This window comes from Nycticebus coucang, chromosome 22 (genome assembly GCF_027406575.1).
Source record: "Nycticebus coucang isolate mNycCou1 chromosome 22, mNycCou1.pri, whole genome shotgun sequence".
Classification (NCBI taxonomy): domain Eukaryota; kingdom Metazoa; phylum Chordata; class Mammalia; order Primates; family Lorisidae; genus Nycticebus; species Nycticebus coucang.
Genome location: NC_069801.1, coordinates 21,138,236 through 21,421,399, shown reverse-complemented (window position 1 = coordinate 21,421,399; position 283,164 = coordinate 21,138,236). Strand labels below are relative to the sequence as shown.

Below are 283,164 nucleotides of genomic sequence, written 5' to 3'. Positions count from 1 at the left end.
GACTTTGAGTTCTTTAAGGTCAGGACTATATTTTTCTTTTTTTTTTTTTAAGGGATGGGGTCTTTCTATGTTGCCCATTCCAGAGGACAGTAGCTATTCACAGACGTGATCATAGCTCACTGTAGCCTTGAACTCCTGGGCTCAAGTCATCTTCCCACCATAGCCTCTTGAGGGACAGGGACCATAGGTGGGCTACTGCATCTGGTGTATACTATTCATTTTTGTGTGACCAGCTCTCAGTACTAAAATTAATAGGCTTAATAGGCTTGGTGCCCATTGCTCAGTGGTTAGGGTGCTGGACACATATATTGGGGCTAGAGGTTCGAACGTGTCCTGGGCCTGCTAAACAACAATGCCAACAATGGCAAATAGCCAGGCATTGTGGCAGGTGCCTGTAGTCCCAGCTACTTGGGAGGCTGAGGCAAGAGAATTGCTTAAGCCCAAGAGCTGTGATGACATAGCACTTTACAGAGGGCGACATAGTGAGACTCTGTCTCAAAAAAAAAAAAAAATATATATATATATATAAATATAGGCTTAATAGATATGAATAATGCTTACATTATGGCCCTTTTTTTTTTTTTGGTTTTTGGCCGGGGCTAGGTTTGAACCTGCCACCTCCGGCATATGGGACCAGCGCCCTACTCCTTGAGCCACAGGCGCCGCCCTGGTTTTTTTTTTTTGAGACAGAGTCTCAGTTTTGCTGGATAGAGTGCCATAGCTGGCATGGCATTATAGCTCACAGCAACCTCCAACTCATGGGCTCAAGCAATACCTTTGCCTCAGCCTCCCAAGTAGCTGGGACTATAGGTGCCTACCACAACACCCAGCTAATTTTTCTATATTCAGTAGAGACAGAGTCTTGCTCTTGTTCAGGCTGGACTTGAACTCCTGAGCTTAAGTGACCCACCCACTTTAGCCTTGCAGAGTGCTAGGATTACAGGGGTGAGCCCCTGTGCCCAGCACCTATGTGTTCTTACTTCATTCTTGTATGCTTCTCTTACCTTTTATGGCCCCATCAGGAATGTTTAAGCAGCATCTCTGGTTTCTATCCACTGTATGCTTGTGTAACCCTCCTGGGGCAGGGGGGCAGAAATGTTCCTGACATTGTCACATGTACTCTGGGGGGCAAAAGTGCCCCCTGTTGAGAGGTACTATATCCACAGGAGTAGGAGAGATACTATATCCACAGTGGAGTAATAGAGCAAAAAGAGTGTAGATGTCCTCATTCTTTCCTCTTATTCCTTCTTTCTGGTTATAGTGTTCCTGTCTCTGACTTTAGATCAGAAAGGAAAATGAGGGAAATCAGGAGTTGACAACTTTAAAATAGCTCCATTATTTTTATTCTGTTCAAATTTTATTTTATTCAGTTTAAATATATTAGAGCAGTACAGATAGCTAAATTATTTATGCAGATCTATGTAAATTCAATTTCTACCACTTATTAAGATTAGATGGAGTAAAGAACTACTAGAATATTACTACCTTGCATATAAGACTGTTTCTTTAGCCGGGCGTTGTGGCGGGCGCCTGTAGTACCAGCTGCTCGGGAGGCTGAGGCAAAAGAATCGCTTAAGCCCAGGAGTTGGAGGTTGCTGTGAGCTGTGTGATGCCATGGCACTCTACTGAGGGCCATAAAGTGAGACTCTGTCTCTACAAAAAAAAAAAAAAAAAAAGACGTTTCTTAGAAAAGCTTATAGCTGGGTGACGCCTGTGGATCAGTGGGTAGGGCGCTGGCCCCATATACCAAGCATGGTGAGAGTTCAGACCCAGCCCAAACTGCAACAAAAAATAGCTGGGCGTTGTGGCAGGTGCCTGTGGTCCTAGGTACTTGGGAGGCTGAGGCAAGAGAATCAGCTAAGTCCAAGAGCTGGAGGTTGCTGTGAGCTGTGATGCTATGGCACTCTACTGAGGGTGACAAAGTGAGACTCTGTCTCTTAAAAAAAAAACAAAACAAAAAACCTTTTGCATGGGCATGCATTCCTTTCTTTTTTCTTTTCCCCACAGACAGGGTCTTGCTATATTGCCCGGGCTGGACTTGAACTCATGGGCTCAAGTGATTCTTCCTCCTTAGTCTCCCAAGTAGCTGGGACTGTATACATGTGCCACTGTTCCCAGTTTAGGTTTGCTTTTCTAAGTTCAGTATTTTTTGTGATAGGTAAATTGATCAAAGCAGTGGTCCTTGGTTCTTCTGAACATTCATAAATTAATGACAAGATGGTAGTAACATTTGGGGACTTCACTCTTTTGGCCAATTCTCTCTACAGTATAAAAATTATGATCATTCATGTCTTAGTCACCACTAAGGTGAAGTTGAATGAGTGTTTTTTCCTGTTCCATTTCAAGTTATGAATGGTACTTTAGAGAATTCAAATGTATAGTTATGAATAGTATCTCAGAATAGTTACCATTTATGCAAATGAAACACACTTCTTAACTTAGAAACCAAACAGAATTGAATTAGAAAAGAGAAGAATAGAGACAAGAATTGTTGAATGCTTGCTGAGGAAATAATGTTCAGATGTAGAAGTATCTCAAGAAAAATTTGCTTTTCATCATTATTTCCACAGACAAATAAAAATAAACATTTGAGATTGATGGGAAGAGTCTGTTAAACTTTGCCTGTGATATTTCTTTTCAAGCTCTGTTTTTCTTTCCTGGTAAAATATGGAGAAGTCTGAGATACACTGTCTTAGCTGTAAGATTAATTCCAGTTGAACATTTTTTTTTTTTTAATTCTTAGAATATAGAAGCCCTTTTGAAAAAAAGCAATGGTTCAAAAAAAAAAAAAGCAATGGTTTAACTCAGTTCCAATTCGAACAAATATGGATATATGTATGTACACACACACATATATATGAGTGGCTCTGTGAAATTTAAACTTTATGATTGACATAGTAAAGAGAGCAGTTGTTTTACTCTCCAAATATTTAGAATTGAAATCTCCTGCTCCCTCTTATCCGTTCTCCTCCTCCCTCTTATTCATTTTGCCATTGTTTTAGCAAGTACTCAGGTTAGAAAGTTTTTCCTCATATCAGATCTTGAGGTCTTTTTTTGTTTTGGATGGGGGGACAGAGTCTCACTCTGTTGCCTAGTCTAGCATGCTGTGGCTTTAGCCTAGCTCACAATTTAAATTCCTGGGTTCAAGTGATCTTCTTGCCTCAGCCTCCCAAGTAGCTGGAACTATAGTCACCTGTCACATCTCCAGACACATTTTTCTATTTTTAGTAGAGACAGTGGATGTTGCTTTTACTCATATTGGTCTTGAACTCCTGAGCTTAAGCGATCCTCCTTAGATTCTCAGAGTGCTAGTATTACAGGCATGAACTACTGTGCCCTGCCTGAGAAATTCTGTTTAACTGTAGTAGAATATCTTGGCTCATGCCCATTGATCCCATTGATACTCCCTTTCACTCCCTTTACAGTTTACAATCGGGAACTGTAAATAAATGGCCCTTTTTAGAATATTGATAGTCTTTATTTTATTTATTTATTTATTGAGACAGAGTCTCACTTTGTCACCCTTGGTAAAGTGCTGTGGTGTCACAGCTCACAGCAACCTCCAACTCTTGGGCTTATGTGGTTCTCTTGCCTCAGCCTCCTGAGTAGCTGGGACTACAGGTGCCCACCACAATGCCCCGGCTATTTTTGTTGCAATTCTCTCTCATTTTTTTTTTTTTTTTTTTGCAGTTTTGGCCGGGGCTGGGTTTGAACCCGCCACCTCCGGCATTTGGGGCCGGCGCCCTACCCCTTTGAGCCACAGGCACTGCCCTTTGTTGCAATTCTCATTGCTGTTTTAGCTGGCTGGAGCCCTGTTCGAACCCACCACCCTTGGTATATGGGTCTGGTGCCTACCCACTGAGCCACAGGTGCTGCACTGAATATTGATAGTTTTTTTTATTATTATTATTATTTTTTGCGGTTTTTAGCTGGGGCTGGGTTTGAACCCGCCACCTCTGGCATATGGGGCCAGCGCCCTACCCCTTTGAGCCACAGGCACCGCCTTATTTTTTTTATTTTTTAATTTTTATTTATTTATTTATTTTGAGACAGAGCCTCAAGCTGTTGCCCTGGGTAAAGTGCTATGGCATCACAGCTTACAGCAACCTCCAACTCCTGGGCTCTAGTGATTCTCCTGCCTCCACCTCCCAAGTAGCTGGGACTACAGGTGCCTGCCATCATGCCCGGCTATTTTTTGGTTGCAGCCGTCATTGTTGTTTGGTGGCCTGGGCTGGATTCAAACCCGCCAGCTCAGGTGTATGTGGCTAGGGCCCCAGCTGCTTGAACCACAGGCACCGAGCTGATAGTCTTTAATGAATAGTATTTTTTTTTTTTTTTGAGACAGAATCTCACTATGTTGCCCTGGGTAGAGTGCTGTGGTATCACAGCTCACAGCAACCTCAAACTCTTGGGGTTAAGCAATTCTCTTGCATCAGCCTTCCAAGTAGGTGGGACTACAGGTGCCCACCACAATGCCCAGGTATTTTTTTTTTTTTTGTAGTTGTCATTGTTGTTTGGCAGGCCCTGGCCAGGTTCAAACCCATCAACCCCAGTGTATTTGGCTGGCACCCTAGCTGCTGAGCTATAGGCGCCGAGTCAAGGGATAGTATTCTTCATTCCAGTGGCATTTGTGGAATTCTGAGAAGTACAGGACTAACTTTGCCGCTTCTTTACTTTTAAAACTCCTTCACCTAGCCAAGTGTAGTGGCAGGCGCCTGTAGTACTGGCTACTTGGAGGGCTGAAGCAAGAGGATCACTAACATCCAAGAGCTTGAGGTTGCTGTGAGCAATGATGACACCATGGTAGTCTACCAAGGGCGCTAGAGTGAATGTCCACCTCAAAAATAAATAAAATAAAACTCTTTATCAAACTGAGCAATAGAACAACACCCTGTCTCCACAAAAAAATAGAAAAATCAGCCAGGCTGATGTGCACACCTGTATAGTTCAGCTACCCAGGAGGCTGAGATAGGAAGATCATTTGAGCCCAAAAGTTTGAGGTTGTAGTGAGGTGTGTTGATACCACTGCACTCTAGCTTGGAAAGTAGAGTGAAACCCAGTCCCAAAACAAAACTCTCTCAACATTCAGTGGGTGATAATTTGAAAAGTACAGTGCTCCACTTTGATATATACCATTACAGTCCCTGGAGCTTGAGATAAATTGTATCATGTTGGTAGCTAAATTTTATACATAAAGTAAATCAGTTTATAGCAATGAAGTAAATTGCTCAAAGTCAATGATTAATGACAGGTTTGAGATTGGAACTTCTTTTTCTAATAAGATTTTTTTTTTCTTTTTTGAGACAGAGTCTCACTATGGCGCCCTTATAGGGTGCAGTATTGTCATAGCTCACAGCAACCTTAAACTTTTGGGCTTAAGCAATTCTCTTGATTCAGCGTACCAAGCAGCTGGGACCACAGGGGCCTGCCACAGTGCCTGGCTTTGTTGCAGCTGTCATTGTTGCTTAGCTGGCCCGGGCCGGGTTCGAATACCAGCCCTGTTATATGTAGCAGTGCCCTAACCATTGAGTTACGGGCACTGAGCCTTCTAATGAGATTTTTTTGTTTGCTGTTTTGTCCGGGGTTGGGCTCGAACAAAATACATTATAAATGTACCCAGTATATGGGGCTGGTGCCCCACTCCTTGAGCCACAGGTGCCACCTAAGATTTTTTTTTTTTTTTTTTGCAGTTTTTGGACGGGGCTGGGTTTGAACCCGCTACCTCCGGCATATGGGGCTGGCGCCTTACTCCTTTGAGCCACAGGCGCTGCCCCCAAGATTTTTTTTTTTTTTTGAGATACAGTCTCAAGCTGTCACCCTGGGTAGAGTGCTATGGCATCATAGTTCACAGCAACCTCAGACTCTTGGGCTTAAGCGATTTTCTTGCCTCAGCCTCTCAAGTAACTGGGACTACAGGCACCCGCCACAATGCCCAGCTATTTTTTGTTGTTGTTATTGCAGTTGTCGTCATTTTAGCTGGCCCAGGCTGGGTTCAAACCCTCCAGCCTTGGTGTATGTGGCTGGTGCCCTACTCACTGAGCTATGGACACTGCCTCTAGTAAGATTTTTTATTTATTTATTTATTTTTTTCTTAACAAATTTTTTTTTTTTTTGGTAGAGACAGAGTCTCACTTTACCGCCTTCAGTAGAGCGCCATGATGTCACAGGACTCACAGCAACTTCAGCTCTTGGGCTTCAGCGATTCTCCTGCCTCAGCCTCCCGAGCAGAACAATTTTTTTATCTAATAAGATTTATTTTTTTTTTTTTTAGATAATGGCCTCAAGCTATCTCCCTGGGTAGAGTGCCATGGTGTCACAGCTCAGAGCAACCTCAAACTCCTGGGTTTAAGTAATTCTGTTGCCTCAGCCTCCTGAGTAGCTGGGACTACAGGTGCCCACCACAACGCCTGGCTATTTTTTGGTTGTAGTTGTCATTGTTTGGTAGGCCCAGCCTGGATTCGAACCCACCAGTTCTGGTGTATGTGGCTGGCACCTTAGCCGCTTGAACTACAGGTGCCACGAATCTTTTTAGAGGTAAAATTTAGACCAGGTATGGTGGCTCACACCTGTAATTCTAGCACTCTGGGAGGCTGAGGCAGAAGGATTGCTTCAACTCAGGCGTTTGAAGTTGTGAGCTATGCTGATGCCATAGCACTCCAGCCTGGACGACATAGCAAAATTGTCTCAAAAAAAAAAAAAAAAAAGGTAAAATTTACATACATTGAGATGGGAGTATATAAAAGATGATTACAGGGCAGTGCCTATGGCTCAAGGAGTAAGGCACCGGCCCCATATACCGGAGGTGGTGGGTTCAAACCCAGCCCCAGCCAAAAACTGGAAAAAAAAAAAAAAAGATTACAAACACTTGAGTAGGCCACACCCAATCTAGAGATAGACCATTTCCATAACTCTCCAAAGAACCCTCCTTCAGTTCCTCCTAGTTAATTCCTACTAATTTATAGACAACCACAGTTCTGATTTCTTTTCTTTTCTTTTTTTTTTTTTTTTTTTGAGACAGAGTCTCACTATGTCACCCTCCGTAGAGTGCTATGGCATTACAGCTCACAGCAACCTCAAAGTCTTGGGCTTACGCGATTCTCTTGCCTCAGCCTCCCAAGTAGTTGGGACTACAGGCGCCCGCCACAATGTCTGGCTATTCTTTTGATTGCAGTTGTCATTGTTGTTTAGCAGGCCTGGGCTGGGCTCGAACTCTCCAGCCTCAAGTGTATGTGGCTGGCGCCCTAGTCACTGAGCTACTGGTGCCAAGCCCATAGTTCTGATTTCTATCCCTGCATCTTTTTTTTTAACTATCAAAATATATTTTATTCTGGACCTCTTTCAGATCTGATTCAAATTAAAATTGTCAGGGTAATACAATGAAAAGAGAAATTGCAACAATAACAACAACAACAAAATGTGCCTAGGAAGGGTAAAAGGGTCATTGGAGATAAATCATTGTGATGTGGAACCAAAATACATTATAAATGTAATTAGGCTCGGTCCCTGTAGCTCAGTGACTAGGGCACTGGCTACATACAAGGGGCTGGCAGGTTTGAACCTGGGCCGGGCCTGCTAAACAATAAGAACTAAACAACAGTTTAAGCAAACTGTTTTTTTTTTTTTTTTTTTTTTTTTGTAGAGACAGAGTCTCACTTTATGGCCCTCGGTAGACTGCCGCGGCCTCACACAGCTCACAGCAACCTCCAACTCCTGGGCCCAAGCGACTCTCCTGCCTCAGCCTCCCGAGCAGCTAGGACTACAGGCGCCCGCCACAACGCCCGGCTATTTTTTGGTTGCAGTTTGGCTGGGGCCGGGTTTGAACCCGCCACCCTCAGTATATGGGGCCGGCGCCCTACCGACTGAGCCACAGGCGCCGCCCTAAGCAAACTGTTTTTGCTAAACAACAAAATAGGCAGGCATTGTGTTGGGCGCCTGTAGTCCCAGCTACTTGGGAGGCTGAGGCAAGAGAATCGCTTAAGCCCAAGAGTTGGAGGTAGCTGTGAGCTGTGATGCCACCGCACTCTACCGAGGGCGACATAGTGAGACAGTCTCAAAAAAAAAAAAAAAGTGTAATTAACATCTATCCCCACATCTTAATTTTCCTTATTCTTGAATTATACAGTATATACTCTTGTGTCTTTTTCTGTTGAACATAAAATTTTTGAGATTCATTCATGTTGATGTGTGTATCAGTTATGAACCCAAGTGTTTGAGGTGTGTCTGTAGTTCTTTCCAACAAATTAGCAGGTCCTAGTTTGCTTATTCTTACTTTGTAATCTTTTGTTGTTTTGCTATTCATATGAAATTAACTTCCCATTTCTGGGTGGCGCCTGTGGCTCAAGGAGTAGGGTGCCAGTCCCAAATGCTGGAGGTGGCCGGTTCAAAGCCCTGGCCAAAAATAAAGAAATTAACTTCCCATTTCTAATATCCTAGATTATATAAAAAATCTCTTTGAAATTACAAAAGAAATACACACTTCTTATAACAAATTACACAATCAGAAGTGAAAGTTTCCTCAGATTTATTTTTCCAATTATGAAAATAATGATGCTCTTTATAAAAATAAATAAATAAAAATTTTCCAATTTGGATAATATAATGCAGAAAATGAGTATCACCCATCATCCCACCAGTTAGCATGTTGACACATTTTCCTCTTTCTCTGCACTTTGTTTACCATAGCTGAGATCATAGTTTAGGGATTTTGGGGCTTATCTTTTTTGTTAGGTTGTCATACCCTCATTAGGTTTTGTTATTTTAATGCTCATGCATGGGGTCACCCCAAATCTGGCTATCTAGCTATGGGCAAACTTGGTTGCCTTCATTTGGCAACAGTTTTGAATACTTAACTATACACTCCTTCTTCACCTACCTGCCTCATTCTTACCTATACTTACCACTCAATATTTCTCCAAGAATATGAGGCAGTATTGCTCCATTGTTAAGAGTATAGATTCTGTGAGAGGGTGGTGGCTCAGGCCTGTAATTCTGGGAGGCCTGCAAGGTGTGAGGATTTCCTAAGCTCAGGAGTTGGAGACCAGCCTGAGCTGGAGCAGGACCCTGTCTCTAAAAATACCCAGGCATGGGTGGTGCCTGTGGCTCAAAGGAGTAGGGTGCTGGCCCCATATACTGGAGGTGGTGGATTCAAACCCAGCCCCGGCCAAAAACTGCAAAAAAAAAAAAAAAAAAAGCCAGGCATTGTGGTGGGTGCGTATAGTCCCCTCTACTTGGGAGGCTGAGGCAAGAGGATCATTTGTGCCTAAGAGTTTGAGGTTGCTGTGACCCATGATGCTATAGCACTCTAGTGAGGGCAATAAAGTGAGTCTCAAAACAAAACAAAACAAAACAAACAAAAAACCCCCAATAGTATAGATTCTAGAGTCAGCCCATCTGGGTTCAAATATAGGCTCCTCCACCTATGCTAGCTCTGTAGCCTTGGGCAAGTGATATAACCTCTCTCTCTCTTTGTTTTTTTTTTTTTTAGACAGAGTCTCAAGCTATTGCCCTGGATAGAGTGCCGTGGCATTACAGCTCATAGCAACTTCCAATTCCTGGGCTCAAGCGATTCTCCTGCCTCCACCTCCCAAGTAGCTGGGACGACAGGTGCCTGCCACAACACCTGGCTTTTTTTTCCATTGCAGTCATCCTTGTTGTCTGGCAGGCCTGGGCTGGATTCGAACCTGCCTGCTCAGGTGTATGTGGCTGGTGCCCCAGCTGCTTGAGTGCCGAGCCGATATAACCTCTCTTAACATTAGTTTTCTCATCAGTAAAATGGGGATCTCTTTCATTTTACTATAAAATAAAAAACATATCTCAGAGGAGTATTGGAAGGACTAAATGATATTACTAGTCCAGTGCTCATTAAATGTTAACAATTGTTATTTTTGGTTAGAAACCAAACCACTTTGTCTATGTAGCACATAATTCTACTTTTTTTTTTGGGACAGTCTCACTTTGTTGCCGAGGCTATTGTGCCCTGGCATCATAGCTTTCAGCAACTTCAAACTACTCCTGGACTCAAGTGATCCTCTTGTGTCAGCCTCCGAGTAATTGCGATTATAGGCACCCACCACAATGCCCGGCTCTCTCTCTGTTTTTTAAAATGGTGAAAAAAAAGTGTGCTTAGAATTAGCCAGTTGAACTCAATTTGGATTATTAATTTTATTGGCAACATCAGAAGGACCATAGGAGCCAGCTGAGTCTATGACTTCTCTTCATCAGACCTGATCAGTGTTGACCTTGGCCACTTCAGTGTTGTAGAATTTCTTCACAGTCTGTTTGATCTGGTGCTTGTTGGCCTTGACGTCCGCAGTAAACACAAGTGTGTTGTTTTCTGTCTTCTCTATAGCTGACTCAGTGGTCAATTGATGGCATACTCTTTTCGAGAATGTTTAGGCTACCTCCAGAGACACAGTGACTTGGGCTATCTACCGGAAGGTGGGTGATGTGTGGATTTTTTTTTCCTGGCTATGGATGCCTTTCAACATTGCCTTCTTGTCCTTCACAGTCTTTGCTTTAGCTTCGACATTGGAAGAGGCAGAGCTTTCTTCTTTGCCTTTGATGACATCTTGGTAAAAACATAGAATTCTACTTGTATCTTTCCAAGAGACTGTGAGGAGGTACGAAAACATGAACTTCAAAATTCAGGGCTATGTTATCCCAGATCCATTTATCTCTTTTTTTTGTTTCTCTTCTTTTCTTTTTTTTGTGAGACAAGGTGTCTTGCTCTGTCTCCCCAGGCTAGAGTGCAGTGGCACTATCAGAACTTATACTAACCTCAAATTCCTTGCCTAAAGCCATCCTCCTGCCTCAGCCTCCCAGGTAGCTGGGACTACAGGTATTTGCCACCAAGCCTGGCTAACTTTTGTATTTTGTGTGGAGATGGGGTTTTGCTGTATGGCTTGGGCTGGTCTGGAACTCTTGGCCTAAAGCTATATGGTGGCCTCAGGCCATTCCTTCTTGCCTGAGGATGGAGAATGTGTATATAAAAGACATTTTAGGGCCAGGTGGTGGCTCATGCCTGTGAGCCAAGTCCTGGGATTACTGGCATGAGCCCAGCCAAAAAAAAATGTAACTTACATATTTTTTTTTTTGAGACAGAATCTAACTTTGTCACCCTTGGTAGAGTGCTGTAGTGTCACAATTCACAGCAACCTCAAACTCTAGGGCTTAACTGATTCTCTTGCCTCAGCCTCCCATTGTAGCTGGGCCGACAGGCACCCGCCACAATGCCTGGCTATTTTTTTGTGATTGTTGTCATTGTTGTTTAGCTGGCCTGGGCTGGGTTCGAACCTGTCAGCCCTGGTTTATGTGGCCAGCGCTGTAATGTAACCACTATGCTATGGGTGCTGAATCTTTTTTTTTTTTTTTTTTTTTTTTGAGAGAGAGTCTCAAGCTGTCACCCTCAGTAGAGTGCTGTGGCATCATAGCTCAGAGCAACCTCCAACTCTTGAGCTCAAGCCAGCCTCTTCCCTCAGCTTTTCTATTTTTAGTAGAGATGGGGTCTTGATTTTGCTCATGCCGGTCTCGAACTCGGGAGCTCATGCAGTCCACCTGCTTCAGTCTCCCAGAAAGCTGGGGTTACAGGTGTAAGCCTTTGTACTCGGCCTTTGTTTAAAGATGGTGTGTTGCTGTGTTGCCCAAGCTGGCCTGAACTTCCAGGCTTAAGTGATCCTCCTGCCTCAGCCTCCTAAGTCTTGGGAAAGTAGGACTACAGGCCTGTGCCACTGTGTCCAGCTGTTTCTTTAGACTTCTGACTGCTAACTTCTAAAATTTGATACAGAAGTCTATATTGTTCATTTTATATTCTCTTTGTTTCACATTAAAGTGTTCTTTTCTTTTTTTTGAGACAGCCTTTTTTTTTTTTTTTGTAGAGACAGGGTCTCACTTTATGGCCCTTGGTAGAGTGCCGTGGCCTCACACAGCTCACAGCAACCTCCAACTCCTGGGCTTAAGTGATTCTCTTGCCTCAGGCTCCCAAGTAGCTGGGACTACAGGCCCCCGCCACAACGCCTGGCTATTTTTTGGTTGCAGTTAGGCCGGGGTCGGGTTTGAACCCACCACCCTCGGTATATGGGGCCGGCGCCTTACCAACTGAGCCACAGGCGCCGCCTGAGACAGTCTGATTTTTTGGCCGTCTGTAGAGTGCAGTGGCGTCATAGCTCACAGCAACCTCAAACTCTTAGGCTCAAGTGATTCTCTTGCCTCAGCCTCCCAAATTGCTGGGACTACAAGCATCTGCTACAATATCCAGCTATTTTTGGAGATGGGATCTCACTCTTGGCTCAGGCTGGTCTCATACCTGTGAGCTCAGGCAATCCACCCTCCTTGGCCTCCCAGAGTGCTAGGATTACAGGTGTGAGCTACCACATCTGGCCCTAAAGAGTCCTTTATATACACTTATCTGTATCTATTATATTTGTAAAAAATCTGTACTCATACAGAAGCCCCTCTGTCCGTAGGTCTTTTTGGACACCTCTCTGGGGCTTCTCTATTTTACCTTTTTTTGTGCTGTAATGATCACACTGCACATTCTGTTCTAGGTACAGATACAGTTTGGTTTGTACAAGGATAGAATAATGTGTTCTGTGTTTCCAAAGCTTTCATAATAACATTTTGCTGCCTTTTTGTAGCTGTATTCAGGATGTAGTCCAGGGACCTTGTAACCCCTTTCCTATGTTGTAACAGGTAGTTTTAGAGCTGCTCAACTCATAATTTATAGTTGGAACTGTTTTTCCATTACTGCATTACCTTATTTTTGTCTACATGGAAGTGGTTTTCACATTTCTAGACACACAGCCTTGCACCCATTTTACTGCTATCTATTGCTGTAAGTCATCTGCAAACTGTGAAGATTTCACTAGTTTTCTTTCTAGATAATTTCTCCAAATGTTAGTTGTAATAGATTTCATCCTTGTCCTAGGAGACCCCTTATTTATAAAGTCTTTAGTAAAGGGACTATATCACAACTCTCTTATTTCTTTCTTTTTTTTTTTTTAAGAAATATTTATTTATTTATTTATTTTTGAGACCAAGTCTTACTATGTCACCCTCAGTAGAGTGCTGTGGCGTCACAGCTCACAGCAACCTCAAACTCTTGGGTTTAGTGATTCTCTTGCCTCAGCCTCCCGAGCAGCTGGGACTACATCTTTCTTTCTTTTGTTCTTTTTTTTTTTTTGACAGAGTTTCTCTGTCGCCCAAGGTAGAATGCGGTGGTATCAGCCTAGCTTACATCAACCTCAAATTCCTAGGTTCAAGTGATCCTCTTGCCTCAACTTCCTGAGTAGCTGGAACTACAGGTGTGAGTCACCACACCTGGCTTATTTATTTATTTATTTATTTTTATTTTATTTTATTGTTTTTGAGACAGAGTCTCAAGCTGTTGCCCTGGGTAGAGTGCCGTAGTGTTACAGCTCACAGCAACCTCCAACTCTTAGGCTTAAGTGATTCTCTTGCCTCAGCTTCCCAAGTAGCTGGGACTATAGGCGCCCACCATGAGGCCCTGCTATTTTTTGGTGGTTGTTGTCATTGTTTGCCAGGTCCGGGCTGGATTTGAACCCCCCAGCTCTGGTGTATGTGGCTGGCTCCCTAGCCACTGAGCTACAGGCGCTGAGCCATTTATTTATTTTTGTAATTGAGACAAAGTCTCAGTTTGTCACTCTCGGTAGAGTGCGGTGGCATCATAGCTCACAGCAACCTCAAACTCCTGGGCTCAAGTGATTCTCTTGCCTCAGCCTCACTAACAGCTGGCACAACAGGCACCGGCTATAATGCCCAGCTATTTTGTTGTTGTTGTTTGTTTGTTTTGTTTAGCAGGCCAGGGCCAGGATTGAATCTACCAGCCCCGGAGCATGTGGGCCGTGCCCTAACCACTGAGGTATGGGTACCCAGCCATAATTTTTTTATTTTTTGTAAAGATGGGATCTTACTGTTGACTTAGGCTGGTCTTGAACTCTTGAGTTCAAGTGATGCTCCTGCCTTCCCCTCCCAGAGTGCCGACATTACAGGTGTGAGCCACTGTACCTGGCCTGATTTTTGTTTCTAAATGAATTCTCTGGGGAAAAAATAATCTATTTGCTGTTTTCAGTAGCCTCTGAAAGAGATTTCTTTTTTTTTTTGAGACAGAGTCTCAAGCTGTCACCTTGTGTAGAGTCCTCTTGCCCCAGCCTCCCAAGTGGCTGGAACTACAAACATGCACCACAATGCCTGGCTAGTTTTCTTCTTTTCTTTTCTTTTTTTTTTTTTTAGATACAGAGTCTTACTTTGTCTCTCTTGGTAGAGTACCATGGTGTCATAGCTTACAGCAACCTCAAACTCTTGGGTTCAACCATTCTCTTGCCTCAGCCTCCTGAGTAGCTGGGACTACAGGTACCCGCCACGACAACTGGCTTTTTTTTTTGTTTTTGTTAGAGACAGAGTCTCATTTTATCGCCCTCGGTAGAGTGCTGTGGCATCACAGCTCACAGCAACCTCCAGCTCTTGGGCTTAGGTAATTCTCTTGCCTCAGCCTCCCGAGTAGCTGGGACTACAGGTGCCTGCCACAATGCCTGGCTATTTTTTGTTGCAGTTTGGCTGGGGCCGCGTTTGAACCTACCACCCTCAGTATGTGGAGCCGGCACCCTACTCTTTCAGCCACAGGCATCGTCTGACAACTGGCTTTTTTTTTTTTGAGGCAGAGTCTCAGTTTGTTGCCCTTGGTAGAATGCTGTGGTCTAACAGTTCACACCAACTTCCAACTCTTGGGCTTAAGTGATTCTCTTGCCTCAGCCTCCAAGTAGCTGGGACTACAGGCACCCACCACAACGCCGGGCTATTTTTGTTGTTGTTGTTGGAGTTGTTATCGTTGTTTAGCTGGCCTGGGCTGGATTCGAACCCGACAGCCTCAGTGCATGTGGCTGGCGCCGTAACCACTGTGCTATGGGCGCCAGCCAACACTTGGCTATTTTTAGAGATGGGGTTCTCGCTGTTGCTCAGGCTGGTCTTGGCACTGTGAGCTCATGCAATCCACCCGCCTCAGCTTCCCAAAGTGCTAGGATTATAGGTATGAGCCACCATGCCTGGGCCCTGGTTTTTCTATTTTCAGTAGAGACCGAGTCTGGTTCTTGCTTAGGCTGGTCTCCAACTCCTGAGCTCAAGCAACCCACCTGCCATTACAGGTGTGAGCTACCATGCCTGGCCCCCAGCTCTATTTGTTCCACTCTACTCGGGTGAGTTACATAGCATCTTTCTAAATATTCTATAATCTAGAACTTAAATTGCTTGTTGACTAAAGTACAAACAGCCTGATATTTAAGATTTTGTGATATAGCCTGCTCTTCCAAATCTTTCCTTCCCACTACTAGGTGCAATAATGTACTTATTTTCATTTCCCAAGAATGTCATTTTATGTTCTGTCTCTGTGCTTCTGCTTACATTGTCTGTATACTTCAAATGTAATATTCCTTATGACCAAATGTCCAAATCCTGCCCATTTTAATGCCTAGTTATATGGCACTACTCTGATGCCGTCTATTATTTACTTAACCAGAAAATATTTTACTTATGGTACTTAAACCATAGCTTTGTCACTTTTTACCTTGTTTTATGTTTATGTACTTTTTTCATTTCTCCTATATAACTAAACTTAAACATAAACCATTTCTTTCATGTCTATGTATCTTCTACAATGCTAGGGCATATCTACTTAGTAGTTACTCAGTAAACATTTGTCAAGTGTAATAATGTTATTGTGTGTCCTGCAGGCAGTAAACTAGATTAAATGACCTCTTGAAGTATTTGCCAACACTATCATTTATTCATTATAAAATTTTGTAGATTCAAGAACAAAAGAGTCCTTATAGATAATTTATTTGCTCATCTCATCTTAAAAAATTGTAGAAAATTTCAAACATGTACTAACATAGGGAGGATGATATAATGAACTCCTATATGCCTATCACTCAACTATAACAGTTGTCAGCTCATTCTTACTTCATTTGTACCACTGCCCATTCCCTCACCCACTGGATTGTTTTCAAACAAATCCCAGATATTATATCATTTAAATTGTAAATCATTTCAGTGTGTAGCTCTAAAAGAGAAAAAGTATTGTTTTTTTCTTTTCTTTTTTTTTTTTTTTTAGAGACAGAGTCTCACTGTACCGCCCTCGGGTAGAGTGCCATGACATCACACAGCTCACAGTAACCTCTAACTCTTGGGCTTACGAGATTCTCTTGCCTCAGCCTCCCAAGCAGCTGGGACTACAGGCGCCCACCACAACACCCGGCTATTTTTTTGTTGCAGTTTGGCCGGGGCTGGGCTTGAACCTGCCACCCTCGGCACATGGGGCCGGCGCCCTACTCACTGAGCCACAGGCACTGCCCGGTATTGTTTTTTCTAAGAATAACCACAGTATGTCATCAAATGTCCACAGTTGATTTCTCTTTCTCTTGCTCTCTCTTCATCCCTGCCACTCTTTCTCTCTAAACATTTACTTTATTTGATTACTTATTTATTTATTTACTTGAGATAGAGTCCCACTCTTGGCCCTGGCTATAGCGTTATGGCCTCAGCCTAGCACATAGCAATCTCAAACTCCTGGGCTCAAGTAATCCTCCTACCTCAGCCTCCTAGTAGCCGGGACTATTGGAGCCCATCGCCATGCCCAGGTTATTTATTTATTTATTTATTTTTATTAGAGATAGGGTCTCACTTGGTCTGGCTGGTCTAAAACTCCTGCCCTCAAGCAATCCTCCCATTTCAGCCTCCCAAAATTCTAGGATTATAGATGTGAGCCACCACACCTGACCCATTTGGTTTATTTGAAACAGATTTCAAACAAGGTTCATACATTGATTTGGTTTTTAAGGCTTTTTTCTTTTTTAATACAGCTAGGGTGCAGTGGTAGCATCATAACTCACTGTAGCCTCAAACTCTGAGACTTAAGCTAACCTCCTGCCTCAGGCTCCTGAGTAGCTGGGACTGTAGGTGTATGCTATCACATCAGTTAATTTTTCTTTCCTTTTTTTAGAGGTGGGGTTTCCCTCTTGGGCAGGCTGGTTTGGAACTCCTAACATCAAGGTATCCTCCACCTCAGCCTCCCAGAGTACTAGCTTATAGGTGTGAGCCACACTACCTGGCATGGGTTATCAGGCTTCTAAGTGTCTTTTAATTTACTCTCACTTTTTTTTTCCTTTTTTTTTATAGTTAAATCATAGCTGTATACATTAGTGCAGTACTCTCACTTTTATTTTCTTGTATTTGTTTTTTTTTTTTTTTTTTTTGTAGAGACAGAGTCTCACTTTATGGCCCTCAGTAGAGTGCCGTGGCCTCACACAGCTCACAGCAACCTCCAACTCCTGGGCTTAAGCGATTCTCTTGCCTCAGCCTCCCGAGTAGCTGGGACTACAGGTGCCTGCCACAGCGCCCGGCTATTTTTTGGTTGCAGTTTGGCTGGGGCCGGGTTTGAACCCGCCACCCTCGGGTATATGGGGCCGGCGCCTTACCGACTGAGCCACAGGCACCACCCTATTTTCTTGTATTTGTAATTGTTGCTGCTGCTGTTGTTTTCAAAACTGTTCTGTAGTTTTCTCATTCTGAACTTTGGTAATTGAATTTCTGTGATTCATTTATGTTCCTCTATACTTTGTATTCTCTGTAAACTAGTTGTTATGTCTAGAGCTGTGTTGTCTAATAAAAATATTCAGGCTTCAAATGAAATTTAACTTTTTAGTTGGCACATTTAAAAGATAAAATCTGGACCAGAGGGTGGCACCTGTGGCACAGTGAGTAGGGCACCGGCCCCATACACCCAGGGTGGCGGGTTCATACCCAGCTCTGGTCAAACTGCAACAATAACAACAAAAAATAGCCAGGCATTGTGGTGAGCGCCTGTAGTCCCAGCTACTCGGGAGGCTGAGGCAAGAGAATTGCCTAAGCCCAAGAGCTGGAGGTTGCTATGAGCTATGGCGCCATGGCACTCTACCTATGGTGATAACTATCTCAAAAAATATATATATAATTAATATATTTATATTAAAATAATAATAATATATTTTAATTAATTTTATAATAATTAAATATAAAAAAGTAATAAAACAAATAATAGGGCTCAGTGGGTAGGGCGCCGAGGCTGGTGGGTTTGAACCTGGCCCTAGCCAGCTAACAACAATGACAACCGCAAAAACCTGTCATTCCAGCTACTTGGGAGGGTGAGGAAAGAGAATCGCTTAAGCCCAAGAGTTAGAGGTTGCCGTGAGCTGTGATGCAACATTATTCTACCCAGGGTGACACTTTGAGACTGGGTGTGGGCAAATGGCCCTAGCTTCAGCTACTCAGAAAACTGAAGCAGAAGGATCCCTTGAGCTCAGGAGTTTGAAACCAGCCTGGGCAACGTAGCAAGACCCCATCTCTTTTAAAAGCTAAGTAAAACATTAAACATTCATTTAATAATGTATTTTATATAACCCAATAGTTATGAACTATTTATATATATATATATATATAGAGAGAGAGAGAGAGAGAGAGAGAAGGCGCGTGCGTGCAATATAATGTTGTGGTGGGCATCTGTAGTCCCAGCTACAGATGAGAATTACTCGAACCCAAGAATTGAGGTTACTGTGAGCTAAGACGTCATGGCACTCTACCAAGGGTGACCAAGCGAGACTCTGTCTCAAAAAAAAAAAGTTAATGGGTGGCGCCTGTGGCTCAAGGAGTAGGGTGCCAGTCCCATATACTGGAGGTGGCGGGTTCAAACCCAGCCCTGGCCAAAAAAAAAAAAAAAAAAAAAAAAAAATTAACGTATTGCACATTTTCTGGGTGAAGGATACTACTACAACTTGGACTTTAACCTTAACAAAAGCAATTCATGTAACCTAATCATATGTACCATGATATCAATCTGAAAAAAATTATTAATGTGTTTTTCATTTTTTTATACTAAATCTTCAAAGGTTGGTGTTTTATACCCATATCATATCAATTCAGATTACCTATGTTTCAGGTGCTCAATGGCTGCATGTGTTGAAGGGGCTACTTGTGGACAATGCGCCTTGAGACACTTGACCTGAATCAAGTTCCTTTTTTGGCAGTGATACTTCCTAAGTCATGGTGTATTTCTCCATCAGGAGGCTCATGATGTCCAGGTGTCTCTTTTTGTGTTTGAAAGTGAATATGGTTACTGATTACCTTGATCCATTATTTCATTAGATGGCTGCAAAATGATTAATTCTGTAATATTTTATCTTATTTCTTTGGAGATCTCATTCTGTCACCCTGGGTAGAGTGCTATGGCATCATAGCTCACAGCAACTTCAAACTTTTGGGCTGAAGCGATCTTCCTGAGAAAGCCTTCCGAGTAGCTGGGACTACAGGCATCCGTCACAACGCCCAGCTATTTTTAGCGATGGGTTCTCGCTCTCACTCAGGCTGGTCTCAAACCTGTGAGCTCAGGTGATCCACCTGCCTCGGCCTCCCAAGTACTGGGATTACAGGTGTGAGCCACCATGCTGTGCTTTATTCTCTCATTTAAAAAAAATTTATCAGTTGGAACATTTGAAAAAAGAAAAAACTTGCCCCTATCTACTCTTCGGTTATCTTAAGTTTTGTTATGTGTAGGAAAGGCAGGATTAATACTTAGCTCATTTCCTTTATTCCTTTATTTACTAGTTTTCAAAATGGAGAGTTGATTTTCTTTTCTTTTTTTTTTGAGACAGTCTCACTCTGTCACCCTCAGTAGAGTGCTGTGCCATCACAGCTTACAGCAACTTCAAACTCTTGGGCTTAAGGAAGTCTCTTGCTTTAGCCTCCCAAGTAGCTGGGACTACAGGTGCCCGCCACAACTCCTGGCTATTTTTTGGTTGTAGTTGTCATTGTTGTTTAGCAGGCCTGCACTGGGTTTGAACCCACCAGCTCCGGTGCATGTGGCTGGTGCCCTAGATGTTGAGCTACAGGAGCCGAGCCGGGGAGTTGATTTTCTGACATACTCCAAAGGGGACTGGTGAGTTTTTTTAGGTTTTTTAGGAGCATGTTTATACTTGTAACATATTTGATGCACTTTAATCCATTGTAGTTATTAATGTTCAGTTTCTTCTGGTGGCACCTGTAACTCAAGGGGCTAAGGCGCCAGCCACATACACCAGAGCTGATGGGTTCAAATCTGGCCCCAGGCCAGCCAAACAATGACAACTACAACCAAAAAATAAAAATAAAAAGTGTCCGGGTGTTGTGGCTGGCACCTGTAGTCCCAGCTACTCGGGAGGCTGAGGCAAGAGAATCGCTTAAGCCCAGGAGTTGGAGGCTGCTGTGAACTGTGACGCCACTGCACTCTACCCAGGGCGATAGCTTGAGGCTCTGTTTAAAAAAAAAAAAGTTTAGTTTCTTCCATCTTGGACCCAGTGGGAAGCTCTTCAAGTTAGCGTCTGTTTTATTATTTTTTTAAATTTGTTTATCTGGTATTTTAGAGGCAGAATCTTACTCTGTCACCAAAGCTAGAGTACAATGGCACTATCATAGCTCACTGTAACCTCAAATTCCTTGTTTCGAGCAATCCTTCCACCTTGGCCTTCCAAGTAGCTAAGGCTATAGCTGTTTACAACTACACCTGGCTAATTTTGTTTTTGTTTTTGTTTTTTTGGATTTTTTTTAGAGATGGGGTCTTGCTCTGTTACCCAGACTAAATGCAACCTCTTGGCCTCAGGTAGTACTCCTGCCTCAGCCTCCCCAAAGTTGGACTATTGGTGCTTGCCATTATACCCAGCTAGTTTTTCTATTTTATCTTTTTTTTCTTTTTGGAGCCAGAGTCTCACTTTATTGTCCTCTGTAGAGTGCTGTAGCATCATAGCTCACGGCAACCTCAAACTCTTGGGCTCAAGCAATTCTCTCGCCTCAGCCTCCCAAGTAGTTGGGACTGGTTCAGCGCCTATAGAGCCAGTGGTTACAGCGCTGGCCACATGTACTGAGGCTGGCGGGTTCATAGCCACCTGGGCAGGCTAAACAACAATGACAACTGGAACAAAAAAAAGCCAGGCATTGTGGTGGGTGCCTGTAGTCCCAGCTACTTGGGAGGCGGGGGCAAGAGAATTGCTTAAGCCTAAGAGTTGGAGGTTGCTGTGAGTTGCGATGCTATGACACTCTACCTAGGGCGGTGTAGTGAGACTCTGTCTCAAAAAACAAAAACAAAACAACAAAAAAAGTAATTGGGACTACAGGTACCCGCCACAATATCAGGCTGTTTTTAGAGACAAGGTCTCACTCTGGCTCAGGCTAGTCCACCCGTCTCGACCTCCCAGAGTGCTAGAATTACAGACGTGAGCCACCATTTTTTTCTGTTTTAGTAGAAATGGGGTCTCACTCTTACTCAAGCTGGTCTTGAACTCCTGAACTCAAGCAAATCCATCTGCCTCTGACCCCCAGAGTGTTAGGATTACAGGCATGAGCCACCATGCCCAGCACTACAGTAGTTTTTAATAGTATTCCTCATTTTCTAGTATAGTAAGATGTTCCAGACTTGTCTTAACACATTTTCTGCCCTTTCCCCAAAGAGCTTTGGATCTTTGTAGTGGGATACTGTATTTAGAGACGGCATTGTCAGCTCCCTCATTTGGTAAATAAGGTAACTGAAAGCTGGGGAAGTTGAGTGATTTAACTAAGGTCACAAAGATTGCAGGCCATAATCTACCCAAGAACCCTAGACCTCTGGATCTTAGCTCTATGCCATTGCCATTTTTGTCTTGCTTCCTCTACCTAGGTACTAGAACAGGTGGTTTAACTACATTTTAGCTTCTACTCTAGGCCATCAGGGGAAAATAGGTTTTGTGGGTCATCATTGGAGGTACTATCAAGTCATTAATTTGGGCTAATTGGGGGAAAAGCTAATGAGAGTGTTGTATGTTGTTTTTCTTTTAGCTATAGCTGTTCCTTTGAGTTCATATAGTAATTGAAACTAGGCTAATAGTGTTACCAGGTTATTTTGTTAGGTAGAGGTCCGTGTACCTGGTTTAATGAATAGCTGAGAATGATGTGCAATTTAACTTTAACTGTATGTAAATTAGAGTTGAAATGCTTAGAAACAGCTCATTAAACCTTTGTCCCTCCAGTCTTTTTTTTTTTTTTTTTTTTGCAGTTTTTGGCTTGGGCCGGATTTGAACCCACCACTACTTTGGCATATCCTGCAATCATAATTTACACTGTTTTCTTAGTCTTTATTAGAGTGCAGAGGTAAACTTTAGCTCACATGTGAATTTATCTCGTTTAAAATATTTGGAATCTACATTAATAAAGTATTGCTGTAAAGTTCAGAGAATTTTAGATATCTGAGAAAGTGCAGAGGAAGAACATCTGAAAAGACATCTGGCAATTTCCACCAATCAGAATTCAGTTCTTTGCATCTAAAACTTAGCTGAGTGGGTAGACCTTTCAGAAAGCTCCTTTCACTTTACACCAAAAGTAGCATCACCCCAGGGCCTCACTCAGATACATATATAGGCACAGAGGACCCAGGTATGTGAGGGCTAACTGTGTTACTTATTGACCCTGTGGCCCAAGTAAGTCACTTGACTTCTTTGAGCCTTAATTTATTTGTGTATAAATAGATGGTTAAAATTGGGAATAGTAGTCTGGGAAGCCAAGCACTAGCTCTGTAACCACCCCCCCCATGAGAAAAAATTGAGGGTAGTAATAATATATGATCTTTTTACCTCATAGATTACCTGTAAGGCTCATATTATCTAATTAATCAAATGATAATAAATATTTATTGAATTAAGGAGAGATGATATGAAAGTGCTTTTAAAACTAGAAGCTTTATATGACCCATGAGTATTATTAGAATAATATAGATTAAGAATGTTAATACATGCTAATGATCAGAAGCATGCCAGCAGAAGGAGGTTCAAGTTGTCTGCTCAGAACTTTGTAGCAATTTTACGACAGAGGCAAATAGACTTTATCTCTCAGACACCTGTAACTGTGTCACAGTTTTATAGCAGTACCACTGCTGATTTGAATATCCTGATTTAACCAAGAAAAAGTTAAATTATATTTAATATATTCTGTTTCAGAAACAATTGATAGGCTCAGCACCTCTAGTTCAGTGGCTAGGGCGCCAGCTACATAACACTGGAGCTGGTGGGTTCAAACCCAGCCCAGGCCTGCCAAACAACAATGACAACTACAACCAAAAAATAGCCAGACATTGTGGTGGGCGCCTATAGTCCAGTTACTTGGGAGGCAGAGGCAGGAGAATCACTTGAGCCCAGGAGTTGGAGGTTGCTGTAAGCTGTGATGCTACGGCACTCTACCCAGGGTGACAGCTTCAGGCTCTGTCTCAAAAATAAATAAATAAATAAATAAATAAAATAAAAAGTAAAACAAAATAATTTTTCTGAGGTCATACAGCTAAAAAGTGTATATAGCAAGGCTGAGGTTTGAACCCAGGCCATTTTGTTACAGAATCCATGTTCTTAATTATAGTGCTATTGTGTTGCACTATTCATGGTGCTAAATAAATGAGGTATGTTCGTACTGAATTTGACTGTGGGATTATGACTGGATCCTAAACACTGGGCTGTATTAGCATCTCTGCCTTCTTGTTCTTCAAGGATAGGGTGTTCATATAATTTATCGTATAAACCAATTCACTTTGAAGAGTAAGAAGCAGTACTATTAATCACTCTGGGATGATTGATGTAAACCAAGACGAATGGACACCCTAAAAGGATACCTCTTGGCAGAGTTCAGTTTTAACAGATGTGATAGGATATTTGATAATTGCCTCATTATAATTGAATTTTGTTTATCATGAATTCTTGTTCATACAATACGGATACTTTTATCTTGCCAACAGAACTCAGGCCTTCACCTAATGCATTTTTATCTTTTCTTCTCTTGATTTTGCTAATTCTTTTGCTTCCTTCCAGACCATTTGGGAAATACTCTTTTGTCAAACTCCATTTCTTCCAAGTCTGAAAAATACCAGTAGGAATTTCTGTAACACTTGTCCCATTTTAAAAAATGTTGGCATTTAAAACCATAAATCCCAAAACATCTTTATTAACATGATTTCTACAAGGAGAGAAGCTGGTAAATGCATCTGCATTACTAGATTGACAGAGAAATATTACTGTTGTCAACTTCCTTGTAGATATTTGGAAATAACCTTATTGTATGGTACTGGAGGCTATGAAAAGGATTATACCAGTCTAGAATCAAAGGCATGTGTGTTGTCTTGTTGATCTGTTGGCCAGATAGTATCCATTGCCATTCTTCTAATTATACATATTTTTTTTTATTGTTAAATCTCAGCTGTGTACATTAGTGCAATCAAGGGGTACACTGTGCTGGTTTCGTATACAATCTGAAATATTCTCATCAAACTGTTCAGCGTAGCCTTCATGGCATTTTCTTAGTTATTGTATGTAGACATTTGTATTCTGTGTTTAGTAAGTTTTGCCTGTACCCATTCTAAGATGCACCATAGGTGTGGCCCCACCCATTACCCTCCCTCCACCTAACTTTCCCCCCCACTTCCCCTTCCTTGGGCCTTTCCTCATAGTCTTGTGCTATAGTTGGGTTATAGCCTTCATGTAAAAGCTATAATTTAGCTTCATAGTAGGGCTGAGTACATTGGATACTTTTTCTTCCATTCCTGAGATACTTTGCTAAGAAGAATATGTTCCAGCTCCATCCATGTAAACATGAAAGAGGTAAAGTCTCCGTCTTTAAGGCTGCATAATATTCCATGGTATACATGTACCACAATTTGCTAGTCCATTTGTGGGTCGATGGGCACTTGGGCTTCTTCCATGACTTAGCAATTATGAATTGGGCTGCAATAAACATTCTGGTACAGATGTCTTTGTTTCTTTTTTTTTTTTTTTTAGAGACAGAGTCTCTTTTTTTTTTTTTCTGTGCTTTCTTTTTTTTTTTTTATTGTTGGGGATTCATTGAGGGTACAATAAGCCAGGTTACACTGATTGCAATTGTTAGGTAAAGTCCCTCTTGCAATCATGTCTTGTTATGGCCCTCGGTAGAGTGCCATGGCATCATACAGCTCACAGCAACCTCCAACTCCTGGGCTTAAGCGATTCTCTTGCCTCAGCCTCCTGAGTAGCTGGGACTACAGGCGCCCACCACAATGCCCGGCTACAGATGTCTTTGTTATATTGTGACTTTTGGTCTTCTGGGTATAAACCTAGTAAAGGAATTATAAGATAGAATGACAGGTCTATTTTTAGGTCTCTAAGTATTCTCCAAACATCTTTCCAGAAGGAACATATTAGTGTGCATTCCCACCAGCAGTGTAGAAGTGTGCCCTTTTCTCCACATCCACGCCAACATCTCTGGTTTTGGGATTTTGTTATGTGGGCTACTCTTACTGGGGTTAGGTGATATCTCAAAGTAGTTTTGATTTGCATTTCTCTGATGATTAAGGATGATGAGCTTTGTAGATCGTGCGTCTGTCATGTGTTTGTAGATCGTGCGTCTGTCTTCTTTAGAGAAGTTTCTCTTTAAGTCCCTTGCCCACCCTGAGATAGGATCACATGTTCTTTTCTTGCTAATACGTTTGCGTTCTCTGTGGATTCTGGTTATTAGACCTTTATCAGAGGTATAACCTGCAAATATTTTCTCCCATTCTGAGGGCTGTCTGCTTGCTTTACTTATTATGTTCTTGGCTGTGCAGAAGCTTTTTAGTTTGATCAGGTCCCAGTAGTGTATTTTTGATATTGCTTCAATTGCCTGGGGAGTCCTCCTCATAAAATATTCACCCAGGCCAATTCCTTCAAGAGTTTTCCCTGCACTTTCTTCAAGTATTTTTATAGTTTCATGTCTTAAGTTTAAATCTTTTATCCAGTGAGAGTCTATCTTAGTTAATGGTGAAAGGTGTGGGTCCAGTTTCAATCTTCTACAGGTTGCCAGCCAGTTCACTTAGTACCATTTGTTAAATAGGGAATCTTTTCCCCACTGAATGTTTTTAATTGGCTTGTCAACGATCAAATAACTGTAAGTAGCTGGATTCATCTCTTGGTTTTCTATTCTGTTCCAGACATCTACTTCTCTGTTTTTGTGCCAATACCATGCTGTTTTGATAACTATCAATTTATAGTACAGTCTCAGGTCTGGTAGTGTGATTCCTCCTGCTGTGTTTTTATTGCTGAGTAATGTTTTGGCTATTCAAGGTTTTTTCTGATTCCATATAAAACAAAATATTATTTTTTCAAGATCTTTAACATATGACAATGGAGCTTTAATAGGAATTGCATTAAAATTATATATTGCTAGGGGCGGCGCCTGTGGCTCAGAGGAGTGGGCGCCAGCCCCATATGCCGGAGGTGGCGGGTTCAAACCCAGCCCCGGCCAAAAACTACCAAAAAAAAAAAAAAGAAAAAAAATTATATATTGCTTTGGGTAGTATAGACATTTTAACAATGTTGATTCTTTTCAGCCATGAGCATGGTGTATTTTTCCATTTGTTAACATCTTCAGCTATTTCTTTTCTTGAAGTTTCATAGTTCTCTTGGTAGAGATTTTTCACGTCCTTTGTTAGGTATACTCCCAAATATTTCATCTTCTTTGGTACTACTGTGAAAGGAATAGAGTCCTTGACTGTTTTTTCGGCTTGGTTATGGTTGGTATATATAAAGGCTACAGATTTATGGGTGTTGATTCTGTAGCAATTCTGAGACATTGCTGTATTCCTTGATCACTTCTAAAAGTTTTGTAGTAGAATCCCTAGTGTTTTCCAGATATACGATCATATCATCTGCAAAGAGTGAAAGTTTGATCTCTTCTGACCCTTGATTGCCTTTTCTTCCCTAATTGCAACGGGTAAAACTTTCATTACAATGTTCAAGAGCAATGGAGACAATGGGCGACCTTGCCTGGTTCCTGATCTAAGTGGAAATGATTTCGATTTAACTCCATTCAATACGATATTAGCTGTGGGTTTGCTGTAGATGGCCTCTATTAGTTTAAGAAATGTCCCTTCTATACCAATTTTCTTAAGTGTTCTGATCATGAAGGGATGCTGGATATTATCAAAAGATTTTCTGCGTCAATTGAAAGAATCATATGGTCCTTATTTTTTAGTTTATGTGCTGAATTACATTTATAGATTTATGTATATTGAACCAGCCATGAGACCCTGGGATAAATCCCACTTGGTCGTGGTGTATAATTTTTTGATGTGTTGTTGGATTCTGTTTGTTACAATATTATTGAGTATTTTTGCATCAATATTCATTAGTGATATTGGTTTATAATTTTCTTTTCTTGTTGGGTCTTTCCCTGGTTTGGGGATCAAGGTGATGTTTGAATGTGTTGGATAATATTCCTTCTTTTTCTATATTTTGGAAGAGGTTTAGTAGTATAGGTACTAGTTCTTCTTTAAAAGTTTGGTAGAATTCTGACGCAAAGCCATCTGGTCCTGGGCTTTTCTTTTTAGGGAGATTTTGTATAGTTGATGCTATTTCAGAACTTGATATAGGCCTGTTCAACATTTCTACTTCATTCTGGCTAAGTCTTGGTAGGTGGCGTACTTCCAGGTATTGGTCGATTTCTTTCATTTTCTCATATTCCTGAGAGTAGAGTTTCTTGTAGTATTCGTTAAGGGTTTTTGCATTTCTGAGGGGGTCTGTTATTTCATCATTACCATTTCTGATTGATGAAATTAGAGATTTTACTCCTTTTTTTCCTGGTTAGGTTGGCCAAAGGTTTATCTGTTTTGTTGATCTTTTCAAAAAACCAATTTTTGGATTTATTGATCTGTTGTATAATTCTTTTGTTTTCAATTTCATTTAATTCTGCTCTGACTTTGGTTATTTCCTTTCTTCTGCTGGGTTTGGGGTTGAAGTGTTCTTCCTTCTCCAGTTGCTTGAGATGTCCCATTAAGTTATTAACTTCCTCTCTTTCCATTTTCTTTTTTTTTTGCATTAATTTCTTTTTTTTTTTTCCTTTTTTTTGTTGGGGATTCATTGATTCTCTTTCCATTTTCTTGAGGAAGGCTTGCAGTGCTATAAATTTCCCTCTTAGGACTGCCTTTGCAGTATCCCAGCGGTTCTGGTAATTCGTGTCTTGATTGTCGTTTTGTTCCAAAAATTTGGTAATTTCCTTCTTAATCTCATCTATAACCCATGTATCCTTCAGTATAAGGTTGTTTAGCTTCCATGTTTTTGTATGGGTATGCAGGTTCCTGTTGTTGTTGAGTTCAACTTTTATTCCATGATGGTCTGAGAAGATGCAAGGAATAATTTCTATTTTTAAAAATTTGCTGAAGTTGGATTTGTGGCCTAGGATGTGGTCGATTTTGGAGTATGTTCCATGGGCTGATGAGAAGAATGTGAATTCAGTTTTTGTTGGGATGAAATGTTCTGTAGATGTCTGTTAAGTCCAGATATTGAATGGTTAAGTTTAAATCTAAAATTTCTTTGCTTAGTGTCTTTTCGGAGGATGGTATCCAGCACCGCTAAAGGGGTGTTAAAATCTCCAACTACTGTGGAACTGGAGGAAATCAAGTTGCTCATGTCTGTTAGAGTTTCTCTTATAAATTGAGGTGTGTTCTGGTTGGGTACGTAAATATTAATAATTGGGTACATAAATATTAATTGAAATCTCATCATATTGAGTATTACCTTTAACAAATATGAAGTGTCCATCCTTATCCTTCCTTATTTCGGTTGGTTTAAAGCCTATTGCGTGCCCAGTTGCAGGGAAGCTGTTACTCAGCCACCATCTTGCTCCACCTCCTAATTATACTTATTTGTAATAACACTCTCCTGGAGCTGCATCCAGTTAGGGGTTAACTTTTACTGTAGAGGGCTAGTATTTTTTTGACAAATCTCTAAGCTTTAAAAATTATTCTAATAAAATCTGCATTGGAGTTTTTTTGTTTTTTTTTTTTTTTGAGACAGAGTCTCACTTTGTTGCCCTCGGTAGAGTGCCATGGCATTACAGCTCACAGCAACCTCCAGCTCTTGGGCTTAGGTGATTCTCTTGCCTCAGCCTCCTGAGTAGCTGGGATTACAGGTGCCTGCCACAACATCCGACTTTTTTTTTGTTGTTGATGCAGTTTGGCCGGGGCTGGCGCCCTACTCCCTGAGCCACAGGTGCCGCCCAATCTGCATTGGAGTTTTAAAGATCGAACCTCTTTGCATCATTGTCTTCATACAGTATGTATTTAACAAAGTGCAGATCTACTAGAGCAGGAGGGATAGAAGGATGCTGAAATGTTTTTTCTTTTCTTTCCTTTTTTTTTATGAGACAGGGTCTCAAACTGTCGCCCTAGGTGGAGTGCTGTGGCATCACAGCTCACAGCAACCTCTATAACTTGGGCTTAAGTGATTCTCTTTCATCAGCCTCGCAAGTAGCTGGGACTACAGGCACCCACCACAGGACCTGGCTATTTTTTGGTTGCAGTTGTCATTGCTTAGCAGACCCTGGCCGGATTCGTACCCACTACCCTAGGTGTATGTGGCCAGCGCCCTTGCCTATTGAGCTACGGGCACCGCCATGTTTTTTCTTTTTCTTTTGAGACAATCTCACTCTGTTGCCCTGGGTAGAGTGCCATGTCATCATAGCTCACAGAAACCTCTCAAACTCTTGGGCTCAAGAGATCCTCTTCAGATCCTCAGCCTCCCAAGTAGCAGGGATTACAGGTGCCCACCACAACATCCAGCTAGTTTTTCTATTTTTAGTAGAGATGGAGTCTCATTCTTGCTCAAGCTGGTCTTGAACTCCTGAGCTTAGGTGATCTACCTGCCTTGGCCTCTCAGAGTGTTGGAATTATAGGCACGAGCTACTGGGCCTGGCCTTTCTCTTTTTCTTCTTCTTCTTTTTTTTTTTTTTTAAGAGACAGAGTTTCATTTTGTCACCAGGCTGGAGTGTAGTTGCCCAGTCATAGCTCACTATAACGTCAAATTCCTGGGCTCAAGAGATCCTCCTGCCTCAGCTTCCCAAGTTACTAGGACTATAGGCGCACATCACTGTGCCCAACTAATTTTTTTGTTGTTTTGTAGAAAGGGGATCTGACTGTATTCTACAGGCTGGTCTTGAACTTCTGGACTCAGGTATCTTCTTCAGGCTTCCAAAGTGCTCAGAGTATTGACATAAGCCACTGTACCCAGCCCAATTTTTACTTAAGTTTTAAACATCTTTGTTTATTTTTTGAAACAAGATCTCTTTCTGCTACCAAACTGGAGTGCAGTGGCATGATCATAACTCATTGCATCCTTGAACTTCTGGGCTCAAACCATCCTTCCTCCTGAGTAGCTAGGACTACAGGTGCATGCCACCATGTATAGCTCATTGTTTAACTTTTTTTTTTTTTTTTTTGGTAGCGACAGGGTTGCCCTGTCTGGGCCTGAACTCCTGGCCTTCAGGGATGCTCCTGCTTTGGCCTTCCAAAGTGCTGTGATTACAGGTATAAGCCACCATGCCCAGTCAGAAATCTTTATTTTTATTTATTTTTTTGAGACAGAGTCTTGCTTTGTTGCCTCATGCTAGAGTGCCCTGGCATCAGCCTAGCTCATGACAACCTCAAGCTTCTGGGCTCAAAAGATCCTACTGCCTCAGCCAGGTGCCTGCCACGAGGCACCACTAGTTTTTCTATTTTTATTAGAAGCAGGGTCTTACTCTTTCTTGGGCTGGTCTTGAAACTCCTGAACTCAAGGGATCCTCCGGCCTTGGCTTCCCAGAGTGCTAGGATTACAGATGTGAACTACTGCGCCTGACCCCCAAATCTTTATTTTTAGAGATGATTACAAATGTTGCTGAGGTCACCCATGCACAAATGGAAATCTGCTATTAAAATAATGAGATACCTGTTTGGCTTTAATTATGAACTTTGTATTTTTATTTGGTATAGAAAATCAAATATTTTTGAGAATATAAGCAAAAGACTATGGTAGACATACTCTCCCATCCAAAAAGAAGCCTATATTCTGAGAACACAGAGACACATGAAACTGTTGTAGTGGGTGGCGCCTATGGGTCAATGAGTAGGGCGTCAGCCCCATGGTGGCGGGTTCAAACCCGGCCCTGGCCAAACTGCAACAAAAAATAGCCGAGTGTTATGGTGGGTGCCTGTGGTCCAAGCTACTCAGGAGGCTGAGGCAAGAGACTCGCCTAAGCCCAAGAGCTGGAGGTTGCTATGAACTGTGACGTCACAGCACTCTACCAAGGGCGACAAAGTGAAACTCTGTCTCTAAAAAAAAAAAAAAAAGGAAAAAATAGAAAATGTTGGGCGGCCAAGCGCTCTACTCCTTTGAGCCACAGGTGCCGCCCTTTTTTTTTTTTTTTTTTTGAGATAAGGCCTTGCTCTATTGCCAGAGATACAATGCAGTGGTGTCATCATAGCTCACTGCAACCTTAAATTTCTGGGCTCAAGCAATCCTCCTGCCTCAGCCTTCTGAGTAACTGGGACTACAGGGATGTGCCACTAAAAAGTCAGCTTACTATTTTTTTTTCACTGTGTTGCTCAGACTACTCTCGAACTCCTGTCCTCAAGTAATCTTCCCTTGTCAGCCTTACAAAATGCTAGGATTAGAGGCATGAGCCACTATGCCTAAACTTCTTTTTAGCCATTTTGTTTTAATTATAATAATTTTTGCTAATCAGTTTAATTAAGAAGTATTATGAATACTGACTATGCCAATTAATTTGAAAATTTAGATAAAAATGGACAAACTAGGGCAGCGCCTGTGGCTCAAGGAGTAGGGTGCCGGTCCCATATGCCGGAGGTGGCGGGTTCAAACCTAGCCCCGGCCAAAAAAAAAAAAAAATGGACAAAATATTAGCATAGGATAATTTACCATGATGACTTGAAAAAAATGAAAAACCTTTAACTATTAAATAAATGGGAGCTGTTTTTAACTTCTCCATGCCAAAATAATTTTTTTTTAATTTTTAATTTCAGCTTGCTTGTTCATTCTTCTTCGTTTAAACTACTCTTTTTTTTTTTTTTTTTGTTCATTTTCTTTCTTCTTTTTTTTTTTAATGTTCTTCCTCTGGAGATGCTCTGTCTCCTTGCCTCCTATCCCCTTGCCTCCCCAGTAGCTGGGATTACAGACACTCACCACAACGTCTGGCTGTTTATGATGTTAGTAGAGACGAGGTCTTACGCTCTGGCTCACTGCTGTTCATACTGGTCTCAAACTTCCGAGCTCAGGCAGTCCACCCGCCTCGGCCTCCCACAGTGCTGGGACTACAGGCGTGAGCCACCACGCCCGGCCCCAAATAATTTTCTTGATGAATCCATTAAACTTTCAAGATACAGCCCATAGTTTTAGCATCAATTATAAATTCTACTTTTCTATACTGCTGTCCCCCACATTAAGAAATCGATCTATGGGGCGGCACCTGTGGCTCAGTGAGCAGGGCGCCGGCCCCATATACCGAGTGTGGCAAGTTCAAGCCCAGCCCCGGCCAAACTGCAACAAAAAAATAGCTGGGCGTTGTGGCGGGCACCTGTAGTCCCAGCTACTCGGGAGGCTGAGGCAGGAGGATTGCCTAAGCCCAGGAGTTGGAGGTTGCTGTGAGCTGTGTGACGTCACAGCACTCTACCCAGGGCCATAAAGTGAGACTCTGTCTCTACAAAAAAAAAAAAAAAAAAAGAAATCAATCTATAATTTTATCTTTTCACTTCCTGGCTCTTCTGACACGTGTCTCTACTAAAGGGACCTAATGGTCACAGTTCATTTCACTTTAGCTCCCACTTCTTGTCTCATTCCTTGCCTTTTCTCTGATTTTTTTCTTCATAGTCAGCAAGAACCTTTCCAGTGTTTAGAGATTTTTTTTTTCCCAGCAGATTCTGTTCATCTTATTCAGTATTTAATGAAGGTTCAATGGGTGATAAAAGTGCTGTTTGGCAACTCTGGATTTAAAAGATGGTGCCTTCCCTCAAAGAGCTCACAGTATTTTCCTGGTACAACTGCAGTACGGAATGGCTGCTATAATAGAAGGAATAATTGAGTGCTATTGGAGTAGAGGGGAGCTTGATCTTAGTTTGTGGAAAAGTAAAAAGTAGCTCCTTTCTATGAAAAGGGTTGGGGATGTTCAGCCTCATCAGTAAACAGGGAAATGCAAATTTAAACTATAGAGATATACTGGTTTAATGTTCATCAGATTGGCAAAAATTAAAAGTCTGACAAAAAATGTTGGCAAGCGGGCGGCGCCTGTGGCTCAAAGGGGTAGGGCGCAGGCCCCATATGCCGGAGGTGGCAGGTTCAAACCCAGCCCTGGCCAAAAACTGCAAAAAGAAAAAAAAAATGTTGGCAAGGATATTAAGCAACTAGAACCCTGAAAGTAGGAGCATGAATTAATGCAGCCATTTTTTCAAAATAATTTGGTGTTATCTCATGGCTAAAGATGTGTATACCCTATGACCAAGATGTTCCATTCCCAGGTATTTACCCCAAATAACTATATACAGGGGCAACAGGAGACAAAACTGTCCATAGCAACACTATTGGCAAGAGCAAAACAGACTATCAAAAAATCTAAACTGGAAAAACACACCAGTGTCCATCAACCTGAGATTAGATAAGTAAATTGTGATATGTTCATAGAACAGAATACTACATAACAGTGGATTTAGTAAATTGCAACTGTAGCAACATAAAGAACTAATTGTAGAGTGACAATGTTGTTGAAGATTGCGTACACCAGCTGCTTGGGAGGCTGAGGCAAGAGAATGGCGGAAGCCCAAGAGTTAGAGGTTGCTGTGAGCCGTGTGACGCCATGGCACTCTACCCGAGGGCGGTACAGTGAGACTCTGTCTCTACAAAAAAAAAAAAAAAAGATTAGAGACGTGAAGTGTGAAGTTCAGTAACACATGGGACTAAACACTATAACGTTTAGAGATAGAAATGGGATAAAAATTATATACAAAAGCACATACTTCAGGTAGAGGTTATCTCAGGGTAAGGAAGAGATGGGTTTATGAGAGGCATGCAGGGGCCTTTGAAGCTAATGGGAGTATTATTCTTGTTCTTTTTTTCTTTTGAGACAGAGCTTCAAGCTGTTGCCCTGGGTAGAGTGCTATGGCATCACAACTCACAGCAACCTCCAACTCCTGGGCTTAAGCGATTCTCTTGCCTCAGCCTCCCAAGTAGCTGGGACTATAGGCACCCTCCACAATGCCTGGCTATTTTTTGGTTGTAGTTGTCATTGTTGGCAGACCTAGGCTGGATTGGAACCCGCCAGCTCTGGTGTATGTGGCTGGCGCTTTAGCCACTTGAGCTATAGGCGCCGAGCCAGGGAGTATTATTCTTAGACTGGATGATAGGTACCCTGATACTTGCTCTATCATGATTTCTTTACCTTATATATATTTAAAAAAAATTTTATGTATTAATGTTTTTAAAGCATTAAGGAAAGATTAGTCCTGCACTGATGAATCACAGTAAAAAAAAAAAGGAAAAAGATTAGTGACACCTGATCTAGCCTAGTGTTCCCTCTAGTTCTTCTTTCACATAAATACACATTTTTCAAAATATAAAAACTAAGGCCTAGAGAGATTAAGTACATTAGTCCCTCCTTATCTGTAGTTTTTATGTGTGATCAGTTGTGGTCCAAAAATAGGTGAGTACATTATAGTTAGATAGTTTGAGAGAGAGACCATATTTACATGATTTTATTACCATATTTTGTTATAATTGTTCTATTTATTGTTGATCTCTTACTGTATCTTTATAAATAAAATTTTATCGTAGGTATTTTTAGGAAAAATCATACTGTATATAGGGTTCGGTACTGTCAGTAGTTTCAGGCATCTTCTGGGGGTCTTGGAACTATTCCCATGAATGGGGAGGCTACCGATGTAATTTAATTGTTTAAGGGAGGAAACTTGTCAGTGATAGAACCTGGTCTCAGTCTCATATAGAGCTCTTTCTATCATCTGATGTTGCAACTCTCCTGTTAGGTAGATTCTATCGATCAATTAGCAGTGCTTCCACTTGGACTACTGCCTCAGTCTTTCACCCAGTCCTGTAGCACATCCTCCACACTGCTGCCAGAGAGAGCTTTCTAAATGCAAATCTGATCATGTTGCTCTCTGGCCTCAAGCTTACAAATCCCTATGCCTTCAGCACACTCCAAGTGTTACAGTGTGGCATACAAGGCTCTCTGTGCCTTGGCTTCTGCCTGCCTTAATTAGCCTCATCACTGGTGACTTCCTGCACTTCAGCCACACCATGCTATTTGGTGTTCCTGGAACACTGTTTGCCTCTGTACCTGCTGCTTTCTCCACCTGGAATTTCTCTTAACTAGCCTTATTTGTCTATAGACACCCTTTCTTAACTGACTCCCCACCCCCACCCCAATTAGAGTTGGATGTCTCCATAATACCTTGAACTTAGCATTTGCAGTCACTTATCACAGAGTCTAATTTATGTCCTCTTTTTGTTTATCTCCTTCACTAGCTTGCAAGCTCTATGAAGGTAATGAAAGTTGGAAGTAATAATACCTTGTGTGTATGGCACAGTGCCTGGTCCATAAAGTTCAGTAAATGAATGAATGAACAGATAATTGTATGTTACTTTATACAAATGCTACCCACACACATATAACTTTTTTTTAAAGAAAATTTTGCTATGTTGCCTAAGCTGGTTTTATGTATTTATTTATTTATTTTTGTTTAGCAGGCCTGGGCTGGGTTTGAACCCACCAGCCCCAGAGCATGTGGCTGGTGCCCTAACCGCTTAGCTACGGGCGCCCCATCCTAAGCTGGCTTTAAACTCCTGGGTTCAAGTGCTCCTCCTGCCTCAACCTCCCAAGTACCTGGGACTGTGGGAATGGGCCATTGCATAGACAACTATATTTTATGCACTATATAGACAACTATATTTTATAGTTGTCATTTGTATTCCAGATTTTGAGCAGCTGTATCTGTATTTTTAGAGGAAAATGAACAAGGAAGGTTGGGAGGGAGAAAGCGAAAGAGGCAATGGAAAGGAAAAGAAAGGAAGAGAAAAATTTGAAAGAAAAAGCAGGCAGATGGGTACGCGGATGGATAGGAAAAAGAATTGGGGGGAAGGAAGCAAGGAGCTGATTTGAGAGGGAAAAGAAGGATTCAGGGACTTATTAACATTTTAGGCATAGTGCCTAGAACAGTGGTTCTCAATCTGTGGGTCATGACCCCTTTGGGAGTCGAACAACCCTTTCACAGGGGTTGCCTAAATACATCCTGCATATCAGATATTTACATTATGATTCATAACAGTAGCAAAATTATAGTTACGAAGTAGCAACGAAAATAATTTTATGGTTGGGGATCACCAAAACATGAGGAACTGTATTAAAGGGTCGCGGCATTAGGAAGGTTGAGAACCACTGGCCTAGAGAGTTTAAGACAGCCTGGATTCATTCAAGCTTTGGATGTATGCTAATTTTCATGACTTACCTTATTCTGACCTTCCTTAGCTTTTTTGAAATTCTCTCCCTTGGCTAATAATTCTATCTTTTTCTCTCTTTATATTAGGGAGTACAAGCTTTGAGGCACATGAATAAAATGGAAATGGCAAACAGCTCATGTTGGTCAAGGTGGCTTTAGTTTCTAATTTATTTTATTTTATTAAATCATAATTGTGTACATTAATGCATTTATGGGGTAGTGTGTGCTGGTTTTTATATACAATTTGAAATACAACAAACTGGTTAAGTAGTTTCTAATTTTTTTTTTTTTTTTTTTTTTTTTTTTTTTTTAGGCAGAGCCTCAAGCTGTCCACCCTGGGTAGAGTGATGTGGCATCATAGCTCTCAGCAACCTCCAACTCCTGGGCTTAAGCGATTCTCTTGCCTCAGCCTCCCGAGTAGCTACAACTACAGGCACTCATCACAACATTTGGCTATTTTTTGGTTGTAGTTGTCATTGTTTGTCAGGCCTGGGCTGTATTCGAACCCGCCAGCTCTGGTGTATGTGGCTGGCGACTTAGCCACTTGAGCTACAGGCACCGAGCCAGTAGTTTCTAATTTTTGACTTCTCACACTACTGTGTCTTCCCAAGTTGGACCCCTGATTGTTTCCTTGGGCTTGAAGAGTATACATAGATCCTTTCTTATAACCCGGAGAGAGGCAAGGAACCTTAATTCTAAAACAAGTTGGACTTGTGCTATTCAGATTGGGTTATCTTCCCTTAGAAAGCCATACTATAAAACTACAAGTCCTGACACTCTTTATCCTTACCTTCGTGAAGTCAAAGCACAAGAACTACTAACTGGCTTCATTCATTTGATAAAAATGTATTGGCTTGGTGCCCTTAGCTCAGTGAGTAGGGCACCAGCTACATACACCGAGGCTGGCAGGTTCGAGCCCAGCCCCAGCCCTGCTAAAACAACAACGACAAATGCAACAATAACAAAAAAAATAGCCAGGCGTTGTGGCGGGCACCTGTAGTCCCAACTACTCAGGAGGCTGAGGCAAGAGAATCGCTTAAGCCCAAATTGAGGTTGCTGTGAGCTGTGATGCGACAGCACTCTACCAAGGGCGACATAATGAGACTGTCTCAAACAAAAAAAAATTATTGAGCATTCTCTTGGTACTTAGCACAGTGGTAGGCACTAGGTTTGGAGATGACTTACAGCACTCACCTCAGCAAACTCACAATCCAGTGAGAGAACACGTAAGAAAATCAGTCATTTTGGGGCGGCGCCTGTGGCTCAGTCGGTAGGGCGCCGGCCCCACATACCGAGGGTGGCGGGTTCAAACCCGGCCCCGGCTGAACTGCAACCAAAAAATAGCTGGGCATGGTGGCGGGCTCCTGTCGTCCAAGCTACCCAGGAGGCTGAGGCAAGAGAATCGCTTGAGCCCAGGAGTTGGAAGTTGCTGTGAGCTGTGTGATGCCATGGCACTCTACCCAAAGGGCATAAAGTGACACTCTGTCTCTACAAAAAAAAAAAAAAAAAAGAAAATCAGTCATTTTAATCCAGTGCATGACAAAGTATCATGGAAATTTAGAGAACCATTACGGCTTGTGGGAGAGGGGACACCAACCTCCTTTTTTTTTTTTTTTTTTTTGTAGAGACAGAGTCTCACTGTACCGCCCTCGGGTAGAGTGCCGTGGCGTCACACGGCTCACAGCAACCTCTAACTCTTGGGCTTACGCGATTCTCTTGCCTCAGCCTCCCGAGCAGCTGGGACTACAGGCGCCCGCCACAACACCCAGCTATTTTGTTGTTGTTGCAGTTTGGCCGGGGCTGGGTTTGAACCTGCCACCCTCGGCATATGGGGCCGGCGCCCTACTCACTGAGCCACAGGCACCGCCTGACACCAACCTCCTTCACGTTGAGGCCCATCAAGAAATGTTTTGCTTAAAAAAAAAAAAAAGAAATGTTTTACTTAAGCCTCAATCTTATAACTCCTCAGATGGTGGAGTTGTAGTAGGTGGTCAGATTTGAGAAAAATTATGAATGTAATAGAGAATAGGATACAATGGGGAGCCATGAGAAGGTGTGTAGGACTGCAGTGAAGTGTGTGTGTGTGTGTGTGTGAGAATCTCAAGAGATGAGACTGTAGCTAAAGGGGCCATACTGTGAGTGACCTTTCCTACTTTCCTAGATGAAAGGGATTATCAGTGGAAGTGTTTTCATTCGTACAGTGTTAGGTATTTAGTGTTTCTCCTACTATTGTCTCTTGACTAACCAAGTTTTATCATGTTTTCTTTGATTTGCTCTTTTTATGATACAAGAATTTGGAGCCCTCTTTCTTTTTATTCTTTAGGTGATTCCTCTTTGAGTACTATTTAGTCAAACTTCACCCAAAAGCATTGTGGAATGGATGATGCATTGCTTTTAAGGCAGCTTGGAAGGAGGAGGATTTAAATGACCTTCAAAGACTAATGTCAGGCCCCCATGTCAGTGTCACTGCAATTCATGCATGCATAGAGAGTGGGAAAGGGGACTTAATTATGGAGGAGGAGAATTGTAACCCTTCTTGAATGGGTAGTTGAAAGTCCTGGGCCCGCCCCTAAGCCGCAAAAAAGGACTTTCTTGTATTTGCTGGCAAGAGGTCAGAGGGAGGGCGCACATAAATACCATCCTCCCTCTGGGGTGTGTGAGCCAGTCTTATTCTTTTACTTCCACAGGTGCAGAATAGGTTCACCAAATAGTATTCTCATCTCTATTGAACAGAATTTGGCATCTTACTGTCTTTCTCCAGAAAATCAATCCTTTTAAAGCCTGGAAGATGGCAATTTTAGGCTAACAGGCATTTAAAGACACCTTTTTAACTTTCGGGGTTTGGGCTAATAAGATATATTTTCTACAGAAATACCAGTGTTATTAAGATAAAACTTGAATCATTTAAGTATTTCAAGGGGCTTAGTTTTAGCTGTTAGTGCATCTTTTACCTTTGAAATTAATTCTTAGTGTCTTTTAATGGTGCTGTCCTTCTAGAGCAGTTATCCTCATCATATACCAGGCTCCATTCTTTCTGCTAACCTTTGGAAACTGTTCAGAGTCCATTAGTGCTTAGGGGTGAGAGAACCCACAGCAACCCATGTCACTATCCTTTTAGACCAAAAGAAAACTTAGGATAGTTAGGCTAGAGGACAGCAGAAGCCAGCCTTTCTTTCTAATCAGGAACTGCTCCAACATGGCTAAAATCAAATAACTAAGGGAATTAGTCATAGTTAGCCTCATTCATTTCATTAATTTGTTTAGTGAAATGGTATCAGTGAGGCAGACCTATACCTTTGGCTCATTAATATAAGGTCTGAACAAAAAATCTATTTCAGTGAAATCTTGGGAGTTATCTAAAACACATGATGTGTCTTTTTTTTTTTTTGTAGAGACAGAGTCTCACTTTATTGCCCTTGGTAGAGTGCCGTGGCGTCACACAGCTCACAGCAACCTCCAACTCCTGGGCTTAGGTGATTCTCCTGCCTCAGCCTCCCGAATAGCTGGGACTACAGGCGCCCGCCACAACGCCTGGCTATTTTTTTGTTGCAGTTTGGCCGGGGCTGGGTTTGAACCCGCCACCCTCGGTATATGGGGCCGGCGCCCTGCTCACTGAGCCACAGGTGCCGCCCCACATGATGTGTCTTAATAGAACTTTTCTACTTTGGAGAGAAATTGTACAAATGACCCACTTGTTACCTTTACAGCATATATATTCATACAATTCTTGCTATATTTTTCTTTTTCTTTTTTTTTTTTTAAACAGAGACTCATAGTTTCATACGCAATCTAGAGTGTTGTGGTATTAGCCTAACTCACAGCAACCTCAAACTCCTGGGCTCAAGTGATCTCCCACCTGGGCCTCCCAGGGTGCTAGGATTACAACCATAAGCCACTGTGCCCAGCCTAGTTCTTGCTATTTCTGAAGTTTGGAGAAAGTTCTGTTAATGTAATTCTAATTTTACTTTTATAAATGTATATTCATATCTTAATACTCATTAAGATTTTGGTAGGAGGTTAAAGCAAGTCTAGCCTTCAAGGGGAAAAAAAAAAACATTTTGATAGTAGATAGAAAAACAAAGGTCAATCTTAATTTCTCATCTATGTAAGACTCTTCCCTCCTTTCTAATAAATATTATTCAGTTCTCAGACCTTGGCAGAACCAAAGCAGTAAATGGAGACTTAGCTATGCAGTTTACTTACCATTGGTCAACAAAAAGGGATAAAAACCAAAGATAGCTGCAGAGGGAAAATGTTATATAACAGCAAACTTGAAGGGCAAGAGACCAGAGAGCAAGAAGAATGTTTGGGGGTGGTCCCAGATAGCTATGATTGGGTAATGGATAGTTCAGGCTGCTGTACTAAAGACATTCCTCTAACAAATTTTGTCTTGGAATTGTCTTCCCAAGTAATGCTTTTATGATTAGAATGCCACTGAATTTATCTCCAGTCTTTTTGTCCCACTAAGGCAGTGGTTCTCAACCTTCCTAATGCCACAGTGTATTTTCATTGTTAAAAAGGGGGTCGTGACCCACAGGTTGAGAACCACTACACTAAGGCATTAGAATATAAAACAGACTCTTTAACATGATTTATAGCAGAGAAGAAGTAGTACCAGTTCAGTTTGGGCAGGTGGTATTTAATTACCTCTCTCTGTGAAAGTGGGGCTGTTGCCACCAAAATTGTTAGTAGGTGAAATCACAACAGCTTTATATATATATATAAATTTTTTTTTTTTTTTTTTTTTTTAGACAGAGTCTCAAGCTGTTGCCTATCTCACAGCAACCTCAAACTCCTGGGCTTAAGGAGGTTCACCAAATAGTATTAGAGTACTACAGTGTCATAGCTCACAGCAACCTCAAACTCTTGGGCTCAAGTGATTCTCTTGCCTCAGCCTCCCAAGAAGCTGGGACCATAGGCGCCCACCACAATGCCCGGCTATTTTTTTTGTTGTTGCAGTTGAGTTGAGCTATGGGTGCCACCTATATATGTATGTATATATATATATTTCTTTTTTAACGGGCATCAGTTTCTTGCATTCTTAAGGTCAAAGGTTAATTTAAAATATTAATGCTGAAAAGTTTAAGATATTAAATCTAGGCAAAAATACGTGTACATATTGTAATTACTTCCTTCTTACAATTAAAGTAGTTGGATTATATTTAATGAGCTATTTACATTTAATAATTAAAAGAGGGGCGGCGCCTGTGGCTCAGTCGGTAAGGTGCCGGCCCCATATACCGAGGGTGGCGGGTTCAAACCCGGCCCCGGCTGAATTGCAAAACAAAAAATAGCTGGGCGTTGTGGCGGGCGCCTGTAGTCCCAGCTACTCGGGAGGCTGAGGCAAGAGAATCGCCTAAGCCCAGGAGTTGGAGGTTGCTGTGAGCTGTGTGATGCCATGGCACTCTACCGAGGGCCATAAAGTGAGACTCTGTCTCTACAAAAAAAAAACAATAATAATAATTAAAAGAGACTTATCTTTTCAGTATTCCCTGTATGCAAAAAGAGATGGGAGAAAAAACTCACTTCTGATATAATTGTCTTGACTTGGGCTAAATAGGAAAAACAACTGTGCATTTTAGAAAAAGGGTCAGAAGAATATTATATTAAAGTATACATGCATAGTTTAGGAATTGCCCATAGGAATGTGTTTTGGTTCATTGTAAGAGAAGACGAAAGATTAGGTGCTTTAAAAAAAAGTCCCTGATGACAAGATTTGAAGGGTTGAACAGTGAACAGAGAATGAAGTTTAAAGTGATTCTCAGAGATCCTGTAGATAAAAGTAACCCATCAGAAATAATGGAACTCCAAATGCCTACCTGTTTGAAAATGGGTTTTTTTGAAAAACCAAAGCATCTGAATATGTTATCTGAGGCTGGCACTTTAAATAAGCCAGTGTTGGGCTGCGCCTGTGGCTCAGTCGGTAAGGCACCGGCCCCATATACCGAGGGTGGCGGGTTCAAACCCGGCCCCGGCCAAACTGCAACCAAAAATAGCCGGGTGTTGTGGTGGGAGGCTGAGGCAAGAGAATCGCTTAAGCCCAGGAGTTGGAGGTTGCTGTGAGCTGTGTGAGGCCATGCACTCTACCGAGGGCCATAAAGTGAGACTCTGTCTCTACAAAAAAAAAAAATAAAGAAATAAAAATAAATAAGCCAGTGTTTATGTTGCTTAAAGTGAAGGATGTGAAGCCCCCGAGCAGCTGGCTAAAATTGGGTGTAGAGAGGGAGAAAGCAGTGTGTTATCCTCATTAACACCATTTCAGTTCTAGGGTAAATATGTCAGGAAGGCTTTCTTAAGTTAGCATGTAGTTTTTTTCTGAAGCGGAAGAACTAGTGTAGAGTTTTGTAGCATTCATGTATGAAGATGGGAAGTATGGGCCTATTTGTCTAACTTCTTAGTTGATGTGGTATCATGAAAAGACCGTGAACTTTGAATATAGATGGACCTGAGTTTAAAAGCTATCTGTGTGACTTTGATAAAATTATGGAATCATAGCTCAGTGCCCATAAACACAGTGGTTATGGCGCCAGCCACATACACCAAGGGTGGTGGGTTTGACGAACCTGGTCTGGGCCAGCTAAACAACTGCAACAAAAAAATAGCCAGGCACTGCAGCAGGCGCCTGTAGTCCCAGCTACTTGGGAGGCTGAGGCAAGGGAATCACTTGAGCCCAAGAGTTTGAGGTTGCTGTGAGCTGTGTGCCATGGCACTCTACCGAGGGTGACATAATGAGACCCTGTCTCAAAAAAAAAAAAAAAAAAATTATGGACTCACTGAGTTTTAGCTTTCTCATCTATAAAACCAGAATTTTATTAGAGACTTTAGAGAATTATTTTGAGGATTAGAGATATTCAAGAAAATGTGAATAAATATCTGGCACATTTTGGGAATTCAGCAAATATTTATTGAGCAGACACTGTAGGGTACAAAGAAGTGTTAAGAATCCCACCCTTGCCTCCAGATAGCTGCTGTTGCTATTACTACTTCTGTTAGGCTTAAAGATACTTTGTTTTTCAATTTTTATACTCAAAGAGTTGTAAACCCCCCAAATCTGTGCTACAAAATAGAATATAATAGAAGGTTCAGCATACTTCTTTAGCACTTTTAGAGAGGAAGAAATGAATTCAGACTAGGAGAGTCAAGGAAAGTGTCTTAGAAGTGGTGATACTTGCCTTTGGGCCTTTAAGATGAAAGCGTTTTTTTGTTTGTTTTAAAATGAAATGCCATAATCCAGATAATAGTCTCATTGAGACTGTTTTGATTTCAAAGTACATAATATGAAAATACTGGGTCAACTCTTGACTACCATTCAGAAGACTGATACTTTTGTCTTAATCCTTAAAATTTTTCTAATATAAGCAGAGGTTGTACATTTTTCTCTGCATTTGTCTCCTGGAGAGCTAGTCTCAGAAAGTAAGAGGTTCACCCACTACTTGACCTTCACTGAGACCAAGCAGGAGAGGACCAATTAGGAGAGCCCTCGTATGCGGTGGCTCACATGCCTGTAATCCTAGCATTCTGGGAGGCTGAATTGGGTGGATTGCTTGAGCTCATGAGTTGGGGATCAGCCTGAGCAAGAGCAAGATCCTGTCTCTAAAAATAGCTGGACATTTTGGTGGGTGCCTGTAGTCCCAGCTACTCAGGAGGCTGAGGCATGATGTTCTCACTTGAGTCCAAGAGTTTGAGGTTGCTTGTGAGCTGTAATGCCCCAGCACACTACCCAGGGTGAAAAAGTGAGACTCTTGTCTGCTCCACCCCGCCCCGAAAAAGAGAGACCTTGTATAATGCTTATTGTTGTATTTGGCCTGCTGTTCTTATTCCATTATCACAAGGCGTGAGTCCAAACAAACTCAGCATTCCTTTGAATTGGACTGTGAAGTATCAAATGCTGAGTACTTATTGGGTGCTAGGTACCCCTCTAGAAGAATTACATATGTTATTTCATCTTATCCTTACAATTATCCCGTGAGGTAGGTTTTATTTTTCCCATTTTACAGATGAGGCTCAGATTTACCAACCTCTTCCCTTAACTGAACATGCCTCTGGGTCAACAAAGCTACATTGATTTTTTATTTTTTTTTAAAGAAACTGGATCTTGCTATGTTGTCCAGGCTAGCCTTGAACTCCTGGGCTCAAGTAATCCTCCCACCCCAATATCCCAAGTAGCCGTGACTATAGGTGTGCGCCACCATGCTTGGCTAATTTTATTTTATTTATTTATTATTTTATTTATTTTTTGGAGGCAGAGTCTTATTATATTGCTCTCGGTAGAGTGCTGTGCCATCACAGCTCACAGCAACCTCCAACCCCTGGGCTCAAGTGATTCTCCTGCCTCTGCCTCCCAAGTAGCTAGGACTACAGGCACCTGCTACAATGCCTGGCTATTTTTTGGTTGTAGTTGTCATTGTTGTTTGGCAATCCTGGCCTGGATTCAAACCTGCCAACTCTGGTGTATGTGGCTGGCACATTAACTGCTTGAGCCACAGGCGCCGAGCCTAATTTTGTTTTTTTAGAAATGGTATCTTGAAGTGTTGCCCAGGCTGATCTCAAACTCTTAGGCAAGCCTCCTGCCTCAGCCTCTTGAGTAGCTGGGATAGGATGAAAATCTCTTAAAGACCACCTTGTCCACCTTCTCATTGTATAAAAAATATATTTCAAAATATGCATGCCTGTGTAGACACTTACAAGACACTTACAAGGCTGAGGCGGGAGGACCCCTTGATCCCAGAAGTTTGAGGCTGCAGTATGCTGTGATTACACTTGCAAATAACCACTGCACTGTAACCTGGGCAACCTAGCAAGATTCTTTCCTTTCTTTTCTTTACTTTGCCACCCTTGGTAGAGTGCCTTGGCATCACAGCTCACAGCAACCTTCAGCTCTTGGGCTTGGGCGATTCTCTTGCCTCAGCCTCCCAGCAAGATTCTTTCTTTAAAAAAAAAAAAAGTTGGCCAGGTGCAATAGTTCGTGCCTACAATCCTAGCACTCTGGGAGACTGAGGTGAGTGATTGCTTGAGCTCAGGAATTCAAGACCAGCTTAAGCAAGATTGAGACCTTATCTCTACTAAAAATAGAAAAACTAGGGCGGCGCCTGTGGCTCAAAGGAGTAGGGTGTCAACCCCATATACCGGAGGTAGCGGGTTCAAACCCAGCCCCGGCCAAAAAAAAAAAAAAAAAAAGAAAACTGTAAAAAATAGAAAAACTAGCCAGGCATTGTGGCAGGCACCTGTAGTCCCAGCTACTCTGAAGGCTAAGGCAAGAGGATCATTTGAGCCCCAAAGTTACAGGTTGCTGCGAGTTACGACGCCACAGCAATCTACAGAAGGCAACAAAATGAGACTCTATCTAAAAAAAAAAAGGTGTTTTATTGATTCTGAGATGTACATTTTCCCTCTCATTTTAATATTTCCTGAGTCATATGCATTTTATAAACAATGGCATCTACATTTGATGATGTATGGTACAAGCCATTGGAATTGTGTCTTTTCCATTAAGACTTACGCTTGGGGTGGCGCCCGTGGCTCAGTGGGTAGGGCATGGGCTACATGTACAAGAGCTGGAGGGTTCGAGCCTGACCTGGGCCAGCTAAACAACAATGACAACTGCAACAGAAAAAAATAGCCAGGCATTGTGGCGGGTGCTCTGTAGTCCCAGCTACTAGGGAGGCTGAGGCAGGAGACTCGCTTGAGCCCTCCTGAGTTTGAGTTTGAGGTTGCTGTGAGCTGTGACGCCATGGCATGGCACTCTACCGAGGGCGACATAGTGAGACTCTGTCTCAAAAAAAAAAAAAAAAAAAAAAGACTTCTGCTTGGCTCGGTGCCTGTAGCTCAGCGGCTAGGGTGCTGACCACATGCACCTGGGGCTTGGGGGTTCAAACCTGGCCTGGGCCTGCCAAACAACAATGATAACTACAACAACAACAACAAAATAGTTGGGCGTTGGGCACCTGTAGTCCCCCCAGCTACTTGGGAGGCTAAGGCAGGAGAATCACCTAATCCCAAGAGTTTGAGGTTGCTGTGAGCAGTGACGTCACAGCACTCTGCTGAGGGTGATACAGTGAGACTCTGTCTCAAAAAAAAAAGGAAAGACTTCTGCTTATTATATTACCCCCTCCTTAGGAAACGTTCTTCTCTTCTTATTTATTTATTTATTTTTTTGAGATAGAATATCACTTTGTTGTCCAGGCTAGAGTGCCCTGGCATCATCTTAGGTAACATCAACCTCAAACTCCTCGGTTTAAGCCATCTTTCTGCCTCAGCCGCCTGAGTAGCCGGGACTACAGGCACCCACCACAATGCCTGGCCAATTTTTCCATTTTTAGTAGAGATGGGGTCTCAGTGTTGCTTAAGCAATCCTCCTGCCTCAGCCTCTTAGAGTGTGAGGATTACAGGCCTGAGCTACCACTCCCCCCTCTTTATTCTTTATATCCAGAGTCTACCTGGTTCAGATCTTTGTTTTAGAAGTCTGTTCATTCTCTTCGGTTCTCAGTGATCTTTTCATCCTTTCTGTTGTCATCATCAATAACATCATTCATTTGATAATAGAACTTCTATTTATTTGCTATATGGTTACTTAGCTGTGGTTTTAGCTCTCTCCTAAAGTAAATTATAAGCTCTTAGAGTCAAGGGAGAGAATTTATTCTTTTTGTCTTCTATTATCTACTTGATAAATATTCATTGATTGATAAGGGTATTATAATTAACAGTTAACTATTAATAAAACCTGAAGCTTATTAAGACAGTATTGTATAAAGAAAATTACGCATAAAACATTTAGAATAACTCAAGTGCTAGATAGATGTTAGCTATTCTTCTACTACTACCACTACTATTACTACGGTTACTATTGCTGTTATTTTAATTATCTCTTCTGTACCAGGCACTGTTGCATTATTTCTTTTTTTTTTCATAATAACATTATGAACTAGGAATCATTATATTAATTTAACAGGCTAGGAAACAGACTGAGAAATTAGACTGCTTGTCAAGGTCTCAAAACTAAAATGTGTCAGAGGTAGAGTGAAACCCACATCTTTGTCTCTTAAAATTCATATTCTTTGCTGCTCTTTCCCACTGCTTATTAGATTTTGAAGGCTTTGGTAACTGCCTAGTAAACTGAGGGTAGAAGACAAAGAATAAGTACTTATTTTTTCTTCCACTCAAGGACTTTTCCTTATAAATCCCATGTTTCTAGTGGTGACTAGACCTTGTAAGAGGAAGTAGATGTACAGCTGCCCTTTGCTCTGACTCTTAGTTGCTGGCGGCTTGGCTGTAGTGACAGATGTGTGTATAACACTTTTTCAGGAATGAATTCTTGTTACAGCTGCCAGAATAGAATAGTTGATATGGAATTGCATGGCAGTTTGCTCCATAATTCCACTCCCTGTTGCTCAGATGTAGTTGTGATTGCTAGGTCTCTCCCTTAGGTCTGTCGTTGGTGTATTAACAGTCACATCACAGGACTCCAGCTTCTGCCTGCTTCCTGACCACATTGTGTGTTTGTATATTGCCCTGAGCTGTCAGCAAAACATTTTGCTGAATTTTCTTTTTTGTTGTTGCTCTGCAACCTTCTTTTCTCTGGCCTTTCTCAGTCTCAGTTGACTTTGTGTAAAGTCAGTTTCTTTTTTGGCCTTTCCATCCCAGACAGGGAGCAGTTACTGCAGAGAGAAGTTTGAAATAAGAAGTGAGGCATCACAGAGATTAAAATGAATGGTTAGACAGCTGGCCAGATGAAATAAGATTTACTCAGTGCCTGATGTGCAGTTTACCTCTCCTTAGCTCCTCCTTTCCCCCCATTTTCAAACCCGCCACTGTATCTAATCCACCAGCGGGTACTCCACTGCCTTGTTCAAAGGAAGTTTAACCTGACCATAGTATTCATTGCTACTTATAAGAACCAAGAAACAAAGATTACAGCATCGTACTATCCTCTCCATTCCTGAGTAGGGTAGTAAAATGAAATTAACCCTTCCATACAAACCAACTGTATGTTCTCACATGGCATTGGACTTTTGGCTCTACATTTGTCTGGTAGTCTAGAACACATGCCCAGGTTTGGCTTTCTCCCAGGTACTTGGAGAGGAACTCATTTTGTATCTATCCTCTTGTCTCAGATTTTTGGGCATCGTCAACTAGACATCATTCTCTTTTATTATTGACTGTAAATAAAAACAGAAGCATTTAAATATGAATAGGGCGTTATTGGGACTTGTGTGAGTTAGTGACATTTCTAGTAATCTTGTGAACTAATTGTTGAGGTTTGATACTTTGTATGTGGTTATTTGTTTTTTCAGAGCAGCTTAGTTGTTTTTGTTCAATTGATGACTATGGCTGAAAGAAATCTGTACCCACAAATGTTAGGGGTTAAGACGTCTCCATTTATGGGCGGCGCCTGTGGCTCAAGGAGTAGGGTGCCGGTCCCATATGCCGGAGGTGGCGGGTTCAAACCCAGCCCTGGCCAAAAACCACAAAAAAAAAGACGTCTCCATTTATGAGTAAAATTATTCATAATCTATATTTATCCAATCAAAGTAAAAGTAAGCCCATTTAGTTGGGCAGTTTGAAGTATTTCAAACCATGTCATTTTGATGATATGGGTTTTGCTAGAAATTGGCATTCGATTGAGAAAATAAAATGAACTTTGTAACTGAAAATCATCAATGACAACATTGTAGATCCTGTGTAATATAAGTGGATCTGTAGTAGGGAATTGGGCCAAGATAAAGATACAAGAAATACTTAATGCAGATAAATTTTTTCTTCAGACCTCAGAATACTTTGTAAACAAAATCTCAGTTTCATGTAGCATCTCTCAAGGATTTTTTAGTGTAGTTCACAGCTGGACTAGAGGGATGAATTGAAATTTTATCCCCAATTACCAGTCATCATTAGACTAAGAAGTAGAATCCAGGTTTCCAGCTTATAGTTTAAATATATTTTCTTTTGGGCAAGCAGATGGATTTTACTAAAAAGAGAGCATAATTTTTGCCAGTTAGAAGGCAGTTTTCTGTGGAAAAGTTGATACTAGAAGAAACTAATTTTAAAGGTAAAAATGATCTCCCCATTTTTAGTTTTAAGACAAAGCTATGATTAGAACCTGAAGAGTAATATAAGTTAAAACAAAAGGTGGTATTGCCCCCAAAAGATAGTAGAAAGTTATGGAATTACCAGATGTGAATGGTTCTTGATAGATGTACAGTATACACAAGAAGTAAGATATTGGAGATCAGAAGTCCTTTGATACTGTCCTAAAGTCAAATCAAGACAAGAAGAATCCTTACATTGATTGAAGGTAGGCCCAGCGCTGGTATTATTCCTTTATGAAATTGGAAATTTCTCCTGGTTTTAAATCACAAATAAACTGTGTTTTTTCTTGGTTCTCAAATAACTGTGTCTACCTGAGAATTCCACTTCTATAGGCCTTGCTCATTTGGACATTGTTTTATTCCCTAAACATATTTGTCAGTAATTCTTTGCGTTGGAGAGGGTCTGGTTATATTTGTCAGTTCAGCCCCACCCTGTATTTCAACAGGAAGTGGGTGGGTGCTTAAGCCTATAATGAAACATTCCTTCTTATAGTTTCTACATTGTAGTGAGGACTGCTATATGCCACAGTAAATTCATACTTTAAACATTTTAGTATACAGACTTAGCTTACAGTAAAGACCATGTATTGTCTGTCATTTTGAATCAAATGATTATTCAACTTTTCAGGTGAAATTCTTGAACCCTGTTGAATGTGTATTATTTAACATAAAAGAAGTTTCATTCTTGAAAGAAGAAACTATGAAGTAAACCTCTCTCATATGCCCCCATCCCATGTGCTGTTAACTATAGAACAGTGGGTAATGCTGAAGTGAAAGCAGAAGTCCTAATTGGCACACACGCAACATCCCACATGTTACATCCCCTGCTACTGCTGATCAGCATTTTGGGGGGATGTTGCAAAGAGGAACTGCCTTGAGAAGCATTTCTGTTGTGGTGGTTATTGCTCAGATAAACTTGCTTTTTGGATGTGACCATAGAAATCTGCAGGTGTGGGCGGCGCCTATGGCTCAAGGAGTAGGGTGCTGGCCCCACATGCCGGAGGTGGAGGGTTCAAACCCAGCTCTGGCCAGAAACTGCCAAAAGAAAAAAAGAAATCTGCAGGTGTTATCAGTGACCTTGGCTCTAAATGCAGCATTGTTTGTTTATTTATCATAAACAGCTAGTAATAAACATCATCACCAGAATGACCAGTCATCTGACTTCTGGTAATAATAGGAATTCAGAGTGTGAGGAACAGATGAGTGCCTTCTCCTTCCTCCTTCTCATATGTAGCCCTCCCTTGTTATCATCCTCCAACGCCCACCCCACCCCACCCCAGGCTGTTGGGAGCAGTTGTGGGAGTTCAGACAGTAGGGTGGATGTCACAGTCTCCTTTTGACTTTAGACTGGCCAGATATGATATGTAAATATTCCATAACTTCAACTATACAAACTTAAAGAATCTCACTGTTTGAGGAGAACTCAAAGAGTACTATCCAGTTTCCATTTCAAAGAATGAGTTCCATCATGGCACTGACAGTTCCAATACACTGCCAGGCTCAGGTAGGAAGGGATGCTTAAAGTCTTTTTATTTGTTGTCAGATTCATTCTCACATCCCTTAGGCTGAAACTCGCTAGGAGTGAAGCTGGGGATTGCTTCTGGGTCTGACCTAGATGTCTGGAATGGGTCCAAATTCCAATTTTTCCTTTGACTTCTTTGGGTAGCCAACTTCCAGATCAATCTGGGAGCTTCCCAGAGAGTGGAAATATTTGACCCTTTGGCTGTGTCTGAAACTTCTTTTGGGTCATTCTGGATTCCAACTGTGTCCTGGTAACTAGATGAATGTAGAACTAGAGAAGGGACTTACTTGATTCATGGCCATTATCCACTCTTGTCTGTAGACTCTCAACTTGCTTCTAATCTTGTATTCAGAATGCAAGTAAATGTTAGCTGAGTGAGGAGGTTATGGCAGCTTGGGTAGAAACAAATCCGGAAATTTTAGAGCTGGGAAGCTCCTTAAAGATCACTTAGCTTAAGTTCCTTTATTTTGTAGAAGAGGAGACTGAATCCCAGAGTGAAAATTATAGCATCTTTGATGTAGAACACATTGTAGAGGTCATCCAATCTGACCTTCAAACACCTTACACTTTAGGATTTCTCTCCCAACATGTCTGATTATCAGCTGGTCATCCAGAGGATGGGGGCTGGGAGAACTCATAACCTTATCTAAAGGGAATGCACTATTATAGGACAGTTCCAATTAAAAGGTACTAGATAAGGTGGCACCTGTGGCTTAAAGGGATAGGGCGCCGGCCCCATATGCTGGAGGTGGCAGGTTCAAACCCATCTCTGGCCAAAAACTGAAAAAAAAAAAGGTACTAGATAAATTGAAATCTATTTCCCTGTAACTTTTATCTTCTCAGCGATTCTAATTTAATTCTTCTCCTATGTAACATCCTCCAAGGTAAGAACTTCTCAAATCCCCAAATTAGCAAATACCGATAGAGCATATAATTTCCCTGATCAAGTAAAAGATGACTGAAAAAGACCTTCACTGATTCCATAAAGACAGGACACTCTACTTTTTCATGTGTTCAGAATTTTTTTTTTCTCAAGTTAGGGGCTTATTCTATTGCCTGGGCTAGGGTGCAGTGGCATATTCATAGCTCACTATAACTTCATACTCCTGGGTTTAAGCCAGTGGTTCTCAACCTTCCTAATGCTGTGGACCTTTAATACAGTTCCTATGAGTGGTGACCCACAGTTTGAGAACCGCTGGCTTAAGCAATCCTTCTGGCTCAGCCTCCAGAATGGCTAGGACTACATGCAGTCACCACGACATCTGGCTAATTTTTGTACTTTCTGAGAGATGGAGTCTCATTAGGTTGTTCAGGCTGGTTTTGAACTCCTGGCCTTAAGCAATCCTTCCCCTCCCGCCTCAGCCTCCTAGAATTTCTTTTCTCTACCTCAGAACCACTTTTTTTTTTTTTTTTAGACAGAGTCTCACATTGTCACCCTTGATAGAACGCCATGGTATCATGGCTCAGAGCAACCTCAAACTCTTTTTATTTCTTTACTGAGTCTCAAGCTGTTGCCCTGGGTAGAGTGTTGTGATGTCATAGCTCACAGCAACTTCCAACTCTTGGGCTCAAGTGATCCTCTTGCTTCAGTTTTTTCCATTTTTAGTAGAGATGGGGTCTCACTTTTTGCTCAGACTGGTCTCGAACCCGTGAGTTCAAGCTATCCACCATGCCTCAGCCTCACAGAGTGCTATAACCTCAAACTCTTGGGCTCAAGTGATCCTCTTACCTCATCCTCCCATGTAGCTAGGACTACAGGCGCCCACCACAATGCCCAGCTGATTTTTTGAGATGGGGTCTTGTTCTTGCTTAGGCTGGTCTCAAACTCCTGAGCTCAAGCAATCCACCTGGCTTGGCCTCCTAGAGTGCTAGGATTACAAGTGTGAGCCACCATGCCAGGCCTGTCAGAACCACTATTTTATTGATTTTTTTCACTTTCATTTCTGTCACTGGTACTAGCATTTAGCTTTTTTCATGACACTTAATGAAGAAACATACATTTTATCACTTTGTGAGTATAATTGTACAAAACTATAAGGAGAGAGCAGCAGGTGGGGCTGAGGGCTAGACTTACTCTTACAACCTGTCTGTGGATTCTTGGTTCATATTTGTTAGCTGTGGTATGGTGGGCCTCTCCATTCCTACTTTCTCCTCCTCAGCTATGAAGAGTTTCCCAATTGGTCTTACCTCCAGCCTTCTCCTTCGTATATATAACTTATGTACTTATGTTAGATTGATTTGTCTAAAATGCAAATATGACCCCTTGTACTTCCTGAATTTAGTGGTTCCTCAATACTCAGTGCTCCACAAATTTTACAGTAAAGTACTACTGATGATAGAGAAGCCCTTCTCAATGAGAGTTCCATGAAAGAATTAAACCCTAATGCCATTAGGCATCCATTGCATGTAATGTAATAGCTTTTCCCAGTGCATCTAACATGGTGCTGGTTGTGAACAGTATTCAGGATAATTGAGAAAACAGACTGTAATTATTTTCTTTATTCTGTGGTTCACATGGGGACCCCAGTTATGAAAGACTGGAGAAGAGAGATAGTATATGTTCTTCCGGAGGTCTAGGAGCATAGCTGAGAGCAACCTCCAGGAAAAACTCACCAAAGTTTATTGAAGTCTGGAGATTCATCTTTAAATTTTTTATGTTACTATTGCATTCTACTACATAATATGTCCATGGTTAAAAGTGTTTTTGAATATTTATCAATGAATAGAACTGATTCTACAGGAAGATTTGCCTAGGGTTAGTGGAACTACAAATAACTACCCCACCCCCCTTTTATAAGCCTGGTAGTGGATGTTTAATATATATTATTTATTGTCTCTAGGAAAACCACCCAAGACCACATGGTTAGTAAGGTGTCAGAGTCAGGGTTCAAACCCAAGTTGAGACGTACATGCATTTTCTACACTTTGACGTTAAAATTGAGAGGATGAAGAGCTTGGAAGTCTTTTTTTTTTTTTTTTTTTTAACCATTTCTAAGTTTATCTTCATTGGAATGTAGGATTTTCTTTTTTCTTGGTCAAGTTACTATTGTGGCTCAGATCATGGATAATTATACTGCTTATGCAGAAGACAACCGACCCTTGATTGTCTAAAAGAAGGATGAGCTGTTATGACAAGTCCATATAACAGGGGATCTTGTCTCTTTTGGGTGGTTTTGAAACAATTAAATGGCTTTAAAACAGTAGATACACTTTTATAATTGTTTTGCCTTAATAGATGTTGGCATATTATTTTCTTTATTTTCTTCTTTCCCTCTCTCTCTTTCATTTTTTTTTATTTTTTAATTTTTTAGACATTGTTTTACTTTGTCACCCTTGGTAGAGTGTACTGGCATCATAGATAATACAGCAACCTCAAACTCATGGGCTCAAGCGATTCTCCTGCTTCAGCCTCCCTAGTAGCTGGGACTACAGGTGCCTGCCATAACACCCGGCTATTTTTTTTAAATACAGGGTCTCACTCTTTTGCTCAGGCTGGTCTTTGAACTCCTGAGCTCAAGCAGTCCACCTGCCTTGGCCTCACAGAGTGCTAGGATTACAGGTATGAGCCACTGTCCCCAGCCAACATATTAATATTTCTTGAAAACTCTCCAGCTGTTATGGGAGCTGGCTTTTTTAGCAAAAGGAGTCCATCTTGCTTTTGAAAACTTGGTTCCAGGTAAACCTCACCAGAATGACATAGAATTAATTCCATTTGTGTCTGCTTACCCAGAGCACTTGGAAAGGCATAAATGCTAAAGTACCAAGGTGTTAGTATTTACTCCCCCACCCCCTTCTGACATTTACCTTGCCATCTGTAATCTAATTTCCATTAGATGTCTAGAGGGAAAGTTTGGAATGCCCTATAGATGGTTATAGTCAACACAGAATTTCAAGGTGGTCTGACTCTTTTTAGATCCTCTGAAAAGTTAGAAGTACTCAAATGATTACTAATGGAGGGAGCCACAGTAGCTGTTTTCAGGTATTCCTACCTGTATCCCAGATATCTGTTATTCCAAAAAGTCTGAGATTTGAGACTCTAAGGGCATCTAGAGGATGGTGTACAGAGTCCTGCCATGTTCTTTTATTTTTAATTTCCTGCCTCCTTCCTATTCTAAAACTCTTTTTACTGTGTTACTAAAGATTGCATCTTAGTAAAAAAAAAAAAAAGATTCCATCTTAGTATCTAATACCCCTTACATTAATTAAAAGCAAACTGGAGGTGGCGCCTGTGGCTCAGTGAGTAGGGCACCGGCCCCATATGCCAAGGGTGGCGGGTTCAAACCCGGCCCCGGCCAAACTGCAACAAAAAAATAGCTGGGCGTTATGGCGGGCGCCTGTGGTCCCAGCTGCTCGGGAGGCTGAGGCAAGAGAATCGCTTAAGCCCAGGAGTTGGAGGTTGCTGTGAGCCACGTGATGCCACCACGGCACTCTACCCAAGGGCGGTACAGTGAGACTCTGTCTCTACAAAAAAAATAAATAAATAAAAGCAAACTGGAAAGTCCAGACTAGTTTGGATTAGAAAACCTGTTGAGTTAAAGGAGAACTTAGCAGAGGAATGGAATGGAAATCATTTCCTTAGACAGTAGATAAGTATTCAGGAAACACCTCTGCACCCCAAAGATAGGCACAGCTGCCACACAGTGACTATTAAGGGGAGGTTCAGAGTTATAAGCAAACAGCTGATTCTTGGGCTGTTGCTGTTGGTGACAGGAAATCTTGTTCCCCAAGCTGCTGGCTTCCTGTTTATTTTTACTTGTAGCGGATCAGAATGTCCATAACCAGGAGCAGTCTGTTCCAAAGGTTCTACTCCACCTTTAAGCCTAAGGTCTTTTTTTATTCTTTTGGTCAGACAATATGTTGGTTTGCTTTTAAGATCTATGATGTTTAGTTTGATTTAAGCATTTTTATATTCACAAGCAACTTTTGGTGATGAGCTGGTGTTTTAAGATTTGATGTAAGTAACTTCTATTTTGCTTTTTTTAAAAGAGAAGTTGATAATATTGGGGACTTGGATGTGTTATCTTTGTGTTTTACCTTTTCATGTGAAGCAACTTTACCATTTTCCCTAGCATGAAAACCATTGGGCCACTTTAGATGTTTTTAATTTCACAAGATATGGAAACAAGACCATTCCAGTGTGCCTTTGCTGTAGTCCTATCCATTTTATGGAGATTAAAATTTCTTCCTGTCAAAGAGAAAGCTAGAAATTTGGTAATCTAAATCTAAAACAATAGTTCAGCATGAACCTGAAGTACCGGGGGATTTCCTGGGGGAAGGGGCTCAGTCAGACTGGATAAGAATGTAAGAACTGGATAAGAAACAGTATCTGGAAGGTTTCCAGATCTGCTCCAGACACTTCCTGCTGTCTCTAGAGCCTTTGGCTCAGGTGTGTTGAACCAGATGGGAGAGAGAAAGGGAGCTGTGGGGTAAAAGAGAAAGGATGGGGAATCTTAGAGCACAGTTTACTCAGCATATTTGACAAACTGAACATGTAAAATTTTTCTTTATTTTTTTTTTCATTCTGTCAGTTTACAGACTGATCTTAGTAGATACTGGTATTAATTAGTATTTAGTTATACATTAACAATCATCCACCAAGGAAGAACTGGCAAAATTATGTCCTGGTGTATATCAATGGAGTCACTGTTGGCAGCTTGATTTCATTGTGGAGATAATTAGATGACTGAACCTCTTTTTTTTTGAGACTGAGTCTCAAGCTGTCACCCTGGGTAGAGTGCAGTGGTATCACAGCTCACAGCAACTTCAAACTCTTGGGCTTAAGCGATCCTCTTGCCTCAGCCTCCCAAGTAGCTGGGACAACAGGTGCCCGCCACAATGCCCAGCTATTTTTTGGTTATAGTTGTCATTTTTTGGCGGGCCTGGGCTGGATTCAAACTCACCAGTTCCAGTATACCTGGCTGGCTCCCTAGCTGCTTGAGCTACGAGCGCCAAGCCCAAACCTCTTTTTTCTTCCTTGTGATTGGTGGCCTAGATGATGACCTGTCCTGGTTTTGGATACCCCAAGGATAGGATCTATACCATCCAGTGCCTGCTGAGTAGGCTGTTTTTTAACCATGCCTTTTTGTCTCTGGGGACTCTTGTTGGTTGGAGCAGTAGTTGTCACTTTAAGGGTTTTTTGCTGCCTATGTACCTCAGCCAACAGTCACCAATTCAGAATTTCTAAATGTACATAGAAAGTCTTCTAATATATTACAAACCTTAAAAAAGGGTGGGAGAGGACTTAAAAATGAAAAAAAAAATGATAGGAAGAGTAAAGATTAAAAAAAAACTGTTCTAGATCAGAGCAAGACCAAAAAAAAAAAAACAAAACCGTCACACAGCCCTAGTATGCCTGGAATTTGTGATTTAGTAATACTTTCCTGTTATTTCTTTTTTAGGTTGTTTTTCATCATTCAAAACATTGCCTGAAGCAGGTCCACCATGCCGTTAGTAACGAGGAGCATCGAGCCAAGGCACCTGTGCCGTCAGACATTGCCTAGCGTTAGAAGCAGCGAGCTGGAATGCATGACCAACATCTCCCTGGCAAATGTCATCCGACAGCTGGGCAGCTTGAGTGAGTGCCTCTAAGAGCCTGTGCTTTGCCCTCAGGGGTCGTTGGTGCTTTTTATATAGTTTCCTTCTCCTACCATGTTCCTGTTTCTCCCCCATCTGCCTTCCCTAGGTAATGCAAAAATGTACCCCTCCCCAAAGAGAGGCTCCTTTTTGGTATAGATTCTTCCCCTCAACCTTCTTTATCTACACCCCCTTCTAGATTCCCTCCTCCTCCCCCTCTTCTTCAGAAGAAATCTGTGGGAAGGGTGGCAGGAAGGGCTGCAGCAAAAACTGCAGATGGAATGACAGAGCAGAATTCTCTCTGTGTAAAGTGGGAGGTTCACAGAGCAGTATCTTGGGTCGGGGAATGTGCCTGTAATTACATGAGCTGTTCCATGTAGCTTGACTTTCTTGAAGCCTCAAGTGTGCCAATAGTCTTTATCTACCTGACTTGCCCCCTCCCCCTTTTCTTCCCAAAGAGAAGTAAAGTAAACATTCATTTACAGAGCTTCTGGCTGACTTGTCCACCCTGGTACGCACTTAATTGTGCTGCAAGCCCCCAGGTCCAAGTTCAGGGTACAGATTACTTCTGCAGTCTGTGGGGTATTAGGAGTTTTGCAAGCTGCATGAACACACAGTGACACAAATAGTAGCTGAAGCCGTTCTTCTCTAGGAGGAAGATGGGGGTTAGCCCAGTCTGTTTTGGAGCTGAGGGAAAGCCAGCTCAACTATATATATATTTTTTTAATTGGCAAGAATGAATGAGACTGCCTTGGGTAGGGTACATGCATGTGGTTTGGATTTCATTCTGAATCAAGCTGACTTTGTTTGCTTGAAACTGAGGTATGGGAAGGGCAGATGCTTGGATTGGCTCTGCATTTGTCTAGTGCCGTTCCAGCTCCCATAAGAACTTCCGTCAAAATGCCATTTTAGTGATCTTCCTTAGCAAAGGCATCTTGGTGTGAATTTTTTCAGGCACTCGCCCCTCCTCTCACATCACTGCCTTTAGTAAAGGCAGTGGAATATCAAGAAAGCCTGCATTCCCCCAGATAGTAATAGGCCCAGCCTTTAAAATAGGAGCCTGAGGAGACAGAGCTCTGTGACCAGATGATGTATAGAGTGTGAAATTCCTAAGCCTTCACCTAGCTCAGGGACCTTCTCAGTTGATCCAGGGCTTAAGAAAAACTGGATGGGGCATTGCAAAGAAATGAAACCCTGCCAGTGCCTGTCTTATACAAAGGAACATTGACAGTAGCGCAATAGCAGTGCAGCTGACAAGGAAGCACATGAAGGCTGCAGAGAGCCTGGCTGCTTCTTAAAAGCATTATTTCTGCTTCTGTCTCCTTGAGAAGGCCAAATGGGTAGAAGTCAATCACACACAGTTTCCTTCTCCATGGGACAAAGACCATCTAGCTAACGGTGCTTCTTATTCTCACTCACCAAAAGTTATGCTTTCTCTCAGGTGTTTTTTTTTTTTTTTTTTGTAGAGACAGAGTCTCACTGTACCGCCCTTGGTAGAGTGCCGTGGCGTCACACGGCTCACAGCAACCTCTTAACTCTTGGACTTACACGATTCTCTTGCCTCAGCCTCGCGAGCAAGGCTCGCCACAACGCCCAGCTATTTTTTTTTGTTGTTGCAGTTTGGCCGGGGCTGGGTTTGAACCCGCCACCCTCGGCATATGGGGCCGGCGCCCTACTCACTGAGCCACAGGCACCGCCCTCAGGTGTTTTTTCAACATGGTATTAACAGATGTCATTGCTCACTGTTCCATTTGTGATTAGACCACCCCTCTCTTGAGGAAGCCAATCTGAGGGCCAGGATTGGTTTGGACGAAAGGAAGAAAGATTTCCTCACATTGTGGGGCCATCTGACCCTTTATTCATCCAATAAGCATGTATTAAACATATTTTATGTGCCAGATGCTGAGGGGATACAGCAATAATAAGAAATGGTCTCTGCCTACCAGGAGCTCATAGTTCACCAAGGGAGACAGAAATAAATAATTGTTAAGAGAAGACTGAGGACGGGCGGTGCCTGTGGCTCAAGGAGTGGGGCCCCGGTCCCATATGCCGGAGGTGGCAGCTTCAAACCTAGCCCTGGCCAAAAACCAAAAAAAAAGAGAGAAGACTGAGGAGAAAGTAAGAAAGAAACTCCCACTTGTTGATTGCCTCCTTTATGCCAGGTTTTGATAGAAGCTTGACTTAGATTATTGTTTTTTATCTTCTCAATAATCCTGTAAGGGTAAGTGTTGATATTCCCATTTTTCAGATGAAGAAATGAAGCCTCAAAAAAGTAAGCAACTTGGCCTAAAAAGATTCAGCCAAGGGCAGCGCCTGTGGCTCAAAGGAGTGGGGCGTTGGCCCCATATGCCAGAGGTGGTGGGTTCAAACCCAGCCCCAGCTAAAAAAAAAAAGATTCAGCCAAAGGCTGGGGTATGGTGGCTCACACTTGTAATCCTAGCACTCTGGGAAGCTCACACTTGTAATCTTAGCACTCTGTGAGGCTATGACGTTAGTCTCCGAGAGGCCAAGATGGGTAGATTGTTTCAACTCAGGAGTTTGAGAAAAGCCTGACCAAGAGTGAGACCCCATCTCTAAGAATAGCCAGGCATTCTGGTGTGCACCTGTAGTTTCAGCAACTCAGCAGGCTAAGGCAAGAGGATCGCTTCAGCCCAGAGTTTGAGGCTGTTGTGAGCTATGATGCCACTGCACACTACCTAGGGCCTCAAACTGAGATGATATCTCAAAAAAAAAAAAAAGAAAGAAAGAAAGCCCACAGCCCGAGTCTGAGGTTGCAGTGAGCTGCCACGCCACTGCACTCTTCCCAGGGGCATAGGGTGGGACTCTGTCTGAAAAAAAATAAATAAATAAAAGGCAACGCCTGTGGCTCAAAGGAGTAGGGCACTGGCCCCATATGCCGGAGGTGGCAGGTTCAAACCCAGCCCCGGCCAAAAACTGCAATTAAAAAAAAAAAGCAAAGAAATGAAAAATAAGCAAGGAAATAAAAAATAAAATAATAAAAAAGAAAAAAAAAGATAACAGCCAGTATTTAATCTCAGACTTAATAAGAATTTCTTATCTCTGTCCCTTACTTTCTATCTCTGTCATTAGTGCCTCTGCCAATTAGATGTTCATTAATTTCTTCTTCTTTTTTTTTAATACAGAATCTCATTCTGTTGCTGTGGCATTATAACTCACAGCAACCTCCAACTCCCAGGCTCAAGTAATCCTCTTACCTCAGCCTCCCTAGTAGCTGGGACTGTAGGCACCCACCACAACACCCAGCTGTTTTTTAGAGACAGTGTCTCACTCTTGCTCAGGCTGGTCTTGAACTCCTGACCTCCAGCAATCCACTAATCTTGGCCTCCCAGAGTGCTAATATTACAGTCATGAGCTCCTGCACCTAGCCCTGTTCATTAATTTTCATCAAAATTTCTGGGCACCATAGCTAGTGAGCCTGTAGTCCCAGCTGAGGTGGGAGGATAACTTAAGCCCAAGAGTTTGAGGCTCCAGTGAGCTGTGATGATGCCCCTGCATTCCAGCCTGGGGCAACAGAATGAGACTATCTCTTATACACAAAACAAAACAGGTGGCCCCTGTAGCTCAGTGGGTAGGGTACTGGCTACATACACCCAGGCTGGCATTTCTAACCCAGCCCGGGCCAGCTAAACAGCACTGACAACTGCAACAAAAAAATAGCCAGGTGTTGTGACTGGGCGCCTGTAGTCCCAGCTACTTGGGAGGCTGAGGCGAGAGGATCGCTTAAGCCCAAGTGTTTCAGGTTGCTGTGAGCTGAGACACGAGAGCACTCTACCGAGGGCAACATAGTACAACTCTGTCTCAAATAAAACAAACAAAACACCAAAAAACTTTTTTTTTTTTTTGAGACAGTCTCACTATGTCATCCTCAGTAGAATGCTGTGGCATCACAGCTCACAGCAACCTCCAACTCTTGGGTTTAAGTGATTCTCTTGCTTTAGCCTCCCAAGTAGCTGGGACTACAGGCGTCCGCTACAACACCCAGCAGTTTTTCTGTTTCAGTTGTCATTGCTGTTTAGGTGGGCTGGGCTGGGTTCGAACCGCCAGACTTGGTGTATGTGGTCAGTGCCCTACCCACTGAGCTACGGGTACTGCCACCAAAAAACTTACCCCTGAACCATATTTTGCCAAAGCTTCCCCTGGGCTCCTTGCTTGATCCTACCCCCTTAAGTCTATCCCCTGTACCTCTCCCAGAGTGATCTGCCTAAAATACAGATCTCATGTTTTACTTTATAATTATAAAATTGGAGGTTTTAAAAATTAAATTGTGTGACACCCATACTCAGTGGGTAGGGTGCCAGTCACATACACCCAGGCTGACAGGTTTGAACCCAGCCTGGGCCAGCTAAACAACATTGACAACTGCAACAAAAAAACAGCCAGCCATTGTGGTGGGCATCTGTAGTCCTAGCTACTTGGGAGCCTGAGGCAAGAGAATCACTTAAACCCAAGAGTTGGAGGTTGCTGTCAGCCGTGATGCCACAGCACTCTACCGAGGGTGGATGACACTATCTCAAAAAAGAAAGAAAGAAAAAGGAAAATTAAATCTTGTAGTTTAACAAGTATTTTTATAGTAAGAGTTTAAATTATAACTATCTCCCCTATGGGAGATAAATTCTTCACTGTGGAATTGTCTAAGTTCCTTGGCCTAGCTCTTAAGACTGCCTTCTTTTTTTTTTGCAGTTTTTGGCCAGGGCTAGGTTTGACCCGCCACCTCCAGCATATGGGGCCGGCACCCTACTCCTTTGAGCTACAGGCGCCGCACGAGACTGCCTTCTTTTCCAGCCTCATTTTCTGCAATCTGTCTTCTCCTGTTTTACAGTCTTTTAAAAGATTCTTTTAAAACGGAAGAGGGAAAAAGGAAAGGAAGATAGAACTAGATCAACTACTAGTCTTCTCCTGAGACAGACAGTGCTATTTCATATTTCTATGCAAAGGTCTTTTGTCCATCCTAACTGCCCAGCTGCCTGTAGCTGATCTCTCAGGGCCCAGCTCAGGGATCTCCTCCTCCAGATTGGGCTAAATGCCCCCTGAACTCCCATTACATGGCTGTATTATTATTTGTCACGTTATATTGCTAATTACTTAATGTCTCTTTTATTAAATTAAAAATTCTTTGAGGGCAGAAATCATATATTGTTTTGGCCAGGGCTTTATGACCTGTCACCCAGTAGAAGTTCAATAAATGTTTGTTGAATGATTCATTCCTGTATGTTTTCCACTATTCCAAGCCGCTAGTGCAGAGACTCTGGGGGTGCAAAGAACCCTTTCTGTAGGGAATAGGGGCACAGATAGGGATAGAAAAGGTCAAGGAAGGCTTTATTGAAGAGGTTACATTTGTACCAGGTGTTAAAAGATGATTAAGGTTTCCTTTAGCATAGAGGGGCACAGGGAAGGGCTTATATGTGCTTTAGGCTCATACTTTGGCCTCATGTGTGTTGTACTCTAGGCAGAACTGCTTAGCTTACTAATGGAAGTCTGACTAGGGAATGGGTAAAGTATAAAAAACTGAAAATTTTATAGTCATGGATTGCTCTGTGGCAGCACATCCAGAATTCTTTACCATAGTGAGATTGGCATTTTGCATATTAGGTTGCCATATCTTAAGGAAATACAGATACAACCAGCTAGCCAGCACTTTTTATCAGTATTATGGCCACCTAGGAAAATGGAACCCCTACCTGAGTCATTAGGAAATCATGCTATGATATTGGGTTTCTAACTGACTGCAGTGGGTGTGGGCATGCCTTTGGGGAGCTCCAAGACTCCCACTCAGATTGAACAAGAGCAGCTTTACACTTTAAAAATTTTCAGTTTTACCTGTTCTTTTTCCACATAACATTTCATTTGAAGAGTTCAGCTAAGGAAGACTGATTGTAGAATAATTTGCAAAATGTGGTATCTCTTGTGACTGTCCTTATGAATATTGGGATATTGGTTCTGTCTTGGTAATCTGAATGAGTGAAAGTTAGCTCTAAACAAGGTGCTTTCTCCTATTTAAGTATCTATCATACTTCCGTTTTCAGAGGTTGGAGTAATTTTTAGCACCTGAAGAATAGGGACTACCAAATAACTGTAATTATATTTAAAATTTTCCTCTAAATTTAAAACTTCGAGTATTTAGATATTCACACTCTTAAAAGTCATCTAATGTTGAGTAATATAAGAATCTCATAGTAACAATTTATATTTTTAGCTCATTTAATCCTTATGGTGACTTGGTGAGGTAGATATAGTTACCCCCATTTTATGGATGAGGAAACTAGGCTGAGAAATTGTGACTGGCTGCAGAGTACACAGGTATAAATAGAGCTGAGACTTAAATCTCAGTTTTCTAATTTGAGGTCAGCTGTGTAGCTGTAGATCTGCCTGTGGCCTGAGTCATTGTGACCTGTGGAAGTCTTCACACCATCTGGCTTCCTCTTTAAAATAGAGATCTTGGTGGGGTGTGGTGGCTCATGCTTATAATCCTAGCATTCTAGGAGGTTGAGGCAGGTGGATTGTGTGAGCTCAGGGGTTCAAGGCTAACCTGAGCAAGAGCAAGACCCCATCTCTACTAAAAATAGAAAAATTAGCCAGGTGTTGTGGCAGGCGTCTGTAGTCCCAGTTACCACTGGGGAGGCTGAGGCTGAAGGATTGCTGGAGCCTAAGAGTTTGAAGTTGCTGTGAGTTATGATGATGCCATAACACTCTACCCAGAGTGACAAGGTGAGATTCTTTTTCAATAAATAAATAAAGATGCATCTCATTGTTACTATTACTGCCACTGTCACTGCCTCATTTACTAAGGAACAAGAAATCCTGAGTATTTTTTTGGTGATCCAAGGATAAGTTGATTTGGAATTTTGTTTTCCTCGTGAGCAGTAGATGGTTAACAGGCACTTTTAAGCTTGGTTTATTTTCCACACATAATGTTGCATATTTCTCTGCTTTAGCCTTCCAAACACAATTTTCTTTCACCTAGATGAACACGATACTGTAAGGTTTTGGAGGCACTTAGTCATATTGTGGACAAGGATCAAATAGGATCCCCAAGCTGCAGAACAGAAATGCAGCTCATTAGCTGAGTTGAGTCCTTTGAGCTTGGGAGCTTCCCTTAGTTGTTTAGATCACAAGACCATTCAGTATGCAAGGACTTGCTCCTTCCTTGGTTAGAAACTACTTATTGACTTAAATTTACCAGCAATTCAAAGTCACAGTTGATTGGTCTTCTTACTCTCCAGGTTATACTGGGAAGGTAAGCAGCAGTTTGCCCTAAAGTTTTGGCCTTTCAGACTAATTTTTTCCCCTTCAGATACGGACTAAGCATAAATGTAGTCTTGAAGCTAAGAATTAGAGCCTACTTTAAATAATTCTTTTAAAAAATTATCTTTTAGTTGGATACTGTCCCTTACGCCTGCCTTCACCTTGTAGTAGGAAACTCAGATGGTGTATTTATTCACACGCACCACTTTTCATTCCTAGTAAGAATGTGCCTTGTGGCTTGGAATGACAATATGGAGGTAGTGTCAAATTGCCGTTATGTTTCTTTGGCTGCAAATTCTTCTTGCATTCCAGGGTTGAAAGTACAGAACTTTTCTTTTTCTAAAAAACAAGACATTGTGGAAAGAGACCACTGGTATGTTGTTTTTTAGAGAAAGCTTGAAAGTTTCAGCTTTTCATTTGTTTACTAAAATGTAGATTTTCCTAAAAGGATTGTAACCTAGCACAAAGATTTTGAAAGTTATAGGTTATAAAACATAAATTAACCTTTTTACCCTCAGAAGAAGTTTGAGTGTCTCTGCTGTGGGTTGCCAGTAAGTTCAAGGCCCCTCCAAAGATACTACAGATTATCATGGTTGTTCAGTGTACTTTTGAGGCTTCATCAAAGAATTATTTTTCATGGTAATTATAGATACTAGAAGGTCCACTTAACTCCCAATCTATTTTCCAGCACAATTTGATATGCTTTTACAAAACAGCAAGTGGCTAAAGTATATAGGCAAATGTGTAGACATTATTTCTGCTCTTCCAGGATTAATTTTTTGCATTACGCCTTTTTTTTTTAGACAGAGTCTCATTCTGTTGCACTTGGTAGTGTGCTGTGGCATCATAGCTCACAGAGACCTCAAACTCTTGGGCTCAGGTGATCCTCTTGCCTCAGCCTCCTAAGTAGCTGGAACTACAGGAGATCACCTCAACTCTTGGCTTTTTTTTTAAGAGACGGGGTCTTGGGCGGCGCCCGTGGCTCAGTCGGTAAGGCGCTGGCCCCATATACCAAGGGTGGCGGGTTCAAACCCGGCCCCGGCTGAACTGCAACCAAAAAATAGCCGGGCGTTGTGGCAGGCGCCTGTAGTCCCAGCTACTCGGGAGGCTGAGGCAAGAGAATCGCTTAAGCCCAGGAGTTGGAGGTTGCTGTGAGCTGTGTGATGCCACGGCACTCTACCAAGGGCCATAAAGTGAGACTCTGTCTCCACACACAAAAAAAAGAGACGGGGTCTTGCTCTTGCTGAAGCTAAACACCTTTTAGTTTATTCAGCTTATTTCAAGGTTCATGACTGTTTAGAGTTTGCCAAGAAAGCTCTTTGAGTCACAGAACATATGCAGACTGCCCTAGCTATGGTGAAGATGTCTCTATCTCTAAGAGCAAGTACCTGCATATAATTCAGACCATCTTAGAGTATGTGAGTGGGTGGGTGTGTTTTTGGGTCGGGGAATATGATGTTTAGTGGACAGTTTTTATGGCCATTTATGTTACTTCTATACACTATTGATTTGGTTTCTTTGTTATTTCCAGGTAAATATGCAGAGGACATTTTTGGAGAGCTCTTTACTCAGGCAAGAACCTTTGCTTTTCGGGTAAGCTCCCTTGCAGAGAGGGTCGACCGACTACAAGTTAAAGTTACTCAGTTGGATCCCAAGGAAGAAGAGGGTAAGAAAGCTGAGCTCAGCATTTGCAGTCTCCACTGAACAGTTTCTGAGACTTTTTTCCCCTGAGTGAAAAGGGGAGAAATTGCAGAGACCTATGGAATTCTGCTTTTGACACCAGCCTGGGTGTTGTAAAGAAACCTTTTTAGCTGTACCACACCCTCATACACTTCCTTGCTCCCATTCCCCCAATTCCCTCATTCTCAAGTTTCCCCTCCTTCAATCGTATTTTGCTACCATAAAAGTACTTGGAAGAGTCATTCCTCCTAGGGAGAGGCCTGCAAGATCTGGCCACATACTAAACCTTTGTGTTGCCTCATTTTGTTCAGTCATGAAATGGCTGGGCTGCTGACAGCCTTGTGGGGCTTCCCCAGAGGGGGAGGAAAAAAAACCTGGCTGCAGATAGCCGCAGCCAAGAAATGTAGCAGCTGAGGCCTCTCTGACTAGTGTGACTCAGTATTTGCTTGAATAGCCTGTCGTCCATTTTCTAACACCTTCCATCTTCTCTCAGTGTCACTACAAGGAATCAACACCCGGAAAGCCTTCAGAAGCTCTACCATTCAAGACCAGAAGCTTTTTGACAGAAATTCTCTCCCAGTGCCTGTCTTAGAAACATACAATACCTGTGATAATCCTCCCCCTCTCAACAATCTTACTCCTTATAGGTAATGGCTGGCTAACTCCTCCCTTTTGGGTCTATAGTTAACAACACTAGATTGCCTTTATATCTGAAGAATTGTTTACATCAGAGGTTTGTATCAAAAGCTTACTACTACTACAAAGTTGTTTGTGGCAAAAGCTAAAGTTTACCCTATTAACAATTGTTACTTATTTGGTTTCTAAAATTGGTAGTGAATATAATATATATTGAAAATTTGCTGTAACACTGTATGCTACAGAGTTTAATTTGGTATAAGCCAGGTCCATCTTGGATTCCATCCAAGGAATTTAGTTATTATAGAACCAAAAGGACTTTGTTACAAGGCTGTCCTACAACATAGATCCCAGGGGCAACATTCTAGCAAGGCTCCCACTTAACTTGGAAACCACTAGGTTACCAGATGTTTGGGCGTGTTAGTGGGGCCAGCCTCATGGACTGGCTGCTCTGAGCCCAGAGGGGTCTTTCCAGAGCTTAAGGAGTAATTGGAATTCTTCCAAATGAGTGTCATTCACTTTGTTTTGAACATCCTCGCAGCATTTCCTTCCGAAATGACCTACCTTGCTGCAGCTGGACTTAAAAAAGAAGGTAGCCTTATAGACAACTTAAAGCCTGCCCCCACCTATGGTTTGGTAATGTTGTCATCCTGCAAAAAAAAATACTGCACAGGGGTAAAAAGTGAATATTTATCTTGCTTATATCCATAAATATCTTTGGAACAGATAAAAAGTAATTACAGATAGCTGGAGGCAGTTGTCTTCTATCAGACATGGGTACATTGCAAGGTAGAGAGAGAGTGTGTATGTGCGCCCCTGTGACATTCAAGGACGTCGACCTGATTCAGGGAGCTTGAATAGGAGCTTGGTAGCCTCTCACACAGATACAGAAAATATGCATGGCATCTGTCCTTTGTTATTACTATGTGAAATTATGTTTGCCCCTTGGCTTTCGAAGAGGCTGGCCAGCATAGCAAGACAGAGATTTGACTCCATAGCCTTCTTCATTGAGTCTAGTTGGGTTTGGGCAGAGGGATTGTTGAGCCGAAAGGTGTCACACACCTGATAACTATTATAGGAAGTGTGATAGAATAGGATAAACAAATGATATTAAGAGAATTTTGTTCTTCAGTTAATAGTATTTTCCTTTTTTTTTTTTTTTTTGGTTTTTGGCCGGGGCTGGGTTTGAACCCGCCACCTCCGGCATATGGGACCGGCGCCCTACTCCTTGAGCCACAGGCGCCACCCAGTATTTTCCTTTTTAACATACAACACCAGAATTAGCATCTTCTCTCAATTATCTAGACTTGGCATAAGAGAAATAAGTGGTGGTGTATCCATCTCAGAACAAGATTTTACATAGAAATCATTAATGTTTAATTTGGAAATGCTTTCTGTGTGTTGTGATAGGATTGGAAGATAGGGAATAGAATCACTTTTTCAATTTGTTTTAGTTCAGAATAATGTTAAAATAAATGTTCATCCTAAGCATATGCTTTCTGTATAGTCAGAGGGGCTTAGCCATGCTGAAGTGCAGGATTCCAACCAGGATCATAGAATTTGGCAGATAGCTCTTATGTAGATCCTCAGTACCTTTCTCTGTACTACTGTCACAGCCACTGAGAGAGTGATTGAACCTTGTGGTCTAACAGATGGCTTTCTGTTCTCACTGGAGCCCCCTTGTGGTGGGGGGTGGACACTGAGCTATGCTAGAAGGGAGCAAGAAGGTGGAGTACTGTGGTTATTTCTGTGTGCAGAGGAATAACAGCTGTACACATGTACGCATATATATTAAATGTGTACATGTGTACACAAGTTTCAGGTGGGTGGACAGCCATTAATGCTTCCTAGACAGTCCTGGGGTGTGTTGGTAGGAGAAGGGGAACCAGTGGCAGAAATCCCCTCTGTGCCAGGATATCTGGATATGTTCAGGGAGATGTCTGTGGTCATGCAGATCATTAGAAATAATCAGGATCTGGCTCAGCGCCTGTAGCTCAAGCGGCTAAGGCGCCAGCCACATACACTGGAGCTGACAGGTTCGAATCCAGCCCAGGCCTGCCAAACACCTATGACAACCACAACCAAAAAATATTGGTATTGTGGCAGGCACCTGTAGTCCCAGCTACTTGGGAGGCTGAGGCAAGAGAATCGCTTGAGCCCAGGAGTTGGAGGTTGCTGTGAGCTGTGATGCCACTGCACTCTATCCAGGGCAATAGCTTGAGGCTCTGTCTCAAAAAAAAAAAAAAGAAAAGAAATAATCAGGATCATAAAAAAAGAAAGAAAAAAGAAAAGAAAAGAATCAGGATCCCTGCTGCTATAGCCTGTTCTTGCCCTGACCATGGAAATTCCTCTACTAAGAATTAAAAGTAAGGCTAAGGTTCTTAAAAAGCCAGATAATTAGAGAGGTGCCATTCAGGGGCATTGAAATGCTGGTCTGTGAGAGGAGGAAATACGCAATCGATTCAAATGACTTCTTGATTCCTGGGTGTAAAAACTGTTAACTGGTAGGTGTTTGGAATATTGGATTTGGTTGGGAGCTCATCTGTCTACTGACAGCTACTTGTCTTCATTTCTATCCCAGGGACGATGGAAAAGAGGCACTCAAATTCTACACAAACCCTTCATACTTCTTTGATCTTTGGAAGGAGAAGATGCTGCAGGACACCAAGGATATCATGAAAGAGAAGAGAAAGCATAGGGTGAGGGGAAAAGGGCCTCTGTTCTACACATCAGTAGGCACGGTTGTGGAGGGGGGATAAAAAGGAAGCCAGTCTTATGTGAAGTAATCATTTCGAGTGGCTGCTTGCTTGGATGCCAGGTGAAACTCTTTAAAAAATGTGTCCACACCAAGCACAACAAAGATAAAAGTATAAATCACACCAAAAATGTGTTTGTTCCCCCCAACACTATTAACAATTGAGTATATTCAGGCTGAGTTTTAGAAATTGACTTTCCTATTCACCATTTATTTCTCTTGCAGTTTGCACCTGACTCTGCTGGATACTCAAGCTAGGCTAGTATCTTTCCCGCCAGTTTTGCAGCTCATTTCTTAGAGATCAGCACAAGGTTCTATAGTACCTGATTCACAACAGGAATAGTTTAAAACTGTCTGGTGGGGTAGGGCTAGAGTGGGGGATATGCATAGTTTTTGGAGATTCTCCTAGTGGTATGTGTGAGACCCACCAGTTGCAACCTCACAATCCCATTAGCATGGCTACCAGGAGCCCATGAGAGTGCCAGGGGCTATTGCACTTGCACAGGCTGAAAAATTCTTAGTTGGTTTCTGTTTTGTTTTATTTATTTTATTAACTGTTCCTTACATCTGTGTTGGGTATTTGCAGCTGTCATTATTTCTCATCTTTCTTCACCACCTTTTGTGGCAGAGCAATTAAAAAATAGCTACTTACTAACTTTCTAACAATTAGAATTGTTCAAAAACATGAATGTTCCCTGAACCTGAACTCAAACGGGGTGGGGGGAAAACAAGACTAAGTTACCCCAAAGATGTTGTAGGTTTCCCTTACTGGAGGTGTTTGAGTTTGGGATTGAGCAAATGTTTCGTCCAGGGGCCAGTTTGGATTAGATGGCCTCTTGGACACTTCAAACCTGGTAATTCTGTAAGTTCTATAGTTATCATATGTTGTCTAGGCAAATTATCTCTTGGATTTACATCTGTGAAGATGGGTAGAATTTCAATGAACTTTGGAAAATGTTTTACAAACATTTTTCTGTTCCTTTTCATTATAGAAAGAAAAGAAAGATAATCCAAATCGAGGGAACATAAACCCACGTAAAATCAAGACCCGTAAGGAGGAGTGGGAGAAAATGAAGATGGGACAAGAATTTGTGGAGTCCAAAGAAAAGCTGGGGCCTTCTGGGTAGGTGATGCTTTTGTTCTATTGGTAGCATTCTTTTTTTTTTTTTTTTGTAGAGACAGAGTCTCACTTTATGGCCCTCGGTAGAGTGCCGTGGCCTCACACAGCTCACAGCAACCTCCAACTCCTGGGCTTAAGCGATTCTCTTGCCTCAGCCTCCCGAGTAGCTGGGACTACAGGTGCCCACCACAGTGCCCGGCTATTTTTTGGTTGCAGTTTGGCTGGGGCCGGGCTTGAACCCGCCACCCTCGGTATATGGGGCCGGCGCCTTACCAACTGAGCCACAGGTGCCGCCTCTATTGGTAGCATTCTTTGAAGGGGCTGGGAGACAACTGTCTGACCACTCTGACATGATACCTTTCACACGCCCTGAAGTCTGGCTGTGTAGCTTAGATCAATACCAGTATTAATCAGTTACTTTAAAGTGTATCTGTCTGGCTCGGCACCTGTAGCACAGTGGTTACAGCACTAGCCACATACACTGAGGGTGGCAAGTTTAAACCTGGCCTGGACCAGCTAAACAACAATGACAACTGCAACAAAAAATAGCCAGGCATTGTGGTAGGCACCTGTAGTCCCAGCTACTCAGGAGGCTGAGGCAAGAGAATCGCTTAAGCCCGAGAGTTTGAGGTTGCTGTGAGCTGTGATGCCACGGCACTCTACTGAGGACAACATAGTGAGACTCTGTCTATCTATCCACGCCTGTAATCGCACCACTCTGGGAGGCTGAAGCAGGTTAATCTCCTGAGCTCAGGAGTTTGAGACCAACCTGAGCTAGAGCGAGACTCCACCTCTAAAGGTAGCCAGGTGTTGTGGTGGGCGCCTATAGTCCCAGCTATTGGGGAGGCTGAGGCAAGAGAATTGTCGCTCAAGACCAGGAGTGTGAGATTTCTGTGAGTTGTAATGCCATGGCCCTCTACCAGGGGTGACAAAATGAGACTCTGTCTCAAAACAAAACAAAAAAAGTTTTATGTATCCATCTGGTGATTAAAATTTGCTGAATAGATAAAGAGACTCAGCAATTTAAATGAGGTATCTAAAGTAGTGTGGAAAAGAAAACCCATGGCTACTGGTGCTCTCACTCTGCCAGACACCTGTATGCTTAAAGCCCTCAGAGGAAAGACTAGAAAGGGGAAAAAAAAGTGGTCTTAGGAACCCTTTGCCTTTGGAACATTGATTTGAAGGTTGTGCCTAAGAGGTGAGCATTCCACGGAAGTGGAGAGGGATGGGCAGGGAAGTTGTTCACATCAACAAAGCAACTTTTCAGCCAGCCTTTGTCAGTCTTGGGAGAGAAGAAGGCCAAGGAACTGAATGCAGACCTCAGAGATAGTGTGGGAAAGGTTGCTCGTCCAGTATTGAGGCTATATATCTCTTTAGAGAAATAAGAGATGTCATTCTGACCCCATTTCCCAGTACCAAATCACACTGAAGGTTTACATGGGAAAAAATGGTTTTAAAGCTTGGTTTGATTCTTATCCTAGTGTCTGACCTATGTGACATTCAAAGCCAAATCACCATGACTGCTTGGCATGAATGTCATCCTGATTTTTCCTCTAAATACACCCCATCCTGGCTGTCAGAGAGAACCATGCCAATGCATGCCGGGTGTCTAGGAATGATAAAAGAGTTGAGTTGTTCTTGCTTTTAGGAATAACTCTACCATGAAAATCTTGACTTTTAAAAATCTTGACACTTCTGACACTACTTCTTTGTGGATTAAGAGATTTGTTTTAAAAAATGATGGAAATAGTGAAAGTAAAAATGAACCTTTCCATCTACTGGGAAATCAGCCCTGAGGGTACCTTCCTTACCTTCACCTCCCAGTAAAGGGGGGCATTTTGTTCCATGTTCCCATCTGTTCAGACAGGTACTTGTCATAGGTTCAGTGACTAAGGCTAGAAGCTTGGCCCAGTGTGGTGGCTCACACCTCTAATCCTAGCACTCTGGGAGGCCAGGTTGGGGGGAAATCCCTTGAGCTCAGGAGTTTGAGACCAGCCTGAGCAAGAGCCAGGCCCCATCTCTACTAAAAATTGAAAAATGAGCCCAGTGTTGTGACAGACACCTATAGGAGTGCCTGCTCAGCTACTCAGGAGCTTGAGGCAGGAGGATTGCTTGAACCTAGGAGTTTGAGGTTGCTGTGAGCTAGGCTAATGCCATGGCACTCTGACCTGGGACAGCTAGAAGCTTTCATGTTCACAGTGCCAGCTATCATGTGTGTTCTTTTTATGGAGTGGATGTGGTGAAGATGAGGATTTGCCTCCCATTTTCCTGCTGTCCAAGAGGTTTGCTAGGCTGCATGGCTAGTCTATCTGGACATGCTTATTAATGAACTTATAAAGAGGTATGCCAAGCCTACAGGGCTCCAGGCCTTGAGGATTTTCCACATAAGAGCATCTTTTGATTTAGTTAGTTCCTCCAGCTTTGTTCTCCCTGGGCTGTGTTTTAGATAAGTTTTTCAGAACCAAACAATGATAGAAAGAAGGGGGAGGTGTAGCAGACCAGACCGCATTTTTGCTAGCTGATGCTTGGTGTATTTGTGCTTGTTTTAAGTTTTGTTACTGTTCACCTAGGACAAATTCACCCAAGGTCCAGTGCTCTGGGGATAAGTTTCCATGAGGCAACCCTAGTGCCCTACTTTGTCAGCTCATTTTGTTTGATAAGAGAACTGGCAGAGAGGTCCCGTTTACTACCACACAACTGCCCACATTCATCCTTGGCTTGATTTTGCAATCAAATGCCTCCATGGCCTTTGAGCACTCCAGAGGCTTGCCAACCTCACAATCAGGCTGTGTGCCAGTCACGTGTTTGCAGCTCACTGGCCTGTGGGGTTGGCTTCATCTTTTGCCACAGGACAGACTTTGGGATTCAGGTATAGCTGCACTTCACATTTGGGAGAGTATTTAAAAGAACTGCTGAATTTGACAAGATCAACACTGGGAAGAAATAGCATGGTTTTGATAATCTGGACTGAATCCCTATAAACTATAAACAATTTAGCAGAAATATCTAGGAGATATTTGACAATAGAATATTTGATCCTAAAATAAACTTTCAGTACAACAAAATATTTGGTGAATTTATTTCTTCCTAATAGTTTTGTATTCTTTATGGTTTTTTGTAAGGAGAAAAGTTATTGCCACTAAGGCTCTTGAAATGATAGCTTTTGGCATTGGGTTCGTTGTCAGGTATCCACCCACATTGGTGTACCAGAATGGCAGCATTGGCTCCGTTGAAAATGTAGATGCAAGCAGCTATCCACCACCACCACAGTCAGACTCTGCTTCTTCACCTTCTCCCTCCTTCTCTGAGGACAACTTGCCTCCCCCACCAGCAGAATTCAGGTAAATGGTGGTACCTCTTCCATCCACTTTTGGTAGTTACACACTCAAGAACAATTTAGGAACTCAAAATCTTGGTCAGGACCACTAAAATAACTTCAGGCAGGTCTGTCTACATAATGGAAATAATTAATATTTACCAAGTGTTTGCAAGGCATTATGCTAAACACCGTGTGTTACTTAACCCCAAGAGTTCTCTTCAGAGAGGTACTGTTATAATTTCAGTGCTATTGATGAAGGAATTGTGAGGCACAGAGGGGTCAGTGAGGTTACCTAAAGTCACAAACCCAGTAAAAGTCAGAGTAATGATTGGTCGTTTGGACTCCAGAACCTGTATCTCAACTACTCACTATTCTGCCTAAACCTGAACAGGCAGAAGTTCCCAGCTTCTCTCTTATTGTTTTACTTAGCTTTAACTTAGCATGAAATGGAGAAGAACCTGCTGATCATGATGTAATTAGCAGACACCTTAACCAGTTATTTAGGAGCCTGGCAGATAGTCACCTTCTTCTCTTGTTGCTTCTGGTTCATTTCACTGCTGTCGAATTTCCAAAAAGAATGAAACAAAGGGAAAAGGGAGGTGAAACTTCAAATCTGTCGCTTTTGATATTTGTCAGTGTCCTTGGCAAATGTGTACAGAGAAAGAGTTATCCAGTAATGGTTGAAAAAAAGTCTGGGGATTGTTCAGATTGCACTGTTTTCTCACAGTTACAGTTACTTTTGTCCTTTCTGATGCCGGACAAATGAGAACTTTGATAGGTCCTTTTCTCCTTGGACACTGTCTAACTAGAGGCTAAACGTGGAGGACCCTCAAATGGAGACCTAAAGCAATGTTGTCCTACCTTTACCCTCATTCTTGGCCCTTGAAACCACTAATCCCAAATCTCCTCTGCCTCCCCATTCACTTCCCACTGGTTGCCCTGTCAAATGCAGCTAAGGCTTGAGGGTCTGGAAAATTCCAAGATGGATGCTTTTCTAAGGAATAGCTATTAGTTCAAGACAGATACAAAGGTAGACAAAGAAAACCTTTAGCCTCACTCATGACCTGAGATCTTGCAGCTATAGCCAAGCAAATCTGATCCCAAGAGAGGTATAGCCTTAATCCTCTCAATCCTGGGTCAGGAGTCTGATGGCACATTTCCTTCCCTTCTCTGTGGACCCCCAGATTGATATCCGTTCTTTCCCATGTTTTCCCCTTGTGAGCACTGAAGATGCGTTCACCTAAATCTGTATCCCACTCAGGTCTGGTCAGTTTGGCTTGGGTTTCCTGCCCTTACCAGATCTGTTGAATGTTAATAGCCTGAGAAACAAAGCCCAGTGGGTGGGTGGGGTTTGAATCTTTATTCCAGTTCCTTCTTGCCTGCATTCTTGTCCTGGCTCCGGGATTAAACTGACAACTGTCCCTGGACCATTCCTCTTAGAAGAGGGTTCATGAGGGTGCCTTCCCCTGGATAGCTGAAAGTTTAGCAGTGGTTCTCAACCTTTCTAATGCTGCAGCTCCTTCATACAGTTCCTGTGGGTCGCGACCCAGAGGTTGCAAACTGCTGGTTTAGAGGAGACCTAAGAGATGTCTTAGCCAGCCCTTACATGGTAGAGGAATTCTAAGTCCTTTTCTTTCCAAGTAGTTTTCCTTAATGTCTGATTATGCTCGCTGCTGGTAGAAAGCTCATTACTTTAGTCTGCTTGTTTCATTGCTGTTCTGATAATACCCAGGTTTTTCTTCTTTGTGTGAGCCAAAGTAAGTGGTATGGTCAACCAAGACAGACCTAGGCTTATAGATAAACCTAACTGTAAATGAGTATTTGCATCCTGAGAATGATGGTGGGTCTTCTATCTTTGCCCTTTTAGCTACCCAGCAGACAACCAAAGAGGATCTGGCTTGGCTGGACCCAAGAGATCCAGTGTAGTCAGCCCAAGCCACCCCCCACCAGCACCTCCTCTGGGCTCTCCACCAGGCCCCAAACCTGGGTTTGCTCCACCACCTGCCCCACCGCCTCCACCTCCGATGATGGGTGTCCCACCTCCACCACCACCTGTAGGATTTGGGTCTCTAGGGACCCCTCCACCACCTTCACCCCCATCTTTCCCACCTCACCCTGATTTTGCTGCCCCTCCCCCTCCTCCCCCACCACCAGCAGCTGACTATCCGACTCTGCCACCACCTCCCTTGTCCCAACCAACAGGAGGAGCTCCTCCCCCTCCTCCTCCTCCTCCCCCCCCAGGACCCCTTCCTCCCCCTTTCGGTGGTTTGGAGGGCCAGCCTGCCATACCACCACCACTTTCTGATGTCACCAAGCCTAAGTCCTCCTTGCCTGCTGTGAGCGATGCCCGTAGTGACCTGCTTTCAGCCATCCGTCAAGGTAAGTCCCAGTGGTGGGTCTGGGACCATTATCTTTCTGAAGCTGGGCTGATTGAAGGGAGGTCTGTGCCCTTCCCAGGGAGTGAGTTTCTTGGGTAGGAAGAGAGTGGGACCTCAGGCCTCAGAGCAGCCTGAAAAAAGGTTTCATTTTAAAGATGGAGATTTAGATTTCCTTCCACCTTGGTTTAAAGTAAAGGATTCTTAACTTGGGAACTTTGAACTCCTTGGAAATGTATGTTTTAGGTATGTTTGCATGCATTTCTTTTCTTGGAGAAAGAGTCCTATTTTTCATCAGGTTCTCAAAAGGGTTTGTTCCTCACAAAAAAAACAAAAAAAAACAAGAATTACTGTCCCAATGGGTCTTTGTTCAGCTGGACTTAGCCACCCCCTGACCTTCTCCAGTGTTCTGCTGTTCACATCCTCCTTCCCTCTGCTTTCTCCCTTTTCCTTTCTCTCCCCCTCTCCCTGATCTCATTCTTCTGGAACATTTATTCTCTCTCAGGCCAGGTCTGATCCCAGAGGGTTATAGTGGTTTGTTGTTTGTAATCTTCAAGGAACTTCTAGTTTAGAGGAGAAAATCTAGGGCAGCTGAGCCCCATTATAATCGACGGAATTGGGCAGACTGAGGAGCTGCCAGATGGGGTGTGGTGGCCGATCCTCACTCAAAGTACATCCTCCCCAGCCTGAGAGCATGTACACTAGGGAGGATGGCAGGCTTCCTTTCGTGCACACCTGTAGCACCCATCAGTGGTCACACCCCCTTACCTAGTCCTGAATGGAATCTGAGGTTGAGGGTATGCCTTCCTCACCCTTTTCTCCTTCTGCCACCAGGCTTTCAGCTGCGCAGGGTTGAGGAACAGCAGGAGCAAGAGAAGCGGGATGTCGTGGGCAATGATGTGGCCACCATCTTGTCACGTCGCATTGCTGTTGAGTACAGTGACTCAGAAGATGACTCCTCTGAGTTTGATGAGGATGACTGGTCGGATTAACTCTTTCTGTCTCCTGCCCACCTTTTTCTTTTCCTTCTTTGATGCCTAACCCAGTAGTCCCATGGGGGGAGAAAAGGCAGGAAAAAAAGAAGTTCAAGGGGCCAAATCCTTCCCTGAAGCAACCAAAGATATATCCAAGTGCTTCCTCCAAATCTACATGTATTTCCTCTCCCCGTTGTCAGGCCCTGCAGGGCTCCACAGTTAACGGGATATTCCTTCTTTCCTTCAAGTGACTGTTGGGTGTTGAAAGGAAGGAAAAACCTCAAAGCAAATCCCTTTGGTTGAGTTTCAGTTGGAGATGTTGCCTTCCCCTAGGAGCTATATTCAGCTGTGGTCTTCTTCCAAGATCCTTGCCCTCAGCCACTTCAAATAATGTCAGCTATCTCCTGGTCCTAAAGCAGTGAGACATGGACACAGCTGGCCCTTTCCTTTGCATTGAGAAGGCAGAGTAGGCTGGAGGCCCTGATCAGCCGAATGGAACTGCCTTTTGCTAAGTGATCTCCATGCCTGGGATGCCCTTTATTCCAGGAGGCAAAAAGCCTCTAAAAAATGTCTCTGCCCCTCTGCCCAGACATGATGACTTTCTGAAGGCTGAGTTGGTGCCTCCCTCTCAAGCCCCCCATGGTGAGTATGGTGTTCAGGTGTCCTCTAAATGCCCCTCCCTCACCCCTAGGTGCCTTCAAGCAGCACAGCTATTTTAACCTCTAACATCCATGACCAAATTAACCCCTGACACACAGAGCCCTGGGCCTCTGCTGGCTGTTAGGACCAAAGCTTACAGACTTGGAACACAGGACTGGAAGGACAGTGGAACTCCTTGGGTTCTACCCTCTTAATGATGCCGAGACCTAGAGCTGAGAAGTGACTTACTGAAGGTCACATGTTTGGATGTTGACAGTGATAGAGCCCAAGGTCCCAATTCCAAGTCACCTGTGCTTTCTGGGACCAAATAATGGGCACCTGTGGAGTCTGGGCAGCGCTGTCTTGGCTTTGTGCTATTCTAGACTGCGTTATAGGTGGGGGCCCAGTAGGAGGGTTTGGGCCTGTGCCAGCCCTGTCAGTGCTTCTCAGACCCTCCTGGCCTCTCTCATAATTCTTTGTTGCCCTTTCCTATCACCAGCCAACCACATGGCCTTGGGACCTGCTCTTCTGAGAGATCATAAGTAGTGATAGAAGGAAGGGGGTGGGCAGCTTTGATAGGTGCTGTTTTCAATTCCTCTGCAACTCCTCCCCCTTTTATTTCCTCAATTTAAGCTTAGGTTCTGCCAACTGTGGAAACTTCAGTCCCTCAGGCTGGCAGCCTTGCAGGTATCTGCCTGGGGGGCCCGGCAGCCGTGAAGCAGGCTGAAAGGCAGAGGGACTCCAGGCACTTGCACTGCACACTGTGATGTTCCTTCTGTCCCTCCCCACCCACCCCCGTTTTTCCCAGTGCTAATACACAGGTGCTATTCAGAAAAAAGCTGGTCAGCTCTGGCCAACAGTGAGGTTTCTTCTCTTCTGCCCTAACTATTGTGTAGCCTCTTATGCTGAAATCGGCTTCTTCTGGCTTCTCTGGCTTTCAGAGCCCTGAAACAAAGAGAAACAGGATCTGTCTCTACTCAGCACAGCAAATGGTTATAGTAATTGCCAAAGCCCTCGTAAACCCCTCTCCGGCTTCAGGAGAATGTGTATAATCATGGGTACTGCCTCTGTGCCCTTGCTGAATGCTTCCCCTCTGCCTTCTTTCCTGGAACTAAGGACATGGGGACTGTAGGTTCCAGAATGTCTTCTTGCTGTGGCTGCTCCCAAGCATGCCCTCTTCCCTCTCTGCAGATGAGGTGTCTTTGGCACAGGGCTTGGCACCTAGATCCATATTGAGACACCAGGCTATGTAGGCCCCCAACCTTGTCTCCCATCCTGCACTTTGGAAGCTGTAGGAGTATATGTGCTTTCATCAGAACCCTAAAATGGCTGTTGAAGGTGCCCGGGCTACAGCCCAGCAGTGGCTGGAGAGGCAGGCAGAGGGCAGCGGTTATTCCAAATAAGAGTCCTGGGGCCTGGCCAGGCCAGGGTTTGGGCCTAATGGCTTTGACTAAATTGCCCCCATCCACCTCCTTTCCGGAAAAGAGGGAGCCAGAGCCACTCACTATCATTTTGCTTTGACCTTGAAGGGGGGTGGTATTGCCCTGTCTTGTGGAATGGGCAAAGTCCACTGTGGAAAGAGCTGGGGGCAGGAGGAGGTGGGGAGGGGCACTGCCTGCAGAAGGTAGGATTAGATCATTAGCTCAGTGACCTCCTAGGGTTTCAATGTGCTGTGTTCTCATCCTACAGCTGGTTTGGTAATGATCTGCAAGTCCCGGAGAGCAACAGCACAGCTCTGCCTGACGCTCTCATTAAAATCTATGCAGCCAAGCTCGGTGCTTTGTAGCAGCGGGCCTTGCGAAGCCTCCTCAGCTGGGGGGGTGGGGGGGCGGGGGACCCAGTCAGCTGAGAGGCCCTCTGGGCTCTACTTATGCATATATGCACCAAAAAAAAAAAAAAAATTGCTTCTTTAAACCCAGAACCCTTTAGGATGATAAAGGACCCAATGCAGGTAATCATTGTCTTTGGAATCCTGTAATTGTAGAATGTAAAGTTTAGTGATTATTTAAACTGGGCCGGGGCTAAGAGTATAGGAACAATGGCCCATAAGGACTGTTAAGTGCTTGAAACCAAGGAGCCTCCTCCCTTCCTGGTTTGCCCAGCCCAGGGGACCTGCCCCCATTCCCGTGGTCCAGGGGCCCAGCTTCCAGTCTGCAGCATCTAAAGACTTGTGGCTTTGCCTTGGTCCTGAGATGGGTACATTCCAAAAAAAAGCAGCTGGGGGAGGGAGGTGGTGAGGCTCAGCAAGCTCTTGAAGGCTCAGAGCAGCCAGCCCAAGCTTGAGCTCCTTCAGTGGCAGCTGGTGCGCCCTCAGAAATGACCCTGGCCAATGTCACCAAAGAGCCGAAGCGGTGTTGTCAGGGCTAATGTGAAATCTCTTCCCGTGGCGCCGATCCTTCGACTCTGCAGCGCCAGCTTGGACAGATTGAGGTCTCTGTGGCTTTGGTGACCCTGCTTAAGCATTCCCACCGTGTCTCATCTCTGCTCTAGGACTGCCTCCACTGCAGCCCCTCACCTGACCCCTGGGCCTGGGGAGTTAGGAGATGCTCCAAGGCCAGGGAGCTTGCTCAGGAGAGATGTCAGGCTTCTTGGGGGGCATCAGGCTTTGAGCTATGGGGGGCCAGCCTCCCTGGGGCCAGGTGTTACACAGAGATGTGCCTCATTCTGTGCCTCCTGTGACGTTCACTTTTAACAGTGCCTCAGTGAGGGCTAGGGAACAATTTTGTTGTATTAAGTTTATTCAGTTAATTCACTTGAGAAACTAACCAGTTTTTACATTCTGTCTAGAATGATGTACATGTAGGAGAGCAAGCCATAATGTTCCCAAAGTGCCTTGTCTTCTCTAATATAAATATATTTATAAGGACATATTCTAGTGGGCTCTTGGGCATGTTTGCCACATCAAGATTTTAGGGAGTAGGTGTGTATACAGTGGGGATACACTGAAAACAGGCCCCTTGAAAGGGCTCTTCTGTTGGAGTTGAAGAGATCTGAGCAGTGGGGTTAAGCCAAACCCCTAAACTCTTTCCTCTTCTGCCCTTTTCTGAGACCCTTACAGGACATCCAGTTTTTTGAAGACCTATGGCTTCAAGCCTGGCTTCATTTGCTTGCTGCCAGGGTTTTGTGTATAACATTTGTACCACGGTGACCTGAAATTCTCGTGTAACTATTTTATGTATACACATAAATACTTAAATGCCAACATTTTTAATCATTTGATAAAGTCTATGTAGCTACCCAGTCACCTCAGGTGTGTGTGTAGTTGTTTTGTAATGGAAGACTAGAAGGGAGGGACAATGAGAGCCACAGATGCTCCGGTGTGGGTGAGTCCTGAAGGGCAGGAGGCGTCTGGGGGTGGTTGGTGGCCTGTGCACGGAAATTAGAAAGTTACAAACCATTTTGGCTTAGGAAGAGACCCAAGTTGGAAGACCTACTTACCTGGGTCCCCCGTCACCTTGAGTAAGGGGCTTTGCTGGGGCTGCAGGAGACAAGCTGCTGGCAACTCCTCAGATCAGGCAGGAGGAGCACAGGCTGAATGCCGCTACTGCTGTCCAACATCTGGCCGGCATCTTGTCTGCCTCTCAGACTGAGGCAACTTACCTTAAATAGAACGATTTACAATGGAATCCGATAAAAGGTTTAGGCTGATGCACACCCCCTCTCCTGCCTGGGGAAGGCGAGGGGGCTGGGTTTATGTTCTGACCCAAAAAAATGACCTACCCAGGAAGCAACGGTTTTTCCTAGCACAGCTGCTGCGGGTAACTGTCCCCAGGGGTAATTTATGAGCAGACACTCGGTTCCGGGCCCTGCAGACTCAGTGGGGTGGCCCGGGGATAGGGGCGGGAGCAGGGTTGGTGACTGCCGGTCACTCCTGCTGTGCAGAGAGAGAGTCACCCACTGGCATCCCAGGAGAGGGGGCAGAAGTTTTGAATTGTCAGCAACTGCTGTGCCAGCCACTCTGAGCGCATCTCTGGAGGTGGGAATGCAGGGGAGGGGGCGGTGGAGCCGGCTAGCCCCTGCGGAGCCCCTCCATTCCTCCCGCCTGCTCAGGCCTGTGTTTAGTCAGCACTTGGCTTCCCGAGGCCGTGACTGACAGGCAGCCAGACGCCCGCCCTGGCAGAAGACAAAATGGTGGTGTCGGGAGCCGCCCTTGCTAGGGAATTGGAAGGAAAGGAGCGTGGTTCTGAAAATCAAGAGGCCTGAGCTTGAATTCTGGCTCCTACTTAGGAGCTGTGACCCTGTGTGAGTCGCTTCACCTCTTTGGGCTGATCTAAGAAGAATGAACATTTATTGAGCTCCCACTACCTGCCAATGGCTGCATATAATTTATTTCATTCTTGAGAAGCAAGGGTCCCCTATTTTTACATATGAGAATAACAGGTTTACAGAGGTGAAGGGAGTTGCCTAAGATCACATAGCTGGCCAGAAATAGAGCCATGGTTCAAACACAAGGCTCAAGCCAGAGCCCATGCACATTAACTGCCATGCGAGTTGTATTTAACTTACACTACTCTTAAGCCCAAGGCCTCATGAAGCTTGTATAACTCATATGTCTCTTGACATAATAAAACAAACACCATGAATCCAGGGAAAAATTTTTTTCTAGTGTGGCAGTCAATGTGTTAAATAACAGCTTAAAAAATTTCTCCATCTAGAATCCCAGTCTTTAGGGAGCATGTTAAAGGTTTCAATTATTATCTACCCCTCCCCCTGGTGTCCAGTTTTACAGGTGCAATAACAGGCGATGGTTATTTTTACTCTTGCTTTGAAATCAAGCGAGCATGACTGAGGGTCCAGCTATCCTAGACCTTTAGAGCAGGAAGTACCCTGCACAGCTACCTGGAAACAAAGTGGTTTCCCCAGATATGGGCAAGGGCTTCACACAGACATACCTTTATGTGTACTCAGACATGTATATGTGCAAGTGGGCACACTTAATCCAGGCCCAGAAACCCATGCACACATTGTGTGCAGACCTTGTACAAACAAGGATACGAGTCAGCACACAGTTGCAGGAATACACATAAACACAGGCAAACGTCACACAAAATCCTCAGGATCCACCCCTCCCTATTCACTGCCTCTGCCAGTTTTTCACTGCCCCCTCCTGGCTGCCCAGTGGCCAGGGCAACCTGGCACCATTTCCTGAAAGTTTTGCTCTGAGGTGGCTGTCAGCTAGTTCCCTCCTAGATCACATGGCTGGGAGCAGTTTCAGGTGCCACCCCCTATAAGTATAGTAGCCCTTGAGCCTTATGAGATGTGGGTATCTAGGGGGCAGTCTTGAAGTTTAAGGACAAAAGCAAAAGAAAGGCTTTTAATATCCAAAGTAATCTTTCATGGTAGAATTGTCCCTTGGTGACAAGAGGGCCAGTAATATTTGGGGCAAAGCGTTCTACATAGACATCTTCCTTGCCCTTACCCAAGGAACTGCATGCATGTCCACAGTGCTCACACTGCTCACACGGTTAAAGAGGAGTGGACTTTCTGGCTGAGAAGTTACAGATAGGATCTTTTTTTTTTTTTTGTAGAGACAGAGTCTCACTTTCTGGCCCTCGGTAGAGTGCCGTGGCCTCACACAGCTCACAGCAACCTCCAACTCCTGGGCTTAAGCGATTCTCTTGCCTCAGCCTTCCGAGTAGCTGGGACTACAGGCGTCCGCCACGACGCCCGGCTATTTTTTTTTTTTTTTTGGTTGCAGTTTGGCCAGGGCCGGGTTTGAACCCACCACCCTTGGTATATGGGGCTGGCGCCTTACCGACTGAGCCACAGGCGCCGCCCTACAGATAGGATCTTAAGGTTCCCACTTCGTTGATGCCTCTTCGGGGTTCAGCTTCCTTGTGAATTCAACAATTGTTGACTGTATTTAGCCCCTCCACTCTGGCATCTAACCATCATGGGAGCTGACACTGCTTCCAAACATGTGTGCCCGAATAAAACACACCCATGATCATGAACCCATGTACTCCTCAGGACCATCTTGAAAGGATTACCAACACACAGCCTTCTGTTCCTTTTTACAGGTGAGGAAAGAAGTCAACAGAGAGGCACATCAACTTGCCCAGTCATATAGCAGACTGGCAGCAGACATAGAAATAGAAACCCTCTAGTTTCCAATGCCCCAGACTGCCTACAAGACAATAGAGCACCTTGGGGGCTTGGGCCTTAGCCAAGCGGACTGGAACTGCAAAGGCTAAAGCCAGAGGCCCTGTGGGTTTGTGAATCATGACAGGGTCTCTGTGGCTGCCTAAAGGCTTCGGAGGAAATCAAGAGGCGGGGGCCAGGCTTAGGCATTTAGCATGGAGGCGGGGAAAAGGCAACTTGGAACTTGGGTACGTTCCACTGCTTCCGACTCCCACCAGTAGAATGAACAAACCTGAAACATCCTTTTATGTCAAGCCAGAGGCAGGCTAAGGAAAGGGGATTTGTCCTAGCCTGTGGCCAGGGGTTGCTTGTTCATCAAGAAATACACACAGGCTGGGCACAGTGGCTCATGCCTATAATCCTAGCACTCTGGAAGGCCGGAAGGCCAAGGAGGGTGGATTGCTTGAGCTCAAGAGTTCAAGACCTGCCTGATCAAGAGGGAGACCCCATCTCTACTAAAAAATCAGAGAAATGGGGCAGCGCCTGTGGCTCAGTGGGAAGGGCGCTGGCCCCATATACTGAAGGTGGCAGGTTTGAACCCAGCCCTGGCCAAACTGCAACAAGAAAACAATAGCGGGACATTGTGGCAGGCACCTGCAGTGCCAGCTACTTGGGAGGCTGAGGCAAGAGAATCGCCTAAGTCTAGGAGTTGGAGGTTGCTGTGAGCTGTGACGCCACGCCACTCTACCCAGGGCAATAAAGTGAGACTGTCTCAAAAAAAAAAAAAAAAAATTGCTAAAAAAAAATAAGAAACGAATGGGTGTTGTAGTCTGTAGCTACAAGCACCTGTACCCCCAACTACTTGGGAGACTGAGACAAGAGAATCGCTTGGACCCAAGAGTTTGAGGTTGCTGTGAGCTGGGATGCCATGGCACTACCAAGGGCGACATAGTGAGACTCTGTCTCCAAAAAAAAAAAAAGAAAAGGAATATATACATGTATGCATATCAGGACTCCATATGTGTGCATGTGCATGCAGGGATAGCTTTGTATACACATGAATGATAGGAGTGCCTCCCCAGAGTATGATGCCAGTGTTGCAGCCAGCCCTGGTATAGGGGGTTGCTCTGCCTGGCTCCAGTCAGGCACTAACTGGGCTTGCAGCACCCCCACCCTCACCCACCATGTGCATATATTCCCCAGACCTATCCTACTTGGCCAATTTGCAGCCTCTCGCTTCCAGCTTGTGAAAAGGCCTGCAGCAAAGTCAAGGGGCTGGTGGCCAATTAGTGAGGGGGTTAATCAGGGATCTGGGGACCCCCGGGGGGTGGGAAGCTGAAGGCAGGCATTGGGGTTGGCAGGAGGGGAGGCTCAGCCAGCCCGTTGGTGCTGGAACTGAGGGTCAGCCTGTGAATTCATGATTGCTGAACATTGACAGGAGCTGGGTGCACATGAGTGTGTACGCAGTGTATGAATGCATATGAATTCACGTCCTTCAATGCAGTCTTGAATGCAGTATGCATATGTGACTGTAGATAGATAGACACACATGCACTGTGTCTTTGTATATGTGGTCATGCATGGTGTGCAAATGGTTTGGGGTATGCAAGCTTGGCTAGACCTGTGTACACATATGTGTATACAGGCGTAAGTCTTTGTGTATACACACTTGTGTACAAGGGCATGCACATACGTTCAAGTGTGTGCTTCAACATGCTAACGTACACATAAAATTGACATGGTCTGTGTATACATGTGATGATGTGTTTGTGCGGACAAGTGTGTGCATTAGTGTGCAGATACAGCTGGGTATACATGCATATCTGCATGTGTGTTGGATGTGTGCCTACAAGTGCTTATATGCATGTGCCTGCATGCACTCAGGTCTCAGCATGGAAGGAGCTGGGGGTCATGAGGCTGGAGTTCTCCAGATTCCAGGAGAGAATCTGACAGCAGAGCCTTGCCACAGCCCCCAGCCCCGGGAGCCTGTTTTCCAGTCTGCGGAAGCCGTGAGCCCATGAGCCGTGAGCCCATTTTATATTAATAGCTGCTGTCTCCTCACTTATTGCTAGGAGAGGCCGACATGGCCCTGGTGGGGGCTTAGCACTCAGGGCTGTGCCCCTCCACCACACAGGGCCAAGGGAAAGGGAGAGGAGACAGGACCTCAGCCCCAACGCAGGCCCTGCCTTCCCCAGCTCAGGGAGCCACACCCTGCAGCCGTGTGGGACCGGGCACGGACATGGAAAGCTGGCAGAGGTAGAGAGAGCTTGGGAGGCTCAGCTACCCCTCTTCACACACACATGTGCTGAACAGCCCTGGGCTGAGCAGCAGAGGAGTCTGAGGCTGAGAGAGACTTAGGAGGCTTCAGTTTGAGGGGGGAAGAAGAGACAGTCCTGCTCCCAGGGGCCCTCAGTCTGAGGCAAAATAATTGACTTTGCTCTCAGAGGCCCTCAACCTAAGGGAGGAGACAAAGCCTGCCTCTCAGGAGTTCCCAGTCCGAGTGTGGAGACATGGCCTTGTATTCATGACCCCACAGTCATGAGGAGAAAGAAAAAGACCTGTTTTCAGGAGCTTACAGTTTGGACACAGCCCTGTGTTCAGGGGCCCCCATTCTGGGAGGAAGGCAAGGCTTCTCTGTAAATGTTTACCCAGGGAAGCCTAGTAAGTTGTCCTGCCTGAATCCCTCCTTCACAGCCACAGAAGGACCAGCCAAGGCGTCTTCCTGGAGGAAGTGTGAGGGGGAGGTACAGGGAAGACCTAAGCTGTGTCTGCAGAATCTCAAGAGGAGGGAAACCCAACCAGCCCAGCCACACACATAGGTTCCAACCTAAGGGACAGATTCAGACACTCCTCAGGGTGGGCCCAGGACCCAAGGCAGAGACCCCAAATGCAGGCTGCCAGAAATGCCTCATCTCCGCCCCACAACCACCCATCGGACAGAGGAAGCCCTCAGTATGGGGGTCCAATCAGCCCTCCCAGATAGGAGGATGCCAAACAGTAGGTCCTTACTTGGGCCCTGGAACTGGAAGCTGGGCCGGGTGAACACAGGACTGAGCCCCGCCTGGGCTGGGATGGGCACCTGGCCTCTCTCTGTCTGGACCTCAGTGGGGGCTCCTCAGAAGCACAGGAGAGGCAGCAAGGAGACCCTTCCCTACGTAACATCACAAAGGTCTGTGGTATGACCTGAGACCCCTACTTTTTCCCTAGCTTGGTGACAGGACCCCCTGCCCCAGTTTTCTTGCTTGCTTTTTCTTGAAACCCATTTCCTCAACCAGGAAAGAAAGGTTTGGAGTCAAGATGACCTGAGCTCGAATCCCACCTCAACTCCTTACTAACTGTGTGACTGTGGGCAAACCCAATGTCATCTTTCAGGGAAGCCTTTCTTGGGCACCGTCATTTAAAAATTACATGCTCCCTGTCCTTCCCCACTTTATTTTTCTCTGAGAATTTATCTTCATCTCCAATGTAAAGCAAAAATGCATTACATTTTTGAAAAACTTTTTTGTTCATTACTGTTATCCCCAGCTAGAATTTATGCTGTCCGCAAGGACAGCAGTGAATGAATGGAGGCCCCCTACTCAGAGTCTCAACTTCCTTTCTTGTACAATGGGTAGAGTGTCACCCATCTGATGGAGCCACAGTATGGCTTGGAACATTTGACTCAAAGTTTGGCATGGTCGGGGGTGTTTGCTGAGTGTTCCCCCTCCTCCCCAAGGACCTTTCAGGAAAGTGGAAAGAGAGGATAAGGCTCAGTCTGAGCTGGTGTGGCCTTCCCACTTTGTGTCTGGGCCTGTTGGGTGGTCTACCCCCCTTGAACTTTTTTTTGTTTTGTTTGTTTGTTTGAGACAGAGTCTCAAGCTGTCACCCTGGGTAGAGTGCTATGGCATCACAGCTCACAGCAATCTCCAACTCTTGGGCTTAATCGATTATCTTGCCTCAGCCTCCCAAGTAGCTAGGACTACAGGTGCCCACCACAACGCCCAGCTAATTTTTTGGTTGTGGTTGTCGTTGTTTGGCGGACTGGGCTGGATTTGAACCCACCAGTTCCAATGTATGCGGCTGGCGCCCTAGCTGCTTGAGCTACAGGCACGGAGCCCCCCCCCCCCATTCCTTGAACTCTTGGAGAGGCTCTGGGAAACCAGGGAAATGGAGAAAGACTTGTGTCCTAACCTGGCACAGCTGTGTGAGTTTGAGCAAATGGCTGTTCCTCTTTAAGCCTCAATGTCCTCATCTGTATGACAGTTTAGAGGGCCAGAAATACTCTGAGGGACCCCACCTCTAGGCTTTACTCACCTGTAAGGCCTGGCAGGCTTAGCTAATCAGAGCTATCTCTCCATACCTGAGACCTGCTCCTGCCCTTGTGTGATAAACACTACCTTCCAAAAAACTCAGATTCGGGGTTTTGCACATATACAGGGTAGCCATAAAGTTCATGTGCAATTTTAAATTGCACACGAATTTTATGACCAACCTGCATGCCCCCAAATGCATATAATTATAGTCATTTACCTTTGCATGAAAATGAAATTCTTCCAGCTCCAGAATAATCAAACATAACCAACCACCTCCAAAATGTGGCCCACTGGCCCTTCGAATGAACCCCAGCCTAAGTCAGGGTGCAGAATGTCCTAAGCCCCAGGCTTGAGAAGGCAAGAAATGAGACGCCATTCCCCAGGAGACGGCACAGATTCTGGAAGCAGATGTTCCTTGTTGGAATCCTTACACTGCCACTCCCTACCTCTATGGCCTCGGGCCAGTCACTGACCTCCCTCAGCCTCAGTTTCCTCATCTGGAAAATGGAGAAGACACTCCCAGTACCATGGGATGATGGGATGCTTATTAGGCATAAGTGAAGCAGCATTTGTAGACATTTAGCCTAGCCTAGCCCACTGTGTGCACAGCACTAAGAACCCACTATTAGAAAGGGCTATTATTGGGCGGCACCTGTGGCTCAGTGAGCAGGGCGCCAGCCCCATATGCCGAGGGTGGTGGGTTCAAACCCAGCCCTGGCCAAACTGCAACAACAACAAAAAAATAGCCAGGCGTTGTGGCGGGCGCCTGTAGTCCCAGTTGCTTGGGAGGCTGAGGCAAGAGAATCGCGTAAGCCCAAGAGTTAGAGGTTGCTGTGAGCCGTGTGATGTCATGGCACTCTACCTGAGGGTGGTACAGTGAGACTCCGTTTCTACAAAAAAAAAGAAAGAAAGGGCTATTATTGTTAAGGGAACTAACATGCTCTGGGCATATTCACCATGCCAAAGCCCCAGACTGGCTAATGTGGGTAGGATGTGGGCATCCTCAACTCAGGATGGGCCCTGTCCCCAAGGGGAGGTGAAGTCCTTGCCAGTAATAGTGCCTAAGTCTGAGCAGACCATCACTGACACTCGGGTTGGGGGCTGTTACCTGCCAACTACACTCTTCCCTGGGTCTCCATCCCCCAGGATCCCCCAACAGGCCCTTCAAGCTTGGCCTGACCCTCTCGTTCCAGGTTATCCCCCATCAGACCCCACTCCACACACATACGGAAATACACCTTATCACAAAATCATTTTTTATTGAGTTGGGGACAGGAATGGGGAATGCACAGGAGCCAGACCCCGGTTGGCAGAAGGGTGGGGTGTTGGCTCATGCCCCGCCTTCTCTAGGGCACCAGAGGGTGAGGCCTGGCCCCCAGGTCCTGGCTGTGGCACTGGACGCAGAGCTTGGAGCAGAGTTGGAGTTGAGCGTCCTGGTCCAGGCTGTCGGGCCGGGCTGCAGTTTCCCCCAAATGGCCACCAGAGGGCAGCCGGCCCCCAGCGCAGAGGAATTCTCGGTTGCTCAGGTGATGGCTTCTTACAAAAATAAAAAACCAGAGGCTGGTGTGTTCCCCTACAAACCCGAGGAGAGCGGGCCTGGGGAGAAGGCTCTGGTTTCTATGATCTCTTCGATAAAAAATAAACAAAAATGATAACAAAATACGTTGTTTCTCTTTCTCCCTTTCCCCCCACAGGAACTGAGGTCAGAAATGGGGGTGTGGGGCCTGGGGGTACCCTGGTATGGCCTGGATTTCAAGGTGTGGTCTCTTTTTTTTTCCCCTAACCATCCATAAATAAATTTAAATAAATAAATCATAAATAGATAAGCTCTTTGTATGTGCACATATATAGAGATAAATCTTTCTTTTATCTAGGCAACTATGTGATTAAATCTCTCTAACTAGCTCAGAAATTCAAAGTTAAGTGACAATGGTCAAGGTCAAGTTTGGGATACAGGGAAGGTCTGGGACTTAGAATGGCACTGTAAAACTCCCAGCATTCTGGAACTGCAAGCCAGCTGGGCTGTGGGATATTTCTGAGTGGAACCCTAACCACCTGAACATTCTAGAACCTTGGAGCCAGCTGGACCCCCACAGGGATCTGAATAGAATCTTGAAACACCCAATATCCTAGAACTCCAGAACCAGCTGGATCTTGGGGGTGTGAGCTGGGGGTTTGAAACAAAGTCCTGGAGAACCTAACATTCTGGAATTCTGTAGTGATCAGGGCTCAAGGGTCACCATGATGTGACTAGACATCACTGGGGGAGCGGGATCGGAAGGGGATTTTGGAAGAGGAACAGCAGCAGCAGATGGCCCACAACACCTTCTGCACATCCTGATTGCGGAAAGCATAGATGATGGGGTTGATCATGGAGTTGTAGGTGGCAGGGAGCAGGGTGAGATAGGTATAGAGGGACGGGTAGTGGTCATCACCCAGCAGGCAGTAGACTGTGAAGGGCAACCAGCAGGCAGCAAAGGCTCCAAGCACCACGGCCAGTGTGGCAATGCCCTTGCGGGTGGCCACATAGTGGGAGGCGGGCAGCAGGTGCCGCTGGAGGGCAATCTGCTGGGCATGGCGGCAGACGATGCGGCAGATCTGGGCATAGAGCTGCAGCATGATGCCAAACACCATAAAGAAGGCAATGGCTAGGACCACCAGATGGTTCTTGGAGAGTGGATACACCACACCACATGTGGTTAGGCCATCCAGGCAGTTCCAAGCCAGCACAGGCAGCAGCCCCAGGCCCAGGGCACACCCCCACACTAGGGCCAGCATCACGTAGGTCCGTGTCACTGTTGTCTCTGAGTAGTAGGTGAGGGCATTGTACAGAGAAAGGTAGCGGTCAACAGTGATGGCCAGTAGACTGCCAATGCTGGCAGTAAAGGCCATTGCCAGCACACCAACCAGCACCAGGCTCATCTCCATTGAGCCGATGCAGAAGACAGCAGCAAAGTGCAGGACTAGGCCCAGGCCTGCCAACAGGTCTGCCACAGCCAGGCTGCCCACCAGCAGGAACATAGGGGCACGGAAGGCAGGAGTGCCCACGATGATGGCCACCACCAGCGCATTCTCACAGGACACCAGGGTGCCTGAGATGCACAGCACCACGTCCCAGGCCCTAGGTGAGCGCAGCGGTGTAGCTGGGCCTGTGGACCCCTCAGCTGGATCCACGCTGCTCACATTCACACTGCCTGGGCCAGCTGAGAGCCAGGCTAGAGGGCCTCCTGCACCCCACATCATGGTACCTGCAGGAGAAAGGCCCTGTGAGAATCTGGCAGGGCTGAATGCTTGGAGGAAGGGTCTGGAGGAAGTGAAGTGCCCTGAGGATACCTGGTGGGGTCCCAAAGCCTTTTCTCCTTTTTTTTGCGGTTTTTGGCGGGGGCTGGGTTTGAACCCACTGCTTCCAGCATATGGGGCCGGCACCCTACTCCTTTGAGCCACAGGCACCGCCCTTTTCTCCCTATTCAGGCCAGGGCTCTTCTCAGGATACCTTTATGGTCTCCTATGATTCCACCCCTTGAAACAAGGGTCTCTTTTCCTAGCGACCTGCGTCTTGGGTCTATTCACTCCCCTTCCTGTCCGCTGGGTCCTGCAGACCTCTTTGTCCCACATGTATTACCAGAGGAGAGCCAGATGAAGGGCTACCATAAGTGAGTTGGGACCCATAGGATGCCCAGAAAGATTCAAGCTGGGGGAGGGTGGCGCCTGTGGCTCAAGGAGTAGGGCGCTGGTCCCATATGCCGGAAGTGGTGGGTTCAAACCTAACCCCGGCCAAAAACCAAAAAAAACAAAAAAAAGACTCAAGCTGGGGGAGACAAACATCTCAGAACTGAGAGCAGCTCTGATCCCTCCCTTCAACGAGGATGACTGCTCACTCCATTCTGAGGCTCCCAGACCCCTCACGATTCTCAGTACTGCCAGTCCCAGGCTCCGCCCCGAGGAATGCGCGTGAGGCTCCTGCCAGTCACCACCCCCCTTTCCTGGGATAACACCTGGGAACTCAGCACCCCCTACACACACACCCTCCTAGACTTCTGCCCCTGGCTAGACTACTCTTTTGCCTGAACCCTTGGGTCTCTGGAACAGGCACCCCTTATTGGAAGCCTGGGACCCAGAGTCAGTCCTCTCTTTCTGCCCGGCTTCCTGGATCTTGGGCCTGACTCGCCTCCTGCCCGGATACCTGGATGCCTAAGTCCGACACCTCCTGCTGCTCAGACGTCTGGGTACCTGCCCCAGATACCTTCTGTTGGCTCAATCTCAGATGACCATCCGTCCCTCCAGGTCCCTTCAGGAATGCTCATCCTTCGCGGGGTCATTCAAGTGACCAACACCCGAGCATTTGGGCCCATACCTGCTAACCCAGAATCTCAGTCTCGACCTCGGACCCTAGCCAGCAGCTAAGAGCCTTCCGCCCGCCCAGTGCCCCAGCATCCTTCATGTCCCCCGGACTCTGGTGCCCGTCGCGGGGCCCACTACTTACCGCTCAGGACCGGGCGCGGCCGGGCCGCGGGGAGGCTCCGCTCGGGTCCTGTCAGCGCAGGGCGTGCGCGGACCCCGAGAAGCCCCCGCGGCCGCGGGAGAAGCGGCGTGAGTCACCCCGCCCCGCCCCCGGCCACCGGCTCGGTGACGTCAGTGGCCCGGTCGGCCAATGGGTGTGGCGTGCTTGGGCGCAGAGCGCGCAGCGCGGCATAGTAATGAGGCCTCGCACCGCCCGCTCCCCCATTCATAAAAAGCGACCGTGGTCGCGGCCCCGCCCCCTCTCTAGTCGGCCCGCGCTGTCCTTGACGCGGCGCCCTCTGCGGGCTGGGGGTTTCAGGGTCGCTGGTGCCAGAGTCTTGGAGAAGTCTTGGGGAAGCTGCAGGGAAAGTGATAGGGGGAGAGGAAAGGGGACTTGAATAAACTGTGGGGTGCTGGAACCCTCGGGTGACAGAGAGACGTTAACGAAATTCAGGTGACGAAAGATCTTGTGATGAGGCTGAATGGGCGTCCCTATGAGGTTGATGGGGTTGCTGAAAGGATGGGGCCCTGAGGTGATGGTGACAGGAGCACGAGGGAGCAGGGAGGTGGGTGACAGTGACGTTATGAGCATAGTGACAGGATCTTGGGGGATGGTGTCTGTGGGACGCTGACGGTAGAGGGAGAAGCCCCTAGAGCAACCATAGCATTGTCAGGGTGACTCTGCAGCATGATGGCGTTAGGGATCCTAGAGTGGCAGAGACGGTGGCCAGGGAAGATGGAGAATCCAGGTGATGGAACTTCAGGTCACCATAACCCTGTCAGAAGTGCTGAAGTACTGAGGTTTGAGAAAGCTAAGTGATGAGGGTCATAGGGTCTTGGAATGAAGATAGCAGGGACAGTGGCCAGTGGGCTCCGGGGTAGAGGGTCTGGATTGATAGTGACCAGGCTGGTAAGTTACTGCCAGGTTAGGTCGCGGTGATGCTGCGGCTTGGATAAGGAGCTGGGTGACGTCACTTATGTCAGTCCAATAGCGCCCTCACAGTTTGGAGGGGCGGACCTGGCAAGATCTCAAAACCTGAATTATTTATTCAAGGATCTGGAAAGGGGGGTGGTGCGTTTCCCTGAAGCAGCAGGAGATGGGGAGCCGGGAAGAACTTGGATGCAAAGAACCAGGCAGCTGAGTCCTCAGCACAGGCCCCTCTCAGCCTCTCCTCTTAAGCATCTTAGGGTGAGACAGGGAGAGAGACAGAGCTCCCTCTGCCCCATCCCTGCCCGGACTAAATCTCAGGGAACCGGCCAGCAGAGTTTGTGGCCAGTCCTGGGACCCAGATCCCAGCCCCCATCGAATCTTCCCCCCACCACAGGCTGCAGTCAGGGTCCTCCAGGCAGGTTCTGGGCTTGGGTTCAGGGCAGGGGGAAAACTAAGTGGCGAGAAATACAGGAAGAGGAGAGGGTGAGGCTGGGGAAGGTGATGCACTTCAGGCTGGGGTGGTGAGTTTAGGGTGCTTAGCAGGTGGAGGTGGTCACGGAGACGGTCGGGAGCGTAGATTAGATTCAAATCCCCATTCCTGTTTTCCAGCCCTGTGACCCGGGGAAGTTTCTTCAGCTCTCTGTGCCTATTTCCTCATCTGTAAAACAGGGATAACATTAGTACCTGCCCATACGATTGTTGGTGGGTGCCCATATCATCAGCACTGACTATGCTGGCTGTGAATTGTATAGCTGGCCAATGAAGGAGCCCTGGATGCAGCTTGCACCTGGATGACATCTCTCAGGAGAGGGAGGGGCCTCAGAGACCCTTCCCCCATTGAAGGCACAGAGTGTGGACAAGGCTGCTTCTGTGCCTGGCCCTTTGCACTGGCCATTCCCTCTGCCTAGGACCCTCCTCTTCATCCAGGTCTCAGCTCCCAAGTCCCTTCTGAAACAGACTTCCCTGAACTCCAGCCCAGATTATCACTCTCCTCCCCATCACTCTCCCTCCCCTTCTCTTGAGTTATTAGTTTCCAGAGCATGAAGCCCTCCTGAAATTGTATGTTTACTCACATTTGTTTTTGCTACAAATCAGCCCACTAGAACGTAAGTTCCATTAGGCTAGTGACTATATCCTGTTTTCTGCTGGAGAACAGAACCTGACACGTGACCACTGTTCAACAGTTATTTTTTGTCTGGATGATTAAACTAAAAAGGAGCCACCAGAGAAAGAGAAGAAAAGCACAGAGAGAATAGTATTTTTAGTTTGTCCGGTGTTAAGGACAGTGGGGGATGTCAGAGAGGAAGGGTACAAGGGCGTCCATGTTCCAAGGCTCAGGTATCCACTTTCTCTCCCATATCAACGCTGGGTCCCCACAGAGCCCTGTGGGGGTCTCAGAGAAGGGTGAAGGTTGGCACAAGGGGGGTTTTATCAGAGACACTCTTCTGCTGTTAAGAGTGGCAGTGATTTTTTAATTTTTTTTTATCTTTAACCCTTGGACAAACTAGCAGTGATTTTTTTAAAGTTTTCATAGTTTATTGATCCTCTGGTGAAAATTCTGCACCATCACTGCAGATAAAGTCATTGCAGAATCTTTCTGCCTGTCTGCATCAACACTGGCCTGGGGTGGTCCGATGACCATCTTCATTCTGTTCTTGTGTTGTTTTGGTGTTTTCTTCTCATACAAGCCATGACTTGCAAATCTGTGTTTGGATTAATTTTTCTTTGCATAATCCGAGGAGTTGCAGATCACGCCTAAGCCAGTTGTCTCGCCACCACCCAAAATGGATCCTGAATCCAAATGCAAAAATGTGATCTTGTACATTTTGATGAGTTTTCCCCAAATTTCTGGCTCATGTATTATTGCCTTCCCAGGGTGAAGGATATTGATCACTGTGACGATTTGTTTCTGCTGAAGTAGTCGGTTGGTCATGAACTTCCTGATCCCAATAGTTGTCCTGTCATTCACAATGGAGGTTGATCCTCAGGAACCATGGAGGAAGAGTTCAGTGATATTTCTAACCCTTACTCCAAAAACTCAAGAGACTAAGGTGGGGCTATGGATTTTCACGTGTGTTCTCTCTCTCATGTACCAAACTTCTCATGCCATCAGGACGATCAAAGCCATCACTTCGTCTCTCCTCTGTGAACACCTGCTCTAAGGATGGAGCAGCACCCCTTTCTGTTCTCCTCATGCCCTCTGCCCTACCTCCTTGCTTCCTTGCCACCTACCAGGTGCCAGGCCAGAGCCCAGTGCTTATAACAACTCTGTAAAGTTAAGGGACTATGTCTTCATTTCATATTGAAGCCTAGATAAGCCAAGGGACTTGCTTCAAATCACACGGCAGAGCTGGGAGCTGAAGCCAGGTCCACTGTAACGAAGTCCATCATGCCTTCCTTCCTAGCCTAGCTGTCACCCTCTCCCCCAAAGGGCTGGGGGTGGTGGTGGTGGTAAAGTTGGCTAGGGCTGACTATACCTGCAGTTTCCCAGATGGCCACCAGATGGCTCTGAGCATGACTTCCAGGTGAGCCGCCTTCTTTTTTTGAGACAGACTCACTATGTCGCCCTCGGTAGAGTGTTGTGGCGTCACAGCTCACAGTAACCTCAAACTCGTGAGCTTAATCGATTCTCGTGTCTCAGCCTCCCATGCAGCTGGGACCACAGGCGCCTGTCACACTGAACCCGGCCATTTTCCTGCTGCAGTTGTCATTGCTGTCTAGCTGGCCCCAGGCCAGGTTTGAACCTGCCAGCCTGTGTGTACGGCCACTGTGGCCTAAATTCTTAAAGGAGGAATGTGTGAAAGAAAGAGAGAGAGAGAGAGACAGAGAACCTCCACATATGAGCCCCTTGTCCAAGACCCAGGGATTGGACATTGCATTCTTAGCACAGACCCACTCATTCAGCCAATGTTCACTGCAAGTTCCCTGGGGCTTGGATTTCAGTGGGTGCAAGGTACAGAGGCATGATCTGGCCACATTCCTGCATTTTCAACAATCAATAAATGTTTATTGAGCATCTACTAGTTGCCAGACACAGAGGATGCATCAGTGAACAAAAATCCCTGCCTTCTTCAGGGAGCTTCCATTTTAACGGGGAGAAATGTGCAAACTACAAATAGATACCTAATATAATATCAAGTAGGGAGTCTTTGAGGGTCTCACAAACAGGTGGGGCAGACAAACATGTACATAGTCACAACATGGTGCAGTCTGGTTTCTGCCTTTGTGGAACTTACATCCTAGGAAAAAATGACTAATTATATTATACATTTGATATATACTCTGAAGGAAAGAGCAGGTGCAGGTATTGTAATGTAGAATAATCAGGAGGCCTCTTTTAGGTAGGTAGGTCATGGAGCAGGTCACTTTAAGAGAGAATAAAAGAGTTTTGGGGTTGATGGGCTCGAGGATTAGAGAGAAGGCTGGTGTGTCTGGAGCTGAATCAGCAAAGGGGAAGAAAAGGGGGTGATCTCAGTGAGGTGGGCAGGGGCAAGATCATGGGGTTGAAGAGAGCAATGGGAAGTCAATGGGTTTAAGGAGGAGAGTGATATAGTCTGACTTATGTTTGCAAAGGATTACTCTGCTGAGTGGTGAACAGACTGGAACAGAAGCCCTGCTAGGGGGCCCTACAGAAATCCTCTAGCTGAGACAAGTGCTATAGCAGCTCTGCTTTGTTCTGAGATAGTCACAGAAAGCTGCAGGAGGAAGCTTTTAGTGGTGTCTTGAAGGAGTAGGTAGGTGGAATTGGGCTGGAGGAGGACCCTTTAGGAGAGATAGCAGCTAGGGTAAAGGCCAGGAGGTATGAAGTAGGAGGGTGAGATGCTGTTCTCTCTCTCTCTTTTTATTTTTTTTGAGACAGAGCCTCAAGGTGTCACCCTGGGTAGAGTGCTATGGCATCACAGCTCACAGCAACCTCAAATTCCTGGGCTTACATGGTTCTCTTGCCTCAGCTATTTTTTTGGCCATAGGTGTCATTGCTGTTTGGTAGGCCCAGGCTGGTTTCCAACCTGCCAGCTCTGGTGTATGTAGCTGGCACCTTAGCCACTTGAGCTACAGGCACCAAGCCTGTTCTATCTCTTTAGAGCGTGGAAGGTGATGAGGAGAGCCCAAGACAGGCTAGAGAGACTTCTAGATTCGGGAATCAAAGGGTTGTGGAGGCCAAGCCATTGTTGAAAAGTTAGCTGGAAGAGACATAATCAAATGTATGGTTTCAGTGCACTGTGAGGGCCAGAGGAGCCTGGAGGTTGAGAGGTTGCAGAAGGAGGGCAAGGGCACAGGACCTGGAGGATTTAATCTGGGTGCTCAAGACAGAGGGAGGGGTGAAGATGATGTGTCTTGGTTCCCAATCTGGGTGACTGGGAGGAATGATGTGACTTCCTTGAGTGGGTAACAGGGACTAGGCAGTTTCAGAGTCTTGTGGGACACTTAGGTGACTCGCTAGAGGCACAGTTGGAGGGAGAGAGGCTTCCAGCATCATTCAATCCTGGCTTTACATCCTGGCCTGCTGAGGTGGGAACTGTGCGCCCCCTAGCAGCCTGCAAATTTGGCGTGACAAAACCCATGCCTAGAGGGTAATTGTGGACATTAGAGGAGAAATTGGAAGTAAAAGCTCTTAAAATGGACATTCTGCTAGATATAAGGGGTTGATAATTACTGACTGTGTGTTATTAGTTAACAGGTGTGGCAGCTGTGGAGCCAGAACTAGCCTGTTGGCTTTTTATTTATTTTATTTTATTTTATTTATTTATTTATTTATTTACTGTAGAGACAGAGTCTCACTTTACCGCCCTGGGTAGAGTGCCATGACGTCACAGGACTCACAGCAACCTCTAGCTCTTGCTGTTGGCTTTTAAATGGAAGCTGATGGCAGAGGAATTGGCAAGATGACCACAGAAGAGTGTGGAACAGGATTCAAGACTCACTCGGGCCACCATCCACTAAGAGAGGGTTAGGAAGAGAAGCAGGTGGGGAGAGAGGGAGGAAAATGGAGAAGAGGAGGAGGAGGTGACCCTTAAGGAGCTTGAGAAGTGGCTGTGGAGAGAGGGAACCCAAAGAAGCTGGTCCCAGAGCAGGAGAGGTGGCTGTGGGGAAGGCTACTGGAAGGCCCAGTTGACCTATGAATGGCATGACCCATGAATTAGCCAGAGGGTGCAGTAGGCCGGAGGCAGACATGGGTTAAGGGTGTAGAGAACAGGGTGCAAGGGCTGATGCAAGGTGGAGAGGGTCACTAAAGCTAGGCCTGGACAACTAGAGGCACAGGGCGAGCTGAGACCCATCCCAGCGGTTGTGGGCCCTGGTTAGAGGGTGCCCCCGGCAAGGCCTGGCCTGCGCTGAGCCTGAAAGCAGAAAAGTGACTTCGATTCAAATCCAGATTTTTGCCACTAACTGTGACCTCTGGCTAGTCACCTTTTCTGAGCTTCAGTTTTCTCACTTGTGAAGCAGGGAAAAACAGTCATTACCTAACAAAGTTTTCACCATGCTACTCTTGGGGGCACCCAGTAACCACGTTTTCAAGAAGTCATAGACCCCGCCCTCTTTGTCCGCGCCGCACCCCAGATTGCTGAACCCAGCCCAACAAGTCGCGTCCACTAGCCACGCCCCTAACTGCCTCGCCTGCCCCTGGCTTCCTGGCGGACCAGCGAGCCCAGCGCCGCCTAGATGCTCTACCACTGGCCACGCCCCGGAATGACCGTGACCACGCCCCCACCTGGCCACGCCCCGGTTGCCCAGGTCTCGCTCCCTACAAGCTCCCCTGAGCCCAGTCCAGAAGGGACGCGCCACTCCAGCTGTCCGGCGACCCCTATCCCCCACCCCGGTGCCCATGGCCGTGCCGGGACCCCGCACCTTTCGGGGTCTGTGGAGCTGCTGCTGCCTCCTCCTGTGTGCCCAGCTTGCTGTGGCTGGTAACTTAATGAGGGTCTGGTCAGGAGCCCAGACAGGGGCAAGTGGAACATGCCCCTCACCCAGCTGCCTTCCTAGGAGCAGTCTGGGCTGTGGAGGGGGACTTTCCAGACGTGTGCAGAGCTCCTGGGGTGGGAGAAGGGGACTCTAGCTGTGCGTGGAGCCCTGTGTGATATACAGGCTCCAGGTGTGGGGGATTAGGGACCTTCAGGTGTGCTGGGGGTGGTGGCTCCCGGGAGTATGGTGGTGGCCTAGGCGTATGCAAAGGGAGGGTGACAGGGCTGTGGGTGAACGAAGGTATGGGAGGTTCCAGGTGAGTGTTAATCATGTCCTCGTGGAAGATCCAGGTGTGTGCATGGGGTGAAAGCCCAGTACTGGGGATGGAGGTGAGTAGGTGATGCAGCTTGACTTTGAGGAGTTGCTCCTTTCCCATTTGCACCGCACTCCTAGGTAAAGGAGCTCGAGGCTTTGGGCGGGGAGCCCTGATCCGCCTGAACATCTGGCCAGCTGTCCGAGGAGGCTGCAAACAACTGGAGTTTTGTGAGCATTGTGTGGAGGGGGACAGAGCGCACAACCTCTCAGGCTGTGTGTGGGAACAGTGTCAGCCAGAGGAGCCAGGTACGCAACTGGGATCTTCCCAAGCTGAGTACACCCAGCTCTGCACCCCAGGGTTATGGCCCCCTCCCACAAACCTTCCCCTTGCACCTTCTCCCACCAGGACACTGTGTGGCCCCAGCTGAGGTGGTCAAGGAAGGTTGCTCTGTCTATAACCGCTCAGAGTTGTGTCCAGGTAAGGCAGCTTCCACTTGCCTAAGCCAGGTTGGAGGGAGGGGACTGAGGTCTCCCCAGCCACAGCCTGCCCCCCAGGAGGAGCCAGTTTCTCTTGGGGAGTAGACTATGCCCTCCAACATTTGGGTTCAGTTTCAGTTTTCTTTAGCTCACTAAGAAGTTCCTTCCCTGCTCTGGCCTGTTCCCTTACCTGAAAATTGGTACAGGTGTGTGGAAGGGATGGGGCTAGCACTTCCAATTTAAGGCATAATAAGGGCTTAGGAAGTTCAGAGGGAATGGAGGGGGCTTCCTGAAGGAAGTGACATCAGAGATGAACCCTGAAGGTAGAGCTGGAGAGAGGGCATATCTAGCAGAGGAGGGGACTGTGTGACTAAGGGTCACAGGTATGTCAGGTGTCTGGAACAGAGACGGCTAGATCTGAATCAGAAGTCCATCTGTGGGCGGGGTTGGGGTCGTGCGGAAGGGGAGGTAGGAGAGTTGTTTGGTCATGGATTCTTCATCTTCTCAGCTGCCCACCACCACCCCACTGATGAACCAAAGACGATCACAACAGGTGGGTGCTACCCAGGGGACCGGGCAGCGGGAGGACCAGAGGTACAGGGGAAGAGAGATCTGGGCTGAGGTATTGAGATGGCCTGTGACCTCAGCCTGTGACATTTCCCTCTAGCCTGTTTCGACATCCGTGAAATGGGCTGGATAGTACCTACCTCACAGTGTTGCTGTGCGAATTTTATGAGAGGCTGCATAGTGCCACTTCAGAGTCTGACTCACTGAGGTGAAGAAATGATGATGGTGCCCATCCCTCCCAAGTTGTGGGAACTCAGGGTGACCCTTCAGGACCTGGCTCAGGTTGCTGATGAAATGTCCTACTGCAACTACCAGGCTCAAAGAGGGTCATAAAGCAGTTTCCTGGCTGAACAGAGGCAAGAAACCCCTCACCCCACCCCCACTTCCCACTGCCCCTCAGAGCCTGGAGGTCACCAGACTTGGCAGGGATGGCTGGAGAGGCTCTTGGTTAATTAAAGCAGGAAACCGATCTCAAAGGCTGCATTATTGATGGCTCAGCTCCTCGGCTCAAGCCCCAGATCGGCCTTGTGCAGCTCATTTCTCCCTCTTCTGCTCCTCTTCCCCCAGCTGCCCTGCCTCTGGGGCTCCTTGAGCTGCAGCCAGGACCACCCTCTGCCCTTCACATTCTCAGACCCCTTGTAACGCTTATAGCCACCAGGAGGTGGACCCAGCTCATGGCTAGGCCCCCTGTTCCCTGTTCCAGAATGATCTTCCACCCACCAGCCTGCCCTGTCCTGAGCACCTGGCCCAGGGCCTGAAATCGAATCCCTAGTAGGAGTTGACGGGTAATACTGCTCACCTGGGAACCACCCAGGCACAGCCTGGCAACCACGGATGGCCCAGAAAAGAAAGGATCAGGGAACCTTGTATAAGTCTGGCTCTAACTGTGAGGGAACTTTAGCCAACTGTGACCCTCAGGCTGGTTCCTCCCTCTGACATGAGCTCAGCAGAGTTGCTGACTCTGGACCTCCACTTTCTCCTCTGCCCCTTTCCTCCCTAAGTAAGGCTTCTGACATTAGGTGATGCTGAGGTCTCAGGACTTAGGAGTCCTAAAAAAGGACCACATCATCTATATGTGAGCTCTAAACCCTGAGACTCAAGGCTGAAAGGGATTCCGGGCTGAGGGGTCTGGATGCCCAACTTCTGGATCCACCCCTACCCTGTTGGGCTAATGAGAGACAAGGAGGCTGGAGGGGAGCTCAGCCACCACCATCTGTTCCAACCCAATGGGCCCATGTGACCAGGAGGCCCAAAGAGTGTGTGTGTGGTGTAAAGCCAGAGCAATCCAGGAGCAGAGCCAGGACTGAACATGGCCCCACCCTCCCTGGCCACTGTCCCTCCCACCAGGTACTTCCTAGCTGCCTGCAGGGTCTGGGCTGAATTTCAGAGTCTATGGTTCAAGGACCACATAGTGAGGACTGGGGCCTTGAGATCCGCCAGTTATGGGGGTGGGGTATGACCTCTGTCTACCCTGCCTTGACCCTGCAGGGAGCCCCTCCATCCCCGAAGCCCATAGCCCTGGCTTTGATGGGGCCAGCTTTATTGGGGGTGTTGTGCTGGTGCTGAGCCTGCAGGCAGTAGCTTTCTTCGTGCTGCGCTTCCTCAAAGCCAAGGACAGCACCTACCAGACACTGTGAGTACCTGCCAGCAGTGGAGTTGGAATCCCAGTTTACTTCCCCCTCCCCCTCCCGCCCTGCAGTGCCCCTTCAGTGCCCAGGGAGCTGTCTTCCTGGGGCATCCCTAAGGACAATGAGCCACACCCCTCTCCTCTCCTACACTTGGGGGCTCTCTCTGAAGGATATTAGCTAGGACTAAACTCAGCCTGGGCCAGTGGTCTGGGAGCCCAGCTGAGCCCACCTGTGTCTTTATCCCCTCATGCTGCCAGCAGGGAGGAGAACCAGTAGGTGATTGCCCAGGCAAGTCTGTGGCCTGCAGCTTTGTGGCCATGGGCAGGAGATGGGGCGGTGTGTCCACTTTGGTTTTCCCCTGGGAAGGGGAGCTATGCCTGAGGCCCCGTGTGCTGTGTGCTCTGGGATGGGTCGCCACAGCTTGCATTGAAGTGTTTGTCTTCCAGCCGCTGCCTACTCTCTGGGGGATAGGGGTCCTCAGCTAGCTGAGGCAGGGTCACCTCACTAGATGTCCTGTCTGACCTCTGCAGAATCTGACCCCCTTGGGCCTGGACTCCACCCTGAGGGGAAGGGGGATGCAGAGGCTGCCCCCTTGGTTCCTTGTGGGCACTTTGGGTGGGAAAACTTTGTCCACCAATATTTAGCCCTTGTGGGCACCGAGCAGGCTCAGTGCCCAAAGCCTGACATGCCTTCCTGTTCCGGGCCTGGTACCTGCAGCTGAGAGCCTCCTTCAACCACCTGGTGTCTCATCCATCATCCCTGCTGGGCAACCCAGACACCTGAATTTTGTGCCTGTTTCTTCTCACCAACCTGGCCTAGGCACTGTCCCCAAATAAAGGAACTCCTTCCAGCACTGTGCTTCATGTCCTGTGTCTTGGGCTATGCGTGAATGGATGGGGTGAGGGTATGGCCACTGTGCTCTCCTTAACAGGCATTCTGCCTAGGATTGTTGCTATCACCTTTTAAAATATTTTCATCTTTGATACCTGCTTAACCCTTTCCACCTACCCTTGTAGTACAGATGAGAGTTTGAAGATTCAAAAAGGTAAATATACCTGTTCAGGGTCACACAGCTGGATGGGACAGGGCTGCAGTTTCAATCCAGGCTCTTCTGACCCCAGCATGAACAGAACTCCGTCCTCGATCCATCCAGACTCTCACAGACCTCTCAAGATAAGTCTTTGCTCAAGTCTGTAGGTGGAGCACCCCTCAGCACTCCTAGGCAGCTGTTTCTGGTCTTTCTCACTGGGGCTCTCCTGGAAAGACCTATGCCCCATGTGTTATCCCTGGGCGCAGACATCTTTCCTGACTAATAACATCTCCCACTGATCAAGCACTTGCTAGGAGTTTATCTCATTTAATCCCATGACTATGCTAGGAGGTTGAGAGAAATAGAGTATGGTTGAGAGTTCAGCCTATGGAGCCCGATTGCTCGGTGTGAACTCAAGCATGTTGTTTAACAGCTCTGGGCTTCAGTTTCCTCATCTGTAAAGTAGGGACAGCAACAATATCCATCTCAGTGGCATGCGGAGAGGGTTCAGAGCAGGCATGTGTGCTGTGTGCTTCATTCCAGGGCTCCCCAACTGCCCTGCCAGCTGCGTAACCCATGGCTGTGCCCTGTTACCTCTTCCTCCTCCAGTGCAGCCACCCTTCGAGGTCTCTGGCTCCTTCTTCTTGGCTCACAGAGGGATCACCTGCTCACACACCACACCACCCACGATGCCAACCACAGTTTACCTCCTCACTCCCTTCTGCCAAAACTCCCAGTCTCTCAGTCATCAGTCCCCCTGATTTCTCCTCCAGTTCGCTGGCTCTACTTCTCACTCCTAGTCAGCCTTGCCTTCTCCAGCCTCCAAGCCTGTGCACGTATTGTTTCTCCTGCCTGGATCACCCTTCCCTGGCTTCTCCCTCAGCACAATTTCTCTTTCCCACCCTCCTTTCATTTATTTTTTTAGAGATAAGGTCTCACTCTGTCACCCAGGCTGGAGTACAGTGGTGCAATTGCTGTAACCTCAAACTCCTGGGCTCAAGCAACCCCCCAGCCTTCTGCCTCAGCCTCCCAAGTAGCTAGGACTACAGGTGCGTGCCACCACACTCTGCTTTTGTTTTCATTTTTTTAAGAGATGGGGGTTTCTCTGTGTTGCCCAGTCTGGGCTGAAAGTCCTGGGCTGAAGCAATCCTTCTGCCTCAAGCTCATGAGTGTGTTTCAGACCTTTTTCTATGAATTGACAACATACATACATGTAGTGTTTTACAAATACAAAGAATCACGCTATACATATTGTTCTGTACTTTCATCCCTCTCATTCTAGATCAGATTCATCCTGTCTTGTCCAGATAGTCATAATTTATTTGCCTGGATCCTATCAACGGTCAGTTGGGTCACTTCCATGTTGATTTTTATAAGGAGCACCATGATGAACAGGCTTGTTCAAAGATCTTGGCACACCTGTGAGAGGGTTTAGGGAGGACAGATTCCCCAAACTGCAACTACAGTGTCAGGGCATCTCTCTCATAGATGCGTTCTGCCAGGCAAAGTCAGCCTCCCTCTCCCTGATGCCACCCTGTGTCTCATCCCCACAAGCACAGGGCCCAGCACAGAAGAGGCCCTCAAGGAGTGTTTGCTGAATGAATGAATGAGCTCTCCTTCTCCTCCCCTATCACCTGAGGACCCTCTCCAGCTCAGGCCTCATCCTTCACATCTGGGCCAAGGCTGCTGGGTCATCACCAGCCTCAGCCTCCAGGCACCCTCTGCATAGGCTGCCCTTCCGATTGCCCTATCTAGCAGCTGTCTTCTAGATCTCAAGGGACGCAAGGTTGAACATGAAGTCACTTCCCTAAGGGAGCTTCTGGCTGGTAGGGGCATGGGACTTAAATAAAAGCTCTGTGAGTATGGGCATATAAATGCCAGAGAAAGCAAAACCATGTCCCACCTCTGGGCCTCAGTTTCTCTTCTCTTCATTCAACAACTATTTAGTGAGCACCTGCTTGTAGCAAGCACCTGCTTGTAGCAAGCCTGTAGCAGGGCCAGTGATGGGCTAAGAGCAAGGCTGGGTAATGTTGGGAGATAATGTGTGAACTGAATTCTGGGTAACATTGGAGCATAGTAGGTGACCAATAAATGTAGAAGTGGTCACTGGAAATAGGATTGACAAGAAGGATGGGCATGATGGCTCATGCCTGTAATCCCAGCACCATGGGAGGATCTCTTGAGCTCAGGAGTATGAGACCAGCTTGAGCTAGAGCAAGCCCCTGTCTCTACAAAAAATAGAAAAATTAGCTGGGAGACTGAGGCAGGAGGATCACATGAACCCAGGAGTTTGAGGCTGCAGTAAGCTGTGATGACAACACTGCACTCTAGGCTAGGGGACAGAGTGAGATTTTCTGTTTCCAAAATAAATAAATAAAACAGGGGTGATAAGGATCAGGGAAAGATTCCTAGTGGAGATGGCCTTATGGCTGGACCTTCCTGGACAGGTGCAGCTTCACAAGTAGAGAAGAATATGAATGTAGAGGTCTGGGGAGACAGATGGGGAACTCTAGCAGCCAGATCAGAAGTTGGACTCCATCCGGGCTGGACAGAGCAGAGGAAGGAAATGCTCCCACCCCCCTGCTGGCTCCAGCCTGGGTGGGGTGTCCCTAGGGGACAATGGTAGGAAGTCTTTCTTCACATCCTTTCACCAGTCTGGCCCCCTATAAGCCAGCATTCTCCCTCTGATGACCCCAGCAAGATGGGCCTCCTGTGGACACCCCTGTCCCTGCTGCTGCTCCTGCTTGGGGTACCTGCCTGCCTGAGGGCTCAGGACCACCCCAGCTGCCCAGGTAGGGGCATAGGGTGCTCTTCCCAACAACCCATCTCTCATTTCCTCCCTGGGGTGTTCCTCTACTCAGGCTCACCAGCCCCAAAGAGAAGGGAGGGAGTTTGATAATCTGGGCTCTGCATGTAAATATATGCAAATAGGATGCAAATCATGCAAAACCTTGCCAGCTCAGGAGACAAATATCCTGACAGCTAGAATCTGGGAGTTGAAAGAGAACTGCAGAGGGGTCTGGGAAAGACAAGCCTACCCTGTGTCCACCCACCTGTGTCTTGCTGCAGGACCTAGGGAACTGGAAGCCAGCAAAGTTGTCCTCCTGCCCAGCTGTCCTGGAGCCCCAGGAAGTCCTGGGGAGAAGGGGGCTCCAGGTCCTCAAGGTGAGAGATGTGAAAGATTCTGGAGAGGCCGCAGAGACCTTGGAGTAAACCAGGGAGGCAGCAGGTATTCTGTATGCTGAGGAGCCGCAACAAAGGGCAAGGAAGCCACTCTGTGCCAGGCTCTGACTGGGAGGAGCCCAGCATCCTAAGATCAACTCTGCCAGTTAGGCAGTATCATCTCCAGCTTACTGAGGAAGAAAGTGAGGCTAGGGGAGGATGCACTGTTTGTCTACAATCACAAAACTAATAAAGGATGAAACTGGGATTTGAACTTTCTTATTCCAGATCCCTTGGAGTTTTTCTTTGTTTTGTTTTGTTACAGGCATGGGGTGGGACTCAAGGTATCTCTGCCTCTGTGATTTCAGGGCAACCTGGACCACCAGGCAAGATAGGTCCCAAGGGTGAGCCAGGTGAGTGCATGGGTTGGTATAGCTTCCCCTCCTTTATTTGCTTCTGTCCCTGAAACAGAAGGTAGGGTATCTCTCCTCGGTGCTGCTCAGCAGTGCATTAAAATGCTCCCCACAGGGGACAGGAGGCTGGGAACAGTGGGGAGGATTAGGAGAAGGGCCTGGGCACCTGCTCCACTGTTGCTTCATGGGCCTTTCCCTGAGGGTGCTCAGACCTCCAGCTAACGCTTAGTCTTTATCTGAATAGGAGATCCACCCAACCTGCTCCGGTGCCGAGAGGGTGAGCGGTCTTCACAGGAGCCAGAAACTTGGAATCAGGCAGTGCTGGGCTGTCAGTAGACCCCCAGGCATGGCCAAGCCCCTCCCCACAGCCTTCCTTAGGATTCTTCTTCAGGGGCATAAAGGAGCCTGGGGTCCTACACTGGATTGAGTGCCCAGGTGTTGGGTTGGGGAATAACTTGGGGCCCCCCCTTAGTTTATCTCCTCTTTCCTAGGCCCCAAGAACTGCCAGGAGCTGCTGAGCCGAGGCGCCACCTTGAGTGGCTGGTACCATCTGTGCCTACCTGAGGGCAGGGCCCTCCCAGTCTTCTGTGACATGGACACTGCAGGGGGCGGCTGGCTGGTGCGTGTCTTAGAAATAGACTAGTATACTAGGCGGGGCCCAGTGGTCACTTCTTCTCTTAGCCCCTAGGGGGAGCCAGACACACACACCCCCACCCGCCCCCTACCCCCAGCAAGGCATGTCTTACTCATTGTCTGGTGTCTTCTGAGCTCCCAACCCCACCTCAACAACTATGAGGAGTCTTCACAGAGGAGATGTCATTTGAAAGGACTTGTTTTTTCTTTTAATTTTGAGACAGTCTTTTTTTGTTTGTTTGTTTGTTTTTGCAGTTTTTGGCTGGGGCTGGGTTTGAACCTGCTACCTCCGGCATATGGGGCTGGCGCCCCACTCCTTTGAGCCACAGGTGCCGCCCTTGAGACAGAGTCTTACTTTGTCACCCTCAGTAGAGTGCTGTAGCATCATAACTCACAGCAATCTCAAACTCTTGGTCTCAAGTGATTCTCTTGCCTCAGCCTCCTGAGTAGCTGGGACCACAGGCACCCACCACAACACCTATCTATTTTTTTTTTTTTTTTTTTTGCAGTTTTTGGCCAGGGCTGGATTTGAACCCACCAACTCCGGTATATGGGGCTGGTGCCCTACCCCTTTGAGCCACAGGTGCCACCCAACACCTGTCTATTTTTTATTTTCATTTTATTTATTTCTGTTTATATATATATACATATATATATATATATATATTTCTTTTTTTCTTTTTGAGACAGAGTCTCTGTTGTCCTGGGGTTGAGTGCCATGGCATCATAGCTCACAGCAATCTTAAACTCTTGGGCTCAATTCATCCTCTTGCCTCAGCCTCATAAATAACAGACTACAGGCTCCCACCACAATGCCTGCCTATTTTTCTTTTTCTTTCTTTTTTTCTTTCTTCTTCTTTTTGTTTTTTTATTTTTTGTTTAGAGATGAGGTGTTGCTTTTGCTCAGTCTGGTCTCAAACTCCTGAGCTCACGCAATCCATCCACTTCGGCCTCCCAGAGTGCTGGGATTGCAGCCATGGGCTACCACACCCAACTATTTTTTAGAGACAGGGTCTTGCTCTTGCTCAGACTGGTCTTGAACTCCTGAGCTCAAGTAATCCATCTGCCTGGGCCTCCCAGAGTTCTAAGATTACAGACATGAGCCTCTGTGCCTGGTCTCATTTGAAAGGACTTTGAAGGCTGAGTGGAAGTTTTCTAGACAGATAAGGTGTGGAAAGCTGTTCTAAGTAGAGGTAAGATAAACTCAGGGAGGCAGAAGAGTACAAAAGAGTTTGTGGGGACCATGTGAGCAGGCTGAGGTCTGCGGACATGGGTCATACATGGACTGAAGATCTCTGCAAAGGCCAGTTCATGGAAAGCGCTAAATGACCAACTGAGGAATGTGCAGGTTAATGGGGAGTCACAGGAGAGTTTTATAAGTAGGAGAGGGACCAGGTCAGATTTCTGATATTGAAAGATGACTTGGATTACACAGTGGAAGATTGCACTGCAGTAGGGGACAAACATGGAGGCGGGGACACAGAGAGGAATGAAAATTGAGGCACTTAGGATGAAAGACATTTAGGAGAAACTCTATGGGGCCTGGGTGCTGCTTGGCTTGGCTTGAAGGGACATCTGGGTAGGCCAGGGGTCCAGCTTGGGCCTATGGGGTAACCTCTCTGCTTTCAATATCTTGGTTCCTATCACAGTAAATTAAAGCAGGTTATTCTGAGTCTGACTTCCAGCAGGAATGACCATCTCCTGAGGGCAGAGAGAGTGTTTCAGTCCTCCCCAGGGCTTGCAAGGCCGAGGTATGAAGTTGAAGCCTCAGTGTCAATAAATGTTAATAAGGGAATGTGGAGTTCATGAATATATCAGTATATTCACAAGCAAAGCTCATTTGAAGGAATTACTGTTTTTTTCTTTTTTTAAGAGACAGGGTCTCACACTAGCTGCTGAAGTACAGTAGTCCAATCACAGCTTGCTTCAGCTTTGAAGTCCTGGGCTCAAGTGATCCTCTCAAAGGACTACAGGCTCATAGCACCATACCTAGTTAATTTTTCTTTTTCATTTTTTGGTAGAGACAGAGTCTTGCTATGTTAAAACTGGTCAGAAATTGCATTTTATCAACAATCCAGGCCAGGCATGGTGGCTCACACCTGTAATCCTAGCACTCTGGGAGGCCAAAGCAGTGGATTGCTTGAGCTCAGGAGTTGGAGACCAGCCTGAGCCAGAGTGAGACCCCATTTCTACCTAAAGTAGAAAAACTAGCTAGGAGGGTGGCGCCTGTGGCTCAAAAGGGTAGGGCACCGGCCTCATATGCCAGAGGTGACAGGTTCAAACCCAGACCCGGCCAAAAACTGCACAAAAAAAAAAAAAAGAAAGAAAGAAAAGAAAAACTAGCTGGGCATTGTGGTGGGCACCTGTAGTAGGAGGCGGAGTCAAGAGGATCACTTAAGCCCAAGAGTTTGAGGTTGCCGTGAGCTATGATGCCACAGCACTCTACCCAGAGTGACAGAGTGAGACCCTGTCTCAAACAAACACACAATCCAAAGGGAAAGGCCATGTCTATCCACCTCTCATAGTGCACGCTCAGGTGCCATTTCCCCGCAGCCCCTGTCCTGCCTGGAGTAAGAGCTGGTATGCTGGCCCTCTTCCCTAGGTGTTCCAGAGGCGCCAGGATGGCTCTGTGGATTTCTTCCGCCCTTGGTCCTCCTACAAAGCAGGTTTTGGGAACCAGGAGTCTGAATTCTGGCTGGGAAATGAGAATTTGCACCAGCTTACTCTCCAGGGTGAGTTCCCAGCAGGGCTCAGGGTCCCTGAGGGGTACTGTCCGCTGTCCCACATCCTCACCCTGGGATTCTGAGGGTTCCTCCATACTTGCCTCCCCTTCCTCCTAGGTACCTGGGAGCTGCGTGTAGAGCTGGAAGATTTTAATGGCAACCGTACCTTTGCCCATTATGCAACCTTCCGCCTTCTTGGAGAGGCTCACCACTACCAGCTGGTGGTGGGCAAGTTCTCAGAGGGCACTGCAGGTGAGGGAGTCCCAGAGGGGCCCCTGGGGAGGAAGGCTGGAGCCTTTCCCAGTGCTGCCATGGCCTCTATGAATGATCAAGGGCAATTCCTTCCCGTCTGTGGGCCTCAGTTTCTTCATCTGAGAAATGGCATTTGTGAGAAAGGATGGCACAAGAGTGAAGAATTAGGGCTCTGGAGGCAAACAGACCTGAGTCTGCTTACTAACTATGTGATTTTGGGCAAGTCAGAGCCTCAGTCCTCCTCTGTATAAAATGGGCAGGAGAAAGAGAGGGGTGGTAAGTGCCTCTGAGGCTCTGTTGAGTGTTAGCATTCTCTGCTTCAGAAGAGGAAGCAGAGAAGGCTTCTTTCAAAGAAACAGTGACTGTTGGGGAGAGATTTGAAAGAGGGAAGTGGTTATGGAGAGCTGACTCAGGGGAACCCCCTTTCCCGCCTAGGCTCCCTCCTGAGAGATTCCTCCCAGTCCTCCCTGGCAGAGTTGCTGATGGGAGTTGAGAGGATATAGGAGCTGGAGGGAGGCTGAAGATCTGGGGTGGGGCAGTGAGGCCAGAGGAAGAGCTGGTGGCTTTGGAGTCAGAGAGTTTAAGTTCCATTGCCACTGTGACTAGCTGAGTGACATTGGGCAAGCTAGCCCCTTCATGCTGCTGTTTTCTCATGGAGCCTGATAAGATTCACCACATAGGCGTGGCACCGGTAGCTCAGTGGTTAGGGCGCCGGCCACATACACTGGGTCTGCTAAACGACACTGACAACTACAACAAAATAGTTGGGCGTTGTGTAGTCCCAGCTACTTGGGAGGCTGAGGCAAGAGAATCGCGTAAGCCCAAGAGTTTGAGGTTGCTGTGAGCTGTGACACTATAGCACTCTACTGAGGGCGACACAGCAAGACTCTGTCTCAAAAAAAAAAAAAAAATAGATTCACCACATAGTCGCTCTGAGGCACCACCAGACATGGCGCTGGGAGCCAAGGGCCTTCCATTTCCTCCCTGCAGGGGACTCCCTGAGCTTCCACAGTGGGAAGCCCTTTACCACCTATGACGCAGACCATGATTCCAGTGGGAGCAACTGTGCAGTGATTGTCCATGGTGCCTGGTGGTATGGATCCTGCTATCGGTCTAATCTTAATGGGCGCTATGCAGTGTCTGAGGCTGCTGCCCATAAGTATGGCATCGACTGGGCCTCAGGCCGTGGTGTAGGCCATCCCTACCGCAGGGCTCGGATGATGCTTCGCTAGAGCACCCTGGCAGCTTGTCCCCTTATCTCTCCCATACAGCTTCCGGATCCCAGTCACTTACCAGTGGCTCCTCTGCGTCCCTGTCCACATTTGAAAATAAATTCATTTTAACCCTTTCCCGGCTTTCAGGACTCTTCCAGTCACTAAGAAAAACCCTAGAGGGGAGAGCAGGGACATAAGTTTCAGTTCCATTCAAGGAAAAACTTCTTCCTGGTCAGGAAGATGGGAAAGGACAGTCTCATAAGATAGTGAGGCTTCTGTCTCAGGAGGTGTGCAAGACAGGTCCAGAGGGGCATACGGTGGAAGGATTGATTAGAGGAGATTCAATCATCCACTGACAATCCCCCTGGGCCCTTCAAGTCCCTCTCGCCTGCCCCTTGCAAGTTGTGCTCACCCTCTGCTACTTCTAGCCTTGTTCCATTGAGGGCTGATCTGAATCTAGGGTCAAACCAATGAAAGTATATTTTTCTTTTTCTTTCTTTCTTTCTTTTTTTTTTTGGAGACAGAGTCTCCCTTTGTCGCCCTTGGTAGAGTGTCATGGGGTCATAGTTCATAGCAACCTCAAACTCCTGGGCTCAAGCAATTCTCTTGCCTCAGCCTCCCAAGTAGCTGGGACAACAGGCGCCCACCACAACACCCGGCTAATTTTAGAGACAAGTTCTCGCTCTGGTTCAGGCTGATCTGGAACCAGTGAACTCAGGCAATTCACCAGCCTTGGCCTCCGAGAGTGCTAGGATTACAGGCATGAGCCACCACACCCAGTCTAAAAGTATATTTTTCTTCCTTGAGGCAACAGGGCATGAAATGGCAGCCACTGAGCTAGCATTTATGGAGGAGTTTATTTGTCCAATGTCAAATTCTAGTTATGTGGCAGAAATAAACAGTTAATAGTCTGACAAGTAATCCTGGTTTGCACCCTGCTCTCTCATGTAGCTGAGTGATCTTGGACAAGTTATGCAGCCTCTCTAAGTCCCCAGTTCCTGATTTCCGGATCCACTAATTCACACAATAGAGATTCTTGAGGATTTGAAGCTGGGAAACTGTTACAGCCCACAGGGCTAGGGTTTCTAGGGTTCTCTGTCAAAGGGTGAGTAGAGAAATGTGGGAAGTGCTTCTCAGGTCCACAATCATGTCCTGGATAGAAGTCAGGGCTCCACAGCAGCTTGGGTTTGGAAGGGAAAGGCAGCCCCCCCTGGTGAGTGGATGAGGCTGTGCCTCAGATGTTGAGTCCCACTCAACAGGGCTGCAGACTTCTGGGCAGGCTGACATTCCACATTCCAGTCCCTGCCTGTATGTGCTGCACCCTGGAGAACTATCCTGCACTGTGTTCTGTACACTCTGATATCTCTGGAGAGCCCTTCAGTCAACAGATCCCTGCAAAGCAGATCCTGCACATATCTTGCTCTTCCTTAACCCCCCTGGCCTGGACACACAAGTTAGGAGCCCAGTCCACAGTTTGTCATGCACAGAGGCACAAATGTTCTGGAAGTGGCCAGTCTTAGAGGTTCTGGCAGGAGAATATAACCAGCTCTGTGAACCCCTACGTATATATTTTTTTTTTGTAGAGACAAAGTCTCACTTTACCACCCTCGGTAGAGTGCCATGATATCACATGACTCACAGCAACTTCCAGCTCTTGGGCTTACTCTATTCTTTTGCCTCAGCCTCCCGAGCAGCTGGGACTACAGGCACCCGCCACAACGCCCAGCTATTTTTTGGTTGCAGTTTGGCCGGGGCCGGGTTTGAACCCGCTACCCTTGGTATATGGGACCAGCACCCTACTCATTGAGCCCCAGGCGCCACCCTATATATATATATATTTAATAACTTTTCTCCCATAACTATTTGACTTTTTGAGTTGTAACTACAAAATGATGGACCTCTGGCTTCAAACAATCCTCCATCTAGGGCTTCCCAAAGGCTGGGATATAGGTAGAAGCTACCACACCAGGCCTAAAATGGTGGATTTTCTACAAGAGAATGGAGATGAAATTCTGAAAGCCTTGGAACAGACTTTTTGATGCTGAGATTCACTTTGCTCCCCACAACCTGCTCCCAATGCAAGTGGTCTTGACTTGCTCTAAGGCACATGGCTCTTTCTTTAAAAAAATGCATGATATCCAGGCAGGGTGCAGTGGCTCACGCCTGTAATCCCAGCACCCTGGGAGGCTGAGATGGGTGGATAACCTGAGCTCAGGAGTTTGAGACCAGCCTGAGCCAGAGAAAGACCTTGTCTCTAAAAATAGTTGGGCGTTGTGGCAGGCACCTGCAGTCCTAGCTACTTGGGAGGCTGAGCCAAGAGAATTGCTTAAGTCCAAGAGTTTGAGGTTGCTGTGAGCTATGACGCCAGGGTACTCTACCAAGGGTTACAAAGTGAGACTGTCTCAAAAAATTTCTTTTGGCGGCGCCTGTGGTTCAATGAGTAGGGTGCCGGCCCCATATGCCGAGGGTGGCAGGTTCAAACCCAGCCTTGGCCAAACTGCAACAAAAAAATAGCCGGGCATTGTGGTGGGCGCCTGTAGTCCCAGCTGCTCCAGAGGCTGAGGCGAGAGAATCGTGTAAGCCCTAGAGTTAGAGGTTGCTGTGAGCCGTGTGATGCCACGGCACTCTACCCAAGGGCGGTACAGTAAGACTCTGTCTCTACAAAAAAAAAAAAAAAAAAATTTCTTTTGCCTTGATGGGTAGATTGTTTGAGCTCAGGAGTTCCAGAGCAGCCTGAGCAAGAGAGAAACCCTGTCTCTACTAGAAACAAAAACTAGCCAGGCATTGTAGCAGTCTCAGCTACTCAGGAGGCTGAGGCAAGAGGATTGCTCAAGTCCTAGAGTTTGAGGTTGCTGTGAGTTATGACACCTTGGCACTTATTGAGGGTGAAAAAGTGAGACTGTCTCAAAAAAAAGAAAGAAAGAAAAGTCCATAATATCCCTTAGTCCAGAGATGGATTTGAGGTAGCTTCTCTGGTTCTCCTGCCAGGACATTTGTCCTATCAAAATAATAATGATAATCCTTGATAATCCTTGTTGTCTCAATAATTGTATTTTTTTTGAGACAGAGTCTCAAGCTGTTGCCCTCCACAGAGTGCTGTAGCTTCACAGCTCACAGCAACCTCAAACTCTTGGGCTTAAGCAATTCTCTTGCCTCGGCCTCCCAAGCAGCTGGGACTACAGGTGTCCGCCACAACGCCTGGCTGTTTTTTTTTTTTTGGTTGCAGTTGTCATTGTTGTTCAGCAGGCCCGGGCCAGGCTCGAACCGCCAGCTTTGGTGTATGTGGCTGCGCCCTACTCACTGAGCTACAAGCACCGAGCCGGCGCCTGTGGCTCAGTGAGTAGGGCACCGGCCCCATATGCCGAGGGTGGCGGGTTCAAACCCAGCCCCGGCCAAACTGCAACAAAAAAATAGTCAGGCGTTGTGGCGTTCCAGCTACTCGGGAGGCTGAGGCAAGAGAATCGCTTAAGCCCAGGAGCTGGAGGTTGCTGTGAGCTGTGTGATGCCACAGCACTCTACCAAGGGCCATAAAGTGAGACTCTGTCTCTAAAAAAAAAAAAATAATAATAATAATTGCATTTTTGTGCGAGGAGCAATTGGAGCCTAGACAGAAACCTTCTTGCTGTTTGGACAGGAAGAGGGCAGAGGCCTAGTCCCAAGCTGCTAGGGAGTGGCGCTGCCCTGGGGCTGAGGGTGGAGCTTTCCCCGACGACCGGGAATGGGCTGGACCCAGCCTACACGTGAAGGCAGGACTGAGCGTATGCGGGCGGTCCCGGGAGGAGCCGGGGTGGCAGACACCCCGAATCCCGGGGTCCCCCACGTGACTCTGAGCCGCAGATAACCGGACGCCCCAGATTCCTGGGATCCAATTCCCGATTTCAGATCCTCAGGACCTTGCAAGTCCCAACTCGGATTTCTTCCTAAACTTGATTACCAGAACGGGACATCCGGCCGGTTTCCGGATCCCTAGATCTGGTAGATTGTCAGATCCCGACCAGATTCCCGATCCTGAGATTCCTGGATCTGCCCGACCAAACTCCTGACTCGCCCGGAGTTCTCGACGCCAGCTCCCCCGCATGGCGGGGCAGTGTCCCAGGTCAGGGGCGCAGCGCGCGGGAAGCTGCTGGCAGGACCCGCTGGCCGAGGCGCTGAGCCGGGGTCGGTCACTAGCGGCGCCCCCGGGCCGGGGCTGCTTGCGGAGCCGGCCGCTCAGCGTAGTCTACGTGCTGACCCGGGAGCCGCGGCCCGAAGTGGAGCCTGGAAAGGAAAGCGAGACCGAGCCGCTGCCCCTGCGCTGCCTGCGGGAGGCTTGCGCGCAGCTCTCCGGGCCGCGGCCCCCGCCGCAGCTGTGCAGCCTGCCCTTTGGTACGCTGGCGCTGGGCGACACAGGCGCGCTGGACGCCTTCTACAACGCGGGTGAGCGCGCGCTGGGGGCGAGGCTGGCGCCGGCTTGCAGCAGGGCCCGAGGAGGGGGAAGGGGCGGGGCTCGGCGGCTCGGGGCGGAGCCCGGCTGGGCACCGGGTCTGGGGCCTTTAGGTGAGCTAAAGTTTAAGGACTTGAGGCGGAGCCCTGACAAAAGTCGCATTTAGAAAATCTGGAGCGCTGCCGGGCTCGCGATGGGACTTTGGGATCCAGGCCCAGCTCTGGCGTTCAGAGTTCGGGCTTAAGCCCCCTTTGGTAGCCGCTGTGCCTTGCGAGCGCTACAAGGATCAAGGTGGAGTTTAGGAGCTGTGGGGCGGGCTGGGAGCGGGGCTGTGGCGTCTTAGAGTGGGGTTGGAGAACTCAGCCTTGGGGTGGTCTAGCGCGGACCTCCTGAGGGCAGATATTGGGAAGGGAGCTTGGAGTAGGGAAATGAGCTAGCTGTACCTGAGCGGCTATAGCATAGCGGTCCTAGCATCCTACTTCCGAGAATTGGACTAGAGAGACAGAAAGGGAAGCGAAGGGACCCAAAGGGACTGGATTCTGAGAAAGGCAGTTTAGGTTAAGAGGCCCAGGAAGCCAATAGGGAATGGGCGGAGCAGGGGGCGGAGTTGGAGGAGGGCCAGGGCTGACCGGGGGCGGGGCCAGAGGGCGGCCCTTCCCGCGCGGATCAACCCTTCTTCCCTCCAACCCTGGTGCCTCGCCTCCCTCCCCATGCGCACCTGTTCATCTTAGGGTCTGGGAACTGTGCTTCCTGGATGTCCGTGAAAGTGCAACGTAAAAAATGAAGGCTGACCCGACCCCAAGGACACAAAGACACAAGCAATCGACAGCCTCACAAACCGCATGCATGTTGACTTACCTAGGCTTTTGCAGACCCTGTCATGCACACAAATACAGTCGGACACCTTAAACTTTACACACACATACAGAAACAATGTTGGCTATACACACTGATGGTACCGGCCCTGTTCAAGGGACTGGGTTGAAGATCCAGGGGAGGGGACTTCTGTGTGTACACAAGTCATGTCTCCCACATGGCCTGGAACAAGCTCTGAACTAGGGCACAACCGCCCTCCCTGATGCCTTGTGCTCTCAGGCTCTGAACAGTGGGGCCAGGGTCCCAGCCCAGCGAGCCCAACTCTGTTCATGGGGGGAAACTGAGCCCCAGAGCAGAAATGGACCCTGCTGGCATCCCGCAGCAAGGCAAGCTGAGCTAGGATGGATCCCCAGGCTCCTACCCTATCCAGCTGGGCCTTGGGGCTCAGGGTCTCCATCTTTATGCCTACAGATGTGGTGGTGCTGGAGGTGAGCAGCTCCCTGGCACAGCCCTCGCTGTTCTACCACCTTGGTGTGCGTGAGAGCTTCAGCATGACCAACAACGTGCTTCTCTGCTCCCAGGCCGACCTCCCTGACCTGCAGGCCCTGCGGGTAGGTGGCCAGGGATCTGGTGGAGGCAGGCACAGGGTTGGGGTGGTGCCTACCCAGAACACCAGTATCTGACTGTCTGCCTCCTGCAGGAGGATATTTTCCAGAAGAACTCGGTGAGCAGAATCTACCCCTCACTCCAAAGTAGTACTCTTTCACCTCCACTGTGATCTATGACCTCTACTAATCTTCCTGGCCTCTTCAGTCACCTATGATCCCTGAATCCCCCCTTATATCCATATGACCCTCGGTTTCCTAGTGCCTTCTTTCAGGACGTGTGCTGTTTCCTGCTGTCCCATCCCCACCGGTGCTGAGCTCTGACCCCTCTCTAGCCCTGGGCTGCCACCTACTCTTCACTGATTCTTGCTTCCCTCCCACCAGGATTGCGTTGGCAGCTACACACTGATCCCCTATGTGGTGACAACCACTGGTCGGGTGCTGTGTGGTGACGCAGGCCTTCTCAGGGGCCTGGCTGATGGCCTTGTACAGGCTGGAGTGGGCACTGAGGCCCTGCTCACTCCTCTGGTGGGCCGGCTTGCCCGCCTGCTGGAGGCCACACCCACAGACTCTTGGTAATGAGGGCGCCCAGGGAGAGTGCGCTGGAAGGAGACTGGTGAGGGTACTGTGGGCTGGGGCTGAGGCACAGGCCCCACCATCCTCTCTCCCTGCCTCCCCTGCCCTGGGCATCAGTGGCTATTTCCGGGAGACCATTCGGCAGGATATCCGGAAGGCACGAGAGCGGTTCAGTGGGCAGCAGCTGCGGCAGGAATTGGCTCGCCTGCAGCGGAGACTGGACAGCGTGGAGCTGCTGAGCCCTGACATCATCATGAATTTGTTGCTCTCCTACCGCGACGTGCAGGTGTGTGGTGTTCAGAGATGCAGTCAGGCAGTGGGCATTTGAGGTCAAACCCAAGGTTAGCTGCCAGCTGTTCCATTTGCTCACTGATGGCTTTGAACAAACTATCATACCTCTCTGAGTCTTGGTTTCCTTATTTGTAATCGGGGATGACATGTCACTGCCTCCCAGGCAGTTGTGAGGTTAGGAACACCCAGCATGGGGCACACAGTAGGTGCCCCTGTAAAGTGTGGTGTCTGCTTTACCTGCTGGGCCCGAGGGATGAGTGCAGGGGTTGGTGAGATGTCAGGGGTGGGACAGGACTCTGGCTCAAGGTATTCCTCTTGAGGTCTGGGGCCAGGCAGGCAGAGCTTGCTGTCCCTCATGCAGGACTACTCGGCCATCATTGAGCTGGTGGAGACACTGCAGGCCTTACCCACCTGTGATGTGGCCGAGCAGCACAACATCTGCTTCCACTACACGTTTGCCCTCAACCGGTGAGTGGCAGAGCAAGGCTTAAGTCATAGCCACATGGAGGTCTCTGTGGCCTCATGAAGTGTGCCCTTTCCTGCTATCCCATCCCCACTGGTGCTGAGCTCTGACGTGTGATGTCATTTGTTGTCTGAGATCTCTTCTGGTCAGAGAATTTGCTAATCAGTGTGACTGCTGTCCATAAGTACCTGGATAGGGGTGGGGAAGGTGCTGCTGCCCTTAGTGTGGTCAACAGTGCCCTTAGTGCTGTCCAAGGTCACTGTTCCTTAGGGTCATTACATCGAGGAGTCATTTCTGTCTGAGGTCACTATCCCTAGAGAGGTCAGTGTTGACCAGGGTCGCTGTCATTTTGGGGTCATTTTTCTCAGTTGCTTGGACAAAGCCCCTGCTGTTTAGTGTCTAGGAGTCCCTGGACGGAGTAGGTAAGAGTCATCAGGCAGGTTCTGAGCCCATCTTCCTCTTTCCCTAGGAGGAACAGGCCTGGGGACCGGGAGAAGGCACTGGCTGTGCTGCTGCCACTGGTTCAGTTTGAGGGCTCCGTGGCACCTGATTTATACTGCATGTGTGGCCGGATCTACAAAGACATGTTCTTCAGCTCTGGCTTCCAGGATGCTGAACACCGGGAGCAGGCCTATCACTGGTAAGGAGCACAGTGAGTGGCTGATGGGCTGAGCTAGTGATTTAAGGGATGGTGCTGTGGGCATCAGTCCAGCCCTGTGCCCCTGCCCCAGGTATCGCAAAGCTTTTGACGTGGAGCCCAGCCTCCATTCAGGCATCAACGCGGCTGTGCTCCTCATTGCTGCTGGGCAGCACTTTGAGGACTCCAAGGAGCTCCAGCTAATAGGTGAGCCCCAATCCTGGCTCCCTGTCCCTGCATCCACAGGCTTGGAGGGGCTGGGAAGAAGGCAGGGAGAGAGAACACTAGGCAGGAGCTAGGACTGAATTCATCTGTTTTGGACTATTCTGCCATACCCACACCTGAATCCTAATCCCTGCCCTGGGCCCTGAGGAACTCTTGGGTCCACAGCTGTTCCCAAACCTCACACCTGTATTCATTACACTCTGAGTTCCACAAATACTTGTGCCAAACCCTCACCTGTGCCCCAGCTCCTATTCCCACCTGCAATCTAGCCACACCCAACATTTTACCCACCCAACATTTTACCCACATCATATTCACGCCCAGCTGAATGGTAGGCCTTATCCACACCTGCACCCACATTCACTGGAGCCCATGCGTGTCTCCCCAGGCATGAAGCTGGGCTGCCTACTGGCCCGAAAAGGCTGTGTGGAGAAGATGCAGTATTACTGGGATGTCGGTTTCTACCTGGGAGCCCAGATCCTCGCCAATGACCCCACCCAGGTGGTGCTGGCTGCAGAGCAGCTGTATAAGCTCAACGCTCCCATATGGTAGGTGGCCCCCTCTGCATTCCAGGCTGTCCTGGGCTGTCAGCTTCTAACTCATGTCCACTGTTACTATAGGCTGAACCCTGAGTCAATGACCTGGTCACTTTTAGACAAGTGCCTGTGGCACCTAACGCCCATGTTCTGGCTACATCCAAGCCAGTTTACTCTCCCTGGCAGTGCCGGCTGGTGCCTGGGCTGAGCTGAGGACAAGGCCCTGCCTGCAGGTACCTGGTGTCTGTGATGGAGACCTTCCTGCTCTACCAGCACTTCAGACCCGTGCCAGAGCCCTCGGGAGGACCGCCACACCATGCTCACTTCTGGCTGCACTTCTTGCTACAGTCCTGCCAGCCATTCAAGACAACCTCTCCCCAGGGGGACCAGTGCCTGGTGAGGCCTGCAGATGAGGGAACCTGGGAAAGCAGTGAGTCCTTTCTGACCAACCCTCTCCTCCACCTCCTGCAGGTGCTGGTCCTGGAGATGAACAAGGTGCTATTGCCTGCCAGGCTTGAGGTTCGGGGTAGGGACCCCGTGAGTGCAGTGATCCTGAGCCTGTTGGAGCCAGAGCCACAGGTGAAGTCACCTCTGAGTCCCCTTGCTCACTGCTATGCACCTCTTCCTTGGTGCCTTTCTCCTATCCTCGGACCCCTCTCCCGTTCCCAGGACCCCCCTTCAAGCCCCATTTCTTCTCATAGGATGCTCCCACCAGCTGGACCTTCCCAGTCGCTTCCATCTGCGGAATCAGGTGAGAGGCAGGACCTGGGGGCAGACCGGGGTCGGGGGAGGAGCGTTGCGGGTGGCTCATGGGTCTTTCATTCCTTCGCAGCGCCTCCAAGCGGGACGAGCGCTGCTGCTTCCTCTACGTGCTGCCCCCGGCTCAGGACGTCCAGCTGTGCTTCCCCTGCGTGGGGCACTGTCAGTGGTGCGCAGCCTCTGGTGGTCAGGGAATTCTGAGGGCTGGAATCGGGATGCCCAGTGGAGTGAGGGAAAGGGATAGTGTCCCCCTGGGGCTCCTGGCTTTGGAGGGGACGGTTGCAATCCAAAATGTCACCCCACCCCACCCCACCCCGCAACCGCCACAGGTGTGACTTCCCCTGCCCGCAGGTTCTGTGGGCTGATCCAGGCCTTGGTGACGAATCCGGATTCCTCGGCGCCCGTGGAGGAGGCAGAGGGCGTGGGGGCGGTGCTGGAGGTGAGGACGCGGGAGCGGGACCTTGAGTAGGCGAACGTCTTCGGGCCCAGCTGAACCCAGTTCTTGCTCTGCGCCCCGCAGTTTGATTACGAGTACACAGAGACCGGCGAGCGACTGGTGCTGGGCAAGGGCACGTATGGGGTGGTATACGCCGGCCGTGAGCGACACACCAGAGTACGCGTCGCCATCAAGGAGATCCCGGAGCGGGACAGCAGGTGCGGGCGGGACGGGGCCTCGAGCTGGGAGGCTGCTGCGGGCGGGGACGGGCGGGTGCTGAGTGGGGAGCCCTGTGGACTGGGGCCAATGGACTGAACAGGGGGGCCGGCTGAAGTCGGGAGGGTCCTGTGGGCGGAGTGATAAGGGTGGGGAAGGGTAGACTGGGGCTTATGGGAGGGACGTGTCCCTGGGGCGTCGCCTGGCTGGTGCTGATGGGATACTGCATATAGGCTTTTCTGGCCCATTCCTTTCTCCCCTATCACACTTCAGGTTCTCTCAACCCCTGCATGAGGAAATCGCTCTTCACAAACGCCTGCGCCACAAGAATATTGTGCGCTATCTGGGATCAGCTAGCCAGGGCGGCTACCTGAAGATCTTCATGGAGGAAGTGCCTGGAGGTACCTCCCTTGTGTGGGATGGGAATGAAACCCGAGGTGTAGGGCATGGGAGGGAGGCAGGAAGAGGTGAAGCGGCCTAGGGGAGAATAGACCCTAGCGTGTGTGTGGGTGGTGTAGCCTACAATTAGCTGAGGGAGTGGTGTTGGGTGATGGTGTTTGGGTGATGGCCCGGTTGTGTCTGGGCCTTGAGTAAAGAGATGGAGTGGGCTGGAGTAAGTAGTTGCCAACAGTGAAGTTGGACTGTACCTATCCAGGTAGCCTGTCCTCCTTGCTGCGGTCAGTGTGGGGACCCCTGAAGGACAATGAGAGTACCATCAGTTTCTACACCCGCCAGATCCTGCAGGGACTCAGCTACCTGCATGACAACCACATTGTGCACCGGGACATCAAGGTTAAGCCCCTGGGCTGGCCACCCTGGGCTGCTGCGGGCTCCTGGGAGGAGAGGAGACAGACTCAAACAGAAGCTGGCAGTTTAGATTAAGTCGGCAGACTGGGTGCAAAAGTAGGGAATTCATTTGGAAGTGTCTTTAGAGAAGAAGAGAAAAATCAACCCTGAAGCCAAACAAGATGCCAGTTCCCAGAGAGTCACGTAAGTGGGATGACAGGGGAAGGTATTGATAGAGGCAGGGCCAGACGAGGATCCCCAAAAGATAGAGTCCCAGTAAAGAGTCCAGTTCTGCTCTCAGGGCCCCAGCTCAGTGTCTGCCAATCACCATCAATCAGGGGGACAATGTGCTGATCAATACCTTCAGTGGGCTGCTCAAGATTTCTGACTTCGGCACCTCTAAGCGGCTGGCAGGCATCACACCCTGCACTGAGACCTTCACAGGTAACAGAATGTGGGGGTGGCGAGTGAGGGTGCTGAACTCTTAAAGCCTTCTAGGGAATAGGGTGTCTCCTGGGAATGGTGTTAAAGTCCTAATGGGGGAATGAAACCCAGGAAAGTGATTGGGCCCAGGGATGAGGTGACAGAATCTTGAATTGGAGCTTGGATAATAGATGAAATTAAAGTTAGCACCTGAATTGGAGCCCAGGAGTGTTGATGCAGGTCAATGTGGGTATTGGAGGACAAACGTAGTAGAGTTCAGGGAGGATGATGGGACTCTACTGCGGGTGATGGAGCCTAGGATGAATGTTGGAAACCTTGGCAGGTGATGGAGCCTAGGGAGGGTAATGAAACTCAGGAAAGGCATTTGATGTCCAGGATAGGTGATAGAGTCCATTTTACATGATAGGTTCAATGTGGGTACAGATGGCCAGAGGATGCTGGAGTCCTCCCCTACATCATCCTCACCCCATGATAAAGTCTTTACAGGCATTTTTGCTCCTGTCCTAGGGACCCTGCAGTATATGGCCCCAGAAATCATTGACCAGGGCCCACGAGGGTATGGGAAGGCTGCTGACATCTGGTCATTGGGCTGCACTGTAATTGAGATGGCCACAGGTCGCCCACCCTTCCATGAGCTAGGGAGCCCACAGGCTGCCATGTTTCAGGTGAGACTCCTCAGGGTTTGTCCCAAGGTGGGATGGGGCCAGACTTCTAAACTTGACCCTTGTTTTTCCTCCCCCCTCAGGTGGGCATGTACAAGGTACATCCACCAATGCCCAGTTCTCTGTCTGCTGAGGCCCAAACCTTCCTCCTCCAAACTTTTGAGCCAGATCCCCGCCACCGAGCAAGTGCCCAAGCACTGCTGAAGGACCCCTTCCTGCAGCCTGGGAAGAGGAGCTGCAGCCCTGGCTCCCCCCGCCATACTCCACGGCCCTCAGGTGCTCTGGGGGTGGAGGAAGTGAGCACATTGGAGGGCTGAGGAGCCATGGAGGTGGCAGGGTGTGGGGGGACCCATTTAACAGTCTTGTCCCTCCCTCAGATGCCCCTTCCACCAGTCCCACTCCTTCAGCTGACTCAACTACCCAGTCCCAGACTTTCCCACGCCCTCAGGCACCCTCTCAGCACCTGCCTAGCCCCCCGAAGCGCTGCCTCAGTTATGGGGACACCAGCCAGCTCCGGTGAGAGCCTGGGGTCCTAAGGAAGGGTTTCCTTTGTGTCTGGTCTGGTTTTGCCTTTGTAGTCCTTCCATCCTTGGGGCTGGGCGCAGTGGCTCACATCAATAATCCTAACAGTCTGGGAGGCCAAGGAGTGTGGATTGTTTGAGCTCAGGAGTTCCAGACCAGCCTGAGCAAGAATGAGACTCGGTCTCTAAAAATAGCCTGGCATTGTGGCAGTCACCTGTAGTCCCAGCTACTCTGGAGACTGTGGCAAGAGGATTGCTTGAGCCCAAGAGTTTGAGGTTGCCGTCACAGCACTCTACTGAGGACACCAAATGAGACTCTGTCAAAAAAAAAAAAAAAAAGCCACCCTTGGGGGCCTTGGCACCTTGCAAGGATGGCATTTGGTGCCTGTGTCCTGTCCCAGAAGCTCTAAGTTGTATTTTTTGTGCCCCCTCAGTTCTAGGTACATCTCTTTTTATCCCTGTGAGATAGGCATAAAAGAAGACCAAGATTCAAACCCTGCTGTAGAGATGGCTTACAGGGTGTTGCTGCCGGCCCTTCATCAGCTGCTCTCCATTGTCTTGTGCCCAGGGTGCCGGAAGAGCCCGGGGCCGAGGAACCGGCATCCCCTGAGGAGAGTTCCTGGCTGAGCCTGCTGCACCTGGAGAGCAAGCGCCGGGCCATGCTGGCCGCGGTGCTGGAGCAGGAGCTGCCCACGCTGGCGGAGAATCTGCTCCTGGTGCAGGAGCAGGAGCAGGAGCAGGAGCAGGTGGGCGGCCCACCCCGGCGCCCCCTGGTGGTCGAGCGTGGCAGGACTCCTGCTGATGACCTCCCTAGCATCTCTCAGGGCTCGGGTGGGGACACCGGCTGACAGCCCTTGTCTTCCTTCTCAGGGTTCCTGTCTGGGCAGGAATCATGTGGAACAGCTGCTGCGCTGTCTCAGGGCGCACATCCACTCTCCCAACCGCCGGCAGCTGGTCCAGGAGCTGCGGGCGCTGCAAGGGCAGCTGCAAGCCAAGGGCCTTGGGCCTACGGTGCTGCATGGACCGCTCTTTGCCTTCCCAGATGCGGTGAGCCTGCTTTTTCCTATTTAAGGCTACCCAAACAGATTGTGAGCTGCCTGTGCCTGGAAATGTGCAAGGACTTGATGTTCCAACATTCTGTGTCTCCTTTCTGATGATAGGGCCATTAGGAAGGGACATCTACCCAGTCCTAGCTTCCCAGCCCTTCCTGTCATTCCAGCACACTGATTCCACTTTCCTCCCACAGACTTTCTGGGCCTTTCCGACTCAAGCCCCACCTCTAGTTGGAGCTCAGTAGTCTCAGCGGCGCCTTCCCTCCCTGTCTAGGTGAAGCAGATTCTTCGCAGGCGCCAGATCCGCCCACACTGGATGTTCGTGCTGGACTCACTACTCAGCCGCGCGGTGCGCGCAGCCCTGGCTGTGCTAGGCCCTGGTAGGAGTGGGAGTGGATCCAGGTGAGGGTGTGGCCCCTGGGGGCGTGGTGAAGGCCAAATAGGGCAGGCAGGGGGCGTGGCTTGAGTGGGCCTGGATCCACAGGAACACACCGCAGGTGGTGCGGGGGTAACTAAATGGACCTGTCCCAGTCTGGTCCTTGCCTAGAGCCCTGTACTCTCTGCCCACACTCCCTGGACCGTGTCTGGGGGTCCCAAATGGGTATTCTTGCCCTGTCTGAGCTCATCCCACTCGGAATGGCAGAGGTGGAGGAGGCAGTCCCATGGAGGTCAGAGTTAAGTAAAGAAGGGGAGTCCCAGCAAAAGCTGCAGGAGACCCAGGTCCAGCAGAGCCTGCTCCCAGAGGAACCCAAACAGGGCCCCCCGCCTCTGATGGTGCAGCTGAGCCTCCTGCGAGCAGAGACTGATCGGTAAAGCCTTTTAGAATCTCTCATAGACTCCACACCAGCTTCAACATCCTCTCCACTTGCCACTCCATTCTGCACTCTGCCCTTCACAGGCTTCGCCAAATCTTGGCTGAGAAAGAATGGGAGTGCCAGGTCCTGGTGCAACAGGCCCTACGGCAGGTGAATGAGGAGGCCAGGACCAACGCCCTGGCCTCAGAGCCCTCGGGTGAGTGGGCTCTGGCTGGAGTGGTGGGTGTGAGTCAGCTTCTAGCAGGAGCCACAAGCAGGCTCATCACCTGACTTTTTGACAGCTGCTCTCCCAATGGACCAGAGCCTGGTGCAGTGGCTACAGGAACTAAGTGTAGATTCAGCCACCATCCAAACGGTGAGGGGGCCCTGTCAGCTATCCCAGACTCCACCAACTACAGACTTCATCTCTGTCTTTCTGCAGAGAATCTCAATAATGGAATTGCACTTAATACAGTGGTTCTCAACCTTTCTAATGCTGTGGACCTTTAATACAGTTCCTGTGGGTTGCAACCTGTAGGTCAAGAACCACTGACTTAATATATTCTTGCCATTGTACAGATGAGAAAACGAGGCCCAGAAAAATGGGGGTGATGATGCCTTCTTCTAGTAGAAGGGAGCTAGTCCCTGGATCTTTGTACATGTCTTTCTGGCATTTTATCTGTTTATTGTGTTTGTCCACAACCAGCTGCTGAACCACAGCTTCACTCTCCACACTCTGCTCACCTGTGCCACTCGAGATGACCTCATCTACACCCGCATCAGGTATATCTTGGGCCCTGCAGGGATGACCCATCCACATGGCCTCATGCTGGCCACCTGCAGGCCTGGCTAGGTTCATCCTTTGGAAATCACAGGTGTACCTGGATTCCCTCGGCACTGAGGGAGCATTGGGCAGACAGTGGGGTACCAGAGAGAGCCCAGGGCCACCTTCTGGCTGAGCCACATTGAGCCTACTACCCCCAGGGGAGGGATGGTATGCCGCATCTGGAGAGCCATCTTGGCACAGCGAGCAGGATCTACACCAGTTACCTCTGGGCCCCGGGAGGCTGAATGAGCACATCAGAGGCAGGACAGAGCCACGATGGATGGATGGAGAAGACATGGCTGCTTCTGACATATCTACACTAAGACCCAGGGGCAGCTGCAGGAGGCCAGGCAGGTGGGGGCCAGGGTAGGGCCCAGGCCTAGCCTCAGTGGGAGGAACCAACCACTGAGGCACCTAAGCACACTGAGCACTACCAGACAAATATTTTTTTCACACAAATATTATTAAACAGAACACTTTTGTACTCTTGTCCTGGAAATTTTGGAGGGGTGTCTGGGGGGGGGGTGTCAGAGTCTTAAGTTCCTTAATCTGGTTCCTCTTACTTCCCTGGCTCTTTCCTGCTGTCACCTTCCCTCCTCTCTTTCCCAGCAGACACCAGCCTCTTATTTCCTTCAGAGCAGACTTTATTGCCTTTACCTAAGGGCAGACCATGAAAAGAAGGTCCAGAGACAGGGGTATGATAGGGCTATGTCCTGGGGGCCAGGTTGGTTCTGAGGGGTAGAAGCCCATCCACCCACTCGCATGGCTGCTCCAGGAGTGTCTGCCACAGCTGCTTCTCCTCTGGTGTGGAATCCATCCAGGGGACCTGGAGCCCGTAGCTGCTGCCTGGATGTGGGCAGGCAGGGGTGGAGGGCATGGTCACACTGGGCACCTCAGGGCCCAAGAAGCACCTACTTGGTCCCAGGTTATACATTGTGCCCAGTCACCCCCAGTTCTCAGTGGACACCAAAGCTTGGGAAAAAGAGAAGTGCCCAAGGCCACCCAGTATCCGCTCCTCTTGGGGACCTGCCCTGCTTACCAGTGCCCAGGCTGAGGCGTATGCCCCCCAGCTGGCGGCTGGCCAGGGCCCCATGGTCCCAGAGAGAGAGCTCAGCACAGGCCTGGCGCAGGTCAGCAGGCCCAAAGCCATCATAAACCATGGTGTGGTTGAACACGGGGCTGAAGCTTCGACGCACCACCCTGGTACGCTGACGGCTGGCCCGGCTGTCATCAGGCAGCACTGAGCTGTAGGGAAGGTGAGCTGGCGTCAGGTGACCACCACCCCCTCACATTCCCTAGAGGCAACCAATCACCAAGTCCTACCCATTCTTCCTCACATATGTCCATGTCCCCTGGCTCCTGTCTGAGACCTGGGCTCAAACCCTCATGCCCTGGGACATTTGCACCAGTTTCCTCTCTGATCTCCTGCCTTTTAAAGTTTCAACTACATCCTAGGGCCCAAGAGTGATGTAGCAGTTCTGCTACTTCCTGGTTCAATGACTTTCACAGGCTCCCTGTTACTCCTCCACCCTCAGGTAGTTTCCCAAGTTTTCCTTTCTGGAAAAAAAAAAAAAAAATTTTATATATATATATGTTGCTTAAAAGTACAATGGCCTGAAAGAAAAACAGAATGCTTCTGGGTGAATCAGAGTTGGAAGCTCAGGACAGGTCTACCTCTATTTCTCTGAGGATGGCACCAGTACAACTAGGGCCAAGCCCCACAACTACCCCAGAAAGCTTACTTTGAAAACCACTGAACTACAAGTTCAGGGCCAAGCCCCACAGCCTGGCCTTCCAAGTTCTCCATGGAAGGGTACCTGCTGCCTCTCAATCTCAGCTCTCCAATAAGTCCCACAAGCTCCAGGCATCCTAAAATGCAACTCTTCAAAGGCGTCCTCAACTTTCCTGACTCTAGGCCTTTGCTCAAGGTGACCTCTTCTCCACTGCTCAGTGGCCAAAGCCCAGGCTAGGGGACAAGGGTTGATTGGTAGGGGTTCACGGGAGTCCTCAGCTTCATGGCAAAAGGAAGGGAGCAGCCAGGCCCAGATGCTCCTCACCATTGCACATAGGTATCCAGGGATCCCGAACGCGGTGGGATGAGATCCTGAGCTTCCTTCACCCAGAAGTGCAGCTCTCCACTCAGGGGCTGTCCTGCGCCTGTGGAGAGGCTCTACTCAAGCCCACCCCACCGACAGAGTCCACCTCCACCCCAAGGACAGGAGTCTCCCGCCTCCCAGGGTCCGTCCAGCTTGGCTTCAGGAGGGGCGGTCACTCACCCTCTGAGCCGGCAGGGACATACTTGAGGGATAGGGAGAGCAGCCCGCGGCTGGGAAGCTCATCGGGAGAAGGTGGAACCTGCGAGAGGTGGGCTCGTCATGCGGTGTGGGTGGGGCCTAAGGACAGGGCCTCAAGGGGTGGGGTCTCCATACACCAATGGCGTGTGGTTCATGGGGCGGGCGGTGCCTCCAGAGAAGGCCCCTGAGGATCCTAGCAGCCCCAGGCCAGGAAGGGTCTGTAAGTGTATGAGGCGAGGGTTTGAGGGAGGGACTCTGTCGAAGGTGGAGTCTGAGAGGGCTGCGGGAAAGCCTGGTACGGTGCTGGTGGGAGATCTAGCCGTGGGTCTCCCCACAAGGCCCTGCTGGCTCACCCGGGGTCGCAGGGGGAGCCAGGTAGGCTCAGAGTCCCAGTTCCACGTGTCCAGGGGCACTTCGACTTCTCCCAGAAAGATGTTGCGACCCAGGCTTTCGCGGTGCCACACGGACAAACTCAGCACGCGGCCCCGCAGCTCGGCCTGAGGAATGGAGTACTGGGGACAGGAGGTGCTTTTTAGTGCAGCTCCGTTGGCGCCCTGGAGTCAAGCGCCGTGTTCAGTGCTGCGTGGAATGGAACCCTGGGGACCCTGGAAGGGTCCTGGACTTCAAGGAGGCCTGGACTATCACTATGCTTACCACAATACAACACACTGGGCTGGTCCGAAGGTCCTGAGTTATCTTGATTGTTCACGGACAGTTACAAATGGAACTCTTGTGTTCTACTCTTTCCTGCACTCCTTGCTACCGCACCGGGATTTTCTTTTTTTTTTTGAGACAGGGCTTCCACTCTGTCGCCCAAGCTGGAGTGCAGTGTCATCATCATAGCTCACTGTAACCTCAAATTCCTGGGCTTAAATGATCCTCCTAAGTCGTTGGGACTACAGATGAACACTACCAGGTCTGGATTCTTTCTTTCCTTCTTTTTTTTAGAGACAGAGTCTCACTTTGTCGCCCTTGGTAGAGTGCCCTGGTGTCAGCGCTCACAGCAACCTCCAGCTCTTGGGCTTAGGCGATTCTCTTGCCTCAGCCTCCTGTATAGCTGGGACTAGAGGCGCCTGCCACAATGCCCGGCTTTTGTTGCTGTTGTTGTTGTTGTTGCATTTTGGCTGGGGCCAGGTTTGAACTTGCCACCCTTGGTATATGGGGCCGGTGCCCTACTCACTGAGCCACAGGCACTGCCTTCTTTCTTTCTTTTCCTTCCTTCCTTCTCTCTCTTTCTTTTTTTTGAGACAGAGTCTCACTTTGTTGTCCTTGGTAGAGTACCATAGCATCACAGCTCACAGCAACCTCAAACCCTTGGGCTCAAGTGATTGTCTTGCCTCAGCCTCCCAAGTATTTGGGACTACAGGCACCCACCACAACGTGGGGCTATTTTTAAAGACAAGGTCTGGCTCTGGCCCTGGCTCTGGCTCTGGCTCTGGCTCTGGCTGGTCTCCAACTCCTGAGCTCAGGATCCACCCGCCTCTGCCTCTAGAGTGCTAGGATTACAGGCGTGAGCCATCGTGTCCAGCCAGGATAACTTCTAACTTTTTGTAGCTACAGAGTCCAGCTATGATGCTCAGCCTGGTCTTGAACTCAGGCCCCAAGAGATCCTCCTGCATTGGCTTCCCAGAGTGCAAAGCTTACAGGCTTGAGACACGGTGCTCGACCTCCACTTGTTTAAAAAAATGCTTTTAAAAACTTACATAATGGAAGGCGGTGCCTGTGGCTCAAGGGGAAGGGCACCGGTCCCATATGCCGGAAGTGGAGGGTTCAAACCCAGCCCCGGCCAAAAACCACACACACACACACACAAAATAAATAAATAAATAAATAATAAAATCTTAAAAAAAAATTAAAAAAAATAAAAAGCAAAATGGCAAAAATTAAAAAAAAAACTTACATAATGGAAAACACGTTAATGGGGGAGCCTCCCTGCAGACCCTCAGCAGAATGGAGAATGCCCTTGCCACGCCTCCCCGCAGAAAGGTGCATCCTGCTTATTAAGGGGACTGCAGCGTCGTCAGGGCCTTACCCGGAGAGTCTCGTTGAAGACCGGATTCAGATTCCGTTTCTTCACCGCTGTCTTGCGCTTGCTCTGCTTATCCGGGAGGAGGTAGCTTTTGATGTAACTTGGGAAGGGGAGGTGAGGACCCGAGGTCAGGAGGGGCCCTCCAAGAGCACTCTCCCTAGCCCTGGGCCTTGGGGACTCGTGCTAAGCGTTTTACAGGAATTATCTCGCTCAACCCCCACACCTCCCAATAACGCTGTCATTCCCATTTTGAAGATGAGGAACCTGAGGCAAGGAAAGTTGAGTGGTGTGATGGGCTGAGAGTGGCTCCCTAGCGCCCCCCTACGCCGGCACCGCCCCAGGGGAGCCCCGGCCCGGCACTTACGGGTCAGAGCGGCCCCGCCGGGCGGCGGCCAGGCCCTGGCACTGGATCACGTGCACGCGCAGCTCGGCGGCGCCCGGCTCGTAGTGCAGCGCAAATTGCATGGAGCCGCGCACCGGGACCGTCTCGCCTTCCCCAGACAGGCTCATCTGGCTGCCGCTCAGCTGCAGGCGGGGGGAGTGCAGGAGTCAGGGCGGGCGCAGGGCTCACGTCGGGGATGGGGAGCGCAGAGTGTTCAGCCCCGGGTGTGGGGCTGGAGGGTGGGGTCCCGAGGCAAGGAGGGGTGAGGCTGGGGACATGGAGGGACGAGGCGCCCACCTCCACTCTCCGTCACCCCCTCACCGTGGAGGAGTTAAGGCTGGACACCGAGGAGCTGCTGCTGAGCATGCGGTCCAGGGAGGGGCCAGATCCCGGGGCATCCTCCCCGTTCTCCAGGATCTTGGATGTGGCCTTGGTCTGGAGAGGGGAGAAGTGACAGGGGGCCCCCTCTTTCCCCTGCCCGCCCCCCGACAGCCCTGGGTCGCCATGGCTTGCGGACCTGAGCAGGAGCACCCCCCGCCCGGAATCCGCTCCGGGTCTTGAGAGTAGCCGCGGGCCGCTCCCGCCTACCTGGGCTGCGGAGGGCAGCAGCGCCTCTCCCAGCGACGCGGGCCTCGCCTCCGTCTCCTCCGCGCAGACCTGCACATCCACTTGGCTCGGGGCTGGAGTGGGACACAGGCTACTGAGCGGGCCCCTCTCCTGCCCGCCCTTGAGCAAATTCGGAGGAACTGGTTTACTACCTTGCTGACCTGCAGATTCAGGCTTCGGTGCTGTCCAGTGGTCGCCTATAGAAGCCACACAACGCAGGAGGAGGAGGGTGAACAGAAGTTTGGTGCAGTTACCTTTCATACCTGAAACTGCCTTGTGTGCCCCAATGCATGCTCTCACTCACCTTCCTGGGCTTGGGGCTCCTCCTTCTGATCTGAAGTCTTTAGGGGGACATATGGAGATGGGAAATCAGGTCCCTAAAGGAAGGGAGGCATAGAGGGCACACTGGGAACCAGTGAGAAAGGGTCAAAGGTCATGCTGGGTGAGAGGTCAGAGGCTCCAGCCAGCTACCCCAGTATCAGATTTAGGGCAGAACTAGCAACCAGCTGCAGGACCAGTTGGACCTGTCCTTCACACCCTCACACCCTGCCTGCCCTGTGGGACTTCCAGGCTCCTACTAGGAGATGAGTGGGAGTACCATCTAAGTCCTCAACCTCCCAGCTCAGTCCCACCTTTCTCCTAATACAAAATTTTACAAATGTTTACAAAATATTCTCTACGTGTTAGCCACCTCTTTGTAAATTTTTTTTTGTTTTTTGAGACAGTCTCACTCTGTGCCCTGGGTAGAGTAGCCTCAAACTCTTAGGCTCAAGCTATTCTCTTGTCTCTGCCTCCCAAGTAGCTGGACTACAGGCGCCCGCCACAATACCCGGCTATTTTTTGGTTGCAGCCGTCATTGTTGTTTGGTGGGCCTGGGCTGGATTTGAACCTCCCAGCTCAGGTGTATGTGGCTGGCACCTTAGCCACTTGAGCCACAGGCGCTGAGCCTAGTTTGTCTATTTTTAGTAGAGACAGGGTCTTGCTCTTGCTCAGGTTGGTCTAGAACTCCTGAGCTCAAGCAATCCATCCACCTCAGTCTCCCAGAGTGCTAGGATTGGAAGGGTAAGCCACTGTGTTTGGCCCGGTAAAATTTTGTAATGAATATTTTGTAAATAAAAGTACACTTAGCTATAATTTCCCACTTTCCCTATGTATAGTGACTTTTGGGGCGTCCTGTATTCCCAACTTCCCTTAGAGGCTGGGTCCACATCAGGCCCAAACAAGAGAAGGGGTGTGTCCCAGGTCTCCTGATTCCCAGGTTCAGGCTCTTTCCTGGGAACATTCTGCCTCCGGTTCAGAGGCGTTGTGCTCATTTAGTAACTTCTTCATGCTGAACTCACCTCCGTCTCCTTGAGCCTCTCTTGGGGCACCTCATCTGTGGGGAGCCTAAGAGTAAGGAGAGGTAGTTTTTAAGGAGGGGATCCAGGTGGCTGGTAAGCAGCTTCTCCCCTCTCCCAAGTTGCCTCCTCACCTGGGCTCTGGCTCCTCTTTGTTCTGTTTCCCAGCAGCCTCAGCCTCCCCATCGCTGCCCACAGCCTGGTTTCCTGGGCTCAGGTGAGAAGTTCTGTGAGCCCCTTCTCAGCAAGTGTGGGCGTGACTCACACAGAGGGACTTGGAGATGTCCACCCACCTCCCATAGCCAATGGAAGGGCATTGCCCATCCAAAGACATACAGTATTAGGGCAGCCAGGATGGGAGCCCAGGGGCATCTCTCCCTGTCCACAGATACCCAGAGCCTTAGCCTGCACAAGGCTTGCCCACCCTGGGATCTCCTCTCACCCTTGGAACTCTTCTTCCTGCGGATAGAGGCTCGGACAAGGTCAGAGCCAAAGTGTGTATGGTGGTGCCGTTGGGAGCGTGCTTCCTGGAACCAGTCCCCTGTCAGGATCTTCAGCTGCCCAGGGTCCACCAGCGAGGCCCGGAGCTTGCTGGAGGATGGTGGAGGGTATGGCCGTCACTACTCACCCAAACAACATTCCTGCCACCTACTCTGTATCAGGCTTTGTGCAGGGACCAGGGACCCAGCAGCAAATCAGACTTGAACTTGATCTGTATTCTTGAGGAGCCCAGTCTGCTGGGGAGATAGATGAGCCCAGAAGAGACAAGTACACTATAGTGAGGTAAGTGATGTGACAGACATAATAAGGGCCAGCTCTACCTGTGGGAATCCCGGAAGCCTTCTCAGAGGTGATGACAAGTGAATTGCTTCTTAAAGCAATTCTCCAGGTAGAGAAGGATAATAATTATTATTTATTAGGTGGTTACTGTGGACCATACTTGCATAATCCCTCTTAATTCTATGAGGTAGGACTCTCTAGTCTCATTTTACAGATAAGGATTATGGTACTCAGGGAGGTCCTGTAAGTTGACCAAGGTTACATAGCTAGGAAGTGTCTGTCCCCAAACACTGCTTGGAATGTCCATGCTCCTCTGCCACTGTGCTTTTCCAGGAAGAAGGACCAGCATGAGCTTGGAGGTGATGGGTGTGTTCAGAGACTGGGGCACAGCCGGCAGCTGTGTGGATACTTTGTGTGTGTGTGTGTGTGTGTTGGGTGGGGGTAATGGAGGAAGATGAGATGATGAGATGGGGGAAGCAGACACAGACCAATCAGGAAGGCCTTGTGGACAGCATTTAGGGACTTGCCCTTGGTGCTAGGTGCCACGGGGGGCAGTGCTCAGCAGGGATATTAAGGACAGATCTGGGGAGCTTCAGTCGCAGCATGGTGGATGGGCCAGAGTGGGTAAGCCTGGAGGCACGGAATATGGCAAGGGAGCTGGTGCAGCCACCCCAGGAAAGGCTATGAGCTCTGAGCTGACCAAGGCCAGAGGGGAGCAAAGGGTGAAACCAATAACCACTCAGACATCTGCCAGGCAGCAAGTTGGTAGGGAGCAGGGTAGGGGCTGCTCAAGCCTCCCAGTGGTCCCCTGGCCTGGGTTTTCCCTGCCTTACCTGACCCGCCCCTCCTCCAGCTGGCGCAGGAGGGCATCTCGTTTGAGGACATCAGCAATGGCCTCTTGCTCCTCCTCTGTCAGGAAGCTGAGGTCCAACAGTTCTTCAGATTCAGTCTCTGGCCCATGTGCCATGGGGAGGGAAGGCAGGGCCCAAAGCCCCTCTTGAGATGGGTGCCCCCTCTGGGGCATCAGCTGGGACCGTGCCCCAGCTGGGCACACGTGCCTTCCTGGGGGCAGACCAAAGATCAGGTTGAGTCCTGCACAAATACAGGGCACATCCTGGAGATGACTGCCCTTTTCTCCCCAAACATATGCCCAGGTGGCAAGGAGTGTACAACCCCAGGAAGGCTAAGGTCAAGGTAGAGTGAGATGCATCGATGAACACATGCTTACACTGGCCCATGAACACACCCAGGGGACACACTCAAAGAAGTGTGGAGAGCACAGACCCTGAGGTAGTGACACACACACACACACGCGTACACTGATCCGTGTGGGCACAAATAGTCCCACACGCACACTGATACCTGTATAAAGACAGACATGCACATACCAGTTCCCCATGCAAGGGACCTCTGTAGACACAGGCACAAACCTATGCCCAAGAGAGAGACACATTCTTTTTTTTTAGATAGAGTCTCACTGTGTCACCCTTGATAGAGTGCGGTGACATCACAGCTCATGGCAACCTCAAACTCTTGGACTTAAGCGATTCTCTTGCCTCAGCCTCCCAAGTAGCTGGGACTACAGGCACCTGCTACAATGCCCAGCTATTTTTTGGGTGTAGTTGTCATTGTTGTCTGGCAGGCCCAGGCTGGGTTCGAACCTGCCAGTTCTGATGTATGTGGCTGGCACCCCAGATGCTGAGCTATAGGTGCCGAGCCAGAGAGACACATTCTTCTTTCTTTCTTTTTTATTTATTTATTTTTTGCAGTTTTGGGCTGCAGTTTTTTCTTTCTTCTTTTTTTTTTTGCAGTTGTAAGCCAGGTTTGAACCCACCACCTCTGGTATATGGGGCCAGCACCCTACTCCTTTGAGCCACAGGCGCCGCCTGAGAGACACATTCTTAAACCTGCACACGGCACGTGCACACGAAGGTGGACAGGGCCCACCCACATAGGTTTGCCTATACAAGAATGACAAATGTGCCCCTAGATATGTGCACATACACTTCTGCACAAATGACTGCCCATCTAACTGGTTTGTAAGCTCCTTGAAGGCAGGGACAGTGAATCGCCCTGAAAGCCAATACTTTCAAACAACAGATGGTTGGTACAACTCTCATTAATTAAATACAGATATATACCTGCATACCAGGGAATGTGCGTGTATACACACACACACCAACCCACCTGCCCTGACAACCTCCCACCCTGGCGTCCTCTCTCTACCCTTCACCTCCACCCTGCCCTGGCCCATTTGGCTTTCCTGTCTGAAGTAACCTCCTCTCCACTTCCTCCCTTGAGGTAACTGCTGCACCCACACCCACTGAGGCCTGCAAACCAGGGATGCCCCCACTGCTAGCCTTGCCCTCTAGCCTGGGCCCCTCTGCTCTGGCCACATGGCTCCCCCAGCTCCCGCCCCAGACCTGGCTGGGGCCCAGAGGTGGAGGCCTACGCTGGCAAAGCGGCTCTTGCCCAGGTGCCACAGTGACTCCGGAAGGAAAACATGCACCCAGCCCTGAGGGGCGTGTTGACGTGGCAAGGGGCCCATGACTTGGCCGCGACTGTGGTGGACTCTCCTTTCCTCCTGCCCCTTCCATGCCGGGGCTGCAGGTAGGGCTGGGATTGAAGAGGCGGTGCAGCAGGCAGGTCCTGGCTTGTGTCTGTTCTGTCCCCTCCCTGCTGAGTCAGTGTCAAGCCTGAGTCTCTTCCCCCCCAGAAGCCCTCCAGAGCCTTGGGGTTTCTGCACATCTGTGTGGTTCGTAACACTGTGTGAATGCCCATGTGCTGACATGAACAATTTTCCTGAACTATGTCCATAGTGCTGGGTGTTACAAATGTGAGCGTGAGCCCAAGTTTCTGTCACTGAAGCATAGTGCTGCTGGTGGGTGAGTCTGGCATGGTGGGCACGTCTATGTGCAGTTTGTGTGTGTGAACACTGTCTCACTGCCTGTGTGTCTGTGTCATGTCATAGTGTGATGCCACCTAAGGGACTATATTGTCTGTGTGGTGTGTTCAGTGACTTTCTGGGGGATAGCACTACGTGGGTGTGTGCACAGCGTGCATTTCCTCCTGTGCTGTATGTGTGACTGGGTGACTGGGCTGTGTATTGTGGTGTGTCCTTTGGTGCTCCAAGGGCCACCAGATATGTAGGTCTGAATGTGGAGGTGGAGGGATGTTTGACAGCCCTGAGCCTGGGCTGGCGCATAGACGTGCCCACCATGTCCAGACTCACCCACTAGCACAATGCTTCAGGCATCTGAGCCTGGGCATCTGAGCCCAGTGTCCCCAGAAACCTCCCCTCCCTGCAGTCCCCTCTCCTCCCAAAGTTAGAATCCAGTATCTAGTTCTCCCTGCTGTTCAACGCTAAGGGACAGACCCACTGGTCAATAGAAAGGTCTATCCATCTGTCCCGCTGTTCCAGCCCCAGACATGCTCCCGCCTCCCCCACCCCAAGGTCCCAAGGTGCTCAAGGGTGCTCAGGATACCAGGTGGCAGTGCCTGTCCCTCAACCTTGGCAGGGGACCCTAGCACCAAGGTGTTACCTGTAGGGCTCCAGTATGGGAGGACACTTTCGTAGGTGGCTCTAGCTCTCCTGGGCCAAGTTTCAGGGACCTGGAGAAAAGCAGTGAGAGACTAAGGCTGACTCAACCTGCCACCCAGCAGCAGCTGCCCCACCACCGAGGAGGAGGAAACACCTCTGCTGGGCTTGATGCAAAACCGGGCCTGGACTCTCAGCTCCCCCGGGGCACGCCCCCACTGCAGACTGCAGAGGCCTGGGGCTTGGCCCTGGCTTCACTGTAGACTCACAGGAATTGGAGCAGGCCCCAACCCCTAGGTAGAACAGGTATCAGTCTCACCCTGCCCACAGGGCTGATGGGAACTTGTGTTGAAAGCAAAGTTAAAAACTTTTCTTTCCAGAAATGGAAGGATTTCTGTAATGGAAGAATTGCAGACTTTGCAAGCAAGCAACCCCGAGGAGACTCCCAGCTCTGCCGCTGTGGGAACTTAAGCAGGTTTCTTACCCTCTCTGAGCAGCAGCATCTTCCCACAAGAACTGTGGACAGCAGAGTGCAAGCGGCCTATTACAAGGAAAGTGAAAGTGTCTGGCACAAGCCAGTGTAGAGCTAGTGGCAGCTGTGTCCTCTTCAATAATCCTGTACCACAGCCCCTCCATGTCCGCATACACGTACCTCTGGAAGGTGCTGGCCACAGCGGAGCAACTCTTTCCATCCCCTCTGCCACTCTGGGCCGCATCTATTTGGCACACGTACAGTGGCAAAGCAAAGGCCTCACACCCGCTGTGAGGAGCCTCTCTGAGCACTCTATTCCGCTCCCAGGTTCTGCCCACCCTAGAATAGTTTCGGGCCCTAGATTACATTGGCTTCAGGACCATGAACCTCGGAAGCTATCTTCATTCTGGTCTTGGGTCCAACTGACTTTCCCCTAAGTCTACCTCTTTTCCCATAGCCTGCCCTGCAGCACCCTTCCCTGAACTTGGGGCCATGGATTAAAGATTAGGGCCTTGACTGAGGTCTCATAGATCCTGGGGCAGGGGGAGGGCAAGAGCTAGGTTCTAAATGAAATCCTACTTCTTTTCTGCCTCCTCAGAACTGGCCCCTGAATATTTCTACCACTCTGAGAAACTGGGGGATCCCTCCTCCACCCATCCCAAGGTCTAGCCTTGCTTATTTATTGTTTGCAAATTAATTTTATTTTCAGAGCCTCTTTTCCCTCATCTGTTAAGTAGGGGTGATAATCCCACCTCAGAGGGTTCCACTACCATGAGATCCCAGCAGGCTCTTAATACAGAGATGCATTTACCCAATGTGGCCATCCTGGGGAGCAGTTACTGGGACTGGATGATGCCTCTTCAGTCAAGGCCCAGACATGGAACTCCCAACAGCATCCTCACGCCTTCCTGCCCACCTGTGTTTCTAGACCCAGCTCTCCACAAGGATGATTCTCTAGGCACCCCCCATATCTCCAAAGGGACAAAACTTCCATTGTCTGGTCTTCAAGCTTCTAAATTTCCCTTCCTCTCTGTTCTCCTGTCCTCCTTCTAGCTGTGACTCTCCTTGACTCCAATATTTCCAACAATTCACCTCCTCCCCTCCACCTGAAACATACTCTCGTTTCTATATTGGTAGCCAGCCATCTGGTCCTGGCCTCCAAGCCTCCTATTGCTTCCTGCCAATCTTCTTCCCACCCTGTCACCTCTGTCTGCCTCACTACTGCCCAGGTCTCAGTCCCTGCTCAGCCTCTTCTGGAAACTTAACTTCTCTGGCCTCTAGGTTGCCACACCCAGCCCCTCCAGCCCCGTTCCAGCAGCTGTTAGATGCTCTGGAACGCACTGCTTTTCTGCACCTTGGGTCTGAAAGGTACCAGCAGACAGTGAAACCCTCTGGCACATACACAGAAGTTTGAACCAGTCCAACCCCCTTGGACATGTCACTGACCCGTGCCTCACCACCTCCCAGGACAGCCCATCCCTCTGCCTGACCAAGGTATTGCCATTGGAAATCTGGCTCTGACTGTCTGTCCTATACCCTTAGAGCCTTAGCTACAGGCTCTATATCCTGTCTCTTCAACACCCTGGTCCTTTGGTCCTTTTGTGCTCTCTGCTTTACTGTGGGAATGCGTTTCTCCAGCCAGCCGTCCACACTCCTCCAGGACTAGCTGGGCCTCCGGAGTTGTGTCTTTGCACTGCGGCCAGTCTCTAGGCAACGTCCTTCGGTTAAGTGGTAGGGTCTTGGAGGGCAGTAGATCTGGGTTAATATTCTGGCTCTGCCACACGGTTCCTTTGTGGCCTTGGACCAATGACAACCTCTGTAAGCCTCACTCTCTCCCTTTATAAAGCAACAATAGCAGCCGTCTCCCAGGACTGTTGGAAGGACTTTTTCACCCCCAGCATCCATTCTCCCTTCTTTTTGGTTGCGGCACCCACAACATTCTTTGCACTCCCTCTTGTCCAGCAAGGCCGTCTCACTGGGTGGTTCTAAGTGGAGGCAGAGCACCAAGCTGCCCGCCTCAGCCCCTGGCCATCTTGAGCAAATCACTTTACTACTCAGCGCTTAATTCTTCTCCGTAAAATGGAATGATAGCACTTACCTTAAAGGGCTGTTGTGAGGATAAAGCAGCCAATGCTTTGTTACACAGTAGTAAGCACTGCTGTAAATAGTAAGCACTCGGTAACTGGTGGTGACTTTTATGGCAGTTGTTTATGTTCTGTTTGCCCAAGGCAAAAAAATTTTTTTTGTTTTTGAGACAGAGCCTCAAGCTGTCCCCTTGGGTAAGGTGCTGTGACATCATAGCTCACAGCAACCTCCAACTCCTGAGCTCAAGCGATTCTCCTGCCTCCACCTCCCAAGTAGCCGGGACTACAGGCACCCGCCACAACGCCCAGCTATTTTTTGGTTGTAGTTGTCATTGTTGTTTGGCAGACCCAGGCTGGATTCGAACCCCTCAGCTCTGCTGTATGTGGCTGGTGCCTCAGTCGCTTGAGTTACAGGTGCCAAGCCTCCCCAATAAGTTCTATTCTTCCATGGTTGTCTTCCATACTGAACCCTCCCCACATCAACTCTCAGATAGACTCAATATGCAAAACTGGCTTAAAACATTTTTTTTTCTAGGCCAGGCATGGGGGCTCACGCCTGTAATCCTAACACTCTGGTAGGCTGAGGTGGGTGAATCCCTTGAGCTCAGGAGTTTGAGACCAACCTGAGCAAGAGGAAGACCCCAATCTCTACTAAAATACATAGAAAAAAATAGCTGGGCATTGTAGTCCCAGCTACTTGGGAGGCTGAGGCATGAGGATCAATCAAACCTCTTGAGGTTGCTGTAAGCTATACCACCACAGAACTCTACCGAGGGTGACAGAGTGAAAGTGTCTTTAAAAGATTGTTTTTCTCAGGTAGTGCCTGTGACTCAGTAAGTAGAGCACCGGCCCCATATACTGAGGGTGGTGGGTTTGAACTTGGCCCCAGCCAAACTGCACCAACCCAAAATAAAAAATAGCTGGGCATTGTGGCAGGCGCCTGTAGTCTCAGCTACTGGGGAGGTTGAAGCAAGAGAATTACCAAAGCCCAGGAGTTGGAGGTTGCTGTGAGCAGTGTGACACCATGGCACTCTACCGAGGGTGATAAAGTGAGGCTATGTCTAAAAAAAAAAAACAAAAAAAATTTTTTTTCCTCAGCGTCTTGCTTTGTCACCTAAGCATGAGTAGGTAGAGTGGTTTGATCACAGCTCACTGTAGCCTTGAACCCCTGGGCTTAAGGGATCCTCCCACCTGAGCCTCCAAAGTTGCAGGGAAAATAGGTGTGCATCACTGCGCCCAGTTAAAACAGGTTTTTAAAAATGGAATTGCTCTCAAGTGGGAGGGGGCACCTATGCCTTGCCCTGAAGTTCCAGGCTTGGAAGCCATAGCACTGCAGGGTCCAGGGTTGAGCTTGCAGATACCTGAACCAGGGCCCAATGGCCAGCTTCCAGAGCTTGTCATCAAGACCATCTTCAGGATGAGCACAAACAATTCAGAGACCAAACCCCTGGCTAGCTCAAATCAAGTGGCACATGGGCAGGGTAGGAAAGACTTCACTAAGGAGGCAGCTTTGGGGAAGGCAGGCCACGATTTCAACAGGCAGAGAGCAAAGGACCAGAGTCAGGCAAGTGCCAGAGAACAAAGAGCCTGAGGGACCTGAAGACCACTGCCATGGAGTAGGTACATGACACAATTACCAAGGGCAGCATGAGATCAGCAAAGTGACTGATGGAGACAGTGGGCTGGAGGGTGGCAGTTATCTTGGTTTATCCCAAACTGTGTGCCCCCTGGGGAAGGGGACAGGTCCAGGGCCCTGGTCTGCCCAGTGAAAGTCCTGCTCTGCCCCAACCCTAACCCTACTGTCAAGTTCTTCCCAACAGGGGAGATGGGATGGGTTTCAATACTCATTTGTCTCAAGGAGAAAGCTTTTATTCTTTTTTTGTATGGCTTAGAAGGGAGAAAGCTTTCAAATGGTGGATGTGGAGTGGCAGGGATTCCCATAGCTGGGTCATGGGGAAGGATATCCCTGAAGAGTGCTGGTGGCACTGTAAGTTCCAGACACTGAGCACAGACCCAATCATGATGCCGGCGACCAGACCCCTTGCCAAAGGGAGGTGAGCTGGGGTGAGGGGGCCACAGAGTGAACAATGGCAAAACACCACTTGAAGTCAAAACTCTTTATTATCCTGCCTAGTGGACCCCTCACAAAGGAATCCACGGAGCAGGAGGGTAAGGTGGGCGGCACAGGGCCTTTCTTGACAACTTGAACCAGGAGCTGTAGTTAGGTGGAGGGGGAGGGGGGACAGCCTTCCTTCTGCTCTCTGATGGCATGGCGGTGCTGGCAGGCTATTGTAATTTGGACCTAAAGGGAACAATCACCAGCCCAAGGCCCACACCTGGGGCTGGAGCCAGTGCTGTTTACAGGCTCATTCTGGTACATGTCAACTCCACCCTAAACTGCAGGGTAAATGAGCCTAATGCTTGGTGGCCCTGGGAGGGTTAAGCGGGGCTGTATAGGCTGGAGGGTGTCAGGAAATGGGCACACATTTCCCCTAGAGGAGCTTCTGGCAGATTGCTGAGAGGCCCAGCCAGCCCTTCTGGACTGTTCTAAAGGCCCAGGGCAGCTTAGCTAATAGACTTCCCAGTGTACCCAACCCCCACCCTGGGACGAGAGCTAATGCAGAAGGGGAGGGCTGGCTCTGGTCCCAGTGCTGCCTTCTCCAGTGGGTCCAAATCTCCTCCCCTCCTCACACTGGGCACTGGGCTGAGGCCGGAGCCCAGCAGGCACCAGCAGAAGCTCTACAGAGGGAAGCTAAGGTCTTTCCAACACAAGAATAAAGAGGGGACCTTAAGGGTAAGGGTCACAGGACCAGGGGCTTCGGAATGGGCAGTGAGATAACAAACATTCCCACCCCACAGCTCATCCTCAGACTACCCCAGATCCCAGGGTCCATAACAAGCAGGCCCAATCCTGCCTTTTGGGGGTGAGGACAAAGAATTATGAACCAAAGGAGGGTGGTAGCTGCCTCTTCGGGAATCTGGTGGATTCAGGACCATGGGGCAGCCATCACCGGAGGTTAAAGACCAGGCTGACAGTCAGAATGATGCCCAGGAGGAGCACAAAGGGCAGCCAAGTCTTCACGAAGGCCCCAACACTGACAGAAATAGGGACAGAGCGCAAAAGAGGTAGGGCCAGGTGAGCAGGTGTGTGAGGCCCATAGCCCTGTCCTCAGATTCTGACAGGGTTGCCACTCCTAAGAAGTCCTTGGAACCACTCCCTCACCCCCCAAAATTGTTCAACCAAAGGACTGGGCTTGGCCTGGCACCTACTTTGGGAGACCACCAACTACAGCCTTGGGCAGGGGCTGTTCTAGGCTCCTGGTGGAGATCTACCCTCACTGGTTAGGTGGAAGAGACATGTTCATCCTGTCTGGGCCTCACTGGCTCCCACCCTGCTCCCTCCATAACCACCTGTTTCTGAGAGAGCTCTCTAGCAAGAGGACCAGAAACTTCAGCTGGGGTGTGGAAGCCACAAGTGCCCTCTGCCCACGGCCCTCACAATGGGTCCTACTGGAAGAGGTGGGATTGGCAAGAGGTGGCACCATGTTGTGGCAGGAGCCAGGGGCCTGGGTTCAACCCTGGCTCTCTGGCTCTGCCTCAGTCTCCATGTAACCACAGTTACATTCTTCTCAGGGGACCTGACAATGTGTCCCAGGACTAAAAAAAAAAATACTTCAGAAGCTCTTAATGAGGAGCACAGCTAAGAGGAAAGCTGGGTGGCCAGATGAGCCCAGGCACATGGTGACTCCAAGTCTGGGGTCTGTTGTGGCCACGTGCTGTAGAACCATGAGTGACTAACTCAACCTCTCTGAGCTCTCTCTCTTTACCTCTGAATTTGGATGAATGCCTTTGACTTCACATGAGGCTTCCCAAGCTACCACTAAGGTCCACCTGCCTAGAACCCTGCCTCTGACAAGGGATGCTTGGCGGAGGAACCCTGTTGGAGTGGCCACCACACCATCTTATGAGGATCCATCTGTTCACTTTACCTAAGTACAGAGTTCTGCAGACTTACAGCCTCCCTGAGCAGCCAGAATCACTGCCCCATTTTACCCAGGACAGCTGCAGCTCAGAGAGGCAGCTACCAAGCTAGCACAGTGAGCAAGTGCCAGAGCTGTGTTGGGGGGACCCAGGAAGAGCGGGACTTCAGCAAAGCCACCTCCCCCTCCACCAGGAATTTAGCTAGTTATTCTAGAACTTTCATGGCTCCAACTGGCATCTACTCTAATTGTCCTTGCTCCAGGGTAGTCTTTCTAGGATCCTTGGGAGAACTGCCCCAAGGGAGAGGGGGGTGGGCAGGCAACTCACCTGACATACTTCCCATAGAGTAGGCAAAAGAAGCAGAGTGTCACCATATTCCAGTTGGTGCTATTGTTGTAGCGCATCAGGTTCAGGGCCAATGCCACATGTGAGTGGCAGTTGTCACAGCAGAGATTGTGCTGGAGGCACCGGAAGGGTTGGGTCAGGATGGGCTGTAGGGGAACTTCCTCCCCTGGTCCTGCCTCAGGAGCACCAGCCCTGCCCTAGGAGACCTACCATGCGATGCTTGTACTCCTCAGAGGCGTCATGCACAGCTGTGTCCCATGCATTGGGCCCGCTAGCGTATACCTGAGAAGGGTCCAACTTCCAGTACCTGAAGGGAGAGGGGGGTTCTGGCCATTGGCTCAGCTCCCTGTGGCCCCTCAGCTCTGTGCCCTGGGCTGGGTGCTGAGGCTGCAAGGGGGAGCCAGATAAAATCCAGGGTAAGAGTCCTGCAGTAGACACCTGCAGCGCAGGGGAGGCGCTGAGTATCAGGGTAGATCCCGGGAGGATGTGGAACAGTTTAGTTTGGGGATGCTATGGCTTGGATGTGTATCCCCCTCAAATTCCTATGCTGAACTCCTAACCCCCAGTGTGATGGTACTAGGAGGTGGGGTTTGTGGGAGATGATTACATCACAGAAGTAGAACCCTCCCGAATGGGAACAGTGCCTTTATAAAAGAGGCCTGAGAGAGACCCTGTTCCTTCCACTATGTGAGGACACAATGAGAAGGCACTATGGGTCTTCACTAGACATCGACATCAACTGGTGACTTGTTCTTGGACTGTACCGTCTCAAGAGCTCTGAGAAACCAATTTATGTCATTTATAAGACATCCAGTGTCTGGCACTTTGTTATGGTGGCCTGAATGGACTAAGACTGTGGGGAAAGGGGTACTTCCTGGAGGTGATGCCTGAGTGCCATGTCTGAAGACAGAGAGCTTGGCCAGGAAAGAAAAGGGAGGTGGGCGTTCTAGGCCAAAGGAATGGCTTAAAATGAAAGGCATAAAATTGCAGTATGTCCCAGAAATTAAGTGATTCAGCAGGAGAAAGAGGGTGAAGAAACACTGGCAGCCAAGGCTCAAGATGCAGGTGGGGCCGTGTTGTGCGGGGAACTTACCATCAGGAGGCAATTCTCCCCATCTCCCACAGAGCTTGCTGGGTGAGTGGGGGAGAAGCCAGTGGAGCTAAATAAAGCCCACGAACCTGAAGCTGGGTGAAAACTGCTATTGCAAGTGACGGAGTGCCTCAGGGTCACGGGCCAGGGAGAGCTGGGAGGTTGGGGAGCCTAGAGACAGTGGCCTAGACTAGGGCTGCTCAGGGGATCTTGCCTGGAAAAGGGTATCTGAAAACTGTCCCTGCAAAGCAGCCTGCTGCAAATACCTGGCTCAGAGACCCTTGGACTACAATGCTACTTCCTTGAGGACATCAGCTGTGCACTAGGTCGCCTCTGCTATATGGGTCACCAACTTCTCTTCGTCCCCCACCCCTCCTGGTGTGGCCTTGGGCAACAGGTCACCTGATGTCCTGAGAACACTGATAACTGAGGCATTATCATTATTAGGACTGCAGCCAAGGTGGACACCTGAGACTGAAAAAAATGGAGAGCCAAAGTCCCAAACCAAACCAACAATAGCTACCAGAGGGCCTGAACTGCTCTTATTCTCTCCAGCCAGAACGTTCCAGCAGAGTTCCAAACAATGCCTCTCTTACAATTATATGGCTTATTTGCTCTAAAAAGCAGAAGAGTGAATCTAGGTTGTAGAAGGAAACAGACCTGAGTGCTAGTCCCAGTTCTACCACTTCCTAACTGTGTGACCTTGACTAAGTCTCCTCCTTTCCTCATCCTTGCCACAAAGTTGAAAACATGACCTTGCAGAGCTGGGACAAGGCTGGATGGTACACAGGAAAGGCCTACCCAGGGACTGGCATGGCAGATGTTTGGTACAGGGCTGCTATGCTCTGGTGGGCCTCGGCTGTTCCCCCCTTCCATATCCGCCTCAGGTGCTGGCTCCTGCTATGCCCCAGAAGGCCTGGCCTGCTGCTTTGGGCAGGAGAAACCTGGCCCTAGGGCCAGTCACATGGGTGCTCATCACTTACTTGGCAGGCTTTCCAAAGGCCATGTTGTCTTCCTGTTGGGGGATAAAAGCAGAGGTCAGTGAGGAACATATATCCACGCTGGATAACGAACCTGGACCAGTAACTTGCAAGGGGTATGTCAGGGTGTGCAGAAGGGGGCAGGGCTCTTGCCCTGGGGCTGGCAGGGTGTCTGCAGTGCTAGCAGTGGCTGCTTGATGGGAAGGGGGGAGGGGTACAGCAGAAGTACGCAGGGCACTGCACTAGGAGACCAAAGGCCTGGGCTCCAGCTGCCACTGCATCTCTGTGTGGCACCCAGGGAATTCTCTCAATCTCTCTGGGCTTCATTTTCTCTAAGTTTTCTGGTCTGCCTTCTCTGATCTTTGATCATGGGCAGGGGTTTCCGTCACAGTCTAGACTCCTGACCCAACAGCAGGGATCCACAGGGAACCCAAATCTGCACCCAGCTGTCTGACTATATTCCGAGCAGGGTGGGTGGTGGTGGTGCTGGGCCCAGGGAGGCTTCCTGTGAGGCTGACACTGCAGTGAAGTCCTTCCTAGACTCACCACATAAGACCTGGGGCATGGGAGTTAGAGAGAGAGACACATTCTGGGCTCAGAATCAGGGAGACCCTGCTGACAAAACTGGTCAAGGATGAATTATCATAAAAATATCTGACAGTGAAAGTAATGGACGTGAAAGTATTTTTAAGTGCACAGTGACAGATTTTTGTTGGTTAAGATGATCATAACAACTATTAATGTCAACAGGTTGGTACCACCATATCTTTTCAGTCTAGGCTCTGAAACCTGGAAATAGGCAGGCTGATGCATGCCTGTTTGGAGCTAACCCACCAGGCCACTCAGGTCACATCTCCAGAGGACAGGCCTGAGAACTCAGCCAGTTCATGCTAACGTCCTACCCACTCTTCTCTGTGGCCACACCCAAGGAATCATGTTGGCCTCCCCTGTCCCCCCACCTCGACTCCCACCTTCTGAAGGTCCAGAGATGTGGTTCCTGGATGGTCTGACTCTCCACTCTTGCCTCTACCCACTACCCATGTCTTGGTACCCCAGGGGGCAAAGGGCTGGGTCAGTTACTTAAGAATCCTTCTGGCCACACTCCCTCCTGGCCTGTCCTGGAGGCAAAAGAAGGGGGGGAAGGGGTCACACACTGGTGAAGGGCAGAGGGCCACAGTAGGACTGCGTGCTATCTGCATTCTCCTGAGCCTGTAGGCAAGACAGGCTGGCCTTCCACTTAGACCTTGGAACCTTCCAGAGGGGAGTAGAACGGGGACTCACCGAGACAAAGTAGGGGCCAGCGAAGTCCCGAATGACTCCTGTGGAGGTGCAGATACCCATGTGGCCAATGATGGGAAAAAACCACCTATAAGGAAAAAGGACGGGGAAGGGACAGAGCTTAGGGGGCCTTTCAGCCAGTTAGATAGATAGTTGGGAACACTCAATTCAGCGTACACATGTGAATATGACATGGCATTGACAAAAGTGTGTTGGGGCTGTCCAGAGAGGCGCACAGCATAGGGGATACCACTGCATCCCACCAGAATGGCTACAACGCAAGGTAGCAACGCCAAGTGCAGGGGAGGGTGAGGCACAGCCAGAGCTCTAACTCGCTGCTGGCTGAGTATGAACGTCTCCACCACTTTGGTACTACCCTCTATGCCTCCGCAATTCCACTGCAGGAACCCCCTTTGCTTTTGGGAAAAAACATTTGTCAAAACTCATTGACCTGTATTCTTAAAATGGGTGCATTTTATTATATGTAAACTGTATCTCAATAAAGTTGATCAAAAACCCCCCAGAAATGATCCAAATGTCCAACAAGAGTAAAAATGAGTATGTGAACTGTGATACAGCCATACAGTGAAATAGTACATAACAATGGAAGAGAACTTCTGCTACATACAACAATTTTCCACAGACGTCCTTTGTCTGGAAGGCAGTGACGAGTGTATACATATATAAAAATTCACTAGCTGTGTACCTAAGATTTGTGTACCTTCTCATATATAAGTTATACCTCAATAAGAAAGTTAAAAACCAAAGGTGGGGGCTTGGCGTCCATAGCTCAGTGGTTAGGACGCTGGCCACATGCATGGGGGCTGGTGGGTTTAACCCCGGCCAGGGCCTGCTAAACAACATTGACAACAATAACAACAACAACAAAAAAATAGCCGGGTGTTGTGGTGGGCACCTGTAGTCCCAGCTACTTGGGAGACTAAGGCAAGAGAACTTCTTAAGCCCAAGAGTTTGAGGTTGCTGTGAGCTGTGATGCCACAGCACTCTACCGAGTGTGACATAGAGAGACTGTCTCAAAATAAATAAATAAATAAATAAATAAAAATCGAATAAAATATAAAAAATAAAAAACTATGGACATTAACTCCCCCACCCCCAATCTCAGACCTCAATCTGCAACCCATAGGAACCCCCATCTGTCTGTACTCTGACAACCATGGCCTCTGGGAGCTGCAGTGAATGATCCAGTTTGAAGACTCTCAGGGCCAGCAGCCAAGTCCTGAGCATGAAGACAAAGCAATTTGCTAGCTCAAGGTAGAACTACATGGGGCTGGGTTAGTCAGCAAAGACCTCATAGAGGAGGTGACTTATTATTATTTTTTTTTTCCAGAGACAGAGTCTCACTTTTGTCGTCCTGGGTAGAGTGCCGTGGCGTCACTCTGCTCACAGCAACCTCCAACTCCTGGGCTTAGGCGATTCTCTTGCCTCAGCCTCCCGAGTAGCTGGGACTACAGGCGCCCGCCACAATGCCCGGCTATTTTGTTGTTGCAGTTTGGCTGGGGCTGGGTTTGAACCCACCACCCTTGTGTATATGGGGCCGGCGCCCTACCTACTAAGCCACAGGTGCCACCCAGAGGAGGTGACTTTTAAGGACAGGGCATCAAGAGGCAGAAATCAAAACTGCAAAGCAGGAGGGTGGTGCCTGTGGCTCAAAGGTGTAGGGCGCTGGCCCCATACACCAGAGGTGGCGGTCAAACCGCCTGGCCAAAAAAAAAAAATGCAAAAACAAACAAACAAACAAAAAACCCTGCAAAGCAGGAAAGTGCTACATGTGTCTGGAGGTTGGAGGGGCCGGGGGAGGCATGGAGGGAAGGAGGGAGGCCAGTTGAGGAGCCACTGTGGTAATTTGCACCAGAGATGACAGTAGTCCTGATGACATAACTGCCACGGGGCAAGGGCAGTGAGAAGCAGACACAGATGATCTTTCAAAGGAACACTGGGCAGAGTTTATGGCTGATAGGAGGGGGATATTCCAGGTCCGCAGCCTGAGTACTTGAGAGAATGGTGGTGCCAGAGAGGTCTTCTGAGAACAGAACTAAGATCCTATCATCCCCCTGCTGATGTCTTCATATTAACACAATACACCTTCTAACTCCTTCCAATAGTTGGACTCCATTATCCCTTGAACCTTACCTCACTACCCTCTTTGCCTGCTGGTGGTTCCTCAAACTACCAAACCCTCACATCTGTGCCTTCTTTGCATCTGTATTTTTCTCTACCTGGAACACTCTTCCCCTAGAGCTTTGCATGGCTGGCTACTCGTCAATTAGTCCTCAGCTTCACTATCAACTTTGGAAGTCTTCCCCGAATCATGCCTTTAGTGTAGCCATACACAACCCCAGGCACCCCAGATCTCATTAGTCTGCTTTTTTTCTTTATAGTATCTACTACCGCCTGAAATTATTTTGGTTATTTACATGCTGTCTCTCCCTACTAGAACATAAGCTCCAAGAGAGCAAGGATTTTCTTGTTAAGTAGCCTCTAGCGCAGTGCCTGGCATGTAGCTGCAACTCACTAAGTATCTGCTGACTAAATAATGAATGAATGCCCTGCATTTGAGAGTAGCTGATGTCAGATGTGGGTTGACTCTTGACTTTGTTTTAGGCAAGTTACTCATTCTCAGCTCTCTGGGGATAGTAATAATTACCTAAGTGTGTGTAGGGGGCTACTGAATTAAATAGGATAGGCTTAGGACACTGCCTTGCACTTGGTAGTTGTTCAATATTCTTCTCTTCATGTATTCAGTAAATACTTGATATCAGACTGACTGGACTCACACGGTGTAAGTTGCAGAAGATCCATAGTAGCCTATCATGGACACTCAGGAATATAGGAAAGTAGTTCATCTGGCTTCCCAGATGCTGATCTCAGGACTCTCTTCCCTCAATTCTTTTTATCTGGTTGGGAGGAGGTCTAGGTTTGACCAGTATGCCATATATCACAGTTGTGCCAGTGATGGAAATCAGAGGTAAGGCAGGCAACAACAACAGAGCCTTGTGCCCAGTGAAGCCTGGAGAAGAACCCCTCAAAGTTGTTTGTCAGTCTGGAAGCTCCATGAAGGCAAACTCCTGAGCTGCTCTGTAGACTACCTACCTTGATAAATATTTATTGAATGAATGAACAACTTACTGACCCTGTAGTTCTATCTGGGAAGGTAGAATGTCTCAGTGGACAAAATCCCACACTGGCTTCAAAGGCTTTATTTCTTCGTTTATAAAATGGGGATGACAGGTATTTTCATAAGTTCATGTAAGGATTGAATGATATACTGAACATACAATAATTAGAACAGAGCCCAAACAGAGTAAGTATCCAATCTTAGCTGTCTTTATCAGTAATAGCAGCTATACTATCTGGCTTTTCAGCAGAATTATCAACATCTCTGAGGGGGTGGACGTATCTTTAGATTTTGTTTCCTCCTCTGATCTCCCCTGTAAAGACAGATGACAGTGCCTTGTGCCACATCTATTGGCAGCTCTGAACTCTCTGTAAGCAATCACCATATACATTACAATGGTTAATTTACCTGTCTTTCTCTTCCTCCTGCTGGAGGTGAGTCCTTTGGAGGAACACCAACCCTCTGACAGGGACACAGTATCTCATTAAAATGGGTCTTATGAACACCTGCACGAAGATCTGCATAAAAATGGGATGTGAGCTGCTTCTGGCCCAGGTGACTGAGGCCCATGCTGCCTCCACCACATGTTGCTAACAGTTCTCACAGAGTAGACTTCGTCACAAATGATACTTTTGAAAATGGGCCAAAGAGATCTTAGGATCACAAGAGAGGTTTTAACAAAATCAATACATTCTCTGAGTATTCCTCCCAAGTACTTTCATACTAACATTTCTGTTCTTTGCAGCATTAATCACTATCAGCCATTCTCCTATTAGTTTACTTGTTTACAGTCTGTCTCCTTCTGCCATGACTTAAACTCACAAAAGTATAAGGACTATATCTGCTTTATTCACTACTGTATATTCTTTTTTTTTGTTTAGATACAGAGTCTTACTTTGTCACCCTTGGTAGAGTGCCGTGGCGTCACAGCTCACAGCAACCTCCAGTTCTTGGGCTTAGTGATTCTCTTGCCTCAGCCTCCCGAGTAGCTGGGGACTACAGGTACCTGCCACAACACCTGGCTATTTTTTGTTGCAGTTTGGCCGGGGCCGGGTTTGAACCTGTCATCCTCAGTATATGGGGCTGTTGCCCTACTTATTGAGCCACAGGTGCTGCCCCACTACTGTATATTCTTAACACCTAGAACTATCTGGGCACATAAAAGTCATGTAGCAAATGTGTTAAAAGAATGTTAAATGAATTAATGAACACAAAAATTGTATTTTTGGCTGGGTGTGGTAGCTCACGCCTGCAATCCTAGCAGCAGTAGAGACAGGTCTCACTCTTGCACAGGCTGGTCTCAAACTTTGAGCTCAAGCAATCCACCACCTTGGCCTCCCAGAGTGCTAGGATTACAGGCGTGAGCTACCGTGCCCCGCATGAAAGCACCTAGTAGTTATTTTAACATCACAAAAATTAAGGTCATTTTAGGATCAGCAACATAGCAGGCCAAAACCGATCCCTTTCCCACACCATTTGGTTGTTTCTAACAGAGGGAACAAAACTATCACATCAGGTGAGAGTGAATAAGAGGTAGTTGAAAGAGAGCAAGTTAGAATCTGAAGACAGTTTTAAATGCCTTTGCTTATTGGGGCGTGAGCTTGATCAAGATAATACTACAAGGAGCTCAGTTTCATCATCTTAGCAGATAGTTCCTATCTTAAATAGAAATTCAGAGGAAATGGGTGTGAAAGAGCTTGGCAAACTGTCCAGCATGGTTAAGAAAGGTTATTATTATCATCTGTCAAAGCTGAAGCAAGAGATCGAACCACTTCCGTCCACCGAGGAGCTCCTGGCTAAAAGGTAGTAAGCAGGACCCAAGCAACAGCTTCTCTCTTGACAAAAACAGATGCTATAGAAAAAAACCTTGTTTTGGGAGGCAGACATCCTAGCACCTAAACTCGCTTTGCAATTGAGATGGTTGCGAGATAAAGGGGGTTATCTCTGAGGGCCCTACCAATGTTGACATCTTAAGTGCCGGTGTTGTCCCAACCAAACTCCCACTCTTCCTTCCAGATTCAGCAGGACGTCTTGCGTAGAGGAATTAATCTATAAGCCTTTGCTCAATGAATGAATTTACTCAATAATAAACGAGTAAATGATTGAATGAATGATGTCTTCTCAGACCCGATTAGAGGGCCCACTTCTATATCTGTGCAACCTCTCGGCCACATGCCCTTTCCCGCCGGTCTACATCTCTTTCTCTCTGGGAAGCGTGTCCCAACCGTTAGCAGAAATGGGCTGCACGGGTGGCGGGGTTCTAGGGACTGCATTAGGCGTGCGGGGCGGACTCGAGGAAAGGACTTTCTGTGCCTCGGGACCGGAGGCTGCTCCGGGTTCGCCCAAAGACGCCGTGCGGGCTCCGGCTCTCCCCGGGCCCTCCCAGTCCCGGGGCGGACACCAAAGGAGACTCACGTGAGCACCGGAATAGGCGTCCACACCACGCAGTAGGGGAAACGGCTCCGCTCCACGTCCATGGTGACACCGCCAGAGCAGGGGTACCGTTTCATGTCCGTCCCGGCCGCCGTCGGCGACTGCACTTCCGCCATGCCAAGCGTGGGTGGCGGCGACACCAACAGGAGTGGATAACTCCCTTCCGCTTCCGCCATGCCGAGCACGCCCCGCTCCGACGGGCCCCTGTTCGTCCCCATGGCGTCACTTCCTGGAGGTGAGTCCGTCTCCCTTAGTCTTCCCTCCGGGAATTGGAATCGCGTCCCTCTGAGCCCGGCCAGCCTCACCCGACTCCCTCCGCGTCTTTGCCTCCTTAGCTGCACGGAACCCTTCCCCCCCAACCCCACCAGCCCCCACCAGCTTGCAGTTCAGGGCCGGAAACCAACAAGAAACTCTATAATTAAGTCCACCGATGGCTCCTAAGAGGCGTGGTACAGGGACGTTACATTGAGCACTTCTTAGGTGCCAAGCGCTTGATTTGCATTGTTTTTAATCCCCATAGACATATAAATTTTATATTAGACATATAAACTTAGGCATTTCCATCCTGTTACAAGTGAGAAACTGCCGCTCAAGAGATCAGGTGAGGGGCCACGATTCAAATCCAAGTCTTTATGTCTTCCTTGCCCTTTGCATTCTGTGGCCTCTTACGAAGTAATGGTAGCTTAAAAGAATGACTAAAACGTGTGTGGCGTGTGCGTGTGTAAGCAGGAAGACTGGCTGGAAGATATCTGAGCTGAGTCTTTATGTTTGCCAGGTGGCATGTGGGAGGGAGTGGGAATATGGGTGCAGCGGTGCAAAGAAAGGAAGGCCAGGCAGGGCACTGTGTGCAGGAGAGTGTGAATATCATCTTCACTGGAGTAAATCACAAGTCTTAGCTGTTGTCTGATCCCTTCATTGTAGAAACCATACCAATAGAGAAGCCAGGCCCAAATCTTTGAATCTTGACTTTTTCAAGGATGCCAAGATAAACAAAGGAAAGGAAATCTGCCAGGGTGGGGAGAATAAGTGGGGGAAGAGCTGAAAGTGAGAAAAAGGAGGCCACCTCAAAAAATCAAGCTGAAAAAAAAAAAAGAATAAAACATGAAACTTAGGCTCAAGTCGACAAATGCACTCAGGAAGATGGGAGCTACATTCTGGGAAGCTCTTTCTTCCATTGAACTCTCCCTCAAAGCTGATCTATGACCTGGCTTATTGTACCCTCAATGAATCCCCAACAATAAAAAAACAAACAAACAAAAAAAGCTGATCTATGTAGTCTGTTGTCCTGTTTTTAGCACCTAATATTTTAATGGATTTTGGGGAGGAGGGGGTCTATCTGTCTCTGCTACAAACGCTGAGTTCCTTGACTTCAATAGCTAGTCTAGTCACTGGTGCTGAGCAGATATCCATAGATGTTTATTGATTTAGTGAATCATTGAATGGATGTTTTATTAAGACCTCACAGATATATCTCAGGTGAAAATAATTATAACCCACTCAAAATTCTTTGAGCACATTTGTACCTCTCCTGTGACCTTTGTGTAGTGTGTGATGCTTTGCTTAAGGGCTAGTTGAGAATAAATTAACCGTACTTCTTGATTGAATCATTGTAGTTATGCAATCTCTTTTATAGACAACAGGCTCTTGAGTGAAGTCTGTGCCTTGGACATCCCTCTACCATGACAGTCTGCTCAGGGCTGGTAGATGTCTTTTAAACATTTATAGTATGTATGGGTGAATAAACAACCAAAGTAAGTCTTTTAGGACCTGCCACAAATTTGGTAGTACTAATATAAGTACTGCATTTAATCTGACAACCTTCAATGGTTGTGTTTATTATGAAACACAATGGCTTACAAGGCCACAAATCACTGCATCATCTGGACCGTCCTCCTTTCCTACTTGTTTACTCTACTTCAGCCATCCTGGCCTTTTTTCAGTTCTTCTAAGGTGCTATGCTCTCATATTCCAGGGACTTGACATACACTGTTCCCTTCTGCCTGAAATATGCCCCCCAGTTAAACAGGTTAACTTCTACTCATCCCTCAAATCTCAGATTGTCATTTTCTTGGAGAGCCTTCCCTGGCTTCCCAATCTAAATTAGAAAGCCTCTGTTAATCTCCCTTGGAGCATCATGTTCTTTTCTTCACAGCACACTTGTACCTTTGTACTGTTTGCCTCCCCCACTAGACTGGAAATTCCTTGAGGGCATACTGTACTTGTCTTGCTCACTTATGTAAACCCAATGCCTAGTATTGTCCCTAGTACGTTTAATTTTTTTTTCTTTTCTTCCTTTAGCGATTCTTTTGCCCTTAGCCTCCCACAACGCCCGGCTGGACTACAGGCGCCTCCCACAACACCCAGCTTTTTTTGGTAGAGATGGGGTCTCACTCTGGCTCAGGATGGTCTTGAACCTCTGAGCTCAGGTAATCCACCCACCTCAGCCTCCTACAGCACTAGGACTACAGGCATGAGCCACCACGTTCGACCAATGGTATTTGTTTAATCAAGATTCATTAAATTGAATTAATGGCAAATACTTACAGGCTTGGAATTGCATGCTTGCTGCATACACTCTGAGGGCAGGAACCTAGCTTGTTACCTGCTCTCAGTGTCCCAAACCTTTTTATTTATTTTTATTATTATTTTTGAGTCTTACCTGTCACCCTCAGTAGAGTGCTATGGCATCACAGTTCACAGCAACCTCAAACTCTTGGGTTCAAGCGATTCTCGTTTCAGCCTCCTGAGTAGCTGGCACAAAAGGCACCTGCCACAATGCTACTTTTATTTATTTATTATTATTTTTTTAGAGACAGAGTCTCACTTTGTTGCCCTCGGTAGAGTGCCTTGATGTCACAGCTCACAGCAACCTCCTGCTCTTGGGCTTAGGCTATTCTCTTGCCTCAGCCTCCCGAGTAGCTGGGACTACAGGCACCCCCCACAACGTCCGGCTATTTTTTTGTTGCAATTTGGCAGGGGCCAGGTTCAAACCTGCCACCCTGGGTATATGGGGCCAGCGTCCTACTCACTGAGCCACAGGTGCCACCCCTGGCTATTTTTAGAGATGGGATCTCACTCTTCTCCAGGTTGGTGTTGAACCTGTGAGCTCAGGCTCCACCCACCTCGTCCTCCCAGAGTGCTAGGATTACAGGCGTGAGCCACTGCACCCGGCCTTCCCAAACCTTTTTAAATGACTCATAGAAGTTGGTGGGCACAGTGCTCAGGTGTAGGCTCTGACTACTTCCCTCTGGTTCACATCATTCTCATTTTGGCTTAGGCAGCTGCAGAAACGAGCATGAGGAGGGCCAGATACTTGGAGAGGGAAGCCAGTTCCTTCTATGGGGCCTCTCTCCCAGGCTTGTCCTCCACTAACACCTGTCCACAAGACCCCTTCTCATACACATATCACCTTGATTCTCTCAGCCAGTGTAAGAGCCTCCCTGACCTGTGCCCTTGCCTCTTCTGCTACTGCTTATCACCCATAGACAGATGGGAAATCTTCATCAAAGACCAACTCTTCCTTTCAGGCTCAAAGGATCACAGCAGGGTCCTGGAAGAACTCCTCTTATGGAGAGCTTGGGACAGGATTGACAGGTTTCAGAGCTTCCTCTTCCCCAACACACACCTTGACCTAAAATAGAAATGACCATCTGGATCCACTTATGGGTCTGGCTAAGGGAGGGAAGAATGCTGCTTGTTTCAAGGGTGAGCATGTGGTTCTTCCTCTCTTAGTGGGAAGGTGCCTCCTCAATTGGCCCCATGCACGAGTCCCCAGGGCTCACACACCTCCTCTCTCAGGCCATTTTACTCCTGGTATTTGATGCCTCCCATTATCTGATCCCAATTTTCCATCCCAGCCTCATTTCTCCTAGTCTCCTTTGGGACTTACTTGGTGGGACGTGCTTGGAGTTAACTTCACTGGCCTGTTTGCTCTTCAGAGAACGAGATCTGCACTTGCACTTCATACCTCATGTCTTTGCTTACACTGTTCCTTCACCAGGAATGCCCATCCTCTCCACTTCTATACCACTTTCAAGGTTTTAGGCAAATGCTGTCTTTGCTTCCAGAGCAGGAAGGCTGTGTTTCCACCCATTGAGTATTTATGGTACTTGCATTACCATTAGGTGTTTACATGTCTGTTTCTCCCAAGAGACCATGAAATCCTGAGAAGGGGATTGACTGGATCTATCAGTTCCTGTATCCAGGACACCTGGCAGATAGGAAGTGCTCAGGGAATGTCACTGGTGTTGTTGACCATAGATGGTATCCTTAAGTGATCGGGGGAAGAATCACCTCAATCAATAATCCAGGGAAATCCATTCTGAGCCAGGGGCTAGGCCCCAGGTTGGAGGAACTGTTGGGCATTATGCAGTGTGTGGCATGTGGGAAGGTAGCGTTCTCTCTTTGGCAGCCTTTCTGCTCAGCTCCATCATTACCCTCTTTGGCCCCTGGTGGCTGGGCCTCTCTCCATTATGACTCCAAACCATGGTGGGGAGGGGACCAAGGGGGCCAAAAAATGCAAGAAACCATTTGAGAACAGAGACCCTCTGCCCCTTTAGACATCAGAGTTCATAAAACAATTTCCTTCCCGCTCTATTTTATAGATGGGCAAAGTAAGGCGGCGCCTGTGGCTCAAAGGGGTAGGGCACCAGCCCCCTATACTGGTGGTAGGTTCAAACCCAGCCCCGGCCAAAAACTGGGGGAAAAAAAAAAAAAAAAAAAAAAAAATATATATATATATATATATATATATAGGCAAAGTTACACAAAGTTACAGAAAGCACTGCTGAGACCAGAATCTAAGTCTCCTATTTCAGAGTGGGCAGTGAAGTATGAAAGTTAAACATGTGGACTTAGGAGTCAGTCAGACAGACCAGTGTTTGAACCTTAGCTCTGCCAATGGCTGTCACACCTTGACTATTATACTTTGGGAAAGTAGCAGGATCTGTCAGGGTATCAGTTTCCCCATCTCTGAAACAGGAAACAATTTACATCTTGTAGTGGTCTTAAGGGGTTTGATAGGCTACATCTGAACAGTGCCTGGCCTAAATAAGCATTTATTTTTATTTATTTATTTTTGAGACAGAATCTCACTTTGTCACCCTTGATAGAGTGTTGTGGCATCATAGCTCACAGCAACCTCAAATTCTTGGGCTCAAGCGATTCTCTTGTCTCAGCCTTCCAAGTAGTTGGGACTATAGGAGCCTGCCCCAACACCCAGCTCTTTAGAGATGGGGTCTTGCTGTAGCTCAGGCTGGTCTCTAATTCCTAAGCTCAGGCAATCCACCTGCCTTGGCCTCCCAGAGTGCTAGGATTATAGGACTGTCTGTTGTGTGCATTTTAATTAATTATAGGTGTGAGCCACTTGTCCAGATACATAAACATTTAATGCCATCTATCATAGCAGTTAAGTTAAAACCACACATCACAATTCTAGGACCCTTAACCATTTAAAAAACATTTTGATGTGCATAATTTCACACAACTTGTGGACAGGTTGTGATAACCAGGATAGGTACCATGATCCCTATTTTACCCATGAGGAAGAATGAACCCAGAGAAGTTCAGGGGCTGCCTGGAGTCTCAGCACATATTAGAGTTGAGGTTCTGAACCCCGACCCTGGGCTGTTTCTACTGGTGGCCCCTTTCATGGCCCATTAAAAAGTGATGAAGTTTCTGGGCAGCACCTGTGGCTCAAGAAGTAGGGTATTGGCCCCATGTACTGGAGGTGGTGGGTTCAAACCCAGCCCTGGCCAAAAACTGCAAAAAAAAAAAAAAAGTGATGAAGTTCCTGCTTTCTTTTTATAAAAAAAAAAAAAAGAAAGAAAACAGTGATTAAGGGACAAGCCTGAGAGTCTATACATCACTATAAAATAGGTATAAACTTTGCCCTCCTTAAGAGGACTGATTTTATATATATTAAAAAGAAATAGGTGGAAGCAGGAGGCAGAACCGCTGAGCAGAACCCCTCCTGCCTGTTAGATCTGATTATCCCTGGGCCCAGCAAAGAGCCTGGCACAAAGAACCTGCTCAATGATGGCAGAATATACTGGGGAGGACTCATTTCACAGTGAAATACAGTGTTCAAGGACCATGTACAATCCCTTAATTGCTATTCTACAACTTTCAAAGAACCTGGAGGCTTTAGGAGGGCAAGGACTGTCTGTTGTGTGCATTTTAATTAAGCCAGTGCGCAGCTTAATGCCAGGTACACAACAAGAATTCAAAAAGTATCATGACTCATCATGAGAAAGTCGTTTTTAAAGAATTGGACTAGTTCTGACTTTGCTTCTAATTCAGTGGGGTCCTTGGGCAAGCCTATTCCTTTTCCTTTCCCTCATCGAAACTCATTGTCCCTGTTTGTACAAGATGGAGGTATGCCTAGATCAGTGGTTCTCAGCAATGGCTGCATATTAGAATGAATATGGGACTTTTAAAATAATGACTGGCTGCCTGGACCCCACTTCAGATAAATAAAAACAGAATCTCCGAGGTTTTAAAAGCATCCTGGGTTAGGCATGGTTGCTCATGCTTGTAATCCTAGCACTGTGGAAGGCTGAGGCAGGAAGATTGCTTGTGCTCAGGAATTTGAGACAAGCCTGAGTAAGAGGGAATCCCTGTCTCTACTCAAAATAGAAAGATTAGCCAGTGTAACCTGGCTTATTGTACCCTCAATGAATCCCCAACAATAAAAAAAAAAAAAAAGAAAGATTAGCCAGGTGCTGTGGCAGGCATCTAGGGTCCCAGCTAGTTGGCAGGCTGAGGCAGAAGGATCACTTGAACATAGATAGGAGTTTGAGGTTGCTGTTAGTTAGGCTGACGCCATCGCACTCTAGCCTGGGGTAAGAGTAAGATTCTGTCTGAAAAAAAAAAAAAAGTATCTTGGCTGATTCTGATATACAGCTAGGGCTAAAAACCTCTGAGCTGGATGACTTCTCTTTGCCTCTTTTGTTTTGAGACTTGAGTCTTGCTGTCGCCCCAGATAGAGTGCACTGGTATCATCCTCACAGCTCACTGCAACCTCAAACTCCTAGGCTCAAGCAAGTTTCTTCTGTCTCAGCCTCCCAAGTAGCTAGGACTACAGGTAGGCGCTACTATTCCCATGTAATTTTTTCTATTTTTTTTTGGCAGAAACAGGGTTTTTTTTTGTTTTTGAGAGTCTCACTTTGTCATCCTCGGTAGAGTGCTTTGTTGTCATAGCTACCAGCAACCTCAAACACTTGGACTCAAGCAGTTCTCTTGCCTCTGCCTCCCAAGTAGCTGGGACTACAGCCTCCCACTACAATGTCCAGCTGTTTTTAGAGATGGGGGGGGTCTTGCTCTGGCTGGTCTCAAACTGCTGGCCTCAAACAATCCTCCTCCCTTAGCCTCCCAGAGTGCTAGGATTATAGGACTGGGCCACCATGTCCAGCCTCCTTTTAAGTTCTGCAGCCACATTTCAGCATGTTTCTAAGCACAGAGATAGGAATAGGTGTCTGGAGCCACACTAGCCTACCACAAATAGGCTCTTTTATCTGCAGGGCTGGTGAGAGCTTTGGTGAGTCATACATGTGGAACCACTTTAAAAATGGAGCACCACTTATCTTTTTACTGTCTCTATAGTTTTGCCTTTTCCAGAAAGTCATATAGTTGGAATCATATAGTATGTAGCCTTTCAGACTGGCTTCTTTCACTAAACAATATACATTTAAATTTCCTCCATCTCTTTTTGTGGTTTGATAGCTTCTTTCTTTTTTTTTTTAATTAAATCATAGCTGTGTACATTAATGCTGTCATGGGGTACAATGTGCTGGTTTAATATACAATTTGAAATATTTTCATCAAACAGCTTGTTTCTTTTATCGTAATATTCCAGTGTATGGCTGTATCGTAGTTCATTCACTCACCTTTTTTTTTTTTTTTGTAGAGACAGAGTTTCACTTTATTGCCCTCGGTAGAGTGCCGTGGCATCACACAGCTCACAGTAACCTCCAACTCCTGGGCGTAGGCGATTCTCCTGCCTCAGCCTCCCGAGTAGATGGGACTACAGGCACCCTCCACAACGCCCGGCTATTTTTTTGTTGCAGTTTGGCCAGGGCTGGGTTTGAACCCGCCACCCTCGGTATATGGGGCTGGCTCCCTGCTCACTGAGCCACAGGCGCTGCCCAATTCACTCACCTCTTGAAGGACATCTTGGTTGCTTTCAGTTTCTGGTAATATGAATAAAAACTGCTATAAACATTCAGTTTTTTCCATGGATATTAGTTTTCAACCTCTGTAGGCAAATACCAAGGAATGCAATTCCTGCATCCTATAGTATGTTTAAGAGACATTGCTAAATTGTCTTCCAAAGTGGCTGTACCATTTTGCATTCTCCCCACCAATGAACGAGATCTCCTGTTACTCCACATCCTCACCAGCATTTGGTATGGTCAGTTTCCTTATTTTAGCCATCTTAATAGGTGTGTAATGGTATCTCGTTTTAATTTGAATTTCTCTAATGATATAATGTTAAATATCTTTTCATATGCTTATTAGTCCTGTAAATCATCTTCGGTGAGGTCCCTAGTCAGATCTTTTGCCCATTTTGGTTTTATTTTTCTTCCAAGGAGAAATGAGCACCTGTGGCTGAGGACCACACAGGCAGCATTTTTTAAACAAAATTTTTTTTTCTTCCATTTTTGGGTTTTCATATTGTTGAATGTTAATGGTTGTTGGCATTTTTTAGGTACAAGTCCTTCATCTGATATGTGTTTTGCAAATATTTTCTTCCAGTCTTTGGTTCGTCTTTTTCATTCTCTTCATTGTGTCTTTCAACTGAGCATATGTTTTTCAATGAAATCCAGCTTATCTTTTTTTTCTGTCATGGATGAGCTTTTTGGTATTATATCTAAAAACTCATTCCCATAGCCAGGCACTGTGGCGGGCGCCTGTAGTCACAGCCACTTGGGAGGCTGAGGCAAGAGAATCGCCTAAGCCCAGGAGCTGGAGGTTGCTGTGAGCTGTGATGCCATGGCACTCTATCGAGGGCTATAAAGTAAGACTCTGTCTCTTAAAACAAACAAAAAAACTCATTCCCAAACTCAACATAATCTAGATTTTTTCCTGCTATCTTTCATTTTATAGTTTCATGTTTTATATTTAGGTCTATTGGTCATGTTGAGTTAATCTGTGTGTATGGTGTATGGTCAGTGATTGGATTCTTTTTTTTTTTTTTTTTTGTAGAGACAGAGTCTCACTGTACCGCCCCCGGGTAGGGTGCCGTGGCGTCACATGGCTCACAGCAACCTCTAACTCTTGAGCTTACGCGATTCTCTTGCCTCAGCCTCCCAAGCAGCTGGGACTACAGGCGCGCGCCACAACGCCCGGCTAGGATTCTTTTTTTTTACACATGGATGCCCGGTTGTTTCACCACTGTTTGTTGACAAGACCATCATTTTTTTTTTTTGTAGAGACAGAGTCTCACTTTATGGCCCTCGGTAGAGTGCCGTGGCGTCACACAGCTCACAGCAACCTCCAACTCCTGGGCTTAGGCGATTCTCCTGCCTCAGCCTCCCAAGTAGCTGGGACTACAGGCGCCTGCCACGACACCCGACTATTTTTTTGTTGCAGTTTGGCCGGGGCTGGGTTTGAACCCGCCACCCTCGGTATATGGGGCTGGCGCCCTACTCACTGAGCCACAGGCGCTGCCCAATAAGACCATCATTTAACTGACATTGCTTCTTTGTCAAAGATCAGTTGACTATATCTGTCTGGGTCTATGTCTAGGTTCTCTAATAGTTCCAATGGTCTCTTTTTCCATTCTTTTACCAACACTACCCTATCTTGATTATTGTAGCTTTATAATGAGTTTTGAAGTTGGTAGTGTTAATCCTCCAACTTTGTTCTTCTTCAGTCCTGTGTTGGCTATTCTGGGTCATTCATCTTTCCATATAAACTTTAGAATCTACTGACATTTACAAAATACCTTGTTAGACTTATGACTAGGATTATGTTGACTCTATAGATCAAATTGGAAAGAACTGACATCTTAATGAGTTTTCCTATCTATGAACATGGGCTATCTCACCATTTATTTTATCTTTCTTGATTATTTTTTAAAAAGTTTTGTAGTTTTACTCATAGAGACCTTGTACATTTTTGTTAGATTTATTACTAAGTACTTTTTCTAGAAGAATGCTGACAGCTGAATAGGTAGAGCACAGGGCATTTGTAGAGCAGTGAAACTGTTCAGCATGGCAGTGTAATGGTGGATACATGACATTATGCATTTGCCAAAACCAATAGAACTGTGCAACACTATAGGAACACTTAATGTAAACTATGGATTTAATTAATCATAATGTATCAATAATGGTTCTTTTGTTTTTTCTGAGACAGAGTCTCACTCTGTTACCTCAGGCTACAGTGCTGTGGTATCAGCCTAGCTTACAGCAACCTCAAACTCCTAGGTTCAAGCACTCCTCCTACCTCAGACTCACAAGTAGCTGGGACTACAGGAACCTGCCACACTGCCTGGCTAATATTTCTACTTTTAGTAGAGATGGGGTCTCACTCTTGCTCAGGCTGGTCTCAAACTCTTGAGCTCAAGTGATCCTCCTGCCTGGGCCTCCCAGAATGCTAGGATTATAGGTGTGAACCACCACACCCGGCCTTAATACTGTTTTGTTAATTGAAACAAATATATTACACTACTGAAAGATGTTAATAACAGACAAAACTGAGCCAGAGTAAGAGAGGTATATGACACTCACTGCACAATCTGTTCAATTTTTTGTAAGCCTAAATATGTTTTTAAAAATTAAGGCTGTTCATTTTTGTTAAAATAGAGTACCAACTCCAAATGAAAGGGATCCCCTGGTGAAGTCTTCCAATGGTTCTTCCTTGCCTACAGGATCGAGCCTATGGTCTCTCACCAAGCACGGGAAGGCCTCCACAATTTGATTGCCCCTCCAATTCACCCTCTACAATCCAGCCAAATTGAATCATTCAGGGTCCATGAGGGAATCTGGCACTTCCACTACCTCCCTAGCCTGGTCTGGACATGTCTTGAAGAAGCTTCTGTAGACTTAAATTTGGGAACATGGAGGAATGATACCAGCCCATAACACCTGCTTTACAACATCACTTAGTGTGTTTCTGGCAGGACCTCTTTAAGTAGTAAACTATTGTTCATGCAGCACTGAACTACAGTTACCCAGGCACTTTAGGGCAGCACAGAAAATTCACAGGGGGCAAAGTAGGTAGGATACTGTCAATTTGAGAGATACTCAACATTCTTGGCTATTGAGAGAACTTCAAACTCAAGGTAGTTCAGTTTCATTGTTAGATTGTGCTACATTCTTTTTGATTATGTCAGCTTTAAAAGAAGCTGTATTTTTAGTAGTTGCTGTGATAAAAAGCATATTAAAGTAAAAGTGGAACAGGATATAAGGGTAGCAGTATCTGCTTTGATTAGAAAGTTTAACAAGTTATACAGTGCCCAACAGGTACCCTTCAGTTAAGAATGAAATAAAAATCTTATTTCTTCTCATTTAGGCATATTATTTTTTAAATGGTGACTAACTTGTCAGGACATAGTCGAGTGGGCTTAACTACTTCATAAACTGAACTGTTAGTTACATCTTTTGGCTTAAGGGTTCCATGAAAAAATTAGAGACAGTAATGGTGCTGTGAGCTGAGAAAGTTCAGTAACGTCTGGTCTAAGAGAATATCTAATTCAGGGCACAGCAAAAAACTGTAAGTAGTGAAATTAATTTAGTGGGTTATAACCAGTATTTTTTTCTCTAATAAAATTGAAAGGTAAATGGAGCATATTGCATGTAGCAAAGGTAAGTACTATTATGTAAAACTGTGTTCATTTTATTTATTTATTCATTTGGCCGGGACTGGGTTTGAACCCGCCACTTCCAGTATATGAGGCCGGTGCCCTACCCCTTTGAGCCATAGGCACTGCCCTAAACTGTGTTCATTATATACATATAAGTAAGCATGTGAAATCTTGGATCACAATGGAAAATGTTAACTTATTGGGGTTCTGGTTTAAAAAGTTTGAAAAATCATTAAGACTCCAAGCCCCTTATTTTAAAGAGGAGAAAACAGCCAGAGAGTGAAGTTGATTACTGCCATTCATAGTCACCTGACCTGGGCTCTGTGCTCAGCCCTACTGGGCTGGATGAGTATTGCTCAGTGACGCTATAAGGCAGGCGTCATTCTGCTCAGCAGAAGTGTGGTTACTCAAAGCCAGAAAGCTACAGAGGTGAGGGACCAGGTACCCTCACTTTGGTTCCAAAACCCATCTGAACCCCACAAATGCCACCAGCCACACCTAGAACAAAATGGTTTTAATCAATTGCGTCACCCTCACTCTCCTGGGAGCAGAGCAACAAAAAGGCTCGGCTCCTGCCCCCAGAGGACAGTAAGGCTTATGTGTCTCTCCACACTGCAGGGCCCAAGCTGGGCAGGCAGAGGGTGGGAGGCAGGAGGCAGGAAGGGAGAGTAGGAGACAGGGAGGAAATGGCAGGTGACTGGAACACAGGAAAGCAAAGAGGCCCAGCTGGTCCTTGGGCCCCAGGGCCCAGCCCCAGTACTCCTGCCCTCCCCTCCCTGGCTAGAGAAAGGTCATGGAAAAGAGAAGGGGAGCAAGTCCCAGCAGCAGGAGAAGCAGCAGCAGCTGTTTCCTTCACCAATAAATATACTTCATTACCAAGCTAGAAGAGAGGGGTGGGAAGAGGGACTAGGGTGGGGAGATGGAGAGAAGCTGCCACCTGTGTTGCTGGGATTAAAGCAATGAGATGGTGCCAGACCCCCCACCACTATTCTCGCCACCCCCCCTTGCCTTCTTAAAACTGTGAAAAAGCTTTTAACATGGCCCTCCTGTCTCCAGGGCTGCTCTGAAGCCTGACTGAGAGGAGGCACCTGGCAGAGACAGGGACTGACTGAGGGAAAGGGGAGGGAGAAAGGAAAGGGAGGGAGGGAGGGAGAAGAGAAGGGATGCTGCTTTTCCCCAGTGGCTGCAGCTGGAGGGCTGGAGCCAAGTAAGCAAGGAGGGGAAGGGGCAGAAGGGGGAGGAAGGATGAACCAACTACCTAGAGCAGCTCCCAAGCTAAGAGCCAGGGGGTTAGAGGGAAGGGGAGGCTTGGTGAGTGGTGGGGTGGCCGCTGCATCCAGTGTAAAGCTTGGAGCTGCTAAGGATGGAGGGCACGGAGTCAGGGACTTTCCCTATCTGAGGGGCTCAGGAGATCCACCCCCTCCCCTTAGTGCAGCAGGGGACAGAGAAAAGCCATCACTTCTTTGGTCTTTGTGGCGGCTGAGCAGGTGGGGTGGAAAGGAGGGCAGAAAGGGCAGAGAAGGGCCTTTAGCAGGAAGTGCCACCTCAACAGAGTAGGCCTGGCTGGGAGCTCTGGCAGAAAGGTCACAGTGAGGCTGAAGAGCGCCCAGGGGGAGAGTGGCCACAGTTCTGAAGTGCTGGCAAGCATAAGTGGGGTATGATGCAGTGCCCCACCCCCTGCCACAGCCTTCAGGAAAGGCGAAGCCCCCAGAGGTGTCCAGGGAAAGCAGGCACAGGGACAGAGCCAGTGCCAGGAAGGAGCAGGGGTGCTCTACTGTGGCCAGGGCAGGTGGCCTGGCTTTGCCCACCCCAGGCTCCCCACCTTCCTTTTGCTTCATTCTAACACGGTGACTCTAGAGGGAGGTTGGGATCCCATCCTTTTTCAGAACCTTCCCTGAAGACCACAGGGGAGCTAGCCTTGCAGGCTAGGGAGCAAGAGCGGCAACAGCCCTTACCAACTGGGAATCCCACTCCCCTTCCTGCTGTCAGCTAAGGGCAGGAAAGTCCATGAAGACATCTTCAGCCCTTGCCTCCCTACCTGAGGCAGAAGGAATTTTGAGGCAGGCCAGAGCCCTCCGGGGACACAGAAGCAGGAGGCGGGGGGGGGGGGGGGAGGCGGTGGCGGGGGGGCAGAAGGAGAGGTGTTCCCTCCTGCTCTTCTGCTCAGGGCTGGGGACAGTCAAGGGACAATCAGCTCAAGAGTCTGAAAGCCAGCAAGTTGTAGCAACTTCTGCCCCCAATGCCAAACTAACAAACAAAACAGGGGAAATGAAAAAATGGGGGTTGGGGAAGACAAACCAAAACAGAACCCCCTGACCTCTTGCCCAGGACGGAGGGGTCTAGCCAGTAGCAGGGGCTGGGGACCAGGGCTAGGAGGGCCTAGCTGGGCCGGCACTGCACCTGGCCCTCAGAGTTGTCCTCATCATCAGAGGCCCCAGCACCCCCACTGCTCAGGCCTGTGATCCGGTAGCCCATGTTGAGCAGCATCACCTCCAGCGGATCTGCATTCATGCGTCGCTGATTGGCCTGCGAAGCGCCCTCCATGTCTTCCACAACTCGGCCTGTGAGGTCTTCGCTCTGTGGTGGGGAAGGAGACAATGCACGTGGGCTCAAGGAACGCCAGACATCAGGGTGTATGTACTGGGGCATTTACATGGGGGGACATACACACCAGAAGGTGTACTGGGGAGGAGGGGAACACACATACCAAGGGATGCATGGAGAGGCTTATACCAAATATATATGGGGGCACACATCACACTGGGATATACACGAGACAACACATACCAGAATATGTTGGACACACATACCAGGATTTGAGGGGGCAGATAAAACTCCCCCACCCCACATTGTTCTCTTCCTACTACCACGAACCCATCTTTCTTTTTTCTCTACCCTCGAAAGGGAATTTTGCAGGGTCCTCTCTTTGGAGTTAGCACATTAACTCTGTAATCAGATATACTACTTGACTCTGTTTTGCTTCTGAGAAGGGGGAGGAGGTGGTCAGAGGGACAGGGGAGGTATCAGGCAAACTTTTCTGGCTGCCCACACTGGCAGTGGAGGGGACTACACTATCCTAAGTGTCCTTGTGAGCTGCACACTTAAAAGGCTTTACTTTTTTACTCTTCACAGCAACCTTTCAGGGCAGTGCTGTCATTCCCATTCCCCAGATATAGATAATAAAACCTTGGGTCAGACATCCTTAAGTCTCTTAGGCAGTGAGTAAAGGGGCCAGAGGCAAATTTAGGCCTACAGATGCCAAACTCCATACAGTTCCCTTCTCATTGAGGAACTGGCCTCTGCACAGATTCTGGGGGTACACATAACAGTGGTATATGAGGGTTAGGTACTCAGAGAGTCTCTGAAGCACTCTACTCCTGACATTGGCTGGAGTTGGTCTGGTTCCCTCTCTGCCCTCCTGTCCTCGGTGTATGCATGTCTCATCTTCCTGTATGTACATCTCATCTTCAGGAGCTAGCTCGAAGATATTCTCCTAGAAGGTAGGAGCCAACTCTTGTCCCCAGAATTGCCACTGCATTTGGAGTTCCCAGAAACTGAGGTCTCCCACTCTGACATAGCCTTTGGCCCTCAGGCAATAGCTTACTTATCCCAGCAGTTTGTAGCCTCTGTGTGGCTCATTTCTCTTCCCAGCCCTTACAGGCTCAGCCAGAGGCCTTGCACAGGGTTCCTGCCTAGCTTTGATCATCTCACTGGTGTCCTCACCTCTGGTCGGGGGTTCCAGAGCCGCACAACAGGGTCGATGCCGCTGGTGGCCAGGAAGCAGTAGCTGGGATGTGGCTGCAGGCAGTTGACGATAGACTCGTCTCCCTGGAGCACACGGACTAGGTTGGTGGTCTCCTTTTCCCAGATGAAGAAGGAGCCATCATCAGAGCCACTGACGATGTATTGAGCATTGCTGGCGGGGGGCAAAGGGCAGGGAGGTCAGGTGGGGTACTGCCCTATAGCCTCAAATAGAGGCTGTGTGGCCTAGGGCAAGGGGAGCAGAGAAGTCTGGAGCCACTCAATTCCCCATGCTCTGTGGTCTGCACTTGACTCAGAACTCCATGAATGTGACAATTCTCTCCAGACTGCAGACCCTGGTCACTATTCTCCTAAATCCAGGGTCAGCAACTGCCTGGGTCCCTCCAAGATAGCCTCCCCAAAAGTACATTATCAACCTTCTTAGGGCCAGGATCAGATCTTAACATCTTTTAGGTCTCTAAAAACACCTTCATCTAAGCCTTTCCCTCCTACACTTCTTGCATCCAGACTCCCAAATCCTATAGTACATTTACAGTGCAGGAAAGCCCCTTCACACACCACTGACATTTAGAGGAGCTCTTGATGGAAAGATTTTTGATTTGTGTTCATGTGTCTTACCTACCCAAAGAATGTGTAAGCATCTACAAGTGAAGGTTAGAGGTGATGATGTTTGAGACTCAAATTTTGTCCTTCAGAACCCAGGGCACAGTTCTGAGCACATAATAGGTGAAAAGATAATCAGCCTCTGAGTGTTCTTACTTCATAGCCCAACAGAGGGAGGCATCAAGCATCCAGATTAAGAAACCAAGCTGGGGCACATGCAGACCGAAGGGGGAAGAGGTGGGGATAAAGGTACTGTGTCAGATGCTTTCTTTGGATTATTTCATTAGTCCTTGTTATGGCCTCCTAAGTGAGTACAGCTGATTTCATTTCATAGATGAAAAAACTGAGGCTGACAAATGTGAAGCCATTTACTCAAGGGCACAATGGCAGAGCTGGGATTTGGGACTCTTTTCTAAAAGCATTATCCACCCCCACCCGCCCCAGTGGCCAACTTGGTTGTGTCCTTCTCCTTGGGGCTGCGGACCTGCCAAAAAAATTGGCCTCCTTGATATCCGTGGTGGTGTTGCAGTGGCCACAGTAGCGGAACTGATAGTCGTAGCTTCGCTCCCGCAGCACCATCTCATCTTCCGAGATGGAGTCCTTGCGACTTGTGCTGCGGAGGCGGACTGGGCCGCCACCACCAGCTCCTTTCTTCTCCTCTAAGGCAGAGATAAAAGAAAGGTTAAGAGTCCCTACCCTTTCTTCCCCATTTCCCCCTCGTTTTCCTACCGATGGCCCTGTTTAAACCCAAGTTCTGGCAAGGCAGGGCTACCTTCCTTCCTCCATCCCTACTCTAGGAAAATTGGGAAAATTGGCTGTGGGGAAGATAACATCTATTTTTTTTTTTGAGATATAGTCTCACTGTCTTGCCCCGGGGCAGTGCCAATGGCATCACAGCTCACAGCAACCTCAAACTCTTGGGCTCAAGCAATCCTCTTGCCTCAGTCTCCCAAGTAGCTGGGACTACAGGTGCCTACCACGATGCCCGGCTATTTTTAGAGATGGGGTTTCACTCTTGCGCAGGCTGGTCTTGAACCCGTGAGCTCAGGGAATCCACCTGCCTCGGCCTGCCAGAGTGCTAGGATTACAAGCGTGAGCCACTGCTCCTGGCTGGGAAGATACATCTTTGGATCCAGTCCCTGAGAATGTTCAGGAAAAGAACTTTGATGTCAGGAGGGTCCTGGTTCAAGTTCCTGAACAAAAGCCCAGAAGTCTCAAGAATGCACAGACTTGAGGTCTCCTTCTGAGAGGCAGGAGAGGGTGGTGTGAGGCACTAGCAAAGAAAGCCCTGAATGGGTGACTTTTATTGCTGTAAAGGTAGTAAGAATCAAGCCCTTACCCTCTGAAAGACAAGTTATTATGGATCCCAACTGGTTGGTTAAATGACAGGTAAAATCACACTGGTTTTCTCAGTTCCTTCAAAGTGCCTTGCCCCCACCTGTTTCAGAGCCTGTGAGCTGGTCCTCCTGCCAGTGGAACTGCATCTCCTGCAGCCTCATTCCATTAACTCTTCCTCTACATCCTTCAGATCTTAAATGTCTCTTTCTGAAGAACCTTAGGCTACTACCAAGTCCCGCTACCCCATACACCTACACCATTCAGGTCCCTCTGGCACTCGTCATACTCTTTACTTCTGCTTCACACTTGTTCCTTCACCAGTCTGTAACTCTATGAACACAGAAATCCCACCAGACTGTTCAAAGTTTATTTCCAGGACCCAGCACACTGCCAGATAAAGTGTGTCTTCAGGTGGCATTAGTTCACTGAACAAGTGAACTAATCACAAAGTTCATAAATCGCAAAGGAGAGAGGTGAGGGTCCACGCCTGTCTCTAGGGGGCTCACTATTCATGTTTACAGCCCTCACTGCAAAGACCTAGTTCACTCTCCAACACTACTGAGGTAAGCTGGGTTTGTGTGTTCTTTATGCAGGTAAGGCAATAGGAAGAGAGGCTGTCCTTTGTCCAAAGACACATAGGTAGTACACGGTAGAGCTGAGAGTGGAATCCCAGCCCCCTTACTCCATGCCCAGAGCATTTCTACTGCCCTGTGCCCTACTGCGTTGTCTCTTGTATAAACAGAACAAAGGCAACAACCAGCTACTGCCGCTCTCTCAGGAGCCCAGGTGGAGCTGCTATAGCCCTGTCAGTGAACAGGTCCAGCAAGAGCCCATATGGCCTGACTGGGCTTAGCTTACTCCTATTCTGAGCACCAAGCACCACACCAGGTCCTTTAAATATGCTACTGCTAATCCTTAACAGAAACTCTCAATGGGAGGGGCTAGCATGTCCTCTTTCAATGAGGAAACTGAGTCTCAGACCAAGTGACTGTCCCAAGGTTGCCTGGCTGACTCATTTGAATTCAGGCCTGCCTCTCCAATCTCAGAACCAGGACCTCTCTAGAATATCTTGCAGCAGCTCAAACAATAATCCCTCTTCATTGTGCACTTACCACCATCATTTTTGGAGAAGAGGGCAGCTGTGATGTCACGGCCCAAAGCGTCACAAGCGCTGCTGTGGGCTTGCTCCGGGAACTTCCCTTTGAAGTCATCCAGGCATTCCAGGGCCTCAGCCACATACTTGAGCTCAAAGAGACAGCGGGCCAAGCGAAAGTGTGCCTTCAGGTGGCATGGGTTTAGGGAGATGGCCTTGAGGCAGTCCCTCAGGGCATCGTAGTGGTCACCATCCCTGGGAAGGCAGGGGAGTATGGCTTGGAAGTGGGGCCACAGGGCAAGCAAAGGATCCCTGTTCAGTCTCCTCTGTTTCCTGCGGCCACCCCAGCCCACCTCTAACAGATCTCATGATGCAGGGACTTGAGGATGAAGACAATCATGGCTCAGTCCAGGCCTCCTTCCTCAGGAGACAGTATGTTAAGGAGCAAATCAAGAACTCTTTTAAGGCCTTGTGGGTGGCAAAGACAGTGGTGTCAGGCTGCCCTCTGCTGGGCACAGCATGCAACTGCACACCCACTCACCCCAGGAACCCGCAGCTCTGCAGCAGAAGGCCTGGCATCTTGCCCATCTCAGGCTCCCCAAGCCCTCCTTCTCTCTTCCTCCATCCACCTCCTCAAGTCCCCCCGGCTGGGCTTCAAAGTCATGTCCAAGGCAGGGGGCCCTCAAGGACAGTTCTGTGGTCTGGAGAAGCCAGAAGTGCCAGGCTGGGGATGCAGAGTCTAAGCAGCAGGCATTAGGCCCTCAGCCAGACCCCCCTCTGTCCTGGCTGACTGATCCACAGCAGCTGTGGCCTCTACCTCCTGGGGCTGGAGGATGGGGCCTGACAGTCTGGCAGAGTCAGTTCTCTGGAAGCTGAATGGTGGAGGGGGGAGTGAGCACACCAGCAGCTCCAAATCGTCCCTACTCACTTCTCATGGATGAAGGGAAGTGGGAGTGCTTTGGGGTGGGGGAGTAAGTAGGAAAAGTCAAAGGAGAGGCCCCTCCTTCTCCTACCCTGTGTCAGAATATAGAAGATGCACTTCTCTGGCACCCGCAGACCTGTGTCTGCTTATCTAGAGAGCCAGACGGGCCGCAGAAGCCACTTCTCCTGTAGAAGCTGGGGTTTTTGTTTTTGTTTTTTCCTTCTTGGCTAGGTTGGGACTAGGACCCTACCAGCACTCATTGCAACTGATGGCCCCATCACCAAGGGCACAGCTTACAACACTCCTGTGTGGCCAAAGCAGGCCTGACATGAGGCAGTCCCTCCCAACCTTCTTCTCTTACAGCACCCAGCCCTTGGAGCAGCCACATTCAGATCAGGAACCAGTGGCTCAGTCAATGTGGGGGCAGGCAGGAGACAGAGCTGCTTCCATGGTGTGGCCTGCGTCAGAATGAGTGGCTGTGACGAAGGTGCAGGCACCGTTTGGAAATCCAATTACTGCCTGCAAGGTGCCCCTCTGAGCTCCTGGGGAGAGCCAGACCAAAGACCAGCCAGAAGCCAGAGGGTGACAGTTCCCACTGCATCCAGGAGCAGATGGCAGCCCTGGGGAGACTGGCCTGGGACAGAATGTGACATTCTAGGGGTCACTGGGAGGCATGTGGGGATAGGGAGAGAGAGCAGGCTGGCCCCAGGGCCCACCCTTCCTAGACTTGCTGCCAGATCAATCTCTCTGAAAGGACGGCCCTCAGCACATCTCTCTCCTGCTCAGAACTCTCCCGTAGCTGCCCGTCATGCACTGAATCGAGGCCAGTGCCACCACTCTACATTCCAAGCCCTCCCCAGGCCGGCCCCAGGCTACCTTGCAGACTCATCTCCTGCCAGTCCCTTCCTGAACCCTCTGCTCCAGCCAAATGGATTTGCTGTTCTGCAAACAAGCTCTTCAGTCAGTCCCCCACCCCCACGCCTTTGTTCGCACCATTTCATCTCCCTGGAATGTCCTTTCCCCTTGGGCCCCTCCTCTCCTTCATCTCCTGTCTAAACCTGCCCACACTTAAAGCCCATTCAGACACCACATCTTTCTGATATTGCCCTGATCCCCAGCTAAAGCAACCCAACTTTTCTTGATGCCCACAGCACTTTACCTGACCATTCACAAGACTCACTGCCTCGTACCTCTTCAATGTTGGACTACGTCCATGATTTGACCCCCTGCCCAGAGCTGGAGTGATAAAATTTTATGCCCCTAGTACCTAGCACATAGTAGGAGTGCAGAGAACATGTTGAAGGCATATTACATGAATTAGGAAATCACCAACCTCTCTCAGTAAGAACACAGGAGTGAAGCTCAGCTGTTAGCCTAGATCTTGGATGAGGAACACTGTGTTCTACCAACTATTGGGACAAAGGCAAAACACCTCAGAATGGCCCCCAAACAGTCATCTCCTGGGTTTTGCTGCCACTTGAGTCCTGGGCAAACTTCTGTTGCCTCAGCTAAGACCACGGAGATAGATCATCTCCAAGCCTCATCTACCATCCTGCTGATTTGAGTGGGTTTCTTAAGCTTCCCTCTCTGGCCTGCCTAGTTGCAGCCAGACGATGGCACACCAGCTGGCCTGTCTGTCTGGGCAGAGCCGACGGATGCCAGACGGAGCAGAAATGGCTGTGGGCCCAGCTCTATCCATCTCCTGTCCTGGCCCTGGCTGGGGGATGGGGGTCTGCCTGTCTGTTTGCCTGCTGGTATTGCAGGCAGAAGGGCTGGAGGCCCTGATGGTTCCCAAAGATGAAGGATATAAACCTTTACCGCCAGCTACTAACCCCAGCATGACCCACAGCCCACTTCTGATCTCTAAGATCTTGTTTGTACTTTGTCCAAAAGGTCTAACACAGGGGTGTCAACCTTTTGGCTTCTCTGGGCCACATTGGAAGAAGAGTTGTCTTGGGCTACACATTTAAATACACAAATACTAATGAAAGCTGATGAGCAAAAAACAGGTTCATGCATAATTTTCGTGATTTCTGCCACCACAGATAAGCAAAAATGTTCTCACATAATAATCCTAATTATGCAACAGCCCTTTCAGAGAGTCTTTTTTTTTTTTTTTTTTTTTTGCAGTTTTTGGCTGGGGCTGGGTTTGAACCCACCACCTCCGGCATATGGGGTCAGCTCCTTACTCCTTTGAGCAACAGGCACCACCCCTTTCAGAGAGTCTTTTAAAATCATAAAGCAGGTCCCAAGTTTGCAATCACTAATGTAGAAAATGTACATATCTAAGTAATAAAACATCTTTAGGTTTTTTGATATTTTTATTATAAAAGAAAAAGAAAAGTGGACAACATAAAACTAGTGGGATATTTGACATTATATTTGAGAAAGTAATGTATCAATTTTTAGTTCAATAGAAGTAGTTGTAATTCTCAGTGAGTTTTCAAGATCCTCATTAGATATTTTCATTCTAATTCTACTCTTGGCCGTGCGTGGTGGCTCACGCTAATAATCCTAGCACTCTGGGAGGCTGAGACAGGTGGATTGCTTGAGCTCACGAGTTCAAGACCAGCCTGAGCAAGAGTGAGACCCGTCTCTACTAAAAATAGAAAAACTGAGGCAAGAGGAGCACTTGAGCTCAAGAGTTGGAGGTTGCTGTGAGCTATGTCATCATGGCACTCTACCCAGGGTGACAGCTTGAGACTCTGTCTTAAAAAAAAAAAAATTCCTACTGTTAATGTGCTTCATTCTTTTTTTTTTTTTTGAGACAGAGTCTCACTCCGTCACTCTGGGTAGAACGCCATGGTGTCATCATTGCTCACAGCAACCTCCAACTCTTGGGCTCAAGAAATCCTCTTGCCTCAACCTCTTGAGTAGCTGGGACTACAAGCACCCACCATGACACCTGGCTAGTTTTTCTATTTTTTGTAGAGACGGGGTATTGCTCTTGCTCAGGCTGGTCTTGAACTCTTGAGCTCAAGCAATTCACCCGCCTCAGCCTCCCAGAGTGCTAGGATTATAGGCATCAGCCACCTTGCCAGGCCAGTGTGCTTCATTTTTGAAAAGAGTTGCTTGCAAATGTAGATGCTGCTAACAAGCAATGACATGAACAAGGTGTGATTGTGAATGAGGGATATTTGTCACTGGGAAGATAGGACCTATAAAAGTCCAGTAAAGAGGCTCAGCACCCGTAGCACAGTGGTTATGGCACCAGCCACATACACCAAGGCTGGTGGGTTCAAACCTGGTCCGGGCCAGCTAAACAACAATGACAACTGCAACAAAAAATGGCCAGGTGTTGTGGTGTGCACCTGGTGGTCCCAGCTACTTGGTAGGCTGAGGCAAGAGAATTGCTTAAGCCCAGGAGTTTGAGGTTGCTGTGAGCTGTGAAGCCACAGCACTCTACTGAGGGCAACATAATGAGACTCTGTCTCAAATAAATAAATAAATAAAATGACCATGGGTTGTGGTGGGCGCCTGTGGTCCCTGCTACTCAGAAGGCTGAGGCAAGAGAATCACCTGAGCCCAAGAGCTGGAGGTTGCTGTGAGCTGTGACTCTACAGTACTCCACCAAGGACAACAAAGTAAGATCCTGTCTCTAAAAAAATAAAAAAGGTTTGGCATTTGTAGCTCAGTGAGTAGGGTGCCGGCCACAAACACAGAAGCTGGTGGGTTTGAGCCCGGTCTGGGCCTGCTAAACAACAATGACAACTGCCACCAAAAAATAGCCGGGCATTGTGGTGTGAGACTGTAGTCCCAGCTACTCGGAAGGCTGAGGCAAGAGAACTGCTTAAGCCTAAGAGTTTGAGGTTGCTGTGAGCTCTGACACCATGGCACTCTACTGAGGGCGACACAGTAAGACTCTACCTGAAAAAAAAAAAAAAAAGAAAAGAAAAAAGTCTAGTAAAGAGACATAACCAAATTTTTCTTTCAATTGAATGTCAGATTGCAGCTCTCTACATTCTATTTAAAAAATGGCAGGTTAGCCGGGCGTTGTGGCGGGCGCCTGTGGTCCCAGCTACTCAGGAGGCTGAGGCAAGAGAATCGCTTAAGCCCAGGAGTTGGAGGTTGCTGTGAGCTGTGTGAGGCCACGGCACTCTACCGAGGGCCATAAAGTGAGACTCTGTCTCTACAAAAAAAAAAAAAAAAAATGGCAGGTAACATTTATGTCGACTAAAAATGGAGTTGCAAATACACCAAAATATTGATTATTTTCCTGGAAATCTTGAAATATGTTTTCCAATTTTTGTATCAAATAGCTTGCCACATATTTTTTTGCTGTTCACAGGACTGTGTTTAACCAATGTGTTGAAATGCACCAAATTGTTAGCCTTAATTTGAGCTTGCCATCACTTCAGTATCATTTGGAACCCTATTATGGTTTGAAACATTGTATTAATTATTTAGTTGTCACCTTGAAGACACATTTGTGTGTGTGTGTGTGTGTGTGTGGTTTTTGGCCGGGGCTAGGTTTGAACCCGCCACCTCCGGCATATGGGACCGGCGCCCTACTCCTTGAGCCACAGGCGCCGCCCTGAAGACACATATTTAACTCATTTAAATAAGAGGTTAAATCCACTAAAAATGGTAAATCTGTAAGCCAGTTTTCATCTTCAAGTTCTGGTACAAATTTTGTTTTTGATACCATAAACAGCCTTGATAACATGTCACAAAATCATAAAATCTTTTTAAAAGTTGGTCTTGACTTAGCCATCTTACTTCTGAACAGTAAATGATGTTGCCATAGTCAGTATCAATACTTTTAAGGAATTCCTGGAATGGGCAATGATTCAGTCCCGTGGCTCTTATGAAATTCACAGTCTTGATGACAATTTGTGTGACATCCATTTTTAAAGCTTTTGTGCATAAATTTTCTTGAATGTGTTATGCAATGATACTTCATCAAATGTGAGTTTGGGCAGCAACTGCATCATCTTCTATTAATTTTACAAGTCCCTCTCTTTTACCTATCATTGCTGGGCATCATCAGTAACTATATCAGATATGTTGACAATGGACAAAGAAAACCACTTTAACGTATTTTTTACTGCTTTGTATAAATCTCTTGATGTAGTTATGTCTTTTAATGGCACTAAAGAAGCCATTTCCTCAGTGACATTATATTTGTCATCAATACCTCTAATAAAAATGGCAAATTGAGCCATATGTGTAGCATCAGTGTTGTCACCCATCAACAAAGAGTAACATTTAAAATTAGAAGCTTTACTCTCCAAATTTCTTTCAATAGATTTTCCAATTTCTTTAATTTGCCTGGCTATATAGTCTGGTGAGACAAACTGATTTTAGAAATATCCCTCTTTTCTTTTTTCAGGGCAAATTATATCTGTCATGGTTTCCATACATTGCTTAATAAACTCACCATCAGTAAATGGTTTTTTTACTACTAAATATGCTACCACATAATTACCTTTTTTTTTTTTTTTTGGAGATGGAGTCTCACTTGGTCACCCTTGGTAGAGTGCTGTGGCATCATAGCTCACAGCAACCTCAAATTCTTAAGCTCAGCGATTCTCTTGCCTCAGCCTCCTGAGTAGCTGGAACTACAGGCACTCACGACAATGCCTACTATTTTATTTTATTTATTTATTTATTTTTTTGTGAAGACAGAGTCTCACTTTATGGCCCTCGGTAGAGTGCCGTAGCCTCACCCAGCTCACAGCAACCTCCAACTCCTGGGCTTAAGCGATTCTCTTGCCTCAGCCTCCCAAGTAGCTGGGACTACAGGCACCCGCCACAACGCCCGGCTATTTTTTGGTTGCAGTTTGGCCGGGGCCGGGTTTGAACCCGCCACCCTCGGTATATGGGGCCAGCACCTTACCAACTGAGCCACAGGCGCCGCCCAATGCCTGCTATTTTAAAAGATGAAGTTTCGCTCTGGCTCAGGCTGGTCTCAACCTGTGAGCTAAGGCAATCCACCCGCCTGGGCCTCCCAGAGTGCTAGGATTATAGGTGTGAGCCATCATGCCTTGTCCCACATAACTAGCTTTTATAATGGAATCCATCTGAGTTGTTAACTTTTCTCCCCCCACAAATAGGACTTTTTATTTGTCATTATTAAAAGTCTGAATTTTTGCCTGTAGTCCCAACTACTTGTGAAGATGAGGCAAGAGGATCTCTTGAGCCCAAGAGACTGAGGTTGCTATGAGCTATAATGATGCCATGACACTCTATACAGGGTGACAAAAAAATGTCTGAATTTTAAACAGATTCTTTGACTGGTGGTTCACATTCATCAGTTTGTTCAGCTTTACCACCTGTCTCATCCTCAGTAGCTTTTCTAGAACCATGAAGCTCCATGAGTTTTCCCAATTCAAACTTGGGTTTCTTCAGCACTTTTACTTTTCTAATGAAGACATCAAGGAGAGGATAAACAGATTTGCGAGGCTTTTCTATGTCTTTTCCAATGCTGTCTTGGAATCAATTTATTAACTACTTCTCTCAAGTCATTTGTCTCTACCTCTCTGGTCATGATGTCCATCATCTTTTTCCAGATTTGGCAAAACTGTTGGTGCTGGGCATAAAAGGTCTTTTATATCTGATTGTTAGATTTTTTAGTAAAACCAACACAGAACAACAGATGAAGCAAATAACCATCAGTAGTCTTGACATCAACATGAGCTTCAATCACAGTCTGCCGCTTTCTAACCATGGAACATATTTTATCACGAGTAAGATCCATGTCATGAAAGTTAGGCAGTTTTTGTCCTGAACATCTTCAGTAATCAGCTTGAACTTTCTAAATGCAACTTCATCATTCTGCAGATTAGCAAGACTCACTTCAAAGACACGGAGGCTATCAGATGCAATTTTGGTTTCTTGACTCCTGGTGACTAGTGTTCTTCCAAAATTTCTTAGATTTAACACAGCAAATCCCTTCACATCATACCAATCTTTCTTACAAAACGGATCAACCACTTTCTTCTCGACTCCCTTTTTGATGCCCTTCATAAGGCACTAGTTCTTGCCAACCACCATGGTTGGTGATCAGACAGCCAAAGGGTGGAAGTGTAACTTGTGAAAGAACTTGAGTTGTAACTCTGAAATAATTTTTTTGTTGAGAAGACAGACTTGTTTTTAGTTCTACTATTTTGTCCTTATGACACAATTCTTCATATGCATGCAATTTGGCAGCATTTTTTGCATATAATGTCTTTTCAAATTATAGTTTTTGAAAACTTGCACAAATTCCCTACAAGTTAAGCAGAGTGCTTTACTATTTGCCTCAATAAGTAACTAGTCATCTGTTCACTTTTCATTGAACAATCTTCCTTCACTTGTAATTTTTCTTTTGTTGGATTCTGTTTTCTTTTGAGCCATTGTAGAGGCCATAATGAGATTAAAAACATAATAGATAAGGGACTATATTTACTTTTGTTATGAAAATTAGTTGACAGGAACATAGAAGGCAAGGTTCGGGCCCTTCCATATTGTTGCTGCCAGTGCAGCACAAGGCAGAGGGCTGACCGTAAAGCGCCGCAGGCAATGTGTGAGGTGCCACCAAGGTGTGGAAGTACCTTAATGCTCACCTGACTCCTAAATCATGTTAAACACCTAACATTGCAAAGGTAGGTTGAAAGATTATTGATAACCACTGCCTTGCCAAGTTACCACAAGCTCATGTAATATCTGATGGTGTCAATTAGCTGTCTGCACTTGGAAGATAACATATTGGAAGCTGCATACCACTGTAAAACTGAGGCCATGCATGTGCACAAATGACAGGAGCATAAGTTTGTTTATTATACGGGACATTGCACCACAATGTTGTCTACAAGGTTCACACTCAAGAACTGCACAATTCAATTGAGTTCCACCAAAAATCATGAAAAAAAAATCTCATAATGTTTTAAGTAAGTTTATGATCTTATGTTGCTCCATGTTCATAGCCATCCCAGGCTGCATGCAGCCACGGGCCATGGGTTGGACACCCCTGGTCTTACAGAACAGAAAGCAAGCACCAGGCGCAAGGAGCCTATAGGTATTTTAGACAGATACCAAACAAATTCACCAAAACCCTCATTTCCACCTGGCAAGATTCCACTGCTCCTCCAAAGTCCAATCCAATGCCCAATTTTCCAACAGATGGGATTAACCATTCCTTCAACTACTTCCCTAGTGGCCACAGAATATTATAACAAAGCACCATGTAGGAACTATTTGTGAACATGTGCCCTTTAACTATGAGCTTTCTTTGTGCTTGAGACTTCCTGATTAATAGGTCAGGCACCTGCCCACCATTAGCCTGGAGGTGGGGAGGAAAGGCCGTGGCCAAGAAGGCCTATGAGAACGCAGGATGTCACTGCCACCTTCCCCATATGTCTCAGCAACTCAGCTCTATCAGGCTCACGGCCTTTTGGTCCAGTCGCCTCATCCCTTGCCCTGACCCAAGTACCATCTGCGTTGCCCACTTACCACTTGCGCTTCATGTAGGCTGCAGCTCGGTTTCCATATAGCATGGCATTGTGAGGGGCCCTCTGCACGGCCTTGCTGTAAAGCTGAATGGCCTGGGTCCACTGCTGGCAAGCAAAAGCCTCATTGGCTTGCTGTTTCACACGTTCCAGATATGGGGGAAGCTCTACTTGGGGACTGTAAGGGAAACAGAACCAAATCACACCAGTCAAAGAAGGTTAGAGCAGCCCCTCAGGATGTCTGTATCCTAGCCTGAGACCCACTCATGTTTTCCTGGCCCCTGGGAACTGCACTGCCACCTAAAAGAGGTGACTGTTCCTATCCTAGCCTGGGTTATTACCTATTACCACAATAGAGAATAGGAATCATCCCAAATACTCTGAACCAGTAAAAAGATGGGAAGAAATTAAGCTGCTTGGACAAATTTAAGGCAATTCTTAAAACTCCTGGGCATGACAGTAGCTGACACCACCTGCCTTGAAGCTGAACCCCATGAAATTAAATCACACCTACATAGAATTCTGTTTCTCTCGAGGGCTAGAGAATTTGAACACCTCTGTATCCAAAGCCCAGCACAAGGCCTGGCAGAGAACAGGGGCAAGAATATGTTACAGGATGGGGGTTAATATAATGGAGAGGCCCATCTGTGTGGAACTCCTTTTTGGAGAAAGCTCAGTGCCAAGAGGCAGCTAGCCCCTTGTCCTGACCACAGCTACTGGTACCAAGAGACCAGAGCTTCAGTCTGAGCATGACTGGTATCCTAATAAGCAGATGTTGCATTGGGACCACTAACCACCCTCTGAGAAGTCTCAGTGTACTGTTCCCCACCCTCTGGGATGCATTCCTGGGTATACATCAAGAGAAGATTTACAGGACATGTCCTTCCTTCCAATCCATAGATGTAATTGGGGCTTGGAGGGCAGGACAAGTCAGCTGGCCTCACCTGACATGTCCCCTACTCTCTGGCAGCCGGAAGCCGTTGCTATGAAGGTGCAAGCCATTTGACACACCATTTGTGGCCATCTTGCCATTCTGGACTTCTAGGAGGGAATGGGGAAAAATTACAGAAAAAAAATTAGGAAGAGATCCTCATTTCTTCTTGGTAGCTCTCCAGCTTTCATCACTGGGGTGGATGATTCCATTGTGGGACTGTTCTCTCAGGGTAAAATCTATCCCCAAAGCAAATTCTGACAGACTAGCAGGTGATGGCATAGAAAAAAGCCTGTATGCCCTCTGCTGGCCAGCAAGAGACACAGCTTCAACTTGGCATTGTTACCCTTAGTCTGAGGTGGGGGTGGGAATAAGAGGTAAGAAAGTACTTAAATGTTGTAGGTCCCAGGAAGAAATCAATGAGAAGACTAAGCCAGAATGAAAAGCGGAAGGGAACTACAAGAGCCAAGCCATGGAAAGAAACTGTCCTTTCAGAGGGAACCGAAATGGGTTGTGCTGCAAAACTCGTAAGTCAAAGCTCTGGGGCGGCGCCTGTGGCTCAGTGAGTAGGGTGCCAGCCCCATATGACGAGGGTGGCAGGTTCAGACTCAGCCTTGCCAAACTGCAACAAAAAAATAGCCGGACGTTGTGGCGGGCGCCTGTAAGTCCCAGCTGCTCAGGAGGCTGAGGCAAGAGAATCGCGTAAGCCCAAGAGTTAGAGGTTGCTGTGAGCCGTGTGACGCCACGGCACTCTACCGAGGGCGGTACAGTGAGACTCTGTCTCTACAAAAAAAACCCAACAAAACAAAGCTCTGAACTGTTGAAATCTTCCTTCTTATTGCATAGATAGGGTTATTTCAGAAATCTGCTTTTTCGGGGGGATGACAGCCACAGTACAGAGTAAGGGGAAGGCTCTTCAGCAAGGGCAGTGTATACGCAAGCTTTCCTATATAATACCTTAGCACAGATACAGAAGGGAGAACTTACCCCCTGAGGAGTGGCATTTTCTAGGCAAGAGGAAGGTGTATGGCCGCTGCTTGTAAGTCAAGTCAAACAAATAGACCTAGAGTTGACGAGTCAAGAAAAGAGATGAAGGCTGTGAGGCAAGAATGTGGCTTTGCAAGAACCAAGGTTTTGAACACAGTGAGTATTGAGCATGGAACCATCAAGCTAGCCTAGGAGGTGCTTCTAGCAAATCTCAGCAGGAAAATCTTCTTAACTCTGGCACTTGGGGTGGGCTATTTGATTTACCCAAAGCCCTGCCTGAAATACTGCCCTTAATTAGAATCACATGTTTAAGTTGGGCAGGTCCTCAGAGGTCACAAAGTCAAATGTCTCATTTTACATTTACCCTAGCACTACCCCTGGGCTTTTCATGATTCTTGGAACAGGTGCAAGAATGTTTGGCCTGCACCCATCTATTTTCCATCCCGTTTCTTTTGTATATATTTACATCTTGCTTTGTAATGTCATCAACTGTTTCATTTGCCACATCTCCTGTCAGCCTGGGGATGGATGATATTTTGTATTTGTCTCTCTTATGTTTATGATAATGCTAGTGCCATAGTAAGTGCTCAGTGTTTGTAGAATAAAGGAATTTATGGAGAGTTTACCAAATATCCTGACTTAGAGCACACAAAAAGAAGGTTTAGCAACTTGCTATTATCAAAGAACAGTTCCCAAAGCTGGCCCTGAACCATAGCCTGGGTGAATGTTCTGAGCCCCAGGGATTTCCTCCTAGAAAAATACCAGATGAGGAAACCAAGGCTCAGAAAAATGAAGAGATTTGCTCAAGGTTACAGTACATAGCTAGTCAATGGCCAGCCAGCATTTAAAAATAAGTCTATCGGGCGGCGCCTGTGGCTCAGTCGGTAGGGCGCCGGCCCCATAATACCGAGGGTGGCGGGTTCAAACCCGGCCCCGGCCAAACTGCAACCAAAAAATGGCCGGGCGTTGTGGCGGGCGCCTGTAGTCCCAGCTACTTGGGAGGCTGAGGCAAGAGAATCGCTTAAGTCCAGGAGTTGGAGGTTGCTGTGAGCTGTGTGAGGCCACGGCACTCTACCAAGGGCCATAAAGTGAGACTCTGTCTCTACAAAAAAAAAAAAAAAATAAGTCTATCAATTCCAAAGCCTATATTCTTAACCAAAAAACCATATCATTATATATCTACCTAGTTCATTTAAGAAAAAAAGAAAATGGAAAAAACTAGATTGGGATATCTCTCTGAGAATTCCAACAGCGCCATGTTACCTTCACATTTAACTCTGACATCATTTACAATGAGGCTGTTGCTTCTTGTCTGCCTCATGGCAGTGGACGTAAGGCATGCAGCTGGATATGGGATGGTGGTAGGTAGAGCCTCCTTACATAGCTGCACATACCTGTTCCCCTCCCATGTTGACTAGCAGCTCTGTGCCATTGGGGCTGAAGGTCACATAGGTGGCAACCAGCACTCTCAGACGGTTGTTATAGTCAGGAAGCTTCACTGGCAGGTGACCTGCAAGGAATAGCCATGTCATTCTAGAGTAAGGCTTCCAGTTCCCCCTCAAAGGCACAAGACATTGTGAAAGCCATATTGAAAATGATATCAATTTCATCATAAAAGTAGCTTCAAATGTTGAGGCTTTATTTATTTATTTATATATTTTGAGACAGAGTCTCACTGTTGCCCTTGGTAGAGTGCCATGGCATCACAACTCACAGCAACCTCAAATTCTTGGGTTCAAGTGATCCTCTTGCCTCAGCTTCCCAAGTAACTGGGACTACAGGTGCTAGCCACAATGCCCAGCTATTTTTTTTTTTTTTTGCAGTTGCCATTGTTGTTTAGCAGGCCTGGGCCGGGTTCGAACCCGCCAGCCTCACTGTATGTGGCTGGCACCCTAACACTGAGCTACGGGCGCTGAGCCAAATGTTGAACCTTTATTATGCACTGGACCAACTGCTTTATATACTTATCTCACTCATTATAAGCCCATTCTACAGAATAAAGTTATCAAGGTTAAGCAATTTGCTGAAAGTCACATAGCTAGCCAATGGCTGAGTCAGGATTAAAAGCTAGTTCAGATTTAAAAACCCTTGCTCTTGGGGGCGGCGCCTGTGGCTCAGTGAGTAGGGCGCCGGCCCCATATGCCGAGGGTGGCGGGTTCAAACCCAGCCCCGGCCAAACTACAACCAAAAAATAGCCGGGCGTTGTGGCGGGCGCCTGTAGTCCCAGCCGCTCGGGAGGCTGAGGCAAGAGAATCGCGTAAGCCCAAGAGTTAGAGGTTGCTGTGAGCCGTGTGACGCCACGGCACTCTACCTGAGGGCGGTACAGTGAGACTCTGTCTCTACGAAAAAAAAAAAAAAAACCCTTGCTCTTGACCACCATGCCATGCTATCTCCCTGCTTCGCAGTGAGGGTCAGCATCCAGCCAAGAGTTTGGAGCCAGAGCTGTGCTGACCTTACCTGCTACATAATACTGGGCTGCACCATCCGGAAGGGGTTTCTGCCGGTCACAGAAGGTGTGAACACCTGATGAAGGGCTCTGCTTCATGCTCTTTCTGGTGGGAAGGACAATCATATAGGTTAATACCCTAATACTACCCGTGGCTAGACAAGACCACACAACTAGAGGAAAACTTAAGTTTGCGTTCCTAAGAGAGAGGAGGTACCTTTCTTCTTTACTTAAGCAACCCCAAAGGCCTACCAACCAGATAGCTAGCTATAGACATACACATTACAATGCTTTACAAGTATGTCCTATAAACTGTCTGGGCCTCATGACCACCCTACCATCCCCATTTTATAGATGAGCATGCCAAGGCTCAAGGCCCATGCTAAGCCATGTTGTGTGTGTGGGCCGGCAGTGGTTGCCCATGCCCATGAATGAAAGCAAAGCAGGACAGACATTCCTGCCTGTGCCCCAATAGCCAAAGAAGGCCCTGGCTAGAGGAACTCCTCTGGTTGGGGTTACTGTGGGAATTCTAAGAATATTCTACTTTTGTGGTTTTCTTTTCTTTCTTTTTCTTTTTTTTTGCAGTTTTTGGCCAGGGTTGGGTTTGAACCCGCCACCTCCGGTATATGGGGCCAGTGCCCTACTCCTTGAGCCACAGGCACCACCCTTGTTTTGTGTGGATTTTGGCCGGGGCTAGGTTTGAACCCGCCACCTCCGGCATATGGGACCAGCGCCCTACTCCTTGAGCCACAGGCGCCGCCCTGTTTTGTTTTCTTAATAAAACAAAATTATAGGTACAAAAAACTTTCATGTACAAGATTATAAATCTATACAAGTAATCATAGTAAAAGAATTAGCAGGAAATATTATACATAGTGATTTCTTTCAGGAGATAGGATTACAAATAATTTATTATACTTCTCATATTTTCCAAAACAAGTGTGGATTAAATTTTTTTAACTACTCATGTGCAGAGTGAGCATGGGGGGGAAAGTAGAATAAGAAGTTTGGTATGTAAATGACTACAAACAATGGGAGATAACTCGCTACACCTTCAGACTAACCAAAATATTTTTAAGCCATAAAATTAAAGAAAACCCCCTCATAAAGAAGAGGCATGGCTAAAGACAGAGGAAAGCAGGTTTCCAAGAACTTGCCCACAGGAGGCTGAACTCTTCATACCTATGGTTATGGATCATGCGAATGTCGTACAGTCTCACGAAGGGCCCGCTGGCCCCTACTGCCAGACAGTTGTTGTCCTGGGGGTTGACGGTGAGGCACTTGGCCTCCACCAGCTGGCCACAGTACTCTGTCAAGTCAATCAGCACCTCTGAGTGTTTGCTGTTCTCCCGAAGGTCATACTGGCTGTGAAAGAGGACAGAGTTAGAGGGTCAGAGTCTTTAAGTAGAAGGCAGGGGACAAGCCAAGTCCTTTTTATTCAAGAGGACTTGGAGGAGCTTTAGCTCTGTTTGTAAATAATACGAAGATCAAAAACTACTCCTATTTCTTGAGTGCCCACTGTGTGCCAAGCAGCTGGAGTATGCTTCTTACACATTGTATTTTATACAAATAGAACCTCAAAGGTAGAGTACTGTACCTATTTTAAAGGTGTCAGTATTTTTGCTTACTGTCATACTACTACTGATTACTAACACTTATGAGACTGTGCTTTGTGTCCAGTATTGTTCCTAAGTGGTTTACATGTATTATTTAATTAAGTTCTAACACTATCCCTAGGTATCCTTAGAACACTGAAGTTCAGTGAAGTTAAATAACCTGCCTGAGGTGACACTGCTGGTTAAGTGCAGAGCTGGGATGGCTTCTTGACTGTATTTTAACCACTCTGCTCTGCTTCTTCCTAATCTAGCTTCTTTCAGGAAACAAAGGAAGTATGGAGGTGATAGAAAAAAGAACCTGGAAATCATCTAAGAGCTACCTAAAAATACCATGGGCCAAGGCAAGCCCAGAAGTTCCATCTGTGTGGCAAAAGTAATGCCAAAAAGTATACCCAGCAGCAGCAAACTCCTACTGTTCCACACTGTGGAGCTTTTTACAGCTAATACACAGGTACCAGAGAGTGGATAGAGATTGTAGAGTTTAATATTTTTAGCATGAGTTTAAGTTTTTTACTAAATTCTTCAGCCTGATTTTTAAGACCGGATTTCACATCTCCCTCTAACCTTATTCCCCAGTTTTCTAAATGAGGGTCAAAGATAACTACAGAATTCTTTATCCTACATGTACATGTCTGTCCCTACCTACACACATTGTGCTCAAGCTGGGGAATCTATGCTTTTCCTTGCCGATCCAAATCCTTCTGTTCTGGAAGGCCCAACTTATGTTCACCTTCTTCTAGGACACCTTCCTTGACTGTGCCTATGCCAAAGTGCTTAGGATCCTACACAATGCATTATCTACTTAGCTGGCTCTAGTACAGTCTGGCCAGTCAAGGTCAGCAAATACAACATAGAATTGGACCTAACACTCACCAAGTGCTTTCTGTCTTCTCAGTACTATGTTACACTTGATCTTAGCCAAAAGGCTGAGAAGCGATTCCTCAGTACTACGTTAAAGTTTACGTAGTAAACTCAATTTTAACAGTTGCAGCAACAAGGGAGATACTATGATTGTTCCCATTTTACAGATGAGGAAACTAAGGGTAAAGGGGAAAGTGACTTGCCCCAGATAAACAGTGAGGATTTGACCCCAGGTCTTTTTGACTTCAGTGCCTTGCTTTGAACCACTATGTTATAGTTTATACACGACTTAGATCTTTCTCCTTTGAAACAAGGAAGAGGGCACAAAGTCCTTTAGGAACTAAAGAGAGACAGATTAAAGCAGGTTGGGGACATAAGGAAGAAGTTCAAAGGTCACATCTGAAGAAGGGAGTAAATGAAAAGGAATGACATTGGCTTGGCGCCTGTAGCTCAAGCAGCTAAGGTGTCTGCCACATACACCAGAGCTGGTGGGTTCGAATCCAGCCCAGGCCTGCCAAACAACAATGACAACTACAACCACAAAAAAAAAAAGTAGCTGGGCATTGTGGTGGGCGCCTGTAGTCCCAGCTACTTGGGAGGCTGAGGCAAGAGAATCGCTTAAGCTCAGGAATTAGAGGTTGCTGTGAGCTGTTATGCCATAGTATTCTACCCAGGGCGACAGGCTGGGTAGAAGGCTCTGTCTAAAAAAAAAAAAAAAAAAAAGAAAGAAAAGGAATGACATTATTATTTATTTTATTTTTGCAGATTTTTGACCGGGGCCAGGTTTGAATCTGTCACCTCCAGTATTTGGGGCCAGCGCCCTACTCCTTTGAGCCACAGGCGCTGCCCAGGAATGACATTATTTTAAGATGATGGGAAGTAGAGACAAATGTGTAACAATACAGGGCATGAGAAAAGGGACAGTCCACTCTACCATTTCTGGCTGGCTTCCCCCACTCCCAGACATATGCCTACTGACCAAATATTCAGGAGAAATATAACAAGTACCTCTATGTGTCAGACACTGTGTTGTGATGTAGGGACACAACCAAGAACAAGGCAGACCTGGAGTTTCTCTAAGAGAGCTTACTGTTCAGTGAGGATACAGACAAAAGAGTATACCAACAAGTAAAAATAAAATAATTACAGATAGCAATTAGAGTTACAGAGGATATAATTAGGGTACTGAAACAGAGGATGTCTATCTACTTTACACAGAATGGTCAGAGAAGGCACTCTTTTTTTTGAGACAGAGCCTCAAGCTGTTGCCCTGGGTAAAGTGCTGTGGCAACACAGCTCACGGCAACCTCCAACTTCTGGGCTGAAGCGATTCTCCTGCCTCTACCTCCCAAGTAGCTGGGACTACAGGTGCCTGCCACAATGCCCGACTATTTTTTGGTTGCAGCCGTCATTGTTGTTTGGCGGGCCTGGGCTGGATTTGAACCCGCCAGCTCGGGTGTATGTGGCTGGCACCTTAGCCACTTGAGCCACAGGTGCTGAGCTGAGAAGGCACTCTTAAAGAGGTGACTCAAGCTGATCTCCTTAGGGTACGAAAGAGGAGATAGAGAATCTTTTTTTTTTTTGAGACAGAGTCTCATTATGTCACCCTCAGTAGAGTGCTGTGGTCTCACAGCTCACAGCAACCTCCAATTCTTGGTCTTAAGCAATTCTCTTACCTCAGCATCCCAAGTAGCTGGGACTATAGGCACCTGCCACAATGCCCGGCTATTGTTTTTGTTGTTGCAGTTGTCATTGTTGTTTAGCTGGCCCGGGCGGAGTTCAAACCTGACAGCCTGGGTGTATGTGGCTGATGCCCTACCCACTGAGCTATGGGCACTGCTGATGGAGAATCTTAGTGTGAATGCCTTGGGGAAGCAGATACTCTGGGCATCTGTGATGGTGAGAGAAGGCCAGGAGGAGAGGATAAAAAGGGAGGAAGGTGAGGGTGGGGTAAGCAAATGTTCCCAGGAGATTTCCTACACAGACGAGTGCCCTGGGCAGACAAATGAGGCTGGACCTCTGCATAAGGGAAGGAGCCAGGCCTCTGGAAGGAAGTACTATGGACAGAGGGGGTGTGGGAGCCACCATGCAGTGGGACCAGCAGAGGCACAGGCCCCATTTGATGGCCCAGACCCTTACCGGATAAGCCCATCTTCAGCAGCACTCCAGAACGTGTTGGGCCACATGGGTGCTGTGGCAATGCGTTTGACCCGGTTGGTGTGGTCTCCAAACATGTGGATAGTCTCCTTTACTGTCAGGTCATGGACATGCACCTTGGAGTCAGCTGCACCCGTGATCAAGATGCGGTCTCCAGCATGAGGCAGAAACTGCTCAGGAGAAGAGTGAAGAAGGGATTGGTGGGTGATGAGAATAGAGTTGGCCAGGGAGAAAAGGCTAGCCTGGATGTCAGCACACCCTTCCCTGTCTGTGTCAGATAAGAAAATGAACTAATCTGAGAAAATCCACCAAAAAACTTTGGATACTGAGTAGAAGCCTAGCGGCCTAAAAGTCAAAATCAAGACACATACCTTTACTTTGCCAGAGTGGTGCTGACCTAGGCCAAGACAGACTACCTAAGAGACCTTTTTCCTTTGTTTCTTCCCCAAGTAGGAGCTAAGTGAATGATAATAATTGCAATTACTATTTCGCATTTACCATGTGCTACACACCAGGACAGTTACTTTATCTTATTGATAGTCTAGAAAAACCCATTAAAACTTGAGGTTATTTTGGGCGGCACCTGTGGCTCAGTGGGTAGAGTACTAGCCCCATATACTGAGGGTGGCAGGTTCGAACCCAGCCCTGGCCAGCTAAAACGGCAGTGGCAACTGCAACAAAAATAGCCGGGCATTATGGCGACTGCCTGTAGTCCCAGCTACTTGGGAGGCTGAGGCAAGAGAAACGCTTAAGCCCAAGAGTTGGAGGTTGCTGTGAGCCGTGATGCCACAGCGCTCTACCCAGGGTGACTCTGTCTAAAAAAAAAAAAGAAGAGTTTTTTTTTTCAAAAGTAGCCATCTAGGGCGGTGCCTGTGGCTCAGTGAGTAGGGCGCCGGCCCCATATACTGAGGGTGGCAGGTTCAAACCCAGCCCCGGCCAAACTGCAACAACAACAAAAAAGTAGCCATCTATACAAATAAACCAAACATACCTACAAAAAAAAAAAAATTAGGTTCAACACTACATACAGCAGACTGTGTTCAAATTCAAGTCTATCTGACTCTAACATGCCATACCGTCTCACAATGATTATTTTATAAACTAGGGACCAAGTAATAAATTAGTCCTAAAGTAAAAAGAACTTTCAGTATTTTAAGAGAATGGGTGTTTTAAATCAGTTCAACTGTTTTAGGGGAACAACTGGGCAAAGGGTAAGAAAGACAAAATAGGTCAGTGCTCATGATGGATTTGTGGCTGCAGTCACTCTCATTACACACTGTAGTCGCCACCAGGGGGAGGGTAAGGGTTAAATATATTTATAGTGCTTCGAATACCTGAAGGGAGAAGAATTTGTTGGGGTTTTGTTTGTTTTCTTTTCTTTTTTTTAACAGTAGAGGCAGCTATGTATAAGTGCCTTGGCCAAGGTCTTACCATTAGGGAGTGTCAAGATTATTGTCAAATTCTGCTTTAAGGACTTGCCATCTTGTGCGCTAGGATGCCAAACTGTTGGCTTAAGTCCCCTTCCTCAGGTCTTACTGTACTGGACCTAACACTTTACAGTGGCAGAAAACAGTTTCTGTTGGTCACATAAAAGTTGAATCATCATTGTTCTGTCTCTAAAATCATAGAAATTCATCTAGAATTGGTCCCTGGAACAAAAAGGAGATGAGAATCACAGCTTCAGAAAGAGGAAGAGTTTAGGGAAATAAGTAGTTTTGAGTTGTCTGACCTACCTTCTTGTTCAGGTCTCTTGTAATTCTCTTGATATTAATTAGGATAATATTTCTTAGATTAGTAAGGCTTTCCAAAGGACAGCCTCACTCTCACATAAACCTATTTTAGAATCTCAGAGGTGGAAAAGCCCTTCCTTACAGGTCATTTCCTCCAATCTTAAACCTAGGAAATAAAGTACCTCGTGAGTGGACTACCTCAGGACAGCACACTTACTGTATCTTCTGAGGACCCAATATACCTTTCTCAAATTAGGCAATTCTTTCCTCAGGCCCACATTTCATTTTGTAGGCTATGGCTAGTAGTCCTAGGTCTATTCTCTGGTACCAAAAGGAACATGTCTTCCTGGCTGTAGGGCCTCATGTCGGTAATCCTAGAACTTTAGATGCTGAGGTGGGAGGATCTCTTGAGCTCAGGAATTCAAGACCAGTTCATCAACATAGTGAGATTTTGTCTCAAAAAAAAAATTTTTTTTTAAACATTAGCAGAGGTGGGCAGTGCTTGTAGCTCAGTGGGTCAGGCACCAGCCCCAAATACTAAGGGTGGCGGGTTCAAACCCCGGCTAATTTGCAACAAAAAAATAGCCAGGTGTGTCGCAGGCGCCTGTAGTCCTAGCTACTTGGGAGGCTGAGGCAAGAGAATCGCCTAAGCCCAGGAGCTGCAGGTTGCTGTGAGCTGTGTGACACTACGGCACTCTACCAAGGGTGATAAAGTGAGACTCTGTCTCTACAGAAAAAAAAATAGCAGGGGTGGTGGTGTATGTCTGAAGTCCCAGTTACTTGGGAGGCTGGGCTGAGGTGGGAGGATTGCTTCAGTCCAGGAACTTAAGGCTGCAGTGAGCTATGATCATACCACTGTACTCTAGCATGGGTGACAGAGTAAAGACTCTGTCTCTAAAAAAAAAAAAAAAAAAAAAAAAATGGCCAGGAGTGGTTGCTCACACTAGTAATCATAGCACGCTGGGAAGCCGAGGCAGGAAGACTACTTGAGCTCAGAAATTCAAGACCAACTTGAGCAAGAGTGAGATCCAAAAATAGAAAAATTAGGCTCTGCACTTATGGTTCAAGTGGCTAAGGCGCCAGCCACATTCGCCTGAGCTGGCGGGTTCAAATCCAGCCAGGGCCCGCCAAAAAAACAACGACAGTGGCAACCAAAAAATGGCCGGGTGTTGTGGCAGGCGCCTGTAGTCCCAGCTACTTGGGAAGTGGAAGCAGGAGAATTGCTTGAGCCCAGGAGTTGGAGGTGGCTGTGAGCTGTGATGCTATGGCACTCTACCCAGGGTGACAGCATGAGGCTCTGTCTCAAAAAAAAAAAAAAAAACATAGAAAAATTAGCTGGGTGTTATAGCGGGTGCCTATTGTTTCAGCTACTCTAGAGGCTGATCCAGGAGGATTCCTTGAACCCAGGAATGTGAGGTTGCTGTGAGCTATGCTGCCACAGCACTCTACCAAGGGCAACCAAGTGAGACTCTGGTCTCTTAAAAAAAAAAAACAAAACACATTTTCATGTCATTTACACATAACAACGTTTCAAAGGCCTGAAGACACTTGTGTAAATCTACTTCTCCTTAGCTCAGCTCCCCTCTACCAGAAAACTGTAAGCTTCATTTCTTCTGAAAAGGTACAACAGGGCAGCACCTATGGCTCAGTGAGTAGGGTGAGAGCCCCATATACCAAGGGTGGTGGGTTCGAACCCAGCCCCGGCCAAACTGCAACAAAAAATAGCCAGGCGTTGTGGTGGGTGCCTGTAGTCCCAGGTACTCGGGAGGCTGAGGCAAGAGAATCACCTAAGTCCAAGAGCTGGAGATTGCTGTGAGCTGTAATGCCATAGGACTCTACTAAGGGTGACAAAAGTGAGACTCTGTCTCTTAAAAAAAAAAAAAAATAGAAAAGGTAGAACAGCTAAAAGCACTAGGCACAGGCTTTATTTTTCATCTCATTGAACTGTCACATCAACCCTGTGGATTGCTACTTTGTTTTTAAAAAATTAAATGATTTATTATTCCTTTGTTCATGAATCTAGGAAATTTTCCTTGGCTACTTCCTTTTTACAGATGAATAAAAAGACACAGAGAGGTCAGGCGATATGCCATTCATATAACTTCCAAGAGGCAGATACAAGAGTCATGTTCAGAACAAAACTCATTCACATAAACATAAATTCATCTAGAATTGTCCTTTTGGCTCTGAGAGAGGAAGAAGAAGATGGAAAATATATGGAGTTTAAGGAATCACCATCAGATGCTAGATTATTACGGTGTCTGTGACCCCCACCAGGTGCATGGGACACATAAATGCCAACATGACCGTGCCCACAGCCCAGTCACCTTTCATTTGCTTTGGGCTTATCCTGCTCACCTTGACAGAGAAGATATTTGCAGTGTGTCCTGTGTGCATGGAGAGCAGCTTCTTATGGTGCAGCGGGTCCCACACAATCGTGTGCTGGTCATCAGAACCAGAGGCCAGCAAGCTGCAAGCAGAGTAAGAGATTCTGGTCTTTCCTCAAGCTCCCAGGTTCTTTTCCCCATCCCATGTTTCCAGTTTATAAGGAGTCAGGCCACACAGAACTTGAAGAACAGTGGATGTCATAGAATTTAAGGTTATCTTATACACGTTAGTTGATTCTCTTCCATTTTGTTTGGGGAATTTCCTGTTATTCCTTGAGCACACTGCTTATTAAAAAAAAAAAATAAGTGTTTGGTTATCCAATGTTTCATCTATCTACGATTAATTGTTTAATTGTGTGTTAAAAATTATGGCCTAAACTTAAGAACAGCAGAGAGCAGCAGTCTTCTTTCACTTGGGTCCACTCTTTTCCTTACATCCACTAAGGAAGGAACCTCCTTCTCCCAGCCTCCTTACTCCCTTCTCCAGGTGCTCTGGCTCATACTTACTCTCCTTTCTCATTCCATTCCAGACAGTTGACACATCCTGAGTGACCCTGGGGGAGTAAATTGAAAGGGACAAGAAGAGAGCTGGTTAGAGGTTCTCCTGGGGAATTTAACACAGTTCAACCTACCCTACACTTCCAGTTAAGTGAGCCCTTCAGAAAGGTAAACCAGCCTTCCATGTTCAGTGATGTCCAACTACCTATAAGTGGCCAGAACTGACTTACACTGACTAACATCTTACAAGAAATAAAGTCCTTTCATATTCACAATCTCATTTGATAGTGGGAACCTCTGAGCCACAATGGGTAGGTTTCATTGATGCCATCTTGCAGAAAAGTAAACTAAAGTTCAGATAGTAGAAAGCAGTAGAAATGGGTTGGGTGCAGTGGCTTATCCCAGCACTTTGAGAGTCCAAGGTGGGAGGATCACTAGAGGCCAGGAATTTGAAGTTGCAGTGAGCTATGATAATGCCCCTGCACTCTAGTCTAGGTGACAGAAAGAGAACCTGTCTCCAAAAAAAGAAAAAAAAGTCATAAAAGTGAAATATAAACAAATCTCAGCTTTTATTACTAAAAGGGATATGGCAATAACCCCTTCAAGGGTCGTCCCCTCAGCCACAGAAAATGTGCCCAGAGAGCCTTTGACTCAAGGGCATCCAATTAACTCGAAGGCTAATCTTTCCTTCATTCAGTACATATTTATCAAGCACCTACTGCATGCCAGGTATTGTTCAGATGTTGAGGGTATAGCAGTATATAAAACAAAGTCCCTGGGTGTCTTCTAAAGCTTGCTTCAGGCAGGTAGAGCCTGAGCTAGTAAGGTAAACTGAGCCAGAGTCTTGATTCTGAAGATTTGAATCAGAAACATGAAGAGATTGAGGCAGTCTCTGAAGCAGGAAGCATGCACAGAGAGAAATAGCAGTGAAGGTGGAGTTATAAAGACACAGGATTAGCTGGGCATGCTGGCCCATGCCTGTAATCCTAGCACTATGGGAGGCTGGGGGGGGGGGGTGGTGGTGGAATGCTTGAGCTCAGGAGTTCACGACCAATCAGAGCAAGAGTGAGACCCAGTCTTTACTAAAAAATAGAAAAACTAGCCAGATGCTGTGGTGGGCACCTGTAGTCCCAGCTCTTGAGAGGCTGAGGCCAGAGAATTGCTTGAGACCAAGTGTTTGAGGTTGCTGTGAACTATGATGCCACACACTCTACTGAGGGTAACAAAGTAAGACTTTGACAGGATCTATGAATAAGCAGAAGGTTTGAAGGAGCAATGAGTCTTACAAGACAGGATAGAAGCAGTCACTAGGCATTCCTACATACTGTTCTTTTGTTCCTTCACCCTCCCTCATTCCTAAGAGCTCCTTGATTGATATTTATCTCCCTGCCCCAAATCAGACCATATGTTTCAGGACGCATTAGTCCACTGTCCTTGCCACAATGACAGGTTCAGGAACTTAGGCCTAAACCAAATAGGATGTGTTATTCAATTGGCCACAGGGATTGGCTCAGAAATGTAACCCCAATCAGATGCAAAGATGCAAGGGGGAACAATGCTCGTAGATTCTGGAAAAGGAGTTTTCTCATTCTTAAGAGAGTCTATGGAAGAGATGCCTTTCTTCCTTGGCAGGCTGGATGTACTAAAGTGCCACCTAGAACTGCTGCACATCTTTCCACCATGAGGGAAGCCAGCCTGAAATCAACACACAGAGGAGCATCCAGCCCAGGGAAACAGAAAAATGGAACCACAGCAGCCAGAGTAACCAACCTGAACACCTATCCTACATTTTCAGTTAAGTGAGCCCATCATTTCATTATTGTTTAAGGTAATTTGAGTTGGCTGTTACTTGTGAGCCAAAGCATCCTAATCAAAAAGCTCTAATTCATTCTTCAGGTCTCAGGTGACATTTCCCTCCCCTATAGATGTGGGAGGGAGGCATGCCCTGCCTGTGGGGTCCTAATGTCATGCTGCATCGTGGCTCTGTGTCGACTTGATTGTTTTCTTCCAGCAGATTGAACTCTGCAAAACACAGGCTTTGTGGATTGTATTCATTGCATCCTCAAGGCCACGCATAGTGCCTGGCATGTATCTGTTGCCTAAATGAATAAATGAGTCCAGTAGGACTAGTGAGAAGAACTGCAAGATATGAACACATTGACTCTTCCAACTGTCTAGTCAGAAAATGTGTTCTCTGCCTTTTCCTTCCCTCTTTTTTATTTTTCTTTCTTTATTTAAAAGACAGGGTTTTGCTCTGTCACCCAGGATGGAATGCAGTGGCATGATTATAGCTCACCGCAGCCTTGAACTCCTGAGTTCAAGTGATCCTCCTGCAGCCACCCAAGCAGCTGGGATTACAGGCACACACCACCACACTGGCCTCCTTCCCTTGACCCTTTGTCCTGTACAGATTCTCATCTGGAGTGAAACTCATTTCTTGTCCTCCACTTACATACATTACTGACACACTGTTCAAACTTACAGTTACTTGCTAACCTAACGTCTCTTGTTTTCCTATGACAGTTGGTTGAAACCTCACACGTTTCTGGTCACTGTTTCTGGGTAAAAATAATTTCTTTCTTTTTTTTTGGGACGGAGTCTCACTATGTTGCTTTAGGTAGAGTGTTGTGGCCTCACAGCTCACAGCAACCTCAAACTCTTGGGCTTAAGCGATTCTCTTGCTTCAGTCTCCCCAGGTAGCTGGGACTACAGGTACCTGCCACAATGCCTGGCTATTTTTTGGTTATAGTTGTCATTGCTGTTTGGCAGGCTCGGGCTGGGTTCGAACCCACCAGCTCCAGTGTATGTGGCTGGTGCCCTAGCTGCTGAGCCAGTCCTCTCATTTTCCCAGCACACTGTAAATGACTCATGCCAGGAGTCACAGCATCAGCTTGGAATCTTGCAGAATTCCAAGGACCTTGAATGACTGCCACTTATTAAGGGCTCACAAAGGCACAGAGCTAAGCTGAGCACTTGTAGTAGGCAGAATAATGGCCTCCTACAGATGTCCATGTCCTAATCTTCTGAAACTTATGAATATGTTATTTTTGTAGATGGCAAAAGGAACTTTGTAGATGTGATTGAGGTCAGGACTTTGAAATGGAGAGATAATCCTAGACTATCCAGGTGGGCCCACTCTAATTACATGAATCCTTAAAATCAGAGAACCTTTCCTGGCTTCTAAGAACTGGAGAGATGGAGGTGTGAAAGGGACTGGACCTATTGCTGCTGGCTTCAAAGATGAAGGATGGGGGCAGGAACCAAGAAGCGTAGCAACCTCCAGAAGCTGGAAATAGCAAAGCAATAGTTTCTACTCTATAGCCTCCAGAAGGAACGCAGCCCTGACAACACCTTGATTTTAGCCTGGTAAGATCTTTATCAAAATTTTGATCTACAAAACTGTAAGACAATAAATTTGTGTTGGGTGATAATTTGTTCTGGCAGTAACAGGAAACTAATATAGCACTTTACATTCACAGTCACCTTTAAGAGACAGGTATCATTATTCATTTCACAGATAAGAAGAATAATGCTCAGAGAGGTTAGGTAATCTGCCTCATGTGGCACAGCTAATAATAACAGGATGCAGGAGAGACCCCAGGCTCTCAAGAATGTATTTGTCCAATGTATTTGTCTTCAAATTAGTAACCCATTCAAAGTACAGAAGACAGGGGCCACAGTGGACAAATATTATACTTGTGATTCATTTTTACATGGTTAAAAATAGCTCAGAGGCAAATAAGTTGGAGAAAGTATAGAAAGAAGGTTCAGGGTGGTGCCTGTGGCTCAAGGAGTAGGGCTCTGGCCCATATACCGGAGGTGGCAGGTTCAAATCCACCCTGGCCAAAAACTGCAAAAAAAAAAAAAAAGAAAGAAAGAAAGTTCAGGGCAGCACCTATGGCTCAGTGAGTAGGGCGCTGGCCCTATATACTGAGGGCGGCGGGTTCAAACCTGGCCCCAGCCAAACTGCAACAAAATATAGCCAGGCTTTGTGGTTGGTGCCTGTGGTCCCAGCTACACGGGAGCCTGAGGCAAGAGAATCACCTAAGCCCAAGAGCTGAAAGTTGCTGTGAGCTGTGACACCACAGCACTTTACCAAGGGCAACAAAGTGAGACTCTGTCTCTTAAAAAAAAAGAAAGAAAGAAAAAGAAAAAAGCTTCAGGCAAGGTTCTTCAAAAATACATAGTAACCATTATTAAAAATATTAAGAAAGGGCTTAATGAGTTAGAACACGCATTTGGGAACCTACCTTACAAGGAATAAGAGTGTTTTCAGAGAAGTGATTTGGCTGTAATAAATAATAGTGGTTTGGTTATAGGTACACAATCAATAATCATCTTGACAAATAAAATGGGGCGGTGCCTGTGGCTCAAAGGGGTAGGACGCTGGTCCCATATGCCGGAGGTGGTGGGTTCAAACCCAGCTCTGGCCAAAAAAAAAAAAACAAAAAAAGAAAAATACAATGAAAGAAGCTGAGCTTATGACATGGAATTAAACAGTGGTTAAAAAAAAAAAAAAGGAAAAAATGGCTAAGGAACTGAGAGAAGGGGTTGTTTAGGGATGCAAACATTTCTACTTAGGAGGAGCCTGGCACACCAGGCAACTGGGGGAAATAGGAAGAATACAGGAAAAGAACCTACAATAAAAATTTTAAACCTCACATAAATTCCAAATTATAACCTGACCTTCAGTTCCTATATATAACTTTATTAAATATTGATTATATCAGCTTGGCACCCGTAGCTCAGTGGTAGGGCGCTGGCCACAGGGGCTGGCAGGTTTGAGCCCGGCCTGGGCTTGCTAAACAACGATAACTGCGACAAAAATATAGCCAGGCATTGTGGCGAGTGCCTGTTGTCCCAGTTACTCGGGAGGCTGAGGCAAGAGAATTGCTTCAGCCTAAGAGTTTGAGGTTGCTGTGAGCTGTGACACCACAGCACTCTACCACGGGTGACTCTGTCTCAAAAAAAAAATTGATTATAATTACTATTTGTTATAAGTCTCTAAAGTATGTTAGGTAGCACACTGTAAGAGGAGGAAGAAGAGGTAAGAAGTATTTTATCACTGACATTCCTAAGAACTATAGGTGGATAATAATGATAAAAGCCAATGGACTTTTAATGTTTTTATTACTGCTTTTATTTATTTATTTTATTTATTTTTTGAGACAAAGTCTCACTCTACCCTGGTAGAGTGCTCTGGCATCACAGCTCGCAGCAACCTATCACTCTTGGGCTCAAGTGAGTATCTCACCTCAGCCTCCTTAGTAGATGAGACTACAGCAACCTGCCACAATGCCCAGCTGTTTTTAGAGATGGAGTCTCCCTCTTACTTAGGCTGGTCTCGAACTCGTGAGCCCAGGCGATTCTGCCTACCCTGGGCTCCCAATATGCTGGGATTACAGGCATGAGCTACCATGCCCGGCCTATTACTGCTTTTAAATGCTTAATAGACTATGCATGTGTTACAACCTGTACTACTGTCCCTACCATGGTATGGTGGTATGGTAACACTGCTAGGAAGAACACTACAATCTCATTATCATTTCCTTTTCACAGGTAAACCCCAAGTCTCAGAGATATTAAATATTAATAAATTACCCAGGGTCACACAAAATTGTAAACACTCAGTGTGTTACTAGCCTAGCAAACGAGTAAGAGAACCTAGGTCAATTTAATTACAAAGTTTTTTTTGAGGGCCAGATGCAGTGGCTCACATCTGTAATCAATCCTAGCGCTCTGGGAGGCCCAGGTGGGTTGATTGCCTAAGCTCATAGGTTTGAGACCAGTCTGAGTCAGAGCCAGATTCTGTCTCTAAAAATAGCTAGGTGTTGTGGCAGGAACCTGTAATCCCAGCTACTCGGGAGGCTGAGGCAAGAGAATCTCTTGAGCCCAAGAGTTTGAGGGTGCTGTGAGCTGTGATGCCACAGCTCTCTACGGAGGGTGACAAATGAGACTCTTGTCTCAAAAAAAACAAAAAAAGGTTTTTTTGGCTGTGCTAGACTATCTCAAATGCCACCCTTACTCCATCTGTATTAAAAAGATAAAGTGGTGGCTCACACCTAAAACCCTAGCATTCCAGGGAGCCAAGGTGGGAGGATCCTTTGAGGTAAGAAATTTGAGACCAGCCTGAGCTGAGAGCGAGACCCTATCTCTATAAAACATAGAAAAATAACTTCAATGAATCCCCAACTATAAAACATAGAAAAATAACTTCAATGAATCCCCAACGATAAAAAAAAGAAAAAAGAAAAATTAACCAGGCACAGTAGCTCATGCCTATAACCCTAGCACTTTAGGGGGCCAAGGAAGGTGGATTGCTTGATCTCAGGAGTTCAAGACCAGCCTGAGCAAAAATGAGACCCCATTTCTACCAAAGAGAGAAAAACTAGCCAGGCAATGTGGCAGATGCCTGTAACCCTAGTTACTCAGGAGGCTGAAGCAAGAGGATCTCTTGAGTCCATGAATTTGAGGTTCTGTGAGCTATGAGGCCATGGCACTCTACCCAGGGCAATGACCAAGTGAGACTCGGTGTCCAACAACAACAACAAAACACATGGAAAAATTAGCTGGGTGTGGTAGCATGTACCTAAGGTTCCTGCTGCTTGGGAAGCTGAGGCAGAAGGCTACAGTGAGCTATGATGATGCCTAGTACTCTAGCCCCGCAAAAGAGTAAGACTCTGTCTCGTCACCTTAGAGAAACTACCTGAGAATTTCTTATAAAGCTAAATTTACATCTACCCTATGACCAGACAATTCCACCCTAGGCATTTACTCCAGGGAAATGAAAACATTTATCTATACAAAGAATGATATGAGAATATTCATAGCTGCTTTGTTTTTAAAAACCCCAAATTAGAAATAACCCAAATGATCATCAACAGGAGAATGGATAAACAAACTTTGGCATGTCCATACAGTAGAATACTATTTCACAATAAAAAAGAATGGACGTGGATAAACCTTGAATAACACGTTAAGAAAAAGAAGCCAGAAACAAAGAATATGTACTATATATAATACTACTTACATGAAGTACAAGAATAACAAACTAATCTGTGGAGACAGAGGCAGAAAATGGTTGCTTTGAGGTAGGAGAGTTGACTGAAAAGGGGACACCATGGGAACATTCTAGGGTGCTGGAGGTATATCCTGTCTTGCTGTGGGTGGTAGTTAGTCAGACATATTCATCTAACTCTACCTCTCTATGCAAGTCCACAGGAAGAAATAAAAAATATAAAAACTCTTCTAACTCAATCAATACTTGAGACCTATGTACTTTTTTATGTAAATTAGACATCAATAATGAAAGAGAAAAAGGTCTTAGTAACAGCAATACTGTGCCTTTCATATATACTTTGCAACTATCTTATGACTGTAACACCATCATTATCATTCTCATTTTTCAGATGAGGAAAAAGTTAATACACCAAAGGCCCCATAGTGAGTAAACAGTGAACTCATGTCTGACAGATTCCAAAGCTTGGTTTTTGTTTTTGTTTTGTTTTTTTGTAACTGACAGATAAAACCGGATGCACACTGCAGAATGACTAAATCTAGCTAATTGATATACGCATCGCATTACCTCACAAGGTTACCATTTTTGCGGTTAGGACACAATACCCACTCTCTTAGCATTTTTCAGGACTACAATATATTATTGATTACAGACACCATGTTGTTCACTAGATCTCTTGAACTTATTCTATTGAAAGTTTGTATCCTTTGGCCAACATTATCCCAGTATCTCCATTCTCCCAACCACCACTTACTCTGTATTTTTATGAGATCAACTTTATTTTAGAGTCCACATGCAAGTGAGAGCATGTGGTATTTGTGATTTTGTGCTGGTTTATTTCACTTAACATAATGTCCTCTGGGCTCATCCATATTGTCACAAATAGTAGGAGTTCCACAGCTTAGCTTTTAATCACGATGTCATGCTGCCTGTTTGTTTGCTTGGGACAGTTTCTTGCTCTGTCATCCAAGCTGCAGTGCAGCGATGTAATCATAGCTTACTGCAACCTCCACTCCTGGGTTCATTCTGCCATAGCTTCCCAAGTAGGTGGGACTACAGACACACAGCACCACGTCTGGCTAATTTTTCTGTTTTAGGAGATGCGGTTAGCCATGTTGCTCAAGCTGGTCTTGAACTCTTGGCCTTAAGTGATCCTTTTGTCTCAGCTTCCCATAGTACTAGGATTACAGGCATGAATCACCATGTCTGGCCTATGTTGCCTTTATTTTATATGGAGCTGTCTCAAAAGTTAAATGCCTGGGATGGGCATGGTGGCTCATGCCTGTAATCCCAGCACTCTGGGAGGCTGAGGCAGGTGGACTGCCCTGAGCTCATGGGTTTCAGAACAGTCTGAGCAAGAGTGAGACCCTGTCTCAAAAAATAGCCAGGTGTTGTGGCAGGCGCCTATAGTCCCAGCTACTCGGGAGGCTGAGGCAAGAGGATCGCTTAAGTCCAAGAGTTTGAGGTAGGCTCGGCACCTGTGGCTCAAGCGACTAAGGCACCAGCCACATACACCTGAGCTGGCGGGTTGGAATCCAGCCCAGTCCTGCCAAACAACAATGATGGCTGCAACCAAAAAAATGACCGGGCATTGTGGCGGGCGCCTGTAGTCCCAGCTGCTTGGGAGGTGGAGGAAGGAGAATCACTTGAGCCCAGGAGTTGGAGGTTGTTGTGAACTGCGATGCCATGACACTCTACTCAGGGTGACAGCTTGAGGCTCTGTCTCAAAAAAAAAGTTTAAGGTTGCTATGAACTGTGACACCATGGCACTCTACTGGGGGTGACATAGTGAAAGTGTATCAAAAAAAAAAAAGTTAAATGCCTGCTATGTGCTAGCACTGTACTAGGCTCAGGGAGACATGACTGAGTCAGACAGACACACTGCCTGTCCTCACATTTCCCCTGCTCTTCTCTAAAACTGTAACACTAGCTCTCTTCCATGTTACTATGATCTCCTCATAAGCATCACTTCAAATGGCTATAGAATATTCATCCAAAGATTAAATCATATTTACTCACTTTTCCCTTAGTGTTACACATTTGGGTGAGTTCTGATTTTGGTGTGTTGACATATTTTAAAAGTCCAGTGGGAAAAGAACATTTACAGGTGACTGGGCAGCCCAGACTAGGCCCAATGCTATGGCGTTTCGCGTTTGATTAAAACATATAAAATCTGTGTTGTAAACCATGTGGCACAGGAAGCTCTGATGAGCAGTCATGCTATGGAAAAATGTTTTAAAATGGGAAACTATCAGTAAATATAAACTGGTAGACAACACTATCAAAATGTGAGATATACACGGGAAAAATAATAAAAGTCATTTTTGCTGGGAGAGAAAGATGGGAACTATTTGCATTAAAGGAATAACAAAAGAAAAGAACTAGGAAGTCTACAAATCAGTATTTATCCTGATATAACCAAAAGAACCACAGATGCACATTTTACAACAGGAAGTTGAGGCTCTGAAGCTGGTTAGTGAGAGGCAGAATTGTAAAGTGAAAGAGCTGTCTGAGTTTAACTCCAGTTTAGCGTTGTCCTAACTACATGGGCAGTCAGTTAAGATTCCCAAAGCTGGGTGATGCCTGTGGCTCAGTGGGTAGGGTGCTGGCCCCACATACCAAGGGTGGCGGGTTCCAACCCAGCCCCAGCCAGCTAAAACAGCAGTGACAACCGCAACAAAAATTGCTAGGCGTAGTGGCGGGTGCCTGTAGTCCCAGCTACTACTCGGGAGGCTGAGGCGAGAGAATTGCTTAAGCCCAAGAGTTGGAGGTTGCTGTGAGGTGTGACACCATGGCACTCTACCGAGGGCAACAGAGTGAGACTCTGTCTTAAAAAAAAAAGGAAAAAAAAAAAAAAAAAAAGATTCCCTAAGCCGGGTGTCAGCCACATACACCGAGGTTGGCAGATTTGATCCCAGCCTGAGTCTGCTAAAACAACGATGACAACTGCAACAACGATAAAATATAGCTGGGTATTGTGGCAGGCGCCTGTAGTCAGTCCGAGCTACTTGGGAGGCTGAGGCAGGAGAATCACTTAAGCCCAAGAGCTGGAGGTTGCTGTGAGCTATGACGCCATGGCACTCTATCAAGGGTGACAAAGTCAGACTTTATCTCAAAAAAATAAAAAAAAGTGGTGGCAAGAATACTGAGAAATTCTAACCCTCATACATTTCTGTTTGGAACATAAAATGGAGGTGCTGCTTTGGAATACAAATTTGCAGTTCCTGAAAGAGTTAAACACTGAGATATCATATGCCCAAGCAATTTCACCATTAGGTATATATCCAAGAGAAATGAAATTATATGTCCACAGAAAAACTTGCACATGAATGTCCATAGCAGCATTATTCCTTATAGCCAAAAATGTTTACCTACTGACAAACTGAGAGATGACAAAATGCTATTCAGCCACAAAAAAAAGAATAGAATACTGATTCATGCTACAACATGAATGAACTTTGAAAACAATATCCTAAATGAAAGAAGCCTGATAAAAAACCCACATATTTTATGATTCTATAATATTTACATGAAATGTCCAGAATAGGAAAATCCAGAGGGACAGAAAGTAGATTAGTGGTTGCTGGGGTAGGAAAGGGGTTGAGAGATGGGGAATGACTGCAAATAAGGGTAAAAGGTTCCTTTCTGAGATGATGAAAATGTTCTTGAATTAGATAGCAGCGATTACTGTACAACCTTGTAAATTTACTTAAAAACCACCAAACTGTACACATAACCAAAGTAAAAAACAAGCCATTCTTTGATGACCCCTGATTCCTTACGAAAGGACTCTTTCACAAAGTCATATCCCTTTCTATTTCTCTTTGAACATGACCTGTTTAACGAAGGTAGTATCTATTTTACTTCCCTAAAATGACATTGTAAAAAAACCCCAAAAACCTGCCGGGCTTGGTGGCTCACGCCTGTAATCCCAACACTGTGGGAGGCTGAGGAGGGAGAATTGCTTGAGCTCAGGAGTTCGAGACTTGCCTGATCGACAGTGAGACCCCGACTCATGAAAAAAATGGAAAAACCCAGTCGGGCGCCACGGCAAGCACCTGTAATCCCAGCGGCTTCCTGAGGCTAAGGCAGCGGGATGCCCACAGCCTTAATTTGAGGTTGCAGTGAGCTACCACACCCACTGCACTCTACTCAGGGGCATAGGGTGGGACTCTGTCTCAAAAAAAAAAAAGCAAAGAAATAAAAAATAAGCAACGAAATAAACAAAACAAACAAACAAACAAAAACCCCAAACCCAACATGTCTGTTACAGTAAGATTATACCATGCCTAAGGAACAGCTCTGGTATACCAATTCTATCAAAAAGGAAATCAAGCTAACTTTATTAACTTGTTTTCATAAATTTGTAACTTGAATTTATTTTATTTTATTTTATTTATATATTTTTTGAGACAGAGCCTCAAGCTGTCACCCTAGGTAGAGTGCTGTGGCAGCACAGCTCACAGCAACCTCCAACTCCAGGGCTGAAGCAATTCTCCTGCCTCCGCCTCCCAAATTGCTGGGATTACAGGCACCTGCCACAACGCCCGGCTATTTTTTGTTTGCAGCCGTCACTGTTGTTTGGCAGGCCTGGGCTGGATTCAAACCTGCCAGCTCAGGTGTATATGGCTGGCGCTTTAGCCACTTGAGCTACAGGCACAGAGCCTGTAACTTGAATTTTTGCTCAAATTATATAAGAAACAAAATGGAAAAAGCAATCAGGCCAGATTGTGAAGGTGAGATATATAATACTTGCAATTTGTTTACAAAGAGTATTGGGGCTGACTGAGGTGGCTCACATGTGCAATCCTAGCACTTTGGGAGGCCAATTGGGTGGATTACTTGAGCTCAGGAGTTCGAGACCAGCCTGAGCTAGAGTGAGACCCTGTTTCTACTAAAAATAGAAAAAAAAAAAAACAGGGCGGCGCCTGTGGCTCAGTCGGTAGGGCGCCGGCCCCATATACCGAGAGTGGCGGGTTCAAACCCGGCCCCGGCCAAACTGCAACCAAAAAAATAGCCGGGCGTGTGGCGTGCCCCTGTAGTCCCAGCTGCTCGGGAGGCTGAGGCAAGAGAATCGCTTAAGCCCAGGAGTTGGAGGTTGCTGTGAGCTGTGTGACGCCACGGCACTCTACCGAGGGCCATAAAGTGAGACTCTGTCTCTACAAAAAAAAAAAAAAAAAGAAAAAGAAAAAACAAAACTAGCCAGGTGTAGTGGCAGGCACCTGTAGTCCCAGCTACTCAGGAGGCTAAGGCTAGAAGATTTCTGGAACCTGGAAATTTGAGGTTGCTGTAAGCTATGACGTCATGGCACTCTACCCTGAGTGACTGAGTGAGACTGTCTCAAAAAAAAAAAAACGCACAACCAAGAATAATATTGGTTAGGCATGGTGGCTTACACTGGTAATCTTAGCACTCTGGGAGGCCAAGGCAGGTGAATTGCTTGAGCGCCTGCCACAACGCCTGGCTATTTTTTTGTTGTTGCAGTTGTCATTGTTGTGTAGCAGGCCCAGGCCCGGTTTGAACCCGCCTGCCTTGGTGTATGTGGCCAGCGCCCTAATCACTAAGCTATGGGTGCTGAGCCAATCTTACTAATCTTATTTCTACCACCTGACATTGTCAGACAGTGAGTGAGACAGTCTCAGTCATTCAGGGTAGAGTGCCATGACATCATAGCTCACACCTACCTGACATTAGAAATGCTCAGTTTTATTTGTGAAGTGAGATTCCTTTCCTCTCCCTTGTTCTAGCAAGTGTCTTATACTGGGCCAAGAAATCCCTCAATTGAATAAACTAGGGCAGATCATAACTTTCAAAGTGAATTTGAAAGACCTTGGTGATAGAATCAAAAATGAAAGCAAGTATCCCCCCTCCAAAAAAAGTGAGAATTGCAGGGAATCCCTGAATATTTGGCTCCTGTCTAATTATAACAATAAAACTCACCGAGATGAAACAGCACATATAACTGAAGAGGATGTGGAATACTCAGCAGAGATGTCCAAGGAAATGAAAAAGTGGTTTGGTCTTAAATATAAGAACAGCTTAAAATTAATCCTAATTAATATTAAATTTAAATTCTCTAATCTCAATCTCCTTCTGGCTTTCTTACTTGGATGCTGCCACTATCATAGTTCTTTGTACTTTCTTTCTTTTTTGTTTTTTTGAGTTTCACTACATCACTCATTCAATATGGTATCGCTGTAATTATAAACAAATAGAAATAACTCTAAGTTATTTACTTAGAAATTTATTTACACATAGGAAATTTATTGACAAAATCTTGGTACATCTACATAACGGTGTACTACTATACACCTGTACACTCACACACACGTTTCACCTAATTCATTAACATTGCTACATTTGCTTGCTTTCTCTCTTCCTCTCCTCTTCCTCTTTACACCTGCATAAGTGCGTGCACGCACGTGCTCATACTTCCTTCTCTAAACAATCTGCAAGTAAGTTGCAGACTTCAGGACCCTTGATAATTAACTACTTCAGTGTATGTTTCTAAGAACATAGGCATTCTTTTATTTAACTAGAGCATGTTTATCAAAATCAGGAAATTTAACACTAATACAATATTAACATCTAATATATAGTACATATTCAAATTTCACCAATAGTCAAAAAAAATGTCCTTTTTATTTTCCTAATCCAGAATCCAATCCAGGAACACACACTGCATTTAGTTGTCATTTCCTTTTCAGTCTCTTTTTATCTGGAACAGTTAAATCGCTCTTCTTTGCTTTTTATGACACTGACATTTTTGAGGAACGTATCAATTGTTGTGAAGAAATGTCTCTCAGTTTGTTTCCTCATGATTAGATCTAGGTAAACCAATTTGACAGAAATAATACCTCAGTGATTTTATGTCCTTAGTGCAAAACATCAGGTGACATATGATGTTTATTCGTCTTAGTTAAAGTGACTAGGTTCCTCCACTATAATGGTATATTTTTCTCTTTATTATCTGTGAGGAAAGAGTTTGCATTATACAAACAAAATAGCCTTCAAACAGATGAAATACATATTCACCTTCATTCATAAGAGACATGAAACTTAAAACTATACTGCTTACTGTCAGAATGATACAAAATTCTAAAGCGTAACTAAACAGTCTATTGGTGAGTTATAGAGAAACAGGCACTCTTGTGCACTCCTACTGGGAAGACAAAAATGGCACAAACTCCCATGGTGGGAAATTTGACAATATCTGACAAAACCACATTTACATTTACCCTCTGACCAGCACTCCCCAGTTTAGGTTTTTTTTACCCTGGTGATACATCTCCAGCAATACTAAAATACATATGTGTAGGGTCTTTCATTATGGTATTGCTATAATTATAAACTATTAGAAATAATAGTTTACATACATAGGAAATTCTTTTTTTGAGACAGAGCCTCACTTTATTGCCCTTGGCATCACAGCTCACAGCAACCTCAACTCTTGGGCTCAAGTGATCCTCTTGCTTTAGCCTCCCAAGTAGCTGGGACTGTAGGCACCCACCACAATGCATAGCTATTTTTAGAGACAGAGTCTTGCTCTTCCTCAGGCTGGTCTTGAACTCCTGAGCTCAGGCAATCCACCTGCCTTGGCCTCCCAGAGTGCTGGGATTACAGGTATGAGCCACCGCACTCAGCTTTATTTATACACAGGACATTTATTGACAAAATCCTGGTACATCTACATTAATGGTATACTACTATGCTAAGGAAGGACTCTATGAGTTCATAGGGGATGGGATTTCCAAGATATATTAATAAAGTGAAAAAAATACAAAAGAATAGCTGTCTTGCTGTCTATCTCATGAATCAATGGTTCTTCATTTTCACAAAGACCTCCAAGTCCAGTCAGCCAACCCCTCCACTTTCTCCTCATGTACCACCTAGTGGCTTTATTAGCCAGCTAAGAATCAACACTCCAGGCTCAGTGCCTGTAGTTCAGTTACTAGGGTGCCAGCCACATACACCAGAGCTGGCAAGTTCGAATCCGGCCCAGGCTTGCCAAACAACAATGACAACTACAACCAAAAAATAGCCAGGGCAATGTGGTGAGCAGCTTAGTCCCAGCTACTTGGGAGACTGAAGCAAGAGAATCGCTTAAGCCCAAGAGTTTGAAGTTGCTGTGAGCTGTGATGCTGTGGCACCCTACCGAGGGCCACAAAGTGAGACTCTATCTCAAAAGGGAAAAAAAAAAAAAAGAAAGCAAGAAAGGAAAAGAATTAATGCTCCATTACTAACAATCATTCTCTTGCAACATTCATCTGATAAAATCCCCACCCTGTATTATCTCCCTGCTTTCTTCTATTTTCAACTTTTCCTTTCTACCAATTCTTTCCTCACCTCAACTGTCATCCCTCCCTATCACTTGTATTCTTTGTTCTCTTGAATTGAATACCCTCTATGTCCTCTTGCATCTCTCACGTTAGCATAACACATTTACTGCTTTGTAAGTTAACTTGTTTAATCTAAAATTGTCTTGGAAGCAAATCTGTGGTCTCTCTGGCCCACTGTGTTCAACAATCCGTGAAATTTCTCAGAATAATAATGGACACATTGGGATTGGGAAGAGAATATTTGTTGAGTTTTATATTTGATAGAAGAATGAAGGCAGGCTAGGCACTGTGGCTCATGTCAGTAATCCCAGTGGTTGGGAGGCTGAGGCAGGAGGATTGCTTGAGGCCAGGAGTTTGAGATCAGCCAGGACAACATAATGAGATCCCATCCCAAAAATAATAATATAAAAAAAGATGTGAGCAACGCCTGTAGCTCAGTGAGTAGGGTGTCAGCCCCATATATCAAGGGTGGCAGGTTCAAACCCAGCTCCAGCCAAACTGCAACAACAACAAAAAAGAAATAGCCAGGCATTGTGGCAGGTGCCTGTAGTCCCAGGTGCTTGGGAGGCTGAGGCAAGAGAATCGCCTAAGCCCAAGAGTTTGAGGTTGCTGTGAGCTGTGATGCCACAGCCCTCTACTGAGGGCGACAAAGTGAGACTCTGTCTCTTAATAAAAAAAAAAAAAAAAGAAGGCTCGACGTCTGTGGCTCAGGAGGCTGAGGCGCCAGCCACATACACCTGAGCTGGCGGGTTCGAATCCAGCCCTGGCCTGTCAAACAACACTGACGGCTGCAACCAAAAATATAGCCGGGCATTGTGGCAGGCGCCTGTAGTCCCAGCTACTTGGGAGGCGGAGGCAGGAGAATCGCTTGAGCCCAGGAGTTGGAGGTTGCTGTGAACTGTGATGCCACAGTGCTCTACCCAGAGCAACAGCTTGAGGCTCTGTCTCAAAAATAAAGAAAGAAAGAAAGAATAGCCAGGCATGGTGGCATTTACCTGTAGTCCCAGCTATTTGGGGGAGCTGAGGCAGAAGAATCACTTGAGCCTAGCAGTTTGAGGTTGCTGTGAGCTGTGATCACACTACTGCACACTAGTCCTGGCAACATAGTGAAATACCATCTCAAAGAAAAAAAAGGAAGAAGAATCCATTGTAACAAGATATAAGAGTGCCAAGGACAATTTTTTAACATGAAAGAGGGAGAATGCAAAGGGATCAATGTACTTCTTAATTCAGATCTTCCTCAAGAAGAAAATAATTATAGACCTAACTAGTCAGAACAAACCAGAAGACATCAACTTTTAGAAAAGAATAATAAAAGGAAAAGACAATTAACTTAAAAAAGTAGACTTTCAGAATCCAACTAGTAGGATGAACACAGAGGAGAGAACATCAAGTTAACTTGGATGCTTTTTTTTTTGGTTTTTGGCTGGGGCTAGGTTTGAACCCGTCACCTCCGGCATATGGGACCGGCGCCCTACTCCTTGAGCCACAGGCGCCGCCCAGATGCTTTTTTGTTTTTAAACAGAGTCTCACTATCTCTCTTGGTAGAGTGCCATGGCATTACAGCTCACAGCAACCTCCAACTCTTGGGCTTAAGCAATTCTCTTGCCTCAGCCTCCCAAGTAGCTGGGACTGCAGATGTCTGCCATAATGCCCAGCTATTTTTTGTTGTTGTTGTGGCAGTTGTCTTTGTTGTTTAGCTGACCCAGGCCTGGTCCAAACCTGCAGGTTTTGGTGTATGTGGCTGGCTTTGTGCTACAAGCGCCGAGCCAACTTGGATGCTTTTTAAAGAGTCAGCTCTGTGGGTACAAATTCTCCCAATATACGGGAAGCGTAATAAATATCAGACTGGGGGCTCGGTGCCTGTGGCTCAAATGGCTAAGGCGCCAGCCACATACACCTGAGCTGGCGGATTCAAGCCGGGGCCCACCAAACAACAATGACAACTGCAACAAAAAAATAGCTGGGCGTTGTGGCGGGTGCCTGTGGTCCCAGCTACTTGGGAGGCTGAGGCAAGAGAATCGCTTAAGCCCAGGAGTTGGAGGTTGCTGTGAGTGGTGATGCCACAGCACTCTACCCAGGGTGACAGCTTGAGGCTCTGTCTCAAAAAAAAAGAAAAAGAAATATTAGACTGGGTAAATTCTAATTTTCAAGTGACATAAAATATGAAGTCGAAAGGTAAAATCAGGCCAAATTATTAAACTAGAAACTAGAAAAATAACATGGCTAAAGAGATATAAGGTTACAAAAGCTAACTCTAATACAGAAAGTCAAAAAAGCCAATTAAACCAACAGGTTTTTATTGACTAGCTACTAAATATTCAACACTAGGTCATAAGCGTTCTCTTTCAGTTTAGAAAAAAACTAAAAAAGTAGGCCAGGTGTGGTGCTTCATGCCTATAATCCTAGCACTCTGGGAGGCAGACACATGAAGAAGAATCCATGGTGACAAGATGTGAGAGTGCCAACAACAATTGTTTAATATGAAAGAGGGAGGAGTGCAAAGGAATCAATGCTTAAGGACTACTTGAGCTCGCGAGTTTAAGACCAACCTGAGCAAGAGCAAAACTCTGTCTCTACTAAAAATAGAAAAATTAGCCGGGCATCATGGCATATGCCTATTGTGCCAGCTACTCAGTAAGTTGAGGCAGGAGGAACACTGGAGTCTGGGAGTTTGAGGGTGCTGTGAGCTAGGCTATTGCCAAAGTACTCCACCTGAGGCAACAGAGGCAACTCTGTCTCAAAACAAAAACAAAAACAAAAACAAAATAAGTAGAAAATTAGGAAGTCTAGAAAAAAAGTGTTTTACCCAGATCTAAACAAGAAAAAATTATAATTAATAACCACCAAAAGGCAGGAGGTTTTACTATTGATTTTCTCTCTCTCTTATCCCATCCTCACTCCCTGGTAATCTTTTCCTAATGCCAAAGATCAACTATTGTTAAGTAACATGAGGTCCATATCTGACAATGATGGGAAATAAAGGAAGGAAATGACCACAGAGTCTTTTTTTTTTTTTTAGAGTCAGAGTCTCACTTTGTTGCTCTCAGTAGACACAGCTCACAGCAACCTCCAGCTCTTGGGCTTAGGTGATTCTCTTGCCTCAGCCTCCCAAGTAGCTGGGACTATAGGCACCCACCACAACGCCCGGCTATTTTTTTGTTGCAGTTTGGCCGGGGCCGGCTTTGAACCTGCCACTCTTGGTATATGGGTCTGGCACCCTACTCACTGAGGCACAGGCGCCACCCATTACTATAAAGTCTTAAACAGTGATGCCAACAAATCAGTATTGTAGGAGTGGCATCTTAGGAAACTTTTAAGACTTTTCTATAAATAACAACAACAAAAATAGCAAATAATGTTTCAGTGTTATAGACCATGGACTTTTACAATATGCTAAGCACTGTACTAAGTATTTTACGTAAATTAACTTATTTATTCTTCTCCCACAGGCCTAAGAGACATTATTTTACAGATGAGAAAATGATCTTTAGAACTTATTTTTATTTATTTTTATTACTCTGTTGCCCCCAGAACAGTGCCGTGGTGTCATAACTCACCTCAGACTCTTGGGCTCAAGCAATTCTCTTGCCTCAGCCTCCTGAGTAGGTGGGACTACAGGCGCCCAGCACCTTACTCCGTTGAGCCACAGGCGCTGCCCAATGCCAGGCTATTTTTAAAGATGGGATCTCGTTGTAGCTCAGGCTGGTCTCGAACTCGTAAGCTTAGGCAATCCACCTGCCTCAGCCTCCCAGAATGCTATGATTACAGGAGTGAGCCACCGCGTCCAGCCAATGCCCAGCTATTTTTTTAGAGACAGGGTCTCACTCATGCTCAAGCTGTTCTCAAACTCCTGAGCTCAGGCAATCCACCCACCTTGGCCTTCCAGTGAGCTAGGATTACAGGCATGAGCCACTGCACACAGCCCATATCCAGCTAATGTTTATTATTTTATTTTACTATTTTATTATTTATTTCACTTCATTTTATAGAGCTGGGATATTACTATGTTGCCCAGGCTGGTCTTGAACTCCTGGCTTCAGCAATCCTCCCACTTTGGCCTCCCAAAATGTTGGGATTACAGGTGTGAGCCACTACACCTGGCCCAATAAATTTCTTTCTAGTCTTTTTCTAAAACCAATATGATCACTTACAAATACTAACCTGAAGGAACTTATGAGAATTCTTATTCAAGATGCAGAAAACACTAAATTCGGTAGGACAGCTAAAAACTGGATTCAGGCTCAGCGCCTGTAGCTCAAGTGGCTAAGGTGCCAGCCACCTACACCAGTGCTGGTGGATTCAAATCCAGCCCGGGCCCACCAAACAATGACAACTACAACCAAAAAATAACCGGGTGTTGTGGTGGGTGCCTGTAGTCCCAGCTACTCCGGAGGCTGAGGCAAGAGAATTCTTAAACCCAGCAGTTTGAGGTTGCTGTCCGCTGTGAGGCCATGGCACTCTACCCATGGTGACAGCTTGAGACTCTGTCTCAAAAAATAAAAAATAAAAAATAAATAAATAAAAACTGGATTCAAAACATGATCTTGTGGAAAAGAACAGAATTAACATTATGAAGTGTTTCTGTGTCAGACACAATTTAAAAGGTGAATTTCACCTAATGTGCATAATGCAATGGTACATTTCAAAACTATTAAGAAAAAAATATAATGTCTTACCACAACAAATAAGTAAATGAGGTGATGGATGTGTTAATCAGTTCAATGTAAGCATTTCACATTGTATATCAAATCAGACACTGAACCCCATAAATGCATCACTGTACAGTTATGATTTAACAAAAAAAAATTAAAAATAAATAAATAAATAAATAAACTCACTCTCTCTCAGACACACACACACACAAACCCACCTAGAATATACTATGAATGCTATTTGGGTGATGGATACACTAAAAAAAAAAAAATTAAAAATAAAAAGCTGAACTTTTAGACCAAAGGCCTGGCCACACAGTGCGGGCTATTTTTAAAGATGGGATCTCGCTCTAGCTCAGGCTTTGGCCTTTCCAAATATGTTGTTTTTAAATACCTATTCCCTATCCATATCACTATAACATTGCTTTTATGCTGAAATAAGTGTATGTGCATGTATATATTATGTGCACATGTGTACAGGAATTAGAATTTACAAAGGGTAAATTCTTTTTTTTTTTTTTTGTGGTTTTTGGCCGGGGCTGGGTTTGAACCCACCACCTCCGGCATATGGGACCGGCACCCTACTCACTGAGCCACAAGCGCCGCCCACAAAGGGTAAATTCTATACACAAGTAAGAATCATTACTGCTCAAGCCAACAGTAAAAATGGTGGTATGGAATTCAACAGACTTTTTCTAAGCACAAAGCAAATATTATATAAAAAAAAAAATCACTTCTGGGCAGCGCCTGTGGCTCAGTGAGTAGGGCGCCGGTCCCATATACTGAGGGTGGCAGATTCCAACCTGGCCCTGGCCAAACTGCAACAAAAAATAGCCAGGCATTATGGCAGGCGCCTGTAGTCCCAGCTACTCGGGAGGCTGAGTCAAGAGAATCGCCTAAGCCCAAGAGCTGGAGGTTGCCGTGAGCTGTGACACCACAGCACTCTACCAAGGGTGACAAAGAGAGACGCTATTTCTAAAAAAAAAAAATCACTTCTAAGTGACAATGTCAATTATTGACTTTGATTCAAATTTAGCTGCCTAATAAAAGGAGAGGTTACCTTCATGTATGACCTGCAGAGAAACATTTGTTTATCCTTTGAATAATGCCAAGAGGACAGTCTGCAGGCAGAGAATGGAGAGCAGACCATCTGCATCTAGGGTGGAAACCAGATGTCTTACCTGGAGCTCTGCTTCCAGGCCCAACCGCCGAATAAAGGGGTCAGTGACATGGTAGCGACGCTCAAAGCTCAGGGCACCCCGCTCCTAGGGGACAGAAACATATTCATGATTTCACTGATTCAACATGTTTTACTATATGCCTATTATATAACTTGCCCTGTCTTGGACACCACAGGAGCTAGAAAAGGTAACAAGGAATTGGCCTGAAAGAGCTTGCATTATTTTGGGGCAGGAATTGAAGAGTAATAGAAGAGAATATATAATTAAACACTAAGTTGTGCTGTTGGTTTTTTTTTTTTTTGTGGTTTTTGGCCGGGGCTAGGTTGGAACCCGCCACCTCTGGCATATGGGACTGGCACCCTACTCCTTGAGCCACAGGCGCCGCCCTGTGCTGTTGGGTTTTAAAAGAAAAGGCAAAAAAAAATTTTTTTTTTTTTTTCTTTTTTGTAGAGGCAGAGTCTCACTCTATGGCCCTCAGTAGAGTGCTGTGGCCTCACACAGCTCACGGCAACCTCCAACTCCTGGGCTTAAGCAATTCTCTTGCCTCAGCCTCCCGAGCAGCTGGGACTACAGGCGCCCACCACAACGCCCGGCTATTTTTTGGTTGCAAAAAATAGGGGCTGGGTTTGAACCCGCCACCCTCGGTATATGGGGCCAGCGCCTCACTGACTGAGCCACAGGTGCCGCCCAAAGGCAAAAATTTTTTAAACGGAAAGAAGAAAAGTGGAAATAACACATGGAATATTTTCACATTTAAGTTAGAGAAGGTGGACATCACCACTGGCATACATATTGGACACAAAAGAACAAAATAACCTATTGATTCTGTGCCTCTAGGAAATGGTCCCTATACTTGAGAGCCACCCATCTAATGAAATCACAAAAACACCCCAAATGGACAAAGCTACAAGGACTCAAGGATGCACGGAAAATATACAAAACATACAGACTAATGTACACTATGGCTCAGGCAGTGGCATACACTTAATCCTTCTGATTGGTAACCATAGCTTATGCTGCATTCATTTTTAAATCAATTTTAGTTTAGGATGGGTGTGGTGGCTCATGCCTATAATCTCAGCAATTTGGGAGGGTGAGGCAGGAGGATTGCTTGAGCCTAGGAGTTCAAGGTTGCAGTGAGCTATGATGACACCATGGCGTTCTAGTCTGGGCAATAGACTCTGTCTCAAAAAAAAAGGCAGCAGTTTAACCTAACCACTGCCCTGATGAATTACCTATAAGACTTTAGTCATTTTACCTTCCTTCCACTTTATGTTGTTAAATAATGATAATGTCTGTCCGCCTGCAAGCTGGTCTTGAGAATAAAATATTAATGAGTATGAGAAAGTTCTTTAAAAGGTTAAGTGCTTAAAAAATTTTTTTTAAACACTCTTCCTAGCTCACAGCAACCTCAAACCCTCAAACTACTAGGTTTAAGGGTTCCTCCTGTCTCAGCCTTCGTAGCTGGGAGTAACTAGGACTACAAGTGCCCATCAGGACATGGGGCTAATTTTGCTATTTTTAGTAGAGACAGAGGTCTTGCTCTTGTTCAGGCTGGTCTTGAACTCCTGAGCTCAAGTGGTCCTCCCAACTCAGCTTCCCAAAATGCTAGGATTACAGACATGAGCCACTACACCTGGCTGAGACTAAACTTCTGATTCTACCTTGGGATTACTACAGCTGGAGCACATTCATGATTTGGCTGAACATATTCCATTAACCTTCTGTGGCTCCTTTATTGAAGGTTTTCCTGATAAATCTGAGGTTACTCCCTAACAACTTGACTGCTCAGTCATCCATTCATCTCATAGGTATTACAGAGTGTCTTCTCTAGTCAAACTGCAGAAGACAGTGTGGGCTTAGCGCAGGTGAACCTCAAAAAAGAAAGGAAAAAAATCTAAACTGAACCGAGACTAAGACTCTTCCAGGCTCTGTTATATGTACAACTTAGCAGCTGGAGCAACAGGAAGAAGTTACATTTACTCTGGTGTGCCACCCCCAATACATGGATGTGTGTGCATGTGCACTGATGGCTTCCCTCCTTCACCAGCCTTAATCTCAGCATCCCAGTCATAAATTCTTGACAGAAGTCTCTGTGACTTTTGTGTTCTTAGATGAAACAAGATGGAGTGGCAAGAGACCTTGATTTATGTGACTTTAGGTGAATGACCAACTCTAGACTTCCGTTTTTTCATTTGTAAAATGAATCTATGAGGGAAGAAAGGATCTCATGCTCTGGTTCAGAGGTCTCAGTTGCTTACCTTGATCTGCCTACGGATGAGGTCTCTAGTTATGTTGACTTTTGCCATCTTCTCTTAATGAGTTCAACAGAAGGAAGCTATAGAAGGATCTTCAGGACCCTTGAGCATTCCAGCCAAGCCCAGGTCCACAAGACACACATTTAATTACCTGAGGAAAAAAACATCATCAAACCCTGAAGGATGGAAGAAGGTAGCTTCAGAGCTCTAATTCCATGCCTAAAACTGCCCACCCACACACCCAATGAACTGGGTATTGCCTGTAATTTATGGCATGTTGGGCTGGCTCTGCTCCACAGTATTGAAGAACCTCTGGAAAGGGTGAAGAGGGTGGGGAAGACAGTGATTCACAGGCACAGGAAGTACTAGAACAAACACTGAAGGAGTTATATATACTTCAGGAGAAAAATAGAGGAGTTGGATAAAAGTATGAAAGGAGATGGTAGCATATCTTGAAAGTTAGAACAAGGCCACACAGCTAGAAAGACATCAAGTTTCACTTATTCAGTATGCATCTGTGCAACCTGTCTGAACATTTTAATCATGCTTCCAATCTTTGACCCTCAGCCTAACTCTCCTTAAAACCAATCAGTACCACAAACAGAACTCTTTCTTTCTTTCTTTTTTTTTTTTTTTTGAGACAGAGTCTCACTTACTCACCCAGGGCAGAGTGTCATGACATCAACCTAACTTATAGCAATCTCAAACTCCTGGGTTCAAGCAATCCCTTTGCCTCAGCCTCCCAAGTTGCTGGGACTACAGATGCCCGCTACAATGCCCAGCTAGTTTTTCTATTTTTAGTAGAGATGGGGTCTGTCTCTTGCTCAGGCTGGTCTCACTCTCCTGAGCTCAAGTAATCTTCTTGCCTCAGCCTTCCAGAGTGCTAGCCCCACAATGCTGGGCCTCACAGACAGAACTTTTATTTTATTTATTTATTTTTTTTTGTAGAGACAGAGTCTCACTGTACCACCCTCCGGTAGAGTGCCGTGGCGTCACACGGCTCACAGCAACCTCTAACTCTCGGGCTTACACGATTCTCTTGCCTCAGCCTCCCCAGCAGCTGGAACTACAGGCGCCTGCCACAATGCCCGGCTACAGAACTTTTAACCCTCTAACAAATTCACAGAATCAAAGAGTGAAAAAAAAAATGTAATAATGGTGATTGTGCCCCCAAACCCAACTCATAAAGAAACCCCTCATGAATATCCTTCCAGGTAGACTTACAGTCTCACCAACTCTTGAAGCAAACTCTTCCTGTATTATATAATTCTGAAGGTTAGAAAGACCAAGTGATCCTATTTCTGAGAATTTACCATTAAAAATTCAAAATCTAAGAAATAAAGTTCCATTTCCACATATATTCATCACAAATTCTGTAACACCAAAAAAATTAAAATCAGATAGTTTCCAATAGAGGAATGAGCAAATAATATATAGCCATACAATATTATATAGAGATTAGAAATGCTAATTATGAAGGAAAAATGCTTAAATCATAATGTTTATTTAATACATGCTGCTTTTTCAATAAACACTATTATCACAGCTATGTTTAAAAAATGAAGTATAAGGCTGGGCACAGTGGCTCACGGCTGTAATCCTAGCACTCTGGGAGGCTGAGGTGGGTGGATCTCTTGAGCTCATGAGGACAAGACCACCCTGAGTAAGAGTGAGACCCCATCTCTACCAAAAATGAAAAACTGTGGCAAGAGAATCACTTGAGCCCAAGAGCTTAAGATTTCTGTGAGCTATGATGACATGGCATTCTACTGAGAGCGACAAAATGAGACTGTCTCAAAAATATATATAATGTGTGTGTGTGTGTGTATATATATATATATGAAGTATAAAAATAATAACTATCCCTGGGTAATACTATGACTAATTTTTTTTTCTTTGAGACAGAAAAAGAATCACTATATCACCCTTGGTAAAGTGCCATGGTGTCATAGCTTACAGCAACCTCAAACTCTTGGGCTTAAGTGATTCTCTTGCCTCAGCCTTCCAAGTAGCTGGGACTACAGGTGCCCGCCACAACACCTAGCTATTTTTTTGTTGTTGTTTCAGTTGTCACTATTGTTTAGTTGGCCGGGGCTGGGTTAGAACCCGCCAGCCTGGGTGTATGTGGCCGAAGCCCTACCCACTGAGCTAGAGGTACCGTCCTTCATTCTACTTTTTGATATTTTCAAAAAATTTCTACAAAAGCACATTAACCTTATAATCAGTTTTTTAAAAACCGTAGATTTTTAAAGGTAGTCTGCCTCTTCTTATTTCTACCTTTTGGCTCTGGCTCCACTTTGGGAGCTATATAGGAGAAGTCTAGTTTTTTTCCCACTGATAGGCCTTTGTGCTGAAGATGGCTCTCTGGGTTCATCAGGCCTCCCTGCCAACCTCTCAGCTATCAGGATATGCTGAGGACACTTTTGGATCTTCTTCCTGAAAACTCCATTCTTTTTTTTTTTTTTTTTTTGGCCGGGGCTGGGTTTGAACCCGCCACCTCTGGCATGTGGGACCGGCGCCCTACTCCTTGAGCCACAGGCGCCACCCTTCTTCCTGAAAACTCCTAACACACGCTCTGGAAATCATATCTTCTCCACATGATCTGTGAGGAGACTCCTTTATTTCTTCTGGCATTTAACTATAATAGGAAACGCTACATGTAAATATTATGTCATAGATTTTTTTTTCCTTTAGCATAAGGGACACAGTAGGACAATTAAAAAACTCGCATCTACAGAGTGTCTAACCTGTGGCCCACAGGCTGGATGGGGATTACTTGAGGCCTGTTTTGCTTATTTGTGGCATCAGATACTGTGAAAATTACAAGGAATTTTTTTGCACATCAGCTTTTGTTAGGATTTGTGTATTTAATGTATGGTGCAAGATATTCTTATTCCAATGTGTGGCAGAAAAAAAAAAGGTTGAAGCCGGACACAGTGGCTCATACCTGTAATCCTAGCACTTTGGGAGGCCAAACTGCTTGAGCTCATAAATTCGAGACCAGCCTGAGCAAAAGCAAAACCTCGGGCGGCGCCTGTGGCTCAGTGGGTAGGCGCTGGCCCCACATTCGCAGGGTGGCGGGTTCAAACCTGTCCCTGGCCAAACTGCAACAAAAAAATAGCCAGGCATTGTGGCAGGTGCCTGTAGTCCCAGCTACTGGGGAGTCTGAGGCAAGAGAATCGCCTAGGCCCAGGAGTTGGAGGTTGCTGTGAGCTGTGTGACACCACGGCACTCTACTGAGGGCAATAAAATAAGACTCTGTCTCTACAAAAAAAAAAAAAAAAAAAAAAAAAAAAGCAAGACCTCATCTCTACTAAAAATGGAAAAACTAAGACAAGAGGATCACTTGAGCCCAAGAGTTGGAGGTTGCTGTGAGCTATGACACCACAGCACTCTACCCAGGGCAACAGCTTGAGACTCTGTCTCAATAAGAGAAAAAAGAGGGCGGCGCCTGTGGCTCAGTCGGTAAGGCGCCAGCCCCATATACCAAGGGTGACGGGTTCAAAGCCAGCCCTGGCCAAACTGCAACCAAAAAATAGCCGGGCGTTGTGGCGGGCGCCTGTAGTCCCAGCTACTCGGGAGGCTGAGGCAGGAGAATCGCTTGGGCCCAGGAGTTGGAGGTTGCTGTGAGCTGTGTGAGGCCACGGCACTCTACCGAGGGCCAGAAAGTGAGACTGTCTCTACAAAAAAAAGAGAAAAAAGAACTTTTTATTATTTTATTATTTATTATTTTATTATTATTGCTTAATATTTCGATGTAGCAATTGTCTGATTCCTTTTCTGAATGTATTTATGTTTGTTCGTCCTTTACAAGGTTTTTGTTTCTAATAAAAAAAAAAAAAAGAAAAGAAAAAAAAGGTTGGACACCCCTGGCTGACATTCCCATCCAGCCTGAATAATTTGAGGCTAATGCCTCCATGATTGATTTTTGAGATCATAAGCTTTCCTTTTTTTTTTGCAGTTTTTGGCAGGGGCTGGGTTTGAACCCCCCACCTCCAGCATATGGGGTCGGCACCCTACTCCTTTGAGCCACAGGCGCTATCTCAGATCATAAGCTTTTAAAAGGGGAAGAATCTTCCCTTACAACATGGAAGCCATTTAGCATTGCACCTCAGTGAACCAAGGAGGTATGACAGCTGCTGGCACTATTTGTGGATCACTAACCTTGCGAGCACCAGGAATACCAGGTAAGAACTACAGCTTCGTGACCTTCCTAGGAACCTTTGGCCATCAAATTAAAAATCTGAATCTGATCAAATTAACATAAACTAAACACTGACCTGTGATTGTGTCTATAGCTTTGGTCTGTTAAAGTCAGAACAATAACAATTTTACCACAATCACCAAGAATACTAAATAAGGCTTATACTAGAAATAACATCAAAGCCTGAGAATATCTGGTTTAGGTAAGAACAGCTGTTTGATGTTGCTCAAATTTCTTAATCTCTCCAAATAGGCACTCACTCCTGTGTGACTCACAGACACAGGATGTACTGGGACAAACACTGAAAAAGGGTCATTCCTTATCCCCTAAAACACTTTTCTTCAGAGGACTCCTATTGAGGTCACATGAAATAATATAATTCAAAAGTTTTTTCTTTTTCTTTTTTTGAGACAGAATCTGACTCTGTCTCTCAGGCTAGAGTACCATGGCATCATCCTAGCTCACACAGCAACCTCAAACTCTTGGGTTCAAGATCCTCCTGCCTCAGGCTCCCATGTAGCTGGGACTATAGGCGTCTACCACAACACCTAGCTAATTTTCTATTTTTAGTAGAGACGGGGTTTCACTCTTGGCTCAGGCTGGTTTTAACTTCTGAGCTCAAGCAATCCACCCACCTCGGCCTCCCAGAGTGCAGGGATTACAGGCGTAAGCCACCATACCCAGCCAGCCCAGAGTTTTTTTTCTTTTAAGAATATAAGTGTATTTACCTGCTAATAAATGTTAACACTATGGTTTAACAAATACTATGCACTTAATATGTGCCAGGCATTGTGATAAGTGCTTTATATTCATTCATTCAACAAATGAACACAAGGAGATATAGCAGTGAGTAAAACAGGCAAGGTCCTTGCCCTCATGGTACTTATATTTTAGCAGGAGGAGACAGATAATAAACAATGATATAAATAAATAAGAAAAACATCCAATCAGCAACAATGAAAAGTGTTACAATGACAATAAAACAAGTTGCTATAAGAATGACTGGTATACTACTTTTAGACTTCAGGTCAAAGGTAATATGGTGGATATTTGTGGAGTTTTCTGGCTCTTCAGCATTTGGAGCCTCCCTTCCTTTATTTTGGGAATTCCCTATTTGAATCTAGTAGGAAACAGAGCCCCCTTCTCACTACAAAGTAAGATTGGTGGTGACTGAGTTCTCTTTCTGAGGATCCCTTGCAGCTAGAATGTAAACATATAGCCAAGGCTATGCCAATCAGACACATTACCCAAGAACTTGAATTAGGATCTAGTGTCACAGAGTCAAAAGACAAAAGAGAGTCCATGCTGGGGTATAGCAAGGGGTAATGACATTAAGTCGGGGCAGCTGGTGGTAGCCGTGTTAAGTGATGGCTGCAGTGTCCTCCTTGGATTGGTCAATGATTTTTGCAGTTTTTGGCCGGGGCCAGGTTTGAACCTGCCATCTCCAGTATATGGGGCCGGTGCCCTACTCCTTTGAGCCACAGGCACCACCCTGTCAATGATTTTTGCTGTGGGTCCTGCCTACTGCTCAGTTTCTCTTGTTCAAACCCATTCTTCAAGCCTCTGTTTATGGGCTTCCCTGTTGTTTTTTCAGTTTCCCCAGTATCCTTTCAATAATCAGCCAGAATTGGTTTCTGTTGCATACAACTACAAATCTTGCCTGATACAGAGGGGCTCTCTGAGATGACATTTAAGCTGAAACATGAATGACAAGAAGAACTGGAGAGAAAAACTTCCAAGGAGAGAGTGCTAAGGCTATAGAGGAAGAGTGATTCAAAAAGCCTACATGGCCGGTCCTGGTGGCTCACGCTATAACCCTAGCACTCTGGGAGGCTGAGGTGGGTGGACTGCTTGAGCTCACAGGTTCAAGACCAGCCTGAGCAAGAAGAGCAAGACCCCCATCTCTAAAAAGAGCTGAGTGTTGTAGTCCCAGCTACTCGGGAGGCTGAGGCAAGAGAATTGCTTGAACCCAAGAGTTTGAAGTTGCTGGGAGCTATGATGCCACAGCACTCTACCGAGGGTGACAAAACAAGACTGAAAAAAAACTTACATGGTAGATGCTATTACTATCACCATTTTACATATAAGAAAATAGATTTATGGACATGAAATAATTTTCACAATGTTAACACAGCTAATAAGCTAGAGCTAGAGCAGGAATTCAAACTCAGGGCTGTATGATTTCAAAGTCCATGTTCTTAACCACCAGTATGTAATTTTCTAGAATAACTTTCACTATGAGAGTTCATCAAAAGAACTAACCAAATTACCACTACTCATTCATTAATTTTCTTAAAAAGCTAACTGAGTATTTACCAAGCACCTAGCACCGTGCTAGGCGTGAGAAAATACTGAGATGAAAGATAACACCCATACTAAGAAAGCTCCAAATCTAAGGCAGGGGGGCTTTTGCTAAGATTGATGTGTGACTTGAAAATACTGAAAGGAACAAAAGAGGCAAAAACAAGAGAAACCAGACAAGCAGGAAACCACAACTCAGGTAAATGGTAAAATGGAAACTGGTATTTAAAATAATATCAGACTTTCACAGGTTTTTGTTACAGTAATAATAATATCACACTGGCAGGCAGAGGTTTAAAAAACTAAAATGTCAGATTGAGCATGGTGGCAAATGCCTATAATTACAGCACTTTGGGAGGGTGAGGCAAGAGGACTGCCTGAGGCCAGAAGTTCAAGACCAGCCTGGGTACTATAGCATCTCTACCAATAACCCCACCATCACCACCACCAAATGTCAAATTTAATACAACTAATGCAGGCTCAACACCTGTAGCACAGTGGTTATGGGGCTGGCCACATACACGGAGGGTGGCGGGTTCAAACCCAGTCTGGGGCAGTGGGAGCCTGTAGTCACAGCTACTTGGGAGGCGGAGCCAAGAGAATTGTTAAGCCCAAAAGTTGGAGGTTGCTGTGAGCTGTGATGCCACAGCACTCTACTGAGGGTGACAAAGTGAGACTAAGTCTCAAAAAAAAAAAAGAAAAGAAAAAAGTTCCCATCAGTAGAGAAATACCCTAAGTCTACCAAGGGGCATTAACTAATTTCACACTTCAGACCAAAAGTCTCTCCAACACAAATAATCAGATCAATAAATCCATAGTTATTTGAAGATGAGGAAACTTAATCATTATAAAATTTTAAAAGTGGCTAGGTGCAGTGGCTCACACCTATAAATTACAGCACTTTGGGAGACCGAAGTGCCAGGATTGCTTGAGGCCAGAATTTCAAGACCAGCTGGAGCAATAGTGAGACCTCATCACTACAAAAAAAAAAATTTTTTTTTTTTAAAGCAGCCAGGTGGCTGGGCACAGGGCTCACCCCTGTAATCCTAGCACTCTGGGAGGCTGAAGCGGGTGGATTGCCTGAGCTCACAGCGATACCTAGTCTCTAAAAATAGCCAGGCATTGTGGTGAGGGCCTGTAGTCCCAGATACTCGGAAGGCTTGAGGCAAGAGAATCACTTGAGCCCAAGAGTTTGAGGTTGCTGTGAGCTATGACGTTACAGCACTCTACCAAGGGTGACAAAGTGAGACTCTGTCTCAAAAAAAAGAGTAGCCAGACATTGTATCACACACCTGTAGTTAGTTCCAGTTACTTAGAGTCTGAGAGCAGGATGGCTTGAGGCTTGGAGTTTGAAGTCGAGGCAAGCTATGACAGAGCAAAACCCTGTCTCCAAAATAAGCAAAAAACAAACAAAAAAATTTTTTTTAAAGCATTATTTTAAGGAAGGCTCTGAAATAGTCAAGAATTCAGATAAGGAATAATATGAATGGGAGATTTATTATTGACAAAAGAAGTCATACATATGATTTCACACTAGAAAAGACTACATCAGGGCGGCGCCTATGGCTCAGTCGGTAAGGCGCCGGCCCCATATACCGAGGGTGGCGGGTTCAAACCCGGCCCCAGCCAAACTGCAACCAAAAAATAGCCGTTGTGGCAGGCGCCTGTGGTCCCAGCTACTCTGGAGGCTGAGGCAAGAGAATCACTTAAGCCCAGGAGTTGGAGGTTGCTGTGAGCTGTGTGAGGCCACGGCACTCTACCGAGGGCCATAAAGTAAGACTCTGTCTCTACAAAAAAAAAAGAAAAGACTACATCAAGGTAGGCCAGGTGCAGTGGCTCACAATATAGTTGTCCTTAAGTGAATATAAGTGGCACCCAGGCCATTGTAATCAGAGCACCAAAGAGGGACTAAAAAAGGGAACTTTAAACAAATGACCCAAAAGAACAGCCAGGGCAGTAAACTGAGAAGGAATAACATGGAATAATAAATTAAATCTTACTTATACTCATTTATTCATATAGCTCAGAAGAAAGCACAGAAATGACAAAAGGGGAAACAAATTAAACATCTGAGAATAGAGCAAGAAAAAATTAGAAATAACTAATGGAAGATGGAGACCATAACAGACTACAACTAACTTTTAATGTGTATTCCTCATTCTTAAGAGAGCATAGTTAACAATATACCCTGATTTGCACACTTCAAGCTCTAAAAACATTGAGGGCTGGGCGGCGCCCGTGGCTCAAGGAGTAGGGCACTGGTCCCATATGCCGGAGGTGGCAGGTTCAAACCCAGCCCTGGCCAAAAACCACACACACAAAAAAAAAAGCATTGAGGGCTAATTTGTTTGCAGAAAATGAAAGCTCAACAAAAGAAAGTACCTCTAGTTAGATAAAGCTTTTAAGAGTGGCATCTACTGTAATTTAGGCTATTGCAGTTTGGCTCTAGTAGATATTCAAAAAGGAAGAAGGAGGAAGCTGATTTCTGGAAGCTAGGATTATGAAAAATATAAAAATACCTAAGGCACAGAGGAAAACATATGACATAATGTTACAAAGAAAATATGAGCTGCTAGGCAGATGTTACACCTCCCAAAATGTATTCTATTCCTAGAGCTCCAAAATGCCTAGTGTGTCAATACTTAACCCCATAACTTCCATAAACTAATTTCTTTTCTTTTTTTGAGACAAGGTCTTGCTCTGTAGCCCAGGCTAGAACGCAATGGCATCATCATATCTCACTACACCCTCCATCTCCTGAGCTCAAGTGATCCTCCTGCCTCAGTCTCCCAAGTAGCTAGGAATACAAGTGTACACCACCACCCCTGGCTAATTTTTCTATATTTTTGTAGAGATGGAGTCTCCAATCTCTAACCTCAAGTGATCCTCCTGCCTCAGCTTCCTAAAGTGCTAAGTTTACAGTGTGAGCCATCCTACCAACTTCCAACTTAGGCTACTGGGAAAATTTCCTATGAGCATGTCTCTACTATTATAAAGGAAGTAACAAACAAACAAAATTCAACTAATAGCTTGATTTGGAGAAATTAATCTAATGTAAAGGTACCAGTAACACAAAAGCCTCAGGTAAGCCTTAGAAAAAAAATACATCTGGGGCAGCGCCTGTGGCTCAAGGAGTAGGGCGCCGGTCCCATATGCTGGAGGTGGCGGGTTCAAACCCAGCCCCGGCCTTAAATCACAAAAAAAAAAAAAAAAATACATCTGTGAAATTACTCATCTGCAACCAAGAACAGAGGAACCACCTTTTTCACATGTGCGATAGTCCTTGCCTGGATCTGGATAATGGAGCAGAAACAAGGCAAACTTAGGCACTGGGCCTGAATCCTAACCCCCTTCCCCTTAGTGTGCCAATTAGTACCTGCTTAGGCAAGTTACTTTTCTGAGTTTTGATTTCCTCATTCATAAAATGGAAACACTATTCCTACACTTCAGTGGATTGTTGTGAGGAATGATAAAAAAATCAAGTACCTGGATCATCGCAGGTGCTCAACAGCCAAATGTGACTTCTACTAAAACTAACTCCTGTTATATATGCAATGCTCAGTAGCATGGGTTACATTTCTTTCTTATTTCTCTACCAGAGATAAAGCTGACTTTGGAAGTTCCATTGTAGTACGGATGGCACAAAGAGTATAGTCTTTTCTTTTTTTAAAGAAAGACATCCTTGGTAGAGTGCCATGCGTCACAGTTCACAGCAACCTCCAACTCTTGGGCTTAAGCGATCCTCTTGCCTCAGCCTCCCAAGTAGTTGGGACTACAGGCACCCATCACAACGCCCAGCTATTTTTTGTTGTTGTGTTGTCATTGTTGTTTTAGCAGGCCTGGGCCGGGTTCAAACCCACCAACACTGGTGCATGTGGCCAGCACCCTAACCACTGAGCTACAGGTGCTGAGTCAAGTCTTTTTTTTTTGAGACAGAGTCTCACTCCATCCCCCTAGGAAGAGAGCCATGGCATCATCATAGCTCACAGCAACCTCAAACTCTTGGGCTCCAGTGATCCTCTTGCCTCAGCCTCCCAAGTAGCTGGGACTACAGGTACCCCTCACAACACCTGGCTAATTTTTCTATTTTTAATAGAGACAGGGATTTGTTCTTGCTCAGGCTAGTCTCCAACTTCTGAATTCAAGCAATCTATCACCTTGGCCTCCCAGAATGCTAGGATTACAAGAGTGAGCCCCCACACCCAACCCAGGAAGTCCTTATCACCTCCATTAAGTTCGAAATACAAGAGCAAAAAGGAAAACATAACTCTGTTAAAAACAAAGTAACTCGAATAAAAATCTGTGCAAGAATGTTTACAGCAGCATTATTCACATAATAATAGCCAAAAGGAGGATGGGTGCCAGTGGCCCACTCCTCTATATAATCCTAGCACTCTGGGAGGCTGATGTGGGAGGACTGCTTGAGGTCGGTAGGTCAAGACCAGTCTGAGCAAGAGCAAGTCCCTGTCCCTACTAAAAAGATAAAAATTAGCCAGGTGTTGTGGGGGGTTCCTGTACTCCCAGCTTCTCAGGAGGGTGAGACAGAAGGATCTCTTGAACTCAGGAGTTCGAGGTTCTTGTGAGGTATGATGATGCTGTGGCACTCTAGCCTGGGCAACAGAATGAGACTCTGTTTAAAAAAAAAAAGCACAAAAGGTGCAAACAAACATCCATCAGCTGATGAACAGATAAACAAAATGTGGTACATCCATATAACAGAATGTTATTAGGCCATAAAAAGGAATGAGACAGGGCCGGGGCACAGTGGCTCACACTTGTAATCGTAGCACTCTGGGAAGCCAGTTCTTTTGGTTATATACCTAGGAGTAGAATTGCTGGCAATTCTACTGGCAATTCTATGTTTAACGTTTTGAGGAACAGTCAACTTATTTTCCATAGTGGCTACCCCATCTTACCTCTTCACCAGCAATGTGTGAGGGTTCCAATTTTTCCACATCCTTGTCAATGTTTGTTATTTTCTGTTCTGAGTTTTTAGCTTCTTTTTTTAAATTATAGCCATCCTACTGGGTATAAAATGATACCTAATTGTGGTTGGGGTTCCTTTTTGAGGTAACAAAAATGTTGTGAAAATAACCGCGAAGATTGTTGGGCATACCCATATACTAAAAACCATTGACTTGAACACTTTAAATGGGTGATTGTACAGCATGTAAATTATATCCTAATAAAGCTCTTATATATTTTTTAAAACCCATAAAAGGGAAGGAATATAGGCCAAAACAAGGATGAATCTGACAAATTTTGAGTGACAGAGGCAGACATAAAAAGCCATATACTGTATGATTCCATTTATATGAAATTCTATAACAGAACAGGCAAAACTATAGTGGAAAAAAAGTCAGAACAGCATTGACAGAGAAAGGATGCTTGAAAACTTCCTGTATATTGAGAGGAGGATATGCAAATAGGTATATACATCAACCAAAACTATACAATTGGCTCGGCGCCTGTGGCTCAAGCGGTTAAGGCACTAGCCACATACACCTGAGCTGGCAGGTTCGAATCCAGCCTAGGCCTGCCAAACAATGATGGCTGCAACCAAAATAGCCAGGCGTTGTGGCAGGTGCCTATAGTCCCAGCTACTTGGGAGGCGGAGGCAGGAGAATCGCTTGAGCCCAGGAGTTGGAGGTTGCTATGCCACAGCACTCTACCTAAGGTGACAGCTTGAGGCTCTGTCTCAAAACAAACAAACAAAATAAACAAAACAACTATACAATCAAGATAAGTGTACTTTAATATCTATAAACTTTACCTAAAAAAAATTGAGTGGAATAGTAGAAAGTAGGGGGAAGTATAGATGAAACAAGAATGGTGATACGTTGATAGTTGTTAAAATAGGATGGTGGGTACAGAGAGGTTCCTTGTTCTGTCATTCTGTTTACTTTGTACATATCTTCAATTTTTTTCTAATAAAATCCTTTCTAAAATCATCTAAAACATGGATGAGGCCAGGCATAGTGGCTCACACCTATAATCCCAGCGCTCTGGAAGACCAAGGAGGATAGATTGCTTGAACTCAGAAATTCGAAACCAGGCTGAGCAAAAGCAAGACACCATCTCTAAAAAACAGCCAGGCATAGTGGCAGGCACCTGTAGTCCCAGCTACTTGGGAGGCTAAGGTAAGGGGATAGCTTATGATGACACAGCACTCTACAAAGAGTGACTGAGACTCTACCTCAAAAACATAAATAAAATAAATTAAAACATAGATGACTGATTAATGAAATGGAAGATCATTAATCATTTAAAGTTAACATATTAGGTCCAAGACACATATATAGCCATCTCAGTCTTTTTTTGAGACAGGGTCTCAAGCTGTCACCCTGGGTAGAGTGCTATGGCATCATAGCTCACAGCAACCTCCAACTCTTGGGCTCAAGAGATCCTCTTGCCTTACTTTTTCTATTATTAGTAGAGATGGGGTTTCGCTTTTTTTTTTTTTTTTTGAGACAGAGTCTCACTTTGTTGCCCCTGGTAGAGTGCCATGGCATCATAGCTCACAGCAACCTCTAACTCTTCAGTGCAAGCAATTCTCTTGCCTCAGCCTCCCGAATAACTGGGATTACAGGCCACAACACCCAGTTATTTTTAGAGATGGGGTTTCGCTATAGCTCAGTTTCGCTCTAGCTCAGGCACATTATACCAAACTGGGAATGGTCTTGAACTCGTGAGCTCAGGCAATCCACCCACCTTGGCCTCCCACAGTGCTAGGATTACAGGCATGAGCCACTGTGCCTGGTAGCCATCTCAGTCTTGAGGGAAAAAATGTCAAACCAAAAAAGTACAATGCTATATTGCTGTAATTATAAGGATATGCACCAAAGATGTTAGCTAGTAATCATCTCTGTGGTAGGAAGAAAGATGATATTACTTATTTTCCAAATATTCTACAGTAAACATTTACTGTTTTTATAATGTAGAAATAGCAGTAAGGAACCAGCTTTGGACTGAAAGAAACTTGAGTTTGAATCTGGCTGTACTATTCACCAGGTTGTGTGATCTTGGGCAAAATTATTTACCCTCTCAAAATCTTAGTTTTATTCAGCTGGAGGGTAGGTTATAGTATCTATCTCATATGGTTGCTGAAAACATTAAATGAGATAATGCATTAAAAAAACACTTAGCACATGGCTCAGCACCTGTAGCACAGTGATTACAGTGCCAGCCACATACACCAAGGGTGGCGGGTTCGAACCTGGCCCGGGCCAGCTAAACAACAATGACAACCACAACAAAAAATAGTCAGGTGTTTTAGTGGGCACCTGTAGTCCCAGCTACTTGGGAGGCTGAGGCAAGAGAATCACTTAAGCCCAAGAGTTTGAGGTTGCCGTGAGCAGTGATGCTATGGCAATCTACCAAGGGCGACATGGTGAGACTGTCTCAAAAAAAAAAAAAAAAAAAAAAAAAAGCACAACACTTAGCACAATGCCTAGCATATGGTAAGTGCTTGAGAAATACTGGCTACTTCTTCATCTGCTATAGGGAGATGATAGTAAGTACCTACCTCATAGGGTAGTTGTGAGAATTACATGGAATAGAATAACTGTCACACTGTAAATACTAAGTGTAAGTGACAGTACTATCTGCTTTAAGAAAATGTCACTTAAGAAAAGCCCCACCTCAGAAAGGGTGACCTAGCAATTCCACTTCTAGGTATACACACAAGAGAATTAAAAATATATATCCACACAAAAACTTATACATGAATATTCACAGCAGCATTATTCATAATAGCCTAAAAGTGGCAACAACCCAGATGTCCATCAACTGATGAATGAATAAATAACAATGTGGTATATCCACATAATAGAATATTATTCAGCCATACAAAGGAATGAACTACTAATTTGTACTAGAACATGATGAAAATTGGAAACATTATGCTAAGTGAAAGAAGCCAGTCACAAAAAACCACCATATATTGTATTATTCTATTTACATGAAATGTCAGGAAAAGGAAAACTTATAGAGACAAAAAGTAGATTAGTGGTTGCCTAGGGCTAAGGGAAGAGATGGGGATGACTGGGTGGGGGGTGTCATGATAGCTATGTTTCTTTTTTAGGTGACAAAAATGTTTTCAATTAGATAGTGGAGACAACTGCACAACTTTGTGACCATATTAAAACTGATGTGGGGTGGCGCCTGTGGCTCAGTGAATAGGGCGCCAACCCCATATACCAAGGGTGGTGAGTTCAAACCCGGCCCGGTCAAACTGCAACAAAAAATAGCTGGGCGTTGTGGCGGGTGCCTGTAATCCCAGGTACTTGGGAGTCTGAGGCAAGAGAATCACCTAAGCCCAAGAGCTGGAGGTTGCTGTGAGCTGTGATGTCACACACTCTACCAAGGGCGACAAAGTGAAACTATCTCTAAATAAATAAATAAATAAAATAAAACACTGATGTGAACTGGGTGTAGTGGCTCATGCCTGTAACCCTTGCACTGTGGGAGGCTGAAATGGGAAGATCATTTGAGGCCAACAGTTTGAGCCCAGCCTTTGGAAACATGTCAAGAAAATTAGCTGGGTTTGGTGGCGTGCACCTGTAATTCCAACTATTTGGGAGACTGAGTTAGAAGGATTGCTTAAGCCCCGGAGTTTGAGCTTAAGTGAACTGTGATCATGCCACTGCACTCCAGCCTGGATGATGGAGTGAGACCCTGTCAGTAAAATAATAAATAAATAAAACTGATGAACCGCATAACTTAAAAGAGTAGGTTTTGTGATATATGAATTATATCTCAATCATAAAAAAGAAAGAGGCTGGGCACAGTAGCTCATGCCTGTAATCCTAGTACTCTGGGAGGCCAAGGTGGGTGGATTGCTTGAACTCACGAGTTCAAGACCAGCCTGAGCCAGAGTGAGACCCTGTCTCTAAAAAGAGCCAGGCACTGTGGCAGGCGCCTGTAGTCCCAGCTACTCAGGAGGCTGACGCAGGGGGATCACTTGAGCCCAAGAGTTTGAGGTTGCTGTGAGCTATCATGTCACAGCACTCTACCAAGGATGACAAACTGAGACTCTGTCTCAAAAAAAAAAGAAGAAAGAAAAACTCTGAAACCCTTTTTTCCTCTTCCTAAAATCACAGCTTATAAAAAGAAAATGTAATTGTTATTCTGTCCATCTGTCTCCTACCTTGAGCTGTGGTTATCTATGTGGCCTTAATTCCTTAAAAAACTAAAAGTATGCTGAGGGTCAGCTCTTCATCTGATTTCATCTATTAATCCCCCTGGTCTTTCAGGATTGATGTGAGCTTAGCATGCACCAATAAGTATTTGCTTTTAGCAAATAGCATGACTACCTTGCATACATACAATGTTTTGTACCTGTCAAAGTGCTTTCATTCATGCTTTTAATTTGAATTTCACAACAATCCTGTGAGAAAGCTAGAACGCTATTATTATCCCCCATTTAACAAGGGAGAACTGAAGCATAGCACTACATGGTACTGAGGAAGAAGCACTAGACTGGGATCTAGGGTCTTGTCCTCCTAGCCAGCCTCTACCTTTAACTGGCATTTCATGCTCTCAGTCTATTTTATCATCTGTAAAATGAGAGGTAGACCCTGAGATGAGCTATAAAACTCCTTTTAATGATACTATCCTACGATTCTAAGGAGACACTAGTTAGCAACAGACCAGAGATGGAATAGAAATCATCTATTCTGGGTGGCGCCTGTGGCTCAGTGAGTAGGGCGCTGGCCCCATATACGGAGGGTGGCGGGTTCAAACCCAGTCCAAGCTGAACTGCAACCAAAAAATAGCCGGGCGTTGTGGTGGGCGCCTGTAGTCCCAGCTGCTCAGGAGGCTGAGGCAGGAGAATCGCGAAAGCCCAAGAGCTGGAGGTTGCTGTGAGTCCTGTGACATCAGGCACTCTACCAAGGGTGGTAAAGTGAGACTCTGTCTCTACAAAAAAAAAAAAGAAAGAAAGAAAAGAAATCATCTATTCTGGCTCAGTGTCTATAGCTCAATGGTTTAGGGCGCGGGCCACATATACTGGGGCTGGAGGGTTTGAACCCAGCCCATGCCTGCTAAACAACAATGACAACTACAACAAAAATATAGCCAGGCACTGTGGCGGGTGCCTGTAGTCCCAGGTACTTGGGAGGCTAAGGCAAGAGAATTGCTTAAGCCCAAGAGTTTGAGGTTGCTGTGAAGTGTGACACCACAGCACTCTACTGAGAGTGACATAGTGAGACTATGTCTCAAAAAAAGAAAAAAAACAGAGAAATCATCTATTCTCTTTCCACTGGATGTGCTACCTCCCACAGCAGCAGGGAGGCACCCCCAACCAGGGTGACGAGTGACCCCCTTTCAAAATTCTGAATTATGCAAAAGATGTGTGCAAGTTTCCCTTTACTCTATTTATAGTGGTTTTCTTAAAAAAGCCAAGCATGGTGGCTCACATCTGTAATCTTAACACTTTGGGAAGCCAAGGTAAGAGGATAGCTTAAGCCCAGGAGTTTGGATAACCCAGCAAGACCACCTCTTGAAAAAAGAGAAAGAAAGAAAAATTAGCCTTATGTCGTGGGAGGCTGCAGTAGGAGGATTGCTTGAGCTCAGGAGTTCAAGGCTGTAATGAGCTATGATCTCACCACTACACTGCAGAGGCCTAGGAGACCGAGTGAAACCTTGTCTCTAAAAATATAAATAAATGAATGAGACAAAAAATGAAAAATATGCAACAAAATGGTGATTGAGCTGTGCTTTCAATAAAATCACTGGAAGTAGCATAATAAAGATTTGCGCTACAGAATATAACAGACCTAAGGTTCAAATCCTAAGGCAGAACTCAAGGTTCCACTACCTATTTTTTTGTGTGACTTAACATTTCTTTTTATAAATTTTTATTTACTTATTTTTTTGTGACATATTTCTAAACCTCAGTTTCCTAATCTGATAATACCTACTTTTACAAAGTGATCAGGAATGGAAGTTACCCATGTAAGATGCCTGACATTGAGCCTGGTAAATAATATTTATTGAATATTCTAAACATTTTCTAAGTGTTATCTCACAGACTCCTCATAACAACCCTATGAGACAGTTACATTACTATTCTCATTTTAAATATGCAGGATCTGAGGCACAGAAAAGTTAATTTGCCAAAGTCATATAATTATTAGAGAGTCAACCTAAATAGTTGGACTCTAGGGCTTAGGCCATTGGTCACTAAAAAATAATTACTATTACTGGATGAACATAGGGTCTCATACCTGTAATCCTAGTACTTTGGGAGGCCAAGGTGGGAGGACGGTTTGAGGCTACGAGTTTGAGACTAGCCTGAGCAATAGTGAGACCTTGTCTCTACCAAAAATAAAAAAATTAGCCAGGTGTGGTGGTATGCACCTGTAGTAACAGCTACTTAGGAGGGTGAGGCGGGAAGACTGTTTGAGCCCAGGACTTGGAGGCTGTAGTGAGCTATGATGATGCCACTGCATTCTAATCTGGGGAACATAATGACTGTTTAAAAAAAAAATTACCATCTTCTTTTTTTTTTTTTTTTTTTTGAGACAAAGTCTCACTCTGGCAGCCTGAGTAGAATGCCATGGCATCATAGCTCACAGCTCTTCTGCTCAAGCAATCATCTTGTCTCAGTTTTTCTATTTTTAGTAGAGATGGGGTCTCACTATTGTTCAACCTGGCCTTTTTTTTTTTAGACAGAATCTCAAGCTGACTCCCTGGGTAGAGTGCCATAGTGTCATAGCTCATAGCAACCTCAAACTCTTGGGCTCAAGAGATCCTCTTGCCTTAGTTTTTCTATTTTTATTTTATTTATTTATTTATTTTGAGACAGAGTTTCATTATGTCGCCCTCGGTAGAGTGCCATGGTGTCACAGCTCACAGCAACCTCAAACTCATGGGCCTAAGTGATTGTCTTGCCTCAGCCTCCCTAGTAGCTGGGACTACAGGTGCCTGCCACAACGCCCGGCTATTTTTTTTGTTGTTACAGTTGTCATTGTTGTTTAGCAGGCCCGGGCTGGGTTCAAACCTGCCTGCCTCAGTGTATGTGGCCAGCGCCCTAACCACTGAGCTATGGGCGTCGAGCCAGTTGTTCTATTTTTAGTAGAGATGGGGTCTTGCTCTGACTCAAGGCTGGTCTCCAACTATTGAGCTCTAGCAAGCCACCCACCTTGGCCTCTCAGTGTGCTAGGATTACAAGTGTGACCCACCGCACCTGGCCAGCCGGTTGGTCTTGAACTCCTGAGCTCAAACAATCCACTGTCCTCAGCCTCCCAGAGTGCTAAAAAATTACTATCTTGGCTCGGTACAGTGGCCCATACCTGTAATCCTAGCACTCTGGGAGGCCAAAGTGGGTGGATTGCTTAAGCTCACAGGTTCAAGACCAGCCTGAGCTAGAGTGAGACCCTGTCTCTAAAAATAGCCAGGCATTGTGGTAGGCACCTGTAGTCCCAGCTACTCGGGAGGCTGAGGCAAGAGAATCACTTGTGCAAGAGTTTGAGGTTGCTGTGACCTATGATGCCACAACACTCTACCGAGGGAGACTCTGTCTCAAAAAGGGCGGCGCCTGTGGCTCAGTGAGCAGGGCGCCGGCCCCATATACCGAGGGTGGCAAGTTCAAGCCCAGCCCCGGCCAAACTGCAACAAAAAAATAGCCGGGCGTTGTGGCGGGCGCCTGTAGTCCCAGCTACTCGGGAGGCTGAGGCAGGAGAATCGCCTAAGCCCAGGAGTTGGAGGTTGTTGTGAGCTGTGTGATGCCACGGCACTCTACCGAGGGCAATAAAGTGAAACTCTGTCTCTACAAAAAAAAAAAAAAAAAAATTACTGTCTTGAATCAGACCATGTCTCTAAGCAGTCTTGCCTAAAAGAAACTGTCTTTTACCATTCCCTAGCGTTAAGCTGAAAGATCGAAATTGCCCTAATCTGGGCGCCTGTGGCTCAAGTGGCTAAGGCGCCAGCCACATATACCTGAGCTGGTGGGTTCGAATCCAGCCCGGGCCCACCAAACAACAATGATGACTGCAACCAAAATATAACCTGTGGCAGGCGCCTGTGGTCCCAGCTACTTGGGAGGCGGAGGCAGGAGACTTGCTTGAGACCGCAACAGCTTGAGGCTCTGTCTCAAAAAGAAAAAAAAGAAAAAAAAATTGCCCTAATCTGCTGATCTCAAACACAAATTTAAAGAGTACCATTTCAGGGTGGCACCTGTGGCTTAGTGAGTAGGGGCCGGTCCCATATACCAAGGATGGCGGGTTCAAACCCAGCCCCGGCCAAACTGCCAAACAAAAAAAATAGTAGCTGGGCGTTGTGGCAGGCACCTGTAGTCCCAGCTACTCAGGAGGCTGAGGCAAGAGAATCGCCTAAGCCCAAGAGCAGGAGGTTGCTGTGAGCTGTGACGCCATGGAACTCTACCTAGGGCGACAAAGTAAGACTCGGTCTCAAAAAATAAAATAAAATAAACAAAATAAATAAATCAGCCATCTTTTGGGGGCGGTGCCTGTGGCTCAAAGGAATAGGGCGTCGGCCCCATATGCCAGAGGTGGCAGGTTCAAACCTGGCCACGGCCAAAAACTGCAAAAAAAAAAAAAAGAGGGCTATTTCAGGGCCATAGACTTAAGTTGGCAGTTTCTGGAATGGTTTCTGGGAAAGGTGTGGCTGGTTGGACAGGCCCATCAGCAAAGTATCTCTGGAAAAGTTATTTGCTCCTGGCTCAAATGATCCCCCATAAGACTGCTTGAAGCTATCTCTATAGAAGCCTATCCTAAGAAATGCTTCACTTTCTAGGAGACTCTGGAAAACTCACTTTAAACTTTCCTCTGCTCCAATGGGATCTATATTGCCATTTGAGCTTTGAGGAAATTTTTCCTGGATGTTTCAGAACTTTGTCAATGATCTTAACTAATTCTCCTGCCTTCTCCTAGGCCCACAATTATTTTAAGGTAGTGGAAAGGGAACAGAAAAAGAAAATGCAGCACATTTTGATAGTGCTATCTTCTGGCCAGGTGCTTACCACCTATAAACCTTGCACTCTGGGAGGCCAAGGCAGATAGATTGTTTGAGCTCAGGAGTTCGAGATCACCCTCAGTAAGAGCAAGACCCTGTCTCTACTAAAAATAGAAAAACTTGTCTGGCATCCACGCCTATAGTCCCAGCTACTTGGAAGGCTGAGGCAAGAAGATCACTTGAGCCCGTAAGTTCGAGGTTGCTGTAAGCTATGAGGACATCACAGCACTCTACCCAGAGTGACAAAGTGAGACTCTGTCTCAAAAAAAAAAAAAAAAAAAGATAATGTCTTCTCTCACTATTTAAAAGTATCTGCAGTCATGGATTTTGCCTTTAACTTGCATCTGCCACATTTCAAAGTACCTCTTCTACAAAAGCCTTTCAAGTTTAACCCTCTAACTCTACTTCTAGCAGAAAGGTCAAGGAAAACTAAACTAATCAATTTGGAAAAGCTCCTTTCTAACTCAATTGCAGCTGTTTTATACCTACATGTGCAACTCAATAGGAAACCAGGTAGGCCTTCAGCACACAAACACTCAGGGCCTCAAATGATAAAGCTCCCTGACCAGAAATGCCTGCCTCTGTTTCTGAGAAAGGCTCCCTAAAATGTTCACAAATAAGAAGTTTATGCTTTCTAAAAATAGAATCTGGGGTTTATGAATTACGAACAAAATTTTACAAAGGTATTGATCCTAACACTGCTCTCAAATGCCCCTTGATAGCTAGCTCCCTGGACGAGGTCTGATCCTGCTCCCCACCCCCACCCCCTAAGAAAATAGGGTTAATACCTCCCCAGATGGCTACAGGGAGGAGGATTAAGGGTCATTATTGTTGGCATCCAGCTCTGTCACAGCTCTAGCTTTTGTGACCTTGTATCCTAAAGAAGATAATAAATATAAAATGCAAACAGTGATCCCTGAATCTGGCTCTACAAGGGGTAGATGAGAATTTTCTTTCCACAGGGCCTCTGACATTGCCTCCCATACCCTGACGTGTTGACTGCATTCTCCCTTTATTCAAGCTTCAAGTTTTTAAGGTATTAGTCACTAATGCCACAAAGTCCTTTGAGGAGTCAGCAGCTAATACTACTAGCACAAAGAATGGACCCCGGTATCCTCAGGGTTCAGTTGGGCTGGAATTTACTTTCAGAAAGTCATCAAAGCAGTACCCCTTTATGCCCAAGCTCTGACTCTTGAGAGCAATCCTTGAGGCCTAATGAAAAGGGTACCTTACATCATTTGGTTCTCATAAACCCACTGTAAGGTAGGTACTATATCATAAGCCTCTTTTTAAAGATGAATAAACTAGAGCTCAGAGAAGACACACGATTTACCCTAGGTCACACAGCTAAAACATGACAGACATGGGTTTAAATATCAACTCTATCACTCCTAGCTATATAACCTCCAGAATATTTAACTTTCTAGAGTCTTGATTTCCTCATTTGTAAAGGATAATATCTTTTTATAGGGGATGTCTGAGGATTAAATGAGATACTGTAGGAAAAGTTTCTAGCAAGTGCTAGTACATATGAAGTATCAATACATGTTAGTTCTTTACAGATCAAAAAACTGGGAGTTTGTTATCATTTTTACAGAATCGTAGAGTTTAAAATACTAAAAGATTGCTTAGTTCAAGTACCTACATGAGTCTAAACCTTCTGTCGTATCTTTAATATGAAGCAGCAAAGCCTCTGCTTGAATACCTCCAGTGATGGGTAACTCACACCTTCACAGGCAGTCCATTTTGTTTTTAGAAAGCCATATTTTCACTTATCAAGCCAAAGTCTACCCTCTTGGAATATCTGTCATTTAATACTAGTGCTGTCCTCTAGGATCACACAGAGGAAGTCCAGTTCCCTTTCCCTGTGACAATTCTTCAAGTCTGTGAAGGAGTCACATTCCCCCAGACTCTTGACCTTGGGTGTTTTCAGTTCTTCCTCATGTGTCATAGTCCTAGAGGCAACTCAATATCACAGAGCAAAACACCTGGGTTTGAATTCCAATTCTTCCTCTTACTAGCTGTGTGACCCTAAGCAAATTACTTAGCCTCTCTGAATCTGTTTCTTCATATGTGTAATAGGGAATATGATTCCTACCTCACAGTACAGTCATGAAGGTTAAATGGGATAAAATAAGAATACTACCTGGGATTGAGCCCAAGATATACCAGGCCCCCAATAAATTCACTTTTTAAGATGTATTCCAATTAGTAAATATCTCTGAAAGTAAATTAGTAATGAACATTAAACATAATACAAGGGACTGGTTTTAAATAGAAATTGTCAGGACTTAGGTTTAGGTTTTTAAAGAGGTGGTAGCTAATAAGAAAGCACAACCCAAGGGTTCTGTGGATCCAGCAAAGTGCAATGGCAGCCCAAAGATGCAGTGGAGGATGTGGAAAAGTAAGGATGAAAGAAGAAACGAAACACATCATTAAACCAATGACCCAAAGACAAGTATCACCATATTACTTGTCTATGACTCTGTCTGAAACTCAAAACTGCACATATGGACCACATTCCCCAATTTAAAAACAGAGAAGAAGGGGGCGGCGCCTGTGGCTCAGTCAGTAAGGCACCGGTCCCATATACCGAGGGTGGCGGGTTCAAACCCGGCCCCCGGCTGAACTGCAACCAAAAAATAGCTGGGCGTTGTGGCGGGCGCCTGTAGTCCCAGCTACTCGGGAGGCTGAGGCAAGAGAATCGCTTAAGCCCAGGAGTTGGAGGTTGCTGTGAGCTGTATGATGCCATGGCACTCTACCGAGGGCTATAAAGTGAGACTCTGTCTACACAAAAAAAAAAAAAAAAAAAACAGAGAAGAAAATTAGGTGGGCTCTCACCTAACAGGCACAATGTAGAGGTACATGGCACACCTCCTGGGTGAAGGACACAGCTACAATTTGGACTCTATCTAACAAACACAAACAAAATCTGTACCCTCATATTAATCTGAAATTAAAAAAGAAGAAAGCAAAGTAAAAATGATTTAAGAACAAGTCACAGTCTGGATCTTCCTCAGAAGTTGGCCCCCCAAGATCCACAGACATTTGACAGTGGCCTTTAAGATTTTTAGTTGTGTGCTGGGCCCAGTGGCTCATGTCTATAATCTTAGCACTCTGGGAGGCTGTGGAGGGTGGATTGTGTGAGGTCAGGAGTTTGAGACCAGCCTGAGCAAGAGGAAGATCCCATCTCTACTAAAAATAGAAAAACTAGCTGGATGTTGTGGCAGGTCTAAGCTACTTGAGAGGCTGCGGCAAGAGGATCACTTTGAGCCCAAGAGTTTGAGGTTGCTGTGAGCTATGATGACACCAAGTACTCTGCCCAGGGTAAGAAAGTAAGACACTGTCTCAAAAAAAAAAAAAAATGCCCTGCAAATAATGCCCAATGAGTCAATGCCAAACTCCTTCCAGCTAGAAAAATTGCCAATTGTGCAACAGCTCTAAAACTCCAAACTGGTAAATAAACATTAACACCATCATCATAATCATTACATATATTCTCTTTCCCTCAGTGACCTCCAGAAAAGGAGTCCTAGGCAGAAATGCAGACTGCTGCCCAATTATTCTGCAGAGTTGATCAAAAACTGCCACTTCTACAAATGGAGATGAGACTATAACGTTAAGTACCCCTAAAGAGGTTTAAAAAGGAGAGGTTAACAGGACCACAAGCTTAAAGCAGCAGGACCAATTATTACAGAAAATGTTGTTTCCCACTTGCCAGTGAAATATAACAACCTACAATGGAGAAAACTCGGCCCAAAGGAGCCCCACTAGTGACCCTCTGGTCTCTTGTAGAGGATCTCATTATTATACTCAACAGCAAAGATTCAATTCAATTCCTCTAAAGATATAAGCATTACAAAGAAGAATAAGTCAGAACTCAAAACAGAAAAAGCATTAAGTAAGTAGTTCCTTCACTACAGCCAGCAGAAGACAGGCCACTCAAGACCCAGAGAAACTTACTGCAGGCCACTGGGCATACCTGTCCTATCGTGGGGAGTTCATGTCTTTGAGCCAGAAGGTGCTCTGAGAATAGTTTTCTTCTCAAAATTGTTACGGGCTCTGTTAAAAAGACAACACTTTACCCTGATCATCCACCCCATCCTTGAAAAGAATAAGAAAGCTATAGCTTATTCTACTAGGCTCCTAAACTCATAAACTTGAGAGGAAAACTTTAAAGTTGCTCTACCTTTACTATAGGTGGTTAAAGAAGTCACAGAAAAGAACTTTGGGGAGAACAGTCATATTGGGCTGTTAGACATTAGTCACAGGCCCTGATACTTCTCTAGAAACCCTAGGAGTACACCTGCAGAGGAGAAAGAGCCCCGGCAGGCAAGGGGGCGTCCCACGGCAGCTTTCAGTAACAAGAATTGGATCCCACTGGTTCAAAGTCTCTTTTCCATCTCCTCACTTTCTATTTACCCTTCCAAGTGGGTACTGAACAGCCCATTCCCAAGCAGAAGCCCTTTGTACAGGGCACTACAGTTGCCTGATGGAAACATCTTGGCAGATTTCATTTTAGTACCAGGATGGCCCACTGAAGGAATCTGCGGTGGACGAGAGAGAGAGACAGAGAGATAGATATACACACACACTAAGAGGGCAGGGCAACGTTGCCTTCTCGGCACTTACACCTGCCCCTTCTTCCAGAGACCGGAGCCAGATCAGATGTCAAACAAAAACTCCACAAAAAAGTCCCATGATGGAACGACTCCCACCTCTCCCTCGGCAGAGCCTCAAGGGACTCCCACAGCCTTCTCCCCACGTTCTAACTAGCCCTTGGGCCCCCACCCCACCCCCGGCCCATTCTGCCCTCCGGCCCAGCAAGGCCTGACCCCTCTCGGGACACCTCGGGGCCGGGCTCAGGCCCCAGGCCGGCAGGGCTGGAGCCGGCCCAGAGCAGGCGGCCAGTGTGCAGAGGCTGCGGGAGCCGGTCTCCGCCTCGGCGCCCGCGGAGGGCAGGAGGCGGCGGCGATTCGTACCTGTCAGGTCTCTTCCCGGTACCCGCAAAGGCGCAACTTCAGGAGCCCATGTCCGTCCAGAGGGGGCCGGCCCCTCTCCCGGGAGTAGGGGCGCGAATCCCCGGGAGGGGGCTGGGGGACCCGGGCAGCTCTAGCCCCTTCCCATGCTCTCCGCCCGGCGCCTGGCCGGGGCCGGACAGCGCCTCCGCCCGCCCCTGCGCACCGCCTCACACCCGCGCTCACACACACTCACACTCCCTCGCGCGCTCTCACACACGCACTCCCCTCCCTCCTCCTCCTCTGTTTATCTCCTCCAGCTGTCTGGGGACCCAGGAGAAGCCCAGCACCGCGCCTGCGCCACGCAGTCTCCGCCCCCGCCCCGCGCCTCACAGCCCGCGGCTACGCTACGGAGACAGCGCCCGGGCGTTTCCAGAATGGCGAGGTGAGGCCCCCAGGCCCCCCCACGCCCGGTCAACGTCTGCTGTCGGCGGCGCCCACTAACCTGCTAGTGGGGGAGCCCCGCACCGCCGCGGCCAATCCGCTTCGCCGCTCGCGGGACCGGCAGCCAGTGGGCGGGCGGGAAAGCCGGGCTGGTCCCTGCGGCATCCTGGGAGTCGTAGTTTCTCGCCGTGGAAGAGCTGCGGCCGAGCGGGATCACCCCGCCCGGTTGCCAATAGTTACCCGGACGCACCTCCCACCCTACCACTGCGCTCCTTCACCTGCTACTGGGACGGCCGCTCACTCATTCTCCCATTGCTTCCCAAACCCCTGTACATCCCCCTAAGAGCTCCTCAAGACTAACTCTGAGCTCCTAAATTGTGGGAGCCCTCAGGCTAGGGGCCTGTGGTTCCCTCAGAACCGAGCCCAAGCCTGCCCCTTCCTGCTCTCCAGACTGGTGAACATATGCATTCTTTACTCTTGTCTCCTGGCCCTGAAGGAAAAGGATAATAGAGAATCAGTCCTGCACTGAGCGGCCTGGAGGAGACTCAGCCACACACACTCTGAGGACCTTCCCACAGCTTGGAGAGGCAAGGTCCATCTGAGACTGGTATAGTAACTGCTGTTCCCACCTCTGAGGAAGGGAGGCAGTTCCAGCCTTGTGGAGTCCCAAATTTGATAGAGGAGACACCTTCCTCTCTAAGGAAGTTCTCAGGTTGACAAGGTGGCACTATGCCTAACTTCTTAAGGCAGAGACCAGGCCCCACCCACGAGGAACCTCAAGTCAGAGGTTACATCATCACCTTCTGGGAAGAGAAACTGGTCACACTCATAAGGTGCCTTTTGTCAGATAATGTTATAATTTGTTTTTATTCATAATTAATTGGGTATAGTTTTTACATAGGTACTGTTGCTGTCTGTGTTTTGCAGAAGAGGAAAGAAGCTAAGCACAGAGAGGTTAAAAGCAACTTGCCAGAGTCATATACCTCATAAGGAAGCAAACTGGGATTCAAACTCATCTTCCTGACTCCAGGGTCTGAGTCTTTGAACACTTCCTGTATCTCGTGTGAGAACCAGGCAGTACACACCCTCTGGAAGGACTAAATATACATATTTAGCATTTACAGTCTTTGTCCCCTGTTCATCACCTCCTGAATTGCTCATTTTTTCCCGATGCTGCTCACATCATAAGTATGAATTAGCCTGTGAGCTCCCACAAGGTAATTTCTCCCCACTTAATAAAAAACCTACCCTTGTAAATTCAGCTCAGAAAGCCTTTCAATCATTTCTCCTAAAAATGTTTCGGGTCATTCTTCTTGACCTCTCCCCCACAACTCTTCCGTTCAATATAAAAAATCATAGAACTTTGGGACTAGGCTCGGTGTCCATAGCACAGTGGTTATGGTGCCTGCCCCGTACACCGAGTCTGGTGGGTTCGAACCCAGCCCGGGCCAGCTAAACAACAATGACAACTGCAACAGAAATAGCTAGGTGTTGTGGCCAGTGCCTGTAGTCCCAGCTACTTGGAAGGCTGAGACAAGAGAATAGCTTTCTTTTTTTTTTTTTTTTTTTGTGGTTTTTGGCCGGGGCTGGATTTGAACCCGCCACCTCTGGCCTATGGGACCGGTGCCCTACTCCTTGAGCCACAGGCGCCGCCCGAGAATAGCTTTCTTAAACCCAAGAGTCTGAGGTTGCTGTGAGTTGTGACACCACAGCACTCTATTGAGAGCAAATAGACTCCATCTCAAAAAAAAGAACTTTGGGACTAGAAGAAAGCTTTGAGATCCTCTATCGATAGCTCCCCAGGTTCAGGCTGCAACCTTGGTTAGAGTTATTGGGTCAATTAAACGTTATAATAGCTAACATTTATTGAACACTTACCTTGGGAGATAAGTGTTTGCCAATGGATAAAGTAACATTCCCAAATCACATAGTTAGGAAATGGTACAGTTGAGATTAAAATCCAGAACCAGCTCAGCACCTGTGGCTCAAGCAGCTAGGGCGCCAGCCACATACACCTGAGCTGGTGGGTTCGAATCCAGCCCGGACCTGCCAAACAACAATGACGGCTGCAACCAAAAAATAGTCAGGCGTTGTGGTGGGCGCCTGTGGTCCCATCTACTTGGGAGGCGGAGGCAGGAGAATCTCTTCAGCCCAGAAGTTGGAGGTTGCTATGAGCTCTGATGCCATAGCACTCTACCCAGGGTGACAGCTTGAGACTGTTTCAAAAAAAAAAAAAAATCCAGAACCCCCATTTTATTTATTTATTCATTTATTTTTTGAGACAGAGTCTCACTTTGTCACCCTGAGTACAGTGCTGTGTCATCATAGCTCACCGCAACCTCAAACTCTTTGACTCAAGTGATTCTCTTGCCTCAGCCTCCAGAGTAGCTGGGACTATAGGTGCCTGCCACAACACCCAGCTATTTTTAGAGACAAGGTCTCTTGCTCAGGGTGGTCTCAAACTGCTGAGCTCAAGCAATCTACCCACGTTGGCCTCCCAGAGTGTTAGGATTACAGACATGAGTCACCTGGCCCAGCCTGAGGACCCCCATTTTAAACCCTTATTCTGTGTAAGCAAGGTCATGGAGAATCTCAGAAATATCAAAAGAGAAGAGTGGATGTTGTTTCTGTGACTCCCAGCACAGTCTCAGTAAATACCTGTTGTCAGAATGAATTTTTGTTGGTAGAGAGTGGATGACAGGCAGAAGACTATTAATAGTAGCTGCAGATGCCATTTATGATTTTCTACCAGGTACTCACTGTGCACATACTTGCTTTGGTGCTCTTTCTCTCTCCATATAAGAATGTCTATATATGGGCGGCGCCTGTGGCTCAGTTGGTAAGGTGCCGGCCCCATATACCGAGGGTGGTGGGTTCAAACCCAGCCCCGGCTGAACTGCAACCAAAAAATAGCTGGGCGTTGTGGTGGGCGCCTGTAATCCCAGCTACTCGGGAGGCTGAGACAGGAGAATCACTTAAGCCCAGGAGTTGGAGGTTGCTGTGAGCTGTGTGATGCCATGGCACTCTACCGAGGGCCATAAAGTGAGACTCTGTCTCTACAAAAAAAAAAAAAAAAGAATGTCTATATATACATATGTCCATATACATACATATACAGTAGAACCTCCATAGCTGACCACCTCCCTACATTGACCCCCTCCTTAAGTTGACCTAATTTTCATAGACCACATAGACATGCACCACATGTATCTATCAGTACAGTAGGCCTAGTTCCTTATATGACCACCTCCATATTTTGAGCAGTTTGTTATAGTCTTGGGTGATTAACTTACAGGGTTTCCATTGCCCATGTACTTCACACACAGTAATTCATTTGATCCTCCCAACCACCTTATGTGTTAAGGTATTATTATTACACCCATTTTATATAGAAGAAATGGAAACTCAAAAGACAATTAAGTTCAAAATCAGACACACCTCCCAATCATAGGTGTTTTCAGAATAAGAGAGAATTTTCTTTCTTTTTTTTTTTTTTGAGACAAGAGTCTCACTATGTCACCCTTGGTAGAGTGCTATGGCATCACAGCTCACAGCAACCTCAAACTCTTGGACTGAAGTGATTCTGTTGCCTCAGCCTCCCAAGTAGCTGGAACTACAGGCACCCACCACTGCCCGCTATTTTTTTGTTGTCGTTGTTTAGCCCTCCCAGCAGAGTATGTGGCTGGTGCCCTCACCACTGAGCAACAGATGCCAAGCCTTTTTTTTTTTTTTTTTTGAGACAGAGTTTCACTTTGTCGCCCTCAGTAGAGTACTATGGCATCATAGCTCACAGCAACCTCAAACTCTTGGGTTCAAGCAATTCTTTTGCCTCAGCCTGCTAAGTAGCTGAGACTACAGGCGTCCACCACAACACCCAGGTATTTTTAGAAACAGGATCTTGCTCTTGCTCAGGCTGGTCTCGAACCTGTGAGCTCAAGCAATCTACCTGCTTCGGCCTCCCAGAGTGCTGGGATTACAGATGTGAGCCACCATGCCCAGCGAAAAGAATTGTCTAATCAATAGAGCTGGACTATTTTTTGGGGGGAGGAGGGACAGAATCTCACCTTGTCACCCTCAGTAGGGTGCTGTGGCATCACAGCTCACAGCAACCTCCAGTTCTTGGGCTAGGGCGATTCTCTTGCCTCAGCCTCCCAAGTACCTGGGACTACAGGTGCTCGCCACAACGCCCGGATATTTTTGTTGCATTTTCCACTGTTGTTTTAGCTGGCCGGGGCCAGGTTCAAACCAGTCACCCTCGGTATATGGGGCTGGCGCCCTACCCACTGAGCCACAGGCACCACCCAAGGGCTGGGCTGTTTTGAGAGTTTGTAAGTTCTCTGTCTTTGGTAGTATTCAAGTACAGGCTATATAATCATCTGCTGAAGATACACTAGAAGCAATTATTGTATTAGATAAATATTTATGTGACCAATTACAATATTTCTGATTTGGCTTTTGGAAACAGATAAGGATTATTCAAGTAAAGCTTGTGGCAGTGAATTGAAGCTCCTAAAAGCATGGCAATGCCCCCAGTTGATCCCTGAGGTAGTCATTGATACCATCATTTTCATTTCCTGATTGGATTTGTGGGCAAAAGTGGACATATTCAACCTAAAATTGAAGATGTGCACATTTTACAGACCAGTCATTCTTCTCGTACCGTAGAGGAATTTTCGCACATGTACAAAAGGAGGCATGGCCAAGGATACTTTTCCCAACACTCTTATAATAGCAAAAAAAAAAAAAAGCCAAAACAACCTAACTGTCCTTCTGTAAGGGAATTAATGGATAAATTGTGGTTTATTCATACAATGAAGTATTATACAATCAATTAAATGATTTATGTGCAATTGAGATAAAATTTAAAAACATAATAATGAGTGAAAGAAGGAAGACATTTATGTAAAATTTAACACAAAATGTCATATATTTATAGGTACATACACAGAAAAGTACAAAAAGTTAAGTGGGAAAGACCCAGCAATTTTGGGAGAGTGGTTACCTCTGAGAAAAAAAAAGAGGTGGGGATGGAGTTTTAGCTGTACCCGTAACATTTGTTTCTACAAAAAGAGATTAGAATTAAATCAGCAAAATATTAAACATCACTTTTATCCCAGTGGTTATATTATTGTCAGTACTTCTCTGAATGTTTGAAATTGTTTCTTATTAAACATTTAAAAAAAATTTTTAATTAAATGAGGGGAAAAACCCTAACCATCTCAACAGGCACAGAGCCTGCCTAAAAGTTAAAGGTCTATAATCTGCACTGTGGTAATTATTGTGATACAAAAATTTCATTGTTTTAGGGCGGTGCCTGTGGCTCAAGGAGTAGGGCGCCGGTCCCATATGCCGGAGGTGGCGGGTTCAAACCCAGCCCCGGCCAAAAAAATCACAAAAAAAAAAAAAAAAAAAGAATTTCATTGTTTTAGACCAGGCAGGTACAGTGGCTCACACCCATAATCCTAGCACATTGGGAGGCTGAAGCAAGAAAATTACTTGAGCCCAGGAGTTTAAGACCAGCCTGGGGCGGTGCCTGTGGCTCAGAGGGGTGGGGTGCCAGTCCCATGTGCTGGAGGTGGCGGGTTCGAACCCAGCCGCAGCCAAAAAAAAAAAAAAGACCAGCCTGAGCACCATAGCCAGACCTCATCTTTCTATCAAAAATAATTTTTAAAAATTAGTTGGGGGTGGTGGTGCATGCCTGTAGTCCCAGATACTCAGAAGGCTGAGCCAGGAGGCGCTCTTAATTTCAGGAATTCAAGGCTACAGTGAGCTATGATCTTGCCAGTGCATTCCAGCCAGAGTCTGAAAAGACAAACAACGAATTTCATTGTTTAAACAATAATAACCAAAGAAGTACTATGTCCTTTTATTTCATTTAGGACTTAAAGCTGCAAAGCCTTTTGGGAGTACAGTCTAGGTCACCTGAAAAAAGGTTGAAATCTACTCATTTTAGTTAGCTCCTTCACTTGACTAAGGAGAAAACCACATCCTAGAATAATTTGGTGACTTGCCTAAAGTCACAAATTGCCCAGGGCCCAAAGTCTACACTCCAGTTCAACTGGTCCATCAAGAGTATCCACACTTATCTTGTGCACACTATAGCTATGTTCAAACTGTTCCTTCTACTTGAATCACTCTCCTAATCCCACTTATCTTACTGACCTTCTGTTTCTTCTCTAAAACCCAATTTAGCTATGCTAAGAAAGAATTATCCAATCTTACTCCCCAGACTTGAGCCTGAATCTTAGAGTTGGATGGGCCCAGGGCAGCGCCTGTTGCTCAGTGGGTAGGGCACCAACCCCATACACCGAGGGTGGCATGTTCAAACCCCGTTCTGGCCAAACTGCAACAAAAAATAGCCGGGCATTGTGGCAGGCACCTGTGGTCCTAGCTACTCAGGAGGCTGAGGCAGGAGAATCGTCTACGTCCAGGAGTTGAAGGTTGTTGTTAGTTATGACGCCATGGCACTCTACCGAGGGCAATAAAATGAAACTCTGTCTCTTAAAAAAAAAAAGAGGGGCGGCGCCTGTGGCTCAAAGGAGTAGGGCGCCAGCCCCATATGCCGGAGGTGGTGGGTTCAAACCCAGCCCCAGCCAAAAACTGCAAAAAAAAAAAAAAAAAAGAGTTGGATGGGCCCCAATCCTCTTCCCTTCTCTGCATTACTCAGCCCTTCCCAGGAAAGCAAGTTCTCATTCTTACAGGCAACATGTTTTCTTGTTTAAACTACTATGATCAATACTTACCTGGCAGGGGAGATACCATGATCACGAAGGTGGTTTTCCCAGGGCAAGGCTTATCCATTGCACTCCGGATGTGCTGACCCCTGCGATTTCCCCAAATGTGGGAAACTCGACTGCATAATTTGTGGTAGTGGGGGACTGCGTTCGCGCTTTCCCCTAATTAAAAATAAATAAATAAATAAACTACTATGATCACTAGGCAGTTCTTTGTTTTTTTTTTTTTTTTGAGACAGGGTCTCACCCTGGTGCCCCAGGCTAGAGTGGAGTGTGGTTTCCTAGCTCACAGCACGGGTGACGATCACCCTTGATCACTTGGGTTCAAGTGATCCTCTTGCCTCAGCCTCTCTTTCTAGCAGGGACTACAGGTATGCACCACCACGTCCAGCTAGTTTTTCTATTTTAATAGAGATGGAGTCTCGCTTTTGCTCAGGCTGGTCTTGAACTCCTGAGCTCAAGCAATCTACCCACCTTGGCCTCCCAGAGTGCTAGGATTACAGGCATGAGCCACCTCACCCAGCCTAGGCAGTTCTTCTTCTTTTTCTTTTTTTTTATTTTTATTTTTGTAGAGACAGAGTCTCACTTTATCGCCCTCAGTAGAGTGCCGGGGCATCGTCGCAGCTCACAGAAACCTCCAATTCCTGGGCTTGGCGATTATCCTGCCTCAGCCTCCCAAGTAGCTGGGACAACAGGCGCCCACCACAACGCCCGACTATTTTTTTGTTGCAGTTTGGCTGGGACCAGGTTTAAACCTGCCACCCTCTGTATATGGGGCCGGCGCCCTACCCACTGAGCCACAGGCGCCACCCAGGCAATTCTTCTTCTTAATGATAAAGACATTACTTCTAGGCTGGCACCTGTGGCTCAAGGAGTAGGGTGCCGGCCCCATATACTAGAGGTGGTGGGTTCAAACCCGGCCCTGGCCCAAAACTGCCAAAACAAACAAAAAAAAAAGATGTTACTTCCATTTATGTATCCCAATTTTGTTTTCTGTGGCAACATGTATTTTGTGTATTAAATAAAGTGATATTTGTGTAAATTGTAAAGATCTGAGCCAATTTGGTGGGGATTAGCAGGAATGGTAGTCATAAAGATCCCCTTGGACCTTAAAAAAGCTATAGTTAATGAAGCTGTCATATCCTCACTAAACCGTCTCTTGCCTTAGCTAAATGTCTCCGTTTCCTTCCAATCCAGCCAACAAAGATTGCCACGAGTGGGGACATTGAAGAGAGTATGTTAAGGAATGCTGTGGCAGTTCCAAAAGAGGCATTCCAAAGATGGCCCCTCTAGAAAAGTTAGCAGATAGGTTGTTTTCAGTTACAAATAACATGTATTCTGACTAGCAGTGGTTTAAACACAGAAGGTCAAATTTTCTCATGCAACAAGAAGTCCTGAGAGGGCAGGGCCTGTAGCTTAGTGGATAGGGCACAGGCCACTTACACCTAGGCTGGCAGATTTGAACCCGGCCTGGGCCAGCTGAAACGACAACTGCAACAAGAAAATAAACATAGCCGGGTGTTGTGGCAGGCGCCTGTAGTCCCAGCTACTCAGGAGGCTAAGGCAAGAGAATCGCTTAAGCCCAAGAATTTGAGGTTGCTGTGAGCTGTGATGCCACGGCAATCTACCCAGGGTGACAGCTTAAGACTGTGTCTCTAGAGAAATGCAAATCAAAACAACCCTGAGATATCATCTAACCCCAGTGAGAATGGCCCACATCACAAAATCTCAAAACCGCAGATGCTGGCGTGGATGTGGAGAGAAGGGAACACTTTTACACTGCTGGTGGGACTGCAAACTAGTACAACCTTTCTGGAAGGAAGGAGAAACCTCAAAGCACTCAAGCTAGACCTCCCATTTGATCCTGCAATCCCATTACTGGGCATCTACCCAGAAGGAAAAAAATCCTTTTATCATAAGGACACTTGTACTAGACTGTTTATTGCAGCTCAATTTACAATCGCCAAAATATGGAAACAGCCTAAATGCCCACCAACCCAGGAATGGATTAACAAGCTGTGGTATATGTATACCATGGAATACTATTCAGCCATTAAAAAAAATGGAGACTTTACATCCTTCGTATTAACCTGGATGGAAGTGGAAGACATAATTCTTAGTAAAGCATCACAAGAATGGAGAAGCATGAATCAATCAGTGTAACCTGGCTTATTGTACCCTCAATGAATCCCCAACAATAAAAAAAAAAAAAAAAAAGAAAGAAAGGTCAAAAACTTAAAAAAAAAAAAAAAAAAGACTGTGTCTCAAAAAAGAAAAAAAAAAAAGAAGTTGTGAGGTAGGTGGTGATGGTGGTAATTAGTTCAGCTGTTTAGTGTAATTCATTTCTATTATTTTCTGCTCCAGAATCTTTGGTTTTAATTTTTCACTGTAATTACAAAATGTCTGCTGAAGCACCAACCATCTTATCTATGTTCAAGGCAAAAAGAACAAAGGAAAGGGAGAGGCATCAGCTGCTTTTTAATCAAGAAAGCATGTCTCAGCTCAGTGCCTGTAGCTCAAGTAGCTAAGGCCGCAGCCACATACACTAGAGCTGGAGGGTTCGAATCCAGCCCAGGCCTGCCAAACAACAATGACAACTACAACCAAAAAACAGTTGGGCGTTGTGGCAGGCACTTGTAGTCCCAGCTGTGAGCTGTGATGCCACAGCACTCTATCTGGGGTGACAGCTTGAGATTCTGTCTCAAAAAACAAAAAAAAGAGAGAGAAAGCATATCTCACTTGCTAGAACTGTCTTATAACCACCTCTATCTACAAAGTAGATCTGGGAAAATCTAGAAAGCAATTATTTAACATTTCCAGCCTCTATATTGTAAGAGAAGAGGAGGCAAAGAAAAAGAATTTAAGGAATGGATTTGGGCTACCCAACCAGAAGCATCTACCATAGAACGTTAGAAGGTAGAAATTTGGGGTAGAATACAGGGTGCAGTCCCCTTATATAAAAAGAGGCGAAAGGCCAAGCATGGTGCTTCATGCCTATAATCCTAGCACTCTGGGAGGCTGAGGTGGGTGGGTTGCTTGAGGTCATGAGTTGGAGACCAGCCTGAGCAAAAGGGAGACCCCCCCTCATCTCCACAAAAAATAGAAAAAAGTTAGCTGGGTGTTATGTAGCCTGGGTGACAGAGGGAGACTCTGTCTCAAATAAATGAATAAATAAATAAATAAATAAAATAAAATAAAAGAGGGCCTAGTTCCATATGGTCAGACTCTTAATGGTGCTAATCAAATCGGGGGAGATGACTTCTGCGAATCAAACTCACAAAGGAAATATATGATGAGGCCCCATGGCTCACACCTGTAATTGCAGCACTTTGGGAGGCCAAGGTGGGAGGATCACTTGAGTTCAGGAGTTCCATGTTGCAGTGAGTTATGATAATTCTCACTGCAAATCAAATTGAATCTCAATTCTTTTTTTGCAGTTTTTCCTTTTTTGGCCGGGGCCTGGTTTGAATCTGCCACCCCCGGTATACGGGGCTGGTGTCCGAATCGCAATGTTTTAATGTGCAGTGGGGAATATTTGTTAACTCTGCTTGACAATAGACAGAGCACCTATCTCAGAGAGCAGGTTAGTACATCCAGGCACTGAAAAACCAAGACTATTACCTGTTGGATGAGCAGGTTATGTAGCCTCTTTATGCTCTATAAATTACATATCCCATATGTCATATCCCACCTCCTTGACAAGAACACATTGAAATTATGAAATAAAAATTTTAAAACACCAGCAAATCAATGCAATGATGCTATCTGACTTTAAGACTTACTATAAAGTTGTAATAAGCAAGGCAGTATGGTATCAGTGAAAGAATGGCTAAATACATCAATGGAACAGAATAGAAAACTCAGAAATAGACCACATAAATATAGTTGACTCTTCTATATGGCAACTCAATGGAGAAAGGGTAGGCTTTTTTTTCTCTCTCTTTTTTTTTTTTTTTTTAGAGACAGAGTCTCACTTTGTCACCCTCGGTAGAGTGATGTGGCAACCTCCAGCTCTTGGGCTCAGCCGATTCTCTTGCCTCAGCCTCCCGAGTAGCTGGGACTATAGGTGCCCGTCACAACATCCAGCTATTTTCTTGTTGTTGCAGTTTGGCCAGGACTGGGTTTGAACCCATCACCCTCGGTATATAGGGCCAGCGCCCTACTTACTGAGCTCCAGGCACCACCCCAGGCTTTTTTCTTTTTTTCACTTAAAATATTTGTTTTTTACCTACAATCCTGAAGATCTGGTGAAGGTAGTCTTTTTAAGAAGTGGGGCTAGAACACCTGGACATCCATTTGCAAAAAATGAATCTAGTGCTATGGTCTGAATGTTGTATCCTCCCAAAATTAGTATCTCAAAATCATACCCCCCAAGGTGATGGTGTTAAGAGAAGGGGCTTTTGGGTGGCGCCTGTGGCTCAAGGAGTAGGGCACCGGTCCCATCTGCCAGAGGTGGTGGGTTCAAACCCAGCCCCGGCCAAAAAAAAAAAAAAAAAGAGAAGGGGCTTTTATGAAGTGATTAGGTCATGAGGGTGGAATTAGTGCCCTTATGAAAGAGATATAAGAGAGCTCATTTGCCTCCTTTGGCCCTTGAGGACACAGCATAAAGATGGTTGTTTATATATCAGAAACTAGGCCTTCACCAGTCTTCAAACCTGCCAGTGCCTTGATCTTGGACTTCCCAGCCTCCAGAACTGTGAGAAATAAATTTGTGTTGTTTATAAGCTACCCAGTCTATTTGTTATAGCAGCCAAATAGACCAAGATATTTGGACACAGATCTTATACCTTTCACAAAAATTAACTAAAAATGGATTATAGACCTAAATGCTAAATGCAAAACTATAAAATTTCTGCAAGATAGTATAGAAGAAAATTTAGATGGCCTTGAGTTTGATGAAGAGTTTTTAGATCCATGAAAGAAAATATTGGCAAGTTGGACGTCATTAAAATTAAAAACTTCAGGCCTATGCCTGTAATCTTTGGGATTATACTTTGGGAGGCTGAAGTAGGAGGATCACTTAAGGCCAGGTGTTCAAGACCAGTCTGAGCAACATAGCAAGACCCTGTCTCTCAAAAAATAAACAAAGAAATAAATATATATATATACATGTGTATACGTATATAATGCATAGTGCTTTGTAAAAGATGCTGCTCTGTAAAGGTTAATATTGTATGATCCCAACAATATGACTTCCTGAGAAAAGCAAAACTATAGAGATGATAAAAAGATCAGTGGATTTTTTTTGTTGTTGTTGGTTTTGAGACAGAGTCTCACTATGTTGCCCTCACCATGTGCCATGGCATCACAGCTCATAGAAACCTTCAACTCTTGTGCTTAAGCGATTCTCTTGCCTTAGCCTCCCAAGTAGCTGGGACTTCAGGCGGCTGCCACAATGCCCGGCTATTTTCTTGTTGCAGTTGTCATTGTTTTTTTTTTTTTTTTTTGCAGTTTTTGGCCAGGGCTGGGTTTGAACCCGCCACCTCCGGCATATGGGGCCTGCGCCCTACTCCTTTGAGCCACAGGCACCGCCCCGCGGTTGTCATTGTTGTTTAGCTGGCCCGGACTGGGCTTGAACCCGCCAGCCTCAGTGCATGTGGCCGGTGTCACAATCACTGTGCTACAGGTGCCCAGCCAGCATACTTTTTTTTGTGTGTGTGTAGAGACAGAGTCTCACTATACCGCCCTTGGGTAGAGTGCTGTGGCATGACATGGCTCACAGCAACCTCTGACTCTTGGGCTTACGGATTCTCTTGCCTCAGCCTCCAGAGCAGCTGGGACTACAGGCGCCCCCCCAACGCCCAGCTATTTTTTGTTGTTATTGCAGTTTGGCCGGGGCTGGGTTTGAACCCGCCACCCTCAGCATATGGGGCCGGCACCCTACTCACTGAGCCACAGGCACCGCCCATATATATATTTTTTTCATTGTTAAATATTACTTTATTCCACATTTTCTACAGCTTAGGTATAGGCATGTTTTAATTTGGGAAAGTACCCATAATATTCTTGTTACCTGGGATACATCTATTACGGTGATTACACACATAATATACATATATACACACCTACAACATATATATATATACACAAACACAAATATATAGAGAAATATTTATCTGTATGTATATGTATGTGTGTGTATACGCATACATACACATACATAGAGAGAGAAATTTATGATAACTAGTAACCTAAGTTTTGTTATATTCAGCTTACCGTATTGTTTTTTTCTAAGGCTATATTGTTTTCCAAGGTAAGCTGAAACTTCTACAAAGAACAGAAGCATGAAAGCATGCAAAAGGCTTGAGTTCAGCATGGAAGGAATGCTAAAGGAAGAAGTGGGTGCTGGTGTCATGGTCAAGCCTACACTCTGTCTCAAAGCAGCCGAGTTCCCTTCTTAGGTTGACCCCAGGAAGGCAGAGGTAGATGGACGTGAAGATTAATTCAATGGCTATTCCCCCTTTGGCCAGAAAAGCAATGAAGTGTCATGAATAAGGTCATGGTTTATGGGATCAAGATACTTGGAATAGACCCCTGTTACCTGTATGTGATCTTCTTTTTTTTTTTTTTTGTAGAGACAGAGTCTCACTTTATGGCCCTCGGTAGAGTGCCGTGGCCTCACACAGCTCACAGCAACCTCCAACTCCTGGGCTCAAGCGATTCTCTTGCCTCAGCCTCCCGAGTAGCTGGGACTACAGGCGCCCAACCTGTATGTGATCTTTATACTCTCAGACTCAGTTACCTTATCTGTAAAATGAAAATAATGATAATTCCTGACATTTGCAATAGTGAAAATTAAGTTTTAAAAATGCATGTATGAATTTCTATCACCTAGTATAGCAGTTTACCACCTGTGGGTTGCGACCCCTTTGGGGATCGAATGACCATACTTTTTTTTTTTTTTTTTTTTTTTTAGAGACAGAGTCTCACTTTATGGCCCTTGGTAGAGTGCCATGGCATCACACAGCTCACAGCAACCTCCAACTCCTGGGCTTAATCGATTCTCTTGCCTCAGCCTCCCGAGTAGCTGGGACTACAGGTGCCCGCCATAGCACCCGGCTATTTTTTTGTTGCAGTTTGGCCGGGGCTGGGTTTGAACCCGCCACCCGCGGCATATGGGGCCGGCGCCCTACTCACTGAGCCACAAGCGCCACCCCCATACTTTTTTTTTTTTTTAATCGAAAGGGAGGAATTTATTTATTTTTTTTATTTTTTGGGAGGAATTTATTTAAAGTATACTTTATATGCCGTGAGCAGTGGCTTACACCTGTAATCCTAGCACTTGGGAGGCCGAGGCTGGTGGATTGCCTAAGCTCACGGGTTCCGGACTAGCCTGAGCCAGAGCTAGACCCTGCCTCTAAAAATAGCTGGGGTTGCGGCAGGTGCCAGTACTCCCAGCTACTTGGGAGGCTGAGGCAAGGGGCTCACTTGAGCCCAAGACTTTGAAGTTGCTGTGAGCTGTGACAAAGTGAGACTGTCTCCAAAAAAAAAAGTATGCACATTGTTGTTACTTCATCTATCTTTGTCATTTCACTAAAAATGCCTATCGATGTCACATTTTTCCATTCTATCCCAAAAGTATTGCATGCAATTTTGTTTACAATAGTTTGTCACTATTTTTTAGGAATAGGGCCTCGCTCTTGTTCAGGCTGGTCTTGAACTTGTGACCTCAAGCAATCTACCTGCCTCAGCCTCCTAGAATGCTAGGATTACAGGTGTGAGCCACGGCGTCTGGCCCCAATGTGTATAGTTTTGAAAATTCACTCTCTCAGCTTGGTGCCTGTGGCTAAGCGGCTAAGGCGCCAGCCACATGCACCTGAGCTGGCGGGTTTGAATCCAGCCCGGACCCACCAAACAACAATGACAGCTGCAACCAAAAAATAGCCGGGTGTTGTGGCAGGCGCCTATAGTCCCACCTACTTTGGAGGCGGAGGCAGGAGAATCGCTTGAGCCCAGGAGTTGGAGGTTGCTGTGAGCTGTGATGCCACAGCACTCTACCCAGGGCAACAGCTTGAGGCTCTATCTCAAAAAAAAAGAAAGAAAATTCACTCTCATTATCTCACTGAACTAAGTTAGCTTTTCTCTTTTATAGTAGAGTCTTCCAATAAAGTGATTATTCTCTCCAGTTCATTTCAACAAACATTTACAGAACAGCAGATGTATGCTCAACATTTGCTGATTTCTAGTATTAACAAGCACGTATTAATCTCCAGAGAAACCAAAAATACAACAGTCACAGTTCCTGTCCTTTAGGAACATACAGTCCCATACAGTTAATACACACTAAGGGTCAAAGCAAGACATTTGGTAAGTTTCGTAGTTCCTCCATAGGAGGGAGCAACAGACTCTGTTTTGGGGGAAGGGGGACTGGGGGCTTTAAGATGAGCCTAGGGTCTGATAAGAAAAGTTAAGGCAGGACACGAAAACAAACTCAGAACTGACAGACTTTAAAGAATTGACTACCTCCTAGATGAGGAACAGGGCGTTTCCAGGAAAGAAAAGAGAAGGAAATTTACTTTTCATTCTATACCTTTTAGCACTTTTGAATTTTGCACATATTAGTAACTTATCCATGGCTTGGTGCCCGTAGCACAGTGGTTACAGCGCCAGACACATACACAGAGGGAGCCAGGTTTGAACCCAGCCTGGGCCAGCTAAACAACAATGACAACTGTAACCAAAAATAGCCCAGTGTTGTGGCGGGCAGCTGTAGTCCCAGCTGCCTGGGAGGCTGAGGCAAGAGAATCCCTTGAGTCCAGGAGTTTGAGGTTGCTGTGAGCTGTGATGCCATGGCACTCTACCAAGGGCAACATAATGAGACTCTGTCTCAAAAAAAAAAAAAGTAACTTATCCAATGTTTACAACAAGGTCTGTGTGACTCTGAGCCAAGTTTTTTTTTTTTAATACGAAAGGTTTTTTTACTGGCAAGGGAGGGATGCTGCAGAGCAGCACCGAGGAGGAGTGAAAAGAAGAGAGAGGGGAGAAAGAGAGAAAGAGGGGGGGAGAGGAGGAGAGAAAGAGAGGGAGGGGAGAGAGCTGAGCCAAGTTCTCAGTCATCACGCTAGGTTACCTCCCAAGTAATAATAATAATACTAATCCCATACCTTGTCCACTTGGATGATGAAGGTGACAGAATTCTAACAAAATTTTTGGTTTGAATTATGGATCTCTGAAAGAGAGTAGTGTCTGAGAAAGTTGATCGTATGAATTGGGTCTTTTTGTCATACCCTACTTAAGAGAATTGAAAGGCCAGGGGAGGATAGCACTCAGGGCACACAACATTGCTCTGCAAGAACAGCTGCTGAAACTGCCTGTTCTAACTTGAAACCAGTTTTATGTAATAGTTGCTAAAACACCTGCTGCTACTCTAAGACTAGTTTTAGCCCCCCCAATCACTCACCAATGAAAAGAACCTTACTTGTGCCCATGAACTTTCCCAAAAAGCAATATATAACATTTCTCTCTCTAATACAACCTCCAACCTTCTCTTTGTTCTTTAGACATACCATAGACCACCCAGTCTGCATATATGCCCCAAATTTCAATTCTTTCTTTCTTTTTTTTTTTTTTCCCTTCCACCAGCAATTTATTTGTCGGTCCTCAGGAGGTCACAGCTCAAGTACGGTCTGACCACTCCCCACTCCAAGGTCCAAACAAGGTCTGCCTAGGACATGAGACTGACCTGGGCCCATCAGGTCTGAAGGAGGTGTCACCAGGCGGCCAGTACTTTGGAAAGGCACAGACGCCTCAAGACCCAGACTGCACTCGCTGGCAGAGGCCGGGGTGGGTGGGTGGGTAGGAGGACACAGTCCCATCTGTCCCAGCAGCTGCAGCGGTTCCACCCCCATGGTGCCACCACGGGCAGACAGTACGTGCGCGTGGGCCCCGCCCCGCCAGGCACGTCCACTTAAACGCAGTGAGGTGGGAGAGGCCCCGCGGTAGCACGGTCTCCCACTCAGATGTTGGCCCGCTCCCGCTGCAGCCGAGAATTGTAGGCACGGGACACGGTGTTCCAGGCGTCCATGTAGCGGTCCAGGCACATGGCGATACACTTCTGTTCAGAGTTGTCCAGGGAGCCACCTGGCTTCCCGATGCACTTCCGGAAACACTTGTCCGTCATTCTCTGCAGCAGCTCCTGCGCGTTGGCCACGGCAATCTGCACCTTCACCTGCTCCATGATGAGCCCCGGGTCCAGCTTCCCGCTGCCGGAGCCTGACATCTACATCTAAAAAGGGCATCTACAAAAAATCTGTGGCTAATATCATACTTAACAATGCAACACACTGAATGCTTTTCCTTTATGATTAAAGAACAAGATTAAAATGTCTGCTCTTGGCCAGGCACAGTAGCTCATCCCTATAATCCTAGCACTTTGGGAGGCTGACGTGGGGAGATTGCTTAAGCCAACAGGAGTTCAAGTGCAGCCTGGGGAACATATTGAGACCTCCATTTCTATTTAAAAAATGAAAAATTTAGCCAGATGTGGTGGTGCACACCTGTAGTCCCAGTTACTTAAGAGGCTGAACCAGGAGGATCACTTGAATCCAGCAGTTCAAAGCTGCCGTGAGCTATGATTAGGTCACTGCACTCTCGCCTGAGTGAAGAGTAAGACCCTGTCTCAAAGGAATAAATAAATAAATAATAAAAGAAAGTCTGCTTTTACCACTCCTATGAATCTTGTACAGTAGGTACAAACTAGTATGATAAAGGAAAAAAAATAAATACAAGGCAGGTAGATTAGAAATGAAGAAATGCAACTGTCTTTATTCATAGCTGACATGATTATCTACTAGAAAAGCATAATAATAAATAGGTAAAATAAATTATAAAATCAGCTAGAACTATTAAATGAGTTTAACAAAATTGCAGAGTACTAAGTCAATGTATAAAAAATCAATTACATTTCAATATAATAGTAAGAAAGAGGAAATTGAAATTTTTGAAAAGTACCATTTTCAAAAAGCATAAACAAATATAAAATACTTAGGGATAAATCTAACAAATATGTAAACTATCTTTATATTGAATGTTACACAACTATCTTGAGATGAGCCAAAGAAGATCTCAATGAATGGAGAGATATACCATGTTCGTGGATCAGAGGATGTGAAATTAAGACGTTATCTCCCTGGGGCCTTGGTGTGTGTCACACTTTATGGGGGCAAGACATGATTGCAAGAGGGACTTTACCTAACAATTGCAATCAGTGTAACCTGGCTTATTGTACCCTCAATGAATCCCCAAATAAAAGACGTTATCTCCCAACTCGGTGCCTATAGCTCAGTGGCTAGGGCACCAGCCATATACACTAGAGCTGGCAGGTTCAAACCCGGCCTGGGCCTGCCAAACAATAACAACAACTATAACCAAAAAATAGCTGGGCATTGTGGTAGGCACCTGTAGTCCCAGCTACTTGGGAGGCTGAGGCAAGAGAATTGCTTAAAGCCAAGAGTTTGAGGTTGCTGTGAGCTGTGAAGCCACAGCACTCTACCGAGGGCAACATAGTGAAACTCCGTCTCAAAAAAAAAAAAAAAAAAAAGAAGTTATCTCCCCAGAATGATCAATGTACTCAATGTAATTTCAACCAAAATCCCAACAGGTCTTTTTTTTAAAAATAGAATTTGGTTAGCTTTCACACCTGTAATCCTAGCACTCTCGGAGGTCAAAGCGGGTGAGTGATTTAGGTAAGATCACACCTTGAGTGAGTATCTATAGATGTGATTTGATGAGCATTAAAGGTTAAGTGCACCTTGGCTCGGTACCGGTAGCACAGTGGTTACAGCGCCAGCCACATACACCGAGGCTGGTGTATTCCAGCCTGGCCTGGGCCTGCTAAACAACAATGACAACTACAATAAAAAAAAAAAAAAATAGCTGGGCGTCGTGGCAGGCACCTGTAGTCCCAGCTACTTGGGAGGCTGAGGCAAGAGAATCGCTGAAACCCAAGAGTTTGAGGTTGCTGTGAGCTGTGACGCCACGGCACTGTACCTGAGGGCGACATAGTAAGACTCGGTCTCAAAAAAAAAAAAGGGTCAAGTGCTCCTGACTTATAAATAGACACAACTAGGTCTCCGATATTGGCTCGATCATAAAACTGGGCAACTTGGATAACCTCTCGGATAACTATCTCTTCTGTCAAAGGAAGAGTTTACATTTCTTTGCTCTAAAATCCAATTCTTCAGCTTGAGAGTCTACTTGGGTAATTTGTGAGCTCGCCTCTTACAGTGCCACCTAGTGGTTCACTATAAACCCTGCACTTCCTCCTCCTACACCCAAATTCTAGGTCAGGGAGGATAGAAACCTTTATAACAAGGGATCACCATCACCCCTTTACTGAATGATCTGACTGTCAGATCCCACTGGCATGAGCAGCAGTTCAGTGCTGACATTGCTAGAAGATGTCACTTCCAGGGCTCTTTCTGACTATCTCTCAGCCACTGCATCCACAGAACAGGGACTTTATGACTACCCAGCCCCATGGGAAATTTGCTGTCCTTGTGTCTCATCTGTGGCATGGCAGCCACCTCCTCTCCCAGGCCCCCAGTTTGATTTTTTTTTTTTTGAGACAGAGTCTCATTTTGTCACCCTCAGTAGAGTGCCATAGCATCATAGCTCACAGCAACCTCCAACTCAAGTGATTCTCTTGCTTCAGCCTCCCAAGCAGCTGGGACTTCAGGCACCCACAACAATGCCCACCTGTTTTTAGAGACAAGGTCTGGCTCTTACTCAGACTGGTCTCAAACCTGTGAGCTCAGGGCAATCCACCCTCCTCAGTCTCCCAGAGTGTTAGGATTACTGGTGTGAGCTACCACACCCAGCCTGGCAGTTTGATTCTTTTTTCTCTTTCTTTTTTTTTTTTTTTGTAGAGACACAGTCTCACTGTACCGCCCTCGGGTAGAGTGCCATGGCATCACACAGCTCACAGCAACCTCTAACTCTTGGGCTTACGCAATTCTCTTGCCTCAGCCTCCCGAGCAGCTGGGACTACAGGCGCCCGCCACAACGCCCGGCTATTTTTTTGTTGTTGCAGTTTGGCCAGGGCTGGGTTTGAACCTGCCACCCTCGGCATATGGGGCCGGCGCCCTACTCACTGAGCCACAGGCCACAGGCGCCGCACCTTTTTTCTCTTTCTCTGGACACAGCTCAGCTGATGACCAAGAGAAGAGCCAGCAGTTGGCTAAGTTTTTTTTTTTTTCTTGCTACAAAAACTTAAAAAATTAGATGGACACAGTGGCCAATGCCTGTAGTCCCTGCTACTCAGGAGAACAAAACAGGAAGTTCACTTGAGCTCAGGAATTTGTGGTTACAGTGAGTAGCTACAGTGAGCTATGACTGCCCCACTGCACTCCAGCACCCCAGCCTGGGAAAAAGAGCAAGACCCTGTCTCTAGAAAAAGAAACCAAATAAAACAACAACAACAACAAAAACCAAAAAAACCTACATAGAAAAGTTGCAGTAAAAATATAATACAATCTTTTGGGTTGGGGGAGGAACAGAGACTCTGTTGCTCTGGGTAAAGCCCCATAGTGTCATAGCTCACAGCAACCTCAAACTCTTGGGCTTAAGTGATCCTTTGCTTCAGCATCATGAGTAGCTGGGACTACAGGTGCCCACCACAACACCCAGCTAGTTTTTTGGGGTTTTTTTTCTATTTTTAGTAGAAACAAGATTTTACTCTTGCTCAGACTGGTCTCGAACTCCTGAGCTCAGGCGATCCACCTGCCTCAGCCTTCCAGGGTACTAGGATTATAGGCATGAGCCACTGCACTGGGCCAGTAATATAATCTTAAAGGCCTACCATGACATACATGGTCTGATGTTGAGTGAAACATCATTATGTAGCGCGTGATTGTCATAGAAAGTACTTAGTGCAAAGTAGGTTATCAATAAATGGTAGTCTGTTATAATCATAGTAATAACATGCACTGTCTATTACTTGGCACCAATCTCTGAACTCCAGAAAACTCAGAAGGGCTAGAGGAGGTTGGATCCCAGCTGGCTTCCACTCTGGTAGCAGAGAACAGATTGTTGGAGGCAGGATATAGTGAAGGGCAAATGGCAGATCCCAGCCTGTGAGTGTGGCAAAGCACAGTGCTAAGAAAGAAAATAATCATCCTCACATCTATATAACACTTCAGTGTATACACTGTCCTTTAACATCTATAATTTTACTTGGGACAACTAGGAAATGGATATTATTAATGTTTTCATCTACTTTTTACAGGGAGAACTGAGGCTGTCAGAGGAAAAGTGACATGCCAAAGATTGCATCACTAGGAAGTGGCAGAGGTGAGACCTGAGCTAGGGGCATCCTGACTCAGAGGCTGCCTTTTTTTTTTTTTTACTTTCCAGAAGGTTTTCTAGATGAGTCTGGACTTGAGATGAGTGTTGAAAGATGAGAGGCATCAGAGAAGCTGAGGAGGCTATTTGAGCAGTGACACTCACCAGGGAATGGAAAATGGAGGGAAATTGGATCAGGTGACCACTGGAGCCCTCCAAGGTGGGGGGAATGCCCTGATTCTATACACTGAGGATTCCTTACTTACCCTGGTGGGGTGGAGGAGGTCAAGGAGGACTTCCTGGAGAAAGTGGCACCCAAGCTGAGACTTGAATAATGAGCAGGACTTGGCCAGAGGCCCCAGGCAAAAGAACTATCAAGAGTACATTCGGGTTAACCAGTGAGATGAAAATATGTCAAATGGTCTATAAAACCAGTGTATGGTGCCCCATGATCGCATTAATGTACACAGGTATGATTTAATTTAAAAAAAAAAATGGGGCGGTGCCTGTGGCTCAAGGAATAGGGCACCAGTCCCATATGCCGGAGGTGGCGGGTTCAAACCCAGCCCCAGCCAAAAAAAAAAAAAAAGTACATTTGGGGAACTGGAAGTAGTTCAACCAGGCAGGAGCAGAATATGGTTTAAAATAAGGTTGTGGGATAACAGATGAGGCAAAGCCTTTTAAACCACATGAAGATCTTGGACTTGGGCCACATATGGTGGCTCATACCTATAAACCTAGCATTCTGGGATGCCAAAGCAGGAAGAGGGAGCTGAGGAGTTCAAGACCAGCCTGAGCAAGAGCGAGACCTTATCTCTACTAAAAATAGAAAAATCAGTCAGGCATGGTGCACACATCTGTAGTACCAGCTATTCAGGTTACTGAGAAAGAAATATCACTTGAGCCCAGGAGTTTGAGTTTGCAGTGAGCTATGATGACTGCACTCTTCCCTGGTGACAGAGTGAGCCTATGTCTCCCCACCCCCCAAAAAAATCTTATACTTTGTGCCAGGCCACTGGGGACTCAATGGAATATTTATTCAAGCAACTTGAGATTTAGATCAATCACTTTGGTTGTAATGTGAAGACTGAATACCAGGGGCCAAACTGGTGTCAGGGAGGATGGTGAGGAGGCTGAGACAGTAACCTAGGCGAGAGAGAAAGGTTGCCTGGTGGAAGTAGCATAGCAGGGATTGGTAGACATGGGCAGACCTGGGAGATGGTCAAGAAGCAGAAAGGGCTGGAGTTTGTGATTAATTGAACATTGGCAGTGGTGGGGGGCTGAGAGAGGAGTTGAGGATGGAGCAAAGGACTGAAGACAAGAGAGATTGAGCAGCTGATGGGGAAAGGGAGTGTCAAATATTTTTAGTGAAAAGCTGAATTTTCCCTTTTTATTCATTCAACACATATTTATTAGGGGCATACTCTGTGTCAAGCACTATTCCAGGCACTGGGAATACAGCAGTGAACAAAACAGGCTGGGTTCTTGTATGTAAGAGGTTGTCTGCATGCAATGGTCACGCTAGGCCATGGCAGGGGTGAGAAACAGGGGCTGGATACTCTGAAAGGAATTTGGATTTTACCATGTATCTATTTCCTCATCCCTAAATGATGAAATTCCCCAAGGTCATTTTTAAACCCATGTAGTCTTCTGGAGAATGGAGCTAGCTCGACTGCTTACTATTAACAGCTGCATAACCTTGGGCATGTTGTTTACCTTCTCTAAGCCTCAATTTTATTATCTATATAATGGGTATACTAATACAGAGTTGCTGTGAGGACCAAATGAAATTATGCATACAATGCCTGGAACAGAGCAGATTGTTCAATAATGTTAGCCTTTTGTTTTCCCATGGAAGGATAAAAGATATAAGATGGAAAAAACTGGTCTAATCAGGAAGTGAGAGTCTAATTCTAACATTGAACTCTCATTGTTATTATTGCTGCCAGGAAGAGACTAGACTATACCAGTACATTTCTTCCCCTTCATCTCCTTTTTCTTTGCCCTCTTGGATGCCCCCGCTTCTGACCTGGTCATTTTTGCAGTTCCAAGCAGGTCCACTGAGGGCAGAATGATAACGGATAATTCTCCTAATGGTGCGATATTCTGGTTCAGTCTTGAAGCCCTCTTTTCTTCTGTTCCTAAGCCCCTTTCCCCTCTGAATGGCTGAATTTGTCCCACTGGAGAAGGAGGGAGTGAGGAGAGGGGTGTGGAGGAAATGACTCAACCTCAGACAGGCCGAATTCTACATAGGCTCCACCCTGCAACTCCCTGCCCAGGGTCTCTGTACTGGTCGGGTTGAAAGGTGGCTCCAGTCCGGGGGTGGCGCCTTTGGCTCAGTGAGTAGGGCGCCAGCCCCATATACCAAGGGTGCAGCGTTCGAACCCGGCCCCGGCCAAATAGCCAAAGCCCAAGAGCTGGAGGTTGCTATGAGCTGTGATGACATGGCACTCTACCAAGGGTGACAAAGTAAGACTCTGTCTCTAAAAAAAAAAATAAAAAAAGAAAGGTGGCTGGGCGGTGTCTGTGGCTTAAAGGAGCAGGGCACCAGCCCCATATGCTGGAGGTGGCTGGTTCAAACCCAGCCCCGGCCAAAAACTGCGAGGGAAAAAAAAAAAAAAAAAAAGAAAGGTGGGTCCAGTCCTTAGCAGGTGTGTCATGTTGAGATTCTAAATGCTGAGCCACTAAAGACAACATGAACCAAGCTGGGGTGGAAGTGGGAGAGTGGGCATGGAGGTGATCTTTATGCTAATGACTTAGTTTCATGCCAGGGCTAGACCTCTGAGGGCAAAGAAGGAAGAAGACATGGAAGGAAGAGGCATTGGGTGGGGGAGGGGAGATTTGCAGGGAGCCTTGAGAAGCTAAACTCCTGGCTGAGTCACCATGTCATCAGGCCACACCCTTGCTCAATAGCTTTCAATTGCTCCTGAAAGCCACAGGATAAAGTCCCAAGACTTACTGGGACCTAACTTTCAATTTCAGTTAGGCTTGCTTCCTCGCGCTTCCTGCCATGCAGACCTCACCAGAGGTCTCTACTTGCAATCAGTAAGAACTCCTTTCTCTCCATTTTTTTTTTTTTTTTTTTGAGACTGAGTCTCACTGTGTTGTCCTCAGTAGAGTGCGTTGACATCACAGCTCACAGCAACCTTCAACTCCTGGGCTCAAGTGATCTTTCTGGCTTAGCCTCTGGAGTAGCTGGGACTATAGGCTCTTGCCACAGTGCCCAGCTAGTTTTTTTTTTGTAGAGACAGAGTTTCACTTTATGGCCCTGGGTAGAGTGCCGTCACACAGCTCACAGCAACCTCCAACTCCTGGGCTTAAGCAATTCTCTTGCCTCAGCCTCCGGAGCAGCTGGGACTACAAGCGCCCGCCACAACACCCGGCTATTTTTTTGTTGCAGTTCGGCCGGGGCCGGGTTCGAACCCACCACCCTCAGTATATGGAGCCAGCGCCCTACCCACTGAGCCACAGGTGCCGCCCCCCCAGCTAGTTTTTAGAGCCCGGGGGTCTCACTCTTGTTCAGGCTGGTCTCGAACTCCTGACCTCCAGCAATCCACTCATCTCAGCCTCCCAGAGTGCTAGGATTATAGGCGTGAGCCACTGTGCCCGGCTTTCTCCTTTTCTTAAATGCCTTTCCCCCTGAGTTTCATATTTCATACTTACTGTACACACATTATATAATACATGTATAATAAACTGTTTCTTTGGAATAATTTTAGATGTACAGGAAAGTTGAAAAGATAATCGAGTTCTCCCTTATTCAGTTTTCTATAATATTAATATCTTATATTACCATGGTGCATTTTTCAAAACTAAGAAATCAACCTTGATATATTACAATTAGCTAAACTCCAAATTTTTTTTTTTTTGAGACAGATTCTTACTCTGTTGCCCTGGGGGAGAGTACTGTGGCGTCACAGCTCACAGCTATCTCAAACTCTTGGGCTCAAGCGAGTCTCTCTCTCTTTTTTTTTACCTCAGCCTCCCAAGTAGCTGGGACTACAGGTGCCTGCCACAATGCCCAGCTGTTTTGGTGTTGTTGCAGTTGTCATTGTTTTTCTTTTTTTAAGGTTTCTTTTTTCTTTTACTTTCTCTCTTTTTTTTTTTATTAAATCATAAACACATAAATGATGTATACATTAATGCATTTGTGGGATACAATGTGCTGATTTCATATAGAATTAGGAATGCTTACATCACACTGGTTAATATATACCTCGTTAGCTCGGCACCTGTGGCTGAAGCAGCTAAGGCACCAGCCACATACACCTGAGCTGGCAGGTTCTAATCCAGCCCAGGCCTGCCAAACAACAATTACGGCTGCAACCAAAAAATAGCCTGGCGTTGTGGCGGATGCCTGTAGTTCCAGCTACTTGGGAGACAGAGGCAGGAGAATCGCTTGAGCCCAGGAGTTGGAGGTTGCTGTGAGCTGTGATGCCACAGCACTCTGCCCGGGGTGATAGCTTGAGGCTTTGTCTCCAAAAAAAAAAAACAAACAAAAAAAAGCCTGGCTATTTTTTGGTTGTAGTTGTCATTGTTTGGCAGGCCTGGGCTGGATTCGAACCCCCAGCTCCAGTGTATGTGGCTGGCGCTCTAGCCGCTGAGCTACAGGTGCCAAGCCTAAACTCCAGATTTCTTGGTATTTCATTAGTTTTTCCACTAATGTCCTTTTTCTGTTCCAGGAGCCCATTCTAGGATACTACATTGCATTTTGTCCTCATGTCTCCTTCATCTCCTCTGGTCTGTAAACTTTTCTTGTTCTTTCTTTGTTCCCTATGAACTTGACAGTCTTAAGGACTGGCCAGTTATTTTGCAGAATATCCCTCAATTTGAGTTTGCTTGACATTTTCCTCCTGGCTTGACTGGGTTATTTATGCATTTGGAGGAAAATCCCACAGAGGTGAAGTGCCCTTCTTTATCAGGTATATCAGGTGCCCAGGCAGCCCACATGACATTACTGGTGGTATTTGCCTCTGTAAAGTTACTTCCACCCACTCCCACTCCTTACTCCCGCTCCTCCTCTCCTCAAAACCACATCCTCCTCTTTTTTTTTTTTTTTTTTGCAGTTTTTGGCCGGGGCTGGGTTTGAACCCGCCACCTCCAGCATATGGGGCCGGCGCCTTACTCCATTGAGCCACAGGCGCCACCCCACATCCTCCTTTTTTCCCCAATCTGTTCTTCTGAAGCCAAGGCAGACTACATTCACCAGGTAGATGATGGGCTTAAGCTCCTCCTCCTGGGGGGTGGAGGTAAACCTACATAAATTATTTGCAATTCCTTTTTTTTTTTGAGACATAGTCTCATTTTGTTACCCTCAGTAGAGTGCTGTGCTGTCATAGCTCACAGCAACCTCAAACTCTTGGGCTCAAGTGATTCTCTTGCTTCCACCTCCCCAGTAGCTGGGACTATAGGTGCCTGCCACAACCACCAGCTATTTTTAAAGTTGAGGTCTTACTCTTGCTCAGCCTGATCTCCAACCCAACCTGTGAGCTCAAGCAATCCACCTGCCTCCCTTGACCTCCCAGAGTGCTAGGATTACAGGCATGAAGCACCAGCCTGCCCCCTTTCTTCTACTCTCTGTTTACACCTAAGCTCTGCGTCCAACAAACTGTTCTTATTTCCCAAATATGCCCTTTGGGCTGTTATCTGTGAGTCTTTGTTCATCTGATATACCTGAAATGCCCTCTCTGCTATCTCTTCTGTCAAAATCCACCCCAACCTGAAAACCAGTTCTTCCGCCACCTCATCCATGAAGCCTTTCCTGGTCCCCCACAGCTGGAAGTAAACTCTCTGAACACTTCACCAGCCCCTCAGTGCATTTTGTCCCTTGACAGTTTGCCAACTTCTCTTCCAAGCTAGACTAAAATCACCCTCCAGGGCAAGCTTCATATAGATTCCTAGTTGTTAAAAAGGAGCAATAATTAGCTGGGCGTTGTGGCGGGCGCCTGTAGTCCCAGCTACTTGGGAGGCTGAGGCAAGAGAATCGCTTAAGCCCAGGAGTTGGAGGTTGCTGTGAGCTGTGTGACGCCATGGCACTCTACCAAGGGCCATAAAGTGAGACTCTGTCTCTACAAAAAAAAAAAAAAAAAAAGGAGCAATAAGGATCAAGCACAAGGATCTTCCCCTCTGTGTGACCTCAGGCATGTTATTTAAGATCACAGATCACTGAGCTTTTGTTTCTTTCTTTTATTTTCTTTGAGATAAGAGTCTCACTCTGTAGTGCCATGGTGTCATCATAGCTCACAGCAACCTCAAACTCTTGGGCTTGAGCAGCCCTCTTGCTTTAGCCTCCCGAGTAGCTGGGACTACAGGCCTGAACCACTATGCCGGGCTAGTTTTTCTATTTCTTTTCTTTTTTTGTAGAGAGAGAGTCTCACTTTATCACCCTTGGTAGAGTGCCATGGCATCACACAGCTCAGCAACCTCAAACTTTTGGGCTTAAGAGATTCTTTTGCCTCAGCTTCCCGAGTAGCTGGGACTACAGGCACCCGCCACAATGCTCGGCTACTTTTTGTTGCAGTTTGGCCAGGGCCGGGTTTGAACCCGCCACCCTCGGAATATGGGGCCAGCGCCCTACCCACTGAGCCACAGATGCCACCCTAGTTTTTCTATTTTTAGTAGAGATGGGGTCTCGCTCTTGCTCAGGCTGGTCTGGAACATCTGAGCTCAAGCAATCCGCCCTCCTCTGCCTCCCAGAGTGCTAGAGTTACTAGAACCTTTGTTTATTTTTATTTTTTCATTTTTTTGAGACAGAGTCTCACTTGGTCACCCTCAGTAGAGTCCTGAGGCATCTTAGCGCACAACAAACTCAAACTCTTGGGCTTAAGTGATCGTCTTGCCTCAGCCTCCCACGTAGCTGGGACTACAGGCACTCCCTCCCCGCCCCCAACACCAGGTTATTTGTTAAGAAATGAGGTCTCATTCTAGCTCAGGCTGATCTTGGACTTGTAAACTCAGTCAATCCACCTGCCTCAGCCCCCCAGAGTGCTAGGATTTCAGATGTGAGCTTTGTTTCTTTACATTTCAGTAAAATGGGGATTGGTGAGAATTATACCTGCAGTAGAGGAGGCTCTCTCTCCCCACAGCATTCTGTGAATGCGAAATGTAGGGATCATGGCAAAATTCACCCTTTTCCCCCTGAATGGTTCGCTGAAAGATCAACTCATAATTAAGGAAGATTAATAAGAGAAAGGTATAGTCCCAAATTCAATGCACATGAAGAGAACCACAAGAATAATTACCCAATGTCTCAAAGATAGTCAGATATTTTTATTATTATTATTATTTTTTTTTTGTAGAGACAGAGTCTCACTTTATGGCCCTTGGTAAAGTGCTGTGGCATCATAGCTCACAGCAACCTCCAACTCCTGGGCTTAAGCAATTCTCTTGCCTCAGCCTCCCAAGTAGCTGGGACTACAGGCGCCCGCCACAACACCCGGCTATTTTTTAGTTGCAGTTCAGCCGGGGCCGGGTTTGAACCCGCCACCCTCAGTATATGGGGCCGGCGCCTTACCTACTGAGCCACAGGCGTGATAGTCAGATATTTTTATAGATGCTTTTTTATTTATTTATTTTTGAGACAGCTGTCCCCCTGGGTAGAGTGCTGTGGCATCAAAGCTCACAGCAACCTCCAACTCCTGGGCTCAAGTGAGTCTTCTGCCTCTGCCTCCCAAGTAGCTGTGACTACAGGCTCCTGCCACAATGCCCAGCTATTTTTTGGTTGCAGCTGTCATTGTAGTTTGGCAGGCCTGGGCTGGATTCGAACCTGCCACCTCATGTGTATGTGGCTGGCGCTTTAGCCGCTAAGGCCACAGGTGCCGAGCCTATATAGTTGCCTTTTTGAAGGGAGGGGGGAGAAGGTGGAGTATGAGTGCAGCAAGTGGTTGCTAAGGGAGGATGAATAAATGGGGAAAGAGATTAACCTGAGAGACAGGTATCGTGTTTGAAATGATTTGAGTGAGGTCTGCTACCTTCCAAGGGGGTCAGTTACCCCCTTTTGGTCCTCTGATTAGGTCAATCTGGCTTTAGGTAGATAGAGAGAATGATAGGTCTGAACATAGGGACCTACCCAAATAGAACCGTCCTGCCCAGGAAGGAATGAGTGCGCTGATCTCTATCCACCCCAACACTTATATTCCCACTCTGCCTTAACCCCCTGTGCTCACTTCTTTTTCTGAACTCAGCCTGCTCGCACCCCAGTGAATAAAGGCCGTGTTGCCCACACACTCCACCTCCTTTCGTTCATGTCTCGGAATAACTTTTCATTTTTGGTCCTTAACCTCTCAGGGAAAGCTCTTTCCAATGCTTTCTGATTGCGAATGGCCTTTAATTCAAAACACTGTTTCTGTTAAATAGTCATATTTGGGGGTAAAAATTCCTTAGCTCCTTCTAAGTGTGGAATGAAGGAATGATAGAGCCCCACCCTCAAAGGCTTAACAGTCCCATGGGGCTCTGGCCATCGGGGTTAGAAGGTGTACAGACACAAAAAAGGCCGTGGACCTTCAGAGAAGCAGGAGGTCATTGAGTGACAGAGGGAACAGGCAACTCAGGTGAGGTGAGAGGAAGGGGGTGATGGAGGTGAAAATGGCAGGCTTTTCTCTGGGGCCTTAAGAAACCCAACTTGCTGAACAACTTTGTCCTGTAGGGAGGGGGACAAATGCATGGGCAAGGCAGCTCCACAGCTAATGAGAAGGACTAGAGAGCAGAAAGTGTAGAACCTTCCCCATGCCCTTAGGGGTTTCTGAGACTTCTAGCTGACTTCACAGCTAGAACTGAAAGCATTTGCTTTGAGGCCCGGAAGCAAATTAATATTTTCATGTCTTAATTTTTTTGTAGAGATGAGTTCTTGTCATGTTGCTCAGACTGATCTTAAAGCTGCTGGGCTCAAATATTCCTTCCACCTCAGCCTCCCAAAGTGCTGGGATTACAGGTGTGAACCACTGGGCCTGGCCTCATTTTAAAATTTTAAATTCTGGGCGGCGCCTGTGGCTCAGTCGGTAAGGCGCCGGCCCCATATACCGAGGGTGGCGGGTTCAAACCCGGCCCCGGCCGAACTGCAACAAAAAAATAGCCGGGTGTTGTGGCGGGCGCCTGTAGTCCCAGCTACTCGGGAGGCTGAGGCAAGAGAATCGCTTGAGCCCCAGGAGTTGGAGGTTGCTGTGAGCTGTGTGATGCCACGGCACTCTACTGAGGGCCATAAAGTGAGACTCTGTCTCTACAAAAAATAAATAAATAAATAAATAAAATTTTAAATTCTTTTTTTAATTTAATTAATTAATTAATTTATTTATTTTTTTTTTTTTGGCCGGGGCTGGGCTTGAACCCGCCACCTCCGGCATATGGGACCGGCGCCCTACCCGTTGAGCCACAGGCGCCGCCCTTTTTTTTTTTTTTTAAATAGCTGGGCAGGTGCACACCACCATGCCCAGCTGATTATTATTATTATTATTTTTTTTTTTGTAGAGACAGAGTTTCACTTTCTGGCCCTCGGTAGAGTGCCGTGGCCTCACACAGCTCACAGCAACCTCCAACTCCTGGGCTTAAGCGATTCTCTTGCCTCAGCCTCCCGAGTAGCTGGGACTACAGGCACCCGCCACAATGTCCAGCTATTTTTTGGTTGCAGTTTGGCCGGGGCCGGGTTTGAACCCGCCACCCTCGGTATATGGGGCCGGCGCCTTACCGACTGAGCCACAGGCGCCGCCCTAATTTTTTTTAATTTTTAATTTCAGCTTGCTTGTTCATCTTCGTTTGAAGTTTTTTGTTTGTTTGTTTGTTTGTTTTCTTTTCTTTTTTTTTTACTGTTCTTCCTTTGGTGATCCATAGCTGGGATTACAGACGCCTGCTACATTTCCGGCTGTTTTTGATGTTAGTAGAGACGGGGTTTCACTCTGGCTCACTCCTGCTCATACTGGTCTCGAACCTCCGAGCTCAGGCTATCCACCTGCCTCGGCCTCCCACAGCGCTGGGACTACAGGCGTGAGCCACCATGCCCGGCCTTAAATTCTTTTTTTAAATTCTGTTTTTAATTCTTTTAAGAATATTCATTCTCTCATTTGCTATGGTCAAGGGCTACCTGGCTTTCCAATGCTATTGAAGGAGCTAAGGAAATTTCACCCCAAAATATGATTCCTTGGTATAAAGAATATTTTGAAATAAAGCCCATTCATGATCAGAAAGCACTGGAAGAAGCCTTTCTTCTGTCTACATAAAACCTGACTAACCACATTTCCAATCAGAAGGGGCTGCTGACTTCCTTATTGCATACTAATAGACCTGGCCCTAAAGTCACTTGAAGCACCAGACCAGTTTCTCAGGTTAATCTACAAATCAGTTTGCACCCATCTACACACATCCCCCCTAGCAACCACTTCCTGCACGTATACTTTCCACACTCTTCCCCGCCCCCCCCCTCCATTCTTAAAGGAATCTTTAAAAGTCTCTGACCATCACTAAGACTTTGGGTCTTGTGATTCCCCCCATGCGCGTAGTATTTGAAAATAAACCTTTCTCTTATTAATCCACCATAATTGTGAGTTGGTCTTTCAGTGAACCAACCAAAAGGAAAAGGGCTGAGATCCCTACGCTATTTATTTACTTATTCATCCATGCAGCGCTGGGAATCAGACATTGCCTGAGCACTGCTGTGCTCTAGGTCCCAAGCCTGTTACTGCAGATTCTCTGGGAAACAAGAGAAGAATGTCATGTCCAGTGTGGGAAACATAAGGGGTAGCAATTAAAGTGCAGGTGATCACAGCCAGGCCCCGTGGCTCATGCCTGTAATCCTAGCACTCTGGGAAGCCCAGGCAGGTGGATTGCTTGAGCTCACAGGTTTGAGACCAGGCTGAGCCAAAGCGAGACTCAATCTCTAAAATGGAGATGGGTGTTGTGGTGGGCACCTGAGTCCCAGCTGCTTGGGAGGCCAAGGCAAGAGAATGGCTTGAGCCCAAGAGTTTGAGGTTGCTGTGAGCTGTGACATTATGGCACTCTTCCAAGGGTGACAAAGTGAAACCGTCTCAAAAAAAATAAAAATAAAATAAAGTGCAGGTGATCACAGGGGCCCTAGGCCAGAGTGGGTGATGGTGCTGCAGGAAGACAAGGCCCAAGGGAGAAAAAGAGCACCCAAACACTGTGTTTCAAAGAGGAAGGGCTTCATTTCAGCCGGCGGAGATACAGCACAGAAGAGTTCAAAATGGCTGCACTCCCCAATTGGCTTAGTTTTCTTTTTATAGCCAGTCAAAAAGTTCCGGCCCACACGTAACTTTCTCATTTGTCAGTTTGAATCAAGCTGGAGAAGAGGGCTCCAGCTTTTACAGAACCACACACTTTTATGGAAGCATAAGCAAGTGTTAGTTTCCGGGTCCCAGGAAGTTAAGTTTCTACAAATTTCTAAGAGCTGAATCACCACTTGGAGGACCTCTCAGGTGTATCTTTGGGGTGTCCTTGAGAAGACCTCTGTTCTCTTAGACCTCACTTTTTCCGGGTATCCTCTCTCAGTGGAAGCCTGCTCTGACCCTACCCTGTTTCTCCCACTGTAAAAGTCTCCTTCTACTTTGATCTCCCAGTGGCTCTCTCTTTTCTTTAGTTTCCTGTGTTTCTAGGAAATTGATGTCCAGCTCCCCACCCTCTATTTGTTTTCTTTCCTACAACTCTGACTCATCTTTAAGAGAATAGGCTCTGATATCCAGGTGCTGATTCTTTCGCACTTCCTTCCCCACACTTTACAAAAGAAAGGCTTGAGCCTGGAAGTCCAGAATTTTACCCTACAGCATTGCTCCCAGTGGGTGGGGAGAATGTTAAAAATCTCCAGGACAGGGCGGCACCTGTGGCTCAGTGGATAGGGCGCTGGCCCCATATACAGAGAGTGCCGGGTTTGAACCTGGCCCCGGCCAGACTGCAACAACAAAAAATAGCTGGGTGTTGTGGCAGGCCCTTGTAGTCCCAGCTACTTGGGAGGCTGAGGCAAAAGAATGGCCTAAGCCCAGGAGTTTGAGGTTGCTGTGAGCTATGATGCCACAGTACTCTACTGAGGGCAATAAAGTGAGACTCTGTCTCTTTAAAAAAAAAACTTCCAGGGACGGTGCCTGTGGCTCAGCGGGTAGGGCGCCGGCCCCATATGCCGAGGGTGGTGGGTTCAAACCCAGCCCCAGCCAAACTGCAACAAAAAAATAGCCGGGCGTTGTGGCGGGCGCCTGTAGTCCCAGCTACTTGGGAGGCTGAGTCAAGAGAATCGCCTAAGCCCAAGGATTTGGAGGTTGCTGTGAGCTGTGTGACGCCACGGCACTCTACTGAGGGCGATAAGGTGAGATTCTGCCTCTACAAAAAAAAAAAAACTTCCAGGACACCAACCAAAGGTGAATGATTCTAAGGACCAGATAACAAGCAGCTTTGCAAAAGAAAGTTGAAGGAGTCTCTAATTAAAAATACTTTTAGGAAAAAATCACACACTGGGGAAAAGAATCCCTTATTCAATAAACAGTGCTGAGAGAAATGGATAACCACATATAAAAGATTGAAATTGGACCTGCACCTTTCACCACTTACAAAAAATTGACTCAGGGTGGATAAAAGATTTAAATCTAAGGCATGAAATGACAAAAATCCTAGAAGAAAGTGTGAGACAAACTCTCGAGGATGTCAGGCTGGGGAAAAACTTTATGAAGAAGACTTCCATGGCAATTGCAACAACAACAAAAATAAACAAATGGGACTTAATTAAACTGAAAAGCTTCTGCTAAGGACACAACAATCAAAGCAAATAGACAACCTGCAGAATGGGAAAAGATATTTGCCTGTTTGGAATCTGACAAAGGTTTGATAACTAGAATCTACAGAGAACTCAAATTAATCAACAACAAAAAAGAGCAAATAATCCCATCTATCACCAGGCAAGAGGCAAGAATTAAACATTCTGTGAGGCAATGTGTGTGTGTGTGTGTGTGTGTGTCTCACGCCTGTAATACCTCTGGGAGGCAGAGGCAGGTGGCTTGTTTGAGCTCATGAGTTAGACCAGCCTGGCCAGAGCAAGACCTCATCTCCAAAAATAGCTGGGTGTTTTGGCCGGCACCTGTAGTCCTAGCTCCTTGGGAGGCTGAGGCAAGATAACTCACTTGAGCCCAACATTTGGAGGTTGTTGTGAGCTGTGATGCCATGGCACTCTACCCAGGGAGACAAAGTAAGACTCTGTCTCAAAAAGAAAAAAGAAAAGGGTAGGTGCCCATAGCTCAGTGGTTAGGACACCGGCCACATACACTGAGGCAGACAGTTCCAACTCGGCCTGGGACTCTAAACAACAATGATAACTACAACAATGACAAAATAGCCGGCGTTGTGTCGGGTACCGGTAGTCCCAGCTACTTGGGAGGCTGAGGCAAGAGAATCGCTTAAGCCCAAATGTTGGAGGTTGCTGTGAGCTAAGATGACATAGCACTCTACTGACAGTGACAAAATAAGATTGTCATAAAAACAAAAAAGATGTTGGCTCGGCACCCATAGCACAGCGGTTAGGGTGCCGGCCACATACACTGAGGCTGATGGGTTCAAATCTGGCCTGGGCCTGCTAAACAACAATGACAACTACAATCCGCCCCCCCCTCCCCCGCCGAAAAAAAATAGCTGGGCTTTGTGGCTGGCACCTGTAGTCCCAGCTACTTGGGAGGCTGAGGCAAGAAAATCGCTTAAGCCTAAGAGTTTGAGGTTGCTGTGAGCTGTGACGCCACTTAATCTACCGAGGGTGACATAATGAGACTGTCTCAAAAAAAAAAAAAAAAGTCCGAAGGATAAAGGAAGAGTATCTTTTCAAAGATTAAAAAACAAATTTTTAGGGTTTCTTTTGGTTTTGTTCAAACATTTTTAGGGTTTCTTTGGTTTTTGTTCTTGTTTTTATTTTTGTAAATATTATTAAATTCATTAAAAACTCATACCTGGCAAAAGATGTTATAAACACAAGTATAATACTAAATGACTTTTTTTTGAGGCACAGGTGCTGCCCTGTTCTTTATTTTTGGGGGGTGGGGGGATCTCAGGTCACAGAGTCTTACTCTGGTGTCCTGAGTAGAGTGCTGTTGTGTCATAGTTCACAGTAACCTCAAACTGCGGGGCTCAAGCAATCTTCTTGCCTTAGTCTCCTGAGTAGCTGGAACTACAGGCACTCACTACAATACCCAGCTAATTTTTCTACTTTTTGTAGAGACAGGGTCTCACTCTTATTCTCACTCAGAACTCCCGAGCTCAAGCAATCCACTTACCTCATCCCCCTAGAGTTCTAAGATTACAGGTGTGAGCCCCTGCACCCTGCCGTTTATTTTAATTCATTCACCTAACAATTTTTTCTTGAATGTCTTATTATATGCCAAGTGGTGTTCTCAGCTCTGGGAATACAGTAGTGAACAAGAATAGCTCACAATTTTATAGGACTTACCAGAACATTCTTTAATAATAATAATAATAGCAACAAACACTTATGCAGGCACAATTCTAAATGCTTTGCAGATATTAACTCATTTAATTCTCACAATACACTTATGACATAGGCTCTATTATTACCACCATCTTATACATAAGATAGCAAAGTACAGTGAAGTTAAGTAGCTCACCCACAGTCACATGGCCAGATAGTGGTAGAGACAGCTCTCAATCCAGGCAGTTTGCATCCAAATTGGTCTTTTTTTTTTTTACGAGTCTAAGTCGTCCTCTGTAGAGTGCTGTTGCATCATAGCTCATAGCCATCTCAAACTCTTCAGTTTAAGCAATTCTCTTGCCTCAGCCTCCCAAGTATCTGGGACTATAGGCACCTGCCACAACCCTGGCTATTTTTTTGTTGCCATTGTTGTTTTAATTGGCCAGGGCTGGGTTTGAACCCTCCAGCTTCAGTGTATGTGGCCGGTGCCCTACCCACTAAGCTACAGCCGCCACCCCCAAGTTAGTCCTATTAACCATTATGCTGTGATGCCTTGAATTCTTGCTATCAATATCCATGCTAATAAAGTACAGTATATAGCAGGTCAGACAGTGAAAGAAGGTTGAAGAAAAATGAAACAGACGCCGAGAGGGACTGTGGGTGGTAATATTGTACTTTAAATAGTCTGGTCAGTGGGGTAGCGCCTGTGGCTCAGTGAGTAGGGCGCTGGCCGCATATACTGAGGGTGGCAGGTTCAAACCCAGCCCCAGCCAAACTGCAACAACAACAACAAAAAATGGCCGGGTGTTGTGGCGGGCACCTGTAATCCTAGCTACTTGGGAGGCTGAGGCAAAAGAATTGCCTAAGCCCAAGAGCTGGAGGTTGCTGTGAGCTATGATGCTACAGCACTCTACTGAGGGTGACAAAATGAGACTCTGTCTCAAAAAAAAAAATAGTGTGGTCAGGTAATGCCTCACGGAGAGATAATGTTTGAGGTAGACCCCACGTTAATGAAGGCGGGAACCATGCAGAGCCCTGAAGGTAGCTGTGTCCCAGGCAGAGGAAACAGCAAAGTCAAAGGCTGTGATAAGAGTAGACTTTCCTGTTTGAGTCATAAACAGCAAGGGAGCAGGAACGTGAGAAGGAATCCAAACATTTAGAGGTTGTGTCTGAGGAGGAGGAAAGGAAAAGAAGAAACAGCCATTGAGGTGGGAGGAAAAGTAGAAGGTTGCAGGGTTTCCTATGCAAATTTAAGAAAGTATTTTCAGAAGGATCACAAGTGATCATGTGTGTTGAAATCTGCCAATGGATAAAGAAAGATGAGGACCAAGAAATGATCACTTGATTGAATGATAGTAGAGGTCATTGGCAATGTTGATAAGAGCAGTTTAGGTAGTTTTTAGGTAGTTTTCACCCCCACAAAGCCAGTTGAATCTGGTTCAAGAGAATGGGAAGACAGAAACAATGTAATCAGTGTAGACAACTGCTCTTGTGTTTTCAGCAGGGCTGGAGCAGGATGTGGGTGAAGAGACATGTGTTAAAGTGCCAGATAACGCATTGCACTCATGATGGAGATGCCTGGAGATGGGAGGAAGAGAGGGGGATGTCAGTGATGGCTCAAAGGACTTTAAAATTTGATAAAACAGCACAGATAACTATAAAACACATAGAAAGCAAATGTATATAATAATAATAATAATAGCTATATATATATTATTATTTTTTTCTTTTTTGCGGTTTTTGGCCAGGGCTGGGTTTGAACCCTCCACCTCTGGCATATGCGGCTGGCGCCCTACTTCTTTGAGCCACAGTTGTCACCCACAAAATATATATGTTGAAAACAAATGTAACAAACTGTTAGTAGCTGATAATTCCGAAAGGTAAAATTTCGGGTTGTTATATTACCTTTATACTTAAAAAAGATTGGGGGGACAGTGCCTGTGGCTCAGTGGGTAGGGTGCTGGCCCCATATACCGAGGGTGGTGGGTTCAAACCTGGCCCTAGCCAAATTGCACCAAAAAAAAAAAAAAATAGCTGGGTATTGTGGCAGGCGCCTGTAGTCCCAGCTACTTGGGAGGCTGAGGCAAGAGAATCACCTAAGCCCAGGAGTTGGAGGTTGCTGTGAGCTGTGTGCTCCCATGGTACTCTACTGAGGATAATAAAGTGAGACTCTGTCTTTACAAAAAAAAAATTTTTTTTTGAGACAGTCTCACTGTGGTGCCCTGGGTAGAGTGCCATGGCGCCTTTGTAGCTCATAGCAACTTCAAACTCTTGGGCTCAAGCAATCCTCTTGCCTCAGTCTCCTGAGTAGCTGGGACTACAGGCACTTGCCACAATGCCTGACTAGTTTTTCTATTTTTAGTAGAGATGGGGTGTCAGTCTTGCTCAGGCTGGTCTTGAACTCCTGAACTCAAGGGATCTTCCTGCCTTAGCCTCCCAGAGTACTAGGATTACAGGTGTAAGCTACCATGCCTGGCCAGAATAATTTCTTATAAATAATTTGGGAAGAAAAAGTTTTGTGGGTCAGACTGTGTGAAGGCCTTTGAGTGCAGTGCTGGGATGAGGTGTGTATTCATCTAAACAGGGGACAGCTGTGGTTC

General features: G+C 46.2%; 10 protein-coding genes and 1 non-coding gene across 21 annotated transcripts in view; 6 read left to right on the top strand and 5 right to left on the bottom strand.

Moving 5' to 3' along the window:
* Positions 1–81,543, top strand: part of WASF2 (WASP family member 2) — a 112,977-nt gene extending 31,434 nt beyond the window's left edge. For 3 of the 5 annotated variants that reach the window (XM_053575874.1, XM_053575869.1, XM_053575872.1), the window contains exons 2-9: positions 57,364–57,539; positions 66,333–66,467; positions 66,975–67,128; positions 69,699–69,816; positions 70,865–70,995; positions 74,178–74,333; positions 76,179–76,690; positions 77,521–81,543. In XM_053575874.1, the coding sequence (XP_053431849.1) occupies positions 57,407–57,539; positions 66,333–66,467; positions 66,975–67,128; positions 69,699–69,816; positions 70,865–70,995; positions 74,178–74,333; positions 76,179–76,690; positions 77,521–77,678 (1,497 nt within the window). In that variant the 5' untranslated portion in view covers positions 57,364–57,406 and the 3' untranslated portion in view covers positions 77,679–81,543. Of the gene's footprint in view, positions 1–36,717; positions 36,917–55,775; positions 55,920–57,363; positions 57,540–66,332; positions 66,468–66,974; positions 67,129–69,698; positions 69,817–70,864; positions 70,996–74,177; positions 74,334–76,178; positions 76,691–77,520 lie in introns of those variants that run through there. The other 2 variants (XM_053575871.1, XM_053575873.1) reach the window with 2 other exon arrangements.
* An 8,368-nt stretch (positions 81,544–89,911) lies between these two features.
* GPR3 (G protein-coupled receptor 3) lies at positions 89,912–93,271 on the bottom strand. The gene is made up of 2 exons (XM_053577228.1): positions 93,156–93,271; positions 89,912–91,920 (listed from the first exon to the last, which is right to left on the bottom strand). The coding sequence occupies exon 2, from the start codon at positions 91,913–91,915 to the stop codon at positions 90,923–90,925; it is 993 nt and encodes a 330-aa protein (XP_053433203.1). The 5' UTR covers positions 91,916–91,920; positions 93,156–93,271; the 3' UTR covers positions 89,912–90,922.
* Positions 93,272–99,879: 6,608 nt separating this feature from the next.
* On the top strand, positions 99,880–103,836 carry CD164L2 (CD164 molecule like 2). 2 transcript variants are annotated; one of them, XM_053576990.1, is made up of 6 exons: positions 99,880–100,006; positions 100,455–100,622; positions 100,723–100,794; positions 101,302–101,346; positions 102,849–102,993; positions 103,706–103,836. In XM_053576990.1, exons 1-6 carry the CDS (start codon positions 99,925–99,927, stop codon positions 103,707–103,709), a joined length of 516 nt encoding a protein of 171 aa, XP_053432965.1. In that variant the 5' UTR covers positions 99,880–99,924; the 3' UTR covers positions 103,710–103,836. The 2 variants fall into 2 exon arrangements, with proteins under 2 accessions (XP_053432965.1, XP_053432966.1); XM_053576991.1 differs by lacking the exons at positions 102,849–102,993; positions 103,706–103,836 and adding an exon at positions 101,461–101,678.
* Positions 103,837–106,695: 2,859 nt separating this feature from the next.
* On the top strand, positions 106,696–112,551 carry FCN3 (ficolin 3). Its single transcript, XM_053576176.1, has 8 exons — positions 106,696–106,810; positions 107,088–107,183; positions 107,549–107,593; positions 107,838–107,870; positions 108,085–108,212; positions 110,829–110,958; positions 111,067–111,201; positions 112,192–112,551. The coding sequence occupies exons 1-8, from the start codon at positions 106,720–106,722 to the stop codon at positions 112,431–112,433; spliced, it is 900 nt and encodes a 299-aa protein (XP_053432151.1). The 5' UTR covers positions 106,696–106,719; the 3' UTR covers positions 112,434–112,551.
* A 3,617-nt stretch (positions 112,552–116,168) lies between these two features.
* Positions 116,169–127,958, top strand: MAP3K6 (mitogen-activated protein kinase kinase kinase 6). 2 transcript variants are annotated; one of them, XM_053575595.1, is made up of 29 exons: positions 116,169–116,831; positions 118,126–118,265; positions 118,355–118,378; positions 118,644–118,834; positions 118,953–119,121; positions 119,488–119,594; positions 120,059–120,229; positions 120,321–120,433; positions 120,840–120,999; positions 121,221–121,383; positions 121,459–121,566; positions 121,689–121,738; positions 121,820–121,915; positions 122,098–122,185; positions 122,267–122,400; positions 122,672–122,799; positions 123,054–123,190; positions 123,523–123,628; positions 124,136–124,293; positions 124,374–124,566; positions 124,668–124,806; positions 125,380–125,557; positions 125,682–125,858; positions 126,138–126,243; positions 126,507–126,672; positions 126,762–126,874; positions 126,960–127,033; positions 127,364–127,440; positions 127,642–127,958. In XM_053575595.1, the coding sequence occupies exons 1-29, from the start codon at positions 116,492–116,494 to the stop codon at positions 127,730–127,732; spliced, it is 3,897 nt and encodes a 1,298-aa protein (XP_053431570.1). In that variant the 5' UTR covers positions 116,169–116,491; the 3' UTR covers positions 127,733–127,958. The 2 variants fall into 2 exon arrangements, 1 of the variants encoding a protein (XP_053431570.1); XR_008376846.1 differs by lacking the exons at positions 126,507–126,672; positions 127,642–127,958 and having other exon boundaries at positions 127,364–127,425.
* Positions 127,959–128,117: 159 nt separating this feature from the next.
* SYTL1 (synaptotagmin like 1) lies at positions 128,118–138,605 on the bottom strand. Of its 3 annotated transcripts, none has more exons than XM_053575597.1 (16): positions 138,454–138,605; positions 135,745–135,973; positions 134,574–134,722; positions 134,266–134,368; positions 134,135–134,180; positions 133,099–133,171; positions 132,947–132,991; positions 132,777–132,868; positions 132,510–132,623; positions 132,171–132,331; positions 131,810–131,906; positions 130,131–130,289; positions 129,760–129,838; positions 129,541–129,640; positions 128,523–128,728; positions 128,118–128,329 (listed from the first exon to the last, which is right to left on the bottom strand). In XM_053575597.1, exons 2-16 carry the CDS (start codon positions 135,933–135,935, stop codon positions 128,190–128,192), a joined length of 1,755 nt encoding a protein of 584 aa, XP_053431572.1. In that variant the 5' UTR covers positions 135,936–135,973; positions 138,454–138,605; the 3' UTR covers positions 128,118–128,189. The 3 variants fall into 3 exon arrangements, with proteins under 3 accessions (XP_053431572.1, XP_053431573.1, XP_053431574.1); XM_053575598.1 differs by having other exon boundaries at positions 132,956–132,991; XM_053575599.1 differs by having other exon boundaries at positions 134,266–134,338.
* Positions 138,606–143,113: 4,508 nt separating this feature from the next.
* Positions 143,114–154,471, bottom strand: TMEM222 (transmembrane protein 222). 2 transcript variants are annotated; one of them, XM_053575594.1, is made up of 6 exons: positions 154,234–154,471; positions 148,683–148,767; positions 147,405–147,436; positions 145,542–145,638; positions 145,314–145,444; positions 143,114–143,347 (listed from the first exon to the last, which is right to left on the bottom strand). In XM_053575594.1, exons 1-6 carry the CDS (start codon positions 154,467–154,469, stop codon positions 143,308–143,310), a joined length of 621 nt encoding a protein of 206 aa, XP_053431569.1. In that variant the 5' UTR covers positions 154,470–154,471; the 3' UTR covers positions 143,114–143,307. The 2 variants fall into 2 exon arrangements, with proteins under 2 accessions (XP_053431569.1, XP_053431568.1); XM_053575593.1 differs by having other exon boundaries at positions 143,114–144,100; positions 154,234–154,468.
* Positions 154,472–166,557: 12,086 nt separating this feature from the next.
* Positions 166,558–245,169, bottom strand: WDTC1 (WD and tetratricopeptide repeats 1). 2 transcript variants are annotated; one of them, XM_053576428.1, is made up of 16 exons: positions 244,736–245,169; positions 219,275–219,422; positions 217,014–217,097; positions 195,830–195,876; positions 195,294–195,405; positions 191,188–191,375; positions 187,754–187,936; positions 186,583–186,677; positions 185,520–185,635; positions 184,126–184,201; positions 183,152–183,248; positions 182,212–182,385; positions 172,876–173,111; positions 170,910–171,084; positions 169,784–169,976; positions 166,558–168,637 (listed from the first exon to the last, which is right to left on the bottom strand). In XM_053576428.1, the coding sequence occupies exons 2-16, from the start codon at positions 219,320–219,322 to the stop codon at positions 168,440–168,442; spliced, it is 2,022 nt and encodes a 673-aa protein (XP_053432403.1). In that variant the 5' UTR covers positions 219,323–219,422; positions 244,736–245,169; the 3' UTR covers positions 166,558–168,439. The 2 variants fall into 2 exon arrangements, with proteins under 2 accessions (XP_053432403.1, XP_053432404.1); XM_053576429.1 differs by having other exon boundaries at positions 183,152–183,245; positions 244,736–245,145.
* Positions 244,784–246,114, top strand: LOC128575099 (uncharacterized). Its single transcript, XM_053576430.1, has 2 exons — positions 244,784–245,156; positions 246,083–246,114. The coding sequence occupies exons 1-2, from the start codon at positions 244,784–244,786 to the stop codon at positions 246,097–246,099; spliced, it is 390 nt and encodes a 129-aa protein (XP_053432405.1). The 3' UTR covers positions 246,100–246,114.
* A 5,776-nt stretch (positions 246,115–251,890) lies between these two features.
* Positions 251,891–252,054, top strand: LOC128575699 (U1 spliceosomal RNA). Its single transcript, XR_008377111.1, has one exon. It is a non-coding gene; the product is annotated as a U1 spliceosomal RNA (small nuclear RNA).
* A 9,438-nt stretch (positions 252,055–261,492) lies between these two features.
* LOC128574673 (mitochondrial import inner membrane translocase subunit Tim13-like) lies at positions 261,493–262,108 on the bottom strand. The gene has a single exon (XM_053575537.1). The coding sequence runs from the start codon at positions 262,106–262,108 to the stop codon at positions 261,845–261,847; it is 264 nt and encodes an 87-aa protein (XP_053431512.1). The 3' UTR covers positions 261,493–261,844.
* Between the last annotated feature and the right edge of the window lie 21,056 nt (positions 262,109–283,164).

Coding starts and splice junctions, on each gene's coding strand:
- SYTL1 (XM_053575597.1), bottom strand. CDS start 135,935: ATGCCCCAGAGGGGGCACCCATCTCAAGAGGGGCTTTGGGCCCTGCCT. Junction 133,172..134,134: donor AGAGGCTCAAGGAGACGGAG/GTGAGTTCAGCA, acceptor CCCTTCCTTTAG/GGACCTGATTTCCCATCTCC. Junction 132,332..132,509: donor CCAGCCTTAACTCCTCCACG/GTGAGGGGGTGA, acceptor CCCCGCCTGCAG/CTGAGCGGCAGCCAGATGAG.
- FCN3 (XM_053576176.1), top strand. CDS start 106,720: ATGGGCCTCCTGTGGACACCCCTGTCCCTGCTGCTGCTCCTGCTTGGG. Junction 106,811..107,087: donor GGACCACCCCAGCTGCCCAG/GTAGGGGCATAG, acceptor GTCTTGCTGCAG/GACCTAGGGAACTGGAAGCC. Junction 107,594..107,837: donor AGGTCCCAAGGGTGAGCCAG/GTGAGTGCATGG, acceptor TTATCTGAATAG/GAGATCCACCCAACCTGCTC.
- CD164L2 (XM_053576990.1), top strand. CDS start 99,925: ATGGCCGTGCCGGGACCCCGCACCTTTCGGGGTCTGTGGAGCTGCTGC. Junction 100,795..101,301: donor CCGCTCAGAGTTGTGTCCAG/GTAAGGCAGCTT, acceptor TCATCTTCTCAG/CTGCCCACCACCACCCCACT. Junction 101,347..102,848: donor ACCAAAGACGATCACAACAG/GTGGGTGCTACC, acceptor TTGACCCTGCAG/GGAGCCCCTCCATCCCCGAA.
- WDTC1 (XM_053576428.1), bottom strand. CDS start 219,322: ATGGCAAAAGTCAACATAACTAGAGACCTCATCCGTAGGCAGATCAAG. Junction 185,636..186,582: donor AGCCCAGTATTATGTAGCAG/GTAAGGTCAGCA, acceptor TATTCCTTGCAG/GTCACCTGCCAGTGAAGCTT. Junction 173,112..182,211: donor GCCTACATGAAGCGCAAGTG/GTAAGTGGGCAA, acceptor CTGCCTTCCCAG/GGATGGTGACCACTACGATG.
- MAP3K6 (XM_053575595.1), top strand. CDS start 116,492: ATGGCGGGGCAGTGTCCCAGGTCAGGGGCGCAGCGCGCGGGAAGCTGC. Junction 121,916..122,097: donor TGCGTGGGGCACTGTCAGTG/GTGCGCAGCCTC, acceptor CCCTGCCCGCAG/GTTCTGTGGGCTGATCCAGG. Junction 122,186..122,266: donor GCGTGGGGGCGGTGCTGGAG/GTGAGGACGCGG, acceptor TGCGCCCCGCAG/TTTGATTACGAGTACACAGA.
- LOC128574673 (XM_053575537.1), bottom strand. CDS start 262,108: ATGTCAGGCTCCGGCAGCGGGAAGCTGGACCCGGGGCTCATCATGGAG.
- LOC128575099 (XM_053576430.1), top strand. CDS start 244,784: ATGTCCGTCCAGAGGGGGCCGGCCCCTCTCCCGGGAGTAGGGGCGCGA.
- TMEM222 (XM_053575593.1), bottom strand. CDS start 154,427: ATGGCGGAAGCGGAAGGGAGTTATCCACTCCTGTTGGTGTCGCCGCCA. Junction 148,768..154,233: donor ACGCCTATTCCGGTGCTCAC/GTGAGTCTCCTT, acceptor TTTTCCTTATAG/GTGGTTTTTTCCCATCATTG. Junction 145,445..145,541: donor AGGAGTACAAGCATCGCATG/GTAGGTCTCCTA, acceptor CGGTGCCTCCAG/CACAATCTCTGCTGTGACAA.
- GPR3 (XM_053577228.1), bottom strand. CDS start 91,915: ATGATGTGGGGTGCAGGAGGCCCTCTAGCCTGGCTCTCAGCTGGCCCA.